At 40.5% G+C, this 288,358-nt stretch overlaps 4 protein-coding genes and 1 pseudogene across 5 annotated transcripts; 3 read left to right on the top strand and 2 right to left on the bottom strand.

Moving 5' to 3' along the window:
• The first annotated feature begins 23,559 nt into the window (after nucleotides 1–23,559).
• LOC121522035 lies at nucleotides 23,560–23,672 on the top strand (annotated as a pseudogene).
• A 5,503-nt stretch (nucleotides 23,673–29,175) lies between these two features.
• dse (dermatan sulfate epimerase) lies at nucleotides 29,176–83,406 on the bottom strand. 2 transcript variants are annotated; one of them, XM_041805109.1, is made up of 6 exons: nucleotides 83,258–83,406; nucleotides 74,887–75,352; nucleotides 58,341–58,594; nucleotides 41,798–42,037; nucleotides 35,556–35,763; nucleotides 29,176–33,511 (listed from the first exon to the last, which is right to left on the bottom strand). In XM_041805109.1, the coding sequence occupies exons 2-6, from the start codon at nucleotides 75,306–75,308 to the stop codon at nucleotides 31,765–31,767; spliced, it is 2,871 nt and encodes a 956-aa protein (XP_041661043.1). In that variant the 5' UTR covers nucleotides 75,309–75,352; nucleotides 83,258–83,406; the 3' UTR covers nucleotides 29,176–31,764. The 2 variants fall into 2 exon arrangements, with proteins under 2 accessions (XP_041661043.1, XP_041661044.1); XM_041805110.1 differs by lacking the exon at nucleotides 83,258–83,406 and having other exon boundaries at nucleotides 74,891–75,012.
• A 9,559-nt stretch (nucleotides 83,407–92,965) lies between these two features.
• On the bottom strand, nucleotides 92,966–196,700 carry nt5dc1 (5'-nucleotidase domain containing 1). The gene is made up of 12 exons (XM_041805114.1): nucleotides 196,360–196,700; nucleotides 192,123–192,214; nucleotides 191,653–191,724; nucleotides 191,419–191,528; nucleotides 189,165–189,244; nucleotides 188,991–189,072; nucleotides 133,533–133,707; nucleotides 128,717–128,814; nucleotides 115,726–115,847; nucleotides 102,029–102,202; nucleotides 98,907–99,075; nucleotides 92,966–96,421 (listed from the first exon to the last, which is right to left on the bottom strand). Exons 1-12 carry the CDS (start codon nucleotides 196,450–196,452, stop codon nucleotides 96,309–96,311), a joined length of 1,380 nt encoding a protein of 459 aa, XP_041661048.1. The 5' UTR covers nucleotides 196,453–196,700; the 3' UTR covers nucleotides 92,966–96,308.
• Nucleotides 182,521–188,296, top strand: col10a1b (collagen, type X, alpha 1b). The gene is made up of 2 exons (XM_041805112.1): nucleotides 182,521–182,641; nucleotides 186,426–188,296. Exons 1-2 carry the CDS (start codon nucleotides 182,521–182,523, stop codon nucleotides 188,294–188,296), a joined length of 1,992 nt encoding a protein of 663 aa, XP_041661046.1.
• A 4,526-nt stretch (nucleotides 196,701–201,226) lies between the features above and the next one.
• On the top strand, nucleotides 201,227–229,429 carry frk (fyn-related Src family tyrosine kinase). The gene is made up of 8 exons (XM_041805113.1): nucleotides 201,227–201,905; nucleotides 207,985–208,106; nucleotides 220,543–220,706; nucleotides 220,826–220,994; nucleotides 221,840–221,998; nucleotides 222,582–222,763; nucleotides 223,670–223,835; nucleotides 225,550–229,429. Exons 1-8 carry the CDS (start codon nucleotides 201,523–201,525, stop codon nucleotides 225,756–225,758), a joined length of 1,554 nt encoding a protein of 517 aa, XP_041661047.1. The 5' UTR covers nucleotides 201,227–201,522; the 3' UTR covers nucleotides 225,759–229,429.
• The last annotated feature ends 58,929 nt before the right edge of the window (nucleotides 229,430–288,358 follow it).

Below are 288,358 nucleotides of genomic sequence, written 5' to 3'. Positions count from 1 at the left end.
ATCTATCTATCTATCTATCTATCTATCTATCTATCTATCTATGTAATTATCTATCTATCGATCTTTCTATCGATCTATCTATCTAATTATCTATCTATGTATCTATCTATGTAATTATCTATCTATCTATCTATCTATCTATCGATCGATCTATCTATCTATCTATCTATCGATCTTTCTATCGATCTATCTATCTAATTATCTATCGATCTATCTATCTATCTATCTATCTATCTATCTATCTATCTATCTATCTATCTATCTATCTATGTAATTATCTATCTATCTATCTATCTATCTATCTATCTATCTATCTATCTATGTAATTATCTATCTATCTATCTATCTATCTATCTATCTATCTATCTATCAGGAGTGTAGCTCTTGTTTGATCCTGTGTGAACTTAAATAGATCTTTTTCACATTTCCCATCATTCCCTGCATTAATGTTTATCTGACCTCCTGGTTGGTTTCTTCTACATTAACACTAAAATCAATGCTCAAGAACCTTTTAAATCGTCCACCGTGAGACTTTGTAGATAGGCTGCTTTTCTCAACCTATTACCATCCTCCTACAGCTGAGCTTGGGGGTTAACAGTGAAAGGAGCAGACTGATTTTAGATTTTGATAAAGTTCTCTCTCTCTCTCCTGAAATTTCCACAGACTCTGTCAGACTGGTGAGAGGGACTGATCTGTGTTCAGGCAGACTGGAGGTGAAGTCTGACCAGATTTGGTCCCCAGTGTGTGAAGAGGACTTGGACCTGCAGGGTGCTCAGGTGGTCTGTAGAGAGATCGGCTGTGGGGCTCCTTCAGTCTTCAAGGGGGGAATGTTTGGAGAAGTGGAGGCTCCATTCTGGAGTAAGAAGTTCCAGTGTGAAGGCCACGAGTCTGCTCTCCTGAACTGTTCACACTCAGGGCTGACTGGAAACACCTGTCCACCTGGTAGAGCTGTGGGCCTCACCTGCTCAGGTAAAGATGTACCATTGCTTCAGTTACATTTATTCACAAATTCAAGCTACCAATCACTGAAATTATTAATTTTAAACAGAACCAACTACTTTGCCACTGAATGATAATTAAAACAATCAGAAGTAATATCAAAAGAATAGGAAAAGAGAGAAGGAACACAAGTGCCCACTGCTATAGACATAAAAACTGTCTTTAGGTTAAACTTGAAAGAGAAGAAAGACAAGGCGGACCTTAATCTGTAGGAAGGCTGTCTCAAATACACAGACCTTTTCTACCAAAGAGTCTTTGGGATAAAGTAAACAACCTTAAAAAAAGATCCAGATGTCTGCTTACTGCAGCATGCACGTCAGTGTCCTCTCTCAAAGCTTCAGTAACTCAAAGCAAAACCTTTTTCAAAATGACTAGTCAAAAAGGATGTTAAACTCAAATCTTGTTAAAGGTTTTGTCTATACCAGTAATTTAATTTCTTAATTAACAGTTATGCACAATAATTCCAAATACAATCTAAGGATATTAGAATTAAACAACAGAAATAGTCCTTGTCACATTCAAGCTCCATGTCGTGTTGGGGGGGACCAACGTCTGCTTGTTCTTGGATGTTCCTCTCACAGCTGAAGTACCATCAGCATATTTATATTAATGGGACACTTTTTATCTTAGGAATAAATGTGTCAGGGTTTTTCATAGCTTAGCCATTCCCGGAAAATTTAAGGAACTGCGATGACAATTATGAAAAAATTTAAAATGAATATCTTCTGAAAAATTTTAGCAAAGTATATAAATTCAAAACAACCAAAATGGCTTGAAAATCAAAAAACAGAATGGCACAAAATGTCCCTAATATCTCTTTAGGCTTAAATCGCCATGTGTCTGGATCATTAGACTTAATGGGAATATTTGAGGCTGAGAAGAGAACGGGGCTGAGGTTGGAGTTTATCAGACTTACTGCAGATTTGTTGAGAAGAGGTGAGGAAGACTGCCTTTGTCTTGTCTTAACTATTTTGTTGTATTTGTTCAGACCCTGATGAAGCCCGGTTGGTGGGAGGACCCAGCAAATGCTCTGGTAAATTGGAGCTGAAACACCATGGAGAGTGGAGACCAGTGGATCGTTTGGGACGTTCTCTGGATCCGTTGTTTCCAGCTGAGATTTGTCGGAGACTCAATTGTGGCTCTGCTCTTTCAACCAGACGCATAAAGGAATCCTCCAACAGACCGGTGTGGTGGATCAACCCTGACTGTCTGCAGTTTACATCTACAGTTAAGGAATGTGTGAAAACAAAGGATGAGCCCAGTGTTGATGGCCAGGAAATCACGTGTTCAGGTATTCAATCCAGTCTACTTTATATCCATAGCACATTGTAAAAACCCTTAGTCGCCCCTTTGAAAAAAAAAATCACACTTTTCCCCTTAAGGCCCCTTTTTGGTCCCTGGATGTTTTTAAAAATATTAAACATGGAAAATTTTTCATTAAATTCTCAGGGCCATCCACACTTTAGTGTGTTTTAGACAGTCTAGCACATATTTAGTGGAGTTGCCATCATTTCTTTTTAGGGGCAGGTAAATTTGTGTGTCGTCTGTATAAAAATGGTATGAAATGCAATGTTTTTTCCAATTCAATCCAATAGGGAGGAGGTATGGAAGAGAAAAGAATGGGAATTCCACATAGGGGGGCACAAAACGAAACAAAAGCTGTTTCTAAAGTCCAGGGTCCTTCCTCTGTAGGAAGGATCCTCCCGAGGCAGGCCCCTCGGAGGCAAGAGATGTCAACAATGCCATGATTGTCGGGATTAGACTGGAGTTATAAAAGCACTGCTTTTTACAGGATTTTAGAGATGAATGGAATTTTTTATTCTGGCCTTAAATTAGGCAGCATAGAGGAGTCCAAATTAGGTTTTTAAATCAGAGGTTCCATCACAGCTTGTTTTATAGTAATGCCTGAAGCAACACTGCTGTTTATGATTTGTTGGATATCAGGACCAATGGTTTCACACGCCTCTAAAAAAATGAAGTGGGATATCATCAGTGGGACAGCAGGCAGGTTTAAGCTGTCTAAGAGTGGACAGGGACTCAGGCTCAAAGTGCTCCAAGACAGCAGAGCAGGGCTAAGCACCAAAATGGTCTCATGATATTTTTAACCTTTTCAACAACAAAGCAAAGAAACTGTTCACAGACCTCAGGTGAAGCTAAAGAGTGTTGGATATGGACTTTTAAAATCAAATCAACTGTTTAAATAATAACATGTGGTTTATGAAAATTGTTTGAAATTAAATTAGAAAAATGTCTTTTCTTCTTTAACAATTTTCTGATATTTTTTCCAACTCTCCCTCATGATTTCATAAGAAATGAATTAATTTTAGATTTTGATAAAGTTCTCTCTCTCTCTCCTGAAATTTCCACAGACTCTGTCAGACTGGTGAGAGGGACTGATCTGTGTTCAGGCAGACTGGAGGTGAAGTCTGACCAGATTTGGTCCCCAGTGTGTGAAGAGAACTTGGACCTGCAGGGTGCTCAGGTGGTCTGTAGAGAGATCGGCTGTGGGGCTCCTTCAGTCTTCAAGGGGGGAATGTTTGGAGAAGTGGAGGCTCCATTCTGGAGTAAGAAGTTCCAGTGTGAAGGCCACGAGTCTGCTCTCCTGAACTGTCCAGACACAGGGCTGACTGGAAACACCTGTCCACCTGGTAGAGCTGTGGGCCTCACCTGCTCAGGTAAAGATGTACTGTTGTTTCAGTTACATTTACTTACAAAATAAAGCTACCAATCACTGAAAATAGTGTTGGAAAGCAAATTTTAAACAGAAGCAACTGACAACAGCACACACAGACATAAATAAAAACTTTCATAAGAAATATTAAAAGAGAAAAGTAGCCTCTGATAAAGATTTTACAGTCCTTTAAGGTGAATCTTGAATGAGATTACAAACTGGACAGACCTGAACTTTGAGGGAAGGCTGGTCCAGATAGATGGGTCTTATCAAAAAATACTTAGTCAGGACTTAAAGAGCCAACAGAAGAAGAAAACCTGACTGGTGGCTGAATTGAAAATGAACTTAATTTCCAAGTTGGACCATTCATGCCCTTTTATAACCCCCTAAATCCAGGACCAGGGTTGACATTGGAAAGAATGTGTCAAATATTCCTCTAGATTTTTTAGAATGTGAGATGAGGAATGTAGACTAATGGCAAAATCTATCAGACATCAGTTTAGTGTAATATCAACCAATTTTTACAGCTTGTTATACTTCTGAGTCAGATTCTCAGAACATTTGTTTTTATGTGGAATTAGAGCGACTAGTTTTCAGCATGACAGTGTGTCTGGATCATTAAACTTCATGGAGAAGAGAACGGGGCTGAGGTCGGAGTTCTGTAGATTTGCTCAAATAGATGTGACCCCCTTTGTCTTGTCTTAACTATCTCCTTGTCTTTGTTCAGATCCTGGTGATGTCCGGTTGGTGGAAGGACCCAGCAAATGCTCGGGTAAATTGGAGCTGAAATATGATGCAGAGTGGAGACCAGTGGATCGTTTGGGCCGTTCCTGGACTCTAGAGGATACAGAAGTGATCTGTAGAAGACTTGATTGTGGCTCTGCTCTCTCCATAAGAAGGATTATTGAATCCTCCAGCAGATCGGTGTGGTGGATCGACATTAGTTGTAGACACTCTAGACCTTCATTTATGGACTGTGTGACAAGACTGGATGTGTCCAGTGAGTTTAGCCTGGAAATCACCTGTTCAGGTATTTTACTTCATAAAAGCTATGATAAACATAACACGCCTCATTCAGCTACCTAAGAGTAAACTTGATCCTAAAATGCTCCTATGCACTTTTAAAAAATGATTCTGACATTCACCAAAGTTTTCATAGCTGTGATTTATTCTCAGCAAAGAAAAAAACTTAAGAACACTCCAGAGCACTCTTCTGAACATTTAAGTCCTGATATCAGAGGATAAATGTTTAAATGTCCAGTTATCAGTACTCAAATGTGCTAGTTTAAGCCTCGGGCCCCATTTTGAAAAAAATCACACATTTACGCTTAAGGCAATTTTAGGTCACTGGGTATATATTTAAAAATGTTAAACATGGGGGAAAAAAATCCCTTTTTTTTTGGTTCATTAACTCCAGGCAACATCGTGTATAGCAAATGTGAATTCTTTTTTGTTGGCATTATTTACATAATGCTACATTTTTCCACAAAAAAATAATTATTATTTTCTATTTGATGAATGCGAAGTGTATTTATTAGTGTGGGGATCATCAGTCTGGGATGTGTCTGTGATTACCTACGACGCTGATTTTAATAGATTATTGGTTTTTGAGCAATTAAAAAACATACAAAAAAACTCACACTTTCTCCCCTGTAGCCCTAAAAGAGATAAATAAACATGGTTCATAGATAATAAAACCATAATACACAAATATTACCTTGCACTTATTTTATGAACTTCTTGTACTCTGAAACAAATTTGTTTTCAAACATGTTAATATTTTTTTTTGTTTGCAGACAGGTAGAACTGTAGAATTCTGTCCCAGGCTAAACTTCTGACTCTATTAGCAGGTGACCCTAAAGCTGGCTGCATTGTTTACATTCTGCTCTGCAGGGATTGGGTGCGTCTTGGTTCCCAAACTTTTTTTATGATGCAGACATGGTTTTTTTAAAGGTCAAGGAATGCAAAGACACCATTTTCAAATGAATAAACTTGGCTTATAGCCTTCTAAAGCTCTATAACCCTGAAAGTAGCATTTTGCACCATATAATGTAACCTGTTTGAAATACCATGTAATGTCTCTGCAAATCAATCCTATTAGAGATGAGTGAATCAGATGAAAAACATTTAAAGCTACAACTTTGAAGGTATGAGTCCAGGATTTATTCCCAGCATAATTAAATTCATGTTTTTTTATAACATGGCTGTGAGATACCAAAATACGTTTTTTGGGGGTTTTCATCCATACATTTTTTTTCAACACAGATTTCAGTGTGTGTTTTGGCCATGCCTCCATATACAGGCACACACCCCACACACACGCTAATTTCTCAATACTCATAAACACCAGACTCTGACATCCATAGAAAATGCCCAAAATAGTTTTAGTTGAAATAATGTATTCCACTGACCTACAGTCACTGTTATATCTATCAGTTCAAATAAGGTAGTTATCTCCCACAATCCCTCTCTGCAAACATGAAATTAATGGCGATATCTGGTGGTGATTTATTTTGTGTACAATTTTTTTTGCCTCTGAATGACTTTCTGAAACTTTCTTTAGGACAAGTTTAAGAAAAATTCCAAGATAATATTGATGATTGAGGCCAAATGCTCTTTGTTTCATATTCTCACTGCTGCAGTTTCTAATTCTTTTATGTATGCAGCTCTGATCTATGTGACCCTATCTAGATTTTTGTCACTTTCCTGTCGTTCCTTCCATTATTGCTCATCTGATCTTTTGGGATTTTCTCTACATGAACACTAAAGACACAGCTTCAGTGTCAGTGTGCTTTCTTTTCAATTGTCCACCTGTCTTTTCATTGGCAAATGGGCTGCTTTTCACCGCTACACCGCGTTCCACGTTTTTCTCTGATTTTCTAAATATCAATGCAAATGACAGAATATTTTTCAAGTCATCAGCAGTTAGAGTATAATTCAAATGTTTTTGAACAAACTTCATAATGATAACTATTTTTTTTTTTTAATAAAAACCTCAAAATGCACTGTTCCACATGTTCCACATTATTAAGCAGGCCACAGGTTTCAGCAATATGGGAAAGAAAAGGATCTCTCTGCTGCCGAAAAGTGTCAAATAGTGTAATGCCTTGGACAAGGAATGAAAACATTCGATATTTCAGGAAAAATTAAGCATGATCATCGTACTGTGAAGAAATTTGTGGCTGATTCAGAGCACAGACAGGTTTGTGCAGATAAAGACATAATGAGGAAGGTTTCTGACGGTCAAATACATCAGATTAAGAGAGCAGATGCTAAAATACCATTACAAAGCAGCAAACAGGTATTTGAAGCTGCTGGTGCCTTTGGAGTCCCACCAACCTCAAGGTGTAGGATCCTCCAGAGGCTTGCAGTCGTGCATAAACCTACTGTTCAGCCCCCCCTAACCAATGCTCACAAGCAGAAACGGTTGCAGTGGGCCCAGAAATACATGAAGACTCATTTTCAAACAGTCTTGTTGACTGATAAGTGCCGTGCAACCCTGGATGGTCCAGATGGAGGAGTAGTGGATGGTTGGTGGATGGCCACCATGGCCCAACGAGGCCGGGACGTCAACAAGGAGGGGGCGGAGTCATGTTTGGACCGGAATCATGAGGAGAGAGCTGATAGGCCCCTTTAGGGTCCCTGAAGGTGTGAAAATGACCTCGACAAAATACATAGAGTTTCTGACTGACCACTTTCTTCCATGGTACAAAAAGAGAGCCGTGCCTTCTGTAGCAAAAGAATTTTCATCCATGTCAATGCACCATCTCATGCTGCAAAGAATCCCTCTGTGTCATTGGCTGCTATGGGCATAAAAGGAGAGAAACTCATGGTGTGGCCCCCATCCTCCCCTGACCTCAACCCTAATGAGAACCTTTGGAGCATCCTCAAGCTAAAGATCTATGAGGGTGGGAGGCAGTTCACATCAAAACAGCAGCTCTGGGAGGATATTCTGACATCCTGCAAAGAAATTCAAGCAGAAACTCTCCAAAAACTCACAAGTTCAATGGATGCAAGAATAGTGAAGGAGATATCAAAGAAGGGCTACTGTGTTAACATGGAACTTGTCCTGTTTAGATGTTTTTGATTGAAATAGCTTTGATTTCAGTAAATATGACCCCCTGATGCTGCAACTTCTACAAATGACCATTTTCAGTTCTTTACAACCTATAAAATGTTTTAAAAAGCTGTTGTGCTTTATAATGTGGAACAGTGCATTTTGAGGTTTTTATTTTTAAAAAAATAATTTTTGTCATTATGAAGTTTGTTCAAAAACATTTGAATTATGCTCTAACGGCTGATGACTTGAAAAATATTCTGACTGTCATTTGCATTAATATTTAGGAAAATCAGAGAAAAATATCATTTGCATAATAATGTGGAATGCAGTGTATTACCATCCTCCTCCAGCTGAGCTAGTGACAGCTTTACCTGTGAGAGGAACAGACTGATTTTAGATTTTGACAAAGTTCTGTCTCTCTCCTGAAATATCCACAGACTCTGTCAGACTGGTGGGCGAGTCTTATCGCTGTTCAGGCAGACTGGAGGTGAATTCTGACAAGATTTGGTCCCCAGTGTGTGAAGAGGACTTGGACCTGCAGGGTGCTCAGGTGGTCTGTAGAGAGATCAGCTGTGGGGTTCCTTCAGACTTCAAGGGGGGAATGTTTGGAGAAGTGGAGGCTCCATTCTGGAGTAAGAAGTTCCAGTGTGAAGGCCACGAGTCTGCTCTCCTGAACTGTTCACACTCAGGGTTGACTGGAAACACCTGTCCACCTGGTAGAGCTGTGGGGCTCACCTGCTCAGGTAAAGCTGTACCGCTGATTCAGTCACATTTATTTACAAAATAAATCTGCCAATCACTGAAAATAGTGTTGGAAAGCACATTTTAAATAGCAGCTATTATAATTTTAATCTTAGTCTCAGTGTCATAGTTTTAGTCACATTTTAGTCATTAGTAACCTTTTCAGTTTTAGTATAATTTTCTTCAACAAAAACTCCAAAACATTTTAGTCCTTAAAAAGTCCTCACATTTTAGTCTTTACTTTTAGTCCAAGCATTTATTCTCTTGCCTTAATCTGATATCAACTCACGGTAGTGTGTTCTCTGCACTCTGCTAAACCTGGGGTCCCTGCTTTCTACAGCTGAGAGGCAGAAGAGCTACAGATACATTGTTTTTGACAGATTTACCCATAGTACAGAAATATTATGGATTTGGAATGTCTGACAAAAACTGCATTACATTTTAGTCTAGTTTTAGTCATCTTTACGAAAACTAAACTAACGTTTTGTCAGTTTTAGTCATCACAGATATCTTTGGCTAGTCTTAGTCTAGTTTTTGTCATGGAATAAAAGGCTGTTGACAAACATTTTTAGTCATAGTTTTAGTCTACGAAATTAACACTGAAGGAAGGATGGAAAGACTTGATCTCCTTCACCAAAACAAACAGAAGCCTGGCGTCACCTTTTTGGACCAGTTGCTAGATGGAAGAATGAGAGTTTCTAATATGGTTCATTTATAATTACTTTAAACTAGGCCTGTTGAGATCAATTACTTTCATCCACTCAGATCCACAATTAGTGCTCTGATTTTCTTAGTCACGTTTGATCACGTTTTATTGTCTATTCCATTACACTTTAAGCCACGTAAGCGTCTCCCTGCAGCCACAGTGATGTGAAATAAGTCCACTACTGCTCCTTAATTTCACCTTTAAAATTCAGAGACAGCTCAGTGGACTCGTCAGAACGCTTCTGAACCTCGCATTATCAAACATTTATCTTTTTACTGTTTCCTTATTTCCTTTTAAACCCATAACATATTCCTTTTTCTTTGGTTGAGTTCATGTTATGGTCTTCGATCTACCTGTTAAAGCAGCTCTGTATCCAAACAGGAAATCAATAACCCTTGGTTTAAGGCAGTAGAACCAAAATGACAGAAAAGCAGTTTTATATGTAAAAAAAGTGGAATTTTAAAATGCAATAAAAATGGATGTGAGTAATCGTGATTAACTACAGAGATTCTCGAATTAGTTGCAATGAAACATTTTAATCTTTTCACAGACCTAACCTTAACCTTCTGAAACCAGGACAAAGATGTGCCATAAATATTTCTCTGTAGTTGTTTCAGATTTAGAATGAGGTATGCTGACTAATGACCAAGTTTATTTGAGGTCTGTTTGTTCTGGTTGACTAAAAATGCACCTTCAGTTTTGTTTTAATCGAGGTGAAGAAAATGTTTGTACCATACAGCTTATGATACCTTAGAGGCATAATTGTTTTTCTGTGGTGGTTCTGTGTGTCTGGGTCAGAATTAATGGGAAATTTTAAATCCTTTGTCTTGTCTTAACTATCTCCTTGTCTTTGTTCAGACCCTGATGATGAAGTCCAGTTGGTGGGAGGACCCAACAATTGCTCTGGTAAATTGGAGTTGAACTACCGTGGATTTTGGCTACCAGTGAAGCTAGAGAAGCCTTCCTGGGACCTAAAGAAAACAGCTGAGATTTGTCGGAGACTCCACTGTGGCTCTGCTCTTTCAACCAGACTGATAAAGGAACCCTTAAACCAACTTGGGTTGTGGATCAACCCTGATTGTGTTCAGTCTAAATCCATGTTAGGGCAATGTGTGGGAAAATTTGATACCAGCAACATTAGCCTGGAAATCACCTGCTCAGGTATCACTAAACATTCTGCTCCTTTGTCATAATGTTTTATGTACAGCGTGCAACAACATCTACTTGAAGATGGCTGCCTGAACCACAGGCTAAAGTGCATTCATAGCTAATTTTGCTGTACTTTATTATACTGCTGATATTCTTAGCTTGCCTTTTTACATTATACATGACCAAAGTGCTGCCTAAGTGGACTGCTAAACCACAGGGGAAACAGTGCTAATACAGCCCAACAACCTCAGGGCTCATAGCTAATGTACCTTCGCAAGCTCTGACCCATGAACAAGCGCAAATACAGCTAATTCTCCTACAAGGCTATGATTATTGAGCTCCTTCAAAAGCTGAGGACCAGACTAGAAACTTCACAGACATGAGAACTTTGAGAAACCTGGAAAGACATTTCTGCAGTACAAGAGAAGCTAGCTGCTATGCTAATTCAAATGGCAAGCATGGAGGTGCAGCTAAACTGACATGTGCGTTCCTTTCATTTCATTCTGGCGAGCGCCTCTTTCTCAACCTGTGCAGCTTTGTTCACTCACAGCGATGTATCTTGAGCTCCTCATGTTTTAACCGTAGCAACATTTGACTCTACTCAGATGCTTCTCTCAGACGCCAAACAGCGAGTACAGATACCCGGTGAGAGAGCAGTCTGCAGCTGCAGAGTCTCAGAGAAGTCAGGAAAGTCTCACCTCCTGCAGTTGGAGGAGGGAAGTATTTAGAGTGGCAGGTGAGAGGAGCAGGCAGAGAGAGACAGAGAGACACACTCAGACCATTTGTCTGCGTCCTCTTTTATGTTGCTGGTCTCTTTTTTTGTTCAAGTTTGTTAAATAACTCATCCAAGAGGCCTTAACACCTCGAATTTCCACTTACAGCGGCTGCACTGCAATCCGCAGAGCAGTTCCACTGCACGCACTCCGCTCCTGCAGCGGCGTGTCTCTGAAACACCACAACGCTCTGCTTCATTGGAGACATGATTCAGGTCTATTTTCAGCACTGGTCGCAGCCATACCTCATTAGCTCCTGTGGATCAGAAAGCTCCAAACAGGAAGTCAAAAGCGCAGAGTATCCGGTACTTTCAAAATACAACACAGTGTATGGACTCTATCATGTCTTATCCTGCAATTTGAGCAAAAGGTCACCGGAAGGTCAGTGGGACACAGAGCTACAACAGCGCCATTGACAAGAAAAAGTAAACTCAAGAGGTAAAAAGCGACAGAATTTTACATAAAACCACAGATCTGTTAAGCAAACACTGACCTTCAATCTTCAAATCCTGGAACCATGTTGGAATGAATGATAACCAACCCTAAAGGCTAAATACTACTCCTGTGTCAACAGTGATCTCTGCCCTCCTGTCTTAAGCTGATCAGGGCTGCTCTTTTCGTTGTGCAGCTCTAGACACGCCTCCAGTGCCTTAAAGGGGACATACTATGCAAAAATCCCTTTTTCAGGCTTTTCTAACACAAATGTGTCCCTGGCCTGTCCACAGTCCCCTCAAGTACCAGAAAAATCCATTCCCCCTCCCCCTCTCTTTCTCCACCTTTCAGAAAATGTGTGCTGAAACAAGCCGTTCTCAGATTTTACGCCTAGTGACCTCACATGGGGAGTATGCACCCCCCCCCCCAGGTTAGGTTGGCCCTCCCCCACTTGGAGGAAAGTTCGGCCCTCCTCTACTGATCCTCTCAGCTACCAGCTGAGATGCTGGATAGCTCAGTGGGTTACCCTGCTGATTATGGCCTGGGAGATTGATGGTTTGAATCCTAGTCAGGTCCTAAATTTTGGATAAAAGTGTCTGTAACATCAGGAGTGCTGCATCCATTTCCTGAGAGGGGTGTGGTCAGGGGCGGAGTCAGATAGCTAATTACCATTTAAAGCCACAGAAACAGCTCGTCCTGAGAAAGGCTGAAACAGAGAGGAATTTAGACATGCAAAAAATCCAATATTGGAGTGTTTTTTCAGCAGTAATCTTCACAGGCGTGTTTTGGAGACCTCTGAGACCAACATAAACTTGTCTTAAAAGGGTAAAATATGTCCCCTTTAAGGTTGCTCGCCTTCAGTTGGAGTAAAACCGTGGTGCTGCAGAGCACAGCATGGCCGTTGTAGGTGGAAATTGCAGGTGGAGAAGTGGAGAAGTTAGGAAGGGTAGAGATGCTGGGCTTTGAAAAAAGAAAAAGAAACATTTTAATTGAGCATGTTATATCATCATTCTCCATCAAACATTACTACGAGTCAAAGCAGACACCTTTAAACAACCATACTGACATCTGATCTGATAACAGACAGTAAATGAGCTTAAAGCAGTGGCAGCTGGTGCGTTTGTCTTCAGGTGGTCTTTGGAAAAATCTAATTTCTGTATGAATGTAAGGTATATCAACACATACTACTATACTATGAGTTAGAGTAAATTAAAGGCCTTTTTCCAACATCTGTTTAGTGTGAAACACTCTTTACTAGACATACCCACTCACAAAATCAGAATAAAACTACAAACAAATACTTTTAACAAGAAATACAAAGTCTGTGCAGTTTTGTAATATAACTGGAAATGAATCCAGATGAAAGAAGTGATTCCTGTGAGTTATAAATAAAAAAAAAACACCTTAAATCAGCTCATTTTGTCTCTCTCTCTCTCCTGAAATATCCTCAGACTCTGTCAGACTGGTGAATGATACTGATCGCTGTTCAGGCAGACTGGAGGTGAGGTCTGACCAGATCTGGTCCCCAGTGTGTGAAGAGGACTTGGACCTGCAGGGTGCTCAGGTGGTCTGTAGAGAGATTGGCTGTGGGGCTCCCTTAGTCATCCAGGGGACAATGTTTGGAGAAGTGGAGGCTCCATTCTGGACCAGAGACTTCCAGTGTGAAGGTAACGAGTCTGCTCTCCTGGACTGTGGAGGATCTGGTTCACCTAGACACACCTGCTCACCTGGTAGAGCTGCTGGACTCTCCTGTGAAAGTAAGAGAGCAGACTCAGCTTTGATTTGACCCACTAGTTCACTTCCTTTAATAATTCTGTTCTCGTCCATGTTTAGATCCAGATTACATCAGGTTGGTGGGAGAGCCCAGCCGGTGTGCAGGATCACTGGAGATTAAACACATGGACGAGTGGCAACCTTTATTTGACTCTGAGTGGGACCAGGGGTCTGCAGCTGTAGTGTGTAACATGCTGAAATGTGGTTCTGCTGTTTCAACAAGAGCAGTGAAGCAAAATAATACAAGACCAACGTGGCACATTGAGCCCTCCTGTGTCCAGACAGCATCTTCTCTGTTTGAGTGTTTAGATCAGGGACCCTTTGATAGCGGCGTGGGCCTTGAGGTGATCTGCTCAGGTAATACTAAACATCACATCTGAATTTGGTATTACTGATGTAATGATAAGGAGCATACACACAGTAACAAACACCAAAATAACAAAAAGAAAAAACCTGAATGCATGAGGTTTATGGGTACCTGTATGTAGATGTGTCAGTGTGGAACATGAACCATTACACCTTTATCTAAACCAGAGCAACAAGACTTCTAAACACATCTAACACAGGGGGACTCACTTAAAAGCTGGGATACATACAAGAAACATCAGTTAAAGCACAGCAGTTACAGTTTCTACAGGGAGGTAAAGGACATCAGACCAGTAGCCCTTACATCCATACTGTGTAAGTGCATGGAGAGGGTGGTAGGTGGTCATCTTACCGCTATGGTGGCAGATGAGCTTGACCCACTCCAGATTGCTTACAGAGTGAAGCGGGGGGTGGAGAATGCTTGTCTAACGCTCCTGGACACTGTATGCAAGCACCTGGACTCCCCACACCCCCACACAAGGATTTTATTTACGGCTTTTATTTTAGCTTTTAACACAGTTGACTCTCACACCCTCTGCAGCCGCCTTCTGGAGTGACATGTCAACCCATCTCTGGTCCTATGGATTAAAGACTTCCTGTACAATAGGCCCCAACACGTCTGGTGAATGGTTTTAAATCCAAAAACTTGATTTCAAACACTGGAGTCCCCCAGAGTTGTGTTTTATCTCCAGTTTTATTTTCTATTTACACAAACAATATAACCTGCAAAGACAATGACCTTTCCCTTTTTAAGTATGCAGATGATATGGCCCTGGTTGCCCAGATTAAGAATAAGGACTCCTTGTTGGCATACCACCAGCAGGTTGACACTCTCATGGTCCAGATAAAGTAGGGCTCCTTGGAGCTCAACATCTCAAAGACCAAGGAGCTGTGCTGCGGAGGGAGGCTAAAACCTCCCAACCCCTCTTTAAATCCCTGAAACTGAACGGGCAGGCAGCGGAGCAGGTGGGGACCTTTAAGTGCCTGGGCATAGACATAGACAGGACAATGACATTTTCCCACCACACAGACTCAGTGTACAAGAAGGCACAACGTCTCTATCTGCTGAGGAAACTCAGGGGGTTCAATGTTAGGAAGGACATCTTAACAGCTGTTTACAAATCTCTCATAGAATCAGTACTCACCTTCAATATTACGTCCTGGTTCAATTTCATGTCAGTTAAAAACAAATCAAAGCTTTCCCGGATCGTTAACCGAGCAAGTAAAATAATTGGAGAAAATTAAACCCAAGCAGCTAGAAGGAAAGCCAACCACATCACAGCAGACCAAACACACCCACTACATGAATCTTTTCAGCTTTTACCATCAGGTCGTCGCTATAAAGTCCCTCTAGCCAAGAAAATTAGTTGCTGAAATTCTTTTATTCCTACTGCTATGAACATCTTAAACAATAAATATTACCCCGACAGCTGCTGTTATCACTACTCCTATGAGGCATATTTGCACAAAGAGCTTTAAGTTTATCTGTTTATCTTTTTGTTCTAACTTAATTGCATATGCCACTTTTTAAACTGTTTCTAGGAATGTCGTGTTTTATATCTCATGTTTTGGATGTATGTTGGACTGTATGTTGAGCCACGCCTAAGGCAATTTTCTGTCAAACGACAGACATTAAGTTTTCTGAATCTGAATCTCACAATATCCCAGACAAATTTCTCAAACTCTTCCTCCCTTTTCTCAAAACACTGAACACAAATCCCAGTTTTCAAGCTAAATCTCTAAATCTGTGGTCAAAAATCAAACAATTACATCAGAACAGTTAAACTGAGCTCCTCTGTTCTCACATCATAAACACACCAGACAGCAGAATAGAAAACTCTGAATGTTAAATGATGAACTCATTCTATTTTAGAGTTTGGAGGTCAAAGGTCGCTGCACTCTTACATGCGGTTAGAAAATTGAGAATATTCTTTGAATGATTTTAAACTGTATTTTACCCATTTTTATAAAGACATGCAAAATTAGTTATGTATGTAAAGTAAAATTAAGCCTTTTGGTGAGATTCATGCTAAAATCAAAGTAACATCAATGTTTATTGATGATATCAATTATTACTATTAAAGTATTATTTGTGCCTCTTTTTAACAACTTTTCCCACCATTTTAACCCATTTTATATGACTTTTTCCCACCAATTTTCACGCTCTTAACACATTTTTGCCTATTTATTCCAATTTCACTCCCTCTTCTGCAAACTTTTCCACTTTAAAGACACTTTTATCACATTTAAAACCCTTTTCACCACTTTTTTCTTGTTTTTGCCACTTTGAAAACAATTTCTGCCACTTTCTGCCCATTGCCACTATATACCCTTTCCAGCACTTTCTATGCCCATTTTTCCCAACTTAAATAAAATATAACAATTTTTTATGTCAATTTTTGCCAATTTTGAAAAAATAGCACTATTTTTATGCCCATTTTTGCCAGTTTTACCCATTCTGTCCCCTCTCGATCATTGTTTCTGCCTCAGTTAACCCATTTTTGATAGTTTAAACAAAATGTTCCCACTCTTTATCCCCATTTCACCACCCTGTCCATCAATTTCTGCCACTTTTGAGCCAGTATTGCCACTGTTAACCCCTTTTACCACCCTTTCCAACCATGTTTGCCATTTTAACCCACTGTCTGCTTTTTGCCTATATTTTGAAACTTTTAATGACTTTTAATTTGTGCTACTTTTAAAATCCCATCACACCACATTTTCGGACAATTTTAGCCATTTTAACCATTTTTAACCCATTATAATTCTGGGTTAAAAATATTTAAGGAGAGGGATTTACATTTTTTAGAGGGCAATATACTATTGCAAAAAATAAATAAATAGTACATTTTTTTTACTTTAATAATAGTGGTTGTTATTGAGGTAAAAAAAAAAAGATCAGTTTACTTTATAATGGACCATGATTTTGCTGGCTTTCATGGGCCCCCAGTTTGGCGGGGCATCACAAAGTTCTCCCCTTTATCCCTCTTTATGGTCGGCCTTGTCTCCACACGACTGTTCTTGAATGTTCACCCCATGTGTTCAACCAGCCTCAGGTACAGTGGGGGTCCCCGGTCTCTGGCGCCTTTTGTTTTGGGGGTTATGTCTTGAAAAGTTTGAGAACCCCTGCTCTACTCTGTTCTGTACTTCATAGTTTCATGTTTAAATCTGACCTTCAGTGTTTCTGTCTTCTGTCGTCTGCTGTCTGCTGATTATGTCCTTCTGTGTCTCCAGATTTGCTGGTAAAGCCAACCATCGCCTTCTCTTCCTCCACTGACGGGGTCTCTGAGGCCACGCCGCAGGGCTACCAGGCCCTCATTGGCTATAGCTTCAACATCACATGCTCCATCAAACCTCAGTATGAAGGAGGATATTTCCAGCTCCTCTTCTCTGACTCCGTCACAACACAGAGCTACACCCTGACAGCCGTCAGCCATTCTGCCCATTTCCTGTTTCCTCCTGCAGACCAGAGCCACGGAGGGCGGTACAGCTGTGTTTATCACCTCCATGTTTTTTCCCATAACTTCTCCTCAGAGAGCCAGACTCTCTCTCTCGCTGTCGGAGGTAACTTCTCAGATAATCTGGGTCAAACAGTGAACATCTGACACCTGACTGTCACTGAGAAAGGTCTTCACTTATTTCTGCTGACATGTTACTAAATATTAAATTATCACAGAGGAAAATAAAAGGTCGTTATTATTCTAGTCACATTAAAACCTCTTCAGTTCAAACTCCTCCACACTGCCGATATTTTAGCCATAGGGTTGCTAATGCACCCTAGTGTTCTGAGTTTGGGACAGCTGATAAATAATCGGGGTGGAGAAGTCAGCTCAGGACCTCGATCAGTTAAAAACACTAAAATCAGCTCTGATCCAATACTTGAGGTCCTGACCAGGACATCCCTGATGAACATATTTACTAAATACCTATCAGATTTCAAAAATGTCCCTGTTCTTAATGGTGCTGAGATAAATGAAGGTGACTTCTAGGTTTAAAAAATTCCTGTTGAAAGCTTCATAAAAAATAACTTTGCTTTGATTCAGTGGTTTGAAGGTTTCAAGGTGACTTTGTGTGAGTCTTCTGATCAAATGTGATGATTTAAATCTGTTTCAGCCCCTCTGATAGACCTGATCATCAGATGTGTCGTCCTGATTGGTGGTCTGCTGATGTACGACACTGCTCTCTACTGCTACTATAAGGTACTGCACACATCTGTATTTAATGGAGGATGAAGACTGTTTGGCATGATGTCGTTAGTAAAAAGCTATCAGTGATTTTACTGGTTTAAAGAGTGGTTTTCTGATTTCTCTCTCCAGGTCCAAACTAGACAGATTCCCAGGACTACTGATGACTGCCTGCTGTCTCAGTGAAGGCGATGGAGACGTTGGACATTGTGGGTATATGTGGGGACCACAGGGGGTCCTCTCAGAGACACATTGTCAGACTTATCAAACATTGAAGTTTTGAGCTTCTTATCCTTTTTTTTTTTTCAAGAATCTGTCTTCTTCATAGTTAAAGTTTTTTATTTCTTTACGTCATATTTGCATCAGACCACAGAACACTTCACCTGGACTACACATCTAAAGAGGATTTTTAAAATGTCTTTATATGACCTGTAAATATTCATTTAAGAAACAAGAGGGAGCTTCACCTCAAGCATTTTTAAAATATCTGTGAAATCCAGAGCCAAAAAGTTTCGATGTCATTTCAGTCTTAGATACTGTGAAAAATTAGGGCCTAAAGCCTCAGATAGGCTGGGCTCCTGACAAACCCAGAGAATGGGACCTCCCCAGTTCTGATTTATTGATATATCAGTGCATACACTTCGTACTTTAACTACAGTGGTTATTACTGAGGTAAAAAATGATCAGTTTAACTTTATAATGGACCAACATTTTACTGACTCCATTGGCCCCCAGTTTGGCTGGGCCTTAGAAGGCTCTCCCTTTAGCCCCTCTTATGGGCGGTCTCGCCGGTGCCTTGTTGCCTGAGTCGATGCTTCTGAGAGACAGAGAGTGTGCTGAAAGTTGGTGGGAGAATTAAAGCTTTCAGGGTATCGTAGATGATTCACAGGAGTATCTTTAAAAGATGTTTGGGGAAGGCTGGATAAGAAAAGTGGAGGGCGTACCTTTTATTTAGGGTGACAGGAAGTCGCATTGAGGTGGCGGGGTATCGAGATGAAGTATCGAGGTACCAGTACCGTGTCAGTACTGGATTTTAATACTCCTCTCCATCCTCTGTGTCACTGCAGCAGACAGGAACTGCTCTGAATAACGGCATAAATTCAGCCCATTAAAAGAAGTTCATGGATGTTTTTGTAAATATGTGAATATTTTAGAGTTTTTTTTCCTCAGGATTTTGTTTCACTTTTCAGTCCCAAAGAGATGGGAGAATAAGTTTAAAAAAAGTCTTAGTAATTTTTGTTTACTGTGTTTCACACATAAAAAATCTTTGTGACATGTGACATAACTGCAGCTCACCTTGTTGAAGGATTTGTAAGATATGTGCAGCTGTTGAACCGTAAAACACCAAATAATAGCCCGGGCGTTTATTTGTCTCAATCACTGAGCAGACCAGGCAGCTATTTAGAACAGGCGTTTAATTCCTTTCTCACAAAAATCTTGCCTAGCAAAAATTGGAAAAAATATGGTAAATTTAATCAAACTATTTATTTACACCAGTATGAATATCACCTTTACATTTTTAAGACAAGATTACAGTACCATAGTTATACTTTTGTCCTCTTCTGTCAACTCAGCACTCTCTAAACACTTTAAATCCTGGTAAGGAACTAAACAAACACAAAGCTGACGACAGATAGTTTAAAGTTAATGTCGTATTTTTCGTTTTTTGGCTGCACCGAGGCATGGCGCTGCTATCTCACTTGAGAAAACGAGCAAGGGACGGGGGTGCCCTAGCCAATGAGGAGGCTAGTACTCGCAGCCAATCAGGCTCAGGTCAGAGGGAGCATTCCTATTGGCCGCTGTAGCTTCCGTATCTCAGTTCAGTGAGAAGTTGATTCGATGGTGGAATAACGGCAGTGTTCGGTCCTGTGAAGAATTTGTTCATGATGAGATGAAGTGTTTTCTTGCCTGTGATTCGGCCGTTGATTTCAGTGGAAAAGCAGAGCGGAATCACTCCACGAGCGCTCCGCCACCGTGAGTATACGATTGAGCGGACATTCTCACCCGTTAGGAGGCACGTAAAGAAAGGGGCGGAGCTACGGAGCTCAAACAGGGAGAAGAACAGGAAGTGAGGGGGGAGTTGGGAGTTGATTCTATACGGTTCTCATCTCTTCTCAGTCACATATCGGAGCTGTAACTAAATGACACCCGGCATTTATTTGGAACAGGCGTTTATTTGTCAAAAATGTACTGCTACATCCGGTGGTTAATTGGGACCTGGCAATTATTTGGTGTTTTACGGTATTTGTTTGGTATTTTACTCTGTAATCTTCAGCCTCTTTATATGAGATATGTATCATTCATTTAATCAGTTTTACCGTTCATGTATTCATTTACTGTACTGTTCATGTATTCATTTACTGTACTGTTCATGTATTCATTTACTGTACTGTTCATTTAAATCTCAGACCTCTGTAGTCATATATAGACATGTTTATGGGTAGTAGTACTGTTGACAGGTTGACATTTTAGTGGAAAGTGTTTAAATTCTACTTTTAGTGTTAAAATGTGCACAGTGACTGCCCTCTACAGGCTGAAAGTGTCCACTGCAACTGAATTTTGGAAAAATCTCTACTGGCTGATCCGGTGCCATCAGTAACCACCGGGACATGAATGTCATTGCTTCTGTCTTCCACATTACCTTATATCTTTATTTCTCCATTAAAACATCTTTTGTGAGTAAAAAAAACATGAGATTCATTAGCAGATCTGGACAAATCGCAAATGTTTGGCATTAAAAGGCAGGATCAGCCAATCAGAGACATTTCTGTGACACTCTAGGATTGTGGAAAATGTAGTACCATCGACTGAAATCATGAAAAACATGTTTTTTCTGAAATCAAGGCTGATGTCATACAAAACTGTGTCGTCTACAGTGCATCCACAAAGTATTCACTTTTACACAATTTATGTTACAGTCTTGTTCCTTTATGGATTTTTTTTTTGCCTCAAAATTCAACACCCCATAATGACTGAGTGAAAAAGTTTGTTTGGAATTTTTGCAAATTTGTTAAAAAATAAAGAACAAAAATAAAACATGTACATAAGTATTCACAGCCTTTGCTCAGCTCTTTGTTGAAGCTCCTTTAGCAGCGATTACAGCCTCGAGTCTGTTTGAGTATGATGCTACAATCTTGGCACACCTACTGTATTCTTGGGCAGTTTCTCCCTTTCTTCTTTGCAGAACCTCTCAAGCTCCTTCAGGTTGGATGTGGAGCGTCAGTGCTCAGCCATTTTCAGATCTCTCCAGAGATGTTCAACCAGGTTCAAGTCTGGGCTCTGACTGGGTCGTTCCAGGACATTCAGAGAGTCACTGGGGTGCTAGCGGGCATCAAGTACACAGCCTCAGATGCAGACAGCTGAAGAAGGGGACTAGGAGGCTTTTCTGACAGATGCAGGTTTGAATCAAGGTCTCACCAGAGACAATATCTCATGTTAATTTATTAATTATGATAATACACATGACCCTAAATGATACACTGAAATGTAATACAAGAAATCAACAGTTGAATGTGCTTAATTTATGATTAGTTAGGATTTTCCCTAGGTCTTATGTTTTTAATACAACTGCTCAATAAAAACAGAATTTTATAATACTCATTAAATCAATTTAAGCCAAAAGGTAAATGTCTGTTTTAAACCATGAAGTCTGTGTGTGGGGGATAGTAGGCGAGTAGTTTGAACGACCTGTGTCCATCAAAGTCGGTGTTTCTGTTTTGACGGTGGGAGACGTGGGTGAAGGAAGGGCCTGGGACAGGATCGGCATGGCCCCCTTGGTCCTCCAGCATGGTCTCACTGGTTTCCTGAACTAAGGCGTTAGATAAGGAGATTAGTAAAGCAGTATATCCATGAGTTGATATTTTACACTGGGGCATTAATCTAGAATACCTGAAAACTGTATTTTTGCATAACCAGCTCTTATACATGCTGTGGCAGCTGTCAATTCAGCCCCATAGACAGAGACTCACCTACACAGGCGCATTCTTGAGTCAAAACATCAACAACAGAAATGTTCACCTAAACATCACGTGGTTTAATGAAGATATTATGTCTGTCCCATTGCAGGTGTAACAACACAACACCACGCACAAGAACGCAAACAGGCTTTTGCAAAGCAAGTCTGCTTAAATTGTCAACAATGTTATAGTCAGTCTGAGTCAACAAGAGGGCCTTTTGCAGCTGTGCACAGTATATAACTGTGTATAATAACTAATAATCTCATTAAAATTAATGTGCAACAGGAGCAGGGGCACAAACAACAACTGTAATCCAAACAAACTCATTTCAGTCTACAAGCAATCAGCAGTTCCAAAGCAAATCTCTTCAACGTAAAGCACACACACACACACACAGGCACGGGCACAAACACACACACATACACACGCAGTAAAAAGGAGCCTACCTTTCAGAAGTATACATGGCAAGCTTTCGTCCCCACAGAAGTCCGCTGGCTATGAGACTTGACTGAAATTTTGATGACTGGCAAACTTTTGACACAGTGAAGCTGCTTGCCTCTCATAGACTTATGACACGGCTGAGGGTTTATCAGTCTGTAAACATAATGATGGACTTGGTGGTTCATGTGGTGGATAAGTAGCATCTTCTCCTGTGATGCTAGCAACACTTGCAGCTACCGCCATCGCGGCAACTTCAGGGGTTGAGCCATCCTTTTTCAAGTTTCCTGAATCAAGAAATCATAAAAACGCATCTGGATGTGTCTGTAGCCCTTGCGCCTTAAGTAATTTTCATTTTTAAAACTCACAACTGCATAGTCTCGGTCTTTTCGACATGTTAGCAACCACAATGCTGACACACTGCTGAAGCAGCAGCACCTTCTTCTAGAAGAACATTTGGGGGTAAAAATGCTTACAGCACCTGGTATTCCCAGGCGTTGTCCCATCTAAGTACTAACCAGGCCCGACCTTGCTTAGCTTCCGAGATCAAAAAGGATTGGGACAATAAGAAAAGGACAAGAGAGGGAAGATCAAACAGACAAAAAGATTAGAAATGGACAGGCTGAGGGAAACTGGTAGTCCCTGACTATTGCTTTCACATGAAGCCCAAGTCCATGAGGCAAAAGACAATCTCCAGGAGCAGGCCATGTGGTCCATGTGATGGGTTGACGGAGTGCACGTAGAGTTCAGTCATGAAGTCCAAGAGCATGGATGGTGTTTCCAGCTGGGGACCTTTCACGTGTGAGGCGAACGTGATAACCACTACACTACGGAAACTGGCTTTGTACTTGATGCACACTAGGCGCGTGATTCTGCCCACATAACACCCCAATGACCTCATCCCAACATTTGGAGACTTGAAACCTTAAACACTGGCTGTGACTCTGGTGACCTATTGTGCTTTGTGAACTGTGCAGCAGGCGGGTATTAGGCACTGGAGCTGCTGCTTGTAGTCCATTGGATACCATCGTCGCCCATGCTGGCCTCTGGATGTCTATGCATTGCTGCTGCTACACACTAAAACACCCATCTGAGCCTGGGCGGGCAACGAGTGGTACTGCATGCGTGAGTTCTCGTTAGTATAGTGGACTGTAGCTCCACCTGTCACGTGGAAGACCAGGGTTTGTTTCCCCAACGGGGAGTCTTGTGCCATCTGTCAGCAGTTTAGCCTCTACCTGTCATCACTAGAGTTCCAAGCTGAGCTCACAGACTGCCAGTTCTTTAAATGGATCAGCTGTGCATCCGACTGCCGCTTATGGCCATACCACCCTGAACACCCTCGTCTGATCTCGGAAGCTAAGCAGGGTCGGGCCTGGTTAGTACTTGGATGGGAGACTGCCTGGGAATACCAGGTGCTGTAAGCATTTCCCCCCCAAATGTTCTTAGAGAAGAGGGTGCTGCTGCTTCAGCAGTGTGAGCTGTTTCTTTCTGTGTGTCCAATGGACCCCAAACGTCCTTTCCCAAGGAAAAAGCCCCATGAAAAGGCACAGCAGTCTGTTTCTGCCTGGTTTTGAGTCAGGGACCTTTCGCGTAAAACTGAGATGTTTTACCATTTATGAAAAATATTCGCTCTTTTTTTAATGTTATGGTAGCAACAATAATATTTCTATTGAAAAACAGCTGTAGGAGGGTTTTTTTTTGCAACTAATTAGGTTAATTGTCAACAGGTCAGTGCCATGACTGGGTACAACAGGAGCATTTTAGAGAAGTAGAGTCTCTCAACAGTAGAGATGGGCAGAGGTTCACCAGCCTGCAAAAAAATAAAAAATAAAAAATCTAAAAATTTTGGAACAAATTCAGAAAAACTTTCCACGATTCAAAACTACAGACTTTGAATATCCCACCAACTACAGCCTATAATATCATCAAACGATTTAGAGAATCTGAGGAAATTTTGTCCTTTAAGACAAGTTTATATTGGTCTCAGAGGTCCACAAAACATGCCTGTGAAGTTTATTGCTGAAAAAACAGTAGTATAGGATTCTTGGAATGGAATGGGTAGCGCTCTCTTAATGTTTCAGGCACTTTTATCCAAAGTTCAGGACATGACTGGGATTTAAACCATCAATCTCCTAGTCAAAAGTCAGCAGGGTCACCCACTGAGCTATCAAGCATCTCTCCTAGGAACTGAGAGGAGGATCAAGAGAGTTCACATATTTTTGTTAGAAAAACCTGAAAAAGTGATTTTTGCATATTAAGTCCCCTTTAAAATACTGCAGTGAAATTTCAACCATGTAAGAACAAGAGCATCTCCGAAAACGAGAAGCTGACAGTCTCTGAACTTGGGCTGTCATATTTGTAAGATAAACCTCAGCAGTAAGCGCAGTCTCTTAGAGGGCGCCATGAAGGCTAAGGATAAATTATATTTGGATTAATTCAACTGCACACAAAGCTTATGTTTTTCCTTTCCGTTACCAACTTGGCACTTTCTTCTCAGTCGAAGTCGGTTCGCTGGATGCCTGTGCTGAGGGAGAGCCGGTTAGAAAGTGACGGCTGCTGTTGCATCAAGTGTTTCTTTAATCCACTCAGGACCTACGGGATGTTGTTATGAATGCGCAAAGCAGGCTTAATGCAATAAAAATACATTGATCCAATGACAGAATTTAATTTGGTGTCCAGCTGCCAGTTTAAATAAAAAAATATGGGCTCAACCATTAAGATAATTTAGAGGATTTAGATTTAATGAGCAAATCAATAATTTTAGGCTGTTATAAAACAAAAAATACATCAATCCAACAACAGCATTGTTGTACTTTTTTCAGTGTGCGTTATATTTGACCAGCCAAGACAAGAAACAATGAACATTTTACCATCATTTCTTCCATCATGAAAGGTCTTTTCCAAGGTTGTGGTGGTAGGGAACAATCCAAGTTATTTTAGGTTTACTGGATTAAATGGATTCATTTTTATTATTTAATTTTTTTTTTTTAACCAAAACAACATAAAGGTTAAACGAGATACGTGGATGACACCACTATGCTACTGTGAGTCAAAGTGGGATGAGCTTTTAGATGAAATTATACATTAATGTATTTAGAACTAAATAAGCTCATAAAATATGTCTTTAAATTTTGTTTTATAAAAAAAACACCTTTATTCCTTAGTTTTATTTTAAAAATGTCAAATAAACATTGTTTAAATAAATAATGTTTTTAAGATGGTAAATAATTCCTTAAAAAAGAACAATAAACAATCAGTTTCCACTTAAATTTAATGAAAATATTACTAAAGTGCTTATCTAAAAACAAAGCCAGACTAAAACTGTATTTAAAATGAATAAATAAATATATATATATATATATATATATATATATATATATATATATATATTTAAACATGTATTTTTGATGATAAATTCCTGAAATAATGTGTCAGTGTTTTTTTTGACAGCCACGTCCAGCAGGTGGCAGCATTTCTCCTCCTTACAGATTCAAACGAGGCTTCAACACAACAAATATGACCAAGATCATTTTGAGGTTTATGTTTTTAAAATTCAACCCAAAGCTCGGCCTGTATGTCAGGTTGAGGTTTCATTTTTTAGAGTTTAGAAGAAAATACAGTGGTAAATACTTCCATCAGCTCTGAGGTCAGACACAGAGGTCACTACTTATATAAGAGAGCACATCTGGAGGTGATTATCAGCTAAATCATACCAAAACAACTCCTGGCATTTTTATGAGGAGAGGAAAGGAAAAATATTAGTTCATTTGACTCCCTTGCTGGTGTTTGACTGCAGAGAAATGTCACAGAGTCAAAGAAAGGCCACAGACCATCTCAGTTACATTAAAAAAATCGACCAATAAGAGTGATCAGAGCCAGACAAAGAGCTGTAATGATGAGTTTATTAGTTATGATCAAATTCAGCTCATATCCCTGTCATGTTCTTTGCATGAGTGTCTCTGACTGCTGTTTATAATCTGTATTCAGAGTTTTGACTACATGGGGCCTTGAATAAGATGGCTCTGAGGCCCCATGATGCATGAGAGGTTTGAAGGACGAGGAGGAGTCGACGTCTAGACTCACAACAGATGTGGCTGAAATCAATCATTTATAAACAAACCCTGCAGATATTCATCTGTGCTCGTTCAGCCTCTGTAAATAAGGGGAGACCAGGGCGGGTTGGCATAGAGGCCAAACACTCCCTAAAAGCAGCCCCCCTTCTTGTTTTCTTATTACTTTTCATATTTGTCAAACTTAAATGTTTCACATCATCAAACAAATTTTAAAATAAAACAAAGATAATCTGAGTAAATACAAAATGCATATTTAAACAATGATTTCATTTATTAAGGAAAAGAAGTCATCCAGACCTAGCTGAGCCTATGTGAAAAAGTATTTGCTCCCCTTGTTAAATTCTAAATTAACTGTGATTAACCACATTTTTTTGGAAAGCTGACACAGTCTCTCCAGCGACACCCAATCCTGATTACTGCCAGACCTGTTGAATCTAGAAATCCCTTCAATAGAACCTGTCTGACAAAGTGGCGTAGATCTAAAGAAATTCATCTATCGGTCTGTAAAGGGTTACAGAGCCATTTCTAAGGCTTTGGGACCCCAGTGAACCACAGTGAGAGCCATTATCCACAAATTGAGAAAACTTGGAATTGTGATGAACCTTCCCTAGAGAGGCCGGTCTACCAAAATGACTCCAAGAGCACATCGACGACACATCCAGGAGGTCACAGAAGAACTCAGAACAAAATCTAAAGCCCTTCAGGCCTCACTGGTGTCAGTTAAGGTCAGAGGTCATGATTCAACAATAAGAAAGAGACTGGGCAAAAGTGGCACCCGTGGAAAAGCTCCAAGGCCAAAGCCACTGACCGAAGAGAATACAAAAGCTTGTCTCATGTTCTCCTAAGACCTCTTGATGATGCCCAGGACTTATGGGAAAATATTCTGTGGATTGACAAAACAAAAACGGAACATTTTGGAAAGTGTGTGTCCTGTTACGTCTGGAGTAAAACTAACTTTTGATGCCATCAAAGGAACATCATACCAACAGTCAAACACGATGGTGGTACTGTGACGGTCTTGAGCTGCTTTGCTGCTTCTGGACTTGGACCACCTGCTGTAATTAATGGAACCATGAATTCTGCTCTCTACCAGAAAATCCTGAAGGAGAATGTCCGGCCCTCAGTTCATGACCTAGAAATATCCTTCCTTCTTTTGCATAAATGTAGTCAAAGCTCACACATCAAAAACATTATAATATAATCTGGGCTATATTTGTGTTGTTTTCTTGCAGGTCACGAGTTGCACTTATTGTTTCAACATGGTCTTCTGCAAACACGTGTGCTCAAAAGTATCTGGCAGCTTTTAGATTTAATTGCACTACTACTTTAAAAAGATGCTGTCTTTTTGCAAACTGAGAACAATTTCATTTTATTTTCATTTTTGCCACATTTTAGAAAAATGAGTGTATTTCAAAAATAAAGTTATGAACATACTCAAAAACATTTTTTTGTGGTTTGAATTGATCTTTTGCAACTTTTTTACAATCAAAATTTAAAGGGATACAGCTATGACATCTCTGTATTTAGGAAAATATATATTTTTTTTAAAAGTGCTTTTCATTTTTCTTGTTTTTTTGCACCTTTGAGGAATTTAATATGTTACTATGGATTATCACCAGTGTTAATTTTGCCAGCTATTTTTTATTTTAGTCTTGGTTTTAGTCTTTAAATGAAATGCATTTTAGTTTTAGTCACATTTTAGTCATTTCTACCCTTTTTAGTTTTAGTCTAGTTTTAGTCTAGTTTTATTTGACAAAAACTCAAAATATTTTAGTCTAGTTTTAGTCCATAAAAAGTCCTCACATTTTAGTCTTTACTTTTAGTCCAAGCATTTATTTTCTTGCCTTAATCTGGTACCAAATCATGGTAGTGTGTTTTCTGCACTCTGCCATACCTGGGGTCCCTGCTTTCTACAGCTGAGAGGCAGAATAGATACAGCTGCATTGTTTTTTGACAGATTTACCCACAGTGGAGACATATTATGGATTTTGAATGTCCGACAAAGACTACATTACATTTAAGACTAATTTTTGTCATCTTGGCGAAAACTAGACTTAGTTGTTGTCAGTTTTAGTCATCACAGATCTATTTTTGTTAGTCTAAGTCTAATTTTTGTCATGGAAAAAAAGGCTGTTGACAAATAGTTTTAGTCATAGTCTTAGTCGACAAAATTAACACTGCTTATCACATACATATCATTCAAATTTGGGTTCTAAGGGTTGTATTGATGTATGGCCAATTCAAATACTCAAAAAATGGCACTACAGTGTATAAAAATGTAAAGATATGCTCTGGCAGACTTGTTCTATTGTAGGTCATAATGGGTTAAACTCCAAGATAATAAAGTTGCATACGAAAATACGTGTTTTGCTGGTAAAATTGTGACTTTTTTGACTGTGATATTTGGTGGTTTTAGATGCTGCAATTTAACGCCTCTTTCTTGCCCAGCATTTTCTCCTAACCTTAAAATTGTGTTACCTTTAGCTCTGTTTGTTCCATGCTGTCAGAGCCTGCCAATAACACTTTGAGCTTTCCAGTAGCAAAAACAAGAGCTTTCATTGGATGTACTTTGATTGAGAGCATTTGTAAGGATTTGCAAGGATTTGCAGGAATTGCACTGCATTTCAGTTTCAAGGCTGTTGGCTGAAAACAATGCACTGGAGCTAATCCAGAGAATTACCTAATAGTATTTAAACTGAAAAACATGCAAAAATAGAGCTAAAGTTTTAGGATATCTGAATAATTCTTCTTTGTGATTCCTAAATAATGCAGAATGTGAACTGTAGTGTGTCAAAGATGTGAAAATCTCATCTTTTTTGTTGCAGTGTATTCACTTGACCCAGCACACAATGGATGCACTCATATGCATAATTATTTTATTTACAAATAGTAAAAAACAGACCATAAAAATATATCTTGCTTTCACATATATACATTCAGATGTATTTTAATGAAGTACATAGACAGGACAATCTCAAGGCCTGATGAGGCAGCTGGATTTTAGTGGCTAACCTTGAGATCTTTGATAGCAGGCAGGTACGACGGACAAACTTCACACAGACGGATTTCTAAAGCTCCACAGAAGCTGTTTACATCAGAGGTGGTCTGGTTTCATCTTGGCAAATCATTAATTCCTATTTGGAATCAGCTGGTTTTCCTGAAAACACCCCATACATAGATCATTTACAGCATCAGGGCCACTTTTAGAGAAAAACATCCAGACTTTAAAGATAAAATTTGCTTTAAAAACAAGCTGAAACCTTTGTTGTGGAAGAGCAGTTCAGTCTCACAGTGAGCAATGTATGGTTTCTTAACCACATGCAAAAAGGTTGTCATGTTAAGAAAGAACCAAGCGGCAACCACTGAAGCCAATGCAGCCAATGCTAAAGTGTTATAAACTGCAGTTAAGAGTCCACTTAGGCTGGCTGAAGAAACACATGAAGCCGCAAACACACCCCATCAGCTAAAGTAAGTTTAAGACAGCCTTTTCAATTTGGTGGGTGCTGCAGATTGAACTAAAAAGACCTCTTCAGTAACTGATTGGCTGATGATAGTTGACCAATATTTTCTACTGTCTACTGTAAAACTCAAAACTAGATGACCACAAAAAGCCTTTGTGTGTCTGTAATTTGTTAAAACAATTATAAAATAGCTTTTTAACATGGATCTGAATTATTTGGCTTTACAGAAATTTACAAAATAAGTGAAATTATTCAGTTCAGATGATGAAATTACTTTTGGCTGTGCAAAGACAATGTTTTTGAGAGACAGGAGACCTTTAGAATTGACTTTCATTTGTACTAGTCAGTAAATCAAAATAGCACACTTTTTGATTGAAAAATTTGATTGGCAATTGCCAATCACCCATGTGGATAAACAGCCAAATGCTGAATATTGGCCCTGAAAATTGGCCAGGTCAACCCCTAACAAGTACTTTGGCAATGGCTATCTTTACAATGCCTTGCCCAAGTCTACATGAACATACCCCAAGGCCATTTTTACAAGCAGACAATGATACACTTGTTGACCTTAACACTACACTTGGCCCCAGGCCTGGGCCCCTAATGTGAAGCATCTCCATTTCTATGGTTATCACTTTATCTGATGACTAAACCATACCACATAAAATGAAGACATCCTTTATAATCTCAAGATTTTTCTCTAAGAGCAGCCCTGCTATACGATCCGGCTCAGACTGAGGTTTGGGTGCATTTAGTTCACTATGGACATCATGGCATTAAAGGGATGATAAGGTATTTTTTTCAATGGGGTTGTATGAGACACTTGTAAAGGCCTTTGCACACCAAGTTTGTTCATTTTGGACAGAATTTTTGGGTCCTAAATACGATTAGAACACCACGCACTGAAACTGAAACTTGCACACTGAGTCCGAAGACAATTTCATGACTCTCTGACCCCTTGAAGAAAAAGGCAGAAATGGGTTCATGTGTCTTGACAGAGACCTTCATATATTCCGGTTATGGGCACAAGCTTGTGTGTCACGGCGCTGTGCAAAGATGAAGAGAGAAAGAGCGACTTTTAAACACTTTGTTATCTGGCTGTGAGTTCAAATTTTGGCCTGAATCTATGATGTTTGGTGGTCGGTATCCACAGATTACATTGGTAAAGCATGGTGTCTAAAGCCCAGTTCAGACCAAAGATTGCAATGCTTCGAGATGTTGGTGAGAGTCGCAGCTGCCTGAATCAGTCTGTGCAGTTCAAATAAAGCCACCTGGTGATGTTGCCTGTGATTCAGCTCAGCAAGCCTCAGGGAGCTGGTTTAAGAATGCTGCAAGCAGGTAAATGTGAAATGGAAATCTTATTTAGATGGGCTATAAATGCCAACAAATAATCGCTGAAAGCAGAATATTCATTCATGCAGAGAAACTTTTCAAATGGAAACTTAAGCCCATAAACACTCCTGTCTCCTCCATCAGCTGCACATGTAAGCAGAATGTGTTGTGCTATATGCATCAGAGCAGTTCAACAAAACAATGCATCGTCTTCTCTAGTCACAGAGAACTGGTCAGCATTTAGAAAGCTGCAGATTGGCCCAACCCATCTGGTCTCATATCTTTGGTCTGAACTGGGCTGGGAGTAAAGTTTCAGTGTGAATGGAGAGAGAGAGAGAGAGATAAAGGGAGCTGCAGCCACTGTTCTTGATAGTCAGTCACCCATTTGGATAACTTGGGCAGATGCAAAATCGTGCATTAAATCAAACCTGTTCTGAATGGGATGATGACAGCTGAAAGTTTCAGAGTTAGTGCACAAACATAAGATCATAGTTCTTTTTTAACATGCAACCATTTTGGACAAGGAAAAGAGACTCAGTGTGCAAAGGCCTTTTCAACTGACAAGTACCTCTTACAACCCCACTTCAAAACTACCAAACTATCCCTTTAAATCTGAGGTTGGATGACCCCCTGTCCCCATGCTCCCGATGTTAGCACTGTGTATGTGAGCAGGAGGAGTAGAGGTACAGTAAGATGAAGCAGTCTATCAGGAGGATGGTGTAGAAACATCTCTGTGTGTGCAAGCTCCGTCCCCTCTGAAATCGAGTCAGTAACACAGCCAGCAACAGGAAGAAGGTGGCGGTGTTGAGGAGGAGGAAGAGTCTGATGTAGGAGGCGGTGCTGGAGAGCCCCTCGCTCCCCGCTGTGGCCACCATATGAACCTCCTTGAATTTGCGGCCCTTCACAAAGGCCCCTTTTCTGTTTTTGCGGCCTTCTGGGTAATCCATAAAGGCCCGAGAGTCGGCGTCTCCCTCCTCCGGACTGTCCTCGTACGTACGCTTTGACGTCCTCTGTCTCTCCTTCTTCTCATTAACTTCAATCTGTGCAAAAAGATCAGGCAGACTCTCAGAGAGCTTCTCCCCAAGGTTCACTTTCCTCCCCCCTTTACCCTTCGCCTGCTTCTTTGACATCGCAAACATCCTCTCAATGACCTCCTCTGTCTTCTTCTTGTCAGAGAACTGGAGCAGGCGCTCTGCGGTCTTACGGAAGCTGGCAGTGTTGAGAACCCGTCCCAGGATGTGTCGCTCCATCTGCTGGAAGACGGGCTTGACATGCTGAAGATTGTCGTCCATTACGTTGACATATTCCTCGACTTCCTCTGGTGATGTTTCCGCTGCAGCTGCCGGTTTCTCAAAGACGATCTTCTTGTGGTCCTGCAGCACCATGGCAAACAGCGGCTTGCTGGTTACCTCACTGGTCAGCAGGTAGATGGTGTAGGTGTGGTCCTTGGTGGCCAGGTAGATATCTACCCTCTGATCATCTCCTCGAAGACTAAAACTCTGTACATCAACACCTGGTCCAAAGAAAATATATGCCACTCTAGAGTGAGGGTACCTCAACGGCATTGTGACGTTCACATAGTTCGATCCGTTGTACGGGTACCCTCGAGGGTAATTCCAATAACCAGCCACTCCTTTGTGACTGAAACCTGTGTCGTCCATCCAGAACATCTTATATCTGTCCTCACCATGACTTACAAATGCTCCATGAACACCATCTATCTTTGTGCCCTGGAACGGTAGCTCTGTGTTGTGAAAGAAGGCACTCATGGCTCTGGTTGGGCTCTCTGGATCCAGGTGGATGTGATCCACCAGGAGCAGGAGCTGCGGGTGAAGAAGGAGCAAGTTCCTCTGGAAGTTTCTGACTTTCAGCTCAGGAGAGTAAGCCGAACTTCCCTCTCCACGGATGAAGACCATTCCCTGCCTCTCTAGAGCTGCTTCCACTCGTCCCTGGGTGTCAGCAGCCAGCCCAACCTTGTACCTTAACCACTTTGAGTCGCAGACTTCAGTGACCTGTCCACTCCACGGTTTGAAACAGCTCCCTGACGAGTCTGAACCAAACAACACTGCATTGTTCAGTAAAGTGTACTTGGGCCCGTACAACGCCTCGGTGATGAAAGGGACTCCATTTGGTGCAAAAGTGAAAGAGTTTTGATCAGGATGCTCATGGCCGGCATTAAAGTTCCTCCACCCTTTAATCCACTCTTTGTATTTGTTCTTGTGGACGATGTCGTAGATCGCTCGCCCTCCCAGCTTCCCTGACTTGAAGGACAGGAAGGAGCGGTTGGTGTCTGCAGGTAAAGCACTGCCATATGTCACTACACCCCAGTCCTCGAAGTAGTGGAGTCGAGGTGTGCCAAAGTCTGACGGAGGCTTGGGGATCAGGTTGGGATCATACCTGTAGAAAATCACAAGAAGACACTTATCAGATGGATTATAGAAATTTATCTAAGTCAAACCTAAAAAGACCAAATGGTCAAATTCTCAATGGTTTAGATCACAAGCCTCAAACTACCAGGCTCCTATCACATTTCTTGGTTTTTTTACGATTACTTTTTGGGCTTTATTTACCTTTATTCAGATGGCATAGCTGGAGACATGCACCAACCAATGCCAAGCCTGGTAATCAATCTGGCAACCGGTAGACTACAGCCTGTGTTTATGGCAGCCTGCTCCACCCAGTGAGCTAAACTGGGGTCAACATTTCTACATACTTATTTAGAGCCTGTGTCCACAGCTAGTGGATAAAGTGCTGGCAGTGCAGGGCACACGCTGTTACAGAGTCCTTTTATATGAGTTTGACAATTTGAGCGTACAGCTTTAGCTCAGGCAGGCCATGGTGTCAAGTGCTGCCATATAATTGAGATCAGCTGATCTTGCACAACCCCTCATCAGCTGACGGACAGCTGATTCACCCCAAGCACGCTTTTGGCTAATTGCACTCATGCTGCCATATGTGAACTTCTCTAGCCCTTTCAAGCCGCTTTTTGCAACCTTCCTCCACCCCAGCTCCTCCTTTCCTCTACTTCTAACTTAACCACACATTCTGTTTGCATCGACGCCTGCTCTTCTCTCCCTGCCTCAGGCTTTTCTTGTAGGCTTGTGGAAGGGCAGGGGGATCCCAGACCAGCCACACTGCCAAATATACATAACAGTGCTAATTAATAACTGTAGATAAAAACCATGACACATGCCAATCCAAATTATTATTATTTTTCACAAAAATTAGGGCAAAATCTCAGAAAACCAATGTCAGTTTCAGCTGTGCTTTTAAACTGCAATAATGACTGGGGTTATTATGGACTTCAGAGTGGCAAAAGGTGAAAAAACAAAACAAAACAAAACAGAACAAAACATAACACTTGGACAAGAGGTTCTTCATCAGCACCAGTTGCTAAATGTGGCTCATTGTGCAGCCATTTTCTGCAACCTCATGATTGGAACCAGCCATGTCTGTGCCCATCACTCATAGACTGTAAAAAGAATTGGACCAAGCCTGTGTGACGTCAGCTGTTTGATTACAATAGGTGGACACAAACAGCTTTTAAAGCCAATCCGTGGCGGCTTCCATGTTGAAATCGCTGTCTCAGCCAAACTTTGGATCAACATAATGGCAGACAAGAGCCCGCCCACTGAGCTCAACTTCCTGTCAGCTAAGCTATCACTAAAGCTAGCCCTGTGGTTGACATATAGGTAGAGTCTGCTATCTGTCAATCAAATGACATGCACCAATCAGCGCGCAGTGAGGTTTTTCCTAAATATAATCAAAACAAGAAAATTCTTGCACAGTAGGAGTGTCACATCAAAAAAATGATTAAAAACCATTTTGACTAAGCTGTTATTTTCACCCAGAATTTTCCGGTCAAAGCTTCCATACCCGTTATCTTTAACATGAAATTTGGCTTCATAGACTAGTCAAGAACATAATAGCTCAAGAAGGAACTTTTTCCTGCTTGGAGCCAACAAAATGCATCACACACAGCTAATGGAGAGAATGTTCCAGGGTTGATTTGGCCTTAACTCATTACGGATCCTAAATAAGTTTTTTAACTGTCACTTTTTTTCATATGCAGCTTCTTTTTTGGTTGTAAGCAAAAAATTGAAAGTTTCATATCTTCCATGACTCATCTTCTGGAAAAGTCAGTTTAAAGTCACATGAGTGCAATGCATCATCAGATCATGGAGAAGTTTCCGATATTGTGCAGCCCTACAACTTGACACATGTTTTATTTCTGAGAGTTTGAGAGATTAAGTCATAGCACAGTACTGATTTATGTCTTTTACTTGTTGGGTTATGTTTATTGGGGGTATCTTTTAGAGGGAATTTTAACCCATGTTTTATGAGTAAAATTAAGGTTTTATAAGGCACTATAAATAAAATATCACTTGCATAATCTTAACCAAAAATCTGTGATATTGTGAAATAAAAGCCAGTGTCTCACCAGATGAACTCTGTGTGGAGGGTACACCATCTCTGTCCTTTCCCAGCCTGTCCTGGCCCCTCGATCACCCTGTTCTGATGAATCAGGTCTGCCAGCCAGTTTCCACTGCCGTTACGCAACACATAACGGTCCAAGAAGACCAGCTGGCTCTCTGGGCCGTAGAACCAGTTGTAGTTTGAATCTGCGATGGCTACAGTCCTCTGAAATCCTACAGATGAAAGAAAAAGAGTAAAATCACAAGTTTATAGAAGGTTCTAATCTGTGTGCAGGTATTTTTACAACATAAAATATAAAGTTATGATAGAAAGTCTGAGTTTTTTTTATTTAAAACTGATTTTTAAAGGTTCAGTTTGAAGCACGTGATGCTTCAAATCAAAATAATCGGTCTTAGACCCCTCTGTTGTGGCCCAGCTCAGTCCCAAACCCGGCGCTAATTGTTCACACAGCCGTGTCGTCTGTAATTATGTAAAGAACAGTCACAGTGGTGAGAGGGCTTTTAGAAACCAGCAATAAAAATTATAGCGTATAATCACAGTCAATCACATCGACCAGCAATGATCATAAAAACACTGAAGGAAGTAACACTGTCAAATTAAGACTCTTTGAACAGGACAGGATAAATAAATTCTTCATTTTTATTCTAGAAGTAAATGCAGGCTGTGCAGGGATTTTTTGCAAGGACTGAACTGGAACTAGCAGTTCTGCTATAAATGACATTTGTTTCATGTTTGCTGAGATGAAAACGATCTTTAAGCCATTTTGAGGTAAGTCAGTGGCTCTTAACCTTTTTTCTAGCGCTCCTGCACACTCGTATCCAAGAAAAGTTTATCCTCACAGGGGAAAATGGCTGCATTTACTAACAACACTTTTAACAGTTTTCATTTACAAAATCCTAGTAGAACAGGCCTAAACACTTCTTTCTAAAAAATATGTGTATAGACTATCCAGTTACTATTAAGTGATTATTCAAGCTATTTTTGGTAAATCTTACTTTGAAAATCTCAGAGCTGACAGAGGCTAAACCGGTTGGAAACTAATAAGATAATTCATGCAAAAAACTTCCCAGTGATCAGAAAAACAGAAGCCTGTAAATATAACCTTCAACATAACTAGTACTGATATAACCAGAGGTAAATCAGACAGCATTCATCAATCGTTCTGCTCTTAATTCATATGTGCATGACAGAAATGAAATTTGAAGGAAAGTGCAACCTGCTTTATACTTGTGTACAAAATATACTCCATGTGTATTTACATAGCCCTGAATCTTAAAGGCCTTCCGAGGCCATAGCCATCGTCTCAAAAATGTAACCATGCATTAAAATAAATCAATGCCATTGTGACCTGAACATTACATACTTGTGTGTGGGTCTTCCCGCATCACTCAGCCCAAATGCTCTTGGCTGTGCAATTTCTGTGTCAGTTCACAGCCCCAACGCCACATTTCCTGTTAGTGTACAAGAAACCATGGCAACTGACATGTGGAGCATCACGTTGGAGTTAACAGATATTGATCAGCAGCTGATTATTCTGCAGTTATGTAAAGAAGAAACAAGAGGAGACATCAGAGGAGATGCAAAGCACGGCTGCTGAATCAGCTGAAGCAGAGGATGGAGGAGTTTTTGCACTTGTTTGGCTCCGAGACAGAGAAGTGTACGTATGCCGGGAAATGCATGCACACTGTGTGTATTTTGATGCATGCAAATGTTGGCAGGCCTGTTTCTTAGCAGAACACCAGGAACTGACATAAATTCCCATTAGTTCATCTCCTCTTGGCTTACTACTCTAATACTATTTTTTTTCTTAAATGACTTAGTTTTTTTCTCAACTTTGCATTAATATGATGGGTTTTTTTTTTCATTTATTATTTCTATTAAACACATTTTTTAAATTTTCTGCCTGCTGTCTCTTAGCGTTCTTGATGTTCTAAATGTGCTTAGTCCTGTCCAGTGCTTGGGTAGAGCTGTGGTTCCTGAATGGTGTGACAAGGCACACAAGTGGGTCTTGAGGCAAGTCTAGGCGTGTCTTGGGAATTTGAACAACCGTAAATTATCACTGCAACTTTATGAAAAGCACTGTGACCAGGCCCACCCACAGATTTAGCTGGGCCCATGAAAAACCCAGAGAATAGACCCTCCCCAGTTGTGATTTATCGATATCAGTGAATGTGTGCTGGATCTGTAGCATTGGTGCAAACATCCTGGCTATTGGGTTCAGAAGTTGAAATCATTTATTTTTGCTACTTTTAACCAATAAACCACTTTTACAACCAGTTTTTGCCACTACCTTCAGTCACACTGAACCCATTTTTGTCCCTTTTTCCCACTTTTTCGCCAATTGTGATCTATTTTCGCCTCTTCTCTTAGCCATTTTTAACCCATTTGTTACTTTTTCTAACCTGACACGCCAGATGAATTTGTTTCACACATCCATCTGGGAAAGCTTCAACAGGAAACTTTTGAGAAAAGGCAGAGGCTTAGAAAAAAACACGGAGTGTGATTGGATGAACATTCTGTCTGTCACATCTCTACGGGCCAATAGAAGCAAAAAAACAAGTGACATAGCAGCTATTGAGCTGCGCGTGTGCAGCTATGGGGAATAACGTGAAACATGGTGACTATAGACATGTAAGTACTCGACTTTTATCGTTTTTGAAAAGAAACAACTCACTGCTGTTCTTTGTTCTTCTTTTAACAAAGAAATGTCGTCAAGTTCTGATAAAACTTGCGCTTTAGCAGCATCCACACTTATCTTCCGCCATAATTGCACCAGCCTCTTGCTGCTGCTGCTGCTTGTTTGCGTCACGACTCTGCCATGCCTGAAAGTACTGCCCCTTGTTGCTGACTGGTCCTGTCACTTACTAACCAGGCCCAAAGTGTTCAGATGGGAGCTTAACAAGATGGATTTACCAGTGAGAAACATGGAAATGGGCGTATCCATCTGCTTTGCAAGGTTAACTTTTTTCTGAATTTGGCCACAATTTTTAAACTTTTTAAACCCCTTTTTTGCAAATGTTTTCCATACTTTAGCCACCCAATTTTTAAAGGTTTTCAGATATTTAGCTATATCAAATCAAAGCACAAAAAGCCTGGATAAAACTTATTTTTTGTTGCTTTGATAAGGGTGTTTATTATAGGGGTTAAATATACTGGTTATCACAGCTCAACTTAAGTCCATGGTTTTGCAGAACTCCATGATCCCCTAGTTGGCTGGGACTCAGAGAGCCCTTCCCTTTATCCTCCCTTATGGGCGGCCTTGACTGTAGCATCATTTAAAGTCTATTTTGTATCGATATGAATATGGTGTGCCTTGAGACTTTGGCTTAACCTGTGGAAGGGGGAAAAAAGGTTGAAAACCACCGGGGTAGAGAATTGCAGGGTGACATTAGCATACCAACACATCAGTATGTAGTGCTTACAATGGTGTTGGTCACTCTGGTGTAGCTCCATCAGCATGGGGGCTTAGCTCTGTGCAGGGTAAACTGCACATAGATTGAAGAGCAAAACTAACTATTATTAACGTTTATGTTTTGTGAATTAGACTTTGACACAGAGCAGATTGGGGAAGCAAATCATGGAGCAATCAGCAGCTATAATCCACTCTTTATGGATCAGGTCCTTGGTGTTTTAACTCAGTTTTAATAGCTCGTTGCTTCAGCTTCAACAACTACTTGCACTCTTAAATTCTTTCATAAGAAAAGTTATTCCCACCCAATGTTCCTTTCACCTTTATCACAGTTTACTCTCCACAAACCGACTGCAGAAACACAAACACACTCACACAGACCCAGTGAGGGGAGAGCGATCATTAAGGCAGCTAAAGGGACAGTTAACGATAATCTGTCCCTGTTTTCCCATCTGACGGAGAGAAAGCTGCTCCTGTGTCTCCTGATCTGAGGCTCACTTTGCTGCTGTAATTAGAGGTGCCTTCTGGGTGCTGCACTGCTGCTCTGCCACAATACAGAAACTGTTGGCAGGGGGCTGTGAAATGTCCGAGTCTGACCCTGGGGGCCCCTCCTCTGTGGCTGCCCTCGCCCTGACCTTCAGACGAGACTTCCAGGACTCTGCAGATCCCTGCAGGTCTGAGCTCAGCTGCCAGGAAGGGAATAACTGCACGCATGCATACCCCATATCAGCTCAGGGAGGAGAGAGTGTGTGATGTGGCAGCCTCGGGAGGTTTTAACATCTACTTTAATAAAGAGATGTTTTTAAAGGAGCATTTCAATAATTAGTAACTGGATGAGTCTGCTATTCACAGATAAATAAACACTTAATCACAGATAGTTGACCTGCCAGGGATCTGGCTGCACAGATAAAGCCTCTGCAGTAGTAAAGACCAAAAATTATATCTCAAAATTTCTAAGCTGAATGGCAAAAAAATCAGAGATTTCTTAATATTTTTTTTTCTAAGAAATAACAGATGTTTGTAACAGACTCATAAACTTTCATATGATTCTAGTAAAAGTCAAAACTCACACCAAAATCAGGCTGCTCTTACATCAGCTTATCTAATGCGTATTGGTTAACATTGCCATGCATTTCTCCCACAAATCCAGTGAGCTAGTCAACCTACAAACACAATAAATAATGGGTTGACTTAAAGCTGCAAGTTAGTGCAAATGAGTATATTTGTCAAAAGTATGACATCATTCTAAAAATACCAAAGTTAACAATGAGAGCAGCTTTCAAAGCCTCACTGGTGTTATGGTTTATTGTGTGACCATGTTAACTGGTGCTCCTTGGCCTTCTTCCTAAACATTTCTTTGTTTAGTTTAAGTTAAAGACATTTCTGAGGAGGGTGTTCTTATTATATTATAATGACAAAATAAACAAAAGGGCATCTGTGAGTACTTTTTGCACTTTTAACATCTGAAAAGCAGCAAATGGCCACTAAATAACACGGTCACTCTTTAAACCGTAACACCGGTCAGCAGTGGAAGCAGAGAAGCTCTAACAGCAGGATGTAAAAGAAGAGAGCTGCTTGTAAAAGCGGAGGGTCTAGTGATGATAAGGGCAAATTGTTGCTATTTTAACCCCTTAAAGCTTATTGTATCATACTTGATACATACTTTTATGGTACCTCTATCTAATCAATATGATCATAAATTACAAAAAAAAAAAGCTTTCTGAATACAATCTGATAAATGATAAAAATGCCCACAGGTGGATTATCAGTTACCAAAAACACCTAATGTATCAAAGCAGAAACAAAGAATATACGTATATTTTAAATTTTATGGGAATTTGGAGTTTTTGGATTTCAGTAGAAAATAAAGTAAACATTTCAGTTCCAAAGAATTACAATTTTATGGAAATAATTTGTGTTTTCAGGCTTTAATGGGTTAATGCTAATAAGCGCTTGAACACCAAAAGCGGGTGTGAAGAACCTAAGGGATTACAAATGATTATGATTATTCCTATTATTTTATTATCAGATGCATAAACTTGTTGAAGGCTCTCCTCAAAAAATGTCCCTTTGACTTTCCAGGGTGCACATAGCTAGAAACCCCCATATGGATAGATACATTTATTACAATGCATACAGAATACAATAAAATAAGTTCAAAAGCAACTAATCCATAGTAGCATGAATCTGATTATGAGGGTGAAACAAGCTTTATGCTATGAAGGAGGAGGCTGGGATGGAGGAGGTTAAGCTTTGCAGCAGTGTGGTGCATTAGTGCATGAGTGCAAGCAAGGACTAACGAGAAGTACGTCATATTTAAATACTCTGTTGTAATGAGAGAAAGAGCTGTGATTGGCTGTGGGAGCTGGGATCAGCTGGCCGTCAGCTGATCACGGCTGGGCATATGACTACCGTATCCTGCACAAACTAACGCTGAGCTTCAGTTGTACAGCTGATATTTCAACTGGAATGTGAAAAGTCAGTCATTTCTGTGTTCTGGTTGACATTATTTTCACTGCAAACACACCAATCCAGGGTTTCATTGAAAGCAAGCTGAGACCACCCCATCCCAGTGATCTCAGCTTACTAGTCTTGTTGCTTAACAGGGGTCGATCTTTGTGTTCACATGTGTCCAACAAACTGGGCCAAAGAGGGAACCTGACTGTGGGGGAAAATGGCCTTAATAGGTAGAGTCGGACATTTTGTAATCTGAAGGTCTTGGGTTCGATCCCTGGCTCCTACAGTCACACGTCGATGTGTCTTTGGACACTAAACCTGAATTTACTATCACAGCATCAGTCGTGTGTTGTAACTACTTCCACTATACTGTTAGTTACCTGGTAGGATGGTTCTGTACATGAAGGCGAAGTGTTTGAGGAGCCACGGGTGGTCAAAGTGTCCGATGGCGAAGTGGCGCTGCACCAGGTGCATGTACTGGAACAGAGAGCGGGTGGTGTAAGTCCCGTAGGCCACTCCTTCATACAGGGAGCCATCCGTGACATCCTGTAGGAGGATCATAGACTTCTCCATGATGGACAGGACCTGCTTGGACCACAGGTATGCCTCCTGCAGGTAACCTGGAGGAAAACAAGATGGTTTATAGGTTAAAGACCACTTAAAATCTCCAGTAATGTTATACAAAACAACTATGAGATTCCTGCTAGCGTCATTTCTCATTGTGCTCCTGTATAGTAAGTAATGGAAATTTATTCTGGACTGAGCTTCTTCTGAGCTATTTTCAAATTGCAACACTGATAGTTCTTGAAAATTTTAGGACATGTTGCCCTAAAGTAGGGATGCACCGATACTGATCCTGGTATCGGGTATCGGCCCGATCCAGCCTCTCAAAGCTGGATCGGGTATCGTGGGAAAGGGTCGATACGTGGTGCGATCCAGGCAACTAGCTCTAAGCCTTTTTTACAAGATTGTTTGCACTATTTTCTCACAGAATTGTTACTTTGTTTACTGTATGTGGTTAAAAACACTTGTGTAATACAGTTTTGTACTGGAATGTTACCTCTGATGCACTTTCTTTGTTTTTTGCTGCATAACCAGTCTACAGAGTATAAAAGTTTACAACTGAATAGTAATTTCTGTATGTCCTGTAGCATTCTTTTTACCAAACTGCTGGTAAACATTTAAACACTTTATATTTGATATAAATATCAACTTCAGTAATCTATATGAACTCACTTTTTGCCTTTTACCCAAAACAATTACCAGTCTTATCTTACAGTAGGGCATGCAGGTTATTCTTTTACAACACTGGTATCGGATCAGTATCGGTATTGGTCGATAGCCCAGGTATCAGAATCGGTATCGGGACCAGAAAAGGTGGATTGGTGCATCCCTACCCTAACATTGGCCCTAAAATGCCATTACAAAGCAGCAAACAAGTATTTGCTTGTATTGTTTATGTCATGCATAAACCTACTATTCAGCCCCCCCTAACCAATGCTCACAAGCAGAAACGGTTGCAGTGGGCCCAGAAATACATGAAGACTCATTTTCAAACAGTCGTGTTTACTGATGAGTGCCCTGCAACCCTGGATGGTCCAGATGGAGGAGTAGTGGATGGTTGGTGGATGGCCACCATGTCCCAACAAGAGTGTGATGTCAGCAAGGAGGGGTCGGAGTCATGTTCTGGGCCGGATTCATGAGGAGAGGGCTGGTAGACCCCTTTAGGGTCCCTGAAGGTGTGAAAATGACCTCAACAACTAATATGGAGTTTCTGACTGACACTTTCTTCCACGTTACAAAAAGAAGAACCGTGCCTTCTGTAGCAAAAGAATTTTCATGCATGACAATGCACCATCTCATGCTGCAAAGAATCCCTCTGTGTCATTGGCTGCTATGGGTATAAAAGGAGAGAAACTCATGGTGTGGCCCCCATCCTCCCCTGACCTCAACCCTACTGAGAACCTTTGGAGCATCCTCAAGCTAAAGATCTATGAGGGTGGGAGGCAGTTCACATCAAAACAGCAGCTCTGGGAGGATATTCTGACATCTTGCAAAGAAATTCAAGCATAAACTCTCCAAAAACTCACAAGTTCAGTGGATTCAAGAATAGTGAAGGTGATATAAAAGAAGGGCTCCTACGTTAACATGGAACTTTGCCTGATTTTTTTGAGTCAAATAGCTTTTGATTTCAGTAAATATGACCTGCAAATGCAGCAATTTCAACAAATGACCATTTTCGGTTCTTTACAACCTATAAAATGTTTTGAAATTCTGTTGTGCTTAATAATGTGGAACAGTGCATTGTGAGTTTTTTTTTTCTAAAAGATTTCTTATCATTATGAAGTTTGTTCAGAAACATTTGAATTATGCTGTAACGGCTGATGACTTGAAAAATATTCTGTCATTTCCATTTATATTTGGGAAAATAAGACAAAAATGTCATTTGCATAATAATTTGGAACGCGGTGTAGATGCGTACCTGCTGCATGCCTTCCCCTACTCTCTTTCTCCATGTGTCCTACCTCTCTTCAGCTGTCCTCTCTGAATGGAAGCAAAAAGCTCCAAAAATAATATGCAAAAAAAATTCTGGGTAAAGTCTAAGAGAAAATTTGGTCGTTGTTCCGATCTGCAGCTTATTACTTCAATAATTGGGCAGAGGGATATCCCATTAGTTGCTGGCAATACTTACAGATGCGAAATGGGCCTAAAGTGCTGGCCTTTTGAATTAGTTGATATTTGCACTCAGGCTCATTTGCATTAAGCACTGTTTATTTTTGTGCAGAATTTCTGAACATTCCTTTATTTGCATGCTTGCAAAGGGGGACTGACACATGTAGGATGCTATCTGCTTTGCAGAGCAGTTTGCACTGATTTCCACTTTGCACTTGCTCTGAGGATTGGACGCTATCATTTCTGTCCTTTGCATGAGTGAAGCATGTGCAAAAGCAGAGCTATTCCCTTGTGGGTCCGGCAAGAACTTTCTTACACATAAACACTGACGTTCCACATTTTGCACATATGAACACATATATTTAAAAACAATACATTTCTGGTTTGTTTTTTAGTGGTATGTCACACAATTTGCATCACCCAAGACCAAAACCTCATGTTCATATTGACCTTTCTGAACCTAAGGGGTCAAGACAAAAAATGCATGATTGAAGATTGACAAAAGTGAGTTTGATAGAGCTAAGATGATGTGACGCTATTAACACTCCTTCTTTTTTCACAGTGAAACATTTCCTCCCAGTGTATTTGTTCTAAGGTCTCTGTAGTATCTGCTGTCCCACCAGCCAAGTCTTCACGTTTAGGAAGTTAGCCTTGTGGGTAACGTGTTCCTGTGAAGTCGTCTGGACGGTTTGTTACTGGAAGTGAGTCTCTGCAGCGTGAGTCAGAAAAATAAGAGGGGTGGAGGGTGAACAGAGTGAACTAAGCTCTGCTCATGTTTTTAAATCACAGGAGTCAGCACAAATGTGAACAGATTACGTAAGCGCTTCTATTTCTTGTAGTCATTTCCAGCTGTTCCATTTCCTGTTCCACATTTATGCTGCGTCAAGGCTATGCAAAAATACATATTTAGTAATAATCACACACAAATATCCAGTTTAAGACTAAATTTGAGTTTGTTGTGCCTTAGACTCCTGAACTTTGAACTGAGACATCATATTTGTAAGAATCTGGCAGCTCAATACTTATGCAGATACAACATAGAGCTGGGCGATATGACCTTTAACATTTTTTACATTGCAGTGTTTCTTTTTGCTCTAATGGCTTTATAAAAGGAGAAACAAGAAAAACAGCACAGCAGCAAACAAAGTCGTCTCAGTGTGTGACCTGAAGGAACCTTCCATGGAAACCATGACACCTCCTCCACAAACTGCAGCGTGTATGCTCTCCCTAACACACACACGGGCTTTACTATGAGAGCGAGCGACCACAGAAACTCTCCAGCCACAACTCATTGAGGAATCCTGGGAGGACACCGACCCCCCAATGGAGTGCGCCCACTGGAGCCGGCTCAGCTTTGGGCTCACACAGAGCATTTATTTACTGTCAAATGTGAACAGCAGGCATGCACAGAGAACATATTAACTCCAATAGAGAGAGTATCGCTCACAGAGCAGAGTTAAAATCACTTTTACTTAAAGTCAAAACAACACATGGACATTTAAATGGAGGAAGTTTGTGGCATAAACACCAATCTACTGAAAAATTTGTTTAAAATTTGCCTAATGATGATGTTCCCTCTTATACTCTGATATGTCTGGCTATAGGGTGGGATGGCAAGCCAGAAAAACACCCAAGCCTGGCTACCTCAGGTACCAGCGAGAAATCTGAAGATGAATTTCACCTATGACAGTGACCCAAAGCATTTCTCCACATCTACAAAGAATGGCTTCACCAGAGAAGATAAGAGTTTTGGGATGGCCCAGTTGAAGACCAGACCTGAATCCAGTTGAAAACCTGTGTGGTGACCTGAAGGGGGCTGAGCACAGGAAATGCCAGCCAAGGTTAAGCTCAATAGCATCTCTTCTCTCTGGGCCTTTTGACCCCTGATAAAACACCAAGAAACTGAAGGTGATTCAGGCCCTAGAACCAACAACAGCATGACCAGGGACTCGTGGCAACTCTACTTCCCACACAGACGGTACCTAAGCCCTGATTATCAGCAACATCCCCCCCTTACTGCACCCTAAAGGTGTGAATTTAGTTATTTTTCAAGGATTATTTCCCACGACCCTGGTGATATGTAAGGATATCAAGAGCATGACCAAGGTTGTGCCAGTCCTCCTTTTCGCACCATGGTGTCCTCAGGCAGTTTGCTCGCCACACCAGTGCTATACCTCAGCCTCAAATTTGGCCAAAAACATGCCTGACAGTTCTACAGAGAACTATTTAGTGTCTTATTCACATGCTTTTTTTGTCCCTTTCAGTAAATGAAGCTCAGTTTATGCAGGACACGGTAGTAACACGCCCAGCTGTGATCAGCTGATGGCCAGCTGATTCCAATTATCACCTCCCAGCTCCCCACAGCCAATCACAGCTGTTTCTCTCAACACAGCGGTGTATTTAAATATGACGCACTTCTCACTAATAGATGCTTGCACTAATGCTGATGCACCACGCTCAGAGCTTCACCTCCTCCACCCCAGCCTCCTCCTTCATAGCATTAAGCTTGCTGCACCCTCATATTCAGATTCATCCCACTACGGATTAATTGCTTTTGAACTAATTTCACTGTATTCAGTACACATTGTCATAAATGTATCTATCCATATGAGGGTTTCTAGCTATGCACTCTCTGCTGCTTGACTAACCCAGGGAGCATCTTTAGAGCAAGTAAAACTGCCAAGTAAAACTGTAAATCCATTTTACAATAAAATGTTAAAATGTATGACGACAGTGTTACTGACCTTAAACCTTGTTTTATTCACTGCAGTGCCTCCCTGCAGCCACAGTGATATAAAATAAATCCACCAGCTCAGACTTAGACAGCTCAGTGTACAGAGATCTCTGAACATTTACCTTCTTAGTGCCCCTTTCCTTTTCAATCTATAACAAGTTACTTTTTCCATGGTTCAGTACATTTTCTTTCAAAATAAAAGCAGGTCTTTGTCCTTACAGAAAGTCAAACAATTTTAGTTTGAGACAGTAAAAATTCAAACTTAGACAAAACATTTTAGAAGCAAAAGAGTGAAGTTCAGAAGCTGCAGTTGCAGTAAACCTCCCAGTTGTATTGATTTTATTTATCAAAAATATATATTAAAAAAAGACGAATAAACAATGTTGATCATTGTAAAATGTGAATTCAACCCAGAAATTACATCAAATATTGTTCAAATAGATAGTTTAATACAGTAGATAATCTATAAACAATAGAACAACAAATGTATAAAGAATCCCAGTATCAGGGGAGGGAATAAAGGTAAAATGAAATAAAGGGTCTGACAATATTATAGTGGAAATTAGTGTGAGTTAAAATCAGAGATAGTCATGTAGGTCACATGACTTTTCAAAGTGACGGTCTGTTTTATTTTGGAAAGATTAAAAAAGCTTTCTGTTGTTCAAAATTAATTCCCAAACTGTAAAGAGAAAAAACATTCTTCATAGATTTAGCCTCTTAATTCCACTCTAAAAGTGCACTAGATTGATCTTATTACCTTTAAAATATACACATTTTTCTTCCAGGAGGGAGGGAGGGCATACCCCTGGACCCCCTAAAAAGGTCTGAGTTTGTATGATCAGAATTGGATCACCTCTGCCTCAATTTGAGGCAGGAAAACTCCTAAAGAAACATTAACTAAAACTGAGTGCATTAGGAGTGAGATTAATCATGTAAATAATACTAAGAAGCTGATTATTCTGCAGATATTACAAAGAAAAGAGACATTGGAGGAGACCAGAAGAGGGTCAGGTTATGAACTTGAGGCCCAGTGATCTTGACCTTTGACCTCCTTGATCTAATTTGAATCAGAGTGGAGATTGGTGAAAAGTTTAAGTAGAAACTCTCAGAGCTCTTAAGATGTTGCATCCACAGGAAAGAATCAGATGGATGAATAAACGTGCAGAGAGACAGACAGAAATACTGCCTTGGCTCTGACTGTCACTGATTATGGGGAATAAAAAAAACAGTTTTTCAAGTTTAAAAATACTGAAATTACTATAAGCATAAATTCAAAAACAGATAGAAGGAGCTTGAACTCAAACATAAAAACAGAACTTTCTAAACTGTGTGCCAAGAACAGTGACATTGACAGTAAGCCATGTGTCATCCTGTGGGCGGCTGATGGGAAGTGGATGAAAATAAAGTGAGTTACAGCTGACTGTGAATGAACTGTGATAAACTGATCATAATCAAACATTCTGCCTCAAGGTAGAAACAAGAAAACACATGCAGCAGGAATGTTTGATTGTCTCTGCTGCTTCTAATCCGGTTATATAAACTCAGGTCTGTCAGAGTTTTCCAAGAAGCAAACAGCGTGAATATTTCTGATTTCTCTGAGTGACACATGAAGCGCTCGTTCGTTACAGTTTATTATTTTAGGAACAAAATGATGGAAAGAATAACAAAATGTCAGCCGACTCTCCTGGCTCGTGACAGATAAACTATGAGGAGAATTTCTGGAGGGTTTATTGGAAACTTTCAGTTTCTACACAGCCGGAATAATATTTGGGTATAGTGTCATCACTCTGCACAGGAAATGAAGGATTCTTTCACAATAAAGGAATGCAGGCAGGACTCTGCACAGTGTTGCATGTGACACCTGAGTGAAGCTTTAAGTGGAGAAGCTAAATTGAGGATTTACTTTTGGATTTAAAACAAATACATCATATGTCAAATCAGTTTGGACCCTAACAAACTGAGTGGTTTTAACATGCTGCAGTCTAAAATAGAGTTATAGCTAAAGCCTTTACGCTTTTTGCAGCACAGTAGCTGGACACTTTAGATGTTTGTGTTTTCTTTTTCTTTATTCTTGAATCATTCTACATCCTGTCCCGCAGTGATCCTTTTTCCTGCTGTTTTCCCAGCGGAACAAAACTTCTCCCATGGTCGACAAACTCAGAGACGGTCTGCAGGATGAACTTCAGACATGCTCAGTTGAAGAGAAAGGAAGGCTTTCAGCAAGTGTCAGCCACCGACTAGTCACTTAATTCCAGCCAGCACGCCCTTTTCCTCCTTTTGACTCCATAAAACAGTTTGATTATTAAGCTGTGACTCATGATTCCTGTACATTTTATATTCAGGGCAAACTTTCCCCTAGCTGGCTTCACTTTCCGACAGGCTGACTAGAGATGCAGGAAAAAATACAACTTATATTGGAATCGCAAATATTGATTTCTATGATTGTAAGTAGATTGAAAATGTCCAAAGATTGATATTCTTCAATGCACTTTTTTCATCTAAAGTGCATTTTCAATAGCAGCTGGATAAGAGCCTACAGCAGCGTTACTCAACCCTGCTCCACCAAAGAGCCTAAATGTTGAAAAATGGCAAAAAGGGTTAACGTGGCAGTACAAATAAAGAGGCAAAAAATGGATAAAAGTGGCTAAAATGTGACCAAAGCTGGTAAAAAGTCGTGCAAGTCATCCAAGGTCATTTTTGAGTTTTTACACATTATGAAAGTGTAGATTCCAAGCTTTCAAACGGTCTATCATACACCCTAATCTGAGCATATTTTACATAGATATGCTCATTTGAATGTTAACTTCTAGTTTCTGTTTGTTCTGAGAAAACCAGGCTCAAAGTTTCAGGACTTCTCCTACCTTCAGGCAGGCCAGGAGATGGGCGTGAACAACAGGGCCACATTTACATAAAGTCCACCCAAACCAAGCTTCTGAATCAGACTGGTGACGCTTAATATAATATTCCCTCAGGAAATCCGCCGTCATTAAACTTTCCCTGTCGAGTGATCCTGAAGTCGTCCCAAGCTGCCTCTTCATGTCTCTTCTACTTTTCTTCGCTGCAGGGTGCATCTTGAGGCTTGTTGTTAAAGGTGATAACTAGAAACAGCTGTATACATGCCGAGGGTGGGTGGCATTTGAGCCATGCAGTGTTTGTTATTGTCCATCTCAGTGGGCGAAACTGGGAACAATGGCAGACTGAGCGGCCAATTATCACCCTGCAGTTTCGCTTTCCCCTCCCCTCAATATCCTTGCAGCAACTGCGAGAATAGGGCATTTTAAAAAACAAAATTAACGCTTTTAAATATCACATTTGTGTTACTTTTCATCGAATGAGTAGTTTAAATGTCGGACTTGCATAAAATGAGAAAAAACGGAAAATGATCATTTTGAAGAAAACGACTTTGTATCCATTTTTCTCAACCAGCGGAAAAATACCGACTTGCAGGAACTTTATCTGACTTCCGTCACAAATGGGGAGAAAGTGGCAAAAGTGGGTGAGAAGTGACCAAAAAAAAGTTACAGGTGGCAAAAATGGTCAAAAAATGGAAAAAAAAGGGGAAAATTTGGTGAAAATGGGCAAAATTGGCATAAAATGGCAAAAATAACTTGGTGAAAAGTGGCAAAATGGTGAGGAAGTGGCAAAAGTGGGTGATAAGTGACAAAAAATGAGTTACAGGTGGCAAAAATGGTCAAAAAGCAGCAAACACATGGCAAAAAATGAGTGAAAAGTGACTCAAACGGGCAAAAAGCAGCAAGAAGTGGCAAAAAGATCGAAAAAGTGGCATTTGATGGCAAAAGGCAGCTTAAATAGGTGGAAAGCAGCAAAAATGTATTTTGAGTGGCAAAAAATGGAAATAAGGGGCAAAATTGCAAATAAAGGCAATGGAAATATACAAACAAAAAATAAGTTTGAAAATTAAAGCCTACTGAACAAGTGTGGGAAGCAAACTGATTAATGTGACTTGCAATGGATAAACTCTGAGGTCAAAGTTTCCCTTTTTATGGTTTTCCGGGGGAATAATATTTCAAATTAAGACATAAAAGAGCCATAAATCATCACAAAAAAGCCACACGTGGCTCTAGAGCCATGTGTTGAGTATCACTGTCCTAATCTGTTGTTAGTTTTAGTCTCAGACACATCTACTGAAGAATCCCAGCCCATTCGTCTTCGGCCAATCTCTCAAGCTCCTCCAGATTTGATGGTCTTGTGGCATGGACCTCGATCTTCAGTTCACCCCATAGATTTTCAAGGGCATTCTAGTCACGGCTTTCATCAGTAATAAGGATGTTCCTAAGCAACAATTTGAGCTTCTCCCATCAGGTTCCCTTCTCAGGCTTCCACCGATCAAAACCAACAGATTCAAACACTCCTTAATTCCTACTGCCATCTCTCTTAACTCCAGTAGGAAGAGATAGTTTTAGCACTTTTGTACTTTGTGACAGCCAGTGTGATAAATCGATCGATCAATTTCCTTGTTGAATTTTAAATTTGTCTCTTGTTTAACGTTACTTTGTGCTTTAATGTGTCAAATTGTGCTGTTACATGTTTTTACGTACTCTTGCGTGTTTTATGTGGCTTGTATGTTTCTGATGGTCCCCATATTTTTGCACACTTTAACACCCCTGTTGGGGACAAATAAAGTTCTTGATTGATAGATTGATCTATTTCCCCATTAGGCTCATTATACTCATTCAAATTTGGTTAAACAGACTAGCTTGAAGAGAATAAAATCCTTAGAAAACAGTCAAATTCCTCACAGGGTCGATGTGTGAGCAGGTGTGATCTGAGCCTGATAGACTCGCTACAGCATGGCTAGCATTAAAAGCTAGCGCCGCCAGCCTTTGTTCCATTTGTAAGATGAATATCATGCTTTGATGTGTGGCCTCTTCGCTTTGGTTGAGTAGTTATATGTGAGTTTAACCCTCGACAGCCTACATACAAGTCTGTTTCCATTTAATATCTTAAAAAACAGTCAAACGGCACTCTTCCTACTACACGCTAAATGCTAAGCTAATGCTTAGCTTCTCATATTTACATCCAGTGTGAGTGCGATGGGAAAACTCAGACAGAAAGGCAGCGCCCATTAACTGAAGCTGCAGCGGCCCCTAGTGGCGAGAGGTTCATTACAGTTTAAAAGAGCGTCACAGGCTGGGATCTCAAACCATGTTTATAAAAAATGATAGGTAATTAGTTTAAATAACTTTTAAATTTTGCACAGACTAATTTGATAAACAATCTAACGGTTTAACCATTTAACCACACACATCCTTGGCCAGTTACGTTCTCTTTGGTCTTCTGGAGGTAGTTCTTCACCAGGAGCAATGCATGTTCTTGGTCGATGTCATGCTAGAAGACAAAGCAACGACCCAGACCCAGTTTTGCTGCTGACTGCTGAGGTTCTCTTTCAAAGTCTTAGCCTTCTTTCTTTATGATTTACAGTTCATTGTTCCAGATGCACTGAAGTATCCCCACAGCACAATACTCCCAACGCTGTGTTTCACAGTGGGGACAGTGCTCTTCCTTCTTTCCAAAAACATAAGTCTCTATTGCTAAAGAGCTCTAGTTTGGTCTCATCTGACTTAAGGACATGCTTCCAGTATCATAATCCTTCTCCAGGTTGTCCTAAGAGGACTTCAATCTAGCTTGAAGGTCTCTCTTCTGCAGAAGTGTTATTTTTCTTGGTCCAATCCTAGTGACGATCTTCTTTGAGTCTACAATTCCTGACTTGGCTCAGTCATTCTCGAGTGTCTTATCAGTTGTTCTGTGGTCTTTAGACACATCTCTCACTAGTTTTCTTTCTAGTCTTTGTAGTCTTTCTCTTCTTACCAGGCTTGTTCTAGACTGTGGGGCTCTCTTTGGATTTCTTGATTCAAAGAGAGCCAGCTCTTGGCTCTTGGAAAAGCTGTAATAACTTTGTAGATCCTTCTCCTGCTTTGTGAGCATAAACAATTCTTTTTCTCAAGTCTAAATTGATTTCTTTTGTTTTGTCATGATGATTCCTCCACTGACAGCTCAAACCCTTACTGAAGTTTTTATACTTTGTGCAAATATGAAGATAACCCTCAGGTTAATTTGATTTTACAGCTTTAAGCATTACAAAGTTAAAGTACATCTTTAACAACAGTGGTTTGTTCTATGGCTCAACAAAAAGGTCAGGTCTAAGGGAGGCTAAAAATGTAGACCCTGGTTCTTTCTGGCGTTTGTGAAATAATGTTGCTTCTGTGTGCAAAGTGAAATAATGTTGGCATCCAAAATAAAACTAGGATGCTTGGAAAAGCTGTGCTTAAAATCATCCTTTTATCCTTGTCTGTATAAGTCACATTTGGCTTCTCGTTTTCCTTTTACGTAACTGAATTCCAACCAAGAACTGTTGCTTTAAAATTCACCAGATTACAGGGACAAAAGTGATGGATGGATGGTCTCGCTTTGTTTAAAGAACTGGGGGGCCACCGTACTTTTGGACCCCCCAGCTGGCTACTTTTCCCTGCAGGCTGACAGGAAAACCCTGCTACAGTAAACTGACACAGCTCTGACTGTTTGTTAAGTAGGAGGAAAATCGTAATTTTTAAGCAATGGAACAATTCACAAATCAATATTTGGTTTCTCATTATGAATTTGTCCCATTTAGAAAACTTCTGGGGTTTTAGGTCTTCTAGGTCCTCTAAATCACAGTTCTTTCAGACCTCAGTGTTTTTAATGCTGATTTCACTGCAGCATATTTCTGCAGATTTATTATTTGTGATGCAATTTCAATGCTGTGCTTGAAAACAATGTTTTATAAGCTTATGATTAATGCTATATGGACACCAGGGATAAAATCATTCAGAAGTGCATGGAAAAAGCATTTAATTTCTTGCTTTTTTAAAGATTTATTTTTCGGCCTTTATTAAGAAGGACAGTGGATAGACTCAGAAACAGGGAAAAGACATATGGTAAACGGTCACAGGCCGGGCTCGAACCCAGGCTGCCCACTTACATGGTGCGTGCCTTAAACCACTTGACCATCTGTGCACCCCTGCAAACCATTTCTGCTGCAGAGTTTTAGAGCTAAAGAAGCAGCTCAGGTAAGAAACTTTCCCAGCATGACTTCTCCTGTAACTTTCTCCTCCCCAGGTGTCGCTGAGCTGGATCGAACTCACTTTTTCCTCTCCTACATGAAAAGAAATGAAGCAAAAAGACTCTTAACTGTGCTAAGTGTTCACAGAGCTCCGTCTGTTGTTGCCCCTCTACAAATAAAACCGCAGTGACCACAGAGAGCCTGCTGTCGTTTAGTTCCCATCAGGACTGAAACTTTTCTGCCAGGAATCAAATCCCTGTAAGCAAAGTGAGCTGAACCACAGGCATCCACCTTCTCGAGGCCGACAGAGCATTTAGTGCAGGATATTAAAACAAAGAGAGAGCAGAGGATAATCATGTCAGCTCTCACACAGGAACAAATCTTTACGCATAATGAGGCTGAGAGCCGCGACTAAAGGACAATTACAGAGGATTAAATGTCGAACGGCCTCAGGCTGAGAGTCCATGCAAAGACTTTCATATGAAACTTAACCCAACCAATAAAGCTGCTGTTATGAGACTAAATTCTGAATCATGTGAACCAGGACCAAACAAAAATCTGCCTGAGACTGAGGTTACATCCATCACCGTTTCTCATGGATGGGTGTAAGAAAACACTGAAGGAAAAAATGCTAAAGAAGTAGGTGAATGACGCTATTTTGGGTGTGCAGCACCTGACTGGATCACACATCTGCATCCAATTCTACTGGTCTGCCTCAGTTTAAGAACTAGGACTAGGACTAGCTGTCAGATTATTAGTGTTTGCTAAGCACTCTGCAAAATCCTGTTCAGAATATACTGATTTTTGGTACTTTTCTAGTCTTTTTCTGTGGAGGCAGTGTCAAAACTCTTTGGTTTCCTCTTCTCGACCCAAACAAACAAACCAGCCAATAAGCAGCTTTGCCAGTCTCTGCAAGAAAACCATCTTAACCCTTTACCTACTGAGTCTAAAAATGGCGATTTGGACATATTTTGTTATTATGGCTGTAAAATAGTCAGGAAATGCCCCAAGTCTGAGAGCTTTGGTCCCTTTTCCCAGGAGTACCTGAACTTGACTTTTCAACATCTGGTTAATGATTATATGGAACTGTCAGCAGTTTAAAAGAAGAAAAACACAAAAACAGATTTGTTTTTCACTGCTTTTATGAGAAGAAATTTTGTTACCGCTCATGAAGTTTCGATTTGACATTTGAAATGTGAACTGGTACACGTTAGGCAAAAAAAGTGCAAATAAAGGTGGAAAAATGCATTCTCAACATTCTCAAGTAACATATTGTTATTGCACATGACAGACACGCACAGATGCCACTATCTAACGCTATTTTCTAAAAACAAAACACCACTCTTGCTCGCTCTCCTCTTACTCCTTTTCTCACTCGTCTTCTGCCAAAGCTGCTGTTTTCGTGGTGCTGTTCGACATTACGTAATATATATACCACACATCATATATTGCCAGAAAGCACAGATTCTCAGCTCTCTGTCAGCGTTGGAATTTTTCAGATTGGGCAAACTTTCGAGGAGTTACGGTGTTGAGAATCCATGTAGCGGTCTCGCGATACTTCTGATGTTTTGCTATGAATGCCCACGTCATATGGTTGTGAGTACTGTAATGAACCATATATGTGTGCATGCCCATAATTCTCAGCTTTCCAACACTGCTGGAATTTTTCCGATCGGACAAACTTTGACAGCGTTACGGTAATAATACTCCAGACATATAAAACACAGCGCCAGCACCGGCTCAGTAGGTAAAGGGTTAAACTGTCTCCACTTGGGTCCAAAAGAAAACGTTAAGCCTTAACATTCAGAGAAAGAAAATGCTCTCTTTCTGAGCATCAATGGGAAGTTTGAGCTGATCAGAAACCGTTTGTTTTTTCTTATAAGACAGTTTAAAGACAATCAGATAAGGTAGGAACGTTCAGCTCTGACTCCTGTCTTTATCTATCTGTTATGTTGTCATAACGAAATGTTAATCCAGTGATGAAATCACACATGACTCTCAGTAGGTACAGCATGAGTCACTGTGGATGCGATCAATGAGGGTAAGTTGGTGACGAAACCTTGGGAAGTTTTCTGATTTCACCTGTTGAGACTTGAGTCTCTCTCCTTCACATGTTGCTCTCATCGATCCTCTGCTGCACAGCTTTAAAAGCTATGACTCGGCTGGGACTTCACACCTCAAAGCTGCTGATTAAAAGCAGCTAATTATGAGTTTACATGTTTTTAAAGGTAGTTAGAATAGTTTAAAAAGCATTCAAATTGCAATGTAAAACACAGGTAAGAGCAAGAACAGTCTAGTATCTCCCAGACTATTAGGGTGGGCTACATGGACAAGTGGGTGGGCCCATGAAGCCGAAAGTCTCGCTAAAGTCTCACTACTGCAGAGGTTATTTCTTTAAAGCAGATATAAAATAGTATTCTTAAGTAAAAGTGCAACTTTAATGTGCAACAGTCCTTTACAGCCACTATAAAATACTCTATATGCACAAATGTATTTGACCACACCTGTTTATTATTGAATTTGGGTGTTTTTAAAAAGACCCTGTAATAGCTGCAATAGCTGCAAAAGGGGGCGACTCCATATGAAAGTATATTTGAATACAATATCATAACAGTCCCTGTTGGTGTAATGGTCATGCATCCAAATACTTTTGTCCATATAGTGTATCTAAAAATCATGAGCTCTATGTCAAGAATGGCTTTTTTGTTTACTATATCACACTGATAGGAGTGTACTTAGTGAGTTGAAATCCACCTTTAGACCTCAAGCTTAACAAACCCAGTGTAAACCAGGCTAATGGCATTCCTTTAGTTCAGCTGAAGCCTCTAAATGCTGAGGGAGGCAGGTTCCTAATCCTTCAGCCTTTCTTCCACAGAGCCACTGTAATCTCAATAACAATATTCAAGAATAAATTATCCACCAGGAAATATGTTTACTGGCTGACACATTCATTCTCTCTGGATTTCTTCGTCAGAAATATATGGTGCAGGTATCAGGTCCGCTCACAAATTTGGCTGGACCTCTGACTAACTCAGAGAATGGGCCCTCCCCAGTTGTGATTACTGATAATATCAATGTCCACGTATTAGACCAGTAGCACTGGTGCTGGAGTCCAGGCTAACAGTTTGGAGCTGAAAAGTGTGTCAAGCTTGGATCTGATGTCAGTTATTAATTTGTGCCACTTTTTAACCCCCTTTTTACAACTTTTTCTGTCACTTTTGCCACTTCAGACTGAATTTTGAGACTTTCTACCTATTGTTTTGCTTCTGTTAACCCCTTTCTCCCACCATTAACCATTTTTTGCCAGTTTAAACCCATTTTGACCACTTTTTAATCCCTTGTCAACAATTTTTCTGCTGTTATAAGCACTTTTGACCCATTTTCACCTCTGTTAACCGTTTTTGCCCCACCTTAAACAACTGTTGTCAATTTTAAACCATTATAATATGTTTTAATCCTTTTACACCACTTTTTCAGCCGTATTTGCCACTTTATAACCATTTCCCCTCTGTTAACCCATTGTTTACACTTTCTAGGTATTTTCTTCCACTGTTAACCCTTTTATTCCCACTTTAAACTAATTTTTGCTGATTCAAAGATGTTTTTACCATTTTTTAATCCCTTTTCACCACTTTTTTGCAACTTTAGGTTTCTTTCTTGCCTCTGTCAGTCCTTTATTCCCACTTTAAACCAACTGTTGCTGATTTAAACCCATTTTTCTCTTCAGTTACTCATTTTGATCCTTTCTAGCTTTTTATGCCCATGTTAGCTCTTTTTTTCCACCATTTTTAGCTACTTTTAAACCATTCTTGCCTAAGTTAACCCATTTTTGCTGCTTTCTACCTTTTTTGCCTCTGTCAACCTCTTGTTTTACGTTTATGTTTTTCAAATTTAAACCCATTTTCCCACCATTTTCAACCTCATTTCACCACTTTTTTGCCGTTTATGCCACTTTCTACCTATTTTTTGCCTCTTTAAACCATTGTTTTGTTTTATCAGTCATATTTCATCACCATTTAGGCTTCTGTGTAGGGATCTGAGCCATTTGGCCACTTTCCCACCACTTTTTCTTCCCATTTTGCCACTTAAACCCATTTTTATTCTGTTTTAAGAAAAGGGTTTAGCGTTTTGAAGAAGGCTGTATACTATGGCATTAATAAATAAACTGTTGCTTTGATAAGAGTGGTGGTTATTCAGAAAAAAAAGTCTAGTTATACAGTTATCACACTTTAACTTTACAATGGACCCTGATTTTGCTGACCTCCATGGGCCCCCAGTTTGGCTGGTCTTGGCTGGTATAACACTTAAAATCATTATGTTTGGGTGTAATGAATTTCTTTACAGAATTCTGAAATAATTCTAGCCTCTAGATGTTGGAAACTGGCCCTCTGGATCAGACCATGAGTGCTGCTATCACACCACCTCAAACACAGCAGATAAATATCTCTCCTCTCACCTTGAGTCATGTAGACCAGGCTTCCTGTGAGCAGGGCCACACAGTTGGTGGGCTGATGGTTGTGCAGATACTGAAACCCCCATCCTCTCACGTACGACTTCTCATACATGAGGCGTGACGCGTTGCCGATCACCTGGAGGAAGCGCTCCTGTTGGCCTTTGTTCAGGTACTCGTACAGGAAGTCATAGGCGGTGGCGAACCCGACCAACGAGTGCGCCAGAGGAACCTCATCCCAGGGCGCGTCTTTGACCAACCTGCAGCACAAACACAAACACACCGCTGAAGGAAGAACAACTACATATGTGAAGCAGGTGGAGAGAAAATGCTCACTGGTAAGCAGGTGTGAAATTCTCACCATTTAAATTAAATCCTGGCAAATGATTTAACACGTACGAGAAGCTTTTCCACTAGAAACCTCTTAATTATCTTTAACGCAGCCGTAAAACTTCTAATCACTTTGACAGCAAAAATAAAGATGCTAAGTAGCATTTTACACCACATTTACAGCTGAACCAATAAAGGCACGCATTAAAAGTGTAGCGTGTGCAAATTCTCTCCTGGTTAACGGTTGCTGATTCTGTGGATTTAAGAGTGCACAGTGATCGTGTCGTAAAAAAGAAAAAGGTGTTTCATTATCATCATGCCTGCTTTAATTAAAGAGAATGAACTTCAGATGTGGAGATGGAAATGAGCTCTGCTTTCTAAACTACCATCAGTCTGCTCAATAAATCAAACTGACATTTAAATAACGGTTCTGCTGAAATCTAGCAGAGAAACAGATTCGCCACGTCTTCTCATGCTGTTTTTTTCCTGCTGCTTTAGAAGAAAATATGCAGGCTACATTTACGACATATCATACCCTTTATTACCTTTGAAACTGTGGTTAAAATATAATATGAATCAAGCATCAGAGGAAGTTTGACCCTGTTTACCAGCTCTAAACAGCCCTTATCAGAACGGTCAATTTTGATGTCTCTTTAAATGAAAACGGGCTTTTTCTCACCCTATCACTCTTTTTCTGATATAAGTACAGCTGTTTGTTTCCAAAGCTGTCTATGAATGGGGATACCAAGTGAGGGGCAGGTAGTGCAAACCAGTTTTCCAAAAAAGTTAGGACACTGTGTTAAATGTGAAAGTAAACAGAATACAGTGATTTGTGAATCCTTCTCAAATTATATTCATTTAAAAACAGCACAAATGTAAGATATTTATGTTTAAATTGATTACAATCATAGTTTGATGCATGCAATATTTTCCCAAAAAGTTGGAACAGAAGCATCTTTACCACCGTGCTACATCAAAGTGGAAAACTATCTCATTCTTTGATGCATGTCTAAAAATGGTCAACAGTGCAGGGCTTCTATTGTTGTGTTTTTCTCTTCAAAATGCTCTATACATTTTCAATAGGAGGCAGGTCTTGACTGCATGCAGGTCACTCTAGTCCCCTCACTCTGAAGTCATAACTCATGCTGAATAAGGTTGTCAAAAAAAGCTCTGCTACCTTTTTGACACCATGTTTTTAAAATTCAACAATACCTTTTGATTTTAGGTTTGATGGTACACAAAGTACCAACTAAAAATTCAAAAAACAGACCCTCTATCAGATTTTTCAACCCAGGGCTGCAGAAACAAACAGCAGAGAAGGAGATCAACTGATCTTAAACCTGTGGCTGTGCAGCTGCAGTGTCACGTGACCAGGCTCAAAGGCTTAGGCAGAAACATGAATGACTTATATGCTAGCTTTTTACTGACCCTTTGGATAAGAAGCAAGCTAATAAGACATGAAAAGTTCAACTCTGAAAGTGACCTGGAGAAGAAAACTCCATATGAGGCGGATGCCTTTGGAAATGTGACAGATTTGTAGAGGCTGGCGTGCCAAAGGTGCCTCAAAAAGAAATAGAGTGTGGACACTAGTACTCTGGCTAAAAATCTGATTGGCAGAAACCCAGGTCTCTTGATATGAAACCGTAAACTGTGTTAATAAAAATGAATACGTTTGCAGTATATTTCCCTCATGACAAACCTGAAGACAAACTGTGTTTTATTTAACTAAAAACATCTTCAGGGGATGAGCTACGGCAGAGTTCATGGTTATTCTGCCACTTTTGTATTGGCTTATATGATACCGATGTTAGTGAAGTTAATCATAATGCTCTGACACCTGTGGTGTTGCTGTACAAACTAAGCCTGGGTCCAATGGGTGGACTAGAGGGTGGGCACAATGCGTCTATATGAGCTGTGGTGGTTTAGCATCATTAAAGCGGACTCATCACCACCACAGGACTACATTTAAAAGGAGTGGAGCCTTTGTGTAGTTTAAGCAAGATTTATCATTTGGAACTTTTATTTTTAAGAGCCTATCCAGTCCATCACATGAATCAGTCAATATTTATCATTCTAAAAAACATCACATGTGCTCTACTGTACTGTATATACTAAAGAAACAACACCAGAGAAAGTACAAAATATCTGCTTTTATAAAACAATGTTTTGAAGAAAGATGCAAGCCTATATCCTACAAAGGTGCTGGTATATATTCTGTAACTTCTGTATCAGGAAGACAGAATGATCCTTCTTCTTGGACTTCTCTTTGGTAAAAAGAACAGGTGTTGAATGTTACATTTTTTCTGGTGTTGTATTGTAACTTTGGTTTTATGACAACCATTGCAGAATCTGTCTCGCTGAAATAAGCAGGGACATCCCTGAAAAAAGATGTCTGGATGGAAGATGCTGCTCCAACACCTGTATGTCCCTCTCAGTGTTAATGTTGCCTTCACAGATGTGCAAGTTACCCATGCCATGGTCACTAATACACCCCCACACCATCACAGAGGCTGGCTTTGAATGTAATTATAAGAATCTTTTTCCTATTCCTCTTGAGAGCCATTAACAATCTGTAATGTGGACTCGTTAGACCACAGCTCACTTTTCCTCTTTAGGTCAGTCCATGTCAGATGAGCTCAGGTCCAGAGAAGTGGGCGGGGCTTCTAGAAATAATTGATATATGACTTTGGCTTTGCATGGTAGAGTCTTACCTTACACATGAAGGTGCAGCGGTGTGCTGTGTTAACTGATAACCGTTTCATGAAGTTTTCCTGAGCCCACGCTCAATATCCATCACAGAATGATGACAGTTTTTGATGTAGTGCCGGCTGGGGTTTAAAGGTAACAGGTATTCAATACTTGTTTTCAGCCTTGCCCCTTACTTGCAGAGATTTTTTCAGATTCTAAATTTAAAGATGATATTATGGACTACAGATGGTCAAATCTCTAAATTTCCTTTGTTACCTAGCACCATCAACAATTAAAAAATTGTACCTGAGCCTTTCAGGAGTGCTCCAATCATGGTACTTTCACATGTAACCAATTCACATAATTACCTGTGTTGTTCCAGGCATTCGGGAGCACTTCACAACTTTCCAAGTCTTTTCTCGCCCCTGTCCCAACATTTTTGGCACATGTTGCATGCATCTAATTCAAAATACACTATATTGCCAAAAGTATTCACTCATCCATCCAAATATTTGAAATCAGGTGTTCCAATCACTTCCATGGCCACAGGTGTCTAAAATCAAGCACCTAGGCATGCAGACTGTTTCTACAAACATTTGTGAAAGAATGGGTCGCTCTCAGGAGCTCAGTGAATTCCAGCGTGGTACTGTGATAGGATGCCACCTGTGCAACAAGTCCAGTGGTGAAGTTTTCTTGCTCCTAAATATTCCACAGTCAACTGTCAGTGGTATTATAACAAAGTGAAGTGATTGGGAACGACAGCAACTCAACCACGAAGTGGTAGGCCACGTAAAATGATGGAGCAGGGTCAGCAGATGCTGAGGTGCATAGTGCGCAGAGGTTGCCAACTTTCTGCAGAGTCAATCACTACAGACCTCCAAGCTTCATGTGGCCTTCAGATTAGCTCAAGAACAGTGGTAGAGAGCTTCATGGAATGGGTTTCCATGGCCAAGCAGCTGCATCCAAGCCATACATCACCAAGTGCAATGCAAAGCTGTGGATGCAGTGGTGTAAAGCATGCCACCACTGGACTCTAGAGCAGTGGAGACGCGTTCTCTGGAGTGACGAACCGTGCTTCTCCATCTGGCAGTCTGATGGACGAGTCTGGGTTTGGGGGTTGCCAGGAGAACAGTACTTGTCTGACTGCATTGTGCCAAGTGTAAAGTTGGGTGGAGGGGGGATTATGGTGTGAGGTTGTTTTTCAGGAGCTGGGCTTGGCCCCTTAGTTCCAGTGAAAGGAACTCTGAATGCTTCAGCATACCAAGAGATTTTGGACAATTCCATGCTCCCAACTTTGTGGGAACAGTTTGGGGATGGCCCCTTCCTGTTCCAACATGACTGTGCACCAGTGCACAAAGCAAGGTCCATAAAGACATGGATGAGAGAGTTTGGTGTGGATGAACTTGACTGGCCTGCACAGAGTCCTGACCTCAACCTGATAGAACACCTTTGGGATGAATTAGAGCGGAGACTGTGAGCCAGGTCTTCTCGTCCAACATCAGTGTGTGACCTCACAAACGTGCTTCTGGAAGAATGGTCGAAAATTCCCATAAACACACTCCTAAACCTTGTGGAAAGCCTTCCCAGAAGAGTTGAAGCTGTTATAGCTGCAAGGAGTTGACCGATGTTATATTAAACCCTATGGATTAAGAATGGGATGTCACTTAAGTTCATATGTGAGTCAATGCAGGTAAGCGAATACTTTTGGCAATATAGTGTGTATGTATATTTCCATAAAACAAAACTGATTATCCATTTGAACATTAAATATCTAGTCTTCTTGCTGTAGTCAATTTACTTTTGGTGGAAAGGGATTTGAAAATTACTGTATTTTGTGTTTATTCACATTTTACACAGTGTCCCAACTTTTTTGCAACACTAGGGGGCCACAGTCCCCCTTTAGGTAACACTGTTATAGCTTATAAACATTACTAGATTGATTTTGCAAGATGTAGAGCAGGATTATCTTTTCTGCTCCATAAAATACAGATTTACGGCTGAACAACTCAAACGTTGATGAACTTCTTTCAGTTTTTCTCACATGTCTGATGACATTAAACCCTTCAGGCCGGAGTACATAAAAGAAAGCGCTGGTGATAAAGCATGTAATAACAGTTTGATGTTGTATTTGATGCCGTTAATGCATGGTTTCCACATGTTAAGTGGCAGCAGAGGTTTATAGAAAACCACGTCCTGTCTGCTTATGTAAATGAAAACCACATGCACTTAAGAGCTTCTTTATGTTGAAATGTTCGCTTATAGCACAACACAGAAGACTACAATAAAATCAAGCAGAGCTTTATGTTGAATCATGTCAAAGCTGACTAAATCTTGCTTTCTTTCTGCGTGTTTTAACAGACTCTTAAAGCGAAAAGGACCGTGAGCCTGTTTGCCACAAAGCCGAAGCTCTCCATCAGACCATGTTCCTGGACTTGTTGGAGACATAATTGAAGGTCATGAATACCACAGCTGACTGGTTCCTGGAGCCGCTCTCCACAAACCCTCAGACTCTCAGTGACCATAATAAAAGTGTGGCTGAGAGGAAAAACTCACAGACTCGCTGTGCAGACGTGAAAACATGTGCTCAGTGGCTTCTCCTCTCTGCACCGTGGCACACATTCCCATATTGTGGAAAATGCCCTGCAAATTGGACTAATTCCACACCGTCTAAACCCCCCAGAAATGAGCTGCCGGAAAATCCCCTTCCTCCTGCCCAGTGGCCGGAGGCAACGCAGCAGTCATGCAGCAAAATGAGAGGGATTAAGCTGCTCCAGCTCCCAGGTCTCTCCCTACATGGAGGATGAAAGAGGAGGGGGGTGTACCTGCAACAGAGGGGGATTGTCCCAGAGCTGGTCAAGAAGTTAAAGAGGGAAACTGGCTCGCACTAAACAGCTGTAATGGCTAAAGCGGGCAAAATACACCAATTAAAGGTGGCTGTTTTTGACACTTAGAGTCTTACACTGTACCAAGTGTTTGACAACTTTAACAGAGAGGATCACAACAGAGATAAAGCTTTCTGTTAAAGACTTACATGCTTTTCTTTTACACAAGAAACAGCTGTGATGTTTCAAGTATGATGATGTGGTGGAAAGCATCCACACTAGACTGTGGAGCAGTGGAAACATCAGTCAGAGGGTCCGCCTGGGTTTGGAGAACATTGTATCTGTCTGACTACATTGTTCCAACTGTGAAGTTTGGTGGAGGAGGGATAATGGTATGGGGATGGTTTTTAGAGTTTGGGCTAGACCCCTTATCTCCAGTGAAGGCCAATCTTAATGCTTCAGCATACCAAGACATTTTGGACAATGCTATGTCTCCAACTTTGTGGCAACAGTTTGTAAAAGCCCCTTTCTAACATGACGGCACCCCAGAGCACAAAGCAAGGACTATAAAGACATGGTTTGATGAGTTTGGTGTGGAAGACACAGAGCCCCGACTTCGACCCCATTGAGCATCTTTTGGATGAACCAGAGAGAAGCTTGTGAGATTGCTCATCCAGCATCAGTGCCTGACCTCATAAACGCTCTACATCAACCTTTTTTCCTATGAGCCCCCCTTACTTGTATCATAGAGGAGCTGAGGACCCCCAGGACCCACACAAACAAAAGGTGATACATGGATGTCGAAAATAAACATCAAATTTAAAAGCTTTGATTGTTCAAATCTGTAGAAAATAAGCCCACACATAGGTCTTCTTATCAAGAGATCTTTGCATGAACTATTTATAAGTGTTTTATCATGATTTCAGTTAGCACCAGTGAATCGACTTTTGGCTACCTCAAAGCAGACACAGCCTCGCACCCCTCCCTGAAATCTGGACCCCAGGCTGGGAACCAATACTCTGCAAAATTATGTGAAAAATGTGGCATAAGGTCTGGTCTAGAGGATAAACAGAAAATTCATGCATGTATTTTTTGGGGTTTCCTTTGAAGACAAGTACATTTCAGTATTTGTCTCAAGATTTCCACTTATTTATCTCCTTTTCTGTCGATAACAAAGCTGGTTTTCTCATGAAAACGAGGTAAATCTGCAAGAAATTACTAAATTTGACTCTTCCTTCTGTGTTGCTGTGCTTTCCATACATGTTTAATTTGTCCTGTCTTTGTTCGATTATGTTTTGTTCCATTTAGGGTCCAAGCTGCAGAATTTTCCATTGCATAAATTCCAGCGGTTGGAAATCCACTTAGGGGATGTTGGTGGGTCCTTATGCCAGTTTAGAACCACTGGTGTAAACCAACTAGGGCTGTCAAGATTAATAAAGTTAACCACAATTATCCAAAATAAGTGCACTCTTGTTTTTAATTGCAATTAACCACATGCTTTATTATCCTTTTCAACACACTGGTTAATGGGGGTCATTGTCTCTCTGCAGTCACAATGATGTAAAACAAGTCCAAATCTGCTCCTTAAAGGTCACATATTATGCAAAATACACTTTTCAAGTGTTTCTAGCAACAATATGTGCCCCTGGCCTGTCTGCAATCCTCCCAAGAATAAGAAAAATCTATTCCCTCCCCCCTCTCTTTCTCCACCTTTCAGAAAATGTGTGCTGAAACAAGCCATTCTCAGATTTTCCCTTCATGATGTCATGTAGGGGGTTAGCACCGCCCCAAGGTTTGGTTGGCCCCCCAAACTTGAAAGAAAGTTCCGTCCTCCTCTCCTGATCCTCCTCTCAGCTGCCAGCTGCATCCATTAAGTAACATTCATTTCCTGAGAGGGGCGGAGTCAGGGGCGGGGCAGACAGCTCAGTAATATGTAAAGCCACAGACACAGAAACAGCTCGTTATGAGCAGGGCTGAAACAGAGGAGTTTTTACACATGCAAAAATCCAATACTGGAGAGTTTTTTTCCAGCAACCATGTTTTGGGGAGCTCTGAGAACAATATAGACCGGTCTTAAAGGGGTTAAATATGTGACCTTTAATGTCTCATAAAAACTCACAGATGCCTCATTGGAAAAGTCAAAAGTCATTTGTATTTTTTCAGTGATCCATCATTGCATTTTATATCTACTTGAACTCCCTTTTAAGAGGTTAAGTTCCTGTTATGAGCTTCGATCTGTCTCTAAAAGCAGGTCCGAATCCAAACAGAAATCAATTAACTTTAGTTCAAGACAGCAGAAAATACAAAATTACACAAAAACAGTTTAAAATGCAAAACGGGGGGTTTTGAAAATGCAACAGAAAGGGTGTGATTAATCACAATTAACTGTAGAAATTCAAAGATTAATCATGATTTAAAAAAAATCTTTTGATAGGCCTAAAACCACAGGTTTCAACAGACTGCTATTGTGGTTTTTTCTCAGAATCATTCTCTTTTAGATGATCTGGACTGATAATTATTGATTTGTATTATGGATGCACAATATCTTTATTGTGCCGATATTTACAGATTAATGTCAGCTGGTACCAATATCAATATTCAAATTTGTATTCCAGACCCAAAACTTCAGTCCTTTAAACACATATTAATGTACAAAGACAAAAAAAATTAATAAACTTCAGCACTTTAAAGAAAAAATTGAGAATGAACAAAGAAAAAGGCCTTTACTGGAGTATGTCTGTTAGCCTATTCTCAAGCATTACAAACTTATTAGATCAAATGGCAAAAATTTACAGACTATATGCTGGTATTCACAAAAAAAATAGCCTTTTTAAGCTAATATGTGCCGATACTGATATCAGGCCGATAATAAAGTGCATCCTTAGTTTGTTAGTTTTATCATGGAGGGATGAAATCATTGATGGGTGATCCTGCTTGAGAGATAGCGGAGTACAGCGCATTAACAAAACGAAGACGTTCATACATCTTTGAGAAACTTCCACTTTGACTTTCCCCTGGTTTAAGGAGCTGTGTCCACAGCTTTAAGAGCTGGTACCTGCAATCACAGTTCCAGAGTGCTTCTTACCAACGCTTATGAGTGCCTTGTTATGAAATTTGATTTCCTCTGATATAGACAGCAGCTTCAGATGTGGAAACTTAACCCCTGAAAAGATGAGTCAGATCTCCTCTGTCATTGTAAATAAGTGCCACACCTTCTTGATTGGCAGTTTTCATCTGAGAGAAGCTGAGGCCATGCAAGATCTTTAACAAAAACAAAAACGGTGCTGCTTTTTTCATGTTCTGAAGCAGAGGCAAAAAGATAACATCTGTGTAAAGGGGAAATCTACACTGACTGCACACAAGGTGCATGCAAACTGCTCAGCCAAGCAAAGAGAGCCCTGTCACATTTGCATACACGTAAATGAGGGCAAAGCTGGTACAACACTGCTCCTGTTGTATGCAAATAAGCCTCACTGGCCAACACTCACTACAACAGGCAGACGACATTACAGAGTGAGAAATTAAACAACTAAAATTATTTTAATTACCTGTAAAAGAGAGCAAAAAACACTGTAGCATCTTCATAAACAGCTGTGGTTTTTGTAATGCATTGGAACAGATTCTTTTGTGGCTATAGAGCAAAAATGAGCTAATAGCATATGCAAGTCTGTATGCTATTGGTGCTGGCGCAATGACTCTTAGTGGACCTGCTCTCTGAGTGCTTAAAATGCTTGACTACATTGGTTTCATATAGAAAATGAGCACTGCCAGTGCTAAAACAACTGCTGTGACATGGGTCCTTTTACACCCTTCTTGCTACCTCCTCTGCCTCCTTTCTGCTGCGGACCAAAGTAATATGGCGTGCCTTTAAGCGAGCAGGGGCAGATCCAGACTTTTTAACTGGGGTGTGCATCTAGGGCTGTCACTTTTGCAGTGGTTACATGAGGTCTGTCTGCACACATGCACAGGATAATCATTCATTTAGCCTCTCTACTAGGGCTGAACGATTTGCAAAAATATTCTAATTGTCATTTTTTCCCCAATGTTGCGATTGCGATTTAATATGCAATTATTTTTAGGTTCCTCATCTTATATATTTTTTAATGAACACAAGCAAGAACTCATTCTAAATTATAATGTACACAATACAAGTTATAATATACTGGGGAACTGCTTTAAAACAAATATCTAATTGTGAATATTTTGGCACTATTGAAAATGTGATATCAATTGCTATATTGAAGAGGATAATCATATTTATGTCAATCGCATTTTAAATAAGAAAAACATATACATTTAGTAATGCAGGTATTTTCATTCGAAAAAATGTGAAGGTTTGCATTATATGTATAAAATCTCTGCTGCAAAAAAACTTTAAAATAAAATATTGCAACTTCTGTGGTTTATAAACTGCAGCAGGCCAAATTGCGATTTAACCTAATTTGTGATTAATTGCCCAGCCCTAATCCCTACTTTTAATATAAAAGTGACCAAAATATTTTTAATTTTTAAGAGTAAATGCACTTTAAAAACAGCAGGAAAACCGAGGGAAATTACTAGAATGTCAGTGAATGAACAGAAGGTCACAATGGACCCAAACTTTGGGTCCAACCATTCTCCAAGCATCATTTTCTGAGACCTTCAGTCCTTCTGCTTGTGAAATAAAAGCTTTGGAGAGCAAAGACTGAGTGAAAAGCTGTAATCCACTTCAGCCACGTTGCACTTCCCAGGCAGAACTAATGTTCTTTGAGCGTAATCGAATTGTTAGGGAAATAAGGCAGCAGTGTTCGGGGCTGAGGCCTGCATGACGTTCAGACATGGTGGACTCTGAAGAGCCTGGGACCAAACGTGGCATGAATGGATGGATTCAGTGACTTGGTGATCGTTGTATTCACGGTATGAAGGGTAGTAAGTTAGCTTTTTTGTTAGTGGAGCCTGCAGAATCTCCTTTTCTGTACATGTGACTTCAACCTGCAGACAGCTATCCTTAAAATATCACAACTCTGGATAAAACTCCATTAAGATCTGTGTTTTAGGGCTTTTTAGATTGATTTTTGGGCTTTCTAAAGACTTTATTCGAGAGACAAGGCAGTGGATAGTGTGGTAAAATCAGGGAGAGAGTATGTAGAAAAGGAGGCTAGGGTCAAAGTGGGGCCTCCTGCTTTGAAGACTGCAGAAACGTACACAGGGGAGCACAGCTGTACCAGAGGGCCGACCAGCCCCCCCCCAACTGTGTATGTTTGTAAAGTTATGGTTCAGTAGGAATACCTTTGCTGGCCTATTAAAGACCAATCTTTGGAGGCCTGGTTGAAGTAACTTTACAGTCAATGCCTGTCTGGTCACTTTGACCCTGATCTTCTCTCTGGGACTGGCAGACCACAGCAGTGGGCGACTCAGCTCACATCTGAACGTTTCATTTCCTTTCATCTGAAGGGGGGGGGGCATGTTCAGCAAACAGCTGCTAAACATATTTCCTGGACCACAGGCCTATCGGACCACAATGCACCTTCAACAGAGCTCTGCCTACAGAGAAAAATGAGAAGACTCCAGAGATCTGAGGGGGAGGATTAGCTTTAAGACCAACATGGAGCACACATGGGGGCGGAGAGGGAAATCAGGTACCATCTGTGGAGTCTGCAGAGCTTTCTAGTTTCTCTGGACAGAGAATACACACAATAACGAGAAATCTTATGGGAAAATTACCTCCAGGTAAACCTGGGCTTTTGATACACAATGTAGTGGCTGCGTCTTAAATCCTGTGATAAATGTGCCATCAGTTTGTTGACTTCTACATCTGGATGTCACATCACTTCAAAGACACCAGATCACAATGACAAAAACAGTCTTTTTACTAGAGCGGGGGCTGACAAACATTTTAGCCTGTGACCCTTAAAATAACAAAGCAGGAGACCAGGGACCCCCTCAGTCCCTGGAGGTGGTTAAAGCATTAAAAGTTGTGCACAGCTGCAAACCCTCACTTAGCTCTCTGTCAGCTCTGACTGTAACATTAGGAGGACTTACTGAATCTCATACCACACAGGTGATGTCTGGGACACTTTTTTGTACATTAATCCCTGAATAAATCTCACAGAAAGACTATGGTTTCATTTAAAATTGAGCAAATTTGAGAAAAATATTGTTTACAATAATAGGTAAAATATACCCTTTAAAGTAGTTCTCAAAAAGTGCCACTGATCGGCTGGAAATAAGGTACGTGTATTTGTGCCGTACCGATTCAGTACCGGACGGATACATGTGGAACAAAGTTCATACATGGATGGAAAACCAAAGAACAACTCACTGTCACACTGTCCTGGCAACCACACAACCACAGCAAACGCCAGCAACAGCCTGAATATTCCCAGATAAAAGTGTCCAGTTTAGGAACACTTTGTTTCCAAGTAAAATACAACAGTGGACAAAGACAACAACAGTAGCGCTGACATTATTCAGCAGCTGTGTCGCTGAGGAGGAACGATAAAAAGTCTCACCAGCCGGTTATGAATGTCCCATAACTTAAGACCTTTCTATTATAACAATGGTGCTCTGGTTTTGTGAATCAAATTAATTCTAAATCCGGTACCTACAACTGTCAGCCTCTGAGGAGGGGGAGAGAGGACTCATGTCTGCAGCTGCATCATAGGTAAAGTTATCCTCAGATTTCACACGGCTCCAACCTCTTTATCCACCTAGATGGGCTGTGAAAAGTTCTCCCAAACTTTGCAGTAGGTTCCATTGGTTAAAAAAGTAATCCAGGGCTGAAGGCCGTGATGAAATCAGCAGGATAGACACTACTTAGCATACTTAACAAGTTAACTTAGGCCTTGTCCACACGGAGACGAAAACTATATATTGCCATTTCGTTTTGGAAAGGTTTTCTGTAAAGACGGAGTCGTTTCAGCATCCACTGAAACAACTGAAAACGCTGTATTACATATGCCAAGCCTGTAAGTGGCGCTGTAACGCTGCCACAGAAATGCACCAAAGTAGAAGAAGAATTTCACAGAAAACTAAAACAAACTTTCTTTTACTTGCCCTTCCGGTTGTTCACGTTGGATTTAAGAATATACGGTTTACGCGTTCTGCCGTGGTGGTAAAGGAGCATCAGATTTTGCTGTAAAAGCCATAACAAGCTCAGTAGCTTCTGCAGCACGAACACAACCCTGCAGTCAGCCATTATTGTTTTGGCCGGACCCACGCAGACGCCTTAAGAGAGCTACGCTCTGTGTGACGTAATCGTTTCAAGAAAGATGCGGATAGGCGTCCATACGGAGACGAAACGGCAGTTGTATACAGATTTATGCACTCAGGGACCCGGTTTCAAAAGGTATCGTTTACAGTCACCCGAAACGCTGTTTCCGTGTGGATGAAACGCCGATCCAACAAAAAACCTTTGCTTATACACCTGAATTCGTTTCCGTGTGGACGGCCCCTTAGGTTGTGTGATGATGCATTCAAGTTGGCCGGGAAATTTTAGTGTTTAAAGAATTGGTATAAATATGTCAATATATCAATTAAAATAACCTAGTGATTTAAAATGTATTTATTTATTAATATTTCTATTAATTGAAGACCTTTTGGAAGGAGATTGCAACATTATTAATAATTTAAATGTAATTTATTCAGCTGATTTATTTTAATACAATTTAATAGAAACACACACCAAAAAATCTGTTATTTATTCGCTTTAATTACTGTACCAAAAATGTACCGAACCATGACCTCAGAACCGAGGTACCGAACCTAAATTATTCCGTACCATTACACCCCTACTTACTACTATAATTGCCGGCGTAGATGTGTGTCTGTTTCCATTTGCATGCCGCACCGTTGCTCCAGTTGTCCCTGATACATTTCAGAAGGCTTCTTTGGAGTACTGTTTCAAAACTGGTGCCATAAAATTCATAAATACGTACAGATTTTCAATAAAATCAAAAATTGTTGCACCTTTTGCTTCACTTTGCCCCCCTTCCCATCCCCTGTCTCCAGTTACATCACTTTCCCTGTGAAAAAGTCTTATCTCTCAAACAGAGGCAGACTTTACTGTTGGTCAAAGTAAGGTGATTGCATCTGGCCCTGTGGAGACATCATTTTCATAACCCTTCTGCACTGCCCATGTTTTGGGTGTTAGTTAAGAATTAAAGAGGTTAACACACTCATTAAAAGCATGAAATATTGAGTAAACTTTGTCACGTTACAGACTGTTAAAAATAGGAGAAGCTCAAGATTCCAAGTCCAGCAGTACCGGCTCACAGAAACAGACACTAGCTCTTTAGTGTGTGAAAAATATTAAAAATCGAACTCCTGGTGTGTGCTGCCTGCTTTCTCTGTCAAACAGTAATCCGAAAACCAGAACAAATCCTGGTAATCCTGCTATCAGATGAAGGCAAGATTACAACAAACAAAACTAGCAACTAATGTAGTCCCAAAAGCACGCTAACTCAAACGTTTATCAATAACAATGCCCTAAAAATGCTTTCAATCTCTTACTCAACATAGGGTGTGTTTTGCTTTGGTTTCTGATGTCTGACAGGGGCGGTATATTCAAGAAAGATCACCCTCTCCGTGTCTGGTAGATTCTAAAAAGCAAAACAAGCGCACCCGTGATCCTTTGGTCTGTTTTAGCTGAGTATTGTGTCAGTAAAGCAACCAAGGGCTTCACTGCCCATCAGCAGGTTTACTCTGCGTTATCTTTGCACACTTTAAGCTAGAAGCAAGCAACTGTATTTTTTTGGAGCCCCTCTTTCTATCTCTCTTCTTCTTTGATTGAGGTGACAGCATGTCTGAGAAGTGGAAGTGAAGCCACTGCCACCAAAACAACACTGACAGGTACGTCTGTGCGACTGTACCTGCAGCAGAAGCAGGGCTGCATCAATGCTTCACTCAGTCTGAACAACCTACTGAGAAGCATCAGAGTCAGAGGAGAGGAATTAGGACTGAGCAATACATTGAGTATACTCGATGTATCAAGGCTTTTTGCAATACAACACTGAGTATCAAGTATGTGGAAGTTTTGAGCCATCAGAGTGCATTTCTCACTGGAGTTTGGCTTCTGTCTTACAGTAGAGAGCTCACTCCCCCGCCAATCCAGAAAACTCTGCTCCACTCATGCTTATATCAGCAGAGGAGAGAGAAGCAGGGGAGACTGCAAAGGTGAGCTAGCAATGTTAAGAGATGGACAACAAGAAACAGCACTGGATCTGTCATCTGGCAGTGGTTCAAATTTAAACAAGAAGACATCAAACTAAACCTGGTAGTCTTTAAAATATAAGGTGCCCATTTTACAGCACAACACATTGCTGAAGACCACAGTGTCATTAAAAAAGCCAGGATTTGAAAAGCTCATGGAGACACTCGATCTAGAGCAATTCCTTGCAATTTTTCTTTTCTTTTTTAGAATTTACCACAACATAACACCTAAAACTTTGAGTTTTAAAAATCTAACTATCTGAAGATGAACAATGATAAAAACTTAATGAGCATCTTTAAGAGTCCTGCAATAATTAGTGGGGATGCTGAGTATCTACACTATTGATATTCGCGTCAGCCATTTTGCTTATTATTATTCTTCAGCGCCGGCTATCTTCTCCTTCATACTTTGTCATATCAACACCGTTTAAGCTTTAAAAAATTCAGTTTCTTCGTCATTCGAATGCTATGACTTTTCTCATTTCTAACTTTTATAATTTTTTTAAATATAGCTATTTTCATGCTGTTTTCAGCCATTGAATACGATTTTCAGCTACTTTTAGGCCAATATCAGCTATTTTTATGCTATTTTCAGCTATTTATAGGCTATTTTCAGCCTTTTTTAGGCTACTTTCAACTATTTTTATCCTTTTTTGAGCTATTGAATGCCATTTTCAGCAACTTTTATGCCATTTTATGCTATTTTCAGCTATTTTTGTGCTTTTGGCTATCTTCAGCAGTTCTTCCACAATTCAGCTCTCAGCATCCCCATGCAATCTCAGCTGAAACTGCAATTTTGATCTAGTTTCAGTTACAACTGTGGGCTTATTTGGTGCTATAGATATTTTTGCTTCAGCTGTGAGACCATCACTCAGTTCATTTTCAATGTCCAGCTATGATTTGATTTTGTATTGTAGACGCAACATCCTTTTGCAACATCCTCACACAGGTAGGATGTGGCAAAAGGAAAAAGTGTGGCAAAGGCTTTCGTGCCTAGCTACTACCACTCCTTTTCCCCTCCAATTCAAAATGCTGACAATGCCTTGGACTTGAACTGCAATAATAACGCTGGTGATGTCAGTAAACTACTACTTTTCTACAGGGCTGAAGTTATCAGCTGGTTGCGTCGCTTGGCCTTGCCAGATCCATTTTCCAAATGTGTCTTAATTCAGAACTATCAGAATATCCTTTAAAGCTGACACAGAAACAAACAACTGTTTAGAGATGCTATCCATTCACTGTGCTTATTTACATCAATGTAGTACTGCATTATGACAGCATGACAGTAGTCATTACAGTAGCTACAAGCAGCAGGCAGTTAGGATAAAGAATCTGGCAGAAGTTGTTAACAGTTCTGCTGCTAATGTTAAGCTGGCAAATGTTACTACTTCTGTACCTGTCATTCATATGCCAACATATCTAGGACCAGGTTTAGAGATACCTCTGGACTAAGCAGCCTCCTTCACACGGCCTCACATTTTTTGTCAAATTATTAGAGATAAAAAAGAAAACAGAAAATGTACCAACTAGGCTGAGCCGCCATCCTCTCCATGTAGTCCTTGGCGAGGTCGAGGGCCCCGGCCCTGTGCGGGTACAGCAGGCAGAACATGGAGAGCACCCCCAGGTTGTTTCCATACACCTCATTCCAGCGAGCGCTGTACTCCGCAGGGCTCCAGGGGGGCAGGTACTCCTCAGGGTGCTCCAGCATGGTCTCCCCAGCCTCCCGGATCCTCCTCGCCATGTCCCGATGAGTCCCCGTGGCAGCGTACTGCAGCTCCTCCACGTCCCCCCGACTGAAGTACAGCATGGGGTGACCATCGTAGTTTCCTCCCATGAAGGGGATTCCACCGCTGGGGTCCACCTCCGCCGCTGCAGCCGGGGCCAGCAGGGGCCACAGCAGACTTATGAAGAAGACTGTGGGGGCCCCGCGGGTGTGAGTTCTCATCGTCTCATCAGAGAGGGGACTGAGGCAGAGCCGAAGGAGCTCAGCTGAGAGGGAGAAAGGGGGAAGAGAGGGATTTGAGTGAGCCAGCCCGTATTCGACACAAAAGCTCTGCATTCCTTGAATAATTAGATCCAGCTGTAGTCTGATGATGCACGCTTTCCATACTGATGCAGGCCGCCACAGAGCTGCATGGACACTGATCTACTCTGCTGTCTGATTATGTACTAAGGCACTGTTGTAGACATGTTTAATATGATAATTTATCATCTGAACTCATATTACTACTGTAAACTCTGACTGCTGGGCGACGAGGATTCAAAATCAGTTCTCTTTATTTTTTAGCTGAATGGTGAAACATGGTATCTAGAAACTTATCATAAAGAAACAAGCACCAGAGTTTTAAACCTGAATATGATTCCAGCAAAATTAAGCCACACTGCCACCTGTTTGATGGCAAAAATAGACGTCCTTGAAATCCAATAATTGCCTTTTTTTGTATTATATGTTCAAAAATTGCAATGTCCAAATGGGGGAAAAAAATATAAGCAACTTTATATTGAGGGTGTCAAAGCTTCTTATATTCCCACGAGACTGAGAGAGCACTGTCTAAAACTTAAAATGACAAATTACATAAATAATGGGACTTCTGTTTTTTCTGTTGTTGTATAAAAACAGACATCAAAATCACTTGGAGCTGTTTCTTTAAGATTTGTACTTTGGCCCGTTTCCCGTATGGAGAGGCCCGATTGATGTATTCATAAACCTCTCATAGACGGTGTTTGGGAAAGGGCAGAGCCTCTGGAAAAAAACTTGGAGGCTGATTGGATGAAGGTTCTGTGTGTCACATCTTTACGGGCCAATAAGAGCAACAAAACGTGACATAGCCGCAACCGAGGAGTAAACTCCATAGAGAACTGTATAACGCGAACCATGACAACTGTAGACATGTCAGCACAGGACTTCTGTCATTTTTGAAAACAACTCAATGCTGTTCTTTGTTCTTCTTTTAACTAAGAAATGTCGTCAAGTTCTGATAGAACTGGAGCTTTAGCAGCATCCACGCTAATCTCTTCCTCCATAATTGCACTGGCCTCTTGTTGCTGCTTGCTTATGTCACAACTCTGCTGCACCCGAAAGTACTGCCCCTCGACACTATCTAACTGGGCCCAAACTGTTCAGATGGGAGCTTTGCCTGTAAGAAACACGGAAACAGGCAGATCCATCCAAGGTTAGAGATGACAGGACAGTGGATAAAGAAGGAAATTAAGGTAGCCGTTTTTACACAGAGATTCTGCAGTAAAGGTGAAAAGGAATGCCCGTCTCTGTTCCGCAACAAGCAATTCACACAAAGGTGTAACAGAGCCGTGCATGCCCGCGCTTACACACACCCCGGCGTCCCGCAATCAGATGGCCCCTGCCTGAGCTGCTGCTTTCAATGAAACTCGAAACCCTGGATTTCTCGGTTCAAACTTTGTATTTTCTAAATGAAACACGGGAAAAATAACATGAATTTTCATTTTGATTGATTAGATCCAATAGACTTTTTCTCCTCCATGTTTCCGAGTTTGAGGTCCGACTTTAAGCAGTGTCACAGCGCATGTATTTACGTCGGAGGTCAGAAACTTTAGAGTACCGAGCTCACTTGAACACATCATGGAACTTTTCAGATGCTGCTGTGAGCAGAGATGTGTCTGTTCTCTCCTCTCCTGTACAGAGTGTGATCAGCTCTCTAACCTCGTAGTCTCTCAAGTTAATCCACATTATTCTTTGTTTTATCCCCCTGTTGTTTTCTCCGATGAAATGCCGCTCGATTAAACCGCACTGGTTTTTAAATCTCCTGTTTATGGAGACAGCAGCGCACACTCACTGTACGCCGTGACGTCCTTGCGGAACGAAGGCATAACAGACACGGAAAAGAGAGGCAGTGTGACAGTAGCTGGTAATAGAGTTAGGAATGACATGTGGGAAAGGAGTCACAGGTTTTGACTTGAACCAGAGCTGCCTACTTGGAAGACCAGCTCCTGCATAAGAGGTGCGGCCTAACCGCAGGGACATCTGTGGCCCTTTAACATTATATTTTTATATAATTTGCCGTGCAGAGGACCCCCAGTATGGAAACCCTCCTTTCACACCCCTTGCAAAATTCCTTGAATTCTTCTTACATTATGATGGCAAATGTCAAGTTAATAAATGTTCAACGTCTTACAATGGTTCATTTACAAAACATATAATAATCTTGTTAGTCATTCATACATGTCTTGTATATCTATTTATCTATCTATCTATATTCGTCTTGCAAATAAATTAAATTGAATAACATTAAATCAGTAAAACCAGTTATTGTCCAGAGTTTATCTGTCACATCCCACTGTAAAGTGTTGCAGTAAAGCCAAACTTTATGCATGTTTTTACTGATTTGTTTTTGACGCCTGGGTTGTATCCTGTTGCTCTTTTGCAGGTGAGCTACATTCACTCTGGTCACCTGGTGGTCTTTTTTCTTTTCTGCACCAGTTAAGCTGAGTTTGTAGAGCCAGTGCTGACACTAGAGTCCTCGACTTGCTGGTCAAAAGTCAAAACGCCTCCCTCTGTTTTGGTGCATGCCTCTAATCTTTCTCTCTGTATTTCTGGCCTTACTTCAGCTATCCTTTCAAAATAAAGGTGACAAGGCCAAGTAAAAATAGAAAGAGGAAGGTAGCTAATTTTCAACTACTTTTTCAATGTTCATGCCACTCACAGCAGCTCCCTGTTTCTGATTGGCTACAGTGTTATGTGCTTTCATTTAATGGGACTGGTACAAGCCAAAGAACACAGACTGTAATAAGCAGTAATAAATAACATAAAATAGTTGTAATAAACTATGATCCCAGAGTGCTTTGCAAAAAGCATGGAAGAGGAAGGCAACTTTTAACAGCTTTTCTCCCTCGTTATGTAAAGTTAAACAATGAAACAAATACAGTGGTTGACTGTTCAGCAGAGGCACCTTATGGAGCACAGATTTTAAGGACAGAGTCTTCAATATATAAGAGAAAAACAGCAAGATAAAATCTCCAATAAATTATCTTGTAGTCCATAAACAAATTATTGCTAGTGGTTCTTTCTGTTAGCAGTCCTTAGCCGAACATTAGGCCGATCCACATTAATTTGAATGAAAAAGAATATTGTCTTACCCTGTATCTTATCAGAAATATAGAAGTTTATCATAAAACCTTGATGCATCTCCCATCTCCTCCTCTGCCCACTGAGTTACCCAGCCTCCTCTCCCTCGGTTTTATCCCTGGGCCGTTCATGTCAGACATGTCGGGCCACGCACACCCAGCTGGCCAGACAAGGCCTGGAGGTCATAAATGAGCCATTACTGCAGTAACATTACCCCGGTCTAGTGAAACCACCTCCAAACCAAAGTGCTGAGGCTCACAGAGAGACTGACTCCCGACATGAGAGTAAATTCCATGACCTGAGAGGAGCTTTTGGCAGAGGCGGCGTGGAAAAGCCTTTGCTTAGAGATTTAAACGGCGTCTAGACAAGAGGCCATTCTCTGAAGCCCTGAGCAGTAGCCATGTTTTCTGTTCTGTGTTTGATAAACTAGGACAGTGAAGTAAGTACTTTAAAATGCTGCTAAAGTCGGAATAAATGAAGACAAATGTTACCCTGACTTTTGACTTGCAGCCTGGATAAAACAACCAAGACAACAGAGAGCCAAGTTAGCACACTAAAGCTTTATCTGTGTCACAAGAAGATCTATTTAGGATGCATACAAGCCTGAATTAGACTGATCTCAAACATCTGGGTTACTTCACCATATTTAGTTGATATAGTTCGGTTTGCACTTGCAGTAAAGATGATGAAACCCAGTCTCATGTCAGGGTTGTGAAATAACTAGAATACAAGTCATCTATTACTAGAACCATATTTATAGAGGCCAATTTTAAGACTAACAAATTCCCATTATGTTCCACCTAGATTAACAATAAATGCAGAAAAACATGTGAAATTGTGAAAAATGTAATAATAAATACATCTTACATGCCTGTTAAACACGCGGTATGTAAATTCTGCTGACAGGGTGGCTTTCAATCAAAATAACAACCGCCAACCTCCTTTATTTACTTCTCGGTTTGACTTGAGAGCTCTGTTCATTCAAAACTTCACTTAATCAGGTGTTTTTACTAAAAAGTAGTGATACAGTGACAAACTGATGAGAAATGGTAACCAGTTTTCATGTCAAAAGGTCAAAATGCATCGACCTGGGGAGCCATGGTTCAGTAAAATTAACAAGAATCAGTCCATGCAACAACTTTGACGTCATAAATCGGCTTTTCTGCTTGTTATCACAGCTCCATCTCCATGCTCTGCTTCTTCAGTTTTTCAAGAGCTGCACTGAGCCAACTGAAACCAGACTGAGTCACTTTGGTTTTAATGAATGATGGATAAACTTTCCAAAAAGAGGGAGAAAAGCTGCTAAAAGTGGCCACCCAAGCTCCTTGCAAAGCATTCTGGAATCTCACACCTTAGCCAGGAAAGCAAGTTTCAGCAGCTTTCCTCCCTTGTTGTGTGAAATTCATCCATGAAACAAAAACATCTTACTAGTCTGTAAAAACACCTTACGGAGGGCAATAAGAAGAGGGTCAGGGTGTGTTTGGATGGAGCTAGAGTACAGGGGGCGCTGTGAGCCAAACGCCCCCTGAATAAACATGTGTAATGTAAAACAAGTGACAGCATAGTCACCCCCTTTAAAGTGACTGACCTAATTCAACAGAGGTACAGCCAACTGGTGCCAGTAGCCTCACTATTAGTGAAATGGGGATCACCTTAGTGCAGTGAAGGTGTCTCAAGTGACTGTAGTATAAAGACACCTGTGTCTGACAGGTCCAGTAACCGGTTCATCAGTATTCCTGGCTACCATTACACCATGAAGACAAAAGAACACTCAAAGCAACTTGGAGAAAAGGTTATTGAAAAGTTTCAGTCAGGGATGGATTAAAAAAATGTCCAAGGGGCAGAACATCCCCCAGAGTTCAGTTAAATCCATCATGAAGAAATGGAATGAATATGGCACATGTGAATCTGCCTAGATCAGGCCGTCCTCCTCACAAACTAAGTGGGCGTGCAAGAAAGAGACTAGTGAGAGAGGCCACCAAGACACCTATGACTACTCTGAGGCAGTTACAAGCTTCAGCAGCTGCATACAATAACTGTTGGCCGGGTTCTTCATCCAGTCGAAGTTTTATGGGAGAGTGGCAAAGAGAAAGCCACTGTTGAAGAAAACTCAATAAATCTGGACTAGAGTTCACCAGAAGGCACGTGGGAGACTCCATGGTCAAGTGGAAGAAAGTTCTTTGGTCTGATGAGACCACAGTGGTGCTTTTTGGCCATCAGACAAGACGCCAAACACTGCACATCACCACAAACACGCCATCCCCACTGTGAAGCACGGCGGTGGCAGCATCATGATGTGGGGATGCTTCTCGGCAGCCCCACGCCTTGTCAAGGTAGAGGTTAAAATGAAGAGGACGTTACTGGGCCCGGGAGAGGATTTATTTTCCAGTAAGACAATGACCTGAAGCACACAGAGAAAGCTGCACAGATAAAGTTTAAAGACAACAAGGCGAATGTTCTGGAGTGGCCAGATGTTAATCCAATAGAGAATTTGTGGCTGGACTTGAAAAGGGATGCACACCTTGTACAACGTGGCAGAGCTTGAACAGTTAAGCACAGAAGAATGGAGTAAAATTGCAGAGTCCAGATGTTTGAGCCTGATTACCTTTAGACCAGCGGTCATCAAGAGCATTTGCACAAGGGCCAGATTTAGTCTTGACAGAGTCTCTGGGGGCCGGACCTCTAAATAAAGACAAATTAAATCCATATTTGTTCTGATTAACATATTATTTTATGAATAAATGTATTTTCTGTCAAATCCCAGGACATTTTCAGGCATTACCAGAGAGATCTATCCCCATCTATAATGCCATATAAGGAGACAGGTATGCCCACACAACTGGCTGGGCTCCTGAAAATCCTGGACAATGGCCCCTCAACAATTATGATGTAGCAACAATATGAACTCATCTTTTACACTTTTCACTACTTCACTGCTTCATTCTGCCATTTTTGCCACACTTTGTGCCACTTTTACCTATTTTATAACTTTTTAACCCACTTTTCTGCCTTTTCACTGCTTTGCCATTGGCTATTTTTGCACCAGTTTGCCACTTTTAACCCATTTTTGATACCTTTTGCCCTTTTTGACCTCTTTAACTCAATTATTTGCCATTCTTTAACTCCTTTAAATCACTTTCATTGCCAGATTTATCCCTCTTTATCCTTTTTCCACTTTTTGTGTATTTTTGCCACTGTTCATTACTTTTTCACAATTTTTGCCACTTTTAACCCATTTTTTTTAATATACTTTTTGTCACTTTTTTTCTTTTATACTAATGGTCTGCCTCATTTTAACCTCTTTTCACCACTTCTCCTGTAAGTTTTGGTCCCTTTGTGCCACTCGACAACCCATTTGGATGCTTATCACCCAATCCCCAACCACTTCATGTAGCCATTTTTGCCAGTTTTAACACATTTTTTAAAAAAATATTTGCTTATAATGGCTGATAAGTGAATTTCTGTTATACCAGATCAAAAGTTGCCATTCTAAAACTGAATATGAATGTCTTATTTAACAGCTGCAGAAATTTAAAGCAAAAAGATAGTCTTCAAACCACAACATTTTCTTTTCCTGCTTTTCTTCATTTAATTATCTTCTGGGGGCCAGACAGGAAGCTTTGGGGGGCCTGATTTGGCCCCCGGGCCGCCAGTTGATGATCAGTGCTTTAGACATTTATAACATTAACATCGCCCCCTATGTGATTGAGACAGCAACTTCACTCAATGCATTTTATTTAACCTTTATTTAACCAGGAGAAAACCTCTCTGAGATTAAAAATCTCTTTTTTAAAAAACCTTCTGGCCCACACAGCAGCAGCGAACAGAGTGCATAAAGGTTTAGTGCCCAAAGGCATTCTGGGAAAACTGCAGATTAGTCATAACTCAAGTAATAACAAAAAAAAAAATACTTACATTGTTTGAGTACTGTTCACTTAAAACTAAAATGAGTTCTATCAGCTCATTAAAATAGAGTTGAAATCGCTGTTTTGGATTTTTAAGTAAACACAACTTTATTTTAGCCCCTTTTTACTAAATTTGTTTAAACCAAGTAAACTAAAGTAAATTGAGCCCTTTAGCTGTTATGGCTAAGAAGTACAAGTTACATGTTTATAATAAGTATTGAGAACAGGTTACAAAAAACTGAGTTAATTTAACTCAGTGTTTCTAAGTAAACTGGATGTTGTGTTTTACAGTGTACTTCAGCTGGAAATTGTAGTTTTGCCATGTTTTTTCAGTCTTATTAAGTGAGGAATTCTTGAAAAAGTTTAAAAAAAGGAAGTCAAACTAAATGCATCTGTTGTCACTGTAAAATAATGAGTAAAAACAAAGGAAACCTGGCTTTTCAGGCCCTTTTGCTGCTTATTTCCACGTTGGGAGTGCCCCATATGAAGTAGATGGTTGTGACTGATTAATATCTGTCAGTGCACATTTTCCACTGCTGTAGGAAGGTAAAAGGTAGGAGGTTGTCTTTTTATAACAACGAATTAAGAAGGATGAAGCCCTAAAGAGAGACGGGTCTTTTACTGTAAATGCCTGTAAATGGGAATAACGTTTAAAAACGATTTTTTTAAGTCATCCAAACTTATATCACTTCGTTTTAGTTACTTCTGAGGTTTCAGTCGTTTTCCTTCTTCTCCACCTTCCTATCAAAGCCCAGCGCAGTTTAACAGCGACACCAGTCATTATCGATGGTATTGATAATCCCAAATCTGCGCACAAAAGTCGCCTTGTTCCTGAAGTCGACCCCGAAAACTTGTTAAACAGAGGAGGGAAAAAAGCGTCAAGTTTACCTGTCAGAAGTTCTGCTCACAGATCCGGGTCCCCTTCGTCTCCTCGCTCATTTCTTCTCTTCACTGCAGATATCGATCCGGCTGATTATCGATCAGTTTGAGGAGTTCGTTTTAGGGGGAAAGGAGAGAGAGAGAGGAGGGAAAGAATGTGTGAGAGGAGGGAGGGAGCGTCACGGTGAGGAGGGGCAGAAAGGAGGAGGAAGAGGAGGAGGAGGAGGGGGCTTAAAGGAGAACTAATGAACCGAGAGTTAACCCTCCAAACGCTGATGATGCATCTAACGTCACACTTTAAGGTGAGGATTAATAACTGCGTCACAAACGAACTAAGACAGACACAATGCTTCAGAAAATTTATTATCCTGCATACAACACGTTTCCAAAAAAGCTGGGGCGCTGTTTGAAATATAAATAAAGAATGCAATGATTGCCAAATCTCTTGAACCCATATTTTATTCACAGTAGAACATAAACATGTTTAAGCTGAGACATTTCACTATTTTATGACAGATATTAGCTCATTTTGAGTTTGATGTCATCCACATATCTCAAAAGAAGTAAGAACAGGGCTGGAAAAGTACCAATAAAAGTAAGCTGGGGGAGCATTTTGTAACCAATCAGGCTAACTGAGAACAGGTCAGTGACATGTCTGGGTATTAAAGGAGCATTTTAGGGAGGCAGGGGTGGGCCAAAGCTTATTTAGAACAGACTGAGGCTAAATGGAAAACTGTTCTGTGGTCACATGGATCAAAAATTAGAAATTCTTCTGGGAAATTACTGATGCCATGTCCTAGACCAGTGGCTCCCAAAGTGGGTGTCACGAGACAGTGAAAGGGGGTTGCGGGATGCTTTCCAAAAAACAGAAAAATTCAATACAATTCAAAATCCTAAAGTTTATTATTCATTTAAAAAAGTATTGTTAAAATGAGTTCAACCTAAAATAAAAAAACATAGTTTTTTTCAAGTGACATTTGTGCCTAAATGTCAGTAAAAGTTTTAAAAACTACCTAAAATACAAGTTTTGTGCATGATGCTTGGTGCAACATCGTGAACCTTATCCCCTCTAGGGAAGGTGGGGGTCCCGGATCTCTGACGCTGTTATTTTGGGGGTCACAGGCTTTAAAGTTTAGGAACCCCTGTCCTAGACTAAAGAGAATAGGGAGCATCCAGCTTATTATCAGCACAAAGTTCAGGAACTGGCATTAGTGCCTATGGCATGGCCAGCTTATACATCTGGTAAGGCACTATCAATGCTGAAAGTATATCAAGGTTTTAGAGAACATATGCTCCTATCCAGATGCTAAACCACATACCACATTCATCACAACACCATGGCTTCACGGTAGAAGAGTCCATGTGCTGAACTGGCCTGCTTGCAGTCCAGACCTTGGACAAACAAAAAAATCCAGCAAAGAAGATCCAGGATTGCTGAGCAGCAAGAATTCTACATCAGACAAGAATGGGACAACATTCCTCTCCCAAAACTCCAGGAGCTGGCCTCCTCACTTCACAGTCATTTACAGACTGTTGTTAAAAGACAAAGGAATGATACACAATCTTAAACAAGGCCTGTCCCTACTTTTTTGAGATGTGTTGCTGATGGTATGGGAATGGTTAAATGTCTCAGATAAAGTGTTTATGTTCTATTGTGATTTGCAAAACATTCTATTTTAAAATTTCACAACATGTCCCAACTTTTTTGGCAATGGGTTGTGTATGAGCCGTTAGTAAAGGTGGATTTTTTTAAATTAATGCACATTTCAACACCATGGAACTTTCTTTAGCAGAAGAAACATCATGTCTCCTCTAAGCAACTTTAAAACAAAACTTTATTTAAAAACATGTAAACAACAGCCAAAAACTCGAAACAAAAGGACTGCACTGCTGCAAAAAACAAAACATTTTTTTTCTGTTTCCTTTTATTTAAACTTCTATTATACCCATTGCAAGTTTTTTTTATTCTGTGTTTATACCTATATTATAACCCTCAAACTAGACACTCTTTATTTGCTTTCAAAATAAACACAGCCTGTTACAGCCTGATGCTACAATCTTTTAAATTCTGTCATTAATCTATAACCAATACCCCATAATAACGAAGTTAAAAAAAAGAATTTTGAAATTTTTTGCAAAATTATTAAAAAGAAAAAAACTAAAATATCACACTGACATTGGCATTTTTGGCAGCGATTAGTCAATTCTTCAGTCCTCTCCAGCTCAGTCAGGTTGGATGGGGACTGTCAGTGGTCAGACATTTTCAGGTCAACAGGGTTCAGGTCAGGGTTTTTGCTGAGCCACTCTAGGACACTGTCCTTAAAACACTCCTGTGTTGACTTGGCTGTGTGCTTAGGGTCATTGTCATTATGGCAGGTTGACCTTCGGCCCTGAGCACCATGGAACAGGTTTTCATTGAGGATATCTCTGCACTTTACTCCATTCATCTTTCCTTACACCCTTACCAGATCCCAGTCCCTGCCGCTGAAAAACACCCCCACAGCATGATGCTGCCACTACCATGCTTCACTGTAGGGCAGGCGATAAGTTAACTGGTTGCTCTAGACCAGTGTTGCTCAACCCTGCTTAACCAAAGAGCCAAACTGTTGAAAAATACATTTGCAAGAGCCACAATCTGAGTGGTGAAAAGTGGCAATTAAATAAGTTAAGGGGTGCAAAAGTTGTCAGAAAGCAGCAGACACTGGGAGAAAAGTGGAGAAAAAGGGCAGAATATGGCAAAAATGGGTGGGAAGTGACCAAAAAATAAGTTAAAGGTGGCAAGAAATTGTCACAAAGTGGCAAAAAATTTTTTGGGGAGCACAGATGGTCGAGTGGTCTAAGGTGCCACCCATGTGCACAGGCAGCCCGGGTTCGAATCCGGCCTTTGACCCTTTGCCCCATGTCTCTCCCCACTCTCTTCCCTGTTTACAAGTGTATCCACTGTCCTTCCTCTATCAAATAAAGGCATGAAAATGCCCAAAAATAAATCTTAGAAAAAAGTGGCAAAATTTTGAAATAGGGGCAAATATCAAAAAAAGGTGGGAAAATCATCAAAAAGTGGCATTTGACTGCAGAAGGCAGATAAATGGGTGGGAAGTCGCCAAAAAAAAGGCACAAAGGGCAAACACTGAGGGACAAGTGGAAAAAATTGGGAGAAAAAAGTGGTAAAAAACAGGGGCAGAAAGGCAAAAATGGATGAAAATGGCAAAAAAATAAGTTACAGGTGGCAAAAATGGTCCAAAAGTGGGAAAAACATGGCAAAAAAATGAGTGAAAAGTGACTTAAATAGGCAAAAATCAGAAAAAGGGTGGGAATATAGGAATTAAGTGTAATTTAAATGGGTTAGAAGTGGCAAAAATAGGCAAATAGGGGCAAACACTGAGGGAAAAGTGGCAAAAATTGGGAGAAAAAAGTGGTAAAAAACGGGGGCAGAAAGGCAAAAATGGATGAAAATGGCAAAAAATAAGTTACAGGTGGCAAAAATGGTCCAAAAGTGGGAAAAACATGGCAAAAAAATGAGTGAAAAGTGACTCAAATGGGCAAAAATCAGAAAAAGGGTGGGAATATAGGAATTAAGTGGAATTTAAATGGGTTAGAAGTGGCAAAAATAGGCAAACAGGGGCAAACAATGAGGGAAAAGTGGTAAAAAACAGGGGCAGAAAGTGGCAAAAATGGGTGAGATGTGGTAAAAAAATAAATTACAGGTGGCAAAAAAGGGCTAAAGGTGGCAAAACCGTGGCAAAAAATTAGTGAAAATCAGGAAAAAGGTGGGAAAATGGGCAAAATGCATCAAAGAGTGGCAACACGGGAAATAGGTGGCGTTTAATTGTAAAAGGCAGCTTAAATGGGCGAGAGGTGGCAAAAAAAGGGGCAAAAAATTGCAAATAGCGGAATAAAAGTGTCAAAAAGAAGTGTCAAAACTGGGAATAATATTTCAAATTAAGACAAAAGAGCAACATGTGGCTCCAGAGCCACGTGTTGAGTATCACTGCTCTAGACATAACATTTAGGACTGAGGCCAAACAGTGTAAATGCAGTCACACTGACCTGCTATTATGGGGCTCAGTGAGTCATTTTGTACATGCACTCCTGCTTATTTCTTTATATATTATAGTGTGGAACACTCTGACAGACCACATTGGTGTAAGGCATTTATTTAATTCACTAATCTAAAAGTCAGCAACAAAAAACACCTCTCTTTGGCTTAATTTGATTTATCAATTGAATAAATAGTTAATCCTGTCCATATTGTTTTACATAAATGATTTTTCCATATTAACTCATAGTAACTCATCAACATTTCTTTTTAATGTGCAAAGAACTCAACAGAGACTGTGTGTTTTATATGAAAACTGTAGAACATTTTATTTCATAGACAGTACTTCAACACTGGAACACAGAATTGAACTTTTCCTGTGTTTTAAGGAAATTAAGACCACAAATGCTTCCAACATAAGGCAAATGTGCATGTCAAATTTTCCAGGTCGGATGAGAAAAAGAAAAAAAAAAAAAGAGTACAATCACAACAGCTGTATGCATAAAACACCTGCACACACAGCACAAGTCAGAACTCACTTTGGATGACCAATCCCACGCTGTACACGCCATACGCAGCTTATTTATCGAAGTATTCTCAAGTATTATCCGTTTATCGGCGGGATGGTGGTCATCTTAAAGGAACACTTTGACATTTGGCAAATCCATTTGTTTGCTGACGTACTGAGAGCCAAAAGGCTGACACAAATATCATCACCCTGTGTGGTCAGCGCTGTGTTAATCTGGGACGTTTAACCTGGCTAAGGACTAAAAATCATAAGAAACTTTTTAGCAAATTATTTCCAAACAGTTTAATTAACATTTATCTTTGAGCAGAAGGTTTCATCTATATAAAATAAGCTTAATATAAAGAACACCGGCAGCTACAAGGACCCAGTTTTTAAAGTAAAGGGATAGTAGTTTGGATGTTGCCGTGACCTAATGGTGCTTTTTCCACCAAGAGGTCCAGTTTGGTTCAGTGCAGTTTTGTGCAATATATCCTGAATTTGCTTGCATTTCCACAGCCAAAATCTGTCCAGCATCGCTCGAAGTTTAGAGATCCAGACAGTTTGGTTCAGTTCATTAATAAAGCTCCCAAGCAGCTCTTAATTTGGAACCATTTTGGTGTTTTATGTCTATTGAACCAACCTGACATGCCAGATACTCTTCTATAGATATGGATTTATTTCTCATTCATCTAGGAGACCTCCCATATCAAGTGTTTGGTGCTGTCTCTAACGAATGCACTTTTTTTTTATTAGGGCCGATCAGAGTGACAAGACGAACGGAGGAAGGAGGCATGCACAGCTCCAGTTTTAGTGTGAGCTCTGCATGCAGGTGCTGCTAGTTGGTGGATAAAACTCCTGACGAAGTCAGCTGGGAGAAGAGAGAACACGTTTTCCACCATGAAAGGCTTTCATCGTGGCTCTTTGCTCTTGGTTTAGTACAGAAATGTGGCTCAGTTCTGGTAAAACTACTACCATACTATAGCTACATGTAGCTAAATGCTACACAGGTGGCAGACCTACTACTTCTAGTACAACTAAACCCCACCTGTAGCTACCGCCTCGTTCTTCTTAATTGATGCTGATTGGCTAGGTTGTCTCAGACCTGCCACAGTGGTTTCAGATTGGAGCTTTGCAAGAGGGATGTGCCTGATGACAGGCATGCAATCTGGGTAATCCATCGGCTTTGCAAGGTTATTATCAAACCCCTCAGATCCACAGATATGGGAATTCTGGCTGTCCCTCATTCCAACCATAAACTTAAAGGTAACTGAGCTTTTGCAGTAAAAGCCCCTCAACTATGGAACAGCCTCCTACCCTCAATCAAGTCTGCCCCCTCTGTTGACTGGTTCAAGTCCTGTCAAACGTATCTCTACAGTTTGGCTTTTCAGTCCGAAGCCCACTGACCTGGTCTTAATATTTAACATAGCTCCAACAACCTATTTTGTATCTATTTCATATTTTTTGTTTTCTTTGTTTTTTTTATTGTAATAATTGTCCTCACTGTTTTAGTTTGACGTGTGTGCATCTTGACTTTTTTGTGTGACTCCCTGTCTTGTACAGTGCTTTGGTCAGCTGTTGCTGTTTGTAAACGTGCTTTGTAAATAAATTTGATTGATTGATTTAAACACTAAAAAACAGGAAATAAAACTGGCTGGTTAACATTGTTAACAGCTTTTAACACCAGCTTGTTCATGAAAAACATCACGACAGCTTATATTTTGTCACCTTGTGTAAAGTTATTTTAATCTGATCTGTGCTCCACAACGTTTATTTTCTTCAGACTTTAAATAATCAAATTAAAGACCTGAATTGTAAAAAAACAAACAAAAAAAAAACAGCACTTTTCACAGCAACATTGAAAGGCATGCAGGATTTTTTTAAATATACATGATTTAATTGCCATAAAGAGATAGCAACAGATGATTTATGGCAATTTAATGCCTCTTTTCAAACAATATGCTGCTTTATAAAATTTATCGTGACATAATTTTGCAGGTTTGTTAAGGTCATTTTAAAAAAACTATTAAAACCAAATACATTTAGCCAGAAAATAAAGTTTGGATAAAGACATGAATTAGTCAAAGTGCCTTTTGAAATTAAAAACCTCTCACCAGGGGCGTAGCTAGGGATTTTGGGCCCCCAGTAAGAATATTTAACAGGGCCCCTCTTAACTGGCCAGCCGAGCAACAAATGTTGCATCATTCTTACAAATATGTATGCATTTAAATGCATTTCTGCACCATAATTTCCCAATTTATGAGCAATATTTTTTACTATAGTTAAATAAAATTTGCTTGCATTATTTCACAGCGCTGGACTACATCGTTTGGACTTTTTTAAGGGAGGAGCAGGGCGTTCCCAGTATTTGATGTCACTCTATTTCATAAAAATTTTAGTCTGTTGACTTATTTATTTAGTTGCTTTTGATTTAACAATGGCACTAATTACTAAGGACAAAAACTAAAAACACACTTTTCATTCTGATGGGCCTTTGCCTACCGTTAGGCCGGGTAATTAATACCTTTTCCCCCCTGCTCTACGCCCATGCCTCTCACTGGTAAAGAGAAAATAATAATAAAATGGAATAAAATGTAAAGCCTTTAATTTCAATAACCCAATTTAAGACTTTAAGATCTTTCAAGGATCCACAGGAGCCCTACAAATAGTATAGCACTTTTTAAAAAATTATTTCACCAAATGGAGATGTTGAGATCAAGATTTCTTGACCATGTCCTTACAAAGCATGTTTCAAAACATGGCACATTTCATCTCTGTCTACTTTTACCGCTGTCACACAGGAAGTGACAGAAAGTTTAGGGTTACATAGGTATGCTAGGTGCCCCAACAGAAAAGGCCCAAAGAAACAGGACAGTAGGAAATGGTTATTTTGTTTTTTTTTACTGCTTTTGACTGTGGAAATACAAATAACTGCACATTGTACTGAACCAAACTACTTGGAGATGAATTTTAAACGGACCAAGAAGACCTCAAGTCTGCACAGCATCTGCAGTCTAACATGCCCATACAGCCAACAGCTTAGTGGCCTTTACATTAATCTGTCTGAACCACTACTCCAAAATTCCACATAGTACATCCATGCAGCGTGCTTGTCTGCTGTGGACATTACGTCCGTCTGGCCATGTGCCAGAGGTGTCATTCCTCTATTAGACTATTTTCAGCAGAGCTCACAGCCAATAAGGATTGACCCAAGAGGAACGTGAATGCACAAAGTATCCGATTTCAAAATAAAGCACAATGCACCAACTCCCAACTGTCTCATCAATAAATCAGCATTACCTCACAGAAAGGCTGTTATAGAGGCTCACGGGGGTAACATGATGCCAATTCTTGAGGTGGAAAACCTTTTCTAAAAAAAAAAAACATAAGCCATTTAATATCCTAATCTACTCACCCATAGAAGAAGCAAAAATATCACAGCATAAAATCAAAATAAGCAGCAAATCAACCTCAGAAAGGCAAAGTTACCTGTGGTTCCTGTGTGAACTTGTAGTTCTCTTAGGATCATTAATCTCTCATCTCCAGCTGCTCAGGTCTGTACTTAAGAAACAGACCCAGAGAGCAAGGGAGCGTGCCGTTCGTTGGAGCAAAACTGCAGTGCAGATGGAACAACATACTATGTGGAATTTGCAGGTTAACCCTTTTTGCTTTAGCTGAGGTCGACTCATAGCGCTTAAATTGGCTACAAACCTCCCAGATTGACACAATAACCCCATTATTAGTCGTCTGTGCTGTGACAGTAGCAACAAACAGACACAGATTTATCCCAAATTTAGTGTTCCTTAAATATCATGGCACAACATGTCAATGCACACCGACAAAATAACCATTCAAAAGTCGGTTAAAGCATATCTCAGTCTGGTACTGCATATGAATGAATGCACAAGTAGTCCACATGTTTACACAATCACTCACACAGCACAGGTTACTGTTTCACCGAAAAATAATACAGAGAACACCTAGCATAGTCGTCTTCTTCCATTATTATTAGTATTATTAGTATTCAGTGTTTCCCAAAGATGTGGTTTTTTAAGACAGCAAACACAAAGTACAGCATTGTGCCAGTTCTTTAGCAACAACGACCTGAAGATCAACAACCTGCACGACACGAGGAAACATAAGACCTTAAAGAGAGTTCCAGTGTTTTAAATGGGGCACTATTTTTAAATCCTGATGACTTATAATTTAGAAAGTTTTAAACTAGCTGGCAGCCACAAAAGAGGCTGAAATGGCTGCAACTTGATCGTGACTTTGGGTTAAATTCACACAATCAAAACTGACAAAACAAAAAAGACAAATGCATGTTTAAGCCACTGTCAGGTTCAAGCTGTTAATTCAAAATGAGATAAAGACAGCTAAAGAGACAGATCCTTTTGTTTGGGATTTTTTAACCAGGGAGAGTGTTCTGTCAGTCACTTTTCAGGGCTACTGGGAGGTTTTGGTGTTTTCAGTGGAGAGTATGATACCAAAACGCCTGCACGGCAAGAACTCAAATCTAGCCAGAGTCATTTTTCTAATTTATAATGAAGAAATACATCATGACACTTACTAAAAGTCCCACTGCAGGGCCAGATAAACATATGTTAAAATTTAAAACAGGAAAAATAAGGCCTGACTAGCTGTTTTCTAAGCAATTAAATTCTGAAAATGAAACTTATTATCTTAAAGGCCTTGTAAAGTGAAATCCAAAATCTGTGTTTTAACACACTAGATATGTTGGAATATGGTTGCCGTAAACATGTGAAAACACTGAGATCCACATGTGACTGAATTTTGGATTTTGGATCCAGACCTGGCTTTGATTAATTTGGGTGGGGCAAATATGTTGAATGGTGATGTCACCAGCCCAAATTAGGGGAATGACCCCGCCCCTCTAACGCTACAATATAAAATCACAGAGCAGTTCATCTCAGTCCAGTCTGTTGTTAGCTGATCTCACTGCCTTCAGTGAAAGTTAACCGTCAGCTAAATGCTGTTTTTTGTTGATTGTGAGGTAAATTTGCCAGATCTATCATCCACAGTGGTCTATGGATCACTGAAAGCAGTGATCATCAACTGCCAGCCCGAGGGCCAGATCAGGCCCCCCACATCCTCTCATCTGGCCCCATGAAAATGATCAAATTCAGAAATATGCATAGGAAAAAAATATGTTGATGTATGTGTACTATATCTGTTTTTAAATTCCACATAGCTAATAAAATTAACTCCAAAATAACTGTGATTGAAGCAGTTTTATCCTGACTGGTTTAATGTTTGATCCATTTTGCAGCAGTGTAGTTCTTCTGAGTGGGCGTGGCTTCAGCTCTTAAACAAACACGCTTAATTTGATGAACTTAGAGAAGTTTCATTTGACTGAAATTTGACCTGGGGTTTCATAACACAGTGACCTGTCATACAACAAACCGAAATACAGATTTATTATCATTTTACAGGGTCGTTAACTAATTAAGACAATTGGTCAAGTTTGCTTGCCCCACTAGCAGATTATTTAAACTTAAACAAGCAGTGTGGGCCTTATTAATTGCATTCACATCTTATAATAGCATGCATCTGTACTTAGGTGAATGTTGCTTATTGTCAGAGTTATTAGATAACTGTTCTGCATGGTTTATTTACTGTCTGTGTTAATGAAGTCCATTGTTTTCCTTTTTTTTTTTTTTTTTTTTTGGTTGGTATTAAAAAAAGGATCTCAACCTAATAAAAGATTCTTAAGTAATTACAATAGCTGAATAGTCATTAAATTATTTAAGGAATATTTGCATTTTCGAGCAGCTTGTCTCATCCTTAATTTTCCAATATTTATGCAGGTGCCGGGTTTATTAAGATCACACCTTAGGACAGTGGCTTTAGTGCGTCTGACAGCTGTTTGTGAAGTTGTTTTAAAGGGAGCTGGTTGGGCTTGGGTGCTATGCGTAGAGGCTGGAGATCTTGATGCACTAGGCGTGGGACTGATTCCCTGTCCTCCACTCTCTCTTCAACTATCCTTTCTAATAAAGGCATTAAACCCTAAAGAATTATCTTTAAAAAGTTGTTTTAATTTCCAAAAGATGATATAAGCGTTAGTTATGTGACACCACACTACTGTTACACTGTAGAGATGCATCATCACGTCGTTAACCAAAGAAACAAATCTTTTTTGCCTTATAATCCTGAGTAACTTATCAACACTTTTCACATACCAAACCCTGACAATTTTGTGGAAAATTTTAGGATTTCTTCTCAGTCAAAAAAGGATTAGGGGAGGAGAAAATGCGAGGAGGCTAAAAGTGAAAATTTCATGGCAACCTCCTCTGAAAAAGTCCTGTATTGCTTGTTAAATTGCCCCTCATAGAAGGAAGTTTTCCTGCAGCTTGTCTGCCTGTCAACTGAGGATAAGGGTGAGGAGAAATACTAGAGGGTAGAGTCTGAGTGGAAAACTGTTGTTTGCATTCACTCATGTGACTCATTTGGGAAATTTTCAGGAGATTTAGCTCCTTAATGACAGCATCTATTGTGTGTTAGCATCAAGCTAAAAATAAAGTCATGATTTAAATCCTGATCCATATGTGAGGAATGAAATATTTTCTGAACAATTATCAGTGACTTTCGATTTGTAGCTTACTTTGTTTTTAGGATCTTCATTATGTCTTCAAACATCCTGAAGAAACTCAAGCCTGAACTTTTAGTGAACATACTTTGTCGACAGTATTTTCCCTGTATATTAAAGCCATAATAGACCATTTATTGGTTATAAAAATAATCATGCAAATCCAAACCAAAGTTTATTGTTTTTTTTAATTTGATACAATCATTGGTATTTCAATGAAAGTATCATAAAATACTGAAGCTTAAAAACTACAGACCTTGAGTCACCTTGAGTTTTAGCCAAAGCTCCCACAGAGAGACTTGTAGCCAGCTTTTTTTGCTTGTGGAGTTTGTTTGCAATTATTTTGCACTTAAATGCACAGTATGTGGCTGCATGGCAGCACAGGGGTTAGTGTTCTAATTGACAGTAAGAAGGTCCCCAGTTTGCATCCCAGTCATTAAGGGCATTAAGTTTGCATGCTCTCCCTCTGCATGCATGAGCTCTCACTGGCTTCCTCCCACCACCGTGTTAGGTTAATTGGTGACTCTAAATTGGCCGTAGGTGTGAGATTGCCTGGTTGTCTGTCACTACATCAGCTCTGCGATTGACTGGGTGTAGCCCACCCCTCGCCCAATGATAGTGAACCTGAACGGGATAAGGTGTGTAGGGATGGCTGCACAGTATGTAAAATTCTGCCACCAGGAGGCTCTCATCCAAAATAACATGACAAATTAAGACCATATAGAATTGGCATCCCATAAGATGCATTTACTAAACATAAAACCAATGTTTATTCTTCATTCATACATTTCTAGTAATGAGGGAGACATGCACTGAAAAAGGCATGCACTCTTCCTGCGCATTCTATGATTGCTTTCAATCGGCCAGGAAGTGCCTTTTTGAGTGCATTTCTCCCTCATTTTGAGAATGAAAACAAAAAAGAGGTTCTCTGCTCAGTAAATACGCCTTAGGAGATGCTATTTTTATTGGTCTTAGCCCTCAATTCAAAACATGTAGTAGTATCTAGGTGAAGGCAGCGGAGGTGGTCAGCACTGAGCAGTACTGGTCTTAAATGCCTTGTGTGGAGGGTTTCAATGTTACAGAGGTGGGTTTGGGTACAGCCTGTTAGTTATTAAATTCAAGAATTTCTCTGCCTGTTAAATTTTAGGAAAGATCTGAGATAGAAAATTCAGAGAATTATATAACATAGGAATGGTCACTTTTTGTCAAATTTTGTTCAAAATTAAAGTTCTATTATCCTGAAAACTCTATCTTAACTCTTTGTACTGATTTCTTTATTTGATCAGAAATTTGTCAAAATAGTGCCAACATTTAAAACACTGGAATGTCCCTTTAACTCTCATGATAAGTTTACCTTAATGCACATGGTAAAAAACCCTTTTAAATAAGACTTTACAATGACAGTGTGATACAAAAATACTGACACAATGACTCCATAGGACCTTCAGGGACAAAAACACGCTGCGGCCTTCTGGTTACGTTCTTGAGGTAATCCCTTCATGGTCAAAGAAACTTGAAATGTTCACTTTATTAGAAGAATTTGGATTCTTAAACAATCTACCATGTAAATAATAAGAGGCCTCACACATGAAACAATAAAACACTACATTTCTTATTTTTACTGTTTGCAAACACACACACTTCCACACACACTTGTGGTATTTCCACGTGTACGCTACACTGACTAAACCACGAAACGACGTTCAGATGTAGGCTGATGTTCTTACAGAGAGATACTGTGGCTTACATTCACATGGTTTCTCTGGATGGCTGAGGAGTGGCTGCTTCCTGTGCTCCAAGGATGGCGGCGGGTCATGTGACAAACTACAGGCAAAAATGGAGGCACATTCCTCTCCTGAGGCAGAGGGGTAAGGGAGGACTTCTTTCTAACTTTTTTCTTGTTGTTGTTATTTTACGACAAACTCTCGCACCTCTTCAGCAGAGAATCTGGGGGCCGGGGGTAGTAGCCCGTGGTGCACGGCTTGTCGGGAGAAAACCTGGGGAACTTGTAATCCAGAGGGAGTGCTAAAGAAAGTGGAAATCAAAACAAGGAAAGTGACAGGAAAGTTACTCAGTGCATGAGCAGGCTGCATGTACAAATCCTGATTCCAAAAAAGATGGGACGTTGCTTTATATATATATATATATATACCAAAATGGAATACAGTGATTTGCAAATCCTTTTCAACCTTTATTCGATTGAAGGTGCAATGTGCAAAACTGGGGATATTAGCTACATCAGTAAGATCCTAGATGGCAATGCTCATGTCTTGTGGTAGCTGTGGCATTCAGTGGAATTATTAAAAAATGGATTTGGTTATTCGCTCCCTTCTGTGGTACTGTAGGAGGATGCAAGGTCCAACATCCAACATGGTGAAATCCATGGAGGGGACTAGGGCTGAACGAATTTGGAAAATAATCTAATTGCAATCCCCCCCGAAAAATTGCGATTGCAATTTGATACATGATTATTTCTTTAATGACTAAACTAGGGCTGAAAAATTCTTTACAAATAACACATTCTGGTGATTTTGACTCGTATTGCCAATTGGATATGAACTGCTGCATCAAAGGGGTTTTGTCATTCTCATATTTAATAAGAAAAAGTACAAAAAATAAGACGGTATGATTTTGTTTTTGACTATTGTATGATATGTCATGCATAACGTCTCTGCTGCAAAAAAAAGTTTAAAACTGATATTATAACACAAATTTCAGGTCAAAGAAATATTGCACCATTTGCAATTTGAAAATTGCAGCAGGCCATTGCGATTAAATCTAATTTTCAATTAAATTCCCAGCCCTAGAGGGGACCCCTCCATATGTATGAATTATCGGGCTTATTCTGGGTAAATGGCATGAATGCAATTTTATATATTCTGTTTATTAAACACTAATTTAGATAGGGCCTTCTTAAAAATATAATGTTTAATTTATACCAAGTTTGCTCTGCTAAATGCTACCACGCCAAAGATTACACACAGCACCTTTAAATACAGCACGAAGACAATATATTTAATGTTTAAAATGAAGATATTACTGTTTTTTGGAAATATACACACATTCTGAATGTGAAGCATGCAACATATTCTAAAAAAGTTGAGACAGGAGGATGTTTACCCCTGTTTCATCACTTTTTCCTCTAACAACATGCTGTAAGCATCTGAGGATGGAAGACAGTAATTATTAAAGTATTATGAGTGGGAATTCTACCTCACTGTTGCTTTCTGAATGTTTGAAGTTGATCAACAGTGCAGGATTTCTGGTTGATAGATCATAATGCTCCATGTATTTTCAATGGGAGACAGGTCTGGGCTGCATACAGGCCATTCTAGCACCTTCACTCTTTGTGAAGCCATGCTGTTGTGACCCATGCAGAATGTGTCTTGGCATCGTCTCTGTAAGATAAGCATGGGCGGTCCTGAAAAGATGCCATCTGGGTGGAAGTATATGTTTCTCCAAAACCTGTATGTAACAATCCTAAATATAAGTCACCCCAGAATATAAGCCCAGCCATTTTTGAAAATCTCCCAAGGGGAAAAAGGTTTAAACCGTCTTCCTGTGCGAAGATTTCTACTTCACTTCACAGTGTGCAGCTGTGTCACTCTTTTAAAACCATTCATTTATATCCTTCAGAGTTTGCACATCTACTTACTATAGTAGTAGTTGAGTTCTCAGTCTGCAGTGATAAGACAGACTCACTGCCCTTGAGTTTCTCTAACAAGCTCTACACACACTGTAACAGTATACTCCTGGTTTTCTTAAAATGCACAGCCATGACCTTACAAGGGAGAAAAAGATTAGAAGAGGCACCAACCATCGCCAGTGTAGTCTGTGTTGTTATGCATTCCAAGCTTGCAGTACACAGTAAATTGAGTGACTATTTAATCGCGTTTGGTCTTGTGTAGAGAGTGATGGGGGCAGCTGCATGCACTTTGGTCATAACGTTGCCTGTCCCAGCTTTTTAAACAAGCATATCAGTGATCCTGGCATATAAACTGAAGCCAAGTAAATAGATGAAAAAATGTTCTAAGTACAGGATATACACCAGATTTTAAGTAAGGCTGTAAAATTAATCAAAATTTTAGATTCAACTGCAATGTGTCCTAAGGTGCAGCATTTTTTTAACCTGAAATTTGAGTCAAAATATCAGTTAATACACTGTAACCTATTAACCTACATACCTGTGGAATATTTACAAGTGTTTTCTGAGCATTGCACAAGTCTTGTTTTTTGTGCTGTATTCAACTTAATATAGGTTGAAAATGATTTGTAAATCATTGTATTTCTTAACTGCCTTTTGACACAACGTCCCAACTTTTTTGGAATGGGGTTTGTAAATGCAGCTGTATTTCATCTTATGCAGTCTTCCTCTGTTTTGAAGTTGTAAATCACATGTTAAGTGCTTTGAAACTATTTCCATGGCTCATTCTGTAGGTATCTTTTCTCTCCTCTCATGCAGACTACTCTCTCTGCAGTTTTTACCCAGAATGCATCTCTCTTAACATACCTGCTATGTGCTCCACACTGGGGATGGCCATGGTGCTGTATTTGTGAATGCAGTGGCAGCACCAGGTCAGTTTCTGGCACTCCTCGTCCCCTCCTCCACTTTTATGAACATCGACAAAGTACGAGCCCCACTGCTCGGAGACGGCCGAGGGTGCCTTCATGCCCTGCTCCTGTTCAAACAGTCGACACACAAACCAAATTATGTAACTGTGTGTGAAGATTCATTTTTCAGACGTGTGCAGACATGACAGATGTCGACCCCACCTTTAGCTTTGGAAAACAGCCAACTTCAAATTGGCTGTAACCCAAGCAGCTCCGTGGGTTATTATGACTACAACTTGAATCATTTTCTCGAGAAATCCCCCGCTCTGTTCCTCATAATCACCCGTAAAACTTCAAACATTTTATGGGCAGAGAGCTCATGAGCAGCCACGATAGCAACAACAGGATGCGGGGTTGAAAAGAGGATGTGGTGAGATTTAAATCTCTCAAGAATTATAGCAGATAATGTTATCGAGAAGTGCTGAGAAAGATGATTAAAATGTGTGAACGTGATGTTTTCAGACATTTGTACTCAATATGTTTCTAAAAATACCAATTAAAAAGAAACCAAACAGCAGAACAAAGAAGGCCGCCTGAGGAAAAAGAGCGGGGGAATTTATAGAATTCAACATGCTGAGGCAGAAATCTCTGGCCTAATCGAACACAGATGATAAAACAAAAGTTAGTGAACAGCTTGAAAGGGAATAAAGTGCTTATTTATATGCCTGCATCCATAAAACCTCCTCTGAAATGCATGCAGAAGAGTCTACAGCACTGTGACTGCAGTCAGCTGCAAGTAAAGGCAGCCATCTTTGTATTACCAAGAATCTTTTTGGCTTTGTTTACACTTTACATTAACATTGTGTTTCAGGCATTCAGATACCAACTAACCGCACTTAAGTAAATGCATTCGTGATACGTCTTCACTAACAACCGGTTATCAAAACTCACTTTGCCCTTCTCTTATGCAGACATCAGCCCACACATCATTCCCAGTGCTCTTTCGTTCTCCCTCATTTTGTCATAAAAAGGCTTTGAGATGAAAAAGTGACATACAGTTAAGCAAATAAATCTTGTGGAGCACTAAACTAAAAATTCAAGAAAAAAGTTAGGAGGCAGTCGTGATATGTTGCTCGTAGACGAACTGGAATTTCCGTTTTAGAGATGGTTTCATTTTGTCTTAATTTCTGTTGTTTTAAATATATTTTAAAAAGACATGAAGAGCTGTTTAGGAGCTAAAAGGCTGACTCTAATTACTGGGCTGTGCCAAAAAATCTAGATCCCTACAAATAACCATGTCTACACAACCAATCCGGTCTGGATGAAGGCATCCCAGACCACTTCTGTATGCAGTCTGACTTATTAAACAACAATCTGTTTTCAGTATGCATTTAGCTGCGTCCACACAAAAGGTTAAGGATTACCACATGGTATTTGAATCAGAGTTTCCCTCAGCCAGTATTTACTGTTTTTTGGCCAGTTTCCCAGACCGATGTCCAGCAGGTAAGAATGACGGCCAAAATGTCCGGCTGAAAATGTGTCAAATAACAAATAACTAAATGGTGAATAACCACATACTTATCATGTTGCCTAGAAGATATGTCTTCATGAATCCTTTAGTATAAACTCCAGGCAATTTTACTACAATCTACTTCCTGTGCGGTGCTGGGGTTGTTTGTCTATGTAACACAGCACATGGCTAATTTAGGTGAGGAATATTCATATGATTAATTAGTTTAGAGCTACTGAAAACTATGTTGGCTTATGTCATCAATGTAGATCATAAAGAAGCCGAAACAAAGGGAACTGTAGACAGCTGAACGAAATAAACACAATGCAATGGCAGGAACATGGACAGGCCTGGGCTGAACCGAAAGGCATGGATCGTTAAGACAAATGGTAAGAGCACTGTCTCCCTTCCTCCTAGTCGGGTATTCATGCTTGGGACATCCCGTGGGAAGAGCCAATGATGAGCGGAGGACTGCACTACACTATCCACTGTGGACGCTTTTGTCTTTCTTCATGACTAGTCCAACGACACCATGATTTTACTGGATTTTACTGGATTGGATTTTACTGTTTAGCAGAGGTTACAGTTGAGTTCATCAGTTTACGAGAGCTAATATGGGACAACTGATGTTAAGACTCAATATTAACTTGTAATCCAGAGTTGTACGATGGTGTTTAGGTAACAGAACACTGGTTAGTTATTTGTCAGGGCAGTTTGTTGGTGTTTTCAGTGGAGTATGGTATTTGTTTGCATTTAGAGAAAATCTCACAACTTTAATTATTTTTGTTTGAACAACTTACATAAAGACAAAAGCATGTCTTTCTGCAGTCATTTACAAGGTCCAGTCATGTGCTATAGATGCTGTTATAACAGGTTAACAATTACTCAGGTTGACTATCAGCTCATGTTCTACTGTCTTGGTCTGGGTCAGGTTTGGAAAGAATAATGATTCCCCAGCCCTGTTTAATCACAGACATAAAGCCATATTACAGTGTTTCTGTTTTTGCATGTTTTATTGATGCTAAATGTAGGTTACTGGTCACATATGACTAAAGCAAATGTCCAGACTCATGCCGAGGCCCGTCGGGAGAAGTGCAAAGACAACTTCTCTGCTAAAAGAAGCTTTTGGTGCGTTGTTTGGCTCTCGTTTTAATATAGACCTGTGGTCCAGTTCTGATAAAATTGCCCCTTTACTAAAGCAACACCAGAGCTAAATCTCTCAATGCCACTGGGTCCCACACCTTTTCCCACCCTTTTGGGAGACCTTGCCGCTTAGCCCTTGGCCATGACCATCACTCTTAATATTGGTCTAAACAGCAAATATAAGCTGGTTTTGATAGAAGTGTTCTACTGTCATGAAGGATTGTCTTTATTTTTATTTTTGAAGATGGCTAATTTGATTCAAACTCATGTTAATTATGCACATTTTAGCTATTCCATACCAAATGTATTAAAGATTTCAGCTTGTTAGGCCAGAGGACAGGCCCACGGAGCTGGAGGTAAAGGTTGAGTAATGAAGGCTGGGTGGGAGTAAAGCTCCTAAACGGAAACAGCTGCTTCAGTAAACTTACCTCAAATTTGCCCTTTTTCTCCAGCGGCTCCACTTGGGCCTCATTGGACTTTGCTGCTTCACTCTTCTGGACGCCCTCCCCCTCCATTTCCTCCACGATCATCACCGTCTCCCATTTCCCAAAGCTGCTGGCGGGGAACATGTCCGACCTCATGCTGTCTCCAAAATACACCACCTGCAGGGGGTGGGGGGGTATAGGAAAGGGTGACAGAGAGGACAGCTTGGTAACTTTTAAGAGCTGCACTAAGGTTTAAGTGCTGCGGTTGAGATGCTCTTAAGCTGAATTCCTCTCTAAGCGGCAGTCGATGTCACCTGGCAGATTTCTTATGGACCCCCCGGGGTGAACTAGACCAGACATGTCCAGTCTGCAAATGTCATCACTAACTCTTTGACCATCACGTCTCTTTTGTCCTCCACGTCTGGAAAGAAAAGCAAGCTGAGGCAGGCTTCACTGAGATGCATTCCAAACCTGAACACAGCACTCAGAGCTATCAATCCCATTTCAACACAAACTTAATTTTGTTCCTTTCAAACACAGAGGAAAATAAGTGAGGAGGGGGATGCCTGACATTAAAATGACAAGATGCAGGAGTCTGCTGACACTGACAGAAGGCAAACCAGAGTCCACGGATTTCCCAGTTGTTTGCATCCCTTTGGTCCCAACCACAGTGAGTTGGAAAAACGATTGATGGTGTTCTTGAGTTAGCTAGTCATCATTTTTAGCAACATTGACCAGCTGCTAGCTGATGAGCCTTTAAAAGAACATATCACACGATACTCCATGCATTACAAGACTGTTGCTAAACTCTTCATGCAGGGCAGTGCTGTGTGTACAATTTCTAAAAATGCACTGAAAAACCAAAAAAGGTTAAAAAATCACAGCTTTTACTACACTTAATGCTTTGTGCTGCCATGTTGTGTCATCAAGGTCAGGGTGCTCTGTGAAAGAACGAGTTCATGAGTTGTAAGTACAACTTTGGGGGATGTTCCATTTGCCATTTCCAGTCAGAAGTCAGAAAACAAGTCAGAATACGAGCTATTAAGACAAAAGTAACAGGATTGGGGCGTGCAGATGGTCCATTGGTTCAAGGTGCACACCATGTACGCAGGCGGCCTGGGTTCCAATGTGGCCTGTGGCCCTATGCCACATGTCTCTCCCCACTCTCATCCCTGTTTTTGAGTCTATCCACTGCCCTCTTCTATCTAATAAAGACATGGAAAAGCCCAAAAATAAATCTAAAAAAAAAAAATGTAACAGCTTTAATACATTGGGGGTGATAAGACACAGATGTGACAACAAGACACAGCTGAACCTGATGAGTGCAATCAAGGTGGAGGGGAAAAACATGAGGGCAAGAAGATGACTAGAAATCAAACACAAGGGAAGCAAACTTCAAACTTCTGCCTCTAGTGTCTTAAACAGGCTAACGGCCTTAGACAGCTAATGAACAGTCCCTTGACATCTTTAAATTGAACTTGACACGGAGAAAACCAAATGTAATGACCACCAGTATCATAAACAAAGATGACACATTCCTGTTTGTGATATGTAACAAAAATCAGACCTGTCCCGGCCAGGTCGGGTCCTCATGTAAACAGACCAGCTAATTGGGGCTGCTGTAGACCAGGACTGTGAGGAGGGGGCTGCAGGGAGTCACGTTTCTTCTGGACTTTCCCAGAGCTGCTCACAGCTGGTCTTCAGATCCCAAAAAGCCCTGTACCTCTCATTGCTCAGCAGTGCTGCAGGCCGAGTCATGGGATCACTATAATAAATATTTACAGAGGCCAAAGATTCCAACTTATTACAGAGGGGAGTCACTGTGGATGGATACAGTTACATTGGCCTAAACCAGACCCAGCTCCAAATGAGGGTAAACACCATGAGGTGATCAGAATATAGGCTAGAGAGAAAGGGGCAGGATAGACAGGCAGGCACTGGTCTATATCTATGTATAAGTTTTTTTTTTCTCTTTCGTCCTTTATCCTGCAGCGCTGTTTGTGTTAGCATCAGCTAAAACTTTCTTAGCATGTATCTAAGAAAATCACAACACTTCATCATTGGCATGTATGTCACCTGTTTAAGAAGCTTATGACAAACCAAGTCAGTAGCCAATCCTGACTCTTGCTATGCTTGACAGGAAACTTGCCAGAAGCTGAAGCTAATAACAAGCAAAGCAAGTAGCTGATCTTGTGGTTTGTAAGCCGTGGCATGGTAGTAAACCAGTATCCAGTGCTTCAGACCAGCAAAGCCAGATGCAGATCTAGTTGGTTGCTAGTTGTTGTATGCCAAGGTGGCTGAAGGCCTGTCAAGGTAGTCCCTGATCCAGTGGGTTTCCAGAGTTAATGTGCTAGTAACCACTGACCAGAACCTAGAACTTTTGTCCAGACAAGGCAGGAAACATCAAAACGTTTGCATGACTTGACTTGTTTGTTTGTCTGTAGCTGTGAAATATAACAAATGATGGAGCCACTGGCAATTAAAGTGGGTTGGTTTAATAAATGACTTAGCATTTCTGTCAATTTAATTTCTATTTTCCCATGGCTGGCCTGTCCTCCTGTCCACCAGAGCTGGCTAATCATCAGCTCAATAAACAGCTGACCAACAGTCTCAAGGGAGTAGCCTGAACTTTGTTTTATTACTTCTGAAAGAGACGGCCAACATGACTCTTACCCAAATTTCAAACTAAGCCAAATTGACCAACTATTTGGTTAAAACTCGCTAACCAAATATCAAGAAGGCATCAAACAGCCGAATTGTGACTACAAGAATGTGATATAACCATTCCAATATGGTAATGACCATCCTCAGTACAGGGTTGGTGGGTTAGACACTTGAGTCAGATTTTGTGAACAGGAAAGGTGCATCTCAATAAATAAGAATATCATGAAAAAGTTGATTTAAGTTTTTTAATTCCAAAAGTGAAACTCATACACTATTTAGATTCATTACACACAGACTGATAAATTTCAGGTGTTCATTTCTTTTAGTTTGATAATTATGGCTTAAAGTTAACAGAAACCCAAAATTAGGAATCTCAGAAATTTAGGGAATAGTTAAAACAAACAAATATGTATATATATATATATATATATATATATATAATTACTATTTTTTTTAATTACAGAAATGTTGGACCACTGAAAAGTATGAACATGTACAACACTCAATAATTGGTTAGGCCCCCTTTTGTGGGGTTAGGGTACGATCAGTCTGTGGCACTGCTGAAGTGTTATGGAAGTTCAGGTTGCTCTGGTAGTGGCCTTCAGCTCTTCCATCTGGTGTCTCTCATAGATTCTCTGTGGGGTTCAGGTCGGGCCTAACCTTGCAAAGCAGATGGATATGCCCGTTTCCATGTTTCTCACTGGCGAATCCATCTTGCAAAGTTCCCATCTGAACCGTGTGGGCCTGGTTAGAAAGCATCAGGACCAATCAGCAACAAGGGGCAGTACTTTCGGGCCCAAGCAGTGACAAGAGGCCGGTGCAGTTATGGCAGAAGACATTAGAGTGGATGCTGCTAAAGCGCCAGTGTCTGCGCCAAGAACTTAGAACTTGACGACATTTCATTGTTAAAAGAAGAACAAAGAACAGCATTGAGGTTTTTTTTTGTTTTTTTTTTCTTTTCAAAAACGACAAAAGTCATGTACTGACATGTCTATAGTCACCATGGTTAGCGTTATGCAGTTCTCTATGGAGTTTACTCCTTTGGTAAGGGCGCAGTTTAGTAACGGCTACATCACGTTTTGTTGCTCTGATTGGCCCATAAAGATGTAACAGACAGAACATTCATCACCCTCCAAGTTTTTTTTCCAAATGCTCTGCCCTTTCCCAAACGTTGTGTATGAGAGGTTTTCCAGATGGATGTGTGAAACAAATCCATCTGATGTGCCAGGTTAGGTCAGGCCAGTTTGCTGGCCAATCAAGCACAGGGACACCATGGTGCTAAAACCAGTTATTGGTACTTTTGGCAGTGTGGGCAGGTGCCAAGTCCTGCTTGAAAATGAAATCAGCATCTCCATAAAGCTGGTCAGCAGAGAGAAGCATGAAGGGTTCTAAAACTTCATGGTAGATGGCTGCGCTGACCTTTGACCTGATAAATCACAGTGGACCAACACCAGCAGATGACATGGAGCCCCAAACCATCACTGACTGTGGAAACTTCACAATGGACCTCAAGCAACTTGGATTCTGTGCTCCTCTTCTTCCAGACTCTGGGACCTTGATTTCCAAATGAGATTGTATGAAAAGAGGACTTTGGACCACTGAGCAACAGTCCAGTCCTTTTCGTCCTTGGCCCAGGTAAGACACCTCTGACGTTGTCTCTGGTTCAAGAGTAGCTTGACACCAGGAATGTGACAGTTGTAGTCCATGTCCTGGATCGGTCTGTGTGTGGTGGCTCTTAAAGCACTGACTCCAGCTGCAGTCCACTCCTTGTGAAGCTCCCCCAAATTCTTGAATGGGCTTTGTTTCACAATCCTCTCAAGGCTGCGGTCATCCCCGCTGCTTGTGCACCTTGTTCACCACGTTTTCCTTCGATTCAGCTTTCCATTAACATGCTCGGATACAGCACTCTGTGAACAGCCAGCTACTTTAGCAATGACATTTTGTGTCTTACCCTCCTTGTGACAATGACTGTCTTCTGGACATCGGTCAGGTCATCAGTGTTCCCCAAGATTGTGTAGCTACTGATCCAGACTGAGAGACCATTTAAAGTCTCAGGAAACCTTTGCAGGTGTTTGGAGTTCATTAGCTGATTAGAGTGTAACACCATGACTTTCCAATAGTGAACTTTTCATGATAATCTAATTTTCTGAGATTCAGAATTTTGTGTTTTCATTAGCTGTAAGCCATAATAATCAAACTTTGAAAAAAAAATACTTTAAATATATTTATGCCTGTGTGTAATGGATCTTTAGAATATATGAGTTTCACTTTTTGAGTTGAATTACGGAAATAAATCAACATTTTGATAATATTCTGATTTTTTGGAGTGGCACCTGTACCCAGAAAAAAACATAACATTGGGATCAGTTTCCTCTTTCAAAGACAACACTTCTTTTTGTTTTACATTAAAACTAAATCCTGACATACAGGGTAAATTATGGCCATTTTCTGACATAAATGGATACAGCTGGATCCCACTCACGACTGTCTGTCTGTAAATGCTCTCACTGATAATATGGCTCTTGACGGCCAATTGCACCCCTTTAATTCCTGTTGTAGTCTCTTTTCTGTCCTCGTGCTACCAAAAACAGCTCTCTGCAGCTTTAAGACAAAGTGTAGTGTGGGTCTATAGACCCCCGTCTCTTATCAGCCCATCACTCAGAGGAGCAGTTAAAGCTGAAGCCAGGCCCAGGTAAACAGAGCTGCAGGCATGCAGAGAGGCCTTAATGAACCCATTGTGCTGCACACTGTGTGGGGCCACGAGCACCAGGAGAGCAGGAGGCTGACGAGACAGCAGGGCAGGAGCCCATTCTGTCATTGGGTCTCATATTTAATCACATACTGTTATATTACTGTTACAGCTCTGAAATATTGAGCCAACAGAGTGAGGTCATTACATCTGTTTTTAATGCAGCAAAGACCAACCAGAGGAAGGCTGATCGACATACTACAGTGATGAAAATGAGCTGAGAGTCATTCAAGCTGGTGACTTATTCACATGGAAGACAGCTAAGATGTATATTTACCTGTTAATGTTTCAGTTAAGAGCGAATTATTATTAAAATTGTTAAAATGGGAAATTAAATAGAGGAATTTTGTGATGTAGAACATCCAGGGTCATCTGAAAATTTCAGAACTTGTTTTTCTGGTTTCTAAAGTGTCACAAAATGTTCCTCCTTGTCAAAATCTAAAATACTCTAAAATAGTGGTGCAGCACAGATCATTGAACAATTTATACTTTTTTAAATTAGACAATCTTGGAAAATTTTCCCTGAATCAGGTTAACTAACTAGAATTAAAATAATAAAATTATGGTGCAATCGTTCTTTGGTTGAGACCTTAAACCTACAATTACTGCAGCTGCACTCATGCAGAGATCAGACGACATGTTTTGACTGGGATTATAGCATTTCAGACAGTCGTAGGGTTTCAGGTCCAATCAGCTGTGGAAAAAGCATCATTTTATCCAGTGTAGTGTGTCATGTTTGTTGGTAAAGTCATGGCAAAAATTAACTTTCTCTGACTGCCTATCTGTTGCATTGACCATCATAACACAGAAACAGATACCTTGTCTGACTTAAGGCTTAATCTCTTACCCTAATAATGTAATTTCTGTTTAACAAGTCTTTTTTTTTGTTTTTGCTGCTCTTCAGCGTGAGACTTTGATGTCTATGCAAGGTCTCTTCTGTACCTAATAGTGCTTTTTCATCTCTAGTACCGGCCTGACTTGGCTCAACTCTACTCAGTTTTGGTACCAGGGTGTTTTTTCTATCACAGCACAGAAGTACTTTTGTACCACTTCCTCCATGTGTTCAGATCATCAAAGCACAACTGTGTGAAACTGCAGTGACATCCAACACAATAACGGTGGAAAATGATCCTTAATCTGGGACTTTTTGGCACAGAAATGAGAAAGTTTTACTCTGGAGACGGTTGCACAACACAAAATACAACTACACAATCAAGAAGACAGTCGAGAAAAACACAAAAAAAGACGAAAAAATAGACCTCAGTCTCATGAACAACTCCTGGCTAGCTCCCCAAAATAAAGGAAACCGTAGACAGCTGGAAGAAATAAACATGATGGAACGAGAATGGTCCTGGGCTAAACCGAAAAGCATGGATCGTTAAGGCCAATGGTGAGAGCACCATCTCCCTTCCCTGTTGTTGGCTGTTCATTCTCGAGACATCCTGTGGGAAGAGCCATCAATGAGAGGAGGACTGTACCGAACTATCCACCGTGGACATTTTTGACTTTCTTTGGGACTAGTCCAAACATACCATAATGGTTGGATTTTACTGTTTAGTTGAGGTTACAGTTGAGTTCATCAGTTTATGATAGCTAATATGGGACAACTGATGTAAAGACTCAATATTAACCTGTAATACAGAGTTTTACAATGGTGAACCCTGAACCCAGAATGCTGGTTAGTTATTTGTCTGGATGGTTTGTTGGTATTTTCAGTGGAGGATGGTATTTGGCTGTTAGCTGCTGAATTATAACAGCAGATAATTAATCTGACAGAGCTAATACGTGCCCCATCACTAGCAGCAAAACAAAGGTCTACGCTTATACCAGAACTGATATTCTGTGTATAAGAGACTGTGTTAAAAATCTCAAATCCTCAGTCTCACTGAGACAATCATGGCAGAGCAGGGAGGACGGGCCTCAAGAAGTTATTTAAGAGATGGGTGTGGTTATCGGCCTCCCTTAGTCCTTGAGCCTGCTCTGTCCATGCCGCCACAGCACTTGAGTAAGTTTGTTTGTTGAATAATTCCACTTTTTACTTTGTTTACCGAATAAGTGCATCCTTTAATTATGTTTATCACTTTCACCAAAGGTAGAAGTTTGTTTATGACCACTGAAACCACAAAGAAGACCTAGAGACCTAGAATTATTTGTTTAATTTAAAGGACACATATGAGTGAGTACATTTTCTACCTAAGTTTGAAGAGAATAGTTTATTTTGACACAGTGTACTAATTTATGTTTGTTTAACAGCAATTCCTCACTCCTTGTGTAATATAATGGATGCATACATTAATGTAAGTTAAATCCTGTAAGCTTTCATTTAATAGTGAAATGCGTGGCAATGTTTTGAGTTGTTATATCTGTTTTGTACAGAAAATCATCCATCCATCCATTCATCCATCCTTTCATTTTCATCTTCAATAAATGGTTAATCTGACCTCTGGATCCATGTGTTTAAATGTGCACCCCACCTAGAGGTTCCATGAGCTAGCATCAGTTGAAAGTCAATTGGCCTTCACTAATTCAATTTAGTGACAGTTTTTATAGACTGCTTGTTTGACTACAGCAAAGGAAGCGTGCCCGTGGAGTTTGCATCTTTCCCGACGGAGATTATCCGGAGAATGGGGCGCTCGGAGACCGAAGAAGGGGGGACGTGGAGGCAGGACTGCCCGTTGTGTTTCTAACTTTTAGCTATCTATCTATTTATTGATATTGTTTGCTGCTACAGAGGGCACTGCCAAACAAAATTTCGTTTTGTTTTTACTATGTAATGACACTAAACTATCTATCCATCTATCTATCCATGCAGGGGGTTACATGGACTAGTCAACTAGTTGGCTTTACTAAAGTGTGATGATGATTGGCTTGATGATTTGCTTGAAGTCATCTAGTTGCTCAATACATGATTGGGCAACATAGATACCAAGAAAACAGCAGTTGAGGCGCATAATAAGTCCTTCCAAAAGTCCAGAGTTTGTGCAGTTTGTGCAGAGGTTGCATGTTCTCCCCTTGCATGCATGGGTTCACTCCAGGGGCTCTGACTTCATCCCACAGTCCAAAGACATGCTAGTTAGGCAAACTGATGACTCTAAATTGCCCATAAGTGTGTGACTGTTTTTTGCCAATTGACCGGAAATGAGTACAGAAAATTCCCTGACACTCACCTTGGGACTTCTTTTGTTGCTGTTGTATAAAAACTTTAAATTTAATAGTATTATTTTGAAGTTCAAAACTCAGTAATCATGACAACCCTTTTTATAAATATCCATTTTGTGTCTCAATAGTATTGCAAAAAAAGGCACAAAATGTGCAGGAATTACACTATCTGCTGTTAATTGAAACTCCTCTGTCACTCATAAAAGCACCTACGATTGATCCCTAGCCTAAATCTCCATGTCCCATCAGCCCCCATGACCCCGTCAGGCTCAGCCCTCGCTTGGATCATTGTAATCTTCCCTGAATGCGTCTATTCAGCCCACCTGTATTAAGTCCTGTCAGGTGAAAGTGGAGAGAAGTGAAAACACTGAGAGCCTCAGGTCACCCTGGAGGAGTGTTTAAAGCTCCTATAAGTGCAGGTTGACACTGAATTCCTCGGGAGCTTTCTCCACGTGGCGGGGGAACAGAGGGGGCATTGAGCAGAGGAGGAGGGGGAGAGGAAGGAGGGATGACGAGGACGATGACGAGCACTGCTGGGTGGAGCTGGGCTGAGATGATTGACCTCTGCCTGTGCCTCTTCTGTTACATAAGGTTTTATCCTGTTTAAGTCCTATGGGAGATTGTATACCAGCAAAGATTACAGCAAATTAAAGTGTCTGTTACCAGATATTTACCTGCCTTAAACCCTGTGCATGCCTGGAAGATGGACTGAAACTCCAGCTGTTAAAAGACTTTGCTTTAGTGACTCAGGGTTAAAGTGAAAGGAGAGCTACTAGACCGGCTGCAACGGCTGCCACATAATCCGTCTGGGAAAAAGCACTGAATCAAAGGACGTTCACATAAAATGCTTGTTTTTCTTTGACAGGGTTTGATTGTTATTCTACGACTCTGACCGTTTACCAGAAAGGACTGGGACAGTGAGATCAGAGAAGCAGCTGTTTCTGCTTTAGAAAATAGCCTCATACTCTTCAACAAAGTGGTCTACTTCTGTAGGGATCCTTTCTGTAATGAAGTCAGACACTTAATAAAACTAAAGGATGACAAAACAGTAAGCACTCTGATATTTAGGGCTGACAGATCAAACTCTAATGTTAACATAATCAGACAGAGAAAACCTTTCATTCTCATGTCACTCCTCTTCAGTAGACTCTGAACCACGGTGGTGTTTCAAGGATTTCCTCCAAAGATGAGACGCTCCAGCGTGGGAAGGTTCTCTCTTTCTCTCCCCCGATTAAAGTCTGCCAAGTAGCTTTCACTAAACTGCCTGATGTGACTTTTTGTAGCTGGATCACATTCAGACTGATGATGGCTCAGATGATTCAGCAATGTTTACACTCTATTCATTATGAGTGCTCTCATTCTAGGTTTTCCATGTAATGCTGTGCTCTGCCTTGGGCTGTATGGTTTATCTAACATTTCAAAAGCAAGGAGCAATACTCTCCTCAGAACTGTCAGAGTCTTAAGTCTTTTAAAAAACTTCAAAAATGTCTAAACCTGGAGCATAAAGCTGCCTAAGCCGGAGGATTTTCAAATCTAAATGGAAACATTGGAAAAACATGGGAAACCACAGACAGAGTGACAGTTTCAACTGATTTTTAACATTAAATCTTCCAACAAACACAGGAGACCAGCGGTTCCCCACTTTTGGGCTATCTTGGAGCCCCCCCTACTTGTATCTAAGAAAAGCTGAACCCCTGAAGATCCTGATGAAGCTTTGCTGTGAAAAATAAAAATTATTTATACATTTTTCATTGATAAAACCCTAAGAAAACAGGTCTATACTGTTTTCTTACCAAAAGAGCATTGTAAAAATCATTCAATACATGTTTTATCATGCATTTAGTAATTACATTGAATGATCGGGACAAGGTCTGATACCCCGACAGGACATCCTGGACCCCAGGTTGGGAACCAACGCACTAGACAGGACAATTCAGACACACTACAAGACTAGTGTGGGCAAACATGACTACAGAAGTAAAACAAATACTGAGGATGATCAACGCTGTCACAAGGCAGTCCTTTCTTTATGCATAGAAACCAAAAACAAGAACAGACTAAAGGGAAAATACTGCCTGAGAAGTTCATAAAGTGTTTATGGTCTCTGTCATGTTTGTAATGATGTACTGATGATGTGCTGATGTAACAAAAATATCGTACCTACAATTTACACATACAACAGCTGCGCTGCAATCCATCAGTGAATTGTACTGCTGAACAAATCCCTCCCTCTCGAGTCAATCAGAGCAGTTCCACTTCCCACACTCTAGTCCAGCTCTGGCACTTCCCTGAAGTGGAGATACACTGCAGAGTTAATTTTGTCAACTAAAACTATGACTAAAACTATTTGTCAACAGCCTTTGTTTCCATGATGAAAACTGGACTAAAACTAATCAAAGAATGGTTAGAAAGCTGTAGAAAGCAGGGACCAAAGGTTTGGCAGTTTGCATAGAAGTAAAAACTAAAATGTGAGGACTTTTTTATGGACTAAAACTAGACTAAAATGTTTTTGAGTTTTCGTCAACTAAAATTAGACTAAAACTATTAAGCAGTCGCTGCCCAGCTCCAGCAACATATGTTCAACCATGAGCTCCATAAACCTCTTCAATCAGGATTTCACACTCACCACAGCACTGAGACCGCCCTTATCAAAATAACCAATGACCTCCTCACAGCTGCAGATTCTGGACACATCAGCCTCTTCATCCTCCTTGACCTAACCGCTGCCTTCGACACAATATCCCACACCATCCTCCTCGACCGCCTATCTCACCATCTTAGCATCACTGGTACAGCTCTCTCCTGGTTTCACTCATATCTCTCACAAAGAAAACAGTTTGTTACCATCGGTACCTCTCACTCATCCCCCGCCCCAGTTAACCAGGGCGTGCCTCAAGGCTCTGTTCTTGGACCTCTCCTTTTCACCATCTACATGCTTCCCCTTGGACAGATTATTCACAAACACGGTCTCAGCCTCCACTCTTATGCAGATGACACCCAACTCTATCTCAGCACCAAACCATCCACCCCTTCCCACTCCCTGGTAAACTGCCTCCATGACATCAAAGCCTGGATGACCTCTAACCAACTCAAACTCAACAGCAATAAAACAGAGCTCATGGTGGTGGCCCCCAAAGCGCTGCTGCAGAAGGTTGGAGAACTCATGCTCGATGTGGACGGGACCTCCATCTGTCCGTCCTCCGAGGTCCGAAACCTGGGCGTCAACCTGGACTCCACCCTCTCCTTCCAGTCCCACATAAAGTCTGTCACCAAATCTGCCTTCTATCATCTCAAGAACATCTCCAGACTCCGACCATCACTCCCTGATTCTGTGGCTGAAACACTCATTCATGCTTTCATAACCTCCCGCCTGGACTACTGTAATGGAGTCCTGTCTGGAGTACCCAGCAAAACCCTGGACAGGCTTCAGTACGTCCAAAACTCTACAGCTAGAGTTCTCACCCGCACTAGACCCTGGCAACACATCACTCCGACCCTCATCCACCTCCACTGGCTCCCTATTAAGTCCCGTATCAACTACAAAGTCCTATTATTATTATTATTATTATTATTATTATTATTATTATAAATCCTTTGCCTTTATAATGTACTTATCCATAGTGGAAGCAATAAAATCATGGAATCCTAATGACATGACTGACAATTCAACTCCAATAGGGCAAAGTACTCTGCTGTTGACATACTATTCCTTCATGAACTTGCAGCTTCCCCATGACCTCTGCCCTCTTGTCTGCATTGCATTGTGCAGGGTATCGCACCAGACACACTCCGAGTGTGTACGGTTGATCACCTTCGATCAGAGCAAAACCATGGCACTGTGGAGTAGGTTCGAGGATATGGCTCGGTTCGTACCCTGGTTTGGTACAAGTTCCGTTCATTGATAAAAAAAAAAGAATACATCCCAAACTTATTATTCTAAATGTCCCCTCAATTATTATTATTATCTTATTTTTTACTTACATTAGAGCAGCTAATACCACATCTAGTGGTGTGTATAGTTAATTACATTCACAGATATTAATGCAAGATGAAAGAGCACATTAATCACCAGCTGAAGAGTTCGCAGCATCCAGTTGGTGATGTTTCCTGATCTGCTCGCTCTCATTGGCTACTCTAGGTATTTAATTGGAGGAAGATGCTTGATATACACAGGTAAAATAAGCAGATAACACAACAGTTGATGAATATTTGGACAAATGTAATGTGAAAAGCCTCAAATTGGGTTGTATTTGTCATCCCCTATTACATCATAAATTAGTCTTATGGTTGTGATTGGCTGGCTCACTAACTCTTGTCTCCCTGGTTGCAGAGGCACTTGTTCAATATTTCTTAACTAATGGGACCTACTGCAAAGTTCGAGGGGGATCTTTCCAGGTATTCCAGTTTAATTAGATTCTCAGTGTAGATGGACTTAGTATTTTATTAGCTGGTGGTTCGTTTACATCTTTATACTACACAACACATGCAGAACCTCTCTCTGCAGACACCAGAGTATTATCCAGAGGTGAATGATTTTGGTGATCTGTCACTACAAAATTCATGCATAAATTCCAGTGATATTTGAATGAAAACTGATCAATAATGACCTGTCTGATCGACTTGCACATCTCCAGTGATTGCAGGATATGCAAAAGTTTTATAAGACACTGTCAGCCAAGGGTAGACCAATGCCAGAGTCAAACAAACCCCTAAAAGGATTAATGCCATTTTTAAAAATAACAGCATTTTCCACAGGAAGAAAGAAAAGGTGACTCTGGCTTCTATCAGGTTTAGTTCTCCTCCATACCACTGAGGTAAAACCAGGTCTTTGGTTTGTGCAGACATAAGAATGAACTTCATTGTATGTGCAGTAAGAAGTATGAGGGGAGCTGGCAGCACTGCACGCTGGCACACAGCAGGCCTGTCCACATTCATGCCAAGGGCCACGTTCCCCTCATCCATCACCGCAGTGTGAATCTCCTTGAGCTGATTTATCGTGAAGCCTTCATCTCTTTCAGCCTCTGCCAATGACCGCGGTTGGAGTTAACCTCAAAGCGAGTCTGAGATGTTGTTCAGGCAGCGGCCTGTCTGTTCACTCTAGGACGAACTATCAAGGTGCCCAGCTTACCTTTGGCTCTGGTTTTCCTGTCATGGTCTTCAGCAGCTCGTGCAGGTGAGGCCAGTTTCCCTGTGAGTACCAGCCGGGTTTGTCCAGCGACGGCAGCCCCTCGCTCTCCTCCACATCATTCACTGAAACAGAGTCAGAGACCACAGTTTGACCAAACAGCCATCTGGTACATGACCGCACAGCCTCGAGGCCTCCAGAACCAAAACCATGTCAGCTAAATCTGACCACAGAGCTCAGCAGACGGCCCACAGGGAAACAGAAAAGAAGGGGCCCTGTGAGAATTATACAGACTTTGAAACCACTGTAATATTCTCTTTCTCAAACCTTGTCCTGAAGTCAGGGGGAAAAAATGTTACTGCAAAAGAAAAAACCCATTCAGTGGCTTATATTTGCTTTGTCTTGTGAATCTAGGAATATTTCAAATCTCCCAATGGCTGTGGTAATTATTCAGTTCATTGGGTCATAGTGAAAATGTGAATAAAATCATTACACCAAGATTTATGGATCTTTTTCATATTATATCCTTTGAACACAGCAAAAATACAAGATATTTAACGCTCAAACTGACCAACTTTGTTGTTTGTTTTTTTTCCGGAAATAAACACTCATTCTAAATTTGGTACATGAAACATATTACAAAAGAAGTTGGGACGGGGGCAAGAAAAGATTGGGAAAGTTGCAGAATACTCAAAAAACACCTTGCATATGATTGGGTATAAAAGAAGCACTCCTCAAAGACTTGGTGTTAACAATCGATGATGGCATAAGGGTTCTAAACTTTGTGAAACACTGCATGGCCCATTAGCCCAACATTTCATCAACAATGTTCCTTAATGTGCAATCAAAAGAAATTCAGAGATTTCACCATCTACAGTCCATAATATCTTGAAAAGATTCAGAGAATCTGTAGAAATCTCTGCACATAAGGGGCATGCCTGAGAACAAACACTGAATGCCCGTACAGTCCATAATGTAAAAATCTGGAGAAATCTCGGCAGGTAAGGGACAATGCAAAAATGCCAACATTGAATGACTGTGACCTTTAACCCCCTAAGGGGGTCCTGAGGTTACAGCTGGCAGAGAGTTTTATGGAGAGAACAGCCGTTTTGTTCAACTCAGCTGCTGAGTCGTATCACTGTTTGAGAGCAGAACAGAAGTAATTTAGCGCCACCTTCCATTTGCGATGTAGAATAAGTGAGAGGCCTCAGCTGCTGGCGAAATACCACTGCTCCTATCATTTTTTTGCTTTCCCAGTAAAGTGGCCCAAACTGGGCTCTTGGCTCTGGTATCAACCACCTGGCCCAGCATTGGCTGGTGGGGAGTTTGACTGTTGACATGCTGCTGTCGGGGTGAGGCAATTGAGGCACGTCATATAAGGTGATGCAACAGTGTGACAGTGGCATGTTTTGGACTAAACCTTGCTCTGTTGGCAGCAGGGAAATAATTTTACTTTGAGTACTTCAACAAGTCCTCAGATGTTTACAGAGTGTTGTTAGAAGAAAAAGGTGTTGGATGTTTTCATGCTCCTGCCCCAATTTTTTGGAACATGTTGCAGGTTTATGATTCAGAATATTTGTATATTAAAAAAACCTACATTTTCAGTTTCAGCATTAAATATCTTGTCTTTGTGCTGTTGTTACTTAAATATTTAAGTTAGATTCCCTGTATTTCTATTTACATTTTAAAAAATGTCCCAACTTTTTGCAGAAGAAGGCCCATGATTAAACCAGTGTAGCTCTGCTTCATTTAGCAGCTTTAATCGGTTGTATCTGTACTGAAATGACTCCAGGTTGCACAAGAGCTGCACATGTTTCAGTGGTGTTGTATTAGACGTATGTGACAGATTAAGTGGGACATTTGTGGTTTAGCGTTGAAGTACACGTGTTAGCTGCGCGTTGATGCTATCATTCATAGTGACAGAGTATACGTAGAAACTGCTGTTCACCCTGGGCTGGTACATCAACAAAATAAAAGCACTGTAGATATTTAACTGGATGTAATTAGTTTCCTTTACACTGAACAGACAGCACACTCACTGTGAATGATGACAGCTCTAAACCAGAGTTAAACAGTCACATTGTATTCATTTATAGCTGTGCAGAGACATTACTTTATATGGACTTCTGAAAGTACAACGCAGACAGTTCAGCTGTGAGCTCTTAAGACCTCGATGGAAAACATGTAAATCATATCACTGCAGTAAATGTCAGGCTAATATTAGACTGTTTAACAGAGGCTATGTTTATGATAATGTGAAGATATTGTGTTTAGATAGTCTAGAGCTTATTTCATGGGTCAAAGACTAGACAAGTCTGTCAAAGTATGAAGACACTCTGTCGACTGAAACAACACCTACTGATCGATCGCGTCCTTGTTTAAAAAAAAAAAAAAAAAAAGAGTAAAACGGCACATTATTTAAAGACCAAACCATCAGTGACAGTATCCTCAGAACACCTAAGCTGGTTGCCTAAATGAACTTAGGAAGAAACAGAAACTTTTGGCAGCATACTAAATACTTTTAACCCCCATGTTTGAAAAAAATGACTCATAACTGAATGTATTCATATGATATCCTTTAATCTCATCCCACCAATTAACAAGACTCACTTATTTGAGCCCAAGGTGTATTCCTTCCATCTAGGGGTGTCAATGACTAAGGTTTGTCATAGTTGAATCTGATTCGTCAGATTTTGCCTTTAGTTGACTAACAATCAAATGGCGTTTCCGCTACACTTTTTTTGTCCCCGGACTGGCAGTCCTCAAGAATTCCGGACATTTAGAACAACTACCAGACATTTGCTTTAACATTATTTTGCTGCATTAACAGCAGCAAAATGCATAAATCTCTCTCTTATTTTTTTGTGTAAGTGGTTTAAAGTATCAAAATGAAAGCTGCATGATTTTCCTTACACACGCAGGCAGTTACACAATATACGCCCACATTAAACTCATAAACAACAACAGTTAGCTTCACATCAGCACCGTTAGCCTGTTAGCATTGGCTGCTACTATAACTTTGCAGCTTACAACAGCCAAATACCATCCTCCACCGACAACAAGGAAGCATCCAAACACATAACAAAAGTGCTCTCTTAACTGGACACTACGTTAGAACTCTATATTTCAAATAAAAAATGAGTCTTACCATCAGCTGCTAATATCAGTCCTCATGATGACAACTGAAACCTCTGCTAAAACTGTACATCCCACAATCCTGGTTTATTTGGACTATTTGCGAAAAGACAAAAGCTCCACAGCACATAGTCCAGTCCTCCTCTCATTAACGGCTTATCCAAGACTACTTCTGCTAATTGGCCAGTGTAGGCCTCTCTCTCTCTGCTGCTGCATCTGTGTTTATGGTGTTCAGCTATAGTTCCCTTCGTTTCAGCTTCTCCATTACTCGCAGCAATGACACAAAATCCCTCCATACCGCTGATGATATTAAGCCTTTGGTTAACCAGGAAAACCTCACTTAGATTAAAATTCTGCTTTACGAGAAAACTCTGGTCAAACTTTCCCACTTTCCCTGCAGAGTCCCCAGCGAAACTGAGCTCGCGCAGAGAAATAGATTTGCTTTGACGTCATCGTGCATACATAATTAGTCATGTGCTTGCCATCTGAGGTGATAAACAACCCCAGCACCACAGGACAGTGGCCGGAGTCTGATCGAACCAGACTCCTCCCAATCGAATCGTTGAATCGCCGACTGTTCCAGGTCACCCCTACTTCCATCCATCCATCCATCCATCCATCCATCCATCCATCTTCTTTCACGTATCCGGGGTTGGGTCGCGATGGCAGCAGGCGAAGCAGGTTAACCCAGACATCCCTCTTCCCCTCTAACCCTTTCCAGGTCTTCTTGGGGATTTTCAAGGTGCTTCCAGGCCAGATGGGATATGTAATCCCTCCAGTGAGTTCTGGGTCTGCCTCAAGGTCTCCTCCCAGTTGGACATACGGGGAAGACATCCACAGGGAAGTGCCCATGAGGCATCCTGATCAGATACCCGAACCACTTAAACTGGCTCCTTCCGACATGAAGGAGCAGCAGCTCTATTTCCAGATCCTTCCAGATGTCTGAGCTCCTCACTCTATCTCTAAGGCTGATCCCAGCCACCCCCCTAAGGAATCTTATTTTGGCTGCTTGTACCTGGGATCTCATTCTTTTGGTCATTACCCAGAGTTCATGACCATAGGTGAGGGTTGGGACAAAGATTGAGCGGTAAATCAAAAGCTTTGCCTTTCAGCTCAGCTCCTTCTTCACCACAACGGCGCCTGCAAAACTGCTGACACCGCACCAATTCACATGTCAATCTCATGGTCCATTCTACCCTCACTCATGAACAAGTCCCCAAGGTACTTGAACTCCTTCACTTGGGGCAAAGATTCACTCCCCACCTGGAGTGTGTGACTTTTGTCGTTTTTGAAAATAAAACAACCCACTGCTGTTCTTTGTTCTTCTTTTAACAAAGAAATGTCGTCAAGTTCTGATAAACGCTAATCCACGCTAATCTCTTCCTCCATAACTGCACCAGCTCTTGCTGCTGCTTGTTTACGTCACAACTCTGCTGCGCCTGAAAGTACTGCCCCTCGTCGCTGATTGGTCCTGTCACTTTCTAACCGGGCCCAAACGGTTCAGAAGGGAGCTTTGCAAGATGGATTCGCCAGTGAAAAACAAGGAAACGGGCGTGTCCATCTGCATTGCAAGGTTAGCGCATGTCAGCATTACCCAAAAATGTGCCGAAGAGAAGTTATCAGAAAAAGAGTCCAGCAGATGCCTCTGGCCATTAGTTAGAGGCACTGGAGCAAACTGTTGAGTAAGTAAACCTGGTTTGACTGGAAGGCCTCCTTTGTAATGACGACAGTTGTCAGGTAGAAATAGACAGCTGTGAGTCTGTCTCATGATAATCGCTAGGGATGCACCGAAAATTCGGCCACCGAAAATTTCCGGCCGAAAATGGCCCAAAAGTGCATTTTCGGTTTTTGGCCAACAGACTTTTATCACCGAAACAACAAGGCTGAAACACGACGTTGTGATGATGCAAGCAAAAACCACGGCTAGCACGCGCTTGGATCAGTGGTTCTCAAATAGGGGTACGTATACGTGAAGGCACTCCAGGGGGTACGTGAGATTTTAAAATACATGCCCGCTATTTAAAAAAAAATAGTGCCTTTCTTTGCACGTCTGGAGCGACACGATTTTGAGAGTATATTACATTATAAAATCACATTCATGCTGTGAACGTCTGCGGTGTGTTTTCTCTGTCCTCTGATAAACAGTGATATTTACTGAAGCGGAAGATAAAAGGAGGTTTGTCCCTCTCTGTCCTTCACTCCGTGCGTAATGCGGCACTTTTACGCACAGCCAGGACGTCAGTGCCATTTTGTTTCACTGTTTCATTCACTGTGCCTCCTCTCTTTATTATAAGGGATATTAACTCAATTGTGATCTCCATGTCCTTCTACATCTTGTTCTCTGCTCAAAAGTTGTTGTTGCTTTGAATTTTCACCAGATGCATGATGGGAAATAATCTCAAAAGGAATTGTATTCTAGACTATAGTGACCCACAATCATTTCAAAATCTTAGTCTGAGACTAAAAACTCAACGGCTTGCCAATAAATTGTCTTTAGCTGTGAGAGGGTCTGAGATGTCAGTCTTTTTAGAGTCTTCTAGGGGTTTTAGCAAAGTCCTCTGGTGTAAGGCTGGCAAAAGACTAGCTAAAGCTAGATCTTTGTAATTAAAACTCTGACAATAAGTAAATTAAGTTTGTCAAAAACAGACTAAAGACTGAGATGTCAGTGCTGGACTGACAGACATTTAACATCCATGATATTTCTCCACTGTGCATATAATGGGCAAAAACACAAGCAGAGATTGTTAAAGCTAGGTCAGTTTTTTCTTCAGGATAGTTTGAAGTAACTGAAGTATTGATAGTTTATTATTATGAGTCTTTTACATTTACATTAGTTTTACAGCATGACTAATAAAATACGTTTAAAGAAAATCCTTGTTTTAAGTTTTCATTAAGTTTTTCAAACTTTCAAAAGATTTACTAAAATGCGACCAAAGCTAAAAGCCATTTTAGTCCAAAGCTAAGACTAAATACATAACAGCAGTAAAAATCAACACTTCCAAGACTCTAAAACACTCCCAACAGCTTAAAATAAAGGTGACTTACAGTCCTGGTTATATGGTATTTCAGTGGTTAATCCTAGTTATAGGCCTTGGATATCAATTAACTTTGTGGTATAAGTTGAAATTCCAGATTTTGGAACATCAAAATCTGTTTTTTTTTCTTGAACTTCCTCCACTGATCATATCCAGCTTTGCCTGGTTAAGGATGGAGAGAAAGAAACACCACACCAGGGCAGCTCCAGCGCTGTTGCGTGGCCAGAGCTGGAGCTGGTTTGGAGTTGGCCCATTTTTAGCAGCGACAAAGAACCGCTGACTTTTCCACAGGTTGGAGCTGGCTCTCACTGCTATATCATTACGTCACTGTAGACGTCACAGTGAATCTCCGAACTCCAGAACAGCAGCACAAATGGCGGATCCTGTTGCTCTACAATGGCTGCCGTTGGCTTTTTGAACTTTCCCTGGTCCAAACTACACTGACAAACATTTTAACATAAATAAATGTACATATGTATGACTGCCTGCCTTCGGACAGAGGATGAAAGTTAGCTATTGTGCTATCCATTCATATTTACATTGACATGTATTGGGGCTATGGTTAAACTGTGCAGTCATAATTCAATAAACTTAATTTCAAAATCAGTTCAGAATAAAGCCTATTATAAAGCCTATTTCTGACATGAGAGTTCCTATTTTGAATGATTTTTTTGAATGACTTAAATGTTTGTACAAGGAAATGGTTAACATAAAAAACACAGGTTAACTTAAACTTACTGATACATATTGATTTATGATACAATAAAATACTTCATTATTTCAGTCCTAAATCTGACGTTTTGTTTTACAGTCATAGCACCAGGCCTATCTAGTTAATTGAAAGTTTTACAGACAGCAAACTGAATTCTTTAGTTGTCTTAAACTCCTGATGAAACAGGAAACAGACAAACACACTTTCAGACATACTTATATTGACCAGCAGTGCTGTAAACCATCTCTGATGGCACTAATGAGCACTCTTTAAATACAGCATGCCTCCTCTTGCTGTTATCTCTGGATCAATGGAGCATCTTCTGTTTTAAAGTAGGTAACAGCTCCTACACGAGCAGACGGGGGTCGTTAAGTTGACAGAGTGGTGTTTAAAAGCAGCAGCAGATCCTCACTCTCACTGACCAAACCTCCAGAGAGCAGAGCGGCACAGGTTCAACCTGAGGTTAAATGTGCTATAAATATTGTGACAGCAGAGAGTGAAGGAACAGCGATGAGAGCAGCCACATATGTGATTAAACACACGTATCAGTGGTAACATCTGTGAGGACGGTGGACTCTGAGAAGAAGAAGAATGAGAGGTATGTGGTCTGGATTCAAGAGAAGAGGAGCTGTGCAGGTTTTTCTACTGAAAAAGTGTTGATAATGATCAATACATCCTGTACCCTGAGGTTTTCAAGCGACTGATAGCACAGCTTTCTCTGTCGTAATATTCTGTTATAACATCCTGTGTTAAATGGCAGTTTTTAGAGGAAATTCTTTCGCCCTGTAGAGTTTAAAAATTGCTCCAGTTTGGTTGAATGTAAACTAGTGACAAGATAAAAGGACTTTAATTTACTTAATTTAATTTTACTTACTCCTGTTGTCCAAACACTGATCCCCACTTAACTTAGGTCCAATGGCTATTTTGTCATCTTGTTAATTTTCTTTCAACAAAATAAACCACTCAGAAAATGTATGCCATGCTTATGTTTGGTATAATCCTTTTCAGCACTACCTCAACTTTATAAAAATGAAAACTATATATTTTTTTAAGTTTATTTTATGGTATCAGATATAGGGCCTCCAAAAATTGATTTTTTACAAATTGTTATTTAAAACAATATATAGTCATTTTAAAAAAGAAATTACAGTATGGTGAATTTATGGAAAAATACCAGTGCCCCTCCTGTATAACATGGTCCACTGTCTCCTATGTGTAACATCAATATTTTATATCAAATTAAATATTTCCTGTTTTACTTGGCCTATTGACATCAAACAAAAACTGAAAGAAAGCATCAAGATCATGCTTTCCACACAGAGTTATTGCAAAATGCATCTTTGTTTTCATGCTGTCATGTGACAGTTCAAGTCAAGTCAAGACAAGTAGTTCATGATGAAATCACCCCAGATCGTGGACTCCTTTAGGGATGCACTGATATCAGTTTCGGGTTCTGGTGCTGATACTAAGCCTTAGTACTTGTACTTGTACTCATAAAACATTACAGATACTGTACTCGTATTTTCAAATAAATGAGTGTCAAAGTTCAATGAAATGAGAATGAAAACTATGCAGTGATAAATTGTCAAGAAAGCAATAAAGAACATCTGATGAAAATCAAAACAAAATTTCAAACTAATCTTAAGAATGGTCATGGTATTTTAAAGTACTCATATTTGTACTCGGTTATTGATGAGTGCCTGAATGAAAGTACTTGTGCTTGGTCTAGAAAATCCTGGTATCAGTGTATCCTCGGTTTACCTCACAATTATCTACCATTTTGGCAGATAGATACATAATGAGGGAGAAAAGCTGTTGAAAGTTACCTTCCTTGCTTGCACTGCAAGCGATCCCAGAATACTATGCAAGCAGCTCAAGCATTAACCAGGAAGGACACTCTAACAGCTCCTGTCTTCTCCGAGGTCGTGGGCTAGGTAACACGACGCCATGGATGACAAAAAAATTCCTTTTTAAAGTGGATAAACACTCAATTTTATTTGACACCACACATCCTTTCAAGAAAACATACATCTTTTAACTTCCTTCCCAAATTACTTGAAACTTGAACTCTTACAGGATAATCTAACATTTTAAGATGCATCTCTAAGTCAGGGGATGGATACAAAAAAATATATAATCCAAGGCCCTGAACATTTAGCAGAGTTCAGTTAAATCAATCATCAGCAATGAGAAGAATATGTCACATGTGTAGATCTGCCTAGATCAAGCCGTCCTCACAAACTGAGTGAGCGTGTAAGAAGGAGACAAGTGAGAGAGGCCACCAAGACACCTATGACTACTCTGAAGGAGTTGCAAGCCTCAGCAGCTGAGATGGGAGAGACTATACAAACAACAACTGTTGCCTGGGTTCTTAACCAGTCAAAGCTTTATGGGAGAGTGGCAAAGAGAAAGCCACTGTTGAAGAAAACTCAGATTCAATCTGGACTAGAGTTCACCAAAAGGCATGTGGGAGACTCCATGGTCAAGTGGAAGAAAGTTTTTTGGTCTGATGAGACCAAAATGGGGCTTTTACCCACCAGACAAAACACTGACACACGACAAACACAACACGCACGGTGGTGGCAGCATCACGCTGTGGGGATGCTTCTCAGCAGAAGGAAGTCTCGAAAAGGTAGAGGGTAAAATGAATCAAAAAATACAGGAAAATCCTGGTGGGCAATCTTACACAGTCTGCCAGAGAACTACAGCTTGGAGAAGAATTATTTTCTAGCAAGACAATGAGCGGAAGCATACAACGACCCAAAAATGGTTTAAAGACAACAAGGTGAATGTTCTGGAGTGGCCAAGTCAAAGCCTAGACCTCAATTCAATGGAAAATTTGTAGCTGGACTACAAAAGAGCTGTTGGAGACCGATCTGTGTGCAACCTGACAGAGCCTGAGCAGTGTAACAAAGAAGAATGGAGTAAAACTGCAGTGTCCAGATGTGCAAGCCTGATTAAGACCTATCCACACAGACTCAGAGCTGTGATTGCAGCTAAAGGTTCAGGCTGAAGGCAAGGGCTGTCATCAAGAGGACTTCTTTAGTAACTTATACAGTATGTTTCTTATGACCCCATCTGCAGCAGTTAGCTTACTCTGCTCGGCTTTTCCAAAAACAGAGACCATGCTGACTTTCATCTACTTCTATTACTACATATATATATAGCTAATACAACCCTATATCAGAAATAAAACTGCCCCTTTTATAATTTATGAGACCCTTGAAGTACAAGGAATCTCTCACATCTTTACTGGGTTCAATCATTGTTTTTCTCAAAGCACATTTCAGGTCAAGGTTTTAAATAAACATCATAATCCAATAAATAAAAGGAATATTTCAGGAATGTAGAACAACAAGGGATGTTTTTCCAACTAAAAAGGGAGTGTCCAGTTAGTGAGCAGGCCAGAGGAAGAACAGATGCTGATGTATTTTTCTGCCAACGTGGCAAAAGTCAGGAAGAGTGAGAGAGGCAGAGAGAGAGGAGAATGTTTCAGCGAGTGGATCATCCTGTCTTCACACATAATGCATCCCCAGTGTTATTGCTGGCAACAAGACAATCCAGATGAGGAGAGCATTCCAGCCCGCTGCCCCTGCCAGAGCACACCTTCAACACTGGCATCCAGGATCAGAGGCTGGGAGGATAAGGTGAGCCGGGAAACGACCCGGGAAGGTAACCTGAGTTATGTGCACCGCTGATGGTGAGGAGCTGAGCCAATGAAATGTTGGCAGCTGCTTTTTATCTCTTTAACACGACTAACAGCTGTCTGAGCTCGACTGACCTCTCCACAATATGCTATTTAAGTAATACAAGGAATGCTCTGTTATAAGTCAGTGCAAAAGTATGCTTTTAACCCAAATGACTCTAGAGATTTTACTGTTAACCTCAGAGAATAATCCTGCATTTTTAACTGAGACACCATTTTATCAGCTTTAGTGTACGAGTTACTCAATCTGGATCAATACACTGCAAAGTCAAAACATGGATTCTCATCATCATCTTTAAAATACACCTTTATTTTGAAATCCCTGGGCTTTTTGTCTTAAAAAAAACTTCTAAAACATCAACCCTGAGGTGCCCAGTTACACTCTAAACATCCTTTTTTCAAGATAATCTTGGCATTAAGAATATCTGTGCTGCAGTAACATCAAGATAAAAGGAAAACACAACACAGAAATGAAAACACAGTAAACAATAACGACTAAGGCTGGCCACACACTGGACAATTTTCAAATCGTCATCAGGAAAATTTTATCCTTAATGCTCTAAACCCACACACTAGATGACTCAGCCAGACCATCAGGTCACTGGATACCACACACCTGCTGACCTGCAGCCTCGCATGATCACGTGATTCTGAAGAAAACCAAACTTGTACATCTATTGATACCGCTGACATGCTGTCCCTCCACCACAGACTGCCATGGCATTCATTACAGCTGCAGCCAAGGGAAATAATCAGGATGAAATCCTGGATGAAATGAAGGTAAAGCTGTGTTTATGCTTGTGAGCGTTGAAAGTAAATATGATCCTGTTGGTGAAGCTGCTGGTGCTGCTCGCTCCCATTGGTTGTTGTTGTAACTCCGTTGGAGATACTACGACCTAGAACCGTACATATCAAACATGTTTGGTTTTTATGATTCAGGGGTCTAGGAGGCTATTAGAGCAGTAGAACAATCGTGTTGACACCACACACTTGAGGACTATTCAGATAAATTATCACTCAGTCCACTCGGGATACACCCCCACTATCGTCAGGGGAGGCGCAAACTAGGCTAAAAATCCTGTCGTTTTTTGCACAAACTTCTTCTCCGATCTCTTTGGGACCTAAAGTGAAAAAATCATTCTGTCTTCAAAGTCGTCAAATATTCACATATTTACCAAAAAAAGTCATTGTGCTTCTCTGTGTTAGCTCTATTTGAGCCATTATTCAAACTAGTTCCTGTTTGTAGAGACAAAGAGGGCCACATGACGGTCTCACTTTCTCTCCATTATGAGTTATTCACGCTGTCTATTAAGGTGTAATGACGTGTGCAGTTTGACAAGGTATGACACAACAATCAAACAGCTTGCCACTGATTGTCACAGCCTGTCACAATGCATTGTGGGATACAAAAAAAATGACATATGGTGTATCCTGGAAAGTCATCCAAGTTCCAACCTTGCTAGAAAAGCTTCCGTGAGGGCTATGAGGGTATAGATAGTGTTGTTGGACAGTAACAAGAGGCTACAATTTATGGTGAAAAAGTTATTTAACTTTTCGTACCCTGTGTCTCTTCCTGTTGTTTATGACAATGTTGGTCTTGAATGGTGTGAGATTTTGAGAACTCACTGACAATTATCTTAATTGCTTGCATGCAGTTGGCACCAAGAGTGGAACAACCAGTTATTAGGATTATGGGGCAATAACATATCACATAGGGCCAGGTAGGTTTTAATTGTTTTTTTCCTTGACAAATGAAGTCATCATTTAACTGACTTTTGTTTTTACTCAGGTTATCTATATCGAATCTTAAAAAAATTAGTTTGATGTTCTGAAACATTTAAGTGTGACGAAGAGGGAGAGAGAGCAAAGAAACTGTCCCTACAAATAGATGCTTCTTCAGGAAGTGCCCCCCTTTTCTGAACTACCTGAAGAGCCCTGCAATATTAGACGTCAGGATTGGGAGAAGTCCGTCTGGTGCTAGAGAAAGCAGAGTGTTTATTAGTATCTGCTATTTGCTCCTCCCTGGGTTTTCTTTATCACACTGTCAACTTCTCTATTGTCCACAGCAGGAGGACATCGTTCCTGAAGTTGTTCCAAGTAGCAGCTATGAATAATAAAGGATGATTTATTACACACATCTGCAAACCTTTTAAAACATATTTTTGGTTCATTTTCATTTATACGAACATACAAAGTTCCACGTGTGTATGCCATTAAAAGCCTACAAATGTCTGGGATCTGGTGTGTTTCTTTGGGGGCAAATCAAGCTATCTGAAGATGTCTGCTTGTGTTCTAGAAACTTGTAATGAGTACTTTTCTCTTTCCGTTTACATTTTCGGGACTGAATGTTGAGTTTAATGACTGATAAAGTGCAGCAGAGCGTGGGAGCTGCAGCTCTGTACTCACCAAGGGTCCTGAAGGGTCTCTGCTGGGGCACCAAGGAGAAGAAACCAGGCTTCAAGGCGTTTGTGATGATGACATCAAATAGCTCTTCAAAATCCTTCCTGTAACGGCCGGAAAAACAACATTAACCTCTGAGATCGGCGCCCGGCCGCTGTGTGAAGGACAATGCCTGGACTGAATCCAAATACGCTGATTTACACGAGCACAGACAGTCCAGAGAAGCTAAACAGCGAGTACAGATGATGGAAAACATGGAGCTGTAAACAGGGAGGACATACAGAGCTGGGGGGGGGGGGACTTAGACAAATAAAGTAAACACTTAAAGAGGGCAGTATACTCTCCCACAAAAGATAGGGTGCATGTTAAGAGCTGGATAGTATCTCTAGGGGAGACCAACACTGCTGCCTTTTTCTGTACAGTATGTTAAGGAGAATCTCTACACGAGCTTCCATACAAGGAGAAAACATGACGGTCCTATAAGATGGGAAACACTCTTTTTAGAAAGTTTTAAGGATCTAAATCAATCAAAATTATGTATGAGAATGTTTATGTACCTCCAGTGTGGGAAGCTTTTAAATCATATTTTTCTAGCCTGCCATAAACAAGCCTGCTACATGAACATTACATGAAATATAATGATGAATTTTAGTATTTTCTTATGATTTTTAACCTAAATGAAGAACACATTCATATATATTTAATCTCATATGACTAGCAAAACATTTGCCAAGAATTCAGACTTATTTTTTGTACTTAAAGCTCCATAATCCCTAAAAAAAAAGTGACAATTGTGGCGATGAATTAGAAAATTACAGAAGGCACCAGGACTTTCTTTAGAGGAGTGCCTTTATTTCAACCTAAAGTGGAAAAGTGTGCTGAAAACATAAATGTGTAAAACAACAGTTTGTAATAACAATGAAAATAAATAAATAAATAAACAAATAAATAAATAAATAAATAAATAAGAATTCTGAAATGGCAAAAATATTGTAGCAAACACTGAAATATTTACCATATGACAAACGTGGACAAAATAGCATAACAAAGTTTCTATATTAAAAAAAAAAAAAAAAAAAAGAAGTATTAAAAAAAATCAACAAAGGCAAATTTTTATAATTCCATTATTATTTCTATTCATTTAAATTGTATAAATCAATTGTATAAATTTAAATTTTATCTAATATGAGATATAATTATTATAAAATCTATTATTATCATTTCTTGTATAATACTAACAATAACAATAATAATAATAATTGTTATATCATTGTAATTATTAAAACTATTCTTCTTCTTCTTCTTCTTCTTCTTATTATTATTATTATTATTTATTTCATTCATGTAGTACATTATTGTATTTTTTACTCTCATTATTATTATTATTTATTTCCATTTCTATTTTATATCTAAATAAATAACATAAATTTATTTTTTGTGATATATCACTATTATATATTTTCATTCATAATTATTAGTGTATTGTTATGTATTAGTGTGCATGGCGTAGATTACTAGCATTTCTGTGAAAGCACCATTAATACTGAGAGGTACATACAGATTTTCGAGCAACATATGCCTTCCTGATGATGTCTTTAACACATGTGGATGGACTTTAATGCAGCCACTGGCCACTAGTGGCCACTGTAGCTTTTCTTAAGGACCCCTGCCTCTCTGCCACAATGCTCTTTCCTCTAATAGAAGCAACCGCTATCTGCTATAGCACTGATAGCATGTCATAGGAACATAGAGCTTATCATTATTTTGATCTAGAACCAGGCAGATAAAATTGTCCAGAGACTGTGTCAGGATATACCCACATATAACCTGGGCACTGCGTGACGATATTCAGCTCAGGAAAGTGGATGTTAACCTAAAAAGAGGACTGAGGGTAGTCGTGTTAGCACTGCTAACTTTAGCCACATTCTGTGAAGCAACTTTGCATCATGACGCTGTTTTACTAGTGCAGAGGGAAACTGGTTTGCAGAATGGAAAGATCATACTCCTAGGAACATCACTAGACAGGCCACATTCTGCATGTGTTACAACAGCATGGCTTCACAGTAGAAGAGTGAGGGGACTAGACTGGTATGAATGCAGTCCAGAACTATATCCTATTGAAAATATATGTAGTATTACTAAGTGTATACTACAACGAGGGACTGAGATTTCACAGAGTGGTAAACATATTCGTGTCCCAATTCTTAAGGAACATGTTGCAGGCATCAACTTCAGAATTTAAGTGTGTTGAAAACTCTAAGGAAAGTTTATCAGTTTCAGTATTAAATATCTTGTCTTTGTGCTGTATTCACCTGAATTTATGCAAATAAAAAAGATTTGCAAATTACTGTGTTCTGTTTTTATTCATATTTAACACAATGTCTTAACTTTTCTGGAACTGGTGGTTTTGTTATGATATTTGAGAACTATGTATAAGTTTTTTAAAAGTCTTGTATCCAGTCCTGCAGCTTCTTCGGACAGCTTTTTGAATGTCGTCCAGCAGCCTCCTGTCAGACAACTTTGGCCTTGTTGTGCTACTTCTGACAGCTGAATGTCATTGGCCTTCAGCCGCTTCAGCACGGTCGAGGGCGGCAGAGAGGGAGAGCTCTTCTCTGCGTGACAAAGGAGAGGCCTGTTTTTTTTAAATAAAGTGCTTTGAAAAGGTAGGAAAACGAATGTAGAAAAACAGGAAGGATCTTAAATTAGGCCCTCAATCTGTGAACAAAGCAGCAGCTCCATAAACGGCCTCCTGACGGATGTAGCCGGCCTTATTTCCTCTTGTTTCTATCACAACATAAATTTACACCCCCTGACCCTGTAAAGCAGTGACTCGAACATGACTTTGAGCACACACAGCTGGAGCTCTCACTGCCCTCCTGGGGAGAACAACAAAAATGACCAGGCCGCTGCTGCTGAACAGGAAATGGAGCAAGGGGGTTGGGTAGGGGAGGGCGGAGGTTTGGGTCACATATGTCCCATGAGATGAACTGGCATTCGAAGTAAACCAGATCTACCTCGACCTGTTTTCTGCATCTGCTGGACTTAAGAGAACCATCGGCTCTGAGCGTGGAGAGTAGAAAAGCAGACCACCTCAGCGGGCAAGAGCGGCGTGAGATAACAACGCCGTACAGAGAACAAAAAGGGCTTATGGTGTTAAAGCACAGCAGTGACACACACGCTGTGTTGATTCAAAGCTCTCTTGCTGCTTGATCGGGTGTGTAACACGGCTTAAGCTAAAAAAATAAGCCTGAAACCACACAGTGTGCACTGCAAACAGAGGGAGGCCATCATACACAAAGCCAGTGTTAAACTACAGAATACTGCAGAGACAATAAGACCTGTGCTGCTCACCTACAAATATAACTGCAGTGTCTGTAGCAGGGGGGGTCATTAGATACTTTTTGGCCTCAGAGTTGACACAACGGGCTAAAAATGCAATATCTAACATGCATTTACTTTTATCCTAAAATTCTGAAGTGATTGGGCAAAGGCTCCTGGCCACTGGACAAATATTTGTCAAATACTCACTCCGTCAGTAGCTCTGTTTTTGGTCTCCACCAACTACCATTTAGGCAGCTATTGATGAAAGCGATCATCTGGGTATTAAGCCAAATCAATGCCAGCCTGTCTCCTTTCAGGGTGAACCTATTCCACCTAAATAAATGATGGTAAATTAAAAAGACGGGGTCTTTAGCAATATAAAAGCTTCAAATATAAAATCTGGATATTAAAAAGCCTTACCCAATAGCTTGTGAGTTTAACACAAAAATAATGACTTCTATGAACAAGGATCAGCATCGTAACATGAAAAAATGGAGCTAAATGTGTGCAGAAGTTCCTGTTCAGACTCTTTTCATCAAACTGGACAAACAGCCCCATCTTGTGACTTGAGATGTCATAAACTGACATCATACTTTATAAGGCATTTTAACTGTGTTCAGTGAGTTTGATCTTAACTTTTAAAACATCTTTGATTAAGGCTGTCAGAGTTAAGCATCAGTCACGATTAACCCCTCATGCCCCAAGATATTTTTAACCTTTGTGTCTTGCCTGGACTTTGCATTTTTAAAAGCTTGTAAAACATCAACTCTGTGGTGCAAAGTCAGGCTCTAAACATCTTTTTGTTTTACAGACAACCTGGGCTTTAAGAATATATGTGCTGCAGTAATTTCACTCAGATTATAAGGACAGCTCAAGGTAAGCAAGACTTTCTTTGCAGAAACCCGTTCTCCCATCTCATGGAGACAAAAAAGGTACAATTCTGTGACCAAAAAATCTTCATAATTTTGACATATGTACGAAAAAAAAGTCTTTGCGTTTCTTTGTATTGGCTCTATTTGCTCCATACTACAAATCAGTTCCTGTCTGCAGTGGCGCAGCCTGCCATTAGTTGTCACAGCCTTACTCTTAGTACTTTCAAGCAATGTCCCTCCCTATTTGACTGATACTATGGTCCATTTACAAGATTTTATAGTTTTTTTCTCTTTAGTAATCTACAGTAGTAGTAGACTTATGAAGCAACAAGCCTTGGACTAAACCATCTTGTCTCTTAGAAACCTGTTATACTAATAATGTAGCCCAAAACTGATATAAAGGGATTTAAGATGTAAAAACATGAAAGGGAAAAGCAGAATATTTACTGCTGTCTGCTGTCAGCTGCAGGAATAAATGTGAGTCTAACATGTATGTGATGATGATGGAGCTTGAAGCTGGCATGTGAGCTGGTGTTGACTTCAGGAATGACTGATGGCATGTGAGAGCTGAGAGGAATGTAGTGAGCTCAGAGAAAGTCAGGACTGACAGTCAGCTAGGGCGCTCTTACCCCAGGATGTGTTCACAGATGAGCCTGCAATAGTCGCTGTGGGAGCTGGTGATGAGGAGGAGGACCTTCCCAGCGTTCTTCATGCTGCGCAGCCAGGCCTTTACAGAGTCGGAGCAGGGCTGCAGGTACCGACCCGGGTCCCTCTTCACACTGGGGAAGTACGTCCCTGCATCCTCTGTGCACACAGAGACACAAAGACTGCTGTTTATTGTCAGACCCTCATAAAAAAACAGAAATTTAAAAAATCCTGAGCCTTTTGGTCCAGACATCAAAGAACATGTGCTTTCTTTCTCTGATTAAAAATAACCACAAACAGATCGTCTGAAGGGTGAGCAAATGAAAGCTTTATTACATGAGCTGCTGAACAGACCCCTGAATTCATGGATTCCTGCAGGTAAAGAGGAGCTCAGGGTCATGTCCTCTGTCAATGGATCTTCCTCACTTTGAAGCCCCCCCAGCTGCATTCACTACATCCTGCTGCTCAGATCTCTAAATATGGCAGCCCTCTGATCTGTGTTATTCAATCCCAGTCCATGACTGAACACAACTCTTGGACTAATTCATCAAAGCTCATGAATATCAAAGTCATGAATTAAACATAGAGACACTCGGTGCTGATTGCTGCCTTATAACGGCACATCCATGGCTGAATACTAGGTCAGAAAATAGTCTGACAGGTGAGAGACAAAATCATATCTTGAGGACTTGTTATGACAGGGAAAAGACTGTTTGTAAAGTTTTTAAGTTGCATCATGTGCTGTGCAGTCACATTTAAATGTAATGCTCCAATGATGAGCTGGGAACTAAATCTGAGACATGTGCCGTCTCATAAAGGCAGAAAATGAGGCGACCTGGTCCTGGTATTTGTCCTGAGGCTGAAGGAGGAAGCAGATGAGTGAGAAGTGGAGCTGCTTTCCCAAAGAGAAGAAAAGACTGAGGAAAACATGGCAGGAAGAGGAAGAAGTGTATGTTTATGAGCTTAGCTGGTTAAAGAGGTAAATAGAGGGTTTGATTACAAGAGAATAAGCTGGAGTCTCAGCTCTTTCACATGCTTATGAGACTGATTCTACTAATAATGCTGATGAAGATGATATAGATCTTACACTTAACCTGCTATGCCAAATAGACTGCTTCACATTTGGCATGGGACACATTTCATGTCCACCTTGGCAACAGCCCATTGTCCGTATTTGGGATGGGCAGAACCTTTCAAAAATAGTCTGAGGCAGTGTTAATCAATCAAAGAGTCAAGTCGCTGGAAAAAGAAAAAAAAGAAAAAAAAATTGCAAGAGCCACAATTCAAACCCATGAGGAGTGAATTCAATTATGACCAATAATATATACACCCAATCAGATGCTTGTAACTCTTCAAACAGCGTTTTTTTTTTTCATTTAACAAAAAAAAAAAAAATCTGTTGATTTTATTCTGCTTATTTGTTGTAATACCAGCTAATCTATATGCAATAATAACCAGTTTGTTTAAAAACAGTTGAATCTGGTCATATTTTAAGATAAAGTAAGAAAATCATGAAATTCAGTGATAAGATACTTCAGATGGGTGAAAAAAAAAAAACATTAAAAATAAGTAAAAACAATGTATTTAATAATCAAATCTCATTACTGAAAACTAGTAGATAACTGACAACTTGACATACATCTTGAAGTGGGGGACTTTCTGCCATTTTTCTTTTCCTCTCAAGCTCAGTGAGGATGGATTGGGGCCAGTGGACATTTTCAGGTCTCTCCAGAGATGTGGAAAAGGGTTCAAGTCAGGGCTCTTAGGGTCATTGTCATGTTGGAAGGTGAACCTTCGGCCCAGTCTGAGGTCCTGACTCCTGGTTTTCATTAACGATATCCTCATACTTTGCTCCATTCAGCTTTTCCTCAACCCTGACCAGTCTCCCAGTCCCTGTTGCTGAAAAGCACCCCCACAGTGGCTGGTTTCCTCCAGACAGTATGTTTAGAATTGAGTCAAAACAGTTCAAACTTGGTTTCATCAGACCAGAGAATCTTAATTAATGCAGTCTGAAGGTCCAGATCTGTGGAGGGCTGCAGTGATGGTTGTCCTTCAGAAACTTTGTCCTATCTCCAAACAGGATCTCTGGAGCTCAGTCAGAGCTTCTTCCATTTCAGGAATATGGAGGCCCCCTGTGCTCTGCAGACAGTTCCTTTGACTTCATGGCTCGGTTTTTTGCCCTGATATGCGTTGCCAGCTGTGAGGCATTGTATGGAGAGATAGGTGCCTTCCTGATTCATGTCATGAAACTTGCATTTCCCATCATTTCATTCACTTTTACATTCTCTGCCTTAAATGCTGTTATTTATCAGCTGAACAAGCAAATCTACCAAAAATACAATATTCATATAAAGATAAAGAGACAGTGTCAATTTAAAAAAAATATCCAGACTTGTCTCAAGGTGCCAGATGAATTAAATTTCACTTGAAAGTAAAATAAGACTTTTTAAGACACTCCAAGTCCTAAATTTTCAAAAATAAAATGTAAGACTTAACAAGTATCTGCAGGAATGCTGATATAGAGACATTTGCATCAAAGAAACGATGCACTGATGAGCCTAATGCAACCCCTAAACGTTCAATTCATGCAAGAAAATGTGAGTATGACTCAGTGACTTGATGAGATCCATACTGCAGTCCTACAATGGCAGAGGGATAAGTTTGGAAATGCTGCCCTCATGTGAAGGAAATCAGGAAAAGCCTGAGTGAGGAAAAAGCTGTGATTAGTTAATCACATGGCAGTGGATCTTTTTGACCAGCAGATGGCAACAAACACAAACAAGGCAGAGCTCAGCCTCCAACCAGGAGCCCAAAATTCACACCTTTCAAAATGTCCCAGAGGTAAACATCTGACTGTGGTGTTTAACAGACTCTTCAGAAGTTTAAATTGTGCCCACAGACCATTACACCTCCAGTCAAACAGAAAAAGCAGGCCAGCACATCAAGGCCAGGACCCCAGTTTGTTGGGCTGCTCCTCCTCTGGGACCATGCAGTAAAGCGTCCGTCCTGCCTCATTACCCACAGTCAGGGAGGTCAGCTGAGAGAGCGCCCCGGCCAGCAAACTCCCATGTCGCACTTCTGTGTGTGAGAGGATAAACAACAACTGACCTCGCCACCACACTTTGTGTTACATTCGATCAAATCAATGCCATCTTATCCCACCAGGACCTGAGATTTACCACCCAGGAGGAGAGCGGAACAAGGTCAGGGAAAGGGTCGGCTCATTTTTTCAGTATAAAGGATATTTAGGTTAAGCTTTATGTTTTTAAAGTGCATTTGCTTGGTGAAGTCCCACTAGTATATCATATATCAGATACTTTAATGTTACAGGTAGGTATGATTAATGGAGACAGGTGGGGCAAATATTGATGATTCTTCGTTTGTGTGCAAACAAACCTCATGCCAGCCCTGCTTAAGTCTGATCCCTAGTTGGCCATCCCGGTCTAAAAGTCCGGATCTTTACTTGTTAAACTAATGAGCTCACAGGCACAACATGTTCCTTTGACCCACAGCAGGACAGCTGGCTCTGTTGGTGCTAGAGAGGGGGAAAAGGGAAGAATTTCTCAAGGATTTATGACCATCATGCCTTCGTCGATGAGACAGGTCCAGTGAGACAACACAGTGAGCCGCATTCTCCGAGTAAAAACTGGAGATCAGCGATCGACAATCTGGCCTTCCCTCCCTCCAGTACATATATAACCCAATAATAATCTGTTTATGTCATTAAAAAACATTTTTTAGACAGCATCAAAATAAAAGTCCTGGAATATTTGTTTTGTTGGTCTACACTAGAGGTCTGTAGAAAATGTTCAAAAAGAAAAAAGAAAAAAAAAAGTACTGATGCACATTTTATTAAGTATTTCGTGCTTTTTATTAGGCGTATAACCCCTTCAGGTATCAAAGTAACTAAAAACATTTCAGTCAGGAACAATCTCGCCATACATTCCTACCATTTTATTGCAAAAGAGATATTTACTTGATGGAGAAAACTATTTTCAAAGATGCTCCCTGGGTTAGTCAAGCAGCATGCTTTGACTTTACAGGGAGTGCATGGCTGCAAACTCCCCTATGAATAGACACATTCATCACAATGTGTACTGAATAGAGAAATTAGTTTCAAAGCAATAAATCCATAGTGGCATGAATCTGAATACGAGGGCGCAACAAGCTTTATGCTACAAAGGAGGAGGCTGGGGTGGAGGAGGTTAAGCTTTGCCTGCAGCAGCAGCATGATGCATTAGCATTAGTGCAAGCAGGGATTAGTGAGAAGTACGTCATACTTAAACATGCAGCTGTGTTGAGAGAAAGAGCTGTGATTGACCGTGGGAGCTGGGGGGTGAAAATTGGGATCAGCTGGCTGTCAGCTGATCACGGCTGGGTGTATGACTATTATGTCCTGTATGAACTAATGATGCAATTCGATTAAAGTGGTTTTGCCTTTACTTGCGTGCAATATTCTACTTTTCCCTGTAGGGGCGCACAATATAACCATCATGATATCCATATTGTTGTAAATTAGCTTAAATAGGAATTATTTTAATGAAGAGATATGAAAATTTCTGCTAACATTCACGGCCATCATCAGCTCAAAATATCGAAATAAGTTAATGGAGTTTTAGGCTGCACCAACAGACCTACGTCAGCTTAAGTCATTCTTTTTCATCCTCATTCCTCAAACATTTAAGTTTTTTGAATGCAAAGTATGTAAAATTCCAAATTCCCCCAAAAATAACACAATATGATGAGTAAAGACCAGTGCTGCCCAGCTCTACTATTTACTTCATCTTTCAAATTGAGGACTCAGAAAACAGCACCTCATCAGATTTATTTACTTTACAGAAAACCAAAACTTGGTTTCATTAATAAATTTACCCATACTGTGGGAGAAATGCAGTTAAAAAAAGCACTTCCTAATTCGCGCTGGAAGCTCCCTCAGGATGTGCATGCACTCTAGCGTCACTTCCTGCACACACACATATCCTGGGACTGCTTCAAGCGTTAACAAGGAAGTTCCTTTTTAACTGCATGTCTCTCTCAGTATGAGAAATGTATGAATGGAACAAAGTTTGGTTTTCTGTCTAGTAAATGCGCCTTATGAGCAGGGCTGAACAATTTGGGAAAATAATCTAATTGTGATTTTTTTCCAAACATTGCAATTTAATATGCAATATTTTTTTATTACCTCATCTGATGTATTTGTCAACAAACACTAACAATAAATAATTCTATATTATAACCAACACAATAAAAGGTGGATTAAAATGTCTGTGATTATTTTGACTCAGATTGCAAATTTGATATAAAATGTTGTATTAAAGGGAATGATCCTTTTAATAAATAATAATAAATAAATAAAACAAAATAAGGAAAGTAGGCTTTTGTATTCTATTTTGAACAATTTCACTTGAATGTTGATGTGTAGAGCATAACATCTGTGCTGCATAAACTTGTATTAAACTGGCATTTTAGCACACATCTCAGGTTTAAGAAATGTTTCACCTTCTGTGATCTGAAAATTGTAGCAGGCAATGTTGCGATTTAATCTACATTTCAAGCCCAGCCCTACTTATGCGGTGCTGTTTTAATGAACAGAGTCCTCAATTCAAAACAAGAAGTAGTATTGAGAAGAGACACTGAGCGGTGCTGGTCTCAACACCCTGGAAATGCCTACTGTGGGGTTTTCATGTTATAGAGGTGAGTTTGGGAGATTGAACTCACAATCTTTGGCCTAAGCCTCCATAAAAGACGTGCCCTGCTTCAAAAATACATAAAAATACAATAATAATATCACAAAAATGCAAAATAATAACACAAAAATTAATATTTTCTCTGTCATTGCAAATTTTAAGTAAATATCTGGCATACTATAAGACCTCGATTATAAATATACATATTACATAGAAATGTTTGATGTTTTCCAAAATCAACATAGATATGTCTGTGCAGAATTCTACACACTGTATTTTTAAGGACTAAAGTTTTACATCTTCACTGCACATCGGCATTGGCTGAAACAGTTGTTCCCAACCTTTTTCCTGTTAGCCCCTACTTGAGCCCCCCAGGACTGACCCAAAAGAAAACAGTGATACTTTGCGTCCAAAATTAACATAAATTTCATTTATTTTTTGGGCAAATCTAGACAAAGTATCCCCAAACACAAATTATTTTACCCAACAACCACCGTATGAATTATCTATAAGTGTCATACCATAAATTCTGTATAAAATTAAATTTTAACAACCTCAGGGCAGAAAGAGCCTCGCGTTCCCCCAGGTCCCTGGCGCCCTCTAAGGTTGTCCTGACCCCAGGTTGGGAACCAAGGAGCTAAAATATTTAATATTGGCATATCAGATATCCACAATGATCCAAAATGTGCATCCCTACTTTCCGCCATACAAACTGTTAGCTACTTCCAGTCGGCAGCAGGGTTGAATATTGTTAAGTTGTTTTGTAATAGAGATGTTAAGTATTTTTTTAATGATGATGGTACCTGGATCAAAACTTTTAAGAGAGAACACAAAAAATTAGATTTTAATTGGAACTTTTAAATGGAATAGTAACTTAGAATTTAAAACTGAACGTCTTAACTTTAAAATAAAAACAAAGATGTTTTAAAAAAATCACATAATAAAGAAAACCTGAAACCTGAAATTTAGTAGACTGAAACAAATATGTCATCACTCAGTCATATTTGTTTGAATAAAGCTTGAATCTCATTGGTTGAGGCTCATTTTTTAAATGTACGTTTAACTGGTGCAACAACTTATTCCTTAATTTCTACACAAAGATGAACAGAATTTAAAAACATCTATGTGATGTTGTTTTTCAGTCAAATTTCATCTAACGAGTTTGTTAACTGTTCTTATCGTTTTCTTTCACTCTGATTTAAGCCTTCGTTTCAAAAATGTCTGATTTAGGGGGGCGTTCAAGGAATACATGATCACTTCTCCTTCAACCCCCACGAAAAACAGAAAAACGGAGCAGGGCCAAGGAAAGGGAGGGAATTGGGATCAGCCTTAAACAGATGGAACCAAGTCTGACTTGTTATTAAGTCTCAGTTTGTTTGGTTTGGGTAGTTAATTCCCAGATGTTTGTTTAGTTTGACATCCCAAAGAAAACATTGTGTTATTACCGAGTTCAGGATGGCAGCACATTTAAGAGGTTGGCTCGGCAACTCTCCAGATTCAGTAAATGAGTATTCATCTGCATCTTTCCTTAATGTTGATTTGATGATAAATTGCATTTTTTACTAAAATAAGGTGAATTTAATCCAATCTAATCTGATACAACAGCAAAAATGTTGTCAACTCTGCTTTCTTCTGTTTGGCGTCAGATTGAGAGTAAAGAGAGTAAGGAGGCCGAGCTCTGCTGTGATTTATTTTGGGACAGATCAAACTGATCGATCTACGAGTCCCTCCGAGTCGAGCGTATTTAACTCTGTTCAGGTCACGGCTGCTGCCAAGTTTACTACAGCGGCTGTGTGTGCGGTGGAGTAAAACGTGCCTCTGCAGGCTCTGGCTGTGAATGTAGGACTGGAGTGCCCCGAGGGCCAGCAGGCTTGTGGCTGGGCACCGTGCCGTGCAGGCCGGGCCTGGACTGCTGGAGAGCTGCCCAGTGTCAGAGGGAGAACCGCGACCGGCAGCAGCTCGATGGCTCCCACACATCAAAGAGAGCTGACAGGATACACAAATCAACAGTTGCAGCGCAAATTAGAGCCGTGCACGGGAGCGTTTCACAAACAGACACACCAAAACGTGATGAGGGGACACAAAGGAGGGCCCTGCTTTTGATTTATGGGTCAGATGGTGGGTAGGGGAGATAGAGGTCAACAGAGCAGAAGTTAAAAGAATGATTTCTTTTTTTCATTCACTAAGTCAAAAATGTAAGTGTACAGCATGAAAATGATTAAAAAAATGAGACAAGAAAGTTATTTTTTATCATGGTTTTCAAGAAAAAAATAAACTAAATTGTCTAGAGAAAGGTACAATGCTGAAAAATGACCGTGAAATATTAAGAAAATTATTCATAATTAAAGTGGAAAAAATTAAGAAAGAAAACAACATGGCAAAGGAAAATGTAAAAGGTCCAGATAAAGGTTGAAATGACAAGAAAAAAGTCCAAATATTGATTCAGGAAACTGAATTGTTAAGGGAAAAATTGGAAATCCAAGTTAAAAGTCAAAATGTTGAGGTAAAACAGCCAAAATTTAAAAGTATTTCAAAACATTTGAATGCATAGAAATGAAGAATGAAAAAAAAGTCAAAATAATCAGACTACAGGTAAAAATGTCAACAAAAATGCAAATGCAAAAAAAAAAAAAAAAAAAAAATAGGTTGAAATGTCAAGAAAAAATATTAGAAAAAGGGTAAAAATTACGGGAAAATAATCTAAATATTGATTAATGAAATTTAAATGTTAAGGAAAAAAATATAAAGTTCAAAATCAAAATGTTGAAATAAAATAAAAATAAAATAAAAATGTTAAGAAGGTTGAAAGTGTTGAGAAAGAAAGTAGAAATGCCAAAAAAAAAGTGACAGAAAAAAAGTTTACAATATTGATGAGATCAAAATGACAAAAAAAGTCAACTATGAAAAACAAAAAGCAAAAAATGTTAACAAACCTCAAAAAAGGTCAAAATGTAAAAACTAAGCTAAAATTTTAGAGAAAAAAGTCAAATTGTTGAGGGGAAAAAAGTCCAAAATGTTGAAAAAAAATGCCAAAATGTCAAAAAAGTGACCCGTCAAGAAATGTGAATGAATTTAGAATTTTAAAAAGTACCGATGGTGCAAACCAGAAAATGTAATGTTGAGGAAAGAAAGCCAAAATTTCAAAATATAGAATTGAAATGTTTAAAAAAAATAGTTGAAAAGGAAAAAAAAAAAGTAAAGAAAAAATTAAAACTGTTCTTGACTTTTTTTGATCACGTTGACCTTTCTAGAAGTTCATAAAATTAAAAATAGTTTACTTTTTTGTCGCTAATATCCTTCCCTTCCCTCTCAGTGAGTGTCAAACTGTTTCTGTAAATCACAGAGAGGCTCACTACAGTGAAGCTATAATCACAACTGTTTTCTCTTAAAAAGGCATCTAGACACACACTGTTTCCAGCACCTGTAGGAACCACGTGGAAACACTGGATGGGCAATTTTGTCTGTGGACTTTCCATTTTTAGCAGGAAGACCACAAATTGCTGCATCATGTCCCTTAGTGTGGACACGTTTTTTTTACGCCTTTGGAGGAGGAGGATCATGAAATGACAACAAAAATGTAGGGCTGTCCAGAGAAGAATGCTGTCAGTGTATTTTATTCTTTTTTTTGTCAGTCGGACTACATGTGACTTTTTATTCTTTTTTCACCCCAAGTTCAGCTCCACACTCCTGAACTCCTGGAGCTGAGTCACGGACAGCCATGACCCTCCGTCTACCGTGCAAAAGACAGCTCAATACTGCGACAGACTGTGGATCCTTTGGGACTAGCTGAGGCTCCTATGTTAAAACTAGACATAAAGAAGGGAAACACTGTCTGCAGAAATGATTCATTAGAAGTCATCAGTCTACTTCGTTATTATCGCCATCGTATGCACATTTAACAGAGACAGGGTGGGCAACAGAGCAAAGCTGTGATGTCTCAAGCTAACTTGTTAAGTTTCTTATGCGTTCATTTAATATTTTCAGCAGATTTAAAATGTTTATGGTGACTGTTGTGATATGTGCCATCAAAGCCTCCACATATAGAGCATATAAAATTCACTTTGAACAAATTCATACAATTAATTCATAAAACCTTACCCAACTCTGATCAATTGTACTTTTTACTGACAACTCTACCCTCTACTTTAAAACCCAGATCGCAGGGAGAATCTTGAAATCAATGAATTGTTGCTTTACATCTTAAAATACAAAGTCAGATACAGGTAAGTAAAGTAAAGATGAATATTTTTTCCCTGTTAAGGCGTGATAAAAACTTTTTTTTCCAGGAAATGAATGCAGAAAAGAACATTTATAAATGTTGATATCGTCCAGCATGACACTCTGTTGATCTAACACAGGTTGTTCAGTTTTTGGTTGTGAACTGGGGCCAATCAAAGCTGACGTTGTGAGAGAGGCAGGGTCCAGACCAGTGGTTAGTCCATCACAAGGGTGACAGATACACATGAGGGTCACACACACAACTCCGGGCAATTTAGAGTCACCAACAAGCCCTTAGAGCAGGGGTGTCAAACTCAATCACAGCAGGGGCCGGATTCTGAACTTAGGTCAGACCTGAGTCGTACCTGGTTAACATCTACTCATAAACTGTCAACCTCATTTTAAACAGTAATGTATTATGTAAAAAATAAATAACTAAGCACTGATGATAGAAAGATTTTGAAATTAAAAAAAGTCTAAATGATAAGTTTGAGGCTCAAAATCTGTGATAAAAAGTCAAACCCATAAGATCTAAAGGTCAGAGCATGAAATTAAAAGTAAATAAATGTTTTTAAAAAGAAATTTAAAAAAGAAAGAAATTAAAAAGAAATTATATGAAATATAATTCAAAACCATGATTTTCATAAGTCCAAATATCATAAAGAATTCAAAACAATATGTTTAAACTTCAAATATGAGATTGAAAAAAGTCCAAATCATGAGTTTTCAATGCAAATATATGAGGTAAATTTAAAGATCATGAGTTTTCCAGGTTCAAATATGAGATAGAATTCAAAACAATGAGTTTTAAAGGTCAGATTATAAGATAAAACTGCAAATCATTTGTTTTAAAGGTCAAAATATGAGAAAAAATTCAAAATGTTAAGCTTTAAACTTCAAAATATGAGATAAAAAATCGAAATCATGAGTTTTTAAGGCAAACATGTGAGATAAAATTAAAGATCATGAGTTTTATAGGTTCAAATATGAGGTAAATTTCAAAATTAAAATTTAAAGATCAAATTAAAAGATAAACTGGGAAATCATTTGTTTTAAAGCTCAAAATATGAGAAAAAAATTGAAAATCATGGGTTTTAAAGGCAAATAAATGAGATACAATTCAAAATGTTAAGTTTTAAAATTCAAAATATGAGATAAAAAGTCTAAATCATGAGTTAGACTTAATATAATAATAATAAATAATTGAAAATCATGAGTTTTAAAGGCAAGTATATGAGAGAAAAATCTAAATGATACATTTAAAGGTCAAAATGTGACATACAATTGGAAAAAAATGAGTTTTAAAGGTCAAAATATGAAAATCAATTTAAAACTCTGCATTTAAAAGGGGAAAATATGACTTAGAACTTAAAATTGTGAATCTAAAAGGTCAAAATATTAGATAAAACATAATATTTATAGTATTATATATAGGCCTAATATATAGTAAATTTTTTTTTACTCTTTAATTGTTTTTACATTTTTATGACAAAAATATTTTAAATTATGGAAGTTAAGTTTACATTTTTATACTGGAGGAAATCCGCAGACCTCATACTGGCAGGCCAGTTATAATAAAAATATCAATGATCTAGCGGACTTGGTACAACTGTACCATGGGCCAATTTGGTCCCTAGGCATGAGTTTGACCCCCCTGCCTTAGAGAAAGGCCAGGGTGATCAGGATTTGAACCTGGAACCTTCTTGCTGTGAGGCCACCTCCAAGCCACCTTACAGCCCCGGCCACTCTTTGTCCATAGTTTGTTTATTCTCTGCACTGTCTGTGGCAAAAAACCTAAAATACCTAAAATAAAAAATATCCTAAAATATCTCGGTCGTGGTTCACTCTGTATTTGTCGACAATGTCAAAAAATTAAAAAAGAAAAATGTAATTCATGTAACAATTCTGCTGCTATGTGAAGTCAAACTGTCAAAGAATTGGTAGAAATATACAGGTTAATATATCATAAAGCTAAAAATTCAAACATCTAACAACTTTTGCCTCCACATCTGTAATCTGTTGCGTTTCGAAGATTATAATCGGTCTCAAAAATCAAAGATTGGTCATGCTGTAGGGATAAGTCACGGTTGGGACCTTGGTAAGGTCAAAATTGTCAAGTTTTACCTAAATCATTTCCAAAAATTTCCTCCCACATAAGACGCTACTGAAGTAAAGAAAAGACGACAGAAAGAACAATGGGACCGTGGTTTTTGGACACCGTGCTCAGATCACTGTGGGGGACAGTGACGCCAGTCGGGCAGTCGCTCTCTCCTCAGAGCAAACCTGAGGGACGCTGCAATCTGTCATTACACCCAACCAGATCTATATTTAGCCAGAGCTGTCTTAAGACAAACTGTGAGGATTCACACATCAAGGCTGGATCTCTGTAGGATCACATTAGAATCCATGAAGTCTCCTCTGCACCTCCAGCATCCAAAGTAAAATTGTCCCTTGGCTTAAATACATTTAAGTAAATCCGTCTCATCAGACTCTTGCTGACGCAGAAAAACAGTAAAGAAAACACTTAAAGAAAATGTGTAAAACTTCGAGCAAGTCCGGCCAGGTTTGTCTTAATCATAGGGGGTTTATGGCTTTTCAGAGATGATTGATCCTCCCATCTTAGGGTGCAATCTCCATAAACAATAGCTCACCAGGAGCATGCTGGGAGTCTTCTAACACACGACTCTTAGCAGACAATACATGTGGGAAGCAAAGACTTTTATTACTCTATTTCACAGCAGTTAAGTTTTAATGGGAGGTATTACATAACTCCATCTTCACTCTTATAACTAAACATAACAAATGTGAATCATTAATGACTCTTATTCTGATTTGTATCGCTTTTCTGGGTGCAGTAGATATACATCATACAAATGATGCCCCAAATAAAACCCCTGACAGACACATCCATGTCAAGTCCAGATATCTGGTTTTTAAGCCCTTTCATGGTCACAGTGACCACGTCTCTAGATCTGACATAGCAGATCTCTGCAGTCTGGGGTTACTGTCGGACACGTGATGAGGTGGAGAAAGTACTTTAACATGCTGCATGTGGTGCTACTTACTAAAACTTTAGACAGCTGTACTCACAAATATATACTTGTTTTAAGCAGTAGATTTTATTTGGTCTAACCAACACTGATCAGGATCTGAGGCCTTTAATTTTGAATATCTTTCAATGTTGATTCAGATTTAATTGAAGGAAACAGCTGCCCAGAGCAGACTGAAACAAATATTGCCAATGCAGTGCAGGTTTCTCAATGGTTTTCCATGTATTTATACATCACTTAAATTATATTCAATATCATCTCAAATCAACAGGCTGTTTTCATATTAAGCATGACTGTTTGAATCCTGAATAAGCACTAAATTGTGATATCTGCCTAAGTCTTCTCTCCTAACGCTCCTGGTTCATTGTGCCTTACTGCCTATACCAGGGGTGTCAAACTCAATCAAAGCAGGGGCCGGATTCTGAATTCAGGACTAACCTGAGGGCCTAACAGGGTCACCTTTTTAACCATAAACTGTCAACCTTGTTTCAATGGTAATAAAATATATTTAAAAAAAAAATTAATAAATTATTTTGACATTTAAAAAGTTAAAAACATAAGTTTAAAGGCTCACAATCCGAGAAAAGTAAATTTATCAGTTTAACAGGTCAAAACATGAAATTAAATTTTTTAATGGCAAATATATTAGAAAGAAGTCAAAATAATGGGGTCAAAAGGTCAAAATATGAAATAAAAAGTCAATTATGATTTTAAGAGTCAATTATGATTCAAAATTTAAACTGTGAGTCTACAAGGTCAAACTATGGGATTAAGAAGTCAAAGTTTTGAGTTGAAAATATGAGGTAAAATACAAAATTGGTTAAAAAGTTCAAATATCACTTAAAAATTGGAATTGTTAATCTTAAAGCTCCAAATATTATATGAGAAGTCAAAATTCTAAGTTGAAATGCTCAAAGTATGAAATAAAACATCTAAATCCTAAGTTTGAGTCCTAATTGTGAGATGCTAAATTGAAAATGTGAAATTAAAACACAACTTATTTATTTTTCCACATTCCTGACTTCTTATCTAAATATTTTTTCTCCTTACTTTTTTCAGATTTTGTGAGATCATCTTGCAGGCCGGATTTAACTGTTCCACGGGCCGGATTTGGCCCCCAGGCCTTAAGTTAGACACCTGTGGCCGATACCCTCAGCCAATCAGAGTGCTTGTTACAATCCATAATTGCTATATGTCTAAGTCATCTTCTGATTTTTATCTATTAAGTCACTTTTATTTGTTGTGGCTTTCCTTTTCAGGAAACTTGTTCATGCATCTGGTAGAACTCACTTTTACAGTATACATTGTGTTGGCCAATATATGTGTTTTTTTTTTGTTTTTTTTTAATGAAAACCTTAATATATGACTTAGGCAATTATGCTATGAGGCTAATGATATACTGATACTGTAGCGTACATAGGAAGAAAGAAGAAGAGACAACCATGGCAATCATTTTTGCAAACATTTGTTCGTGCTCCAGAATTTTGAGACGCCAAGTACCCTGTACTTGAGCATGGATGTGTTCACATCTCCCACAAACTGTGCTCAAGAACATAAGAATCAAACCCATGACCTCCTCTTCAAGTGGAGCCTGGGTCAAGTATACACAGACCTGTGCCTTGGTCTCAAATGTGGCACCAGCATACAGAGGGATAATGTATATTCTACCTGGCCATGCAACAGTGGACCAGAACCTTCATCATGCAAGCCTGCAGGGGGGCTGTGGTCCTGGTAACAGTCTTATTGCATACTGTGAAGATGTTTGGAAGAGTCACAGTCTAAGAAGGCCTGGGCTGCAGAGGTCAAGTGGTTGGTGATGTTGCCCCACAGCCAGAAGGTTCAAGGGTTTGAACCATCAATAAGTCCCCCCTAACCCTGACCCTCTCTATGTGGAGTTCCATGGCTTCCTGCCACAGTCCAAGGATGTGCTTGTTAATTTAACTGATACCTAGAATAGCATTTTTGGACATAATCTGTGGACAAACTCAGGTCAGCTCCCCAAGTTAGTGGAGCTTGTTTGCACTGGATTGAAAACTGTCAAGTGGAGCTTTAGAAACCATTTCAGTGGATGAGCACGTTGTGGATCAAGAGAATTAAAAAGCACTTTCTCTAGAGCTATTATAAGCGCAGTTGCTAACCACAGTAAATCAACATCTTTTTCAGGCCACAGCTGCACCACATTTTCAAACTAAATGGTTCTGGTCACTGGTTTTTATATTGTATAATTCACCAACAGTCAAAATAAACAACATAAAAACCAGTGACCAGAACCAACATCAACCTGAAATGAATCCCTGGGGCAGCAACAGCCAGACAGAAGTCAACTATTGCTATTTACCTCCGGCATTCTTCCTTCAAGAAATTCCAAGTTTTGGAGAGACTTTCACACATTTTGGCCTGCTGTCAATGGGTCGTTTCCCCTGAGTGGTCCAATTAGTTTGGTAAAGCATGGTGGGCATATCTGCATTATTAAAAGTAAGAAAGAAACCCAAATGACCATCCAGTACATCCCACTTTTTCAGTAGCCTTCTGTAGTGGTGACAAGCCTACGTATCAGTCCCAAAACTGTGATGGTGCACACACAACAGATACACTGTAGTTTGCTGAATAATTGAATGAATCACACTTCCAGTGTTCAAGTATTCCTTGGATTTGATTAAGTACTCTCAGGGGGCAAATGGACTTGATTGAGGTTCCTGAAGACTTTTCACTTCTCCCCCAAAAGCCCTCTACAGTTCTAAAGTAAATAAGGGCCAGAAATGTAGCTTTTCTTGACGAGTCATGTGCCAATGATCAGGGTGGTCACTAAAGAGTCATTGGTAGAGCCATTATCTGAGGGCATGTACTCCTGTGCCTTTTCAGTTTTACATACAATGTAGCCTCTGATTCTTTTCAACAGTAATCCCAACACTGTTACACTGGATCACATGACCCAACATCATGTGGCTTTGGTAAACCTGAAGAGGCCCAGGAGGATGCAGCCTCAGGTAAACTAGGTGAATGACTCTCTCAACTCTCAGGTGATCACCCAGATCATTACGATATAAATGAACAACAGAGGGTAGGGTTCTGGCTAAGGATGTCCCTATGCGTGTATTTCCCTATTCAGCTAAATGCTCATTTAAATTTCGTTTTGACCGATTAGTCTAAAGAGGAGAAAATCCTTAGAAAACAGTTCGTCAAAGTGTCATAGTTTCAGTGGGTGTGACGTTAGCCTGATACACCCTCTACAGCAAGGCTAACTTTACAAGCTAGCGCCGCCAGCCTTCGTTCCTCTTTGCAGATTAATATCATGCTTTGTGGCCTCTTTTTACTTCAGGTGTAAGTTATACGTGAGTTCAACCCTCAATAGCCTACATACCACTTTATTTCCATGTACTATTTTAAAAAACTGTCATATTGCACTGTTCCTACAACCTGCTAACTGTTAAGCCACCGCTGAGCTTCTCATGTTTACATCCCTGAAGTGACAGACAGGAAGGCAGTGGCCATTAACTGAAGCTACAGCGGCCTCTGGTGGCGGGAGGTTCCGTACAGTTTAAAAGAGCATTACACCGGGAACTCAAGTTACCTTGCAAAGCAGATGGACATGACCATACCGTGTTTCTCACTGGCGAATCCATCTTGCAGAGCTCCTGTCTGAACCGTTTGGGCCCGGTTAGAAAGTGACAGGACCGATCAGCGACGAGGGCAGTACTTTCAGGAGCGGTGAGGTCATGACATAAGCAGGCAGCAACAAGAGGCTGGTGCAATTATGGCAGAATAGAGTAGCGTGGATGCTGCTAAAGCACCAGTTTTATCGGAACTTGACAACATTTCTTTGTTAAAAGAAGAACAAAGAACAGCAGTGAGTTGTTTTCTTTTCAAAAACGACAAAAGTCATGTACTGAGGTGTCCATTGTCGCCATGGTTCGCATTATTCCTCGGTAGCTGTGCACGCGCACTTTGGTCGTTGCTACGTTACGTGTTTTGTTGCTCTGATTGGCCCGTAAAGTTGTGACAGAACGTTCATCCAATCACACTCCGAGTTTTTTTCAAATCCTCTGCCTTTTGCCAAACATTTAGTATTAAAGGTTTTCCAGATGGATGTGTGAAACAAATCTATCTGGTGTGTCAGATTAGATTTCAAGCCTGTGCTTATGAAAATGATGGGTAATTTGTTTCAACAACTCATTATTCACACGCCGGCTAATTTGATAAACGTATTTAACCGTTTGGACGATAGGTGAAACGTCAAGAATCTCAATCAAGTCCAGTCGCCCTCATTGACCAAGGTTTGGAATGGCCTTAATTGCAATTAGAAGTGAGAGTGAGCATGAATGTTTTTTTTCAGTCTTCACATGTTGGCCCTGTGATTGACTGGCGATTATTCCAGGGTACCCTGTTTCACCAAATCTACTGCTGGGGTTGACTCCAGACCCCTGGCGTCACTGAACAAGATTAGAAGAGGGAAGGAAGGCAGGATGGATGGATAGATGAATGAATGAATGAATGGAGAAGCCTATAAAGAGGAAAGTTGAGATGAATGGGTCACAGACGGGTTGGTTGGGGATCAGCAGTAATGCAGGCGTTGAACTCAACTTGTTACCCCCAATTTCCATATAAAGCGTGTGCGCCGCTGAACGCTGGCGAATCATACTGCAGAGCCCCCTCTCTAGGCTATCAGAGCATTTCCATAGCCGGCGCTCCAGACCGGCAGCGGCGCGTGCCTGGAGCGGCACTTCGCTCCGCTTCCTTTTCAGATACGTTGCAGATCTATTTCAGCACTAGCTGCTGCCAAACCTCATAAATTCACTGTCGTTCAGAAAGCACCAACCATGAAGTCACAAGCTTAGAACATCCGATTCTTTCAAAATAAAACACAATGCAAGGACTCGCGATCGTAAATCATCACGATATCAACATTACATCTCATCCTGCAGCGAGAGCAAAGGGTCACCGAGAGGTCAGTGGGTCACAGAGCTACAATGGCGCAATTGATGAGCAAAAGTTAACTTTTGGGGATATTTAGCCAAAGAATTTTGCATAAAACCACAGATCCTTTAAGCAAACATTAACCTTTTAACTTCCTAATGTACTCACTCAACGGAGGAAGCAATAATATCATGGACTTATACTGGAAAGGATGATAAATTAACCCCAAAAGGTTAAATAGTCCACTGTTGACATGCTATTCCTGCATCAACTCGCAGTTCTCCCGTGATCTCGTCCTGCTGATCAGGGCTTGCACGCCGTGGCGCAGCGCTCTAGACTCGCTTCCAGTGGGCGAGGTCGCTCGCCTTTTGGTGGGAGCAAACCCACAGCGCTTCGGTGAGCGGTGCGCACGCTGTATAAGGAAATTCAGGGTTAATCAAAAGGAACCAACCTAGAAGGCAAAACCTATTCATCAAAAGATCCACCCTAAAATCGTTAACTTTAGTCATGAGCAATTCTTCATACACACAGAATTAGGGACTGTGTATAGGTGTACTGTGGGACTCCTGGACTAAATTGCATAGCCTGCTACACCATAACAGCCTGTAACAAAAATACAAATTCCTAAGAGTAATTATATGTTCTGCTCTTACAGTTTCACATATATACAATTGTTTATCAAACCTGGTCTGGGATGGTGGTGAAAAACGTCATCTGAAGCCGTGGAGGGTATTTGTTGATTGGACATTGTAAGAAAAATGCTGAGTCTGTTATTGTTGCGTGCGTACAAAACAGCAGCCATGCTTATCTGAGAGCAAACAGAAGCCAGATCAAAGCACAGGCGTAGCTTTGACATCAAGACAGACATAACAGTGTACATCCCCACCCTGATGTGCGACATTACCATGGAGCATATATAGACATTTGTTATAAAGCTGTAGGAATGACAAAAGGAACCAAAAAGCAAACAGATCATTTGATACGTGAAAGAAGGGTTCCACTGACCCTAACAGAGGAGAGCTGGCATTTAAAGCACACTTGTGGATTTGTGGTGTTTACAAGTCGCCCTGTCCACAGAGACACGGGGGCAGAGATATGAGCACATAAGGTAAATGTTGGCTTCCTGAGAACACATATTGAGGTCAAGATGTGCACAGAAAAACTTCAGGCTCCCATGTGTGTCATCATATCAAACAGATGGAAGCTGAGGTGATATCAGATTGCATTTCTTTGGTTTTAGGGCCTTTAACTTGTCAAAATGTTTAAATTACAAGACCATTTAGTTTATTTTTCCTTGGTCTTGTCCCTCTATGGTTAAAGAAAGATTTCCATCCCAACTACAACACTTGTGGCCAGTCACAAAGATTTATCAAATAGGAGGAAAAGGCTTGACACAAAAACTGAGTTACAGGCTCTACACGCTTTAAGGGCTGGCTACAAACTTGTGCAATAGCAGTTCAATGTGTAATATGCTGAAATAGAAGCCATTTAAACTGAAAGGTGGAATCACCAGCAGCTCTGTAGCAATCACTATCTAACTGTATAAGTCCAGGAACATTTGTGTCTGTACCAGCAGAATACTTCCCTTTGGTTGGGAACAATCATTTGTGAGTTGACCTGGTCATTCCCAAGCTGTGGTTAATTCAGTCACCCCTAAGATGCCAGGTAGAGTCGACTCAGGGTAAACATCGGACTAAGCTGATGCTCTACCCCCTTCTGCTCTAGCATGACTTGTAACTAAAACCATCACCGATCATTTGGCCCCCAGCCAGCATTATTCCTCTCTCGCTAAATCCACTGACCGGCCTTAACTGCATCATCGGACGTTCCCTCAACTGTCTTTTGCAAACTCTGCACCTGCACTCCCAGCTCTCTGAGTAATGAAATGGCTGACATTACCACGAACCCTCTACACCCCACTTAATTCTAAAAATCCTAACTTTTCATCCTGGCTGTTCAGCTTCTGCTCCTAAATCTGCATTTCTAAGCTTTTTCCTTTCATAAGATTCCTCCACAGAAACCTCCCAGGGAACGGTCAGTTCTATAAAATAAACCACACACTGACCAGCAGACCATAGCACCATGTCAGACCTCAAACTAGAGCAAACTATCTCCTATGGCACAAGAGGTTTCCCTCTCAAAGAAGGTTCCTAGTTCAAATACTGGTCAGAGAGGGCTTGTCTGTGAAGAGCTGCAGTTTAAACTCACGTCCTGCACCCCTGCGTAAGAACAGTATATTTGGGCCACTTAAAAAACTAACAATATTAAGAGGATCTTTTGATTTTTGAGGACAAAAAATTTATTTTTTTCAGTTTAAAAAGTTACATTTCTGTGGAAAAATATCCAAATATACAAATTTATAAATAATAAAATAAAACAAAATATAATATAATATAAATTTACAAGAACCACGCTTTGACCGGCTTTTTTCGGCATTAAAGTTGAAAATGGTCTACAGTGTGGAGGACATCACACCAGATGAAGGCATTTTCCTTGCACAAGTCCTGCCGTTGAGAACCTGATCAAATTATACTTTTTACTGGGACTGAGCAGTAAAGAAATACTTGAGATTTTTAGCCCAGAATGAAAACTTTTAAAGAGTTAGAATACACATTTCTGTAAACTGAGGCAATCCAATCACTGTTTTATAGTTGTTTCACATACATTTGCAACTCTATTATGGTGAAAATATAAAACTTGATAAACTTGAAATTTTACGATTTGTAGTCAAAATTTCAGACTTTTTAAATGCAAAAATGTCAACTTTTTCCCATGAATGACCTACTTTTTAAAATAAAAAGCTCTGAGTTAAGTTTCTCATAAATCTACAAGCTTGTTGAAAATGAACTTTCTAAAAATTTTAGACTTTTTTTTTTTAATTAATTAATCCTTTTAACTTGAATTCTTTAGAGTGGTAGTCATGTTATTGTGCCCACTTTATTAGGCACACCTGTTTAATTGCTTGTTATCACAAACAGCTTATCAGCCAATCACATGACAACAACTCACTGCATTTAAGCATGGAGACGTAGTCAAGACGACTTGAAGTTCAAACCACCCAGAATAGGGAAGAAAAGGGGATTTAAGTGAGTTTGAAGGTGGTGTGGTTGTTAGTCTAAGTATTTTAGAAACTGCTGATCTGCTGGGATTTTAATACAACCATCTCTAGGGTTTACAGAGAACAGTCTGAAAAAGGGAAAAAGTTGTGTGGATAAAATTTTCTTGTAGATTTCCAAAAGGTACGTAGACTACAATCTCTGATCGCACAACACGGCAAACCTTGAAGCAGATGGGCTATGGCAGCAGAAGACCACACCGGTTGCCACTCCTGTCAGCTAAGAGCAGGAGACTGAGGCTATAATTTAAACAGGGTCACCAAAACTAGACAAAAGAAGTTTGGAAAAAAGTCGCCTGGTCTGATGAGTCGATTTCAGCTACGTCATTCAGATGGTAGGGTCAGAATTTGGCATGAACAACATAAAAGTATGGATCCATCCTGCCTGTAATGGTGTTGGGGATATTTTCTTGGCACACTTTGGGCAACTGAGCATCACTTAAATGCTGCAGCCTACCTGAGTGTTGTTGCTGACCGTGTCCACTCCTTTATCCCCACAGTGTACCCATCTTCTGATGGCAACTTTCAGCAGGATAATGCACCATGTCACAAAAACTCAGATCATCTCAAAATGGATTCTTGAACATAACAATGAGTTCTCTTTACACCAGTGGCCTCCACAGTCCCCTGATCTCAGTCCAGTGGAGCACCTTAGGGATGTGGTGGAACGGAAGATTCACATCATGGATATGCAGCCGACAAATCTGAGGCAACTTTGTGATGCTATTATGTCAATTATGGACCAAAGTCTCTGAGGAATGTTTCCAACACTTTGTTGAAACTATGCTGCCAAGAATTGAGGCAGATCTGAAGGCAAAATGGGGTCCAACCCAGTGTTAATTCTGTTGACTAATTATTTTCGTTACCGTTTTCATTAATAGCCTTTTTTCCTCTGATGAAAACTAGACAGTTACTAACAAAAACAAGTACACATGGACAAAAACTAAAACGAAATTAATTGACATTTTAGTCAACAAATAAAAACAAGACGAAAATGTTTGACAGAGACTTTATGCAGTCAAACCTGATTTTGTCATGTAGAAAGTAGGGGCAAGTTAGGCATATATCCAATCACAGCTACTTCGGCTGTGTGGAAAGGTGAGGATGAGATACGGGGAGATCCAATCACAGCTGCTTTTGCTGCGTGGTGGTGGGGTAAGTTGGGGAGGGATCCCATCAGTCGACTAAATTTACTGTAAATTTTGTTGACTAAAATGTTGGGAAGTTTCGTCAACTAAAACTAGACGAAAACTAAAACAATTTAGATGACTAAATTATGACTAAAACGAAAAGATATTTTTGGCAAAAGACTACTACTACAACTTAATTAAAAAGTGCTGTCAAAATTAACACTGGTCCAACCTCGTAATAGCAAAGTGTACCTAATAAAGTGGCCGGTGAGTGTATGAAATACACGTTGTGCCCTTTAAAAACAACAAAAAAAAAGAAGCATTTTCTGAAATGATTGAAAGACACATAAAGATGTAGGCGCTCTGTACGCCAACAAGTACTTGGTCAGAACTGCTTGTTCTAGAATGTAATAGTGAATTATACAGCGGTTATACTGTGCACCATGGGAGAATATGGGGATGTTTAGATATCTGGGCTGAACTTTCTCTTTTCCTACATGTCTGTTTTTAGTCTGACATATATCTAATCTCTGATCTGAAGTTGGAGTACAGAATCAGTGTCATTACTTACTTTTCGTCCAATAATAACTAATGGATTTGTGGGTTTAACGTCAGCCCATTTTCTTCCTGTATTAACCACACATGAATGGTCACAACTAGTCAGAGTGCCAAGTGAGGGCAGGAGTTTACCGGCGGTCGTTTATGTGCCTCTTATAAAAAAGTATTCTTGCATCACTTGGCAAATAGCAGGTTGATTCCGGAGAGGATTGGACTCCATCCAGTGTGTCATACAGGGGGCTGCCTGCAAAACTATAATGACCACTGGTTAGGTGACCTCAGCCACCCTCCTCTGCTCTGTAATTACGGAGACACTTTGAGAGAGAAAATAAAAGCAAACTTTCTGAGTTTGTGTATGTACAGCATATTTGATTTGATGCAGGCTTGAAGAGAGAAGTATTATTGCTGATATGGGGAATAAAAAGGAGCTGATATATTGCTGAATGTTTTCTAGAACCATTAAATTTGCTAGTTTTTGCAAAGATTAAAGTACACAAAATTTTATTAGCAATATGCACATGTGTGATTCAGCAAAGGTGGAGCCACTGAGGAAAAGTGAAGCCTAATTTTCTCTGGGGACAGCCTTGGGGAAGGGACATGGCAATGGTTTTTATGGTAATCCTGCAAATCCAAAATAAGACGGCTTTAAAGTCAGCAGTTTCATTGCAAACATGGTATTAAGCTGCAAAAATACCAAAATGCTCTCATCAAATCCACCACGTCTCCGACCACTCATTTCACCTCAGCGTCCACTGCTAAATTGATGCTAAATTTAAGTAGCTTCACACAGACTGTACTTTCTGAACTTCCTCTGTCTGATAGACTGCTGCTTTCTGGGGCAGTGGAGACTAATTTAACTATAAAGTCCGTGGTTGGTTGGTTGATTTTTGCACAACAAACTCTCACTGCAGCTTTAGTTTTCCCCAAATCTAAGTCTCACTTGCAGCCTGCTTTCAGTTGAATAAAATCTGCCACTTTTGTCCTGGGTGTGATTTTTCTATACATACACATATAGCTGCCACATGTGCCACTCTTCTGTTTACATAGCAACTGTATCCATGTTTACACAGCTTCATAAACTTTAAGTAAGACAATGAAGTCATCCATACCACAAACCGTTTACGAAAATTGAAGTGGAAAGGGCCAAATGAGTTTATTTGATGCCTTTGTTTTCATTCTGAATGTGCCCAACTTAAAATGAAACCCTTTCTTTGTGAGGTAGATTTATGTTGTTGTTGTAAATAAACAAAAGTGTATGAAATACTTGAGCCCTTTCTGTCTATAGAAACTTTATTTTCAAGGCTGGAACTTGGGCTGAGCAATACTGGAAAACTGACAATGCAATATTTTTTCTTTCTGTGATACACTATAATGCCAAAAGTATTCACTCACCCATCTAAATAACTGAAATCAGGTGTTCCAATCACTTCCATGGCCACAGGTGTATAAAATCAAGCACCTAGGCATGCAGACTGTTTCTACAAACATTTGTGAAAGAATGGGTCGCTCTCAGGAGCTCAGTGAATTCCAGCTAGTACTGTGATAGGATGCCACCTGTGCAACAAGTCCAGTGGTGAAATTTTCTCGCTCCTAAATATTCCACAGTCAACTGTCAGTGGTATTATAACAAAGTGGAAGTGATTGGAACGACAGCAACTCAGCCACGTAGTGGTAGGTCACCAACTTTCTGCAGCGTCAATCGCTACAGACCTCCAAACTTCATGTGGCCTTCAGATGAGCTCAAGAACAGTGTGTAGAGGGCTTCATGGAATGGGTTTCCATGGCCGAGCAGCTGCATCCATGCAATACATCACCAAGCACCATCACCAAGTGCAAAGCAAAGCGTGGGATGCAGTGGTGAAATACCTGATAGTGGGAAAACATTAATCTAAGGGCGCTTTCACATTAGGCCCCGTTGTTTCGAAACCGCACCGCAGTGCGATTCCTCCTCCTCCCAGCTGGCTTGCTTTCACACTAGCAACATCAAACAGTGCCCGGGCCCACTTGCGTATTTACTCGGTCTGAAACAGCAGGCAGCGGTATGCACGTAGCTGGTTTACAACCCCGCCAAGGAGGAGAGAGAAGAAGAAGCTATCATGGCAACCACTGGGGTCATGACCTGAGTGAGGACTGTTTTTGTTTTGACCTGGCAAAAAGTCCATCCTGCAGCCATGGATGATTAAAAGCACTTTTTAAGATGCCAGCAACTTCGGTCTTCGTATCTACACATCTACTACAGCTCAGAGGATTAAATGGGCTCGCGCTGTGCAGATACAGCGGTTTTGAGGTGACAGGAGACTTTTATTGCCTTTACACCTCCTCTCACTAACTCCAACTTGTGTTCATCTGTAAGGTTAATCACAACAGACTGTTTATTGACTGGATTCTGATGATTTCCCCCTTTATTGAGGAAAAACATGAACAACAGCCACGCTGTTGAAAGAAGTTTAGTTTTTACGCTGATGTCACAGAGCTGATACGGCGCTCTGTCCCGAGCGTGGTTGCATTCACATCTCATCCAAACCAAGCCAGAATCCACTTGAATCGCGCCTGAGACCACCTCCCCAAGTAGGCCCGGTGCCTGGTGCCCAGGTGTGGTTCGTTTGCATTCATACTACCCAAACAAACCGGACTTTGGGCTCAAGTGCACTCAGATCCGGGACCGAGCCCCTAATGTGAAAGCACAAATGGCCTCAAGTAACTGAGCATCTGCCTGGGGAGTCATGCATGTATCTGAATGCACTGTCTAATGTAATCTGAACATTTTTACATGAAGGAGACACACCGGCCCTGCGCTATGGCTGTCTTCACACTGCAGGCCTTGATGCTCAAATTGGATTTTTTTTTTTGTTTGTTTGTTTGTTTTTTTTGTCAGATCTAATTTTTTTGTTTGCCTGTTCACACTGCAGTCAACTTCCCAAAGAGCAGAAACATTTCTGATTTAGCACCACATACGAAAGTAGTCTGTATCTGATTCGAAAAGGCCAGATTTAATGCGACTTGTGCTGTTCACACTGTCAAAAAAGAATCAGATAGAGTCACATGTGAGCAAAATAATCAGATTCAGGTGACTTTAAACTGCAGTGTGATAAAGCCTCTGACTACTGACTCTGACATCAGACAGATTTTTTCATAAATCAGTCAAGAAAACCTTAAAACCTCTGCTTTTGGTTACCATTAAACAACACAGAAATAACAGCATGAAGTGCTTTAAGTCATATGACTACTATCACACATCATGCAATATGACTACTGCACATTTCACAACTGTGACTGTAAAATAACACGTTTGGTTTACATTAATTGATTCAGTACTACTGTTCAGGTATTAATAGGTTGTTTATGACCTGTCAAGAACTAATAAAAGATTCCTAATCAAAATAATTGACGACTGTTATCCTAGCATTCAAAGAGTTGGAAAAAAATTCTCCTTAGAAACATGATGCTTCCCACTCTGGATTTGAAGTCATGCATCAAATCATGTGAGTTACCTCTACACAGCTCACTGCCATTCTCTTACTCATACTTGTACCACCCAGTCCATTCAAGGAAAACTGACCCCTCAATCTGCATCTATTGTGAGATTCTTGTGGTCTTACAGGTGTCTACTGATAGGCCTGTTTATCCTAAATAAGGGGCACCCTGACTGATTTGCGACTCAAGTTGAGTTTTAGCAAAATACATGATAAAAAAAATCAGAAAATGATAAACAAATAATAACAAATCTTGCCCATCAGCAAATTATAAATACAAAAAATATCAGTAACTAATATTTATCTGTTGTGACAAATCAAGTTCAAGCTGGTATCTGGGACATCTAGGTGCTGAATCAAATGGGAGATTTTATTATTCTATTGGGCAGAGGAAGTCCCCTGTTGGGCAAAACTCTGAACCATTTATGGTCAAACACAAGAAAACATATACTCGTATTAGGAGTCATAAAAAGGTGATAAAAAAAAAAAAACATTGGTGTCAGCCAAATCATGATGTTAAACACAGTATTGGCCCCTAATTTTTACAACCAGTCCACCTTAAAGAATAATGCTTGAAGCCACTGATCCAATCACCTGGTTTAGCTGCCCAGTCCTCTTGAAGCAGCTTTGTTAAAATGTCCCAACCTTTGTTTATAGTGCCTTAAGTTAAAAATATTAATCCAGTGTTGTTGAAATACTTGTTTTAAAATCACAGATTAAAGCCTGTTAGCTAACTTATGTTAGCTCTTAGCTCATTAGCTGATAAAGCATACATGATGATGTGTTGAAGGTCCAGTTGGTAAAACGACTAGTTGGCAAAGGTAAAATCCTGTAACTTCAAGAAAAGGAAATTTGGGTTTTGGTGAGAAACTTGAATGAATTCAGTTTTTTGGAGGTAAAATTTGTTTCCTAAGCAATGAAAAATTATTGCATCAGTTGCATATTGTAACTGAATTAATACACCAAGAGTCATTGCCTTGATTTATTAGACTATTAGCAAGTTGGCCTGTCAAATGGGCTTCATACTTTTCCCTAGTCTGTTAGTAGGTGTAACCTTTCCTCCGATTCAGCTATGAAGTTTGAGTTGAACGACTCACTTTGAAGTTGGGCTGACTTTCAGTTGGAGCAGGCGTCCTTTGTCGTGCTGTGTATAGGGGGGTTCAACGGCCAACCATGTCCCGACTATTACCAGACAACCTGCTCCTGACTGGTCAGAAGGGTTTCGTTTGGCACTTTGACATTTTGGTTGTATGACTTCAGACACTTAACAGTGAGAGCACAAACATGAGCAGAATAAACGACCTGAGGGTATTGTTTTCCTCTGTAAACTGTCAGACAATGTCCTAAATTACCATGACAACAGCCGAAAGACTTTCTGATGCACCCCAGGTATGACAAAGGAAATAAACGAGCAGAAAGAGAGAGAGAGATAACAGGAGAGATGGGGGGGGAGATATGACTGGAAACACTTCACTCTCAGTGTGTGAGACTTTTTAAAAAGGAAACTGCAGTTTTCTGTCACAGTCCGTCCCGACTTCACTCGTACAGTGTGAGCACACAACTCGTGCGTGATGGTCGTGCGTCGCAAGGGATTCAGTCATTCTACCACGACTGTCGTATGGTCGGCTTGAAATCATACAGTGTACACCCGGCTTTAATGAAGGAATCCTCACATCATGTAGGTCAGTTGTCCTTACTGTAGGAGGCTTGCTGCATTGTTTCCTGGGTATTTCTACTGGTCTGTTGCACAAAGGCAGTAAAAGCATGTTGACTGAAAAAGGATGACCTTTGTGCTCCTTTTATCAGTTATACTGCCACCTATAGGAGGTTTTAGCATACTGCAAAGCTAAATAGACAGACCAACGGATAAACTAGCTAATGAAAGAAAACAAGTGGCCAATATTAGCAGCAAAATACCTGATCCTGATTCTAAAGTGTTACATTACTGACTGGCATTTCTTCGTCATACTTCTACTGTTTTCTACAGAAGGGTTCAATACAGAGACTGAGTCAGATTTAGGAACAATAACATGTAAATTATACTTTTCACTTTTGGTGACAATAGCACCAATAAAAACTGTCCAACAGCAATTTTTGGAAACATGAAGTCCCATTTTGGGAAGAGCAGGAACCCTCGGTCTTTGTTTACATGTCTCAGCAGAGCTAAAAGAGAGTGGTGCATGAGCTTTCTTTCATTCTTTCACAGCCTCACTGTGTGATTTCTCAACAGTCCCTATAAACAACACAGACTTTCTTTTTTTTTTTGAAGTTTAAACTGATGGCAGCCAAAAGCTACGGATGGAGAGGGAACTATTTGAAATATTTCACAACAACCCTGACAAAATACATCAATTTAGATGCTGATCTTTAATCAGATGTGTTTTTTCTTTTGATGCAGGACCATAGGAATAAAAATAAACACTATTCAGGTCGCTTTGTACCATGCATGTTTGATCTAAGGGTGTAATTCTAGTTTTAAATAAGCTACAGTAATAAGTATAATAACTTCTGTGCTTCCAAATCTATGACCATTTGTACTATCTAATCATCAGCTGTGGTAAAATAAAACCAGGGATATTTATACAGCGTGTGAGATAAATGCTATCCGTGACTCGCTCCTTATTCATTTCCACTGAGGGATGCCTGGTTTCTCTGGATTGAAGGGGGAAAAAAACGAAGTGCTTCTGTGCTTCCTTCAGCATTCTTCCCACCGTACTCGGATTGGTTCTCAGGGATTCTTCCCAGCCCAACACCTAAAATAAAACCTAAACCGACAAAAACAACAACAGACCTGAGCTAGGAGAGCAGCCTGGCGAAGAAAATCCACAACTTCAAGTATATTTAGGACCCAGGCCACCCGGAGTTGATAAGCACTGGTTTAAGATGCCATAAAGACCTCTTCAAGGCCGTATCTCTATGCCAGGATGCGAGGCGAGTTCAATGTAGTACGTTTATTAAAGATAAACAGCCAGAAGGTGAAGGGTTCAGAGAGACTTCCTATGGCTATGTGAGGGTTTTGTCCTATATTGAAAAGATTTGTCAACTCAAGTCAATTCAGTTTGTATTGTCCAAAATCAAAGATAAGATTCACAGGGCTTTACAAACTGTACAATATAAAAGTATCAGCTTCTACCTTTAGATCTACAGACGCTCCTGCCACATCTGTCCAGAAACACTGCCAAAAGATTTCTGTGTATCATAGCACAACATTTTAAAAGAGACAGGCATGTACAAGGCTGTCCAAGACTAAAACCTAAAGTATTTTTAAGTTAGGAGAGACTGAATGAGGTCAAAAAGGGCTATATAGTTATCTGCCATGAAAGCTTGTTTTGGGCTTTAACTCACCCGTTCACTTTTTCCTTCTGACGTCACAATTTCTGCCACACTCCTGCTCAGAGAGGAAGAGGAACAAGTTTTTAACAGGATGCCACTGCTAAAAAACACTTTCATCCCAGCAGTAATTTTTAATCTGCATATTCAGATATGGTTATCTTCTGATGTACCAAGAGACTTAGCCTTCTATCATAAGCCAAAGACATGAAAAGAATGCAGGAGTGGAACACAGCGATGCAATAGAAGGTTACTCTTGGATTGAAATGGTTTTTGATGATATAATTCAATGGAAAAAATTGTCACAAACAGTTTTACATTGTTCTGATGACTGGTTTAAATCATTCATTCTGTGCAGGTACAATACTGTTTTGACAGTTGCACATGAAAATAGCATAACACCAATGCAACACAGGTCAGATCAGCATATGCTGGTTTGGTACTTTGCCATGTCAACCTTGGTCCTGTACTGCTCTGGCCTCCTGATGGCCATCACTTAGGTCTGCACCAGGCCCATGTCTCATTTTTCCAGGTATTCTCCCAGCTGCCACATCCATGATGTGCATGATTGCCCACCCAGGGCACCCAGTATCCACTGAGCTGGATCAGGCTCAGAAAAGCACTCCAAGTGCTGGTAAAAGCATTCCCTCAAAGAGCAGCTGACACTTTCCATCCCCGCTCTCCTAAGCATGTAAGCATTAGGCACATGGTCTTGTCAACGATATCCAAAATTACACCAAAGTGTCCAGTAGGGATGGAACGATTACCCGTTTTCACAATTAATTGCGGTATTAAACTTTACGATTAGTTAATCGGAACATTAACCGTCAATTTCCAGAAAAGATTATGCCAGGAACCATATTGGTACGACAGCGCAACTCGCCCGGAACGAAAACAAAGTTACACAACATCCCACCGCATGTCACCGCCTCCTGTTGCTTCATGCAGTTGCAGGCGGAGGTGTGTCACAGTCCCAAACATGCTAAAGCATGGAAGAGGAAGAGCTGTTCCCTCTGAATAAACGCTTGAAGTCAGTCGTGTGGGATTTTTTTTGGATACAAAAAAAAAAAAAAGACCACTGTAAAACATGTAAAACATGCCACAAAAAAGTTGCCGTGAAATCAGGCAATACTTCAGCACCTGTGGGATAACGACCCGGCGTTGTACGCCAGAGTAAAGGTAAACAGTAGAAATCTGCGGTGGAATCAGCAGAATTGAAGTTAATTGGCAAACTTAAAGAGCTGAAGACGGAAAATATGATGCATTCAGGTAACCTCAGTAAACTAGACAATTGTATTATATATGTAATGATGTGTTCAAATGCCACATAAAAATGGGAAATTTTAGTTTTTGAAAAGAAACTTTAATAACTACAGTTGTGAATATGAAGGATGTGTTTATATTTGAGGGATATAAAATAGATGTGACTGAATTATAGCTTTTTAACTCAAACACTACTCAGCCCACTCGGGTGGACCATCCAAATGGGATTATTATCATTTTTCTTGTAATTATTGGTTACTTTACATAGTTGAAATATTATTTTTTTATGAGAGTATCCTTGGATAGAAATAAATTAAAATGCAAGACCTATAAGGAGTGTTCATGTGATTTTTACTTATTCATGGTAGTGTAAAATTAATTAATGCAAAAATAATCGTGATAATCGTAAAATCGCAGTTATTTCTCTGACAATAATCACACCAAGAAAATCTGTTATCGTGACATCTCTAGTGTCCAGCCAGCAACTGTGGCCATTAGTCAACATCCAGGCCTCACAAGAGATTAATGCCACACTGTCTTGCTCAGTGGACTCATCGCCCCATGTGCGAGTCCAAGTTTGTGGTTGATCTCAGCCTCGCAGTCAGAGGATCGATGGATTACGCTGCCAAGGTAGGTAAACTGCTCTACAACTTCCACACTCTCATCATTCACAGACACAGACTCTACAGCAGCATCCAGAGCATCACCAAATGCCTGGATCTTTGTTTTGGCCCAGAAGACGTACATTCCCAACGCTTAAGCTTCCTCACATAGGAAGTTTAGAGCCCCCACAAGGAGAACTACAGTCACTGCAAGAATCACAGCATCATTGCCATAACAGTCCACAGTTTGCTGCCCCGTTTACCCACCCTATTAACCTGTCCACACATGTGTTAAAGAGCGTAGGAGCGAAGAAGATGCACCCCTGCCTCACTCCAGGATCAACTGGGAGGAAGTCAGAGGCGGAGCCATCTGACTTCACAGCACTCTCTGTACCAGAATATAGGGCAGACATCAGCTGAATGAGTGAACATCAGATCCCCCAGACCTCCAGAATCCTCCAGAGGGTATCCCTGCTCCCCGAGTGAAACACCTTCCTGAAGCCAAAATAAGCTGCAAGCAACCTTCTATTGAATTCCTGAAAGTGTGCGGTGATGACCTGCATCCCTAGTGCTAAAGTTTTAGGTCAGTTCATCAAAAATAACAAGAGCAGAAATACCGGAGAGTTCAGAAATGGAGTTCCTGAAGAAAAATTCCCATTCATTTTTTTTTAATTTATTTTTGGGCCTTTTCATGATAGAGGAAGGACAGTGGATGGACTCGGAAACAGGGAAGAGAGTGGGGAGAGACATGCGGTAGAGGGCCACAGGCCGGATTCAAACCCGGGCCGCCCACGTACATGGGTGGCGTCTTAAACCACTTGACCATCTGCGCTCCCCTCCTGTTTTTTTTTTTATAGCAGATTTAAGTATCACCTATACCACTGAGATTATCCAAGTTAGACTTACCTTGAGGTACCTGATTGTAAAACAATGGTATTTACTCCTATGGAAGACTAAAGATCATAACATAACCTCATTTTAAGCAGTTTCAGCCAAAAATATGACAATCCTGGAGAGTCACAGCAAGCCTCTAATTGGTGGGGCCTGTCTACTGCACCCAGATAACTACTAGTTGTTAATGAAGATAATAAATGCTGCAATAGTATGAAGCAATTAGGGGTGTTAGAAAATATCGATACACTGATATGTCACAATATTTCCATATAATACTGTATATGATACTGAATCGATATTTTAAAATGCAGTATAGATATTTTTAATTATTAATTTACTTTTTTGGTGTGGTAGTTTGTGGTGTAATCTCACCCCCTGACTGCTAGCCGGCTGCAGGCAGTTGACTCTTCCCTCTTCTCCTCTGCTTAGGCAACAAGATCACGCAAGACTTCCGATCTGAGCGAACCGGTTGCTCATGCCTACCCAGCAGTGCAGCTTCTGCTGCATTCGTAGCAGAAATATGGACCTGTTTTGGCTTCCAAAAAGATTAAAGACTGTACAGACCTCTACAGGAGTCAAGTTGTTTGTAAGATATGCCACGCCAGAGTGAAATACTTGGACAACACGACGAACATGAGCATCACAGTGATAGCTTAGTGGCCAACAGCTAACGTGAAAGAAGCCTGCTGAAGCTACCACTGATTTTTACTCATTTTTTTTGCAAGGACCTGCGCCATCATAGTGCTGTTAAGAATGACGGCTTCTGTAGTACAATTTAAAAAAAAAAAAACGTCATGCCCTCCTCCCAACACAGTCCATCAGTCCTTAAAGCTGGACATGAGGATCAGTCTTCCTCAACAAGCACCTTGTCACTATGTTAGGACATACAAGCTGATGTACCATGAAATATAATAGATTTTAGTACATTTATTGATTTTTTTTTCCACTTTTCTTTTAGAAATCCTAGAAGTATTTTAATTCATGACAACAAATGGGAAAAATCCTCATCATCAAATTGCACAGTTAAATATCTAGATGATGCAGGACCATGTATTTTATAATAAGCCATATAATTTTTAATTTACAGACTATATATATAATTTTAATAAATTAGTATTAATAGCTTAATTCTGATCTGTCATTTCCCATATTAACTTAACATTACAAAGTTATTTATTTCTATAAATGAACATATATACAATACATACAAATTTATATATATATATATAAATTACAAAAACATCACAATTTATCGATATCAGCACCCCTGTGTAGCGATACGTATCGTATTGCCAGATTCTTGCCAATACACAACCCTAGAAACAATACATACACAAACAACAACATATTAAAACATCTTGAATTAAAATACGAACACAACAACGAAGATAAATGTATAAAGGCGCCCAGGAACATCTGTACTTTGAATTCAGAGAAAGGGACAAAGACCAAGGTGAACTTTGGAGCTGAACACGTGTTGAAGTTGTCGCCTTCATTCAACATAATGAGAGAGAATCTAAAAGGAATGTGAGAAGAATCCAAAACAGGACAACAACGGCACCCTTACACGCCTGTTCCTTCGGTGAAAGGTCAATTCAACTCCACCTTACATCTCCCATCTTATTTTTGCTGCTGTCTCAACTTTAGTCTCCATTGTGAAAAACCAACTGCACATATGACTCCTAAAAGTGTTTGTCTTTGGTTTCTGCAGCAGTTCCACCATGATCCGTTCTAGTTTTTGTGCTCCTTGATTATTTCAGACTTAGTTTCATTGGTAAGCATCACCACTCCTTCTAAAAAAGCTTTAACAAAATAAGGTCTAAGTTTTTTAAGGCTCTGTTTTTTACCTCAAACACCTTTGCTAACCACAAACACTCTTTCCACCAGCTGTTTAAGGACCTGAAATACCCGATGCACACCAGACATTGAAGGGCTAAGTACAAATGTTATATCCCCCAGTAAACTATGAGATCAAGAACATTGGATAAACTCTAAATGTAGAAACTATAAAAGAAAAGTGCTCACAGAAGGTGCAGGATCCTGTCCATTCAGCATGTAGAAATGTAACATGGTCTTGTTACCAGCTGGCCAATGAGGGTGCAGCGGTCAGAAACCCTTTAGCGTGTTACTTCCCCTTGTGAAACAACAAGTATAATGTCAAAGAAAAGTGCCAAAATCCCAGAATACGCTTGAAGCTGTAATGGGCTGTCAAGCATCACATCAGCCAAGTGTAGTAAAAGGTCCTCTTGTTTGGTTTAGCACGGTGGTCCTTGTGGTCTGAGTGCAAAATGTGAAACGACCACAACATCTGAACATGGCACTGCATGATTATGACATGACATTTGTCAAAATTATATGTCAGCAGAATGAAAGCATTCTGGTATCCATTATCGCTCCTATTCTGACTAGGGCTGGGTTTTGCCACTGATTGCCTGAATCGATTCAATTCTGATCCTCAAGGCCACGATTCGATTTGATTCGATTTGATATCGATTCATGTAGGGATATTTTAGTAACAAAACCTATGCTTCTACATTTAAGAGATTCTCAGAGAACTTCAGTTGGAAAAACACTCCTGATCAAAATTTTAAGACCAGTTGAAAAACTGCAAGAATTAACATTTTGCACTGTTGAATCTTAAGAAGGTTCTAAGCAGAGCTTCAAAATGCAAAAAGAGGAAATGGGAGTGAGACAAAAAAATTGTAGTAAGCAGTTTATTTAAACAACAATTAAACTGAAATAAGCTAGTTATCAGCTGATCAAAAGTTTAAGAACATAGCTCAAAAAAACCCCAAAAAGTTTCAAAAAGGACTCAGTAATGAGTCACTCCACCGTTCTTGTTGATGACTTCAAAACTTTATTTCGGCATGCTTGATGTAAGTGTTTCCAGGAGGCTAGTGGGAACGTTGCTCCAAATGGTGAAGATGGCTTCACAAAGGGCCTCCACAGTCTGGAACTGATGTCCAGTTTTGTAAACTTTCCTTGCCATCTATCCCCAAATACTCTCAGTTGGATTTAGATCAGGGGAACATGCAGGATGGTCCAAAAGAGTGACACTATTCCCCTCGAAGAAGTCCTTTGTCAGGCCAGCATTGTGAACAGCAGCGTTGTCCTGTTAAAAACCCAGTCATTACAACACAGACGAGGGCCCTCAGTCATGAGGGATGCCCGCTGCAACATCTCCACATAGCCAGCTGCCGTTTGATGCCCCTGCACAATCTGAAGCTCCATTGTTCCACTGAAGGATAAAACACCCCAGATCATGATGGTGCCCCCACCACTGTGCTGCATAGAAAACATCTCAAGTAGAGCCCGACTGATATGGGACTTTTGGGGCCGATGTCGATACCGATACTGGGGGCTAAAAAAAGCCTATATCCAATATATTGGCCGATAACCGATATATTGGCCAATAAATGAAATAAGAACATTGATATACACAGGATATATACTGTACATGAACACAAATGTGGACATGTGAATGAACAGTAGCATTTGTCTTTGTTTATTTCACAAAGATGCATCTTGGACGATGTTAAAACGCTGTATAATAGTCTTAAATTGTGGCTGTGGACAATATTAGACAGGAAAATGATAAATGGAGAGCCATATTTACATCATTGTGGCAAATATGCACATAGAATATAACCCTGAGGAAGGCCACAAGCTTAAATGTGCCTGTTTCATAAAGTTGTTCTCTAAAGATCTACTATTAGTGAAACTTTCTGTCTCCACACCTGTAGAATATGTCACAGGAAAGATAAACACCGTATGAATGCTTTTCTGGTTTGTGCTTTTCAAAGTTTAACATTTCTGTAGAGAAATAATAATTCAATAATTCCCAACAAACTTCCACTGTACACTGAATCAAGTCGCTTTTAGGGGGGTTTATGAGGTGAAACTTATGAAGAAGGATAGGGCTTTGAGAGCAGGGAGATGCGGCTGACATGTAGAAAACTCGCGCCCTGTGTGAAAGCTGCACCTGCAGAAACCGGAGCTGACATGCACGGCACACGCAAGCAGCAAAACACGCTCTCACTCTGACACGAGCATTAGTCCTCTTCTCTGCTGCCGCCGAGTGAGTCCGACTGCAGCAGGGACTGCTGCGCGAGGACTGGGCTGCCTGTGAGTGCTTAGGGACGGGGGGGGGGGTGGGCCCACGGCAGCACCTGCTGCCCACTGAGAAGAGCAACAACGATACGTGCTTTCATGTCAGAGTCTCCATAACTCCCCAATAACACCAGAAAAAGTCGCTAGTCAACACTGAGTGGGGGAGAGCTGCTACTGCACTCGCTTGTGTCTTGGGCCAGGCACTCGGGCTGAGTTCAGCAGGGACACACACAGAGCGACAGAATCCCCATGCAGCAAAAAGTTAATATATCGGCTACATATTGGCCGGTGTTGATTAATCTGTGATACGCTATAATTGGCCCTATTAATCGACCCGCCAATCAATCAGTTGGACTCTAATCTCAAGTGGGATCTCCTTGTCATGCCAGTAACGTTGGACACCATCAGGACCGTCAAGGTTAAACTTTTCTTATCAGAGAATAAAACTTTCTTCCATCTTTCAATGTCCCTTGTTTGGCGCCCCCTTGCAAAGTCCAAACAGGCAGACAAGGCAATTGAAGACGTTTATTTTTTCATTTTTTAAGCCCTTCCTTCGCAGATGCCGTCTGATGGTTATTGGGCTGCAGTCGGCACCAGTAACGACCTTCATTTGGGTCGAGGATCATCCCGTGTCTTGACAGACAGCCAATCAGATCCTACAGTTCTGTGCCGGTGAAATGTTTTGGGTCTACCACTTGACTTTTTGTTCCATAACCCTCAGGATCTTTTAAGAAATTCAAAATGACTGTCTTCCAACTCTGCAACGGCTCGTTGCGAGAGGCCTTGCTTATGCAGCTGAACAATCCGACCACGTTCAAATACACAAAGCTTTTTTTGCCTTTGCCATCGGGAGGTCATGACAATGTGAATACCTGACAGAAAATGACATTGAATCCACATTTTTGTGCAGATTTTTTCTTTTAAGGGCTGTTGTCTTAAACTTTCAGCTGATGAACAGCCTATTTCAGTTTAATTGTTGTTTTTAATCAATGGCTTACTCAATTTTTTTTGTCTCACTCCCATTTCTTCCTTTTGCATTCTGAAGCTCTACTTGAAACCTTTTAAAGATCCAACAGAGCAAAATGCTAATTCATGCAATTTTTCAACTGGTCTTGAAATTTTGATCAGGAGTGTAGTACAATTTGAGAATTGTGTGGATGACTGTGCTACCATTAAACATTTTTTGAGAAATGAAGAATTTCAGAAAACAAACAGGTGGATGGGCACCTAAAAACAGTCCTGATCTGTAAACCAGAGCAGGAGAAACAACATTGAGCAGAAATGTCAAACTCTTGGAAATACTGTTGAGGTGCTGGCACAGACGGATTAGAAACAGTTTAACTGAAAGCTGCTGATTATGAGCTTTAGAAGGAGATCCAGTAAAAATGAAAACGTAGAGGTCATTATAGTACTTAGTATTATTTAAGATAATTGTCTGTAACTCAGCTCATTACCTGGTCCTGAAATAAATCCTAAAATAAGAGCAAATCTGACTTGGTGACTGAGAAAATCTGCATCTCTGGCTGCTCCTACTCCTTCTCCTCCTCAGACCAGCCTTTCTATAATTTCATAATGACTCATGGTGAGACTCAAGAAAAGAAAGAATAGAGTCCAGACTCGTTGAATGGAGGCGTCTTGGGCTTCTATTCTGGATTGAAGAGGTAAAATTCAACTATGATTCTTGTCATTGGTCCCTATAATTCAGATAACTCTCTGTCAGTATATCCAGCTTCATGCTCCCCATTCATAAAGCTCTACGTGCCTCTTAGTGGCATGTTTGGTTCATCAAAACGTTACATTTGAGTTAAAGTCACTTCCCTGCTCAACTTTCTATCTTTAGCTCCTGTTTTCAACTCTTCCCTGCCGGCACAGGAAGACTGAGGTGGAATGTTTTTTCTTTTCCCTCAGACACCACGGTTTCCACAAATTTATGTAACAAAACAGGAACAAGGCAAAAACATAAAAATACTGGGTTAAATATTATGCAAGATATCTACCCATCTATTTTTCAGCTTATCCAGGGCTGGGTCATGGTGGCAGCAGGCTTAGCATGTCAACCTGGACATCTCTCTCCCTACAGACATTTCCCACCTCCTCCTGGAGGGTTTAGAGGCACTTCCAGACCAGATTGGGTATATTATCTCTCCAGTGAGTTCTGGGTCTGCCCTGAGGTCTCCTCTCATTGGACGTACCAGGAAGACCTCCACAGGGAGGCAACCAGGTGCCCAAACCACCTCAACTGGCTCCTTTAGATGCGAAGAAGCAGCAGCTTTCTCCAGAGCTCCGAGATCCACAATCCCATTCTTTTAGTCACTACCCAAAGCTCGTGACCAGGGTGAAGGTTAAAGTAGATTGACTAGTAAACTAAAAAAGCTTTGCTCTTGCTCAGGTCTGTATTTAGCACACCAGACTGGCACAACGCCTGCACCAATCCACAAAGTTTATTTCAATCAGGAATAAAGGTCACATCAGTTTAGGATGCAGGCTGTTTTGGGGGTCTCCCAGATGAAAGAAAGGTTCAAACTGTCTTCCTGGTTGACATATTGCATGACATACTTCCAGCAGAGTCCATGATGTGCAGGTTCTGTGGAGCCATTCCTCCCTTTAAGTGCTGTCTGCCTTCACCGTTTGGAGTTGAAACCCTTTTAAAACCTGCTACATTACAGGGATGCAACAATTCTAAATGTAACTAAATGAATTTTAAGTAAAGCTTCCACGCTTTAGAGAATGTGTATTTTGGTTTTGCATTTAACTACGTTCCTTTCATTACAAGTTTCTTTGTACTGGCTCCGTCTGAGAACCAATTTTCAGCTGAGGGTCTGAAATTAACTCCAGCCAAGCACCAAATGCGAGTAGATTTTAAGTTTGGTAATAAAATTACAGAGAACTGTATGCCACATGGCGGGTTATGCACCACAACAGTCACAAATGGGAGAACTATGCGGGGTGTGAATTCTGTCTGGTGCAGCTACGTCTGTGCTCCGTGCACACAAAAGTATACGGCTACAAACTGGAGATCTCTCATCTTTAACAAACTACTGTTGGGGTCAGTACCACACTGACAAAGCTTGTAATCCACTGACTGATGAAAATGCATCATCGTGGTGTTAAATGAATCTACTTGTAAATACATTTATTTTGCATTTTTGTGTCTTAAAGTCATTTTTGGATTTAATATCACAACAATGCAGCCTCTGTCAGCAGCTCTAGCATGCACACACAGAGGAAAAGAGGAGAAAGAAAACAAGCTGACTCATTTCTTCATAAACTTAACCAATAAACTATTTTGTTTTTGTGTTACTTCAGGAGAACCTCATAAACCATTTTTGTTTAAAGTTAAATTTATCAACCTGTTCATCCCCTTGAGTGTAACTTATGATTAGTGTCACCTTGTATTTGTGACAGCAGGAGACCAGTGGGGCCTTTCCACTCAGATTTTTGGCTGCACCGAGCCAAACCAAGCCGTGCTCATTTACTTTTCCATCACCAGGCTGTGCCGAGAATAAAACCAAGCCAGCAAGCTCCTGGTTTTAAAGCGTCTTTTGGATTGGGATCGTTTTGAGTGAAGAAGCATTTCTGTATTAGAAGCGCGTTTGCCGTTCATGGACTGGTGTTCGATTCCTGTAGAGCGTTTCATCAGTTGCACCATGTTTCTCTTTTCTACGTTCGTTCATACGTTTGATTGCGTCTCTAAAGCGGAGGCGTTCCTCTTATTCATTTTGATTGTGTTTGGCTTTTGCAAGCAATTTGCCCTTACAGGCCACCATAGGATTCACTGTGCAACTGAAATGTTTATGACACAGGACCAAAACCCTTATGTGCTCATACTGTGGTCCAATAGTTGCACACGCCTGAGTTCTCACACTGACGAGCATGCACAGATCTAGCATTACGTTTACTAATAACAAAAGTTTGACCTTTTCCTCTTCTTATAGACAAATAAATTTAGCCCATGATAGAGACAGTCGCATGCCATTCTTATTGCCCAATCCAAAAAATATGATTGTGTTTACTTTCTGCTCTCTAGAGACCCATAAATCAATCATAAGAAGACTGTTCTATACTCCTATGTAGGAAAAGTCTCTTTTTTTTTGATGATAAGCTTGAATTAATGTTTGTTTATTGATCACAGGGAAAGAGAGAGAGAGAAAGAATGGGTGAAGAGGACATTGCATTTTCTGTAATTTGACTATTGCACATGCAGACACCGCTATCACAGTAGTGAAAATGACTTATCACTCTGAACAAGTAGCCTATCCATCAAACAGCTGAGGCCTTGGCTCTAGTCACCTCTACTATTGAACAGTTCACAGAGTTCAGTTTGGTTTGCACCTTGGTTTTGGGGTCACGGTTCTGTTAATCAGGAAAAAAGCAACAGAAATTGCAGGATTTATACTTTTAGTTTTCCCTCATTTATCATTTCAAACTGAGAGTAGAGCAGATTGGAAATTGTTCATTTAGTGTTATTTAGAACTACCTCTGATAGTTGATAGAGCCTGTGGTGTTTTAAACATGAAGTTAAAAGAGGAAATAAACTATTAATATCTAATTTATCCTTTTAAATTCAGTTGTTCGTAAAAAGAAGCTGGTAGAGTGGTTGCAAATTCACAACTCTCTTTGTCAATCAAGAACACAGACTAGCCTATGTAACCACAGTATGGGACATCCTGTAACTGAGCCTGAGCAGAGCACTTAAATACACACTTGTAGCTGCTGTTCTCTACTTCTGCTTATGCTTTCCATGCATAGCCTTTAAAATGTATCAGCATTAGTTATTCTTCAACCCTCTCTGTTTTAACCCTCTGGACCCTACGGTCTCGCCGGCACATCCAAATCACATGAACGAATCAAGAAGACGTAGCAGCCTCAGCAAGTCTCTGTTTCAACTCATGTCAAAAGCGCAGATTTCAAACTATATACCAGTTGTTGTATTGTGTTGATAGGCCAAGTAAAACCAGACTTACGATAAATAATTTATGCCATGCAATTTTTTTTATAATTTTGTTGTTTGCATAATTTGTACATACGTTTTTTGAAGTGGACTGCATGGTGGCGCAGGGGTTAGCACTGTTGCCTCACAGCAAAAAGGTTCCTGGTTTGCCATGTTCTCACCCGTGCATGCATGGGCTCTCTCAGGGTACTTCGGCTTCCTCCCACCACCAAAAACATGCTCATCATGTTAATTAGTGACTCTAAATTGGCCGTAGCTGTGAGTGTGAGCATGCCTGGTTGTCTGCCCCCACCCCCCCGCCCACCGCGATTCCCAACGGAATAAACGGTATAGAAAATGGATGGATGTTCACAACTTCTTCAAGTATAGGGATAAGGAGCCAGCAGGTCATGTTGCTGCGCTGCTTTTACAACTGAAGCTAACTATTCTTCTTCGTGTGTTTTGTTGCATCCACTACTTCCTCTTCTTCACTAGTTGTTTAGTAGCAACTAACAGAAAGTTATTCACATGACTGACACCTAGATTTTCTCCTCCAGATGTCTTGGTTGTATGAATACCATGATCCCTGAACTGTGATGGTTCAGAACGAATACATATATCCTTACATCCCTAGTATATATGCGAGATATATGCATGTATGTTTTGACCCATATATCAGCACATATACACAGACACAAGCTGTTGGCAAAAGCTGTTAAAAGTGGTGTGGAAAGTCTGCTCATAACTGCAGATATTCAACTGTGTCAAGTGCATTGAGTTCAATGACAGCCTCGCTTGTAGTCGTAATAGCACATGCCATATCATTTTAGGCTGTAGACTCGTTGCACTGCTATAGGATGAGCCAACTTTTAGATTAAATAAAAGGTTTCAAATGTGTGGCGTAGATACCAAATTTAATGGTACATGTTAAGCCTGACTTAGTTTTCCATCAAAGTTTGCTGCACACTTAAAATCACCTCCTCTTTCACACCTCTGGGCAGATTCCTACCCACAAACCTCGATGTCCTAGAATTGAAACTTTTAACTCCATCATGCTTCAGGAATGAAATGCATACATTGGTTTAGGGTATTCACTAAAATAAACTTTAATATAATATCTAATTAAAATATAATATAATCTCGTTGGTGCCTATATAGCTAAAATGTCTAAAATCCAGGTTTAATGGATCCTAACCAGGAATGTGTTGTTATAAAATGCTCAGATGTAACTTAACATTGTATTGTATAATATGGAAAACAGACCCAGGACTTGTCAGGGGACAGCCGCTGTCATCACCAGAGTTAATTAAAGCTGCAAAACAAGTATTAAGTCACGTCTGGAGTGGAGCAGCAACAAGTTATGATGTTTAGAGGGGCAAAACAATGGTTAGAGCAGCAGACCCTTCCCAGAAATACCACCCACCCTGCCATCATGAAGTGTCTGAAAACACTGAGAAAAACTCAATACTGTCTCTGCTGCTTCGATACAGCACATCTCCATCCCTAATTACACGTTTCTGCACTGTGATTGCTTTTACCATACCCAGCAAGAGCCTACCCAGAAAGAGCACGTGGATCTAAGTGAGCCTTTACATTAAACCTCATAGTGGACCGATTTAGATAGGGAGGCATTAATTCTGACACACCAGAAAGAGAAAAAAAAAGGACTGAAATCAAATAAAAAGCAGCCATGCCTCACTGTGGTTACAGTCACTTTCATGGCGAGATGCAGCGGCATATCTGCAGCTTAAAAAGTTGTTAAATGTCGACTCCACCCCCACGACACTCTGTCATTTAAGTCAATAAGTTTACCAAAGATGCCCATGGCACACAGGGAGCTCATCTGTGGCTCTGAGACGCTGGCAGAGTTTAAATGATACAGGCCAAAAAAGAGGTACGGCTACTCCGAAAAACAGCTGAGATTTATTAAACAGTAGTGAGACAAATCAGAGTTAGACTGACGTTGGTTTACTAGATAGTCATTGTTGGATAACCATTTAACAGACAGACTTCTATCATGCAGAGAGGCATATAACTGTAAGATGTGAGCCTTTAAATGAACATGGCGTTTAGAAGCACACACTGAGAGGAAGGCTCAATCCAACTTCAACCCTTGCCCCTACGCCCTACCCCTACATTTTGCACATCTAGAAGTAGGGTGTCCTGATTCTTGTTGGAGTGGAGGGGTAGGCTGGCATGCTAGAGGTACATGGCCCTATAAACAGAGCTTTCCCAGTGGCACGCTCCAAGCCAAGTGTTATGGGAAACCTCCCAGGATTCCTTGTGAATCATCACCGAGATTTGATATTACAACAACAATCTTGTATCATAGCTTGATGTTGTCCCAGTGCGTTTTGGTCCTTTTGATTTTGAACAAGCATTATAAAAACGGCTCAGAGTAGAAATGGCCAATATTGTCATCACCTCTGTTTGCATTAATTGCTGATGACTTATTAGGAACTTTATCCCATTATAAAGGAAGTTTTATCACCACTCTTTGCTACTCTATTTCAAAGGGCAGTTTAAGGGCAGTTTCAAAGGCAATTTATTTATTCATTTATTATTGTGATGATAATTAAATATATGTATGGTGGGAGACTCACATTCTCTTCTTTTTTCACAAGGGGAAAAAAACCCTCATTTTACTTTTCAATGTCCTCAGGTACTACGTATAACTACTCAGTAGTCAGTGCTTTAAGTAAATATTAAATGATATACTTTTTACCTTTACTAGAGTAGATTTACAAACCAACAATCTGACTTCCAATTAGGGCTGGGAAATAAATCGCAAATTAGATTAAATCACAATATGGCCTGCTGCAATTTACAAATGGCAGATGTAAAATCTCATTAAATTGAAATGTATCAAAATAAGCTTAATAATCCCCTTCAATAAAGCAACTGAAAACAAATTTGTATTATGAGCAAAAATAATTGCAATTAGATATTTTTTTAATCGTTCTGCCCTAGTTCATTCCATCTAATATTAATGAAACAAAGCATTAGTGCACTTAAGTCCACAATCAGCTGACAGCTCCCACAGCCAATCACAGCTCTTTCTCTCAACACAGTGGTGTATCTAAATATGACGTACTTCTCACTAATCCCTGCTTGCATTAATGCAGAAGCACCAAACTGCTGCTGCTGGCAAAGCGTAACCTCCTCCACCCCAGCCTCCTCCTTTATAGCATAAAGCTTGTTGCACCCTCATATTCAGATTCATGCTACTATGGATTTATTGCTTCTGAAATAATTTTCTTGTTTTCAACATACATTGTCATATATGTATCTATTCATACAGGGGGTTCTAGCCATGCACTCCCTAGAAAGCCGAAGCATGCTGCTTGACTAACCCAGGGAGAATCTTTTAAGCAGAGCCTTCTCTGCCAAGTAAAACTACATCCGTTTTGCAATAAAATGGTTAAATGTTTCAAACTGAATGTTAGTTTATAATATCAAAAGATTTATTGCTTGAATTTGAAAACTACATAAGATGTGGAACCTCATAATAATCGCATATTAAATTGCAATCATGTTGTTGGGAAAAAAAGGGCAATTAGATTTGCAAATGGTTCAGCCCTACTTCTAATGAATCCCAGTCACATTAACAGTGCTTTTACTTGAGTACAATATTCTTGTATTCTTTCTGCATGAAATTAGCATCAGCAAATGTTACCTTAAAAAGTTGAAAGGGATATTTCAGAATTTTTGAAGTTGGGTCAATGGGGTATCTTGGTTATAGTAGTGGCATTAGCCTCCAGTGATTTCTGCAAAAGTTGATCCTTTGGTTATTACAAGCTCAGAGAGATCTGGGGCATAGTGGCTATAGATGGGAATGTTTAATCCATGTAGTTTAGCGAGTTTTACGTAAAATGGGCCAGGAACATATGTTGGCTCGCCTGTACGTCAAAAACATACAAGCATTTCATTTCTCCCAAAAAAACCCTCTGTCTTGAAAAGAATCCTGAAATATCCCTTTAAATGTCAGTATCTGCAAGTACAAAGACTTCTGCCACTATCTACAACTGTACACGCATGGACAAAATTGTTGGTAGCCTTCCATTAATGAAAGAAAAACTCACAATGGTCATTGAAATACATGAAACTATCCATTCATCCAGGTCTATCCCATTTATCCCATTGGGGGTAGCCTATCCCTACTGTCATTGGGTGAGAGGTGGGGTACATCCTGGACTGGTTGCCAGTCAATCACAGGGCTGACATATAGAGACAGACACCTACACCTACAGCCAATTTAGAGTCACCAATTAACATAATGAGCATGTTTTTGGTGGTAGGAGGAAGGCAGAGTACCCGGAGAGAACCCATGCATGCACGGGAAGAACATGCAAACTCCGCACAGAAAGGCCCTGACTGGGAAGCGAACCAGAGACCTTCTTGCCGTGAGGCAAAAATGCTAGCCCTGCCTGCTGTGCAGCCAAACTTGAAACAAAAAAAAGCAATAATAGTGAAAATTAAGTAACAAAAATGAGACATTGCTTTTGAATTGTAGTTCAACGGAATCATTTTGAAAACAAACTAATAAAACTGGTGTTTCTGGTAAAACTGGTAGATCTGGTTAAATTTAGTGTTAAACTGCAACACTGTTTGGCCTTTCACAATTAGCGCTTGCCTTTGTGGGTTTATTACTATATGTCATGAGGCTGAGGGGCAATTTTGCACAGAATTTTTCCCCTACTCCTCATTTGCAAACATTTAAGTGGGGCAGGATGCTGTTTGCTTGGCTGAGCAGTTCACATACATTTTCAGTGCACTTTGCATGGATTTCCCCTTTGCACATGCTCTTTGGATCTACTATGCCATTTGCAAAGCTAAAACGGTTTAAGAAGATGTGCCATTCTTTTGTGCTGGGGTGTCAAACTCAGTCACAGCGGGGGGCCGGAATCTGGATTCAGGTCTAACCTGAGGGCCAAACAAGGTCACCTTTTTAAGTGTAAACTGTCAACCTTGTTTCACCTGTAATAAAATATGAAAAAACAAAAAAAAAAATGTAGCACTGATGATAAATGATTTTGACAATTAAAAAGTTAAAAAGATCAGTTTAAAGGCTCAGAATCTGAGAAAAGTCAATTAATTGGTTAAAAAAGGTCACAACACGAAATTGAAATGGAAAAATAATGTTTTTAAAAGCAAATATATTAGAAAGAAAGTCAAAATCATGAGTTTAAAGGTCAAAATATGACATAAAATTTGTTATCATGAAGTTAAAAGTCAAAATATGATTCAAATTTTAAATTGTGAGTCTAACAAGTCAAAGTCTGGAGTTGAAAATATGAGGTAAAATAAAAAATAATTTGCTAAAAAGGTCCAAAATCACTTAAAAATAAGAATTATGAATCTATAAGCTCAAAATATTATATGAGAAGTCAAAATTATGAGTTGAAATGCTCGTGAAGTATGAAATTAAAAGTCAAAATCCTAAGTTTGAGTCCTAATTGTGAGACACTAAATTGAAAATGTGAAATTAAAACACAATTAATTTCTCTTTACACATTCCTGACTTCTGATCTAAACATCGTTACTCCTTACTTTTTCAGATTGTGTGACTTAACAAGGATATCTTAAATCATCAAGGATAAGTTCACATTTTTATACTTGAGGAAATCTGCAGACCTCATACTGACGGGCCAGTTAGAACAGAACTATGAGATCATCTTTCAGGCCGGGTTTAACTGTTCCACGGGCTGGATTTGGCCCCCGGGCCTTGAGTTTGACACCTGTGCTTTAGTGGATCTGCCCCTTCAACTTTTATGTGAAATATGAAATTGGCCCAAATTAGATCTGAAAAGATCAGATTCCACATGACGTGCCGTTCACACTGTCCAAAAGGAAACAGATTCAAGTTACTTTTACCTGCAGTGTGTGAACGCAGTCTAAGATTACATCCATGTTTTACACAGTCTGTAAATTATATTAACAACCTCACTTCAAAAAAACTTTCCCTTTTACAATCTCCTACTCTGACTCCACAGAGCACTTAACTGAATCCTTTATTATGACAAAACTTACCTTAAAGTCTGGTTTGATCCATTTAAAGAGAGTGCTCAAACAACTTGTAAATGGTGGCTCTTTAGAGCAAAAACCTTGGTTGAGATTTTTTAAAGCCCCTGAAGTGATATGACAAGTGTGCAGATTGATCATTGTGAGTCCTCCACTAAAAACAGAGCTTCACTGAGACCCCAGCTCCTCTTCAGCTGCAGAGTGTCTCAGAACTAAACCTCAATCCTGCCTCCTGGTGTCTTGAAGCTGCACTGTGGTTTCCTGCAGCAAACCTCACATCAACGTGTGGATATTCTCAAGACAAGACACAGACACAAACCTGACAGCGTAATCATTGTCTTTAACTCTGGATATTTAAATCAGAACATGAATCAGACAGATGGTGACATTAAAAATGCACCTAAAGACCAACCTGGCATCTTTGTCAAAGTTTGAAATGGCAAATAAAATCCACTTTTTCCAGCATCCGTTAAAAGCCGGGGAGTAATTTTATGTTGAAGCAAACTTCATAAAAATAGCTGTATGGTACACAACGTAGACCACAGCCTCAGTAGTTTTCAGACGGGAAGAAAATATTGTCAGGCGTGCACAGTCTTTACTTTTCCAGAAAAACACCTGGTAACAAGCCACTTAGTCAATAACATGCTTTTTTAAGCCATAAACACGTGTATTCCTGCAGTTTAAACAAGATCAATCCAGGATGAAAAAGAGGAAACTTAAGCTTGAGTCATCTGTCAAAAAGTGCAAGTAAAGATGTTAAATTTTAGAGCTACACCACCACATTTCATAAACCTAACCGCCCATCATCATCTGAGTAAGATAAATCAAGAATTTAAATTATAATAATGTCACTCATGAGTGACTGTGACAAGCTGCTGCTGTGTGCAGAGTGAGAAAAGGAGAGAGAAGAGACCGGGAGGAGAGGGAGAAGCGTCACCCTAACGTGACAGGCCTCCTGAGGACATGGCACCCATCATTAAAGATGACGTCAGAGCAGGGAGGGAGCTTCCACGCAAGGTAGATCCTCCACGATGCTGGAGACCGGCTTGGTATAAATACCTTGAGCCCAATGCCCTGGGAAGCAGCAGCTGCCGCTCAGACTCACAGACTCCACATCTAAAGGATATAAGAGTGCCGGGACAGCAGAAGCCCGACACCACACCGTTTCGGAGCGTAAACCTTCCCGGTAAGGTGGCCTTTTTTTTCCTGATTTTGGTTGAGTGCAAAGGGGATTCCCTTCTGCAGCAGCCCGGCTCTCAGCGAGGGGAGGGTTGCTGCCAGAGCACTGATGTTGCAAGTGTAATGAGCCATGTGCTTTAGAAGGGTTTGCACGGGAAGAATTTTGGGTCTGTGACTGATCAAATGCAATTTTTAATTGCTGTGTAAAAGAGTTTGACGGATTAAAGTCGCTAAAACTTTAGAGAAAAACAGGCAACAAGTCCTTGTTTGAAATGCAAAAATATTCTTAGTCATGGATGCTCAAGAAGGGAAACTTTTCACACAGACTTGAGACATTTATTTGCATCTGCTGCTTTCATTTTTGAAAGAGATTTTCAGTTAATTACCTGATGCATCAACTGCACAATTGCAATGTGACTTTAAGATGGTCTTTTGGTTGCAGACTGGCATTTGAGTTCTAAAAGATGGCTTCTCTTTTTGCAGGTTTTGCTTCCCAAGATGGACCTTAGGGTAACAAGCGTTCTCCTCGTCCTCCTGGCTTTGGCTGAGGCGACCCCCGAGAGGTACTACCACCATGTGCCAAAAGTGAGCAAGACCCCCTACCCCGTAAAGAGTCATGGTGAGTGGTATTTGTCTTCTCTTATGCAGAAATTGCAATTGTGGGCTCTCTTGTCATCTCAGTGATGAGGGAAATTTGCTGGTAAACACAAATATAGATGATTGTAATTGATTTATATTGAATAGTAAGTGACTAGGCAAGGCAAGGCGAGTTATCTCAGAGAGCAGCATTCACACACAAGCAAATTAGAGGGCCTTAAAATGGAATATTGACAAGATTCAGAGCATCGAAAGACAGTGAAAGACATTAAAAATTAAACAATTTGAAACAAAAGTGATAAAAAATAAAGGAAATGACATTAAGCCACAAAAAAAGGTTAAAAACAACATATATCAAAATATCTCTGGATTTGATATCTGCTCTGTGCACCGTAGTGCTCCAAAGTCTTGGACTACAGAGTCTATACCTTCCAAACAAACACAGACTCACCTGCTAATCTTACCTAATCTAATTGGATTATGTTTTACTTTTAATCCCTGGATGCATTTTTGAGGGCTTAGGCTCAGTGTGCTCCGTCTGTGCTGGGCACAGCCCTAAGCTGGCCCGGAGATCCCCTGATTGGCTGATATGGTGGTAAAATCTACTAAAAGACTTTCCATATTCCTTCTCTTACATAATTTTCTTCCAATAACGAAATAAACATGGACAAATGCAATAACCATGATGTGATATGTTGTTTTGAACTCTTAAGATAGCTATAGAATCTTTATTAGAAGTTTTTAACTAATCCTATAAGAATTTAGTGCCAATGACAGCATACACGCATAAAACTACTGTCATATGTTATATTCTATTTGCAACAACCTGCAGACCATTGTTAAAAAGATTTTGGATGTAACTTGAACCTGAACCCTTCAAAAGAAAGGCATGTTTTTCATATTATTACAGTTTCAAGTCATTATCCAAATAAGCTACATCATCCTTTCAAAACGAAGAGACAAAACTTTGCCACATCAGTAAGGACAGCTTCCAAAATGTGCTTTTTTTGTTATCATAAAGAAACAGCAGTCCAAGCACAAAGTCTCACTGGCTGAGAGCAGAAAGCTGTGGTTGTACTGGCTAACCTACTGTGAATGTGTTTAACTGTAGACAGCAGTGAGGTAGCAGTGTAGCCATAAAAAGGCACTACATAAATAAAGGGTAGCGAAGTTAACTGTCAATTTTGCACGTGTCATAAAAAATTACCATGATCTCATTGCCAGAGCAATGCATAAAAGTGTGCACCATTTCCCCGCTAAACAATGAGTCAAATCCTGCACTTTGCAGTGGAGAATTTATTTTTCCAATTTGGTTTATAAGAATGCTCTGATGTGGTTTCTCTGCAAGTACGGGAGCTCAAATTTGATGAAAACAGATGCTTCTACCACGTTGCAGACACACCCTCTAAAACTGTTTTGTGGTGTTAAAATCAGCCCACACAATCTGAATGAAAAAAAAAAAGACCGGGCAGAGACGCTTTCATGTGTTTAAACAGTAAATCTTATAAACAAACCACAGCAAATTTACTGTAGCTGAGATAATGAAGCCAGTTCATAGTCATGCAAAGGATGGAAAATAGATGGTGTTGAATGAGGATAGATGCAATAAGGAGGAATATTGTCTGTATATAAGAAGGATACTCCAGTGCAGCAGGTCACTCATGGTTCAGTTTGTGTTTTTGGCTGCCAAAAAACGTCCACTCCTGGCACAAAAATCCACTATGAGGTTTCAGTCAGGCCTCAGCGCTGGATTTATGTGGCTTGAAAATGACAGCTTTGTCAAAGTTCTCTCCTCACAAAACACAACAATGGTTTGAAAAGGAAGGCTCAGCTATTGGACCTTTTGACAAGTCATACTTCATTTTAGCATCCATGCGCTCAGATTTTTGGTGCCAAAACAACTTCCATTTGCAGCAATACTCTCTGCTGCACACACTAAAGATTGCTTATGTATTTAGTGCTTTAGCTAGAGAGCAACAAAAGCTTGGAACAAAAGTAACAAAACCTTTAATTCTAGTAATTAAGATCTCTTTGAGCAGTGAAAAAGATCCAAGCTAAATACCCTGGGAGGGTGCAACTGTAAAAGGACAGCTGGAAATGGCCAAAAAAAAAAACCCACAGCTTGTGGGAATTAATTCAAAACGGTGAATTTCCTGTTAACCTAAGGGTGTAGGCCCAAGAGGCTTTTTGTAGATCTTGTCAAACTGCATGTGCCTACCAAATTTCATACTACTACTACTTGCAATTCCATAAGGGGCATTTTTGAGCCATTTCCATCCAAATTTCATCCACTTAAGCACCAAAATATGAAATTTTTCACCAAGTCTGATGCATAAATCAAATTTGGTGAGTTTTCAAGCAAGCTGAGGCTGCTAAAAATGCAATTCCTCAGGTGGGAAACAATAATAAATACTTGCATTCCAACAGAGAAGTGGTACCCAACCATTTTTTCTTTTGAGCATTTCACTTACTTGTTTTTAAGACCCACATGAATAAAAAGGTGATCCATGGGCATCAAAAATTAACACCAATTCTACAGTTTTTATTGTTTAAATCCAATTAAAATAGCCCTACATTCAAGTTTTTTCCAACAAAAAGACCTTTGTATGCACAATTCATAATTGTTTTGTCATGATATTAGTTTGCTTGATCGAATTTAACAACCTCCAAGCAGACAGCCTTTAACACTCCTTGCAATCTCTGGGATCCCTCCCTCCAAGGGGCAACTGGGACCCAAGGTTAGGAACCGATGCAATAAAGCTCAGTGCTTGGGCCTCAGAAATCCTTGTCATCTGTTAAAGACACAGACTGATGAAGCATCCTGCATGCCTTAGTATTAAAACTCTAAACTTAGATATGTTTTGTAAACTTGATATTAACAAATATCTGCCCTAACTGATAATAGAAAACGTGATCAAAAGCCAATGTTTTCATTGCTACAAGTCAGACTTTTTTATTATGCCTGTATACACCCTCAAAATAAATATAGAAGTGAGTAAGACAACAATGTCAATGCCAATTTAGTGGATATACACGAACTCATCTGACCCTATCCATAAACCCCATGCTATGTGGCAGGAAATATACCACGATGATGCTGACAACTGTCAGACCACTAACTATACATCCACAGCCACAAACACAGTGGGAAATTAAAGGCTGCACTATGGTTCATGCAAACTAATTAAGAAGCACTGCATCTGGTGTGTTGGGTCCCTGGCCTGTGCGCATAAGCCTGCTGAGAACATCACCTCAAAACCAGTGCTGTCAAGGCTATCCTGGTAAGAAAGGGGTGCTATCCCCAAAACCAGCCCTACAATCACAGGGAGTAGTGTTTTGAGGCAGGTTGTGGTGACATGGAGAATACCAACCCTTCAGTTATTCATGAACCAAGATGGCCTCTCACTTAACGCACTGAGAAGGCAAAAAGAAGGAGAGAAAGTGGAGGAGTATTTCCTTTTGTCAAAATTAAGTTTCTTTTTGAGCACTGTCACTTGTGCATCTCAATTTTGTTGTTTATTTTGTAAGAAATTAGTGAATGTTCCCTCTCATTTTTTCCCTGTTTCTTGTGTTTTTATATATTTTCTAGTTTCCATCTGCAGCATCATGAAGTGTACTGTGCATGGCTGTTTTTATATTCAACATGAAGTTTTAGAACAAGAAAGACAGTACAATAAATTCTACTATCAGCATGAAACTGAACCACATTTAACTCATAGATGATCCCACAGCATGCTGAAAATACAACATCATGCCATGTGCATCATGTGACCTCAGTATTAATGTCACATCTTTTGTGTCCCAAGTTGTTGCAGGCAAGGACGGCCCTGCAGGTCCTCCAGGTGCTCCAGGTATGCCAGGAGAGCCAGGACCAATGGGACCACCTGGACCTCCAGGAAAGAGCGGTGTAGGACATTCTGGACCACCAGGCACTCCTGGAGCCCCTGGAGCCCCTGGTCACTCTCAAGCGGGTAAACCTGGTGCACCAGGTAAACCTGGTACCCCAGGTGCCCCTGGCTACCCTGGTGATAAAGGTGCAACTGGAGCAACTGGACCTATGGGTCCCAGGGGTGCCCCTGGTACACCTGGAACCCCTGGACCTGCTGGACTTTCTTCTGTTGGAAAACCTGGAGGACCAGGAGCACCTGGACCAATGGGACATAGAGGAGAGCCTGGTTTGAAGGGACATCCTGGTATTCCTGGTACTCCTGGTGCCAAAGGAGAGAGAGGTGTTGGAGTTCCTGGTGTTCAAGGACCATCAGGCCCAGTTGGACCTATGGGCCCAGCTGGTATGCCTGGCAAACCTGGAGTTGGTAAACCCGGTGCCACTGGATATCCTGGAGAGCCTGGAAAGCCTGGCATGCCAGGAAGAGATGGTGCTCCTGGGGCAATGGGTATGCAAGGGCCAAAGGGTCACACAGGGCAGCCTGGCACAGGCGCACCAGGCAAACCAGGCCAGAATGGTACCCCAGGTATGCCCGGACCAATGGGGGCCAAGGGTCCACAGGGTCCTGCTGGTCAGTCAGGTGCCCCTGGTATGCCAGGTGTTGGCAAGACAGGTGAACCCGGAATTCCAGGAGGCAGAGGAGCTCCTGGGTCCCCAGGAACAACTGGCCAGAAAGGAGAGCCAGGTCCAACTGGTTTTACTGGTCAACCAGGCGCTACTGGTCCTATTGGCCCAGCTGGTCCACAGGGTGCAAGAGGATTCCAGGGTGAGGCAGGCCCACAAGGACCCAAAGGTGACATTGGTATGGTTGGTGCTCCAGGTCCCAGGGGAACCAAGGGTGAGCAGGGAGCTCAGGGTTTTGCTGGAAAACCAGGTACCCCCGGTGCTGTAGGTCCTCCAGGAATCCCAGGTCATAATGGTCTCCAGGGTCCAAAGGGATCACAAGGCCACGGAGGACCCCCAGGACTTCCAGGAGCTAATGGTGCCCCAGGACTTAAAGGACACACAGGACCACCAGGAGCACCAGGAAAGAGTGGTGAGATGGGAAGGCCAGGAGGCATGGGACCAGTTGGGCTACCCGGTCCATCAGGACCCCCTGGACTTAAGGGCCATCCAGGTCTTCCAGGCCCACCTGGCCCTGTTGGTCAAGTGGCTAAAGGTCTCACAGGTCCAATGGGTCCCCCTGGAATTCCAGGTGCCAGAGGTCAAGATGGTCTCCCTGGCCCTGTTGGTCCCCCTGGTCCACCTGGACCACCAGGCGAGATGATTTACCACGAGAAGAGCATGCCAGTCAAGAGTCACGAGGTCGTGATGCCCCATGAGATGATGAAGGCCCCCATGTCTGCTTTCAGTGCTGTGCTGACCCAGGCCTACCCTCCAGCTGCGACCCCCATTGTGTTCAACCAGGTTCTGTATAACGGGGAGCACCATTATGATGCTCACAGTGGTGTGTTCACCTGCGCGGTCCCAGGCCTCTACTATTTCAGCTTCCACATGCATGTCAATGGTGCCAACGCACTTGTGGCCCTCTACAAGAATGAGCAGCCAGTTCTGTTCACCTACGATGAGTACAACAAGGGCTTCTTGGATCAGATGTCAGGCAGTACAGTTCTTATGCTGCATCCTGGCGACAGAGTTTTTGTCCAGGTCCCTGATGAGGAGAGTAATGGTATATTTGCAGCTGAGAATGTCCACTGCATTTTCTCTGGGTTCTTGATTGCCTCAACGTGATTTCACAGATCCACATAAACCTCACAACATTACAAACATTACATTGAACTGCTCAGAGCAAAAAAATCGCTTTAAAACCTCAAAATTGATATTTTAGATAAAAGAAAGGTAATTTTTACAAACAGATGCCTCATTTAAATCTAAATGATAATCAAAAACTAGATCATTTATTAAAGAAATACTTGACCAACAAAAATATTAATGGTGTGTAAAAATTTAAATTCATACTTTCACTTGACTCTTTTTCCCAGTTCCCCCACCGTGTGTGCCTTACAGTATTTGTAAACAAGAGAAAATATTGGAAGATTTCTTAAGTGGTGCTTTACATCTGCCTGTAACATTTACAGTATGCCTTTTACATGTGTTTGTTTTTAATGTCTATTATTCGAGATTTTTCCTGTGATACAAAGAAAAGAGACATGCCAAACTGTTGTACAATATGTCACTAGAGACCAGCAAATCTTCACAAGCACTGTGACAAGCAGAAAAACACAGAACGAGAAATTTGAACTGCTTTTTTAAAACAACAGTGTCCCATAGGGTGTGTTACGTTGTGTACCACCTCCTGACCAAACACAGAATAAAATGTCTAGTTTGAAAAAGAAAAGTTATGTCTTTGTGTTTTGTGTGTATTGTTCACTTTTTTTCAGCATGGGTTCTTGACAGAAGAGGCTGATTTAGAAAAATTACATACCTTTGAATGCAGATGTGTTGTAATTGTGGTCGATGGCAGCGACCATGTCTTTCCAAAAGTCGGAATTGACTTCATTTCCACGCTGCAATGAAAAAAAAGGGTTGTATTTCTTCATGTTTGTACTCATAAATTCCAAATAGTTGACAAAAATAAACAGCACTTTAAAAATATTACCTTATGCAACATGTCCACGACCCGTCCGCAGAGGAGGGCCCCGGGTAGGTCAAAGTAGTTGTCATAAAAGTAGTATTTTGCTGAAAAATCCAGAACAAAAGTGATACGTGTCACAAAAGCTGCAAAAAGACAAGAGAAAGACTAGGGAAAATGCACACAAGTACTTTAAGGGCAATTTTCTTATTTTTAGATGGGGCCCTATTTCAAAATAATTTTGGGTCTAAGGTGCAAAAAGGTTGTGGAATTGATGCCGAAAATTGCTGTGGTCATCAAGCCCAAATCAAGCTAGACAGCAACTTTATCCTTAGGGACATATATGCTTAATCAAAATGCATCCAAACACTCGAAGTACTAGTTTTTGCCACTGACTGGAAGAGAGATACAGTTATTAAAGGAACCATCTTAAAACTTGCTGACTCGGGAGGTGCACTGACAGCTACCTAAATGGTCAAAATCAGATCCCATGGAAGACAGCAAAGTTATCAGTCAGCTTAACTAATCTATAACATTTTAAAATCTAAGGACCAGCAGCAGGGTATGTTTTGTTTTGTCAACATTTCAGATGTGCACAAAATTACTGTTTGTAAGTATAATACATGCCATACACCACCAGTTACAAGTCTCAGTATCCTGACTATAAAAACCACTCCAGCAAAAAAACACCAAAGCAGCCACAACCTAAGCATTTTTCAGAGTGGAAACAAACAAATGAATAACAATAAAAGTGATGCAAATGTCCATTAGAAGCTCTCCTGCACTATCATGTAAGATCATAATATTCCATCAAAAACAGTCCTGCTGCATGGACTGGTGTTGTATAATTTCAAATATGCTGCTCAAAAGTCCACTGTGTTTACTGTGATGTTTGTGTGTTTATTTTTCAATTCAATCATTAGCAAAATGCAAAATGGCTGCTAACCTCTGACCTTTACATTCACACCTCATTTGACCAACTGGGACATTCATTACAGAGTCAAAAGCCTAGAGTAGCCAATGAGTGCTTGGTTTGAAGGGAAGATGCCCGTCTCTCCTGTGATGTCATCTGCCCAGGCCATATAAGGACTAACATGTCACCAGAAACATAAAGTTGGTAAAATCTGTGAATAGTGTCTCTTCTAATTTAGATAAGAGTGCAGGAAGAAATGCAAATCTTAATTTATATGTCTATTTCTCCACCATAACACTTGTTTAAATTTTTAATTTCATACTCAATATTTATGCACAAAGTTGCAAAAATGCACTTTATTGTACTCATTCCTCTATTTCTGCTCCAGTAATACTAATGGTGATTCTGGATGCTTGTTTGTTGAAGCAATAAGGAGTAGCAGCCTTTAAAAATGAGTATTTGACCATAGATGACCTTTTTGGAGTCTCCAATTTGAAAACACTTTTTCTCATAAAAACAGGTGTCAAATATTCTGTTTCTTCATTCTTTTGGCGTCATGCTTCTGTCGAGTTTTTGCAGCTAATACCTCCAATCTACAGTCATCTACAGGCCTCTGTTTCAACGTGATAGCCACTGTAACTGTTCTTAATGACAACTGCCTTTCCACCTCAGTACCCCCCAAGTAAAATTTAAAGAACTGACAGCATCTCATGGGAAAAGTGTGGTTTAGCAGTATTTTCATGTAGGAAATAAAGAAAAAGTTGCCCAAAGGCTATACTAGGTTAAATTCACAATCAAAGCACCGAGAGATGATATTAAGAACAGGAATATGGATGTTAGCCCGCAAAGATGATCAGAATCTGGCAATGCTGGCAATGCTAATGTTTGCCACATTCTGGAAACCAATTCTCCACAGCTGCAGTGTTAACCTAGCTTACAGAGTGTATTTTCTTCACTTTAGTCAGATTAACCTGTCAGCTAAACATAATTATTCTTTCCCCTAATCGGATGTGTAATTATTCACTTAGAAATCTGTTGCCTTTATAACTTAAGTGACATTTATATGTATTTTGTATACACTGACACTAAAATTTCTACATTTTTGAGAAAATCTGAAAAAATGCTGCACATGACTGCCTTTTGCACATTGCATCCTGGGTAGTGATGTCATCTGGCTGTAATGTACTTCCTCCCCTAAGACCTTTTGAATTCCAAACCAGTTCTAGCAAATATGACGATGAGGAAGAAGTTTCTGTAATGTAGATTAAGGTGCACTTTGTAGTGCATGTCCTCTCCTACCCTGTCTCCCACCATTTCCTGTCTCTCTCCAGCTCAAATAAAGGCAAAAACCCTGGTAGTAGAAGGTACCCGATCTTGTGAAGGAAGTATTGAGGCTGTTGAAGTGCTTCCATTCCCTCTTTGGACCGTAATGTTTGATGATCTCTTCTGTACTGAGGTCATTGGTTCCATGTGTCGCTCTAATAGAGTAAGAAACAAAAACATTTTATTTTTTCGGTTCAAACGCCTGTGGAAACAACTCTAAAAAAAGAAGAGATGTTTGTAGGAAACAGATCAACTACATTTACAAGAATGAAAGCATACCGCAGGACGGTCCCATCTTCAGCCAGCTTCACAAGGTTTCCATCCTCCAGATCCACCACCAGACCTTTAAAACTGAACACAAAACTCTGATTTTTAACAAAACAGCATGAGCAAAGTCTGTTATTTGTTTAAATTCTATTCAGGAGTATTGAATACTTAAATAAAGCTTGAGTCTCTTTCCCAATGACAGACTCAGACGACTAACAATCTGGTAAAAATCAGGTAAAAAACATGCAATTTAAGTGGACATACTGAGATCTGACAAATTTGTTTCCAAGGTTTTCACCGTGCTTATCACAGCCTGTTTCTGGGATTTTGATTTATGCAGCAAAGTGGAGAAATTAAAATACTTTCCTACCTATTAGTCATTAGACCTGAATAGACCCCAGTTTCAGGTTTCATTTTTCATTACATCCTTTTATGACACGTTTTCCTGCTCTAAGCCGGGAACACTGCAGCTGCTGACTCACCAGAAATCCCAGGTAGCGGGGGTTAGGTTCAGCAGGTCCTTGTCGTAGCCTTTATGCTCCACCAGATACCTGGCAAAGCTCTCATAGATGAGCTGCGTAGAGAACAATGAAAAAACATCCCTTACTGTAATGAGCTGCACAGGCATGATGCAAATGAAAAGAATGGAACAGAAAGCATGTTCTCTGAATGCCATGAATACATTTGGTTTTCTTCCTACCGAAGAACGCAACAGATAAACAGGATCTTCTCTCACATTTTGTTTAGAGTGTGCTTTGATGAAGAATTTGGATGAGTCTTTATCTTAAAACAAGGAATGTTCAGTATGTACAGCAGCAAAGGGCAAAGACAGACAACAAGAGAGCATAGTGCAAAAAGTCCACAATTATTCAACAGATAAAAGCAGTAAGAGATGATATAAGACCTTAGGCATACTTTTGCCCCATTGTTATATTTCTTGCCCTTGTTATGTGTGTAAATTTAGCAGCTGAAATATCAGTTTCCTTTAGGATCTATCAATCATTCAATCTATCTATCTATCTATCTATCTATCTATCTATCTATCTATCTATCTATCTATCTATCTATCTAATCTCATAAACCCATTTTTATTCACAATAGAAAATAAACAACCTGTCAGATGTTGAAACTAAAACATTTTACCATTTCATGAATTTGATGGCAGCAACATATCTCAAAAAAAAGTAGGGACAGGCTTGAAAAGTAAGTGGTACTAATGAGAAACAGCTGGAGAAGCCTTTTGCATTTAATTAGGTTAATTGGCAACATTGGTCATTGGAGGCAGTGTCCTGAAGACTAAGGAGGCGAGGGATTATCCAGCTTGTTATCAGCCCACTTTTCTCCAGCCTGCATCTCTGATGGTATGGGGTTGTGTTAGTGCCTATGGTGTGGGCAGCTGACACATCTGGAAATGAATTATCAATGCTGAAAAATAGATAGATGTTTGAGAGCGACATATGCTCCCATCCAGACAGCGTCTCTTTCAGGAAAGGCCTTGAATGTTTCAGCAAGACAATGCTAAACCACACACCACATCCATCACAACATCATGGCTTCACAGTAGATGAGTAATAGCTGAACTAGCCTGCCTGAAGTCCAGATCAGAAGAAGACCATGGACTGTTGAGCAGTTAGAATCCAACATCAGGCAAGAATGGGACAACCTTCCTCTGCCAAAACTCCGGCAACTGATCTCTTCACTTCCCAGATGTTAACAGACTGTTGTTAAAAGAAGAGATGATACACAATGGTAAAAATGGCTCCGTCCCTACTTCTTTGAGATAAGATGCTGCCATCAAATTCAAAATGAGGTCATATTTTTCATGAAATGGTAAAATGTCTTAGTTTCAACATCTGATATGTTGTGTATGTTCTATTGTGAATAATTCTGTTTGAATAAACACTTCACACAGCGGCCCAACTTTTTTGGAGTTGGGGTGTAATCCATCTAAGAGCAATAAAACAACAGCAGTGTCCTGTACCAGTCCCTGATTTATCACTACAGCTATAACAATTATTGATTTTCCTGGCTCGGTAAACTGTTAGACAGATCTGAGGTGAGAGATCAGCTAAAAACAAACACAACACAGGTGTTGTCATCTTTTCAAATCAGTTTAGAGATTTCAGTGTAAAAATCCTACATATTGTACAATGAAACAATATGCTTAGCTCCTTTAATTTTCAGATTTGAATTAGGACTTAACCTCAGTACTTTCCTACATAATTTCCCTTCATTTTTATTTTAGATTTACATATTTCAATCTTTGCATTCTGACTTCATGTATTTATTTATCAGAGATGAAAACAATACAAAACTGTTGAGTAAAAGCACAGTTACTTTGGTTCAAATTTAGGTAGAAGTATCATTACTGGCCTATTAATCTACTAAAAGTATTTCATTCTTAGTTTACTTAAAGTACTGAGTAGCTAGTGGTTAGAGGTACAGTAAACATCACCTTTCCTTATTAGCAATAACAGCATGAGAACATGGATCTCCAACCAGGTAGTTTAGATAAAGTCACACCACTACAGGACTCAGATGGGGGCAGAGAAGGCAATCACCCCCGACACTCTAATATTTAAAAATGCTGCTTAAGTGCCCTCTTAGACGCCACACTGGAAGATGAGCGTGACAAACTGCCCTGAGATGCGCTCCAAGTGGGCACAAATAGCAAAGTGCTTTCTTCAGTGCTCGCTTTCTGAGCAAAAGTTGACAAATGCTATCTTTGATGCACTCTTTCTAGGAAAAACTGGTCAAAATATCTCTCTGATGAACCCTTTAAGGCAAGATTTGACAAAGCACCTTCTTTGCTGACATCTAACTAGACATATCTGATGTCCTCCGACTGGGCTTAATTTGAGAATTTGCCTCTTCGATGTTTTCTTAATGGGCAAAATTTGTCAAAATGCTTCCACTTATGTTTCCTTGATGTTGAAATTTGGAAATAACAGATTTGATTCCCTTCTAATGGGCTAGATTTTACGGATGCCTTTGTTTTGCCCTCTAAATGGACAAACTTGACAAATGCCTTCCTTAATGCCCTACTGGGCAAAATTTGACAAGCCTTCTTCTGTGCCCTCTTTCTTTGCAAAACAGAATTCCATCTCAAGGAAGTGGTGTCCATAAATGTTTTAAATCTAAAATGAAAGACATGGAAGCAGATTCTATAGGATGTCGGTGTTTTAGCTTGGCTGTTTGAACAATTGATTCCCAGATATGACTCACAGATGATTTAAATCCAAAAATGTTGTGCTTTCTAAATTGTACTTTGTCTCTCTTTGTATTTCTGTCTGTAACTTTTTGTTTTTGCTGCTGCCTGTCTTGGACAGGTCTGCCTTGAAAAAGAGGTTTTTAATCTCAATGGGACCAACCTGGATAAATAAAGGTTAAATAAAGAAATAAAAGATGCCTCATTTCTGGGGAAAAAAAAAATCGACAAAGCCCCTCCTTTTGTGCCATGTTTCAGGGTAAAATCTGGGGAAATGCCTTATTCTTAGGGATGGGAATCACTAGTGGCCCCACGATACGATACTATCATGATACTTCAGTCGATGTTATTGAGATTTTAAACATTTTGCAATACAGTGAGCACTGCGACACCATTTATTGCGGTATATACTATTTTTGTATACTGTTTAGCTGATTTTGCATTAGCCTTGCCCTCATGTTTGTCGTATTTTAGAGTATTTTATTTATATTTAGCACTTCTTGCAAACCAAATGTGTCATGTGACTCATGTCCATCTCTTTCAGGCCCTGCTTGCATTCCCCCCAGATCTAGAAACAACTTGCACCGACAACTAAAGGAAACAAACCTTTTACTTAGACTATAGGGATTATGGCAATGGGCAAATTTGCCAAAATGTTGAAGTATCCCTTTAATGGGCATTCTTGCACTGGAGCCCCGCAGCATACAGCAGGTACCCTTTATGTTATTTTGCCCCTTCCCCACAAACGTCCTGAATCACAACAGCTGTTTTGGGATGTGATGAGGAACAACTCTCTCGCTGTGTGCTACAGACCATAGTCAAAGCCAAATAGTGTGCCATGTTGTTTATAGAAAGATAACATCTCCTTTTTTTACTTCTAGCCTACTTTTGTTTCTCAGTATTTGATGTTTTGACGACATAATGAGCACACATTTCACCCCTGCTCCCTCTAAATATAAAGTTAGTATTAAAAAGTCTTTTTTACCTAATAAATTCCTCCTCCATACAAACCCTATAGGCCTCTCTTTTGACAGTATTTGCAGATTTTTGACATTCAGGGAATAACAGTGATCATAATTGATCCACAGGCCTGATAACACACAGGATGATCAGCTGATATCTAACATAAATGTTTGTTTTTGTCCATCAGTGCCATAAAATGTCCTGCCTGTGAATCTGCTTTGTTATTTTAAACAGTGAAAGCATTGTGATGAGAGGCTGCTGTTGACAGGAGGCCACAGAGAGGATTCAAAGGCATGTATGATGATCAACCTGTGAGTCACGCAGAGTGACTGCAGCATCAGGAGCATCGCATCACCTCACACACATCCCCACATTCACACCTATTCCACTAAATCACACATGGATCAGCCTCTAATCATCTCTGCAGCAGAGACTGGACTGACATTAAGTGACCGTGCCGCGTATTGACGTGCTATTTTTGATCCAGATGTGATGCGGATTGAAGCGTCACGGCCACCGTATGGTGATGTGCGGAGCTAGCTGCTCACCCTGGAGGTCTCCTTCAGATGGTAGCGGCACAGCGTGTGGTCCAGGTCGAAGCCGATCACATCACAGTCCGACAGGCTGAAGTATTCGCTCATTGTGGCTCACACAGGCTGGACAGACCGTTACTGTTCAGACTTTCACTTGTGCTCGGCGGCACAAACACAGTGATGAGTCAATGTCACTGTGACGGCGAGGACTGCGCTCTGTGAACGCGCTTCTGCCGTTTCTCTTTAAACACAGTCAAAGAAAAGTCACCGAGCACCGCTTTCCTCACACCGAACGATCACCGCTGACCGGCTAAAGTCGGTTAATTACCCATAAGGAGGCAGAAGTTTGACTCCCGTGAGCCAGAAGAAGGCGGCAGAGAGGCGAGTGAAGCAGAGAGCGTGCAGCGCTTCCGGGTGTGGAACAAACAAAGCCGTAATGCTCCGTGTAGGTGCGCAGAGTGAATTTAGAATGCGCATTCCGCGTCGACATCTGAGTTATAAACGCTTTGCAGGGGATATGGAGCAGCTCGTAGTTTAGTCCCAGCGCCTTTTAAATAATAGTGATGGAGCAAATACACCTACAGGTTGATCAACACAAGCTATATTAAATTTATGTTATTTTTAGGTATTGTTGCAAGGCATGCAATCAAAACGTTATGTACAAGTAGCCTAATGATTTTAGAAAATGAAACGTTTACATCTCATTACAAAACACTTTCAGTACAAATGCCATGTTAATACATGTGCCAATACACTTGTTAAATAGAAATAAAGCTAACGTGCAGTAATAGCTATAATACTTGTTCAGTGAAAGTGGTGGACACATGAAAGAAATGCTACAAGTAACATGTCCCAGTCTTTTTAGGAGCTGAGCACCACTAAAGGACCTTCATTATCCTCTGACAGGGACTCCCATTCAAGGCCACCCATAAAGAGGGAAAAGGGGGTAGAGCCTTCTGGAGCTCAGCCACATGGGGGGCCCATGGTGCTCAGCAAAAATATGGTTCATTGTAAAGTGAAGCAGTTAAGCTTCAATAACCGTGTTTTGTTTGTTTGCTTGTTTTTTTGTTTGTTTGTCATGATTGATTTGCACAAACCAAACATTAAAACCTCCTTTCCTGAATGTAGCAAGTTTTTATAGTCAAGTTTTTCAGTTTAAATTCAAATACATTAAAATCATGATGAGCAAACAAAAAAGGATTTTACTGCTGTTAAAACTGAAAAATAAGGATAACTTAGATAATGAAATAATGACAGCATTCAGCAATATGAAGGGACTGAAGTCTATTTCTTTTATCACCTTAAAAAAAAACAAAAGGAAACACAATAAAGCAGTTATTGTAAAAAGCACACTGTGGGAAAATATGTTCACACAGTGATAAGATTATAATTAAATATAAACAAAAATGAGCCAATGTTAGAACTTTTTGGGGGGCCCTCTGAGGTCACTGGGACTTAGAACTGTCTTAACTTGTCAACCCCAAACACCCAGGGTGTCAAACTTAAGGCCCAGGGACCAAATCTGGCCCGTGATACAGTTATACCTGGTCCGCAAAATCATTAATAGTTTTATTATAACTGTCCCAAAGTATGAGGTCTGCAGATTTCCTCCAGTATAAAAATGTGAACTTAACCTCGATGATTTAAAATACCCTTAAGGCATAAAAATGTGAAAAAGTTAAGTGTGAGAATAAGTATAACTATATGTTTTATATATACTATATTCTACTATAATATTATTTTTAATCTAACATTTTGACATTTTTTATTCTAACTTTTACATTTTAATTCATGTTTTGACCTTTTTAACTAATGATTTCAAATTTATTCTGATGTTTCGATCTTTGTAACTCATGATTTCAAGTTTTAATCTCATATTTTGACTTTTGAAAGTCATGATTTTGAATTTTATCTCATATTTTGAACCTAAAAACTCATTATTTTGATTTTTTCTTTCGTATTTTGACCCTTTAAACTGTTTATTTTGTACTGCATCTTATTTTTGACTGTTAAGACTCATAATGTATAATTTTATCTCATAATTTGACCAATAAAACTTATCATTTTGGATGTTTTTTCATATTTGGACATTAAAAATTATGATTTAGATTTTTTTTCTCATATTTTGTCCTTAAATGCTCATGATTTCCAGTTTTATCTTATAATTTGACCTTTAAACTTAATATTTTGAATTCTATCTCATATATTTACCTTTAAAACTCATGATTTTTACTTTTTTTTCCTCATATTCTTGCCTTTGAAAAACAATTTTTGGACTTACGATTTCATGTTCTCACCTTCTGAACTAAAAAGTTTGACTTTTTATCTCAGATCTTGAGCCTTGACTTATCATTTTGACTTTTTTTAAATCTCAAAATCATCTATCATCAGTGCTTAGTTATTTTTCACCACTGGTAAAAATTAGTTTGACTGTTTATGGATAAATGTTGACCGTGTTAGGCCCTCAGGTCAGACCTAAATTCAGAATCCGGCCCCTGCTGTGATTGAGTCTGACACCCCTGCCATCTGTCAACCCCACATCCAAGAATATCTGGGATTTAAAACCTTTCAAGGGCTGAAGAGGCAGACCTATTTCACCTCCATAAGTCTTAGAGGAGAATGTGCCAGCAGTTTATGACATTTAACAAATACTTCCTATTATGTTTTTACATCGGCATTGTAGCAAGTCATGCATTCAAAACTTAGTTGATATGATAGTGTGATCACACAGGCATTAAAAATGGATAGAAAACTGCAAGTGTGTTTTTCACGTTTTTTGGAAACATTTACAAAATGCAGCTATGCAAAAAAAAAAAAAAAAAAAAAGAACCATCGTATTTCATCTCTTCTTGACAACCTATTCTCATCATGCATTCCTCTGTTAGTGTCTTGGAAATAAATCTGTTATTTCTGCTCTTTTCACACCCTCAGCCAACATAGCATTCTTCTCTTCCTCTGTTTTTCCCTGCCCCTCCCTTTGGTCACTCAGAACCACGTTATCATTTTCTCCTTGCTAAGTGATGCTGTGTAAACATCAGGTTTCTGTCCTGTCTTTGAGCTTTTTGAGCTTTCAGTTCTCACTACCATGTGAAAAAGCAGGGGGAAACATCCTTACTAAAATAAGCTGGGCCTAAAATGTTTTTGCTAGTATCAGTAATGTTTTTTGTTATAAAGGTTGCTGAGAAAAAATTTGTTTTAATGGCATTTCTATCATTTTCCCCCATAAGGCACACAGTTGGATGGATCATTTGCCTGATATCCAGATAACCAGTCCATCACTGATCTAACAGCCAGTCAAACTTTATCTTTTTCTAACAAAGCAGAATCAAGAACTTATAGGAACTTTTCACGTAGTGGACTGAGGCCAGAGTCAGTAGACCAAGAGCCACCACACAGACATCCAGGACATGGGCTACAAGTGTCTTGTTCTTAGTGTCACTCCTTGTCCACAGACAACATCATCAGTGTCTCACCTGGTCTAAGGAGAAAAAGAACTGGACCCTTTTTCAGTGGTTTAATTTAACCCTGGGATCCTACTATGTCCATTTTGAGGACATTCATCATTTTTATCATCATTATTTTGAGTTGATAGTTACATATTTATAGAATGAGGCATCAAATTTGGTCAAAGCTATTGTTTTTCTTCATATTAAAAAAAAAAGGGAAAAGCAGTGTTGCCCATAGAACTCTGCTGACGCCCAATAGCTCCATCCATCCTTGTTTGTCCAAAATCTGGACAATAGACTTCCATTAAAAACACTTTTTTGACTGTGTGTCTATGGCACCAAAACAACATATAGCAACCTTTTCTATGCAGTCACTTGATCACCAGGGCTCTAAATTTCACCATTCCACAGTGATCCAGCAGATAGTGCCAGCGCACCATTTTAACTCCTTCAGCAACGCGCATGCAGGACGTCTTCCATGGACTCAGAGTGTTTGAAGCGCTATTTCACTCACTAAACATCATCAGAATTAAATGAACCGATTCATGCCACTAAATATGGACGCCTGAGAGTGGGCTACATGTGTAAGGAAAAGTTTATGTGCTCCTATTGTGCGACTGGGTGTGAATCTGCGTCTATGAGCGTAATCGCGGTTTCATTTTGGTTAGAGGTAATAATGCGTGTGTTCCTGTTTCATATCCTACATATATCCTCTGATTTTTTTATGCCTGTACATAAAATAAACCTAACATAAACAAATACATTTGTTCGCATATGATTTGGAGAGGAGGAGGCTCGACAAAAGGATGGTAAAACTGGCGTATTTTATCCACCGATTGACTTATCTGTTTAGCATGGACGCTATCTCACTGGCCCAGACTGTATTTATTTTCAAAAGTTTTTCTATCTAGACCATTTTGTTTGGGAAATATGGTGTTTTTGTGTTTTTTTTTTTACCATAAAAATAACAGTGACATGGTGCACAATAGCTGGCATAAAAAGGATGTAACATTGAATTTATATTAATTTTTATTTTTTTAGTGGTCAGTGTTTAAGTTGTTAAAGAAATCTGAAGCTGTGAAAGTAAAAACAAAAATGTTGAAAAATGATTATTTTATTAACAGTTTTCTGTATGTCCAGAATATGGACAAACAAGGACAGAGGGGGCTAAAGATTACAGGGGAGCGAGGGTTAATGAAATTTAATAATTTTTCTTAATCGAGTAAAAGCACTAATATATATTTTCCCTGACCTAGAGGCATTGAGGTGCCACTGTTCCACTGTTCAAAGTATTTTGTGCTCATGCTGTGATTGTTTATAGCTAAATGAGGAAGGTCCACGTGCTGGTCTTTGCCTGGGGGGCCTCCAAACGTCTAGATCCGGTCCTCTCCGCTGCTGCTGCTGCTCTCAGCTCCCAGGTGCTCTCCTCCTCCTCCTACATGGCTCATTACGTCACAGAGCACGAGCCGCTCCCCATTCCTGAGCAGGTGCAGGTGATTGGGTGATTGTCTCAGAGGGACATGAACTCTGAACTCAGACGAAACTCTGGACCAGGAAACTTCACTTTTTACCTGGAGCTGGGTGTGATCTGGAGGTAAAAACTCGCCGCTGTGCTGACCAGGATTAATAAAAGGATTCAGTCCATGGAGTCTGGATCAAGAGCGAGGATCGATTCATCACTATTTCCGTTTTTAATCCAGAATGACTCGCTGTGATTGACGACCAGGACACCATGGAGATCCAGAAGAGTCTGTCTGCTTGTTGGCAGAGTTTTCTGGCTTGTTTTAAGAAGCCAAACCGAGAGAGCAGCACGGATAAATCAGCCACGGTGATCGAGAATCGCGGAGCTGTTAAACTCTCAGAGACTAAACCTGCTGTGGAAAGAAGTGTGAAACCTCAGGCAGGCAGGTCAGATGTGTATTACATCGCTCAGTACGACTACTCTGCTCGGACTGAGGAGGACTTGAGTTTTAACGCTGGAGACACTTTAGAGGCTCTGGATAAGAGTGCAGGAGAGTGGTGGTTTGCTAAAGCTCTGACCGGGATCTCAGCCTCCAAACAGGGCTACATCCCTGCGAACTATGTGGCTCCTGTGGAGAGTGTCGATGCTGAACCGTAAGTTTGATTCTAACGTCATCATAATCACTGTTTATGTCATATTTATGTAGGCCTATAGTGTCTATAATGACGACTGTACGGAAGCCCATCCATGCCAGTGGACAAAAAAGATTCTGTCAGTTACTATAATGGTAAACTTTATCTAAACAGATTTTGTGTGACAATATTATCAGAATTTATCTCACTTAATGACTGACTTTGAAACTCCTTTTTCAATGGAATTTTGTAGGGCTTGGTGGGGGGGTCTTTATTATTGGTACAGGACTGTGGATAGAGTCCGATAAGTCAGAAAGAGGGGGGAAGGAGCCACAGGCCTCATTTGTAACTTGGCCTTTGTACATAAGTAACCACTGAGCTACCAGCACCTCAAAACTATTTTCTTAGACACTAAAATTAGTTCGAAAATATCAGTTCTTTAATCATTTTTTAAAGTTTCCAATTTCTGCCATGGCAACGATCACTGTCAGTTTGGATTAGACGTCACGGTTTTTCCCAGCAGTTGCACAAGCGGTGGAATGAAGTGTAGGGTGATAAGAAGAAAATGTGTGGAAATTTGAGCTGAAACAATACTGAAATTTAAAAAACAATTCAGCTAATAGCAATGCAGAATCCAATTCTTTTTAAAAATACTTTTATTGTTGCAACTATCTTATTATTTAAAACATTTTGACAATGAAAGCAGATAAGAGTTTAATCAACAGGTCACTTTTTTGCTCCTGTAAAAAAAATTATTTAATTCAGGAGTTAAATATACTGGATGCAGGCATATGATTGATTGGACAAAATAAAAAAAACTATTGATGCACATGGTTAGCTGACTAAATGGTTGAATTTGGATGTCAAATTCGCTAGTTCAATATTTACAAGTCAGTTTAATTATCTTAACTTTTTTATGTAACATGGGCCTGATTTTCTAGTTAAATACTCTTTTAAGACCGTAATGAAGCCTCCCACCACTAGTAGTCACTGTAGCTTCAGCTAACGGTTGCTGACTTACTGCAAGAGAAACCGCACTCCGCTGGATGCTGGATGAGAAGCTTAGCATTTAGCATGTCGTAGGAACAGTGTGGTATGGCAGTATTTTAGAAAAATTGAAGTAAAGTTGTATGTTGGCTGTAAAGGGTTACACTCACATATAACTACTCAACTGAAGTGATTAGTAACCACATTAAGCATGGTTTTAATCTGTAAAGAGGAACAAAGGCTGGCAGAGCTAGCTGCTAACTTTAGCCACACTCTACTCAACGTCACTGCCTCGTGCCATAAACCCACGAAGACCCTGTGAGGATTCTGACCATTTTCTGAGCATTTTCTCACCTTTAGAGTAGTCAGTTAAACACAGTGTAAATGCAGGTTAAGCTGAATACAGAAATAGCCACCAATGCAGATATTTATGGTGGTATATAGCAGTTCTTACAGTGATTTTAGTTTTTCTAACATAAATGAAATGGTGAACAAAGAGTTAATGTGATCCCATGTTTATGGTAGTCCAGGTCTTGCACAGCTGTGTTATATAGCCATGCTACTGGCTCTCTGTACATCCATAATACATAAAAACAAAAAACATCTGAGGGACATCAACTTCTTAGTATCCTGGGTGTGACTATTGAGTACAGAGATTTTTTACAGTATTGTTTGCATGATATCAGTATCAGCAGATAAAAACTTAAATTTAGCAGGCATTGTAATTTGTGCAGATATTTATAGCAGATATTTTTTGGTCATGTCTGAGCTAAGTAGAGACCAAATCAAATATTTACATGTGAAGACATTTAGGGCTTGTGTCCACTTTAAGCACAGAAAATGCTCTCAGTTGCATCTGTTATTTTTCTCTGAGCTCTCATCTGAACACATTTCGACTTTTGATGCAGTACTGTGATCGTTAATGTCACTTCTCTCTCACTGACCAATCAAAATCAAGAAGGGCTAGGATTTTACCAGCTATATCAGCAATAGTGGAAGAAAATCTGATTTGTCTGCAAGGGTAGACTTTTCAGATCTCCTGCCAATGTCACAACACATTTCCTTGGTATTGTTTTCATACTTTTTTGGTGATATTTCCTTGATCACCTGACAATATAAAGTCCACAGAGCTATTTAAAAACAATGTTATGGCTTCTGAGGAGCGCAGAAGTCAACTTTCATAATCTAGTATCAATAAACGCCAGTGAGGAGTGCTCTGAAACTGAGGTCATGAGAGCTGTCAGCACTAAAATCCAGTATCGTGCATCTGTAATTTTTATTTCCTGTGTTTTTCTTTCCTAGGCCCCACATTACTGTGTAAGAGAAGTCTGTCCACCGTAACTATGTTGTTAGGTTATGTAATTGATAAACTGAGCCAACAGGAGTACTTAGCTCATTGCTGAGGGTTATTAAGTCACAGAAAGATAACTTGTCTTGATGCTTAATCATAAAGATAATCCTAAAAGGCATCCAGATGGTCCACAACTTTCTAGCCAGATGCTATCACTAGCTAACTCTCTGCCACCAGTAAAGCCCTGCCCACAAAACACACAAAATGTGTCTTCAATTCAAAAGTGTCTGAAGCATTTTTCAGAGTCTAATTTAATGAATAAGCATAAAAACAGCCTTATGGTTTTCTTTGTTTTACATTAACAGTCATTTTTGTAAAGTAATTATTTATTTGGGGGTCAGCGACATTAATTCCAGAACTTTTACCCTTATTTTAAAGTAGAAACATAATTATTAACCAGTTTCTCAACGTTTTCATTTTATTTAGGATTTGCAGCTTCTTATTTTTTCTCTCATAACCCTGGCAGTCATTGGCTTCTGTACATTCTTTCCTAATCACAAATTTCAACGTTACTTTTTGAAATTTTTGAACAATTCAAATCCTAAATTGCTGAGAAATCCTTCATCAAGGATCAACATGTACCTTTTTTCGCTCCAGGGACATAAATCACTGTAAAATCTGATTGCACGCCTTGCAGAGTTAAGTGCGGGTTAATGATTATCTCTGACCAGGAAATGTCGGCTTACTGGTTAATCATTCCCAAGATGGGAATTCTCAAAAACACAGGGACATCAGAGGTGTATAAAAAGGCCCTCTTTCATGGACAGCTGTTTTGGCTGTTTAGATATTCCGACTGCATTCTTAATAAAACCAGTTTGGCAACAACATTAAGGCATCAAATAGCCACCTCAATGTGAATGAACAGTCTTGAAATAGATAACATATAGGTGTTACCCAAGCCATACTACCTGTTCAGAGCATTATATTCTTTAAAGCTTGTATAACTTAAGAGTTGTAAAGCTAACGTCATGTATCTGCACTTCATTCTCGGCTTGACCGGCATGTGAAACCTGTTTCTCCTCAGCTGTGCTCTGGTTTTTCCCGTTTAGTCACAGAGACTGAAATAGTTTTGATTCCCTCCATCAGTCTAGGCATCACTGTGTCATGGTTTCAGTGAATCACCAACGTGCTGATCATGATGGTCAACTTCACAGGAAAGAATTAGTCTCATAACTCAGAATCCTACTGCTTTAATGTAGGCACAAGAATCACAGTCAGGGAAGCCTTTGAGTGTTGTAATGAAAGCTCAAGTTTATTTTTCTTCCTTTTCACTTCTGATCAAATAACCAGAACGTTTCCTTATTGTGCCTCACATTAACATCACGACACTGGACTTTATGGACTTGTGGTTAAATGTTAGAGATTTCTTTAGATTGTTTTGATTTTATCAGAGCCAGACTAACTACCTTTTAAAAAAACACTTTATAAAGGTGGGACGTTCAAGTTCTAGCAGCTGATAATAGTTCCTCTGTGTTCTCATTTAGAGCATAATCAAGTTATGTAAAAAGACTGCCATGTGTCTCTTTGGCTATAGAAGTACAGTACCTAGAAAAAGTATTTACCCCCTTGGATGTTTTGCACTTTTATTAATTTTATAAATAAATCATGGTTGATATAATTTGGCATTTTTTGGCCACAAAAAAATCACAAAAAACCCTCGCTAATGTCAAAGTAAAAACAGGTTTCTATAAAGTAATATCAATCTAACAAAAATCTAAGTGATTGCATAAATATTCACCCCTTTAAAGTGTCTGACCTAATTCAGTAGAGGTCCAGGCGACTGGGGCTAGTAGTCTCACAATGACTGAAATGGGGATCACTTGAGTACAGTGAATTTGTCTCACGTGATTATTCTTTAAAGACACCTGTGTCTGGAAGGTCTAGTCACTGGCTAATCAGTATTCCTTGCTACCATTACACCATGAAGACAAAAGAACACTCCAAGTATCTCAGAGAAAAGCTTATTATTATTATTAAAGTATAAGTCCGGGGATTGACACTAAAAAAATCCAAGGGATTGGACATCTCCCAGTGTCCAGTTAAATTAATCATTAGCAAATAGAAGGAACATGGCCCATGTGTGAATTTTAACAGGCCGTCCTCACAAACTGAGTGAGCGTGCAAGACAGAGACTAGTGAGAGAGTCCACCAGGACACCTTTGACTACTCTGAAGGAGATCCAAGCTTCAGCAGCTGAGATGGGAGAGACTCTGCAGACAACAACTGTTGGCTGAGTTCTTCTCCAGTCAAAGCTTTATGGGAGAGTGGCAAAGAAAAAGACACTGTTGGAGAAAACTCAGATTAAATCTGGACTAGAGATCACCAGAGGTCATGTAAGAGACTCCTTGGTCAAGTGGAAGAAAGTTCTTTGGGTCTGATGGGACCAAAATGGTGCTTTCTTGGGCATCTTCAGAACCACAGCTTTAGGATTTATTTCTTTTTGAGTATTTTTGATTTGTACTGAAGAGAGGCTTCTGTCTAGCCACTCTGCCATAAACGCAGATCAGTGGAGGGCTGCAGAGATGGTTCTCCTTCTGGAACTTTGTCCCATCTCCACGCAGGAACTCTGGAGCTCAGTCAGAGTGACCATCAGGTTCTTGGTCACCTCTCTTACCAAGTCGTTTCACCCCTGGTTGCTCAATTTGGCCCGGTGACCTGCTCTTGGAAGTGTCCTGGTTGTGCCAAACTTCTTCCGTTTGAGAGCTAGGGAGGCCACTGTACTCCTTTGAGCCTTCATTGCCTTGCAGCAATCCTGTCTCTGAGCTCTGCAGGAGTTTCCTGTGACCTCATGGCTTGGTTTTAGCTGTGGTATGCATTGTTATCTGTGAGGCCTTCTACAGAGAGCTTTGTGCCTCTCCACATTATGTCCAATCGCTTTCATTTCCCACAGGTGGACTCAAATCAAGGTGTAGAAACATCTCAGCAAAGATCAGGAGACATTGGAACCGTCTAGGAAAAAATTCTAGTGTTATTGCAAAGGGTATGAATACTTATGTCAACACAATTTTTCAGTTTATATTTTTAATAAGTTTGCAAAGATTTCTAAAATTCTTATTCACTTTGTCACAATGGAGTGCTGAGTGTAGATTAATGGGAATAAAAACAATTTTTATCAACTGTTGCATCAGGCAGCAACATAAAAAAATGGAAACAAGTGAAGGGGGTCTGAATATTTTCTGTTTTGTCGTTTAAAATAGTGTGTGAGTAATGAACGTTACTTGAACCCATCCCTCATCTTTTCATACCTAAAATAACCAATTATCAATAATTTTGTGTTAATGGAAAGGGTGCATTTTTACAACACAGCTTCAGGCAGGTTGTGTTGATTTGAACCAATTTCACTAAAGCTGGGTGAGATTCTATTGACGTGAACGGTACTCAGCTGCTGATTAATCCACATTTAGTGCTCTGCTGAGTATGTAGGGCACTATGTTGACTGAGCTTAAGTGTTTTGTATTAGGAGGTATTTTAAGAGTTTGTGTTTGCTAAGTCAGCTCAGAAAAACAAAGGACACAGCATTTTTGGACGTATTTGGTGAAGGAGTGATGGTTTTAGGAGAGTTAAACACTCAGGAAATTAATCTTGAATACTATAAAAATCCTTCCTTAATGAAAGCTATCTCTATTGGGTAGAAGTTTCTGTGTTTCATAAAGTGTTTCGAGTATTATAAATTAATTACAACCAGTTAAAATCTCAGAAAACACCATACTCTAATCATTGTGTCAAAGTTGATTAATTTATGATGTTTATCCTGATGTGTAGATGGTATTTTCCGGACACCAAGAGGCTGGATGCGGAGAAGATGCTGCTGGCAGAGGGAAACCTTCACGGAGCGTTCCTCATCAGAAACTGTGAAAGTCAGAAAGGAGAGCTGTCCCTCTCAGGTAAACTGTTCGATCAGACATCCTCTGAAAGCAGGAATCCAATGGATATTTCTAGTTTTATTTTAATGTTAACAGGGAAATTGTCAACTGTACATTAATATTGACAGTAATCAGATATCATACAGCCACAGAGTTTTTCAATGGCATTTTCTGGCTTATTTTAGCAAACCTCTCATGAATGTGGAGTTATGTTTGTGTGCCAGTTAGTTCACTTGGATTGGGTTGCTCCTCTTGTATGTGTTGCAAAAGAATGCAAACAGAGCATTTAAAATATTTATGTCGGGGTGTCAAACTTAATCACAGCAGGGGCCGGATTCTGGGTTCAGGTCTAACCTGAGGGCCTAACAGGTCACCTTTTTAACCATAAATTGTCAACCTTATTTCACCAGTAACTATATATATATATATATATATATATATATATATAACACGTAGCACTGATGATAAATGATTTTGACATTTAAAAAGTTAAAAAGATAAGTTTAAAGGCTCAAAATCGAAGAAAAGTAAATTTATTAGTTCAAAAAAGGTCAAAACATGAAATTGAAATAGAAAAATAATGTTTTTTAAAAGGCAAATATATTATTATGTATTATATATTAGTCAAAATCATTCAAATAAAAGGTCAAAATATGAAATAAAATTTGTAATCATAAAATTAAAAAATCAAAAAATCAAATTATGATTCAAAATTTTAGATTGTGAGTCTAAAAGGACAAACTATGGGATTATAACGTCAAAGTTTGGAGTTGAAAATATGAGATAAAATACAAAGTAATTGGTTATAAAGGTCAAAATATCACCTATAAATTTGAATTATGAATCTTAAAGCTCAAAATATTATATGAGAAGTCAAAATTCTGAGTTGAAATGCTCAAAGTATGACATTAAATGTCAAAATCCTAAGTTTGAGTCCTAATTGATCATAAAGGAGTTCACATTTTTATACTTGAGGAAATCTGCAGACCTCAGACTGATGGGCCAGTTACAACAGAAATATGAGATCATCTTGCAGGCTGGATTTAACTGTTCCACGGGCCGGATTTGGCCCCCGGGCCTTGAGTTTGACACCTGTGATTTAAGTCCTAAAGAAGTGAAGGAAAAGTTCAGACAGAAATCAACCCTCTGCTCAGACTTTGAGCTATTAATTATCACTAATTATTATATAATATATCTACTGTGGCTGTTGCCCTCTGCTTTGTTTAAGTCAGCATACCGCCTGGTTTAAACATTAAAAGTGGATAATCTTCCTCCTCCTTGACCAGCAAGGAGCTGAGCTACACCAAGACAGAGCTAGAATATTAGTGTCAACCTTTGAGACTAACAGCTGAAGTTGTCAATTAAGCGATATTGCTTGTTATTAATTGCTTCAGATTGTACCTAAATGATAACTATAATATGACTTAGGGCCAATTTGTTTTACAGGCAGCAGTACAGCACAGATAATCTCAAAACTATTAACCCTTTACATCTGATGTCATGATTCAGGGCTATTCAATTACAAATTCAACTGGGCCAAATTTCAAAATCAAGAAATGTAGCTGGGCCAGACATGTTCAGCGCCCAATAAGCAGCTGGTAATGTCAAATTTTAAAACAACACAGATAAATTTGATATAAAATAGGCACTTTTTATTCATAGTCTCCCTTTTAGATTTGGCAACGTGACAAAAGCAAATCAAAAAGTGCCTAAAAACACAACAACAGAGCTGTATTTGAACATATCCTGAGCTAGTAGAAATGTTTTTTTTTACTTGAATCAAATAAAATAAATAGACTGAAAAAAATAAAATGAAATTCCATAAATAATAATTTTGTTCACATCTTACCAGGCATATCTTAAAGTGCATAAAACCTACATTTGCACAGCTGTAGCTACTGTTGAAAGGGACATGTTTTATACTCGGTATTTTGGGGCTATTTCTGTGCATTGTAGGTAGACTGTTGCTAGGCTACGCTGAGTGTTGCATTCAGGGTCTGAAATACTTATGAAAACTTGTGAAACGGGTTGCCCTCTGCATCTCTGGCATGACCACAGGCTGGGCCACTTTTAGTTGGTTCTTGACCACATGTGGCCCCCGGGCCGCTAATTGAACAGGCCTGTTATAATGTCTGTCACACCCCTGCTTGGGGTTAATGCTATTGGATATCAAGGTTAAATAGGTGCTAGATGTTCACATTTTACACACAGTAATTGGTAGTCAACATTTTCAGCCGACACGTTACATGGTATGCGCTAACAGCAGAAATGGGGACTCGAGTCCGCGACTTGGACTTGAGTCGCACTTAAGACGCATACATCAGTGACTTGAGACTTGACTTGGACTCGTGCACAAAAGACTTGCGACTCGGACTCGTGATTTGGGCAAGTCCACAATCTTCAGTTTTTCATTTTTCCATCAGGATCTCTTGTCCCCCTGTCACTCTTTTCCCCTTTTCTCCCCTTCTCTTTGACGGTTCGTGCGCCTTTTACGCAGCACCAACCTCTCTTCCTCATCCTCCTTCATGCTGCATATGACACACAACCGCGACGCTCACACACACACCTACTTTGAAACGCCCGCTAACATTTTGGTTGTGCAGATTGCAGATTTCAGACTTCAGACTTCAGTCTGTTGAGGGCAAAAGTTTCAGAATACCTAAACTCTTTTCTCCTGCATTAACGCTCCTCTGACCACGGAGGATCAGCATCAGTGCTGTTTGCGCACTCCAGCTGTGATTGTCTCTGTGTCGCCCGCGTGAGCCATGGGTGTGCGCAATGTTAAAATATGATTTGGTTAATTATTCCCTTAATATCATATGTATATGGGGAACAAATTAATGTTGGAATCTCTGGATTGCTGCTTATTGATAATGAACGGACATAAAAGATGACAGGAACATTGAAACTTTAAATACGGTTCATGGAGGCAGCGAGAAACAGAGACAGATGGATAACGAGGCTGTAAAAGATAAATTACTAACTCAGGGGTCCAGGAGATTTCAGCTGAATAAAGTCAAATTTAGTGTGATTTTACCCATATAAAGAAATTTACACCATACATGATGACAGAAGTTTATTAAGGAGAATGGAGGGAAAAATACTCAGCATACTCTGTTGAAGATCTGTCTGAGTCAGACTAAGAAATGCTGATTGATTTTTTTATTTTTATTTATTTATTTTTTTCAGAATAAGCAGTTCATTAACAGTTAGTGTTTTTGTGTTAGTATAAAATTACTACCATTAAAGAAATATATCTGACAGATAACAAGAACATTTAATCTGCAGTGTCTCAGTGTCTGTCTCTATCAGTGAAGTCTGGCTCATGTCTCTGTAGTGTTTCATATGTACTCAGAGAGGAGCTTTATTAAGAGGAGGGCTGATATTGATCACGTTGATGAGGGATCTTACAGCAGAGGTACATATGATATATAGCACATCCATTCCCAACAACAGAACTGTGGCTACTGGAAACACTGAGTGGCTAGTAACCATTAGTCACAGTGGCTGCCTGCTGTGAAAAAGTTAATGTCAAGCCCTGTTCATATGTAAGTGTACACATGCGTTCACCACGGCGAGCCGGCCACAGACAATACCCCACCCTACTGATGGTGATAACACAGTACAGGATTTAGATTCCTCAGATAGAAAAATGCAGTGGTCCAAGCAGACTGGATGTCAGAGGCAGATCATAGAACGCTCATTACAACCATTGGAGACTTGAGACTTGACTTGGACTTGTGACCAAAGATTTGAGACTTGACTTGGACTTGCAAAAAATGGCTTGTGTGCATCTCTGGCTAACAGGCAAGGCTATCAAAGCTTTCTATTGTATGCTACAGAAAGGAAAGCTTAGAAAGCTTCAGTGCCTTTATAAGATCCCTGCAAATCATGTTATGAAGCGTAAATCAAAGCATTTTCCAAAGCAGCATCTCATTTGCAACAGAAGCACTGATTGAGCAAACACCGGTGTTACGGTTTAAAATGTGACCATGTTTTCTGGTGACTTTCAACTAAATTAGAAAACAGAGAGAGTACTCACGAAGCCTCTCTGTGTAGTTTTCCGTTAAATGCATGGCTGATAAGCATATTTTGACATTTTAATGAAACACTGAACAAAGAGGGATTTGTGTGGACAGCTATGTGGGCGTCAGGCTTTGTATGCTTTAAGAGCACTGCCTGTGCACAAAGAAACACGTTTTACCAAGTAATGAAATAAACCATGTGGAGGGAAATTTTGTAAGCTCAGAGCTCTTCTTTTTTCAGTCCGGTCTGCCTACAATCAGCTGACATCTCTTTAGTTTCAGATACATAAATGTCCCCTAATGCACAGCTCCCCAGTAAGATTGTTTAAAGTCTAATTTTGGTTACGATTTTTAACGCCAGTGTTGAAAGATGCATACGTTTTCTGTGTTCAAGTTCAGTCAGGTCAGCTTTGTCAAAACACACATGAATGGCGGTTATGAATATTTTTCATTATCAGCAGTTACTAATTTGCACTTATTATAGTACAGCCCATGTTCCTGCCTTTTCTGTGCCCACAAGGAAAGCTTGAGGCCAGGTGAGAAGCAGTGATAAACTCAGAGCAGAGCAGGCATCATTGACAACAAAATGGCATTAAGTTAGTAGCAGAATAAAGGAGGAGCTGGGGTGGAGGAAGGCTGCAAAAAGCAGCTTGCAGAGGGAGCAGCAAAGCATAGCAAGGCTAGAACATTTAAAAATATGGCAGCATGAGTGCAATTAACCAATAATGTGCTTAGAGCAATTAAGCAGGGTGCCAGCTGATGAGGGCTTATGTGAGATCAGTTGATCTCAATTATGTGGCAAGGCTTGACTCCATAATGCTACATGCTCAATTTTTTTGTAGATGTACTGTAAATTTGATAACCATTATTTACAGTCCAAATAAGCAGTAGAGGAAGTATAGCAATTCAAAATTGTCTGTGTTACATGTACAGTACTGTATTGATGTCATATGTTCAAAAATTTAAGCAAAATCCTGAAAAAGTTTCAGGCCAATTTTATCACAAACACATTTCTATAGAAATGTTTAAAATTATGACATTTAATTTTGGGTGAAATAATGGCAAGAGTCAGTGTGGGCCAGATAGTGGGCATTCATTGACCAGACCTGGTCCCTGGGTCAACATTTTTGGGTTCACTGCCCTAATGGATGACTTTTACCAGTCTACCAAAATCCATTGATATAGAACCATTAGGGATGCACGATATTATCAGCCTGATATCGGTATCGGCAGATATTAGCTAAAAAAAGCCAATATTGGTATTGGAAGATATCAAAATTTCTGCCGATATTTAGGCCAGACCAACAGACCTATGTAATTTAAGATCTTTTTCTTTATTCATCCTCATTCTTTAAACTTTAAAGTGTGTTTTAAGAAAACAGTTTGTTTCTTTTTTTTATCCTCAAACCTTAAATTGTGTTCAAGGGACGGAATTTTTAGTCATGTAAAACAACTAGATCAAAATTGCATTTCCAGCTGAAATTGCGTGGGGCTGCTGAGAGCTGAATTGTGTAAGAATTGCTGAAAATAGCCAAAAGCACATTAATAGCTGGAAATAGCATAAAAATAGCATAAAATAGCATAAAATGGCATTAAAAGTAGATGAATATGGCATTCAATAGCTCAAAAAAGCATAAAAATAGCTGAAAGTAGCCTAAAAAATGCTGAAAATAGCCTAAAAATAGCTGAATGTAGCCTTAAAATAGCTGAAAATAGCCTACAAATAGCTAAATTTGGCCTTAGAGTAGCTGAAAATTGCATTCCATGGCAGAAAAAGCATATAAATAGCTGAAAATAGCTGTATTTTAAAAATTATACAAGTTAGAAATTAGAAAAGTCATAGCAGTGGAATGACAAAGAAACTGAAATTTTTAAAGTTTAAACCGTGTCGATACAACAAAGTATGAAGGAGGAGATAGCCGGCGTGTTAGAAGAATAATAAACAAAATGGCAGATGTGAATATCAATAGTGTGGATGCTCAGCACCCCCACTAAATATCGGTATCGATATCAGTATCAGCTAAAATAAATCTGTAAATATCGGCATTTCTGATATCGGCAAAAATCCAATATCGTGCATCCCTAAGGGCCATGTTTGGGACCTCTGTTTAGGTGGGTTAATGTTTAAGGATGCACAATATTGGATTTTTGCTGATATGCGATATGCCAATATTCCCAAAGTCATTTTAGCTGATACTGATGTACACACATCTATTTTTTTTTTATTATAAAGAACTCCAAATGTCTCATGTGTAAAATGAGGCTGAGTCAAGGACAGCTGAGAGAGGAGAGGGGAAGTAGACGGTCTGGTACTTGTTTTACGTTTGAGGCTTTATTTAAAACGTTTAGGGCTCACAGTAAGCCTCTATCAGTGTGTAGCACCCTAGATGACTACCTAAACCTTCTGGTATATTCATACATTTGCCCATTGAAGGCTGATATTTTTGGCTGTAAATATCAGTTGTAAGTACCATATCTGCCAAAAACAGTATTTAACTTTCTAAGCTAATGACTGCTGAAACTGGTATATCAATAAGATTGTGCATTCCTACAAACATTAATTTTAAAAGTAACTCAATATTTTACAAGATTACTACCATTTTAACTCATTCTATCACTACATTATGTACTGAGAACAGTAATTCGTTATGTAAGTGCTGATGTATTACATACACATGTGGAAAAAATTGTTGGTACCCCTCTGTTAATGAAAGACAAACCCACAATGGTCACAGAAATAACTTGAATCTGACAAAAGTGATAATAAATAAAAGTTCAATGAAAATTAACCAGTGAAAATCAGACATTGCTTTTGAATTGTGGTTAACCAGAATTATTTTAAAAACAAACTCATGAAACAGGCCTGGACAAAAATGGTGGTATCCTTAACTTAATATTTTGTTGCACAACCTTTTGAGGCAATCACTGCAATCAAACGATTTCTGTAACTTTCAGTGAGACTTCTGCACCTCTCAGCAGGTATTTTGGCCCACTCCTCATGAGCAAACTGCTCCAGCTGTCTCAGATTCGAAGAGTGCCTTCTCCATGTTTCAGCTCCTTCCACAGATGTTCAATAGGATTTAGATCAGGGCTCATAGAAGGCCACTTCAGAATAGTCCAATGTTTTGCTCTTAGCCATCCTTGGGTGTTTGTAGCTGTGTGTTTTGGGTCATTAACCTGTTGCAAGACCCATGACCTGTGACTGAGACCAAGCTTTCTGACACTGGGCAGCACATTTCTCTCTAGAATACCTTGATAGTCTTGAGATTTAATTGTACCCTGCACAGATTAAGACATCCTGTGCCAGATGCAGCAAAGTAGCCCCAGAACATAACAGAGCCTCCTCCATGTTTCACAGTAGGGATGAAGTAGGGATGAAGTCCCATGAAGTCCACTTTGGCTCAAACAATGACGGATGGTGCGATCTGACACTGATGTACCTTGACCTTGGAGTTCACCTTTAATGTCTCTGGAGGTTGTTCTGGGCTCTTTTGTTACCATTAATATTATCCATCTCTTCGATTTGTCATCAATTTTCCTCCTGCAGCCATGTCCAGGGAGGTTGGCTACAGTCCCGTGGATCTTAAATTTCTGAATAACATGTGCAACTGTAGTCACAGGAACATCAAGCTGCTTGGAGATGGTCTTATAGCCTTTACCTTTAACATACTTGTCTATAATTTTCTTTCTAATCTCCTGAGACAACTCTCTCCTTCACTTCCTCTGGTCCAGGCCTGTTTCATGAGTTTGTTTTTAAAATAATTCTGTTGAACCACAATTCAAAAGCAATGTCTGATTTTCATTGGTAAATTTTCATTGAATTTTTATTTATTATCACTTTTGTCAGATTCAAGTTACTTCTGTGACCATTGTGGGTTTTTCTTTCATTAACAGAGGGGTACCAACAATTTTGTCCACGTGTGTATATTAAAACTGTTGACTCATTGCACGTGTTGCATCCAGATGGTAATGGACTGTACATCTACCTTTGCATGTATTGATTATATGTCCTGACAGAGCTTTATTTATGGCCCATAATGTTTAACTCTGCAGCCTATTAACATTAATCATAGATGTGATAACCTTTGTAGCCTTTAATTATGCAATACAATTAATCTAAACCAATTTGATCTGACAATTAACTCCATAGAAGAGTTCATTATTAGACACATTTTTTACAATGAAAATAACATAGCACAAGCTTTTAAACTTGTGTTTCAATATGATGTTTTTCAGCTAAATTCAACACAAAGGGGATATTCCCTCAAATCAAATGCTGTCTTTTTTGCAGTCTCACCAGTTGAATTGGCTAGCTACACATGTGAACTGAAACAGCTGTAGGAAAGCATAGTTTGTCTGTGTATTAAAGGCCAAAACAGAAGAAAGCCTTCCTTTCTTAGTAATACCTTCCTACATGTGGATAAAGATTAAGTGCTAGCAAGTAGAAGAGAAACAGAAACAGTGCAGATGCTTCAAGGTTTTTCTTTAATCATGGCAAAAAAGGTGAAGGGAAATGTATTTTTCAATAGTGGAGTTATGGGGTTACTCTCAAGAAAAAGTAGGAGAACTAATGGGTTATTTGACCTGTGAAAATAATATCTTATGTTCTTGATGCATTATAAAAGTATTCTGAGTGCTTTATCTCCAACACTGGCCATCATTAATAAATATGGAGTATGGTGTAGTCCACTTAAAGTAATTTAAGAATGTAAGAAAAGATGCATTGGACTTTCTCTGCTGTATGCTTTCATCTATAGAGCTTTTATTTCCTTACCACTATCATTTATTTGTTTTGTTTGCAGGATATCTTTGAGGGGGAAACAGAACTATACAAGAAGTGTGAAAATGTTTGAAACTCCATTCTGTAACAATAAATTTAGAGTTGATAGCCTTAAAAACAAGCACTTCCTTAGTTTCTCACTCCTCCTTTAACTGTTACTTGATTGATTTATGGTTTCAAGGTAAATAAGTAGTCTCTGCTCTCATATCAGTGAGATAACTCTATCCTTTACTCTTTAATTTATGTCCCTGTTTCATTCTAGTGCTTTCCATTACAACTCCTTTCCATGATGAATCATTAAAACCATTTGGCAGTCAATACCAAGATGTTAACTTCCTGAAGTTGAGAGAAATAAGGTCACTTAAGCAGGGTTAATTTTGTTATCCAATTATTTTCGTTGTAGTTTTTGTTAATAGCTTTTTTCCCCTGACGAAAACGAGATAGGACAAAAACTAAAACGAAATTAATTGACACTTTAGTCAACAAATAAAAACGAGACAAAAACGTTTGACAGAGACTTTATCCAATCAGACCTAATTTTGTCATGTAGAAAGTAGGGCCAAGTTAGGCATATGTCCAATCACAGCTACTTCAGCTGTGTGAAAAGGTGGGATGAGATACGGGGGAGATCCAGTCACAACTGCTTTTGCTGCATGGTGGCGGGGCAAGCTGGGGAGAGATCCAATCAGTCGACTAAATTTACTGTAAATTTTGTCGGCTAAAATGTTGGGAAGTTTTGTCAACTAAAATCTAGACTAAAACTTAAACAGTTTAGATGACTAAATTGTGACTAAAACAAAAAGATATTTTTGGCAAAAGACTTTAACTAAAACTAAATTAAAAATTGCTGTCAAAATTAACACTGCACTCAAGTGGATATATGTTTACCCAATGCTTGCTTTACTCATTTCATGAAATGCAATCAAAAACTATTGACTCATGTATAATATTGGGGGGTTTTTGCCTTCTAAACTTATTTTTAGCTGATCTCAAAGTGATATAAAGTCATTTTTTTGCCCTCATAAAAACACAAGTCTCGTCTTTTTAACGTTCTTAATCAAATATAGAATTCAGTAACAAAAAACAAAGATATAATGTACAAAAATTACATGTACTTTATGTGCAAGATATATTTGTAACAGCTACAGTCAAACCAAGCCTCTTAGCTTCTTCCTCCTTTTTCAGAGATACAGAAGGCTCTGTAACAGCCTGCTGACAGTGGATTCTGTAGAACACTGAATAAAAATGTGACTCTCTTTTGGAGCTCATACTTTCTATTCAAAATTGATTATCTTCATTAAAGAGCAGGTTTAACAGCAGGTGGTTCTCTGAGGCAATTATGACAAAGTGTTGTAAAACACAATTAAAGGTTTGTTCGCACCCTGGTTTTGGTTTTGTGGTCTTGATTCTGTACAGGTTTGGTTCATGTTGAAAAATCCATATAAAGACTTGGATTTATAGCTCCATGTTTCTCACATATTAATTGATACTTGTGCCACTTACATTTTTTTTTCTGTCTAGGGCTGGACAGTTGGAATTTAGATTAAATCACAATATGTGCAACTACAGTCTTCAAATCATAGGTGCAATATTTCTTTGGCCTGAAATCTTTTTCTAAATATCGTTTTTTTTAGACAGAGATGTTATGCTGTATGCATCAAACATTCAAGTGTATTTTTTTTTCCAGATTGTTTTGCAAAAAATCCCAAATTCCTTGTTTTCGTGTTTGTTTGTCTTATTGAAAATGAGAAACATGTAAAATCTTTGTTCCCTTCCATACGAAATTCATATCAAATTGGCAATGAGTCAAAATAATCACAATTAGACATTTTATTTCCAAATTGTTAAGCCTCGGATTAATCTAGCAAATATTGTGTTTGTTATAATATAAAATGATTTATTGATCATTGAGAGATACATGAGATGAGCAACTTAAAAAGTAATTGCATATTAAATTGCAGTCACAGTGTTGGGCAAAAAATTGCATTTTTTTTTTTTTCCAGAATTGTTCAGCCTTCTGTCAAAAAAAGGTGGGTTAGTTCAGCATGGGGTCAAAAGTATCCAAAACTTTGTAACCAGGATCAGGTGCTCTTCAGGATAAGGATATCATGTAAAAAAGGAACAGTGACTTGCCAGAAAACTTTCAAAAAGAGTCCATAGATGGCAGTCAGAACTGAGAATCCGAGGCACTCTGACGTAATAGAAACGAGTCTTCATCAGGACATCGTTCAGCCTTCGTTCTAACTGGGGTCATTCAGAACTACCTGTATCGTTGGTACAGCCTGTGGTGTATTAAACATGAGACATGAAACATGAACATAAAACTAAAAAGCAGCACAGAAATAAATAGTCTAATATCTTATTCGCAATGGTTACATAAATATGTTGAAAATGCTACTAAGGCAGAACTACACTGCACTGATTTGACATCTGTCAGGTATCATTATCCAATCACTAGACAAACATCCTCCCAATTGGTGGTCTAAAGCTGCAGGGTTTCCAGTCTCTCCCTCTGCTCTGCCATTGCCAGCTCTGCTGAAACAGTACTGCTCTCTTGCCTTCAACCCCACCACCAACACACTGACTTCCTCCTAGTTGATTCTGGTGTGAGGCAGGGGTGCATCTTAGCACCTACGCTCTTCAGTGCATGTATGGACTGGATAATGTACTGTAAATGTCCTTGTGGGGGCTTTTGACTCGCTAAGAGAGAACACTGAAATGTTGGGAATAAGCGTCTCCTGGTCCAAAACTAAGATCCAGGCATTTGGGGATGCTGCCATCGACCATTTGTCTCTGCATGGTGAGGGCGTGGAAGATGTAGAGAGTCCACCTGCCTTGGCTTAGATCAACTGCAGAGCTGGTCTTGCACATGGGGTAGTAGGTTCGCTGAGCAACCCAGTGTGGTTGGTGTTTCATACATATGAAAATCAGAGTCTTTCTTTCCTTGGTCCTCCTAGTCTGTCTATATTCTTATGATGCCTGGACGTTGACTGATGGCCAGAGATGCCGGCTGGACTCCTTTGTGACAATTTCTCTTCAGCAATTTTTTGGGACTCGTTGGTGAGACGGTGTGTCAAATGCTGATGTGCTCAGGAGTGACGCGGAGGGTCAGCTGCTTGATACGGGAACAGAACTGTGCTTTTACGGGCACCTGGCGAGCTTTCCCAGGTCTCCTCCAACTCACTGCATACTGGGTTTTCTGGACACAGTGGGCTGGTCCACATACCAGGGGCGACCACGTGTGTCATGGAGGGGTCAGCTGGGAGGATAATTGAAAGGGATGGGGCATGGGCCTGGAGCAGGCCTGGAGAATAGCCATCAAGTGGCCAGAGCAGTACAGGCACAAGGTTGGCGCGACCACTATACTATCCACCTGCAGTCCCAAAGGGGGTTTATTAGTCCTAGATTGCCTGGAGTAATGACACCAAATACAAACTGCTATATTCTGCTGCTAAATATGTTTACATATTTTAAATAATAATATTAATGTCATTCTCTACTTGTAATTATTAAGCCTTACTTCTAGCTCATTCAAATCTTGTTACAAAGACCTTAAAATGTTGTAATGGCATGGTTTAACTAAAAACTGCTTTGAAAACTTTAGAGATAAGATACTATTCAGCTGATTTAACAGTGCTTATTTCTCTTTTAGTGCTGGACAGTCGAAAGGTGAAACACTACAAACTAAAAAAACTGGAGAATGGTCAGTACTTCGTGTCGAGGACCCGAACCTTTCAAACACTGAAGGAGCTGGTGGAACATTACTCCGAGCAGGCCGACGGGCTCTGTGTTCGTCTGGGTGAACCATGTCTGAAGGTAATCATATCAAATGAATCTAAATATGGTTGAGTTTTGTGTGTAGTTTTTAATTCCAGTCACTGGTAGTAGGCTCACATTGTCCTCTCTGTAAACTATCACTCCTCCTGTCTTTGTAGATGGAGGCTCCACAGACCCACGGTCTGTCATACAACACTGTGGACCAATGGGAGATTGACCGTAAGTCCATCAAGCTGCTAAATAAGCTGGGAGCCGGTCAGTTTGGAGAAGTTTATGAAGGCCTGTGGAACGACACCACGGCAGTCGCAGTGAAGACCCTCAAATCTGGTACGCTATGTTATATTTGTGTTTTATATTTCTGAATGAAGACAGAAACAAACCATGAATAAATGATAGTTTGTTGTAAGTAACGGGTGATAATTTAGCATTCAATGACTTTATTTCTGGGCCTTTACTGGCTACTTTTACCTACAGAGCTGCAGCTTTCTAAACAATCCAAAGAAGTGAGAAAAGACCTTTGAGACTCTCTCTTACATGGAAAATTACAATACCCTAATTTAAGATATATGACGGGTAACAGTCAGAATACAGACCCCAAAAACATCCCAAGATTTCATTTTTGTCCTAACTGTTTTAAATTTCCTGTTCAGTAAAAGCAGACATTGTGCCTGCTCAAAAGCAAACAACCCAGTGGTAAAATGTCTTAATTTGGGCATCTGATATGATGTTTATGTTCTATTGTGAATTAAGTATGGGTTTATGAGATCTGACAGCGTTGCATTCCCTTTTTTTATTTAGAATTGGGATTGTAAATTCATAAAAAATGATGCTCAGCTTTACTTCATGCAGGACAGGGTAGTCATATGCCCAGCTGTGATCAGCTGATGGCCAGCTGATCCCAATTATTGCATCCCAGCTTCTACAGCCAATAACAGCTCTTTCTCTTATTACAGCGGTGTATTTGAATATGACGTACTTCCACCAAGTAAAACTGTACATCCATTTTGCAATAACATGGTAAAATGTATGATGAGAGTCTTCCTGACTGAAATTCTGAACTGAAATTATTATCAAATCATAAAGCATATCATCCCATCTCTAGCCAGGAACCATTGAAAAACATCATACTTTCATGCCACCCTAACATTACCATCTCTCCACTCTTTTTGCAGGTTCCATGGACCCAGAGGACTTCCTGCGAGAGGCCCAGATCATGAAGAGGCTGCGGCACCCCAAGCTGATCCAGCTGTACGCCGTGTGCACCATGGAGGAGCCGATCTACATCATCACAGAGCTGATGAAGAACGGCAGCCTGCTGGAGTACCTGCAGAGTAAGATGACAGCTCACTTTCCTCTGCACATGTGACCGTGAGGTACTTTATGATGGGATCAGAGTTCAGAGCTACTGCTGTTCTCTGAAAACAATATCCTCACCTGTGGCAAAGATCAGGTGATGGTAGAGTTACAGAAGCATAAAACATTTAATATCAGGCTGTTATAAATCAAGACTTTGTCCCCACATAATGGATCTCACTTCCTTGTAGTCCTGGCTGTTGTTAGGTTATCCAGTGACTTCTATCAATGAGTGCTAGTAAAAGGTACAGGATAATTACATAAAACATTAGAACTATTCGTGTTTAGTTTGTGGACTTTAATCATTGGCTGTTATTGATTGAAAGGAGGCAAAGCACAGATTTCTTTCTACAGGACTCTAGGGCTGTTTTTAGGAGCATGCTCAGAGCAGCTCAGATGTTATCAATTACAACAAAAAGAAATAATAGTACTGTAATGGATTCCTCTGTAATTTATACCATCCAACCTTGTGTGCCACCATTTGACACAGAGGTTTTTCTGTCACTAACCATAAACCCAACATACCTGGACTGATTCTGTGGCTCTCGATCTTACTCACAGAGGATAAGGGTGCCACACTAAAGCTCTCAGACCAGATCGAGATGGCTGCTCAGGTGGCAGCAGGTATGGCCTACCTGGAGTTACAGAACTACATCCACAGAGACCTGGCAGCCAGGAACGTGCTGGTGGGAGAGAACAACATCTGCAAGGTGGCCGACTTTGGCCTTGCCAGGGTCTTCATGGTGAGTTTGTAGTTTTACTTCTCTTTCTGAAGCCGAAGGTCTTTTCACTTACCACAAAGATATGAAAGCATACCACGCTCCAGGAAATAATAATAACATAAAGCTTTGAAGCTCTGTTGATGTACCTGCATCAGCTGGCTCAAAGTGAAACCAAAGCAAGCATGCATTCTCCACTAATTACACATGCAGGTGTTATTTACTGCCATTCACTGTGGAGTTGCATAGCATGTCATCTGAACCTTCAGCAAACACCTGGGCCTTTTATCACCGCCTTTATTAAGCCAAAGCTCTGTTCCCTCCCTACCTGTCTGTAAACACAGACAGTCTTATGTAACATTGTGTTCTCTTTCTTTCACATTACTACTGACAGAATACATTAATGCTCTGGTAATATGTCATGTGATGTCTTACAGCCATTGACCTGCCCCTTGGCAGTCGAGAACAGCTTCCTACTGCTTTACATGGTACAGAAGTTGATGGTCTCAGTTGCTACCCGTGCATTTTAGCCATTTTTTTTAAAATCAAACAAAGTGCAGTTGGATGCATCCACCTAAGAAATGACAGGCCTGAGTTATACTTCTACAAAACCACATCAGAGAAAGAAACCACCCCATAAAACACAGATTTAGGTTGTGAAATGCTCTGCTGGTCCCTTAGGGCAGGGGTTCTCAACCTTTTCAGCCTGCATCCCCCAAAATAAAGTTGCCAGAGACCGGGGACCCCACTGTACCTGGAGGTGGTTGAACAGCCAGGAACATTCAACAATAGTCATGTGCAGACAAGGCCGTCCACAAGGGGGGTTAATTCAGTAATTTCTGAATTTACCACACTCCTTGTCTTTGCTTTTTTTACACTGAAGATGACTAACAGTGAAAAATGTTCTTGTGGCCTTTTTTTCTGTTTTAGAAAGAGAGTGAAAGTGTGTATGAAGCCAAAGAAGGGGCTAAATTCCCTGTGAAGTGGACCGCTCCAGAGGCCATGAATGAAAACAAGTTCACCATCAAATCCGACGTCTGGTCCTTTGGGATTTTACTGTATGAGATCATGACATTTGGACAGATGCCATACCAAGGTGAGACTTTGATCAACTTTACTGTGAATCCAGATAATTATTTTGAATTGAAAAAGCAACTTTAAATCTTCTTTGAGGGCGCAGCTGAACAGGATTAGCAGTGTAGAAAATGGATGGATGGATTTTTAAGTCAGTGTTAGTTACACTGTTGCCTCTTGTGCTTGATTTTCTAAGAACAGACTAACATCTTCAAATAACTTCCACTGGTTGCAACTAATATGCAAACTTTTATGAAACAGTATGAAAAATATATCAAAGCATTGGGATTAGATAAGAACTGAAGCCTTTATTTTTCAGCTTGATGCTACAGTCATTTAAATTCATTGTTTCTCATTGATCTACACTCAGTACCCCATCATGACAAAGTAAAAACATACTTCTAGAAATGTTTAGAAATTCATAGGAAAAAAAATTGATATCACTTGCAACAACACTTTTAATTAGTTCATCTTCCTCACATTTCCCTTAATTTCTGCTGGGATGTTTCTACACTTTGATTGGAGTCCAACTGGGTGAATTAAAATGATTGGACATGATTTGGAAAGGGGCACACCTCTCTATCGAAGGCCTCATGGCTAACAATGCATATCAGAGCAAAATCCAAGTCATGAGGTCAAAGGAACTACCTGCAGAGCTCAGAGACAGAACTGATGCAAGGTACTAGAGTAAGCTCAAAAAAAGTTCTGCTGCACTGAAGGTTCCCAAGAGCCCAGTGGCATCCATAGTTCTCAAACTAATGAAGTCTGGCACAACCAGGACTCTTCCAAGAGAACCTGATGGTCACTCTGACTGAACTCCAGAGATCCTGTGTGGATATAGGACAAAGTTCCAGAAGGACCCATCACTGCAGCCCTCCACTGATCTGGCTTTAAGGCAGAGTGGCTGGGTGGAAGCCTCTGCTCAGTGCAAACACATGAAAGCCTGCTTGGAGTTTGCAAAAAAGCACCTGAAGGATTCTCAGACTGTGCACTCAGAAACAAGAGTCTCTGGTCTGATGAAACCACAATTGATCTGTTTGGCCTCAGTTCTAAATGTTATGTGTGGAGGAAACCAGGCAGCACTCATCACCTGCCTAATACCATCCCAGCAGTGAAGCATGATGGTGGCAGCATCATGCTGTGGGGGTGTTTTTCTGCAGCTGGGACTGGGAGACTGGTCAGGGTAGAGGGAACGCTGAGTGGAGTAAAGTACTTAGATATCCTCTATGAAAACCTGTTCCACAGTGTTCAGGACTGGGCCGAAGGTTCACCTTCCAACATGACCATAAGCATACAGCCAAGAAGACACAGGAGGGATTTAGAGACAACTGTGCAAATGTCCTGACTTGAACCCTGTTGAACATCTCTGGAGAGACCTGAAAATGTCTGTCCATCAAACCTGACTGTGTTTGAGAGGATTTGCAAAGAAGAATGGCAGAAAATCCCCTAATCCAGAAACTGAAAAAAGTGAAGGGGGTCTGAATACTTTCTGAATGCACTGTGTTTCAGCTGATGCAACACCTTAAAGTTAGGAGAGCATAAACACTGTTGTCAGAACTTGTTTTAAAAATAGGCCAGGGTTAAAAATATGCACATCTGATGCAACCCATAGCTGAATTTGAAACTTACTGTTTTTATTTTATTGTATCTGTATGAGTTCTTTTCTGTGATTATTTTAGAGTTTACACTACTTTCATTCAAATGTCAAATAAGTACTTCTCCTGTGTTTCTTCCAGCTATGACAAACATGCAGGTGATGAATCGGGTCATTCAGGGCTACAGGATGCCATGCCCTCCCGGCTGTCCCAAACTCATACATGAACTTATGATGGATTGTTGGAAGGAGAACGCGCAGGATCGACCCTGTTTTGAGACCCTGCAGTGGAAGTTGGAGGACTACTTTGAAATGGATGTAACTTCGTACGATGATGCTAACAGATACTAGCATGCTGACTGGCTGTGACTTGTGGAAAAGACAATGACACCCATCAAAATCACCTGAATCCAAACATGCACATGCACTGTTCTTTAAAGAAGTAGCAGATTCAAGTGTAATTTAAAGCTCTTTTCATTGCAGGATCTTTTCTTTATGATTGATCTGCATGTGATTGAATACTGTAGCTGCAGTGAGGAAGCTTTTTTAGATGCAACACTCTGAGCTTTGCTTTGTTCGACAACTGAATGCACTTTGAAACAGGCTGTTTTTGTGTTCTGAAGCACATTTGACTGGATGAAGCCTCTTTCAGCACAGACACAAAGCTGCTATCCGCCAGTCTCGATGAACCGGTTCGTCTTGCACGCCACATAGCTTACATTTTTTCCACTGGCTACGTGCTGAGCTTTTACCTGAAGAGGAAGGTCCCTCTGACGACGAGTGAGTCATTTCCAAGTTTCTTCTTTTTGACTCTGTTATTTAGAGTAACACTGAATGATTGATGGGCTCAATCATGATCCAATGATAACTCCTGTTTACTACTGAATGCATGTGAAGAAAGATGACAGGCTCCAGTAGACAGACCACGTTTTCCATTGAAACTATTTCACTCAGAGTCAAAACCACTCCTTCCATTACATAATAAAATACTTTTAGATTTTGTCATTGCCCCATTGTAATGACTGCTACTAACAAAAAAACATGGGCAGGTTTACATTCAGGTTTGAAGGCGTCATAGACAGGGAATAAAATCACACAAACTTTAAATCCATGGTTTCCATTTATGTTAAAATCCTCCAAAAGCACACATTAGACTAGTTTTTCTCAACTGGTCTTTCCTAAGGGTCTACCACATCCTCCTTGAGGGCAAATCCCAACTCAATTTTCAACCACTTAAATTTCCGAGTAACAAGTAGTGCAGATTAGACTTGATCCAAAAAACAGCTTATCCTTTAAAATAAAATCACATCAAAGGCTTTTTGCCACTTTTTTTTTCAGGCACGCATCTCTGACCCATTACAAATGACTCTGGGACCCCGTTTTGACACCTTCCTTTTCTAGTATTAATTTTATTAATGAAACTATGAAAGAAGAAGTATGGCAGATGATCACCGTGAGGACTGATTGGAAAAAGTAGTAAGCTAAACCTGATAAATGAAGTGCCTTTTATTTGTATTACATTCTAGCTTAAACAGCTATACATTTGGCTCACTTCAGTCTTAAAGTTGTTAACTGATTTTAGATATACACTGTGCAGCCCTCTGACTCACCACAAAGATGAAGGAGGAAAAGAGAAGAGAGAAAACAGGTGAAGCAACATGTTTCTTTGTTGTTGTGGTACTTAAATACCAATGAGAACAAACACCTTCAAAGTTGCATGTAGCTGTCATGTTCACCCTCGTAGGTTTAACCACAGCAATCAGCATGTCCATACCATTAACATATCAGGACAAGCTGCTACCAAAAGTGAGAACACCCTCACCTGCTGGCCTTGTGTATAAGCGTCTGCCTCGAGAGTCATGCCAGTGTATCTGTGATTGTAGCTGTGTCACCTGCAGCCTTAACACACATGTAGAAGATGCACAGACTCTGCCTGCACAGTGCTCAGTTCAGACTGCTTGAGATATCAGACAGGATTTTTTATGTAGATCAGTTATAAAAAAATGAGAAAACTCTGTTTTTGTTCTCATCAAACTACACAGAAGTGGCAGCATTAGTGCTTCAGATCATGGCCATTGCAGTTGTAAAAGAACGTATCATTGAGCCCTAATCATTGTTATTGTTGTCCCTGTTGCGTAGGTCTTGTAAGAGACATTATAACGGCAGTCGCCATAATTCCACAAGCTGGACTTCTTTTTTTTAACCTACTACTTATCTGGTGGCTTAGTTCAATTCATTAATTGTATACACCATTAACAGGCTGCTGATGCTTCCCAATCTACTCACACTCATCAGCTATTATTAAGTCAGAGCCAGCCTGATCTTGATTTAAACTCCAAACATGTTGACTCAATTGTAGCCAGTAAAATAATCATATTTATACCACTCACTTGAGGATTATTTTGCCAAATAATCAGTTGTGACAAGCCTGGAATCACTGATCATTGTGGGTGCAAATTGGAGCCAAAATAGTGCCTGATATCATACAGTGGTTAGCCAACCTTAGCTTTCTTTTGCGGTTGCATTTAAGCCCATACGCCGTTATCAGAGTTGCTTTATGGCCTCTTTTTTCCTAAAGACCGAAGTCTTCTCCTCGTTCATAGTTTGGATGCTTGGTCCATATCTGACCATCAAATCTGTGTCATCATTTGAATTTGCACTTATTTAGTTGTGATTAAAACGTTAGCATGACGGTGGATGATGGACACCACTTAGAGGGATCTGTGGGGCGAATGCCCTATACTTGGAAGGACTGTAGAGTTTCTACAAAGAATAATCCTTTTGTATGGGTGCACAATGGTGAAGTGGTTAGTGCTGTCATCTCACAGAGCAAAAAGATTCCCGGTTCAAATCCTGATCAGAAAGGATCTTCGCGTCTGGAGTTTAATTGGTGGTTTTTCTCTTGGTACTCTGGCTTCCTCCAAAAGACCAAAGACATGTTTGTTAGGCTGATTGGTGACCCTAAGTTGACCGTAGATGTGAATGTGAGCATGACTGGTCGTCTCCGTGTGTCATCCCTGTAAGTGACTGGCAATCAGTCCAGGGTGCCCCCCCCCCCCCCCCCCCATTGACTGCCAAAACAGGATAACTGGTATAGATAATAGAAAATTACAATTTTATAATTAGAAAAGTGTCTTATAAATCCTTTTAACAAGCTGATTTTATGGTTGCTGTCGTTTGTCTGCACTTTCTCTCATATTTCTGTCTTAATTTATATGTACAAATAAAGTTTTTTGCAAAGGCAGTAATAATATTTAACATCACTGGAATACATTCTTCTCTGTATGAGCCAGGACCCCACATTTTTGCAGCTGAGGGGCCTTATACATGTTTTAAAGGGCCTGAAATGAACTCATTTGCCCTTTTCAGTCATATTACTCCACAACACCCACAGTCTTCTGTTATTATGAGGTACTATAAGTTGATTGCTTTTTTTTTTTGACGATTTTATTCATGTTGAATTTACAGTTTACTGATCAATGACTGAACAATGTGACTTTGTACTTAAACCCTCCTCTTAATGATTTTTGTTCAAAGCTGCAGATCTGCTCTCAACATGTGCCTACATTGTTTAGAGCCAGCTCCAGCTGTTTGATGTTTGAGACTCATGTTTAGAGGCAGAATGAGTAAGATTCATAGAGGATAAAATGCAATGATAACACATGTTTGGAACAGGCTCACCACTCTGCACAACTGTCTACTGCCACTGCATGACTTAAAGTGACTGCAGCTGCAGAAAAACCAATGCATAACTAAATGTGACATCCTCTGCAGAAATGGACAACTTCTAGTGTGAAAGATGTGATGGAGAAAGATTGAAAAAGTCCAAACTGTTTTTATCAGAAATTAAATCCAGCTCATTCTGTCTTAATATCACTGAAACTAATGCATTATCTCCTGATGATGATTTTTTTCTGATATTTCTTCTGTCATGAACAAAATCTTAATGTATGTTTTCACCATGGAAGTGTTTGTATAATCCCAATGTATTTTTACACAATTATCCTTTATGCATAATATAATTAAACAGCTTATATTTACAATGAATGTGTTGAGTTTTTGTTGAGTTAAATGAATAACACAGCATGAATACACAGGGATGAGAACACCCAAAGCTTGCACATTTGAAGTGTGTTAGTTTAGATATGGGCCATAACAAAGCGTTTATTTCCAGCTACCAGCCTGTTAAGTCAAATATACTTTGAACTCTTCCTTGTGCCATTCCTCATGGCTGCTGTAGTGCCCTTTTTTTCTACCATGTTTATGGTTTCATCAGATCAGGCTAAGTTTTAATTTGTGTTAAGTTAAAGACTTATATGCAAAACTTTAGTCAGTCTGTCTGGCAAGAACTTTTACAACTTTTAGAAAGGTCCAAACTTTTGTGCTTTTGGGGGGTACCTGGTAGATGCTTATTAAAAGTATTAACCCCCTTGGATGTTTTACTCTTTAATTGATTTAATAAATTAATCATCATTTGAATAATTTGGACAGCTGGGATAGGCTCCAGCCAACCCTGTGACAACCAACGGGATAAGCGTCAATCAAATGAAATAAATACTGTAAAGAGTGACAGCTTTAGGGAAAAAATAAAGATTGAAATGAATTAATGCATGCTAAATGATCTTTCCTAATTCCTTGTTGATGTGACACTCATTCAGCCTTAAGATGATAAAGTGGACTTCATGAGGACATGGTGCTTCACATGAACTCTGTGACCTGACACAATGATGTGTCTGGTATGCAATGTTTTATTTGTGTTGCTTTATCTTTCCTCAAGTTAATTTTCATTGTTTTATATTTGCCATATACTGACTGTAAAAGTGCCATGTCATTCCCAGCATGATTAATAAACATTTATTATAAAGCCATGATATACAGGACTCAATAAAACAGACCACGTGTATTTTTCCATTTGGCCACACGATGGTGCCAACACCCTTTTATTGACACACGTCAGGCTGATCTTCACTGCTGAAGCTGAAAATCCACCTCAACTAAAGCCAGCAGTCTGAGATATGCACCAGCATTCAGTACCAAACATAGGCTAAAGCTTTCAGATATCTAATAAATAAACAAAAATCTGCCTTTAAACCTGTTTCTCCCTGTAGTTTGCATTCATGAGATTCTGAATCCTTTGGGGTCAGAAAGTGGGGGACAACCGTTAGGAATGAATGGGAATGGAGGAAAGTTTGTACAGCTCTAAACTGACCTCTACGCTACAAGTATCATCTGAAAACTTCTACATACATTGAGTATGATCCCTACACTTTACAGAAAAGGTTTTTTTCCCCCACAGTGAGATGTATCTGGTTTGATGATGAACAATATCCCAAATTACTCAGTTCTAGAGTTCCAGAGACCATCTAGCAAGTGTTGTAGTACTCGAGAACAGTCTTGGTCTTGAGACCACATTTTCAGTGTCTTGGTCTTGTCTCAGATTCAAGAGCATACTCGGTCTGGTCTCGTTCTTGAACTGGCTAGACTCTGGATTTTCCATCAAGACTGGTCGAGACCAGCACTGATCTGCTATTCTACGACTTCATTAATGTGATAATAAAGAGAAGCACAAAAAGCCACCTGCATACTGCACACATCAGTCCATATGATTATCAGATATTTTAGCTGTTAAGCCCGAGCCTCTTTTAAGTTACTGCTCAAAATTTCCAGCTAATCTTTAAATGAGTTTAACTCTGAAACTACAAGGTCTATGAATAATCAGGGTACCATTATGAGGAGGGCACTTGTGAAATTTTATTAAGAAGTGTAAATATGTGTAATTTTTTTTTTTTTTTTTTTGCAATTTTAGCATTTATATATATATATATATATATATATATATATATAAAAGTCCAAAACTCTCCAGTAGGCCAAAGCACCACATTTTGACCTCTTTCAACTTTCATGCCACTAGTAGGTTATCAGGACAAAATAAGAGATTTTAGTAATGCATATCCAAGCAAAATCCCCTTTTGTGCTATTTGGGCACAATTTGGCACAATCTCTGCCCCTCAAGTCACCCAGACCTCCATATAGTTCCCTTTCAAAGGAAGTCTTACATGGGAACTAAAGTTTGACATCAAGAGGAGCAGATTTATTTTCAATGGCACAAAAATCCCCCACAAAATAAAGTGCAGAAAAATAAAAGAAACTACACAAACGTGACTAGAATTTTCAGTAGAGGCTTGGCTTTCAAATGAGACCCAGTTTGTGTTTGTAGTACCAGGCACCATCCCATAGGGGGCGGAAGTATCTAACTATGTAGCACTATGGGCACTTTGATATGTGGTTGTTAATTTGAGTCCTTTTGAGTTGGATGGACGTAAAAATGGTTTGTTTGTGCTTGTAGCTGAGCTTCCTTCTGTTTAATATGATGTGTAACATGACTATTTTTGTGCAACACTAGAGTGCACAGAGCAAGTTTGTTTGGATCAAGGTGAGCAGGACCAAATTTGGCTTTGCTAAAGCTTAAGAGGTAAATAAATCAAGACAAAGCCACCGACACAGACTTGTCAGTGGCTTTTAGATACAAGGATTTTTTTTAACAAGTTAGATTTAAGATTTTTTTGCATGTTTTACTTTAAAATTTTTGCAGACATCTTGTTTCATCAAACTTATTTAAAAAAGAAAACTTAAGAACTGAGAGAATGCTCTTTAACTGTTCAACCTTGTCATGTTTTTTTAAATTGATTTTTGAGGTCTCGGCTTGTCTCTGTCTCGGTCTCGACCCCCAAAAGTCTTGGTCTTGTCTTGGTCTCGGTGCACTCTGGTCTCGGGGAAGTCTTGGCCTGGGAAGTGTAGTCCTGAGTGCAATACTACTTCTAGCTTATAGGATTGTCTAGCCAGATAAAGGGAGACAAGAGTCAAGAGGATTCTTGCACTGAGCTAAGAGGCTAGCCCCTTAAACATAAAAAGATCACATTTTGTAACCAATGTCCTTTTAATTGACACAGTTATGCACTATCAATTAAATAAACATTTGAGTGATCAGAAATGACATGCTGTTGTTGAATAATCCTGTTCAATGAAAGGGCTCTTAACAGGGTTCTGTTTGAGTACCATTTCCTTTCCTCCATCCTTTGTCGTTACTTAATCCACATTTACAAAGCCAAACTCTTACCAAATGAAGAGCCGTTTGGGAGCCAAACAACCAGCTCTATTGAACCGAGCCAAATGCAAGCAGCTTAAGGATTAAGACTGTTTTTATTCATAAACAGGTCAAAACATGGCATTTTTGTTGATTTCACTATGACGAAATCCCTTCCTGCCCCCCAACAGGTGTTCTCTGCTGCTGCATGACATCACCTGCAAAGAACCAATGCAGTATACAGTGACAGAGTTTTGCAATAGTTTTCTGTTGTTCTGCAGGTCATCCATGCATAAAAAGCACAGTTATCAGTGGAAAAAGGGTCTCAAGACTTGAAAAATCTCATTTGTACTTTAAAATCAACAGTACAAGTTGAAAATTGTGGACTGTGTGTGGTGTTTTAATTTGTATTCCTTGATTTATTTCGGTTAACTTCCGGTTTCCGGAGTCTCGTGCTGGCTGCTAACTTTACTCTGCTCTCCCTGAGACATTCAGCCCTCCCCCCCGGTGCTGTGGAGAGTCCACACCTGCAGCGAATCACTCATTTGACGGGCACTACTTAAGATCGGCTGCAGCTCTCTACAGCGCCTGAGTCTCGCCTACCTTACCTCACGATAAACTCCAGCTCCAGGCTCACTCTCTCTCGAGATCTTCAGAGAAGTTTCCAGTGCTCTTTTTGATGATTGTTACCAGTGATTTCCAGTGCTTGATTTTTTGTGAACTCACCTCTAACGTGCCTCTCCTCTTCTTCCAGTGCCTCCAGCCCAGATCACCGCAGCCAGCACCAGTGCACTCTCTCACTCACCTGGACTCTTGGAATCCCCCCTCCCTTGTTCACTTACCTGCACAATAAAACTGTTTAAACCTGCTCCTCCGTTTCCGCATTCTGGGTCCAACTACACCTCCGTACATAACACTGTGGGTCTGTACTTCACAACATTCACTGCAGGTTGCTGTGCTCAACAACTAGAAGAGAGGCAAACTCCCACAGAAACTCCACAGAAATACATGATATTTAAGAGCAACAGAGCTGCACAGACACTGCATGTTGTGGACTAGGTATCATCCCACATAAGGGCAGTTTAAACCTCTCTTCCCTCTGGGAGACCCCCTAAAACCAACTGTGGATTTCACCACTGCAGCTTTTTTTCTGGATTTATAAAATTTACACAAAAAGTTAAGCCATTTGACTTTATCCAAACAGGAGAGACTTAGATGTGAGTAAGAAATTATTTATTTTATTAATTTTTGGAAAAAAAAGTTAAGTCTTTTTCAATGTCAACATTATGTCTCATCCTGCAGAAAGAGCAAAGGGTCACCGGGAGGTCAGTGGATCACAGAGCTAAAATGGCACCATTGATGAGATAAATTTTACTTTTAAGGAAATTGAGCCAGATAATTTCATATAAAACCACTCAAGCTTTAAGCAAACATTAACCTTTAAACTTCCTAATGTACCCACTCATGGCAGAAGCAATGATATCATGAAATCATGCTGGAATGGATGATAAATGAACGCCATAAAGGTGAAGTAATCTGTTGTTTACATACTACTCCTGTGTGAACTCACCATTCTCCTGTGATCTCTGCCCACTGATCAGGGCTGTGCGCCATGCCGCAACACTCTAGACCAAGGGTCACCAACCTTTTTGAGACTGAGAGCTACCTGAAGGATAGCGAGTGCTATGGAGGGCTACTTGTTTGATTTCATGTTCCGAAATTTGCCTAGTTTACTTTAAAATTATTAATATTTTGGAAAAAACAAATGAGAACATACTGTACCTTTAGTATTGTTGCTAGATGAAATGGCCGTATGTCTTCATATCAACAATATTTTACAACCCTAAACAGGCGTTCGTCTAAATATGGTTCCGCTGTTTTTCATGTTAAAATTGCAGTTAAATAAGATAAGTTATTGCCAGAAATCCTAAGCAAAAAACAAAACAAAACAAAAAAAAAACCCAAAACTGTCATGCCATTTAGCACTGCCATTCACCTTTATACTGAGTGAGTTTCATCCTCCTAGAAAGGATTTTGGGGCTATCTGTTTAGGATCAAAAAAGATGTGAAACTGCACTTTCCGAGTTATGGATGATGTTTGAAACAGGAAGTTTGGGGTCATTGCTGATTGGTCAGATGCTGTGATGTCACTTTTTTGATGATGAATGATGTTGAATTAATCTGGTTCTACTCACAGAGAGTTTGGGGGGAGGCTTTAAAGGAAGTTGACTGAAGGGACCATTTATAGTTCCTTGCCCCACCAAAGGTTAAGTGTCAGGGAATGAGAGGCAAATTCAATTAATCAGACTTGATCCATATGACACCTTTCAGTTCAACGTGCTTCACAAGGCAACAAAGGGCTGAAAATGACTAAATGTAGAATGTTACAGATGATTTATATTTTTAGTCCTGTCGCTGTCACACGAAACACCTCTCAGCACCTCCTCTATACTGAGGGAGTGTCTAATCGCAGCATTTCAGGAGGAAACTTGAACTATGCAGATGAATAATGAACTCATACAGACAAGATGGAGGAGAGCGTTTGACCGTGCCCTCCCTCCCTCTCCTCTCAGAGTTTATTTAGGAGGTCTCTCGCCGTGCATCACTCACATGACACACACAAGTTGTGGGGGAAAAATTCAGAAAAGCAGAGATGTGCTCCGCTCTCAATCATAGCAGCTGGCAGGAGCATGTATCTCTGTGACATTTCACAATCCTGCAGACATTTTTTTTGTAAAAACCCTGGTCCCTCCCAGAGCAGCGGGGTCACGTCTGTCAGCTCCATCTTCTCATGTCCAACCTTGAGGGAGGCTTCGCCATTATAACAATCAGCTTACTTTTCTAAAGCTTAGTTATACTTCATGGGTTCAAAACTACTGTAAATTATAATCTCGATTCTAATCAGTCACTCAATTGAAGAGGAAAGGGATAAAGAAGAGTCCTGATAACTCAAATAAACATCCTATAACTCTAGGGAAAACACCACATAAACTCAGGTCAGCTCAAGTGTCCATTTAATGACGGGAAATCAATCAATGAAAGGGTCTCTTTCCTTTAGTTACCGTCCCCTTTAAGACTGCCAATCAGGCCCCAAAAAACAAAATAGACAACAAGGTCCTTTAATTACAGTATTTCGGCCTCCCCCTTAGTGCTTCAGTTCTATTGATTATCAAAAAGTCCCCTAAATGTCCAAAAAGTGTCCTTCCAAAGCAAAAAAGGAATCCTCCGGTCCAAAAGCAAAAATCAAAAGCAATGCATTGCAAAAACCCCCAAAATAATCCACATGAAGCTGACTCACCAGTCACCAGGGATAGCTCTTCTTCCAGACTTACTCTTGTTGGTCCTTTTGCTGGAATCTCTAATATTTATGGCTCTCGTGCTCAGATGTGCTCAGGCCTGTGTCTGGAGGAGGCCTCCCCATAACAATGGAGTTTGACTTGAGTTATCCTCTACCGAGAGGACCACTGTCCTTATGCAGATCCTCAGTCTCATTCAGGAGGCCCAGCCATTTCTTTCCCCAAACATTTCATCTCAGCCCTTTGTCCTCCCTCAGCCCCTCCCCCACTTCACACCTGGCTCAAACCTGGCTGCAGCAGGTCACCTGACCAGGCAGACATGCAGCTAAACAGACTAAATATATTTAACAGGTAAAAATAAACTCAGGTAGGGAAAGCTAGGGATCTAACCTTGCAAGGGTTTTTCCATATAAATCCCTAAATCAGAAATTAGCTACCCTCACCCTAAATTTTGTGGCTGTGTCACAGACCCCCCCCCCCCGCCAGAGGCATCATGGGAGAAAAACCAAAGTAGGGTTTGACATTCACCACATTAACTGTATCCTGTCTGTCCTTGTCTGCGAGCCAACTAACCCTGTAGTTTACTGGTCCTAGCCTGTTCATCACCTGAGCTGGACCTGACCACTGAGGGGCTAGCTTGGAAGAAAAATGCTCAGAGGCTTTGGACAGGGGACGAGCTCTAACCCAGACCAGATCTCCCACGGAATACTGCGCATCTCTTCTATGGGCATTATAATATCAGGCTGGTCTGCTTTAGGCTTTCCCTATCCTTCTAATAACCTCCTGCCTGATGTTATACTGCCTCTCAAGCATTGGGTACTGTGGGTGAGTTGGGTTGAGGGCTTGAATGAGTCTTTCTAGAGGTCCAGCAAGGGGCCTCCCTAGCATGAGTTCAGATGGTGTGTATCCAGTTGATTCGTGTTTGGCACTGTTGATGGCAAATCTGAATTCTGGCAGCCACTTATCCCAGTCTCTATGATTGTCCTTGACATACGAAGCTATCATGGTTTTCAAAACCTGATTTACTCTCTCAGTCAGATTGGTCTGAGGGTGGTAACTGGTGGTTAGCTTTTGAATCACTCCCCATTTCTTACAAAGATCGGAGAGAATCTGGCTTGTGAATTGTGGCCCTCGGTCAGAAACCATGAACTTTGGCACCCCCCACCTGGTGAACATTTCATCCTTTAAGATCTGGCAGACTTTGGGCGTTTTACTGTCCTTTAATGGGAACACTTCTACCCATTTTGTGAAGTAGTCCACCATCACCAGGAGATAAGCGTGGCCTTTTTTGCTCCTAGGAAATGGCCCCATGAGGTCCACTCCTATCATAACTCCAGCTTCTTCAACAACGGTTGACTGTAGATACCCAGCAGGCTTTGTGTTCCCAGCTTTGTACTGCTGGCAGGTGCTGCACTCTTTGATATGCTGCAACACGTTTCCTCTCACAGACGGCCACCATGCCACCTCCAATACTCTCAACAGCGTCTTCAGATGACCAAGATGGGCCCCAATAGGACTGTCATGGAAATACTGGAGGAAACTGCTGACGAGACATCTCGGCACCACAAGCTGATACTTTTTTCCATCATTCTTTATAGGAATAGTTCTGTATAGTACACCCTGCTGTACCTCCCAACCTATCCTATTAGCTTGTTTCTCCCAAGTTATTTGATGGTTCTTTTTGTCTTGTACAAAGTCGTCAAGATCTTGGGCTTGAGCGATTTCAGCCAGCGTCACTGGAAGGTCTGCAGCCCATGACACATGATTAGGAGCCACACAGGCTGCCATAGCCACCGCATTGGAAGTGTCTGTGACCCTGGATAGAGCATCTGGTACTGAATTCATGCAACCCTTACGATAGCAGACTCTAAACTGGAAACGCTGAAGCCTTAGGGTCCAGCGTGTTAACCTGGAGGTTGTTTTAGGGGAGTTGAATGCCCAGGTCAGCGCTGCATGGTCTGTGTACACTTCAGATGGGACCCCTTCCAAATAGTGCTCCCACTTCTCTACCGCCCACACCACAGCCAGACACTCCTTCTCAGAGGTGGAGTAATTGCAGTCAGCACCTCTGAGACTTCTGGATGCATAAGCAATCACCTTATTCCCCACTGGGGTGGTTTGTGTCAGGACTGCCCCCAAGCCCACCAAGCTAGCATCAGTATGGACTTGAAAGGGGAGAGGGAGGTTAGGTTGTGCGAGGACTGGAGGTTTTGCCAGGGCATCCTTTAGCTTCTCCATGGCTTGCTGGCATTCTGTTGTCCATTCCCATTTTTCTCCTTTGCGCTGAAGACGATTCAAGGGAGCTGCCAGGTCAGCGAAGTGGGGTATAAATTTGTGGTACCAGCCAGCAAGACCCAGAAACCACTTCAGTGAGGGAATGTTTGTGGATGTGGGGTAGTTTGTTACTGCCGCAGTCTTATCTGGATCAATCTCCACCCCAGCTCTTGAGACCACATGACCCAGAAACTTCAGCTGTGGCTTGAAGAAGTGGCACTTTTTTAGGTTCAAGGTGAGGTTAGCCTGCTGGAGTTTGCTAAAAACAGCGTCGAGATCTTTGAGATGCTGCTGGCGGCTGGGGGAATACACGATGATATCGTCGATGTAAACAAAACAGATGACTCCCCTCAGATCCCCAAGGACCCTCTCCATCAGCCTTTGGAAAGTTGCTCCAGCATTTTTTAGACCAAAGGGCATTACTTTGAACCGAAACAGACCAAAGGGGGTCACCACAGCTGTTTTATCCTTATTTTCCTCTTCCATCTCCACCTGCCAATACCCTGACTTAAGGTCCAAGGTGCTGAAACACTCAGCTCCATGCAGAGATTCCAGGATGTCGTGGATTAAAGGCATAGGATAGGCATCCTGGGGGGTTTTGGCATTCAGCCCCCTGAAGTCAACACAAAATCTTGGGGATCCATCAGCTTTAGATGTCAGAACAACTGGAGCTCCCCAGGAAGAGTGGCATGGTTCAATTACATCATCGGTTAACATCTGCTCTATATGCTCTTTAATTATTTCTCTTTTCTGTGGAGATACTCGATAAGCTCTGGACTGCACTGGAACATTATCTACAGTGGGGATGGAGTGTTTAATGACTGTGGTTCTGCCAGCCGCTTCAGAACAGACGGAAGGCCACCTTTGCACTAGGGGTTGTACCTCATCTGGTAGGCTTTTTATCAGGTCACTGAATGATGCTGTTGAATCTTGGAGGAAAGGTGTAGTTGGAAGGGTAGGCATAGCAACATAGAGACTGACAGTGGCAGGCCTGGCTTTCCAGGACATCTGTCCCAACCCTCGCTTTAGGAAAGGAAAATGCATCCATTTCTCTTTCACCTTCAGTCCATACTTGCTTTCTGCCACATTAATCTGAATGCCTGTTCGCCACATGAAGATAAGTCCAAGTATCAGTAGAAAGGCTAGATGGCGATCTTCCATGCTGTAGGTCTCACAAGTCCAGACGGAGCCGTGCCAAACATATGCTAGCTTGGCCATCCCCAGAGCCACGTGTGCCTTTCCATCGGCTAACACAAAGGGCTGGCCTTCAACGGAGGCCATCTATTCACCCGGTCTGGCCAGCTGCAGCAACAAGCTGTTCTGCATAAGAGTGTAGATACTGCCTGTGTCCACCACTGCTTCACCCGAGTGGCCCCAGGTTTCCACTGGCACCACCAAGAGGTGAGGGGGTTCAGCATCAGCCATGGCCATGTGAAGAGAGGGATGAGAGGAGGCGCTGTCTTGTCCATCTCTTATCCTCTGACTGTTCTTTTTATGTTTAGGCTTTTCAGAGGGTTTCTGATTGTTCACTTTAGCCCAGTACTCCTTCTTGGCTGCCCAGTCCCTTTCCACCATGGACCCAACCTTGACCAGCTGTTCCACCGTCTGACAAGTACCACGCAGGCTGCTCACCAAAGAGGGGTTACAATTGTTCATTATCCTTCTGACCATCTCCGATTCTGTCATATCTGGTCTCCACTTCAGACACAATGCTCTGTAGTCGTAAGCAAAGTCTCTCAGACATTGGTCAGGCGCCTGGACCAGAGACCTCAGCTTCTCCTCCACCTCAGTAATGTAATCAGTGGGCAGGAAAGCACTCATAAAGGCAGCTTTAAAATCTTCCAATTTTTTACTCTGGACCTTTCAGCCATCCACCAACTTCTTGCTGGACCAGAGAGGACTGCAGTTAATGAGGCAAGAAGCTCAGCATCAGATAGTGGTCGTAATGACAAATAGTTCTCACATTGTTCAACAAAATTGAAGACCTCAGTTGCGTCTCTGTCTTCCCCAAAAGTTGGAAACTCAATTCGTACTGGAGGCTTGGAATATGCTGACTGGGAAACAGATGCTGCTCCTTGAGGGATCTCACTCACATCCAGAGACCACCGTGGGACTGCTCTAAGTGTCTGAGGGGTGCTAGTAACTTTAATTTTGTTCAGCTCTCTCCTCCATTTTTCATCTCTTCTCAACATACAATCCACAACGGCCTGTTCCAGCTGTTTAAAACTTTGTTTCATCGTTTCCTCTGCAGCTTCAAATCTTTGGTCCACATATTCTCTCAGGCTTTCTTCTCTGTTTATGGCACTTTCCCCTGCTGCCCTGCAGTTCTCTTCTAATTCTGTAACTTTGTTCTGGAGAAACTGTATGGTGGTGGTAACTTCCTCAGGATTGAAGGAAGCTGTTACTCTGGCACACTCTCACTCCCTCTTGGACTCTTGAAATCCCCTCTCTCTTTCCCACTTACCTGCACAATAAAACTGTTAAAACTGCTCCTCCGTCTCTGCATCCTGGGTCCAACCATCACACAAACATAACACATGAGATCAGTATTAACTGTGGACCTCTCTGTGTACCGAAATATGGTTAGTATTTTGCCCTGGAATTTTCACTCTGCAAATGACAGACTTCATAAAACTGCACAGGATTAAAAACCCATTACAAATTACCTGAGGTCCCTAGCTAGTCCCATGTAATTAAGAACTCTCAGAGAACACTGGCTCCTGCTCAGCTGAGCAAAATGATGTGGATCTCTAAACAGAGCAACAGTTCCTTAAACTCTAAACAAGGGTTGGAGGGGTTGCACATCCGGGTGGGTAGTATGGTCCTACATAACTCTGTCTGGATCAGGCTACCACAGCAAAACTAAAACTTTGGTACCCATATGACATGTAAACTATATAATAGGAAAAACTCAGTAAAGCTCTTTTAAATCTTCTTTGTTTCAATGTTGAGTAAGTAATCAATAGGTACACTACAGTCAGAAACGACAACGATACCATCTAACCAGCCTGTTAAACAGACACGTCTCTCCTCCAGACATGAACTACAGCCACATCCAAAGATTGTAAGTACTCAAAGTACGGTGATGGAGGGATATAAAAAGAAACCCTGACAGACAGTTTGAGATGCAGTGGATGAATCAACATCATAAAAGAGCAAGACATCCATCACTCGCCTAACTACCTCTCTGGTCCAGTTAGAACATGTCTACAAAAAGGTCAAGGTTGCTTTCGAAATCCTCACGTAGTCGGAGCTGGATGTTTTTGATGCTCTCTGTCTTTGTGGTGAGACTTCTCCCACGTTCATTGCTGTCAAAGAGAATAAGTCTCCTTTAAATTATAGCCTTAAATAACTCGCCTGTGCCGGCCTCACTACCTGGAAGGAATAAATATTCAACACAGGGTCTTTTATATGAGACTCCAGGAGCTGAATCCTGGTGTGCTGGGATGAAATGTTGCATACAGGTGTGTTAAATCAACAGTAAAGCCTTTGCGTGTGAAGAACAGAAAGGACAGACCCATAAACATCACACATGTTATGGTAATTGACATTCTATAAACCACAGTTCCAAAAAAGTTGGGATATTTTGTCAAATGTGAAAAAGCAGAAATACGGTGAAATGTAAATTTAATTGAACCTTTATTCATACAGACACAATATTTCATGTTCAGTTTGTAGAGATATACACACGTTCAAAATCTGATGCTTGCAAAACATTCCAACAAAGTTGGAACAGGGGGTGATAATTGGGAATGTTGTCACAACAGCATGGCTTCACAGTGAAAAAGGGCAGGGACTACACTGACCTGTAGTCCAGAGCAGTGTCCAATTGAAAATATATGTAGCCTCATGAAAAGCAAAATAAGACAACAGAAATCCTGCACTGTTGTGTAACTTTAGATGTACATTAAGTAATTTTTATTTCAATGCTTCAACCTTTAGATGCTTACAGAGTGTTGGTGGAAGGAAAGGTGATGTAACACAGAGGTAAACATGCTCCTGTACCAACTTTTTTGGAGTATGTCCCAGGCATAAAATTCACAGTGTGTGTTTATCCCTCGGATCCTACTATGTCCATTTTGAGGACATTCATCATTTTTATCATCATTTTTTTGAGTTGATAGTCACATTTTATCGACTGAGGCATCAAATTTGGCCAAAGTTATTATTTTCTTCATTTAAAAAAAACACAAACAAAAAAAAAACCCGTGTTGCCCACAGAACTCGATTGACGCCAAATAGCTCCATCCATCCTTGTTTGTTGTCTGCAAACATGATGAGGTTTTTAAAAATTCATCCTGATCAAATGTTCCTGTTTCCCCCTCAGGGAGAGCACATTTGTCTTTCTATTTACAGAACAAGATTGAACAGATACCACGAATTATGCATGGAAAACTAAAATTAAGCATCACAAGGGCTTGTTTTAGTGCCTTAGGTGTAATCTTACAGTGGAGTCAAGGGTTGTATAAAACACAAGGCCATCATTAACTAAAAAACAGTCAAGATGACCAAAACTAGATTAAAATGTAATGTAGTTTACGTCAGACATTCAAAATCAGTGAAATGTCTCCACTGTGGGTAAATCTGTCAAAAAACAATGCAGCTGTATCTATTCAGCCTCTCAGCTGTAGAAAGCAGGGACCCCAGGTTTAGCAGAGTGCAGAGAACACACTACCATGATATGGTTCAAGATTCAGGCAAGAAAATAAATGCTTGGACTAAAAGTAAAGACTGTAATAAGAATTTTTATGGACTAAAACTAGACTAAAACTAAAAAGGACAAAAAATGACTAAAATGAGATTAAAACTAAAATACATTTCATTTAAAGACTAATACTAAGACTAAAATTAAAAATAGCTGCCAAAATTAACACTGGTGGACATAAGTATTAGCTACAAGAAGGTAAATATGGCTCTGTATTTAGCATTTTCCTGTCTAGATGGACAGATAACCGCTCATGGTGCAAATGAAAAAATAGAAGAGATCTCGAATTTTAAAATTCTCTGTGTGTGAGACGTGCAGCGTCTCTGAGATGCAGCCCTAACACCGGCTGCCTGTCTGAAACAGCGGTTACTGCGAGGGGGCTGCAGAACTGTGATGTCACAGCCACAGCACGGACTAAAACATGGCGGCCTCCTGGTGAGTTTATAAGCTCAAATTTACTCAAAATGCAGATATGTAGTGAGTTTTTTAGTTCAATGTACATTTGAGAGACACGAAAACCAATCCAACAAGATGAACTTGTCCGATCACGCAGGGTTCCTTTTAAGAAAGGGCGGACTGTTGCTCTCTTCACAACAACAGACACGGGTCGTTTCTTAGAAATGGGCGTTTTATATTGGAGAGATCATGTGGAGTGTCTTTGTGGCATCATCATGCTCTAGTCTTGCCAATACCCTATGAGAACTATAAATGCATTGACAGTGCAATGTATTAAAAACACATCCAAGTGTTTACAAAGTGTATTACAGTACATTTGTGCAAGCAAAATAAAAGTGCATATAACTGTGCTGTACCACTCGTCATGAGAAGAGATACCTGAGCTCTTTAGTCTTTCTCCGCCTTTATTTACTTCAGATGCAGGTGGTTACAGTCCTCATGCATGCCTGAACACATGCCTGTTTGTGCCAACTGTCACTTCATTGCATCATACCAAAAGAAAAAAAAAGATAACCTTAGTTCCAGTTACTTTAACACTTTTTTAGCCCTTAGTAACCCTTACAGAACATGAATTATTTATGCATTTATGAACTAATGAAAGCATTTATAGCTCATGCAGTTTTAAAGTAGCAGTGCTTACAGTACTATTTGTTCACTTTTCCCACAGGTGAAAAAATGTCTTTATGTTGCATTTCTGAAAAAATGTGATTGACTTTCAGCCTCATCCAGGACTCAAAATCTTGATTGTTTGCATGCATGACCCATTTCTAGCCAGCTATGGCAAAAATACTGGATGAAAGGCTATCACAGTATATTACAGGGTTTGTTGTTTTCAGCTCTTTGTTCACAGTGAAGAAAAAAAAAAAGCTTCTTCAGCTTATTTATGTTTGCCTCAGAGACTTAAACACAGCTGAAGGAGAACCAACAGACTCTCCAGACCAAAGTCTAACACCCTCCCCTGTATGATGATGATGAGGAGGAGGCTCAGAGGGGCCAGGGTTTCAGGGGGGTGATCAGCATGCTGCCGTCACCTGGAGGAAGAGACATGGAGCAGGTTGGATAAAGGGCAGCTCTTCCCACATGATTGAGGTGAGGCTGGGCGGTCGCTGGACGTGAATGCCATGTATGAGAGATCAATGGAGTGACAGGAGCCAGCAGAGAGGCCCAGGCACGCTGACAGCTCCGCCATGAATATTTACAGCATCGCCTTCCTCTGTGAGAGCGGGAGCCCGGCACAGCCTCTTCTCTCTGACACATGCAGCCTCTTCTGCATCGAGGGTGTCAAAACGTGTGAGTTTAAACAAAAGATTTATGCAACAGGAAGGCTTATTGTTTTAAGGGTACAACACATTTAGATACTTTTACAAAAGAGACAACCACTAAGATCAGATTTCCTCCTAAAATTGCTATTCTTCATACATTTTTTCCAGTGAGACCACATTTTACTAGTCATTAGCTGTTGCTTCCCTCTAATCAGGCCTAGTTAGGCATCCTTCTTTAAACCAAAAAGGGCAGATTTCTGTGTTTTGGGGTTTTAACCAGGCTGCGAATGTGTTTATTTCTCCCGCAAAAATGAACATTTTCATGAGAGTTGCAAACATGACTTTTGGTGTGGCATGACTAGACTCAAAAGATGATAGAGAGAAGGGAAATGTGCAAAGATTTGTTTTTTTTAAAAAGCAAATAAATAATCCGAAAAACACAGTGTAAATAAAACTTACAGAACAAACAAAAAAACAAAAACATGAAGCCAAGAGAAGTGCAGAGATGCTGAAGAGCTGAGAGTAAAAGGTGCAAAACTCAAGTGGAGCAGAGCTGAGGAGCAGAGAGCGAGTGCAGGTCCAGGTCTGTTCAGGTGTGGAAGAATAAAGCCCACCAGAAACCTGCAGGAACACACAGACAGAGGAGCAGCAGGCCTGGCTGGCAGGAGGCCGTCACAGGTGTTTCCACAGGTAGTAGATGTTGCATTGTTTCGTACACACACGTGTTTCATCGACTTTTCAAGCCACTTCAAGTGTCGTCTTTGCTTTGTACGTAAATAATGCTGATGTCACCAGCCTGTCCGTTAGCTCAGCAGTAAAGTGGACGTCTGTCACTCATGAGATAGGGGTTCATTTCCCTGTTGATAGATAGTTATTGATGTCCGTATGTTATCTTTTTATAAAAAATGATTTTCTGGATTAAAAAACACTATGAACCCCTCTCTGTGTCCTCAATGGGCTCTGTTATCACTGGGCTGCTATTTTACAACCTTACAGCCTAAACCAGAAGTTGCGTTAACCGAATTACCCAATTATTCTCTGTCATTGACAGACATTTTTGAAGGATGACAGAGAATTTTGAAGGCTCTCCGTCATTTTGATGGGCTGGAATGTTTGATTTTATGTGAAATTTCCTATCAGTCCAAGGTGACTGTTGATTCAAAACGGTTCCTGCTGCTTCCATCTTGCTTGCTCTCCACTGAAACCCCACTTTACACCAAAGTTTGCTCATTTATCATGTGGATATCAACCATGGAAATATAACAAAGAGATGGGTGAATGATGATTCAGATCAGCGCTTGTTGCTTTATTCTGTCTTGCTCACTCACCACCGCCTGACCCTCCCCTCCTCTCTCTCTCTATCTCTGAAAACCTCACTTTATCCACCGTAGTTTTCCCGTGTATTATGCGGATATCAGTCATAGAAATATAACACATAAGGACATACGTGTGTAGCCTTTAAGTCCTTTAAATCTAACTATTGATTAAACAGGTTTATTTGTCAGTGCAGTAGTAGATGTTGTATTGTTTCGTGTTTTATCGATCTTTCCGGCCACTTCAGGTGTTGTATTTGCTTTGTATGTAAATAATGCTGGTACCACCAGCTTGTCCACTAGCTCAGAGGACATGTGGACGTCTGTTACTCGGGAGACCGGAGTTCAGTTTCACATCATTTTTTAATTATCTATGTTTGTATGGGTTTTAAAAAAAAGATTTTCTGGAATAAAAAAAAAAAAAAACTTTTAAATAACTAGTGAATTCCTAGAGTTTGTACTTTAGCTAACAGTCTGAGACCCATTACCGGGCAGATAACTGGGTGTGTGTACTGGGCACACGAGCGACAGATTAGACCGCACTCAAACTAGGCAATCTGTGCTCGTGCTGTGTTAAAGACATTTGAAACACCCCCCGTCCCCCCCGTCCCCTCGGCCTGAACTCACACTGTCCCAGGTATCCAGGCCTGTATGCACGGATACATCACACATCACAGAATATTTACTACCTAACATCCTAATATTACACTTAATATTGTTGTTTAGGCCAGAGGTTGCGCTAGACTTTTTTGTTGTCCGTCATTTTGATGGGAAGGGTCTTAAAAATTCCGTTATGCCATTTTACAATCTTTAATAGTTGTAATCTCTTTAATATCTGTAATATAATTCAGTATGACTTTATTAGTAGTGTTTGATTGATGGAGCACCCTTTCTAAACTCATTCAAAAAACAGTCTTTGAGGTTCTCCATTTTAATGGCACTGAGAGAAGGATAAACACAGCAGCAGCGTTTACTCGTCATTTTTACACAGTGACGGTGGAGCAACAATCCCTCTCTTTAAGCACGCAACTATGAACTGCGCAATTTAAGCTATCCCGCACAATTTTGAGAATATTTTTAATGTCGATATGTTGTATTTTGATGACCAACGCTGATAACAAGTTGTTTAAAGGCTGCACTGTGGAGCTGTGAACTGTATTTGCCTTGACTGACACAGATCTTCATTCAGCACAGACAAGTTGGAGAGATGGAGAGCAACTTTTTAATTCTGTCTCACAGGTCATAACAGAGATGCCTTTATCTGTTATATTTCTGACTGATATCCGTATAATACACGAGAAAACTATGGTGGATAAAGTGAGGTTTTCAGAGATAGAGAGAGCGAGAGAGAGAGGAGGGGAGGGTCAGGCGGTGGTGAGCGAGCAAGACAGAATAAAGCAACAGGCGCTGCTAGCTCGAGTGACACATGCATAATTTTATTGTTTTAATATTTTTTAAAGCTTCTTTGCAAAAAGAATATATTGTTATTTCTTACTGATAACACATTTAACATATTAATACAATATTAATACATATTTTTATGTTTTAAGGCATATTTTGTCTTTGTCTGTCCACCAAAGGAGATTGTAACATCGTCATTATTATTTTCATATTTTTTGTAATTAGCAACAGTTATAATGCTTTATCAATCTTTTAAAAGTACAACTTTGACATTTTAAGGGAAATTTGTCCTAGATGGCAAGGAGAGAGCTGCAAGGTTTAAGGCCAAGAAGAACCAAGATCCATTAGTTAGGAAGGAGTTTCTATCAAGAAAGAGAGTAAGGTATCAGAGTGATGGAACAGTTACATTTACACTGAGCTGTGGAGATATGTGGATAATGTTAGGATAATATACTAGGTTTTGACCTAGTCTTGTTAAAATTGCAGCTGTTTACTATATATGAAATGTTAATGTTAATGTGTTCAAAATAGTATGTTTGGTAACATTTTTACTAGGGCAAAATATTAATGAAGTTAAATGTGTAATGAATATTTGCCCACTACTGATTATTGGGGGTGACTGTGGCTCAGTAGGTAAAGTCGGTTGTCTCTGAATGTCGTAGATTCGATCCCCAGCTCCTGGAGTAACATGTTGATGTGTCCTTGGGTAAGACACTTAACCCCAGTTTTCTGCTGCGTCAGTGGCCTTTAAATGTGTATGAATGCAACTGAATGGGATTAGCTAATCTCCATAGCAACCTCTGCCATCAGTGTATGAATGTGGAGTGAATGGGTATGTACTGCGGTGTAAAGGTGCTTTGAGTAGTTGGATGACTAGAAAAGCCCTAAAAAAGCTCAAGTCTTTTACCATCATTTACATTTAATTTGGTAAGTTACCTTGCCTGTCACTCTGTATTAAATATAGAATGAGTTTTTAGAGACAAATATGTTGCTGACACTAAACTTAGTGATCAAACCTTGCAGAAACTCACAGTATGTCATTCGGGATAACGTTGGCAGTCAGGCAGGATAACGCTGATTTTTTTCTTGAAATTTGCAAATTTCAATTCTCTTTAGTCAGGAATACAACAAGAATCTTAACCCCTTTACTGGGTGGCATTTTTAGACATTTTCAAGCTTTTTTCACTTTTTAGCGTTATGTTTCGGGTGATAAACCTTGGCAAATGAGCCTTTGTCAGCAGAAAAATTCCTTACATTTTCATATTAATTGTGACACAATTTTGATTTCCTGAGCAGAACATGCTTGTTGATTCCAAACTTCAGATATGTATGAAGTATTGTACATTTATAGAAATAAATAACCAAATTATTCAAATATCCATTAACGTTATCCCGAATGACATTTTTCATGGGAAAATTCAAATTGTTGACAGTAAAAATGCATAAATGTCATTTTGAGAGAAAAGTATTTGAAATATATACATAACATTCTAATAAAGGTAAAATGAACTTTAACATTTTCTAAGTCATTTTAATTTTTCCACTTTTTGAAACCTTATTCGTCACTGACCCTTCTGCTTGCGTTTTGACACAAATGTCACATGTGGGCGGGCTTTTCTGGGGCGTATCCCTATTGGCCAGCGAGTTTTTGTGTGATGGCTCAGTCACTCCACACACACGTGTTTTATCGACTTTTATCGACTTTTCCAGCCACTTCAAGTGTCGTCTTTGCTTTGTACGTAAATAATGCTGACGTCACCAGCCTGTCCATTAGCTCAGCAGGAAAGTATCTCTCTCTCTAAAAAATGAAAATCTCACTTTATCCACCATAGTTTTCCCGTGTATTATGCAGATATCAGTCATAGAAATATAACAGATAAGGACATACGTGTGTAGCCTTTAAGTCCTTTAAATCTAACTATTGATTAAACAGGTTTATTTGTCAGTGCAGTAGTAGATGTTGTATTGTTTCGTGCTTTATCGATCTTTCCGGCCACTTCAGGTGTTGTATTTGCTTTGTATGTAAATAATGCTGGTACCACCAGCTTGTCCATTAGCTCAGAGGACATGTGGATGTCTGTTACTCAGGAGACCGGAGTTCAGTTTCACATCATTTTTTAAATATCTATGTTTGTATGGGTTAAAAAAAAAAAAAAAAAGATTTTCTGGAATAAAAAAAAAAACTTTTAAATAACTAGTGAATTCCTAGAGTTTGTACTTTAGCTAACAGTCTGAGGCCCATTACCGGGCAGATAACTGGGTGTGTGTACTGAGCACACGAGCGACAGATTAGACCGCACTCAAACTAGGCAATCTGTGCTCGTGCTGTGTTAAAGACATTTGTTATGACCTGTGAGTAGGCCTCACAGGTCATAACAGAGATGCCTTTATCTGTTATATTTCTGACTGATATCTGCATAACACATGGGAAAACTACGGTGGATAAAGTGAGGTTTTCAGAGATAGAGAGAGAGAGAGGAGGGGAGGGTCAGGTGGTGGTGAGCGAGCAAGACAGAATAAAGCAACAGGCGCTGATCTGAATCATCATTCACCCATCTCGTTGTTATATTTCCATGGTTGATATCCACATGATAAATGAGCAAACTTTGGTGTAACGTGAGGTTTCAGTGGAGAGCAAGCGAGATGGAAGCAGCAGGAACTGTTTTGAATCATCAGTCACCTTGCACTGATACGAAATTTCATAAAATCGAACCTGTTCTGAAAAAAAACCCCAGAATGAATAAAACAACAATTTCGGCATCAGTGTGCAGACATGATTAGAACAACATGAAACGGGCTCATTGTGCAAAGGCCTTTACACTCTGCATGTCGACCTGTGTACTGAAACACCGCAGCAGCTTCTCAGTGCTGTCAGCGCAGAAACTGACGCATTCACTCATCTATGATGTTGAGGTCAGTGAGAGAGCCCTCTGGGTACAAGATTTTAAATAGATTAAATAACCTTTATAGTCCATGTGTGCAAAATGGAAATGTAGGCTCTCCCTCGTCATTCCAGCCCGTCAAAATGACGGAGAGCCTTCAAAATTCTCCGTCATCCTTCAAAAAAGTCTGTCAGTGACAGAGAATAATTGGGTAATTTGGTTAATGCGACCTCTGGTTTAGGCTGTAAGGCTGTAAAACAGCAGCCCAGTAATAACAGAGCCCATTGAGGACACAGAGAGGGGTTCATAGTGTTTTTTATTCCAGAAAATCATTTTTAAAAAAAGATAACATACGGACATCAATAACTATCTATCAACAGGGAAATGAACCCCTATCTCCTGAGTGACAGACGTCCACTTTACTGCTGAGCTACTGGACAAGTTGGTGACGTCAGCATTATTTACGTACAAAGCAAAGACGACACTTGAAGTGGCTGGAAAAGTCGATAAAACACACGTGTGTACGAAACTATACAACATCTACGACTGCACTGACAAATAAACCTGTTTAATCAATAGTTAGATTTAATAAAACATCAATGATTCAGTCAAACTAGTGCAAAAACGATAGTCTGCTGGTTTCCTTAAATTTCCCCAGACGTGAGCTGAACAACAACTTCCAGAGCATCTGGAGTGACTGAGCCAACACTCAAAAACTCGCTGGCCAATAGGGATACGCCCCAGAAAAGCCCGCCCACATGTGACATTTGTGTCAAAACGCAAGCAAAAACTCGAGGAACGCAAACAAAGGATCACAGAGCGCAAATGCAAAACACAGAAGCGAGAGCAAAAATCTCATCAGTGAGAGAGAAAAAAATTGAACTGTTAAAAAGAAGAGAGATGTTCAAAATGTAAAGACTAATTATTTGTTTGCAATTTTGAAATTTTACTCTCAGTGTGAACTTTTTTTGCTTGGATCACATTTTTTTGTTCTCAAATGCTAATTTTTGTTTGGTACTGAAAAAGTTTTGTTTGAACTTTTTGACACAAATCTCATTCCATAGATTCACACCTGATTTGTCCTTTAGAGTCAAGTTTTCTTTACTCTTAAATTTTAGTATATTTTGTTTACGAGTATTTTTAAATGAAACTTCACAATATTTAAAGAAATGTTTTTTATTGACAATGTGAGATTTTTGGAAACACTGTTTTAATACAAACTTTAAGTTGTAAATAAAAAAATACGTTTGTAAATACTAACAAAAACAAATACCTCTGTGGGTGATTCAAAAAGTGTTTGTTCCATTAAAAAATCAAACATGATTTTAATAAACATAATGTGCAAACAGGTGTGCACCACACTGCGACACTGAGGTAGATGGCAAAGGCACATTCTCAGTCAGTGTTACAAAAAAGATTGAACTCAACTTAGTGCAAAATTACAGGTTTTGAGCCTGTGTTAACAGCAGGAACATTGACATTATGGTTTAACATACCCAGCTACTCAGAATTAAGCATGTTTAGAAATGACATTGGCTGGGTAGATGGGCGCTGGTAGTCTTGGGGGGGCTACCTGTTGGCCAAACAGCTCCTCAGAATCTCCATTAGATCCTGCTAGTGTGTTCTGGACCTGCTGAAGTAGAGAAACTTTGGCCATCTCAATGCCGTGCTCAGCTGACTTTGTTTTAGGCTTGTGCACTCTACCTCTTCTAACAGGGTGACCCGTGGGATCTGTGACCTGTGGAGTGTTTGAGGTGTTTTCCTGCATCACTGAAACTGGAGTAGTGGTGTGCAAAGAACTAAAAGCTTCTGCTTCAATTTCCACACTGGACTGATCCTCGTCTCCCTCCTCCGTTTCATCTGTGTCCTCTGACTCTGTCTCAAGCTGTAGGAAAAAGCACAGAAAGCAGACAGACAGAGGAAAAGTGATTACACAGAAGTGAAGATCTTGTCAGTGCAGTTTAGGTCAGATACTAATTTCACACTGTATTATCACTGGGCCTGACTATGTCAGAAGTAACTTACGTTGAACTTAGGGCTGTTTTATTATGAAAAAAAAAATTATCATGATTATTCAATAACTTTGGGGCCTTTATTTGTCTAAATTCATTTTTAACTGAGAATTTTCTTTGACTATGACATTGTTTCCTTACAAATATCCCTTGATATGGTGTGTGTGTGTGTGTGTGTGTGTATTTAAACAACTTGGTTATGAACTTACTCTTAGAGTGGACTCAGTATGTCTGTGTATGACATGGGACTTCAAAAAATCCAAGTGCTGTAGTATCCACCTCTGTTTGGGAGTCAGTGGTTTGTGGCCACTGCCGCTGGCCTTGGGTTCCAGCAGTTTACCATACTGCATCTGCCGTGATGCCACACGGGTTTTCACCTCATTCACTGAAAAAGTAACATTAACATGTATATTATCCTATTTGCTAATAATAACCATTGCTTGCTGATCAAAAATGATTTCGATGGTTGAATCAAAAAGAAATTCACGCACACACATGCTTCGCAATTTAGGCAAATTTTAGCTTTGTTTCTCCATTCTCGTCCACCGACGTCACTCCACAAAAGGCTCAGGTGAGCCTGCCAGAGTTCAACTAGTTGAGCCTCCATTCTTTAGGTCCAAATGACTCTCTGCGCCGCCATGCTGCTCCGTGACTTGATTTCTCTTCCGCTTCTGTCTTTTTGCATGCGCAGTGTGAGAAGTTGAGGCAGGTCAGGTTGTGGCACTGCTTCCACAGCGTGATACCCTCACGGGGGGTGACCAGGATTTCAAACAGGTTTGATTTTCTTGCGACCATACGGTGGCTGATCGGGAGCTGGCCGTGAGGTGTTGATCGCTTCTCGTTACCCCATGTACACTATACGACACACGACCCACGATTAAGCCAAGACTCAGGCTGTTGGTGAGGACCAGGTAAAGACTGTAGTGCTGATTTTAAGGTGATGGGTGCTGATAAGGGTGTGTCGGTACGAACACTCTTGAGCAGTTTCCTTCTTGAGTTCACTTCTTTTATTCCACTTCACCGTTGAGGATGAACGTTACATTTTGAGGCTTGATTCATAACTGAGTGCTAGAGTGAGTATCTGGGGTTGTGTGTGTGTGTGTGGTCTGTAAAACAATAAACGATAACATAAATCAGACACTGTCTGTTTCCATTGCTGTCTCTTACAACACACTCTATATGCTAACATAATAGCAAGGAGAACCTAAAATAACACCCCTAATAGCAAAACATACACTAGAAATGTAAACACTACTACAACAAATAAGGGTGTGCATGTTAGCAATGTAAAAGGAAACATATGAGTGCTATAAACACATTCATTTGCTCTTCTTCTAGCTAGCATGCTAATCGCTAACGCTAACTGCGGATGCTAACTGCTAGCACGCTAACCGCGGATGCTAACCGCTAGTTGTTTACTTCTTAACATGAAGCATAATCAACACAGGAACTACTTAAAGCGCTTAGTACTCACATATTCTCAGGGACGCACACTTCGACACTCTGCACATTAACAAGGAAACGACATCTAACTCTGCTCCTCTCACAGTTGCCTCTGCTCTGAGTATAGCAGGGATGAACACAGGAAGGGAGGGGCTGTGACATCACACACACACAGGGAGCCTTTCGTACACAGGCCGATCTCGATATGCGCTGTGGAGGGGGGCTGGGCAAGATGGCGGCCTGTGCAGACATGCCGTTCTGAGCTCTTGGAAAGTTTGAGTACCAGTAACGATTTTTCGAGACTTCAAACTTAAAATGGTAATATAAAGAACTGTTTTTACAAGTCAAACGAGATATAAACTGTTTTGGCACGAAAGCCGCTCCCTTCTGAAGGAAATACAACTAAGAAAACTATGGAAAAGTTTTGCTAGCTAGCTAGCTAACTTTGTACTCATGTCGATGGCTTCCAACGTAAGAAAACGTGACAAAAACCGCAGAGGTACCCTTCTGATGGAATTTGAAGAGGAGGACATGCCTCGGATACTCTCTCCGCCACCTGAAAACCCCTGTCCTAATGCCAAAAAAAGTCTGCGGCAACAAAAAAGTGGAGACCGTCTCAAATGCTGATATTGAAAGCTATCCAAGAGCTATCAAGCAGATTCACCTCGTTTGAAGAAACAATACACATGAACACAACAAACATCGTAAGCATCAAGGAAAATGTTGAAAACCTCGACATCCAGATGAAGGAAACGGCAGAAAAAGTCCAGGTTGTGAACAAGCGAATCTCTGAACATGACCTAAAGATTGAAGAAGCAGAACGATACAGTCGACGCTGGAACCTGAAGCTGTTCAACCTTCCTGAATCTACCAACGAAACAGCAGAAGATACCAGAAAACAAATCTTCGACATCTTTGTTCAGCTAACCCCAGCTGACAAAAACAAGATGGGTTTCCTCATTGATACTGTACACCGGATCGGGCGGCCCAAGGAAGACAGAAGTCCTCGTCCCGTGATAATACAGTTTAACATGCGCACCTTCAAACAGAAGATCTGGAGAGCCTCGCTAAATGCCAAGGTAATGAAGGAGATGAAACTTCGTCTTGCTGAGGACTTGACATACTTCGAAAGACAATGTCGAAATAAACTGTGGCCTCTTGTTGATAAAGCACGCAAGGAGGGAAAGAAAACGGCGTGGTCCTGATGTGATCATTGATGGGAAAAAAATCACAGTGGACTCTGTCGAAGACTCTACGTCTCACCATAGCTAAGTCTTTTCTTGTGAAAAGTAGGTTTGAGTGTTTACAGGTTGGTCATACCGAAATTTCCACTTAATGCTAAAACCTTTGTTTATGAAGCAAAATGCCGTTCACCTATTAATAACCAGGCGTTAATTTGCTGGTACTCAGTTCTTTAGGGAGTTCCTTCTCATATTACTCTAAGCAGTAGTAGTTGGTGTTCTCACTTACAACTTATATTTGTTATTTCTTCAGACGTTGTGCTCCTTTTTGTTTGGTTCTTCAAATGACTGAATTTAAGTTCAAGTCTTTAAAAATCATTTCTCTTAATGTTAGAGGACTCAGGGACAATACCAAAAGAAAAGCTTTATTTCTCTACCTTAGAAAGTCAGATGCCAACATTGTTTTACTTCAAGAGACTCACTCATGTGAAACAGATAGCAAATTTTGGAAAGGTCAATGGGGCGACCAGGCATATTTCTGCCATGCCACACATCATTCTGCTGGTGTTGCTATTCTCCTCAATAAATTCACAGGAGATGTTATAGAAAATATTTCTTCTAATGATGGAAGATGGATTATAATGATCATCAAAGTAGACAACGCTTTATTTTCAATTGGTAATGTTTATGGGTATAACAGTTCAAGTCAGGCAAAGCAGATGTTTACAGAAATTAACTTAAGGATCGAACCATTACAAAAAAATATAAAGATGCTTTTTTGATTATTGGAGGAGACTTCAATGATGCCCCAAATGATTTAATTGACAGGATTCCTAGCAGAACCAATCAGAATTTTCAATTTAAAGCTTCATTATTTTTGTCTGAAAAGCTATCATTAATAGATGCTTGGCGCTTTTTTAATCCAAATCATAAAGAATTTACCTGGTGCAACTCTAGCTGCACACAGAAGTCTAGCATAGACCTTTGGCTTACATCAGCTTCCTGTATTGAACATGTATCTGAGGTTTCACATTGCTATATGCGCCCTTATTGGATCACAAGATGATTTCTATACTTCTTGTTGGTACTAAAGAAAAAAAACCAATAAGTTACGTGGATACTGGAAACTTAATAACAATTTACTCAAAGATAAAACCTTTCAAAGTCTGGTTAAGGAGGTAGCCCAAAATATATTCAGTAACAATGACATGAGCAGTACTCAGAAATGGGACAATTTCAAATTTAAAATCAGGGAGACAGCTGTAAAACTTAGCAAAGAAATAAAAAAAAAAAAAAAAAAAAAAAATGCAAAGGAAAAAGAATTAATGGAAAACTTACAAACCTTGATTAATATAGAACACCCCTCTGATAATGAAAAACTCAAACTAAACCAACTACAGAATGAGATTGATGAATTATATATAGAAGCAGCAAAAGGTGCATTCATTCGTTCCAGAGCTAGATAGCTGGTAAACAGTGAGAAAAACACAAGCTATTTTTTTGCCCTAGAAAAGTGCAACTGCAAAAAAAAAACAATATTTCACAATTGAAAATTAATAACAGCATATCCTCTAATCCTAAAGAAATAGCTGAACATGTATGCTTATTCTACATAGAATTATATAAATCTCAGTTTAATCAGGAAAAATTTGATAGATATCTAAACAGTGTTAAAAGTAATGTACCCACTATATCAGAACAGTTTAAAACTAATTGTCAGAAACCTATTGAGAACCATGAATTCTTGTCTGCTTTAAAACAGATGAAACCCGGAAAGTCCCCTGGTATTGATGGCTTATCTACTGAATTTTATATGCATTTTTTGGGAAATAATTGAAACCCCTCTCATAAAAATGTATAACGAGTGTATCGAAAAAAAAGAAATGATGGCTACAATGAAACACGGTTTAATTACCTCAATTGCCAAACCTAACAAAGATCCTCTCTTAATTGAAAACTGGCGTCCAATAACACTTTTAAACGTGGATTACAAATTATTTGCACTTGTGTTTGCCAAACGTCTAAAACCACACCTTGATGAGATTATAAATGAAACACAAAGTGGATTTATGGCCCACAGACACATATGCAATAATATAAGATTGGTTCTAGATTTACTTGATTACTCAGAGTTTGTGGAGTCGCAGGCACTCATTGTTTTCCTAGACTTTTACAACGCTTTTGATACGGTGGAACACATATTCTTATTCAAAGCTTTAGATTTGTTTGGTTTTGGTGAGAACTTTATCTCAACTGTACAAATGTTATACAAGGATATTAATAGTAATATATTAATTTACCCTAACACCTCTAAAAGATTCCCTGTGCATAGATCAGTACGGCAAGGCTGTCCAATATCTCCTTTTTTATTTCTTATTGTAGTAGAACTGCTTTCCTTGAAAATATTGAACAGCTCCAAAATAAGTGGTTTATCAATATTTCAGAAAGAAATTAGAATCACACAACTAGCAGACGATACCGTCCTATTTCTCAAAGACAAACACCAAATTAAACCTGCATTAGAATTAATCCACCAATTCTCCAGTGCCTCAGGTTTGGCTCTTAATATAGCTAAGTGTGAAATCCTAAACATTTTTGATTCTGATGAGAACAACATATGTAATATTCCTGTAAAAAAGACTGTCATATATTTAGGAATTGACATCACTAAAGACGTGTCAACTAGACAACGCCTTAATTTTCTTCCTAGGATTAAAAAAACGTGATTTATCTATTATTAAAACTTGTTATTGGTTCTTATTATAGGAGCTGACCACCTTAGTTTTCTCAAATTAAAGAGCCAGTAACAAGTGGAACACTTTTGAGTTTTATTGTCCATCCAGACCATGGTATCTGTGTTAACAAACAATTAAAGTAATAGATTAACATAAATTGGAATAATCAAGTATCAATTGATATAAATTAACATAAAATGGTAAAGAAAATACAACAAAACAAGGTAACAATCTTACTTTCTTAAGGACGCATGGCTGGGACAGTGGATTGAAGTCAGAGACCTCTGCTCTGACTGTGCTGAGCTTTGATTCTAGCTGCAGGCACACCTGTGTGGCTGTCACACCTGCCAGCAATTATTACTATTGCCCCTTTCAGAGCTGTATCACTCTCGGCCACCAGATGCCGCCATTTTGACAGCATGGGAAATTCATAACAGCCGCCCCCACAGAATCCCAGTTTCTGTGTTTTGAACCAAATTCCAGTAATGCTGTCAAGTTGTCAGTGAGGGCAATGGGACAAGCCGAGCAACTGGCCTGGTGTAAATCCTGTCTTGGATCAAGATGTCTGCAGATCGGACTCTTCCATCTGAACTCGGATGAACCTTTACTATTTTGCCGATGGGCCACTGGGCTCTGGGCAGCTGAGGATCCATTACGAGGACTACTTTGGTTTCCTCAAGGTTGTCTGTAGCTGCCAGCCATTTGTTCCTTGGTTGTAAGGATGGAAGGTAATCCCGGATGAACTGTGACCAGAACTGATCCGCTAGGATTTGGCTTTGACGCCAGCGCCGCTGCCCCATTGACTCTGGAGCGTAAGTTACTTGAGGTAATGTGGAGTCGCGCCGCCCCATGAGCGGCATATTGGGGGTAACTGGGTCCAAGTCAGCCACATCCGAGGAGGCATATCCCAAAGGTTTGGAATTGAGCATTCCTTCAACCTCTACCAGCACTGTGGTGAGTACATCCTCAGGGAGTGGTTGGTGACCAGCAACAACTTGCAGTGCATTCTTAACAGATCTAATTTCTCTCTCCCATACACCTCCAAAATGGGGGGAGCCTGGAGGATTGAACTTCAATGTCAGTTGGTATGCACTGAGTTTTTGTTGGAGTTCTGGTGCCATTGCCTGAAAGGCTTCCTGGAGCTCTCTTTCAGCGCCACGGAAATTTGTGCCCCTGTCTGAATGAAGTGCCATGGGTTTACCTCGACGAGAGATGAACCTCCTGAGAGCAAGGAGAAAGGCATCGGAATCCAGGGAGTTGAGGAGTTCAAGATGCACAGCTCTTGTTGTCATGCATTTGAATATCACCCCCCAACGTTTCTCATTACGTCTTCCAACTTTGACCACAAGCGGGCCAACGCAGTCCACTCCTGTGGAGTAAAATGGAGGGCTTAACAGCCTTAGACGAGCAGGTGGAAGGTTTGCCATAAAGGGCACTTTGGGCTTTCCACGCCACTGATGGCAGGAAGGGCATGATGACTGATGACGCTTAACAGCTTGTCTGCCTCGAAGAATCCAGTAGTGTCTCCGGAGTTCAGAGAAGACGCGCTCAGGACCAGGATGAAGAAGACGCTCATCATAATCTTTGATGAGCAATTTGGTAATTTGATGCTCAGGATCCAACACAACAGGGTGCACAGAGATCTCAAGAGAACCACCAACGTTCCGGAGCCTTCCTCCAACCCTTATGAGGCCTGTTGACTCATCAAGTTCAGGGGCAAGGGCTCGAAGTTTGCTGTAGAGAGGCAAAGGTTTTCCATTCAGCATGGATTTCAGCTCCACTGGAAAACTGTCTGCTTGACATTGTTTAAGCAAGCTGATTTCAGCATCTTTGTAGGTTGATACAGAAGCATTTCCAGAGGTTTGTTTGTTGAGATTATCATATGTTGCTTGCACCAGGTCTTTCCACAAGGAGTACTGGGGGAGGTTAAGAATCTGCTGACTCTGAGTATCGGTAGTTGTCAGACTGCAAAAGGTGATACTTCTGAGTTCACTGAGGTCTGCCTTGACTGCATGCTTAGGCCTCACAGGCCAACTGTCATGTGGTTGTTTGAGGAAGGCAGGCCCATTCTTCCATCTGCTAGGCTGCGACAGGTCAATGAGAGTCTTTCCCCTGGTGATATCATCAGCAGGATTATTGGAAGAATCTACATAACGCCAGGAGAGAGGGTCTGTGAGTTCTTGAATTTCAGCCACCCTGACACCCACAAACACCTTGAAGCGGCAGGATTCAGACTGCAGCCATTCAAGAACCGTAGTGGAATCAGTCCACAAAGTAATTTGTTGAATGGTGATGCCAAGTTCTCTCTGCAGGAGCTGAGCAAGCTGTGCACCAGCTAGGGCACCACACAGTTCTAGACGTGGCATAGATAACTGTCTTTTTGGAGCCACTCTAGATCTTGCCATGACAAAGCTGGTGTGGCATTCTTCTTTGTATTTGGTGAGTAGATAAGCCACTGCTCCATATGCCCGCTCAGATGCATCACAGAAAATATGCAACTCCTGAGTGACGGCATCAGGTCTGTCTACTGGAGTATAACATCGGGGAATGGAGATTGACTGCAGTCCAGGTAACTCCTCTTCCCAGGCTTCCCAAGAAACTCGCAGATCTGCAGGTAAGTTGGGGTCATCCCATTCTCTCTGCTTTGACCACAGCTGCTGGACAAGGATCTTGGCTCTGGTGAGGAAGGGTATGAGAAACCCTAGAGGGTCGTATTGTTGAGCTAGCACCTGATAGATCCTTCTCATAGTCACAGGGGACTGCCCCGAAGGTTTGTGTTGATAGCTCAAGAGATCAGTGGAGCAGTTCCATTTCAAGCCCAGTGTGGATTCCACAGGTTCAATGCGGTTCTGAGAGAGCCAAAGTTCCAGGCTCTGGGACCTTGCCTCTGGAGGTAAATGAGCTACCACGGATTGGTAATTGCTTGCCCATTGGCGTACTTGGAAGCCACCAGTAGCGAGAAGTTCTCTCGTCTTATCAACAAGGCATTTTGCCTCTGGAACCTTCAGGCAGCTTGTCAGACAGTTGTCAACGTAGAAGTTGTTTTCCACTGTTGACTTAACCTCCTCATATCCTTTGCTGTGGTCTAGGACGTGTTTCTGAACAGCAAAAATTGCACAGCAGGGACTGCTTGTGGTACCAAACGGAAGAACCTGCCATTCATAGACATCGGGTGGTGATTCTCTTTCCATGTTCCGCCAAAGGAATCTGAGCAAAGGCCGATCTTCAGGCAGCAACCGCACCTGGTGAAACATAGCCTTGATATCACCACTAACGGCTACTGGATACTGGCGAAAACGAAGGAGAACACCAATGAGGGAAGGACTCAGAGTAGGCCCAGGGAGTAGCTGGTCATTTAAGCACATCCCCTGAAATCTGAATGAGCAGTTGAAGACCAGGCGGGCCTTGTTATTGTGATGGACAAGATGATGGGGCAGGTACCAAGATTCTGATGAGCTCTGCATGGTCTCAGGAGTAACTTTCTTTACATAGCCTGCTTTCTCCAACTTCAGTATCTCCTCATTATAGAGAGCAATTTTCTCTGGGTCTTTGAGAAGTCTCCGCTCTGTGCTCCTTAGGCTCGGCCTGGCAGCTTCCATTGGAGCCTTCAGTCTGGGAGCATCATGAATCCGAAGAAGGGGAGTGGCATAGCGTTCAATACCATCAACCAAGACTCTCTCTGTTCGGGCCTCCAATATTTCAATAGCCTGTCTATCTTGTTGAGACCGGATGACCTGTTTCTCACTGCGGAAAGGTAGCACATCCAGTTTCCATAGCTTTTCAACATGGCTAAACAAGGAATCAGAGGAGCTAGTGGAAACAGTAAACAAGCATTGGTGAGTTGGAGGGTAACGCTCAGGTAAACCCTCATGTCCTTGTAGGGTCCAGCCCAGCTGAGTGTGCACAGCAATTGGACCTCCTTGAGGGCCTCTTCGCACAGGCTCTGTGGGTGAGATCAGATGAGAATTGTCTGAGCCCAGCAAGACAAGAGGCTGAACTTTCTTGAATGACTGAAGAGGGATGTCTCTCAGGAAAGAATAGCGTCGCTTGAGAGACTGCACGGGGTACGTTTGGTCGATAAGATCAATCCCCTTTGCTGTGAAGGCTTGTTGAATAGGGTATCTGTCTGTAGGTGCTGAACTGGAAGAGATCTCAAAGTCAACACATTCCCCTTCAATGTGGGTGAGATCAGAACGAACAGTTCGGAGAGCGAGGACCTCCTTCTCTCCTTTCAGCTGAAGCTGCCGGACTGCAGTAGGGAGAATCATGGAGCGAACTGAGCCATCATCTAGTATAGCATATGTGCTGAGTGAGACATTATTGTTCCAGAGTATCACAGGAACAACCTTGAGGAGCACACGACTAGAGGGACTGGAGTGAGAAAAGTACACTTTACTGTGAGTACGTGTCAGCTCAGCATGAGGTTCTTGTATAGCCACTGGGTGCAAAACCAGCAGATGGAGCTCACCACAGTCAGGACAAGGTTTCTTCAGCGAACAGTCAACAGTGGAATGAGAAGTGCGACCACACCTCCAGCATCTGCTGTCTTTTGTTAACCAAGATCGTAATTCCTCCTTGGTTTGAGATTTGATTTTGGGACATCTTGTGATGTAATGGTCATGGCTCCGACAGAAAAGGCAGTGGATGTTGGATCTTTTGTGAGTTTGCGTAAAGATCTTAGTTTTCTGTGATGACTGGTGATTTTGAGTTGGATGATCATCAGGATTTGAGCCATGATAGACAGCTGCTTGATTCTTGGGTTTGGCAGGTCTTGCGGATTTACTTGGCTGTTCCTGTTGATATCGCTGGACAAGTCTGTTTGAAAGCCTTTGCTGCTGTGCTTTGGATTGTAACCAACCAGCTAAGTCTCTTAGATTGTATGGATTTAATGTTGCTACTGTGAGTTTGCCTTGAAGATGTAAGAACTCGATGAAACTTTCCCTCAAGTATTTAGGGAGTTTGCTCAATAAACGGTCAACATGAGAACAACAATTCAGTTCATAACCAGCTGGACCCTCCAAAGATGTCAGCATACTAACAAGTAAGTGAACTCGCAGGGAAAAGCTTTGAAACCCTTGGGAGTCTCCAACTTTAATGTCAGGTGCTGTAAGTATGGCTGCTATCTCACTCTGAGCCAGCTGGTGGGGCTGTCCATACTGCAACTGGAGGGCCTGCATTGAAGCAGTGTAAGGATCTGGTTGGTGTCGGCAGGACTGAGCAATCATTTGAGCCTCAGGCAATTTAAGATGTTCAAGGAGAACGTGATATTTATATTTCTCACTCAGCTGCACATAAAGGTTCAGGAGGTTATCCAGAGCTAGTTTCAAGTTGGCAAAGTCTTTTTCATTATCTTTAGTGAAGTCTGGTATAGTAGGCTTTGGGACACCATAGAGCGGTGGTTCATATGTGGCTATGCTGGGGGGGAGTTGAGCCATCCCTGATGAAGGTGGTAGCGGTACCTGGGCTGTATGCTGTGATGGAAATGGCTGTGTTTGAATGCCGGCATAGGGAATCAACTGTGGATGAGTAGAGTGGATAAAGGCAGCACGTGGGTTTACTGGAGCTGGGTGGTAATGCACAGGATAGCTGGTGTCAGGCATAGCATCACCTGCAGGGGGAGCAGTGAAGGATTGTTGATGGGAGAATAGAAGAGGCTGTGAACAAACAGGACCAGACATGGATGGAGCAGGTTGTGAATGTACCACATGGACTGGAGAGCGTATTACTTGATACTGTGTTGGCAGACGTGGGGGTAGATGCAGACGAGAGGGTGCATGTGTGGCAGAAACAGAAGATGAACCAAACTGGAGTGTAGGTGGTCTATTCAGGCCTTGGCCAGTAGGAGGAGGCTTATCAGGGGGTATAGAAGGGAGTGAAGCTGCAGGCATCTTGACCGTACTGAAAGGTAAGTTGTAGAGCTTATAAGCAGTGAAGTTCTCTTCTGCTGAAGTAAGATGCTCATCAAGGGGTGTAAGTTCTTGATTTCTCTTCATTCTCAGTTTTGGCCTAACCACTGGTTCTGTTACATAACTTAGGTTTAAATGAGGAGTGGATGTTCCCACTAGATGTACATCAGCCTTTATTTGGTCACAATCAACTTCCTTATCAACACCTTTCTGCACATTCATTTCAGGAAAGGAGAGAGATTGACCAGAATCGTTATCATTAGCACCCCCTGGTGGTTCAAACCCACCTTCAGCTCCCTTCACTTCATCATGGAGTTGCTGTGATTCATTAACTGAATTGTTCTGTACAAAGGCAGCAGACTGGACAATATCAGCATCAGGTGAATGAGGAACTACAGGGTAATTGTTCACATCAAGACTGCTGGGTAATGGAAGATCAAGGGAAGGTGCTCCCTCCTGTTTATCAAACTGTGGATCATCTTGATTCTGGGGTTGATTTGTGCTCTGCCCCATGAGCAATACACTGATGTGTTCCAACAGTTCTTGTCGTTTCTTACCTTGTTTCTCAAACTCCTCCATTTTGCTTTTGAGGAATTCCAATTCATTTATTTCCTCCTTTTCTGTTTCCTTTAAGGTTTCCACCATATTTGACAAAGATTCCTTCTCCTTGTGTAGTGTAGTGATGGCTTTTCCTGTTTTATTGGATTGAATTTCCTCTTCAAACCCATAACGCTTTGGTTTATGCCTTCTTCTTCTAGGAAAGGTCCTCTGAAGTGCAAAATCAGTTTCATTGTCAGCATGCTGCTTGTTCCTCACATCCTCTTGAGTGTCCATTGTCTGAACTTAAGTGATCAGCATCCGGCTCGAAGGACCATATTAAAACTTGTTATTGGTTCTTATTATAGGAGCTGACCACCTTAGTTTTCTCAAATTAAAGAGTCAGTAACAAGTGGAACACTTTTGAGTTTTATTGTCCATCCAGACCATGGTATCTGTGTTAACAAACAATTAAAGTAATAGATTAACATAAATTGGAATAATCAAGTATCAATTGATATAAATTAACATAAAATGGTAAAGAAAATACAACAAAACAAGGTAACAATCTTACTTTCTTAAGGACGCATGGCTGGGACAGTGGATTGAAGTCAGAGACCTCTGCTCTGACTGTGCTGAGCTTTGATTCTAGCTGCAGGCACACCTGTGTGGCTGTCACACCTGCCAGCAAAAATTACTATTGCCCCTTTCAGAGCTGTATCACTCTCGGCCACCAGATGCCGCCATTTTGACAGCATGGGAAATTCATAACATCTATCTTTGGAAGAATCCTCTTAATAAAAGACGAGGGCATCTCAAGGCTCATCTATCCGGCTTTATCTTTATTTGTTGAAGATTCAAAGTCCAAAACAATCAATTGTACACTTACTGACTTTGCTTGGAAAAACAAGCATCACCATTTAAAAAAAGAGATCCTTTCAAGACCAAGAAGAGAAGGAGGTTTTGAACTACTGAATTTTATTGACTTAAATAATACCTTTAAAGTCAAGTGGATAAGAGAATGTAGAAAATACCCTCTCTCAATCTGATATTTTATACCAAATCACATTTCTAATAAAATTGGAAGCCTTTGTTTTTTGATTTCTTGCAACTTTTCTCAATCTAAAATACCTTTAAAACTATCTAAAATTTTACCAGCAAGCACTCCTTGCATGGAAATTATGTTACACCCACAGTTTTTCCCCACACAAAACTGTTATTTGGAATAATAAAGACATAACTGTAAACAGAAAATCAATCTTTAAGCAAAACTGGATTGAGAGGGGAGTTTTACACGTTAGTGATCTCTTTGATGACAATGGCCTATTATTCACCTATGAACAATTTCTTCAAGTAAAATCCTTTCCTATTACCAGTAAAGAATTTAACTTTGTCTTTAAAGCTATTCCTGCGGGTGTATCACACTTAATGAAAAGTCATCTGCAATTCCAAAATGTTCAAAGACTGGAACCCGTTCTGACATTAAATGGTATTGACTTACTAAATTCAAAATGCAACAACAAACATATATGCAATGTATTTTGTGATAAGGGAAAAATTACCCCTAAAGGAAAAGCTTTTTGGAACAATATTTTTGTAAATATTGACTGGCAAAAGGCATGGTTACTACCACACAAATTCTGTATTTCCAACGAAATTATTGAATTGCATATTACAATTCTGCACAACATATATCCCACAAATGCTTATCTTTCCAAATTTACAGACACGGATAACAAATGTACTTTCTGTAAAGGTGATATTGAATCTGTAACACATTTATTTTACCACTGTACACATTCAATTAACTTCTGGAATCTACTGATGGAATATGTGTTGAGTAAAACTAAAGTGAACATTGTCATTGACTGTAAAAATGTTATAACATCTTACAAGCATGACAAACCTAAAATTGAATGCATTGTATCCTTATTATTACTGTATGGAAAATTTCATATTCACAAGTACAGATTAAGGAAATGTACCCCTAACTTTCCTGGTTTCCTCAATGATTTGAAACAGTATGTAAAGACTTTAAAATGCATAAACAGCATAAAAAGTAACAAAATGGTTGACACCTTAAAAGAGACTCTTGGAAATGAACTGTAACTGGACTTAATGAAGTTATACAAGCTTATTCATACTTTTTCTGCATACCCTGACCTAATTTATGTTTAATACCTCTTTTTGTTTGTATATTTATGTTTGAGCACCTGTCTGTTCTTGTTGTTAAAAGTATTCAATAAAATTTCTGTAAAAAAAAAAAAAAAAATACACAGGCCGATCTCAGAATTAGTCGCACAAGTGAAAAATCGGCTCAAAATGGGCCAAAAATCGCAGTGTATTCCCACCTTAAAGGGACTAAAACGCGTTGTAAATTGGCTTCATTTGTTAATATTACTGAACTAATGTAGTACTAATATAGCATACACAGCTAAAGCCGAACTTTTAATCAGGGCTCAGCTGTCGACATTACTGACGGAAAATGCTTAACACAGTGTCAATATATTTTATTCCTGGCAAGACTGAATGTTTTTTGTTGCATAGGGTGTTTGGCGTTAAGCAGCAGAGGGTGGGTGACGTTAGGAACCTCCCGCGCCCACACTGAGGGCTTGAACGCTTGTTTTACATGAGAAAACATTAGCTTGTGACCTAGTGGGCTGATACTTTAACTTGTATGTGTTGTGATGCTGAGTTGGAGCTGGCAGCAGCAGCGTCCCCATTGTCAGCCATCATTGCCCATGTGCGATCAGCGATTAGTCTCCCTACGACCTGCCTGTGACCCAAGTGACATCATTTGAACGCTTTTCTCCTCGTATTCAAGGACCCGAGTTCGTATGGGTAGAAATCAGATTCGTATTCCTGACTGCTTTAAGTTGTAGCTTTTAGATTCATACTCACATAAAAACACTCTTTATTTGCTGACTCATATACACAATACCATTTTTTGGGTACAAAGCATCTATTTACACACAAAGTTTTTAAACACAGATACAAAGTTTCAAAGTTATGCATACAGAATGCAAAGGTATGCATACAGACTTCTGACAGCGATGGTACACCATAGGAGGAGTGTCGTAAAAAGACGCATGGCAAAGCACACAGCAGTGTATCCTCTCAGCTCTGCAAACATGCTGTCCAAAAAGCGGCTGATACAGACTGCATGATTTTTAAGACTGAAGGAGATAAATATATTTTGTCTACCTTTTGTGGGTTTTTTAAGATGAAGAAATTAACCACCGTGCACAGCTGCACTTCACTCTCACAGTCCAGTCCTGTCTGCACCTCTGACTAGTTTTTTTTTTTTTTTTTTGCATCTCAGGCCTTAACAATTATTAAAGGCAGAGGTTTTTGCATTTTCAAACCAAACTTCTTTCTCTGTGAATCTCACAGATTTTTTTTAGATTGAATTTTGTAACACTGATTTTTTTTTTTTTGTTTTGTTTTTTTATGTAAAATTTTTAAAAACTTAATTTTTTGAGACATTGATTTTTTTCACACTGAATTTATTTTCGCGTTGGATAAAAATTCAACAACAGTTTGAGAGCAGAGCTTGTAGAGGCCATGAATTGTTTGGCTGACAGGGAAACACAACTGCAACAAACAGACATGGCTCTCCAAGACAGAACTCAAACCATGGAAGAGGTGCGATCAGACCTCTGTCAGTCTGAGTGCAGGTGTAATTCAATGTCTGAAATAAACACTTCATCAGAGAAGGTAAATGAGGCCTTGAAACAAGAAATTCAGGAGGTCAGAGATCAGGCAATTAAAGCACGTAAAGTCCTCGACCAACGAAATGAAGAAACAAGGAAGAAGATTCTTCAGGACATTGAAAATAAGAAGAGGATCTGGCAAGAAAAGCGCCAAGAGCTGACCAGAGAAAAGAATGATTTGAAAACAGAGCTTGACAAGACCTAGATTAGTTTGACTGAAAAGGAACACTATCTGAGACTAAAACACCGGGATCTCCAAGTCACAGATCAGACCATAGATGAGATTAAGTCAAACCTCTGTCACTCTGAGAGCCAGTACAATTTGATGTCCAAGAAATACGATTCTTTAATGGAGGAAAAGGAAGCCTTAAATCAAAAAATTCAGGAGGTCGAACAACAGGGGATAACAGAAAATGAAGCCCTCCATGAACAGTACATTGAAACAAGGAAGACAATTCTTCAGAAATTTGAAAATGAAGAGAAATCCTGGCAAGAAAATCATGAAGAGCTGAAACAGAAAAACAATGACTTAGAAACAGAGCTGAATGAGACCAAGAATTGTTTGACTCGCATGGAAATAAACCTGAAAAAGGCAGAGATGGCTCTCCAAGACAAAACTGAATCCCTGGAAAAGGTTCAATCACACCTCTGTCAGTCTGAAAACAGGTACAAATCTATGTCTGATAAATGCATGTCTATGGAGAATCACATTGAGGCCTTGAAACAAGAACTTCAGGAGACCGAGAACCAGGCAAGTGAAAAAAAGGAAGCTTTCCAGGAATGGATTGAAGAAGCAAATAAGAAGTTAATTCAGGACTTCGAAAAAGAAAAGGAGACCTGGCAGTTAAACCTTGGTGAGCAGAAACAGCAAAACAAGGCATTAAGAACAGAGCTCACAGAGACCAAGACATGTTTGACTAACATGGAAGAAGTCCTAAGAAAAACTAACATGGCTCTCAAAGACAATGCTGAAGCCGTGGAAAAGGTTCAATCAGACCTCCGTCAGTATGACCGCAGATGAAATTCAATGTCTGATAAATGCATGTCTTTGGAGAATGACCAAAACACTTTGAATCAAGAAGTTCTGGAGGCCGAAGAACAGGCAAGGAAAGATCAGGAAGCCTCCTGCCAACTGAAAGAAGAAAGAAGGGAGAGGATACTCGAGGCCAATGAAAATGAAAGGAGGACCTGGCATAAAAACCTTAACGGCCTGAAACAAGAAAAGAAGGACTTGAAAACAGAGCTTAAAGAGACTAAGCTTCGTTTGAGTGCCATGGAACAAGAACTGCAACATGCAAACTTGGTTCTCGATGAAAAAGCGAAAGCATTGGAAAAGGTTAAAACAAAGCTCTCTGAGTCTGAGAGAAGGTTCAATTTGCTATCTGTTATATATATTTCTTCAAAGTCAGACACTGAGGCCTTAAGACAGAGACTTCAGAATGTCAAAATTCAGGCAAGAAAAGAACACAAAGTCCTCTGCCAACAGGAAGAAGGAATAAGGAAGAGGATACTTCAGGACTTTGAAAATGAAAAGAAAACCATGCATGAAAACCTTAGAAAGCTGAATCAGAAAAACAAAGAATCAAGAACAGAGCTTAAAGAGACTAAAAAAAGTTTGACTGAGATGGAAGAAGTCCTAAGAAATACAAACATGGCTCTCCAAAACATAGATCAAGCCATTAAACGGGTGCAGTTAGACATCTGTCAGTCTGAGCAGCGGTGTGATAGAATATCTGATGTACTTCGTTATGCACAGAGGGAAAATGAGGCCTTGAAACAAAAAATTCAGGAGGCCAAAAAAAAGGAAATAAAAGAACGTGAAGCCCTCTGCCAACAAAACGAAGAAACAAGGGAGAGCATTTGTCAGGACATTGAAAATGAAAGGAGGACCTGGCATGAAAACCTTCGAGAGCTGACCCAGGAAAACAACAACTTGAACACAGAGCTTGAAGAGGCCAGGACTTGTTTGTCTGACAGGGAAGAAAACCTGCATCAAGCAACTACGGCTCTCCAAGACGAAGCTCAAGTACTGGAAAATCTGGAATCAGACCTCCGTCAGTCTGAAGCCAGGTTTAATTCAGATGTAAATGAATGCGCTTCTGCAGGGATTGAAAATGCGGCCTTGGAAAAAGAACATCGGATGGCCAAGCAACGGGAAGTAAAGAGCACATATATGCAAGAGGAGACCGTTCACTGGTGGCCACCTTACCTGTGAACAGTCTCCACCTGCCAACGGGTTTTCCCCGGGAGCTCCGGTTCACCCAGTTAAAAAAAAATGAAATTAAATTTAAAAAAAAAAAAAAAAAAAAAAAAAGATATGATAATTTGAAATGCATGTGTGGCTGCACTCCAGGTTAGGCCTAAAACAAAGCCCTAAAACAAAACCCTAAAACAAAGCCCTAAAAGAAAAACCCTAAAACAAAACCCTGAAACAAAGCCCTAAAACAAAGCCCTAAAAGAAAAACCTTAAAACACAGCCCTAAAAGAAAAACCCTAAAAAAAAGTCCTTAAACAAGGCCTTCAAACAAAGGCCCAAAAGAAAAACTCTAAAAAAAAGCCCTAAAGCAAAGCCCTAAAAGAATAACCTCAAAACAAAGGCCTAAAACAAAACCCTAAAACAAAACCCTGAAACAAAGCCCTAAAACAAAGCCCTAAAAGATAAACCCTAAAACAAAACCCTAAAACAAAGCCCCAAAACAAAACCCTAAAACAAAGCCCCAAAACAAAGTCCTCAAACAAAGCCCTAAAATAAAGCCCTAAAACAAACCCTAAAACAAAGCCCTAAAACAAAACCCTAAAACAAAGCCTTGAAAAAAGACCCTAAAAAAAACCCTAAAACAAAGCCCTAAAACAAAACTCTAAAACAAAGCCCTAACCCTAAGCCATAAAAGAAAACCCCTAAAACAAAGCCCTAAAATAAAACCCTAGAACAAAACCCTAAAACAAATCCCTTGACCCTAAAATAAAGCCCTAAAACAAACCCTAATACAAAGCCCTAAAACAAAACCCTAAAACAAGGCCTTTAAACAAGACCCAAAAAAACCCCCTAAAACAAAGCCCTAAAAGACAAAGCCCTAAAAGACAAAACCCTAAAACAAAGCCCTAAAACAAAGCCCTAACCCTAAGCCATAAAAGAAAACCCCTAAAACAAAGCCCTAAAAGAAAAACCCTACAACAAAGCCCTAAAACAAAGCCCTAATTCAAAACCCTAAAAGAAGGCCCTAAAACAAAGCCCTAAAACAAAACCCTTGAACAAAACCCTAAAACAAAGCCCTAATTCAAAATCCTAAAAGAAGGCCCTAAAACAAAGCCCTAAATGAAAAACCCTAAAACAAAGCCCTAAAACAAAGCCCTAAAATAAAACCCTAAAACAACGCCCTAAGATAAAACCCTAAAACAAAGCCCTAAAACAAAGCCCTTGAAGAAAACCCTTAAACAAAACCCTAAAACAAAGCCCTAAAACAAAACCCTAAAACAAAGCCCTAAAACAAAGCCCTAAAAGAAAAACCCTAAAACAAAACCCTAAAACAAAGCCCTAAAACAAAACCCTAAAACAAAACCCAAAACAAAGTCCTAAAACAAAACCCTAAAACAAAGCCCTAAAACGAAACCCTTAAACAAAGCCCTAATCCCTAAGCCATAAAAGAAAAACCCTAAAACAAAGCCCTAAAATAAAACCCTAAAACAAAGCCCTAAAAGAAAAACCCTAAAACAAAGCCCTAAAACTAAGCCCTAGAAGACAAAACCCTGAAACAAAACCCTAAAACAAAGCCCTAAAACAAAACCCTAAATGAAATCCCTAACCCTAAGCCATAAAAGAAAACCCCTAAAACAAAGCCCTAAAATAAAACCCGAAAACAAAACCCTAAATCAAATCCCTTAACCCTAAAATAAAGCCCTAAAACAAGACCCTAAAACAAAGCCCTAACTCTAAGCCCTAAAATAAAACCCTAAAACAAAGCCCTAAAACAAAGGTCTAAGACAAAGCCCTAAAATAAAACCCTAAAACAAAGCCCTAAAACAAAACCCTAAAAGAAAAACCCTAAAACGAAACCCTAAAACAAAGCCCCAAAACAAAACCCTAAAACAAAGCCCCAAAACAAAGTCCTCAAACAAAGCCCTAAAATAAAGCCCTAAAACAAACCCTAAAACAAAGCCCTAAAACAAAACCCTAAAACAAAGCCTTGAAACAAGACCCTAAAAAAAAACCCCTAAAACAAAGCCCTAAAAGACAAAACCCTAAAACAAAACCCTAAAACAAAGCCCTAACCCTAAGCCATAAAAGAAAACCCCTAAAACAAGCCCTAAAATAAAACCCTAAAACAAAACCCTAAAACAAATCCCTTAACCCTAAAATAAAGCCCTAAAACAAACCCTAATACAAAGCCCTAAAATAAAATCCTAAAACAAGGCCTTGAAACAAGACCCTAAAAAAACCCCCTAAAAACAAAGCCCTAAAACAAAACCCTAAAACAAAGCCCTAACCCTAAGCCATAAAAGAAAAACCCTAAAAAAAAACCCTAAAATAAAACCCTAAAACAAAGCCCTAAAAGAAAAACCCTACAACAAAACCCTTAAACAAAGCCCTAATTCAAAACCCTAAAAGAGGGCCCTAACAAAAAGCCCTAAATGAAAAACCCTAAAACAAAACCCTGAAAGAAAAATCCCTAAAACAAAGCCTTAAAACAAAACCCTAAAACAAAGCCTTAAAACAAAACCCTAAAACAAAGCCCTAAAACAAAGCCCTCAAAAAAGCCCTAAAAGAATAACCCTAAAAGAAAGCCCTAAAAGAAAAACCCTAAAACAAAGCCCTAAAACAAAGCCCTAAAACAAAGCCCTGAAACAAAGCCCTAAAACAAAGCCCTAAAAGAAAAGCTGTAAAACAAAGCCCTAAAAGAAAAACCCTAGAACAAAGCCCTAAAACAAAGCCCTAAAACAAAGCCCTAAAAGAAAAACCCTAAAACAAAGCCCTAAAACAAAACCCTAAAACAAAGCCCCAAAACAAAGACCCTAAACAAAACCCTAAAACAAAGTCTTGAAACAAAGCCCTTAAATAAAGCCCTATAACAAACAAAGAAACAAAAGTGTGTCTTATTTTGATGAACTTCCGGTTTCCGGAGCTGGTTGCTGGCTGCTAACTTTCCTTTGCTTCTCCTGAGGCTGTCGCCCTGCCCCCCTGTTGCTGTGGAGAGTCACACCTGCAGCGAATCTCTAATTGACGTGCACTACTTAAGACCGGCTGCAGCTCTCTACAGCGCCTGAGTCTTGTCTACCTTACCACACGGTAAACGTCTGCTCCAGGCTCCTTCTCAGATCCTCCAGAGAAGTATCTTGTGTTTTTTGATGATTCTAGTTATCTCCAGTGTTTGTATTTCCCTTGTGCTTGTCGCTAACGTGCCTCTCCTCCTTCTTCCAGTGCCTCCTGCTCAGATCACCACAGCCAGCTCCAGCACACTCTCACTCCCTCCTGGACTCTTGGAATCCCCTTCCCCTCTTCACTTACCTGCACAATAAACTGTTTAAAACCGCTTCCGTCTCCGCACCTGAGTCCAACCACTACACAAACATCACAGAAGACTCAGGCCAGAAATGGACTCAGCGGAATCGGACACCCTCAAGACAGCCATCACCCATCAAGGACAACGACTAGGACAGCACGAGTCCATACTAAAAGGTATCATGCAATCTCTCCAGACTCTTAACACCCAGGTCTCCAACATCTCTGAACAATTACTCTCAGCCACTCAGCCTCACCACCCTGCTCCTGAGCCTCCACCTGTTAGCATTCAGCCACCCTCAGTAGATCCCTCACCTTCTCCTCCCCTCCCCCACTTTAGAGAGCCTCAAGTCCCTGACCCTGATTTCTTTTCGAGAAATAGGTAGCGCCAGTGGATTTTTGTTACGTTGTTCACTTGTGTTTGACCAGCAGCCCCTGAGTTACCCCACAGACAGGGCCAAGATAGCTTTTGTCATTAATATGTTACGTGGGAAAGCCTCCCGCTGGGCCACTTCTGTTTGGCAGAGAGAATCCCCAGTGTTAGCTTCCTATTCTGCATTTTCTAGTGAACTATGTCGGATTTTTGATCATCCCCTCCAGGGCCAGGAAGCAGCCAAACGCTTATTCTGCCTCTCCCAGGGTCACAAATCTGTAGCAGATTTCTCCATTGATTTTCGTATTGTAGCCTCTGAGAGCGGTTGGGGGGAGACCGAACTCAAAGGAGTTTTCCTTAGAAGCCTTTCTAGTGAGCTTAAGGATGAGCTAGCTTCCAGGGATGAACCTGACTCCCTTGAGGGCTTAATTTCACTGGCTATTCGCAGTGATAACCGTTTGAGGAGAGGCAGAGAGAAAAGAGTCAGCAAAGGTCCTTCAGCTCTCGTCCTGTAGCTCCCTCCTCTGGTCAGTCAGCTCCTCTGTCTCCTGAGCACATTAGGTCTTCCCATGATTCTTCCTCCACTCCTGTTGATGAACCCATGCAGTTAGGTCGTGCCAGACTAACCCCCAGTGAGCGCCAAAGACGCATCAGCCTTAGACTCTGTATCTACTGTGGTCAGGCAGGTCACTTTCTGGTTAATTGTCCCCAGACACCAAAGACAGGGCTCACCCATGAACGAGGGCACTCATATGAGCCAGACCTCCTCCTCTAGCCCTCCGCTGCGCGCATAGCCGTTCCCTCCAGTGTCCTCTGGGGGCGCGATTCAGTTCCCATTCGAGCTCTTGTTGACTCGGGAGCTGATGATAACTTTATTCAGGACTGATTAGCCCAACAGCTCCAACTCCCCCTAGAACCCTTACCGACTCCTAAGAACGTCACTGCCTTAGACGGCAGGTTGATAGCTAAGGTCACTCACCGGACAGTCCCCATAACCCTCATTATCTCCGGTAATCACAGCGAAAAGATTCAACTATTCGTTATTCCGTCCCCTCATGCTCCCGTTGTTTTAGGTCTCCCCTGGCTTCAATTACATAATCCTCAGATCAATTGGAAAACCGCTACCATTACCAACTGGAGCGTACATTGCCACTCTCATTGCCTGCGTTCAGCCAATCCACCTGCCAGTCGCCCTTCCGTCACTCCCACTCCTCCTGATTTATTCAATGTCCCTCTTGAATACCACGATTTAGCCCCAGTCTTCAGCAAGGACCTAGCTGTCTCTGTCCCTCCTCACCGGCCCTATGACTGTGCGATTGATTTACTCCCTGGCGCGTCCCTGACGAGTAGTCGCCTGTACAACCTCTCCGCCCCGGAGAGGGCGGCCATGGAGACCTACATTCACGACTCCTTAGCCACAGGTCTCATCCGTCCCTCCTCGTCTCCTCTAGGAGCTGGTTTCTTTTTTGTTAAAAAGAGAGACTCCACACTCCGCCCTGCATTGATTTCAGAGGCCTCAATGACATCACGGTAAAAAACAAATACTCACTTCCCCTGATCGACCCCTCTTTCGAGCCTCTCTGTTCCGCCCAGGTCTTCTCCAAACTCGACTTAAGAAATGCTTACCACCTCATCAGAATTAGGGAGGGAGACGAGTGGAAGACAGTCTTTAAAACCCCGATTGGCCACTTCGAATACCAGGTCATGCCTTTTGGTCTCACTAACGCCCCCGCTGTATTTCAGGCTCTCATAAATGATGTGCTCAGGGACATGCTCAATCGCTTCGTGTTTGTATATCTTGACGATATCCTTATCTTCTCCTGTTCACTCCAGGAACACCAGCAACATGTTCGTTTAGTCCTCCAAAGACTCCTAGAGAACAAACTTTATGTCAAGCCCGAGAAATGTGAGTTTCACACCCTTCTGTCAGCCTCCTAGGATTTATCATTGCCCAGGGTCAATTACAGCCTGATCCAGCCAAGATTAAGGCAGTTACAGATTGGCCCATCCCCTGTAACCGTAAGGAACTCCAGCGATTTCTAGGCTTCGCTAATTTCTATAGGAGGTTCATTAGAGATTACAGTAGGGTGGCTGCTCCCCTCACTAGGCTCACCTCCTCTAGCTCCCCCTACCGGTGGTCACCTGAGGCGGCTGAGGCGTTCTCTAAACTTAAGACTCTGTTCACGTCTGCTCCCGTCCTCAAACACCCTGACTCCTCCCTTCAATTCATGGTTGAAGTGGACGCCTCGGAGACCGGAGCTGGGGCGGTGCTGTCACAAAGAGACCCCGAAACTAAGAAGCTCCACCCATGTGCCTTCTTCTCTCGCCGTCTGTCCCCGTCAGAGAGGAACTACAACATTGGAAACCGAGAGCTGCTGGCTGTGGTGTGGGCATTGCAGGAATGGAGGCACTGGCTGGAGGGCACGCGACAGCCCTTCATCATTTGGACTGATCACAAGAATCTGGCCTATCTGCGCACGGCTCGCAGACTCAACTCCCGTCAAGCCTGGTGGGCTCTTTTCCTCAGTCGGTTCCACTTCACCCTCTCCTACAGGCCAGGCTCTCGAAACACTAAACCCGATGCCCTTTCTCGTGTGGACTCCCCTCCTCGTGAAAGTGTTGAGCCGGACCTGATTCTTCCCCCCTCCTGTGTCGTCGGAGCTGCCACATGGGACATTATTCAGACAGTCAAGGACGCCCAGAGGACACAACCGGATCCCAGTACCAGACCCCCAGACCACCTCTTCGTCCCTGACTCAGCTCGCTCTCCAGTGCTCCAGTGGGCCCACGCATCTAAACTCACCTGTCATCCTGGTTTTCAGAGGACCCTTGGTTTCCTGCAGCAGAGTTTCTGGTGGCCTGGCATGACGAGAGACACCCGGGAATTCGTGGCTGCTTGCTCCACCTGTGCCAGAGGAAAGTCCTCTCATCAACCCCCTGCTGGCCTGCTGCATCCCCTGTCCACTACTGGTCGTCCCTGGTCTCACATAGCCTTGGACTTCGTCACCGGTCTCCCGCCTTCCGAGGGAAATACCGTCATCCTTACTATAGTGGATCGGTTTTCTAAAAGCGTCCACTACATCCCTCTCCCCAAGCTCCCCTCTGCCTTAGAGACGGCTCACCTGTTGGTCCTCCATGTCTTCAGACTCCATGGAATCCCTAGCGACCTTGTGTCGGACCGCGGGCCCCAGTTTGTATCACGCGTCTGGAAAGAGTTCTGCAAGGAGCTGGGGGCCACGGTTAGCCTATCCTCTGGTTACCACCCTCAAAGCAACGGCCAGACGGAGAGGGCCAATCAGAGTTTGGAGACTGCTTTACGTTGTGTGGCTGCTCACCACCCCACCACATGGAGCTCTCATCTCCCCTGGATCGAATATGCCCACAACTCCCTCACCTGTTCAGCTACTGGCATGTCCCCGTTTGTGTTGCTTTGGGTATCAACCCCCCCGTTTCCTGAGCAAGAGACCTCTGTATCTGTTCCCTCTGTGCAGCAACACCTCCAGCGCGTCAGAGAGGTTTGGCGGATGGCCAAGGCTGCACTCTCGCGCGCGGCCGAACGCAATAAAAGACTGGCTGATGCACACCGCACTCCTGCCCCTGAATATTTCCCTGGCCAGAAGGTCTGGCTCTCCTCTAGAGACCTACCCCTTGAGACCGAATCCAAGAAACTGACTCCATGCTATGTTGGACCGTTTGAGATCACCAAGATCATCAATCCCTCTGCTGTACAACTCAAACTCCCAGAATCCATGAAAATCCATCCCACTTTCCATGTGTCACTACTCAAGCCGGTATCCCCCAGTGACCTGAGCCCTCCAACCGTCGCCCCGCCTCCCCCCCGGATCCTCGATGACCATCCCGCCGGCCCCGTGTCCAAGATCCCGGACGTTAGACCTCGAGGCCAGGGTTACCAGTTGCTGGTAGCTTGGGAGGGGTACGGCCCGGAGGAGCGCTCGTGGATCTCCAGGAAGCTGATTGATTTTGGATGATAACCTTCGGGACTTCTACAGGGAGCACCTGGACAAGCCCGGCAGGGCGCCAGGAGGCGTCCATTGAGAGGGGGTACTGTGGTGTTTATTTTGTATTGTGTGTCTTATTTTGATGAACTTCAGGTTTCCGGAGCTGGTTCCTGGCTGCTAACTTTCCTTTGCTTCTCCTGAGGCTGTCGCCTGCCCCTGGTGCTGTGGAGAGTCACACCTGCAGCGAATCTCTAATGGCTAGTGGCTGCAGCTCTCTACAGCGCCTGAGTCTTGTCTACCTTACCACACGATGTAGCGTCTGCTCCAGGCTCCTTCTCAGATCCTCCAGAGAAGTTACTTGTGTTTTGATGATTCTAGTTATCTCCAGTGTTTGTATTTATTCCTTGTGCTTGTCGCTAACGTGCCTCTCCTCCCTTCTTCCAGTGCCTCCTGCCCAGATCACACAGCCAGCTCCAGCACTCTCTCCTCTGGACTCTTGAATCCCTTCCCCTCTTCACTTACCTGCACAATAAACTGTTTAAAACCGCTTCCGTCTCCGCACCTGAGTCCAACCACTACACAAACATCACAGAAGACTCAGGCCAGAAATGGACTCAGCGGAATCGGACACCCTCAAGACAGCCATCACCCATCAAGGACAACGACTAGGACAGCACGAGTCCATACTAAAAGGTATCATGCAATCTCTCCAGACTCTTAACACCCAGGTCTCCAACATCTCTGAACAATTACTCTCAGCCACTCAGCCTCACCACCCTGCTCCTGAGCCTCCACCTGTTAGCATTCAGCCACCCTCAGTAGATCCCTCACCTTCTCCTCCCCTCCCCCACTTTAGAGAGCCTCAAGTCCCTCACCCTGATTTCTTTTCGGGAGAAATAGGTAGCGCCAGTGGATTTTTGTTACGTTGTTCACTTGTGTTTGACCAGCAGCCCCTGAGTTACCCCACAGACAGGGCCAAGATAGCTTTTGTCATTAATATGTTACGTGGGAAAGCCTCCCGCTGGGCCACTTCTGTTTGGGAGAGAGAATCCCCAGTGTTAGCTTCCTACTCTTCGTTTTCTAGTGAACTATGTCGGATTTTTGATCATCCCCTCCAGGGCCAGGAAGCAGCCAAACGCTTATTCTGCCTCTCCCAGGGTCACAAATCTGTAGCAGATTTCTCCATTGATTTTCGTATTGTAGCCTCTGAGAGCGGTTGGGGGGAGACCGAACTCAAAGGAGTTTTCCTTAGAAGCCTTTCTAGTGAGCTTAAGGATGAGCTAGCTTCCAGGGATGAACCTGACTCCCTTGAGGGCTTAATTTCACTGGCTATTCGCATTGATAACCGTTTGAGGGAAAGACGTAGAGAAAAGAGTCAGCAAAGGTCCTTCAGCTCTCGTCCTGTAGCTCCCTCCTCTGGTCAGTCAGCTCCTCTGTCTCCTGAGCACATTAGGTCTTCCCATGATTCTTCCTCCACTCCTGTTGATGAACCCATGCAGTTAGGTCGTGCCAGACTAACCCCCAGTGAGCGCCAAAGACGCATCAGCCTTAGACTCTGTATCTACTGTGGTCAGGCAGGTCACTTTCTGGTTAATTGTCCCCAGACACCAAAGACAGGGCTCACCCATGAACGAGGGCACTCATATGAGCCAGACCTCCTCCTCCTCTAGCCCTCCGCTGCGCATAGCCGTTCCCTCCAGTGTCCTCTGGGGGCGCGATTCAGTTCCCATTCGAGCTCTTGTTGACTCGGGAGCTGATGATAACTTTATTCAGGACTGATTAGCCCAACAGCTCCAACTCCCCCTAGAACCCTTACCGACTCCTAAGAACGTCACTGCCTTAGACGGCAGGTTGATAGCTAAGGTCACTCACCGGACAGTCCCCATAACCCTCATTATCTCCGGTAATCACAGCGAAAAGATTCAACTATTCGTTATTCCGTCCCCTCATGCTCCCGTTGTTTTAGGTCTCCCCTGGCTTCAATTACATAATCCTCAGATCAATTGGAAAACCGCTACCATTACCAACTGGAGCGTACATTGCCACTCTCATTGCCTGCGTTCAGCCAATCCACCTGCCAGTCGCCCTTCCGTCACTCCCACTCCTCCTGATTTATTCAATGTCCCTCTTGAATACCACGATTTAGCCCCAGTCTTCAGCAAGGACCTAGCTGTCTCTGTCCCTCCTCACCGGCCCTATGACTGTGCGATTGATTTACTCCCTGGCGCGTCCCTGACGAGTAGTCGCCTGTACAACCTCTCCGCCCCGGAGAGGGCGGCCATGGAGACCTACATTCACGACTCCTTAGCCACAGGTCTCATCCGTCCCTCCTCGTCTCCTCTAGGAGCTGGTTTCTTTTTTGTTAAAAAGAAAGACTCCACACTCCGCCCCTGTATCGATTTCAGAGGCCTCAATGACATCACGGTAAAAAACAAATACTCACTTCCCCTGATCGACCCCTCTTTCGAGCCTCTCTGTTCCGCCCAGGTCTTCTCCAAACTCGACTTAAGAAATGCTTACCACCTCATCAGAATTAGGGAGGGAGACGAGTGGAAGACAGTCTTTAAAACCCCGATTGGCCACTTCGAATACCAGGTCATGCCTTTTGGTCTCACTAACGCCCCCGCTGTATTTCAGGCTCTCATAAATGATGTGCTCAGGGACATGCTCAATCGCTTCGTGTTTGTATATCTTGACGATATCCTTATCTTCTCCTGTTCACTCCAGGAACACCAGCAACATGTTCGTTTAGTCCTCCAAAGACTCCTAGAGAACAAACTTTATGTCAAGCCCGAGAAATGTGAGTTTCACACCCTTCTGTCAGCCTCCTAGGATTTATCATTGCCCAGGGTCAATTACAGCCTGATCCAGCCAAGATTAAGGCAGTTACAGATTGGCCCATCCCCTGTAACCGTAAGGAACTCCAGCGATTTCTAGGCTTCGCTAATTTCTATAGGAGGTTCATTAGAGATTACAGTAGGGTGGCTGCTCCCCTCACTAGGCTCACCTCCTCTAGCTCCCCCTACCGGTGGTCACCTGAGGCGGCTGAGGCGTTCTCTAAACTTAAGACTCTGTTCACGTCTGCTCCCGTCCTCAAACACCCTGACTCCTCCCTTCAATTCATGGTTGAAGTGGACGCCTGAGACCGGAGCTGGGGCGGTGCTGTCACAAAGAGACCCGAAACTAAGAAGCTCCACCCATGTGCCTTCTTCTCGCCGTCTGTCCCGTCAGAGGAACTACAACATTGGAAACCGAGAGCTGCTGGCTGTGGTGTGGGCATTGCAGGAATGGAGGCACTGGCTGGAGGGCACGCGACAGCCCTTCATCATTTGGACTGATCACAAGAATCTGGCCTATCTGCGCACGGCTCGCAGACTCAACTCCCGTCAAGCCTGGTGGGCTCTTTTCCTCAGTCGGTTCCACTTCACCCTCTCCTACAGGCCAGGCTCTCGAAACACTAAACCCGATGCCCTTTCTCGTGTGGACTCCCCTCCTCGTGAAAGTGTTGAGCCGGACCTGATTCTTCCCCCTCCTGTGTCGTCGGAGCTGCCACATGGGACATTATTCAGACAGTCAAGGACGCCCAGAGGACACAACCGGATCCCAGTACCAGACCCCCAGACCACCTCTTCGTCCCTGACTCAGCTCGCTCTCCAGTGCTCCAGTGGGCCCACGCATCTAAACTCACCTGTCATCCTGGTTTTCAGAGGACCCTTGGTTTCCTGCAGCAGAGTTTCTGGTGGCCTGGCATGAGAGACACCCGGGAATTCGTGGCTGCTTGCTCCACCTGTGCCAGAGGAAAGTCCTCTCATCAACCCCCTGCTGGCCTGCTGCATCCCCTGTCCACTACTGGTCGTCCCTGGTCTCACATAGCCTTGGACTTCGTCACCGGTCTCCCGCCTTCCGAGGGAAATACCGTCATCCTTACTATAGTGGATCGGTTTTCTAAAAGCGTCCACTACATCCCTCTCCCCAAGCTCCCCTCTGCCTTAGAGACGGCTCACCTGTTGGTCCTCCATGTCTTCAGACTCCATGGAATCCCTAGCGACCTTGTGTCGGACCGCGGGCCCCAGTTTGTATCACGCGTCTGGAAAGAGTTCTGCAAGGAGCTGGGGGCCACGGTTAGCCTATCCTCTGGTTACCACCCTCAAAGCAACGGCCAGACGGAGAGGGCCAATCAGAGTTTGGAGACTGCTTTACGTTGTGTGGCTGCTCACCACCCCACCACATGGAGCTCTCATCTCCCCTGGATCGAATATGCCCACAACTCCCTCACCTGTTCAGCTACTGGCATGTCCCCGTTTGTGTTGCTTTGGGTATCAACCCCCCCGTTTCCTGAGCAAGAGACCTCTGTATCTGTTCCCTCTGTGCAGCAACACCTCCAGCGCGTCAGAGAGGTTTGGCGGATGGCCAAGGCTGCACTCTCGCGCGCGGCCGAACGCAATAAAAGACTGGCTGATGCACACCGCACTCCTGCCCCTGAATATTTCCCTGGCCAGAAGGTCTGGCTCTCCTCTAGAGACCTACCCCTTGAGACCGAATCCAAGAAACTGACTCCATGCTATGTTGGACCGTTTGAGATCACCAAGATCATCAATCCCTCTGCTGTACAACTCAAACTCCCAGAATCCATGAAAATCCATCCCACTTTCCACGTGTCACTACTCAAGCCGGTATCCCCCAGTGACCTGAGCCCTCCAACCGTCGCCCCTCCTCCCCCCCGGATCATCGATGACCACCCCGCCTTCACTGTTTCTAAAATCCTGGACATCAGACCTCGAGGCCGCGGTTACCAGTTCCTGGTTGATTGGGAGGGGTACGGCCCGGAGGAGCGCTCGTGGATCTCCAGGAAGCTGATTTTGGATGATAACCTTCGGGACTTCTACAGGGAGCACCTGGACAAGCCCGGCAGGACGCCAGGAGGCGTCCATTGAGAGGGGGGTACTGTGGTGTTTATTTTGTATTGTGTGTCTTATTTTGATGAACTTCCGGTTTCCGGAGCTGGTTCCTGGCTGCTAACTTTCCTTTGCTTCTCCTGAGGCTGTCGCCCTGCCCCCCTGGTGCTGTGGAGAGTCACACCTGCAGCGAATCTCTAATGGCTAGTGGCTGCAGCTCTCTACAGCGCCTGAGTCTTGTCTACCTTACCACACGGTAAACGTCTGCTCCAGGCTCCTTCTCAGATCCTCCAGAGAAGTTACTTGTGTTTTTTGATGATTCTAGTTATCTCCAGTGTTTGTATTTCCCTTGTGCTTGTCGCTAACGTGCCTCTCCTCCTTCTTCCAGTGCCTCCTGCTCAGATCACCACAGCCAGCTCCAGCACACTCTCACTCCCTCCTGGACTCTTGGAATCCCCTTCCCCCCCTCACTTACCTGCACAATAAACTGTTTAAACCCGCTTCCGTCTCCGCACCTGAGTCCAACCACTACACAAACATCACAGCCCCAAAACAAAGCCCCAAAACAAAACCCTAAAACAAAGCCCTAAAACAAAGCCCTTAAACAAAACCCTAGAACAAAACCCTAAAACAAAGCCCTAATTCAAAACCCTAAAAGAAGGCCCTAAAACAAAGCCCTAAATGAAAAACCCTAAAACAAAGCCCTAAAACAAAGCCCTAAAACAAAACCCTTAAACAAAGCCCTTGAAGAAAAACCCTTAAACAAAACCCTAAAACAAAGCCCTAAAACAAAACCCTAAAACAAAGCCCTAAAAGAAAGCCCTAAAAGAAAAACCCTAAAACAAAACCCTAAAACAAAGCTCTAAAAAAAAACCCTAAAAGAAAAGCCCTTAAACAAAGCCCAAACAGAAAAACCCTAAAACCAAGTCCTAAAACAAAACCCTAAAACAAAGCCCTTAAACAAAACCCTTTAACAAAGCCCTAACCCTAAGCCATAAAAGAAAAACCCTAAAACAAAGCCCTAAAACAAACCCTAAAACAAAGCCCTAAAACAAAACCCTACAACAAAGCCTTGAAACAAGACCCTAGAACAAAACCCTAAAACAAAGCCCTAAAAGACAAAACCCTAAAACAAAACCCTAAAACAAAGCCATAAAAGAAAACCCCTAAAACAAACCCTAAAACAAAGCCCTAAAACAAAACCCTAAAACAAAGCCTTGAAACAAGACCCTAAAAAAACCCCTAAAACAAAACCCTAAAAGACAAAACCCTAAAATAAAACCCTAAAACAAAGCCCTAAAAGAAAAACCCTAAAACAAAACCCTAAAACAGAGCTCTAAAACAAAACCCTAAAAGAAAAGCCCTTAAACAAAGCCCGAACAGAAAAACCCTAAAACTAAGCCCTAAAACAAAACCCTAAAACAAAACCCTAAAACAAAGTCCTAAAACAAAACCCTAAAACAAAGCCCTAAAACAAAGCCCTAAAACAAAGCCGTAAAACAAAGCCCTAAAAGAAAACCCCTAAAACAAAGCCCCAAAACAAAGCCCAAAACAAAGCCCTAAAAGAAAAACCCTAAAAGAAAACATCAGTGGCAGTAGATCTACAAAGAGATTCATTTTAAAATGTTTATCATGCTGCCAAATACATATTAAAACATCCACAATGTACAGACTAGAGAAACAATTCATATACCTTAGAAGCACTGCATTAGTCATTCATTCAACCGTCAGCATCAACAATACAGCGGCAGGATCTGTGACAAGAAAAACAATCATAAGATAGTGCAAAACAGTTGCGCTGCGTGCATCTAGAGCCTTCGCTTACCCACACGTCTCAGTCACACTACACTAGCGGCACCACCATCCAGAAATCAGCCAAATTGCAAGGGGATCAAACAAAAGAAGCAGCCTCCAGCGTCCCAAAGTGGAGCTGCTTACATAGTAGGATACCTGCTTGGAAATTGAGGAAGGGGGAGGTGCCGTCAAAACAAAGACTGAACCACGTGACCTACATTAGGGGAGCTGAACAGGAACAAAAAGGCTGCCGGCTACACATGAAAAAAGACTTTATCAGCAGAGTGTTGATTTTGGGATGAAGGGGAGAGCTTTCTGGGGCCAAGCCAAAGAAGTGGCAAAAATGAGGTGAAATGGTATTTAAAAGAGGGAAAATGTAATTGAAAATGGCAAAAATGGGTTCAACCAAGGCAGAAAAATAGCCAGAAAATTAGCAGAAATTGGTTAAACTGGCAAAAATGGCCATACAGAAGTGAAAGGTTGTTAAAATTGTCAAAATGGACATAAAAAGTGGTAAAGAGGGGTTTATAATGGCAAAAATTGGGCAACAGAGGCAAAAAAGGCAGAAAGTGGAAAGATTTGGTTTTGAAGTGGCAAAAAAAGGCAGGGAAAAGGGAGGAAAAATATACTGAAATTGTTAAAACTTGGTTGGAGAAAGTGATGAAACAGGTTAAAATTAGGCAAAACTGGTGTAAAGAGGCAAAAATGGGTAAAAATTATGCAAATTGATTGAAAGTGGCAAATAATAGTGGTAAAATTGGGCAAGAAAGGTGGTTAAAAAGTGGCACAAATACAGTCATGGACCAAAGTATTGGCACCCCTGGAATTTTTCCAGAAAATACAGCATTTCTCCCAGAAATTGTTGCAATTACAAATGTTTTTCATATCCACATGTTTATTTCCTTTATGTGCATTGGAACAACACAGAAAATCAGAAGCAAAAAGCCAAAATTGACACAATTTTACACAAAAACGCAAAAAATGGGCCGGACAAAATTATTAGCACCCTTTCAAAACTGTGGGTAAATCATTTTATTTCAAGCATGTGATGCTCATTTAAACTCACCTGTGGCAGTATCAGTGATACTGCCACAGGTGTACACCTGCTACTGTAACAGATGCTGGCAATCTAGAAATCACACCTGAAGCCAGTTAGAAGGTCTAAAAGTTGACTCAGCCTTTGTGTTGTGTGCCTGTGTGTGTCACACCAAGCATGGAGAAGAGAAAGAAGAGCCCAGAATTGTCTGAGGACTTATGAAGCAAAACTGTTGAACAATCTCAAGGTTCCAAGACCGTGTCCAGAGATCTTGAAATTCCTTTGTCCACTGTGTGTAATATAATCAAGAAGTTTATGGCGCGCCGGTAGTCGAGTGGTTAAGGCGCACGCCATATACGCAGGCGACCCGGGTTCGAATGGCCCGTGGCACTATTTCCTGCATGTCTCTCCCCGCTCTCTCCCCTGTTTCCGACTCTATCCACCGTCCTATCAAAAAAAGGCAAAAAATAAATATTTAAAAAAAAAAGAAGAAGTGTATAACCCATGGAACTGTGGCTAATCTCTCTGGACGTGGACAGAAGAGAAAAACTGACCAAAGAATGAAACGCAGGATAGTTGGAATAATGGATAAACATCCTCAGTCAACTTCCACACAAATTGCTGTCAAGTGCATACATTTTGCTCACAACATACTCAGAACTAAAATCCATTGCCTGTCGACTGTGGAAAGCAATACACAACACTTCTTTCTTAAGAAAACTATTTATTAGCTATGTGTTAGCCCAATGAAAATTATATTTAACTTTATACAGATCAGTGCAATGTGAAAGCTGGTTGTTGTTGTTATTTTCTGAAGAAATTCAAGCTCAGGAATTTCATATTTAAAATACTAATAAGGTAATAATCCAAACTCAGAAATATTTTTGTTCGTAACTAATGAAACCAACCAAGAGGAAAATGAGGTCAGCCAAAAACTGACACTCGAGAAGTGGTGTGGTTTGCTACATATGCACCAAGTATAAAATGGTGCTTTTCTTCTGTTTTTATTTGGTTTATTCATCAGGAAACTGAAATTTTTTTTGCCAAAACGTGAAAATCATCCAATTGAGATTTCTCTCGTCTGATTAAAAATGTTTTCCCTAAAACTACATAGTGCCCCTTTAAAGCAGAAGTACCTTGTTAAGGCAAGATGGCTGACATGGGCGCCGAAATACATCCACTCTGTACCAGAAGTCTCAACTGGAAGTTAGTCTTTTTGCAAAAATAAAAGCATCCAAGAAGCACCAGAAGTCTAAACCCGAATTTTTTTTTTTTTTTTTTTTTTTTTTTTTTGCAACAACAAAAAAAGAAGCTTTTAAAAAAACTTGTACATTTACACATAACTCTGAATATTTTTGCAGTTACATGTTTATCATATTGGTATAATTGACTAATTGACCCAAAAGTTTACAGGCTACTGTTAAACTCAGGAGTTAGTTAGAAGCCGACACTAATCACTAAGTAATAAAGTTAACATTTCATGGATGTAACTTTAATATCAGTGTTATCAATACAAATGTGAATATTATGTTTGTGTGGTGGTGGTGTTAGGGGGGTTCACTTACACAAACATGCACGCACACTCACTCACAATAGGACTGAATAATAACTATAATTGAATAAACTGAATTCTCAGAATAAATAAAAGGAGGATTAATAAAGTGATGATTTACACAACCAAATTTACTGATCACTTTCAGATTAGGCGGCAGTAGCAGAATGCACACACAGCCACAAGTGCCATATGTACTTTCATTTTAATATTAATTTATGTAAACAAAAAAAAAAAAAAGAAAAGAAAAAAAGGCACTTTAAATCATTGGTGGTACTGCCCAGACATTATGCATTGATCATCTGATCCTTCCTTTATCTCCTGGATCACTGATTACCTGACTAGAAGGCCACAGTTTGTCAGGTTGGGGAACTGTGCTGTCTGAGCCGCCTTTTTTTCTTAAGGGAGCTCAGATCTCTTCACATCTGTACTATGATGCTGCAGATGTTCCTTCAGTCTGTGGTGGCAAGTGTGTTGTTTTATGCTGCAGGCTGCAGGGGAGGAAGGAAAATTGTTGTAGATTCCTGGTACTCTTGTATTAATTGGCCTCTGGAGCAAATATTGTTAGACTTTTGGGTCTGAACAAATATCATTCAAACACTGCACAGACAGCTCCCCACACATCTTTTGTTCAAAGGCAGAGAGGAGCAGCTTAGCAAAATGACTTCAGTCCTGCTGGTCGTATTTTCACCTACCAGGGATCTTTAGGGACGAGAGGGGGCATCATGGGTAACACAATGGCCCCAGACATGTGTTACTAGAAACAGAACAGGCATTTCCTGGGTCGAGAAATGTGTTCATCATCAGGTTTAGCTATTAAATGAATGCAATAATTATAGTTTCCTATTATCAGTCTTCTGTTAACTCTATTTTATTTCTGGAATCCAATAAAACACAATATTACACTATCATTCTGGCAATAATAACTTGACTTGGAGTTCTCTTTTTGTAAACGTCTTTAAAAACAGACAGAAAAGGCATGAAACAAGAGGTAAAATAGAAAACAGACAAAAATCAACAAACAAAATAATTCATCATACAACATAAATCAACATACAACAATGAAAAAACAATGAATGGGGGTCACCAGGCTCCAAATGGCCATTATAATCTTTTAGGGGTAGTGGCTGGTGGTGGAGGGGCGCTAAAAATAGGCTACCACTGGCCATCATGGTCTCTGCCTTCAGCCTTGGGATGCCTTCCTCCTGAAGGATTTTGATCAAAAGCTGAAAAACAGTAACATGATCAAATCATACCTAGTAGTGCTGTAAAGGGTGCACTCTTTTGTTTTTGTGCTTTCCCAAAGAATAAAATTGACCACTCAATAATTTCCTTCCATTCCCCAAGTAAGCTAGATTGACCCTCTTACCTCTGGGGGCATCACATCAAAGACAAAATCAAGCAGGCTTATATCCCCTCTCTTTGTTCTTTCTGATATTCCTGTGGCCTCCTCAATCAATCTCAGGAGCTCAAAGATCTATTGAAAAGAAAAATACAAGGTAAACAAATTCAATTGTTATATCTCTGAAGACACATACATGACTGATGGCATTTTCATTTACCTGCTGGTCACTAAAGTTCAGCATCCTAAGCTTTAGATCAGTGGTTCTCAAACGGTGTGCCAAGGCACACTAGTGAGCCTTAA

This window comes from Cheilinus undulatus, linkage group 14 (genome assembly GCF_018320785.1).
Source record: "Cheilinus undulatus linkage group 14, ASM1832078v1, whole genome shotgun sequence".
NCBI classification, from domain to species: Eukaryota; Metazoa; Chordata; class Actinopteri; order Labriformes; family Labridae; genus Cheilinus; species Cheilinus undulatus.
This window is presented reverse-complemented; position numbering and strand designations above follow the sequence as displayed.

What these genes read in the sequence shown, in the direction of transcription:
- dse (XM_041805109.1), bottom strand. Translation starts at nt 75,308, where the DNA reads ATGAGAACTCACACCCGCGGGGCCCCCACAGTCTTCTTCATAAGTCTG. An exon ending in CCTGGTCTACATGACTCAAG is followed by an intron (nt 42,038 to 58,340) that starts GTGAGAGGAGAG and finishes GTTTTCCTCCAG; the next exon opens with GTTACCTGCAGGAGGCATAC. An exon ending in CTCCACACAGAGTTCATCTG is followed by an intron (nt 33,512 to 35,555) that starts GTGAGACACTGG and finishes GATTTTCTACAG; the next exon opens with GTATGATCCCAACCTGATCC.
- col10a1b (XM_041805112.1), top strand. Translation starts at nt 182,521, where the DNA reads ATGGACCTTAGGGTAACAAGCGTTCTCCTCGTCCTCCTGGCTTTGGCT. An exon ending in CTACCCCGTAAAGAGTCATG is followed by an intron (nt 182,642 to 186,425) that starts GTGAGTGGTATT and finishes TTGTGTCCCAAG; the next exon opens with TTGTTGCAGGCAAGGACGGC.
- nt5dc1 (XM_041805114.1), bottom strand. Translation starts at nt 196,452, where the DNA reads ATGAGCGAATACTTCAGCCTGTCGGACTGTGATGTGATCGGCTTCGAC. An exon ending in GAAGATGGGACCGTCCTGCG is followed by an intron (nt 191,529 to 191,652) that starts GTATGCTTTCAT and finishes TTACTCTATTAG; the next exon opens with AGCGACACATGGAACCAATG. An exon ending in CAGTGTGGAGCACATAGCAG is followed by an intron (nt 96,422 to 98,906) that starts GTATGTTAAGAG and finishes CACTTTCTTTAG; the next exon opens with CACTCCCTCTGGATTACAAG.
- frk (XM_041805113.1), top strand. Translation starts at nt 201,523, where the DNA reads ATGGAGATCCAGAAGAGTCTGTCTGCTTGTTGGCAGAGTTTTCTGGCT. An exon ending in GAGAGTGTCGATGCTGAACC is followed by an intron (nt 201,906 to 207,984) that starts GTAAGTTTGATT and finishes CCTGATGTGTAG; the next exon opens with ATGGTATTTTCCGGACACCA. An exon ending in AGTGAAGACCCTCAAATCTG is followed by an intron (nt 220,995 to 221,839) that starts GTACGCTATGTT and finishes CTCTTTTTGCAG; the next exon opens with GTTCCATGGACCCAGAGGAC.